At 43.7% G+C, this 265674-nt stretch overlaps 3 protein-coding genes across 7 annotated transcripts; 2 read left to right on the forward strand and 1 right to left on the reverse strand.

The window, feature by feature from the left end:
• The first annotated feature begins 1279 nt into the window (after nt 1–1279).
• RAB5A (RAB5A, member RAS oncogene family) lies at nt 1280–57001 on the forward strand. 3 transcript variants are annotated; one of them, XM_077268884.1, is made up of 6 exons: nt 1280–1650; nt 29544–29795; nt 37677–37828; nt 46122–46244; nt 48863–48956; nt 55913–57001. In XM_077268884.1, the coding sequence occupies exons 2-6, from the start codon at nt 29630–29632 to the stop codon at nt 56026–56028; spliced, it is 651 nt and encodes a 216-aa protein (XP_077124999.1). In that variant the 5' UTR covers nt 1280–1650; nt 29544–29629; the 3' UTR covers nt 56029–57001. The 3 variants fall into 3 exon arrangements, with proteins under 3 accessions (XP_077124999.1, XP_077125002.1, XP_077125000.1); XM_077268887.1 differs by having other exon boundaries at nt 1281–1595; XM_077268885.1 differs by having other exon boundaries at nt 1282–1627.
• Nucleotides 57002–70030: 13029 nt separating this feature from the next.
• Nucleotides 70031–99092, reverse strand: PP2D1 (protein phosphatase 2C like domain containing 1). 3 transcript variants are annotated; one of them, XM_077271887.1, is made up of 4 exons: nt 90600–90671; nt 90352–90421; nt 88273–89231; nt 70031–72413 (listed from the first exon to the last, which is right to left on the reverse strand). In XM_077271887.1, the coding sequence occupies exons 2-4, from the start codon at nt 90354–90356 to the stop codon at nt 71746–71748; spliced, it is 1632 nt and encodes a 543-aa protein (XP_077128002.1). In that variant the 5' UTR covers nt 90357–90421; nt 90600–90671; the 3' UTR covers nt 70031–71745. The 3 variants fall into 3 exon arrangements, with proteins under 3 accessions (XP_077128002.1, XP_077128001.1, XP_077128000.1); XM_077271886.1 differs by lacking the exons at nt 90352–90421; nt 90600–90671 and adding an exon at nt 99030–99092; XM_077271885.1 differs by lacking the exon at nt 90352–90421 and having other exon boundaries at nt 90600–90672.
• Nucleotides 99093–102066: 2974 nt separating this feature from the next.
• KAT2B (lysine acetyltransferase 2B) lies at nt 102067–231048 on the forward strand. Its single transcript, XM_077268888.1, has 18 exons — nt 102067–102451; nt 141096–141222; nt 143995–144140; nt 155059–155148; nt 166825–167006; nt 171874–172065; nt 179004–179110; nt 182763–182882; nt 184322–184458; nt 192649–192857; nt 194768–194894; nt 201141–201251; nt 206314–206457; nt 210602–210716; nt 220486–220516; nt 225341–225404; nt 229141–229225; nt 230757–231048. The coding sequence occupies exons 1-18, from the start codon at nt 102206–102208 to the stop codon at nt 230942–230944; spliced, it is 2421 nt and encodes an 806-aa protein (XP_077125003.1). The 5' UTR covers nt 102067–102205; the 3' UTR covers nt 230945–231048.
• Nucleotides 231049–265674: the final 34626 nt, after the last annotated feature.

The following is a 265674-nucleotide window of genomic DNA, read 5'->3' on the forward strand; positions in this document are numbered from 1 at the left end:
GGAGCTGCGGGCTCATCATACTGTGTATAAAGAAGCTGTGGGCCCATCATACTGTGTACAGGGGAACTGTGAGGGACATCATACTGTTTGACGGAAGCTGCGGGCCCATCATACTGTTTATAAGGGAGCTGTGGACCCACCATACTGTGTATAGGGAACTATGAAGGCATATTGTGCATATGGGAGCTGTTGGCCCATTACACTGTATATAGGGGAGCTCTGGGGGGGGGGGGCATTATCCTTTCTATAGTGGAGCTCTGTCAGCATTATACTGTGTAAATAGGAGCAGTGAGAACATCATGCGGTGTATCGGGGAGTTATAGAATCATCATACTGTGTATAGGGGAGCTGTGGAGGCCTTATACTGTATATATGGAAGCTTTGAGCTCCCCATACTGTCTATAATGGAGCAGTACATGAGGGAACTCAGGGTACATTATTAAATGTAAAGTGGGCACTTAAGCATTATATTGTTATAGGGGCACTCAGAGTATTGCAACCATCAAAGTTGCATATGGTCACAATATGGCGGTAAAATCAATGTTCGTGTTTGTATATAGATTTATTTTCAATAACAGAGCAGTCATATTCTGAGGTTCCACTATATTCACAATTACAGTGTGCAACCGTAACTGTAATCAGGGTTAGCTGGTTAGGGGCCCACTCAGATGTTTCGCCCCCCCCTAAGTTGAAACCCTAGCTACGCCTCTGTAAACAACGCAGCGTTTCCGCACGGTATTTTCCGCAGCATGTGCACTGCAGATTTTGTTTCCCATAGATTTACATGGTACTGTAAACTCAGGGAAAACTGCTGCAAATCCACAGCGTCAAATCCGCTGCGGATCCGCAGCAAAATCTGCAACGTGTGCACATACCCTTAGGGCTCTTACTCGCCTGCGAGAAACTCGGATGAGTCTCGCACGTCAATACCCGGCTCTGCACCCGGCACTCAGATCGGAGCGTGCGGCCTAATGTATTCCTATGCGGCCGCACGCTCCGATCTGAGTGCCCGGGATTAACATGCAAGACTCATCCGAGTTTCTCGCAGGTGAGTATAATAAGGCTGCCCTCACACTAGCAGGATTTGGTCAGTATTTTCCATCAGTATGTGTAAGCCAAAACCAGGAGTGGAACAATTAGAGGAAAAGTATAACAGAAACACGTCATCACTTCTGTATTTATCACCCACTCCTGGGTTTGGCTTACACATACTGATGTAATATACTGACCAATACTGATAGCATACACTGATTAAATTATTTGTTGCCGTATCACTCGTGGACTTCATTTGGGGTCCGTTATTTGGGGCATGTGTGATTTCTGTGCACCCTATCTCCGGCTGGCACTGGGCCCTGCGTGTTTCCCAGCTCCACAGCACACAGTACTGACTCAGTGACTGGTGTACACGTGTGACGGAGGAATGAAAAACTAGGAACAAGAAAAAGAGCTGCGATTCTTGAGGACGTTTGTCCTAGCGACTTCCCGTATGGTGCTGATGTCATCGACATCATGTGATTGGGCCAGACCGGAGCCGTCGGGTAGCCCAGGAAGCTGGCGGAGTGCAGGCAGGCGCAGCAGGGAGAGCCAGCAGAGGGGTCCGTACGCCTGATATGACTGTGCGGCTGCCGTGAGTGTCTGCTCCGCTCCCCGGTAATGGTGACGAGGGCTGTGGGAAGGGGCTTCCATTGATGTGCGTGTGTTGTTATTTACATGGCGCCTCTGGCAGGAGGATCCGGAGCCCATCACACGGCTCAGCCTCAGTCTACGGGGCTGGGACCGGGCCACTAACACTCGGGGAGGACTGCGGGCCTCCGATCATCAGTGATCTCTGCAGCCTGCACTGTGCTACCAGGAGCCGTATATAATGGGTGATCACGTACTGGGAAGCCCCAGATGTGACCAGGAGGCCAATAATGCTTCCTGTGCACCTTGTGTAATACATAATGATGACAGTCGTGGGCAGATAAAGATTGTACATCAGATCGCCCAATGGCATCTGCTGCATAGATCCCCAGACAGGTGATTATGTGTCCATGGCAGGTGTGGCTGGATGAATCGCTGCGCACAATGCGGTCTGATGATGCGGATACCACCGCCATATATATGTACACGTGAGGGCGTGATTACACCAACCCTGCTGTATACAAGCACGAGAACATCTCTTCTGCCCGTATACGGCACATTCCGCTTATTGGATTTCGGCACTTGATTCCGCCCCCAAATCTATGGAATCCACATCCAGTGTTGGGGTATGTGCACACTGAAGGGGTTTTTTAACAGGTTTTTTGGTAGAAACAGTGTAAAATCTGCAAATACTTCTCAAAAACTCAAAACCTTGGTGATTCTGCTCCAAAAACAGCAAAAAGGCTGCGAGTGCCCATACCCCTAGGCTGAGAGGATCAGATGAATTATGCAAATCACACTGATTACTCTCTGATGATGGTGTGATCTGACTCTCTCCGATGAGGAGAATATGGAGAAAACAATGTCTTGATCTGATGTCACCCGAATGCAGTGTGATGTTCCTCACGCACTCATTGACTTACATGGACGAGTGCGATCTGAATATCAGTTCAAAGTCAGGCGTGCAGCTTCCCCCAACCTCCTGGACACCTGCACATCCCCATAGAGTGACCCTGGTCCCAGCGTGATTCCATAGTTTATTGGATCCATGATCCGGTCGTCTTACGCTACGTTCCCATGATCCGGAATGAGCAGCGCTTTGGACGCAGAGTATTTTCATTGTGTCCAAAGTGCTGCCTTCTATTGAATGCAGGTGAATCCGCATGTGCTCACTGAACCGTGCAGAATTATCACATCCAATACATTCTAGTGATGACATTTCTGTTGCGGAGACCAGCGTCTCTGTAAGGCCTGGGTCACACTTACATGAGCAATGTGAGAAACTCGCGCATCAATACCTAGCACTGCTGCCGGCACTCGGGACCGGAGTGTGTGGCTGCATAGAAACACATGCGGCTGAACCTTCCGGTCCTGAGTGCCGGTGACAGTCCCGGGTATTGATGGGCGAGTTTCTCACATTGCACACGCGAGTGTGACCCCTGCCTAAGAGAAATTGACGTGCTGCAGTCCTGAAATACACGCCACATGTCAGTGTCCGCGGGTGATCCACAGGCGCACATAGTCAAAACCACAGCAATTTCTGAACGTGGGCACGTACCCTTGGTGTTTTGCTATATGCTCCCCTGACTATGTTCACACTTATCCTTTGGAGTAGCAACTCTTCAAAATCCACCTCCAAAAATACTTTCCACTTCATTTCTATGTAATATCTGCACTGCTGTTCATGAGGAGTTTCTCTTTTTTTTTTTTTTTTTTTCTTTTTTATTCCTCCCTGAAGAGGTTTTCAAAAGCTTATGGGGAATAAAAAAAGAAATGGCACGTTACTACTTTACAGCAGATCACCACTCCATAATAAGCACTGCCCAGTAAAAAGGGTGTAAAAGAGTCTTCAGGAAAAAAAATCTTGGGTGTGAACATATCCGAAGGGCTCATACAAACATCTGTTAAGGTGGGTCCGAGAATGGACCCGGCCGCAGTGCACAGACGGGCATATATAAGGCTGTTAGTTACATATATGCATGCGTATATATATATATATGTGTGTATATACATATACATACACACACACACACACACACACACACACACACACACACACACACACACACACACACACACACACACACACACACACACTATGCCAAATGGGAATGAAAAGAGATCAGAAATACTCTATAAAGTCTGAATAACTATTGAATGACCACCGTGGAACACTTATTGGCTAGCCAGTTCTTTACCACATAAATGAAACTCTCAGTAAAACATCTATAGTGTATAAGGCCAAATTTATACATTGGTGATTATTTTTCCTCTTTCAAAAAGAAAAACAAACCAAACTTTTTTTTTCATCTGTGTCCATATATGTAATTTGTATTTCTTGCTTCCAGCATTAGTCAGGGAAAAACAGAAGGAACGTGGATGACAGCCATTAGTGGCTGTCTTTTTTTTTTTTTTTTTTTTTTCTTTTTGCTGACCATTAATCCACAAAAAATATGGTCATGTGAAAATGGTTGTGAACTAGTTTTTTTTGTTTTTTAAGACGGATAGCACACAGTCATGAATATGAGGCTGTCAAGTCCGTATCAGGATACTTTTGCCCTTTCCGAGGATTGCACTCTCAAATAAAGTCTGAGTACGGTCAGATGGAATGTGTGAATGCAGTCTAAGCAACTTTTTCCAAAATATATTGGAAAACCTGTCATCTGATTCATGCAGCCCGAACCATGGGTAAAATGAGAGTGTGGCTGCATTACTGCATCTAGGTACATTTTAATGTATCTGCACACAACATGTTCATTTCAGCGGAGGAGCCGCCAAGGCTTTCTTAATTTTCTAGGCTGGCTGTCGTTTTCCTGCAGCTAGCAGTTTTGCTTCGGCACGTTTTTCTTTTGTATTGCCTAAACTATCATTCGGAAGGTGCCATAGGAGGGACCTGCTATTTCTTGTAATCGTTTCACAGTTTCCAAACCCTGAAGCAGTTAAAAGAAGTAACAACGCTGCATGTGTGCACAGTAATATCATTTTACATTAGTGCGCATTATGTTCATTTTTCCAGGAAGGATCCATCTGAAAAAGACGTCGTGTGCACATACATTGACTTTGAAAAACTTCGGCTTTTCAGGAAAAAAGTTGTTTAGAAAAGCCGCCCCGGGACTATGCACCTCGGAAGATGTAGGGGGGAAAAACTGCTAATTTAAAAAAAAACAAAAACCAAGTTTGACCACTTAATAATAGAAAGTATATATAAAAGCTGTGTCAAAATCCGTACCTGAAAAATCCACAGCAAAAACCCATTGTGAAAATAATTTTAAAGAGAAGTAGGATATTTCCAAATGTGAGTATAAGATGGAGACCGAGCCTTCCACGTCCCTCAGCGGGACTTGTACATATTACATGGGGATTATCGGTGGTAGACGCCTTTTTGTTTGCGTTTGTCATATTCCGTCATCACTATTACATACCTGTGTGTGTGTGTGTGTGTATATATATATATATATATATAGTCCCTGCTCACTGTTTCCTATGTTTTTCCATATCCTAAAGCAGTAGCAAAGTGAATACCAGTCTCTCTAGGATCAGCATAGGCTTCTCTTTTCTGTAACCAGTTTTCTTAGGGATAATCTAGAATAAAGTACTAAGACATTTTATACCAGCACATGTATTAATGCACCTGACATCTATTACCTAGAATCCCTTGGAGCTGTAATAGTCATAAGGCTGTGTTCAGATGTCCCAGAATTGCTGCTGATTTTGCATCCAAATTTTTGGGTTGAAAATCCATAGCGTCTTACTGTAGCGGCAAAGTGGATGATGATATAAAAGGGTTCTCTGGTAGGTAGAAAGTATCGGCAGTGAATCGCAAGTATGGTTCACCTGCTTCCTTCATTCCCAATGGGGCTCCTGGAGGAAGCGGAGTTATGAGAATGAATTGAGTGACAATTGCGCCTTTAAGTTGCTGCCTTATTTTAGCTGGGGTAAAAATGTTCCGTTATGGTGATCGGAGAGGGTCCCAGCGGTCCGACTACAACTGATCTAGAAGTTATCACCTATGTGTCTGCAGGAAGAACTCTCATACACATGTTGCGGTTATTTTCTGTGCAGAAATTGATTTTATGTGCAGATTTTTTTAATTGACATCATGTTAATTTATGCCGAGGATAAGTTGTGTTTGATTTCATTCATTGTGGAAGCCATAATCTGTAAGTAAGCCCTTTTGTAGAGTTTGTGGCAGATATACCCACAGGCTTGCAGCAAAATCCGTAGTTCCAAAATACAGAATAAGCGGAGTGTGGAGGGGCAGATCTTGCAGCCGATTTTCCAGTAACCGCATCATTTGACGTTTCATCCCGTGTGGCAGCTTCAGTCAATCTGTAATAAACTATAAAGCAATCAGTGCTTATGATCGTGGTCAAACAAGACCTCATTCACACCTTGCAGAGAAGACCGCAGCGACCTGCAAATTTTGGCGCAGCTTTGCAACCACATTAGCAGAGTTGACATTTTTGTTACCATTCTGATTTTCAGCATTGCTAGCAATAATTACTCCGTGCAAACACAGATTGTTGACTATGATAAAAATCTGCACATAAGATATGGCGCAGGTTAGTTACAGCACGTAATGGTCACTTTCCGCCATTTTTACTGTCTGGGCATTTGCAGACAGAGTTGTAAGAAATGTGGTAGTTGTATTGGTGGAACCATAGGCTGACCTCTGATGACATGGTTTCCAAAAGCAAAGACGCTGGTACAACAGCCATGCATCTTCTTAGATCTTTAATATTTCATGAATATTGGATATGTCATTTTTTAATATTTTTTTCTATGCTTGTTAGAATTTTTTTTCTAGATACTGTGATACTGATGGCGTACTCTTAGGATCGGCCATTAATATCAGATCAGTTTTGATCTGACTCCCAGCACCCATAAGATCAGCCGATGAGAGATTGTAAGCTTGCGAGCAGGGCCCTCATTCCTCCTGGTATCTGTTTTGAACTGTGATTTCTGTTATGCTGTAATGTCTATTATCTGTACAAGTCCCCTCTATAAGTTGTAAAGCGCTGCGGAATATGTTGGCGCTATATAAATAAAAATTATTATTATATTATTATGAAAGGCAGCGCTAGGCACAGTGCCGTATCTGGTTTTACCGCTCATTCCCCTTCACTGGAGCTGCAGTTAGATGAAGCACCAGGCTCTGCCTCACCCAGGTGTATGGTAAACCATGAAGGGTCCACTCGCCTCATCCATGGTGGTACAAGAAGACTCATGTGACATCAATGGCCCCTTGTGAGAGAGAAAGTTGGATGACAATTACAGGAATTCCATCTTAAAATGGTCGTATATCGCTCACAACTCTTTCCTTTTATTAGGTTGGTTTCACAAGTCCGACATTCAGAGTCTGAGTTTGGACTGCGATGTCTGAACTGGTCTCTACTCAGCCAGCCATGAATGTCAGATGTGTGGGAATGATAGTAATGCATTGGTTTTACCTCAGCTTGCACAGGGCAGTTGCTGTGGACTGAGACCCTATGAGAGAACAGTTTAGTTTTTTAGTAATTAGAAATGTAAATAACAAATAATCCAATTTGCCTTGCTAAAGAAACACTTAACCCCTTAGTGACAGAGCCAATTTGGTACTTAATGACCGAGCCAATTTTTACAATTCTGACCAGTGTCACTTTAAGAGGTTATAACTCTCGAACGCTTTATCGGATCCCGCTGATTCTGAGATTGTTTTTTCGTGACATGTTGTACTTCAAGTTAGTGGTAACATTTCTTCGATATTACTTGCAATTATTTATGAAAAAAATGGAAATATGGCGAAAATTTTTAAAATTTTGCAATTTTCAAACTTTGTATTTTTATGCCCTTAAATCAGAGAGATATGTCACAAAAAATAGTTAATAAATAACATTTCTCACATGTCTACTTTACATCAGCACAATTTTGGAAACAATTTTTTTTTTTGTTAGGGAGTTATAAGGGTTAAAAGTTGACCAGCAATTTCTCATTTTTACAACACCATGTTTTTTTTAGGGACCACATCACCTTTGAAGTGATTTTGAGGGGTCTATATGATAGAAAATAACCAAGTGTGACACCATTCTAAAAACTGCACCCCTCAAGCTGCTCAAAACCACATTCAAGAAGTTTATTAACCCTTTACGTACTTCACAGGAACTAAAACAATGTGGAAGAAAAAAATGAACATTTAACTTTTTTTTGCAAACATTTTACTTCAGAACCATTTTTTTTAATTTTCACAAGTGTAAAAATAGAAATTTTACCACAAATTTTGTTGTGCAATTTTTCCTGAGTACGCCGATACCCCATATGTGGAGGTAAACCACTGTTTGGGCGCACCGCAGAGCTTGGAAGTGAAGGAGCACCGTTTGACTGTTTCAATGCAGAATTGGCTGGAATTGAGATCGGACGCCATGTCGCGTTTGGAGAGCCCCTAATGTGCCTAAACAGTGGAAACCCCCCACAAGTAACACCATTTTGGAAACTAGACCCCCCAAGGAACTTATCTAGATGTGTGGTGAGCACTTTGAACCCCCAAGTGCTTCACAGAAGTTTATAACGTAGAGCCGTGAAAATAAAAAATCACATTTTTTCTACAAAAATGATCTTTTTGCCCCAAAATTTTTATTTTCACAAGGGTAACAGGAGAAATTAGACCACAAAAGTTGTTGTGCAATTTCTCCTGAGTACGTCGATACCCCATATGTGGAGGTAAACCACTGTTTGGGCGCACCGCAGAGCTTGGAAGTGAAGGAGCACCGTTTGACTTTTTCAATGCAGAATTGGCTGGAATTGAGATCGGATGCCATGTCGCGTTTGGAGAGTCCCTGATGTGCCTAAACAGTGGAAACCCCCCGCAAGTGATACCATTTTGGAAACTAGACCCCTTAAGGAACTTATCTAGATGTGTGGTGAGCACTTTAAACCCCCAGGTGCTTCACAGACGTTTATAACGTAGAGCCGTGAAAATAAAAAAATCGCATTTTTTCTACAAAAATGATCTTTTTGCCTCCAAATTTTTATTTTACCAAGTGTAACAGGAGAAAATGGACCCCAGAAGTTGTTGTACAATTTGTCTTGAGTACGCCGACACCCCATATGTGGGGGTAAACCACTGTTTGGGCGCATGGCTGAGCTCGGAAGCAAAGGAGCACCATTTGACTTTTCAATGCAAAATTGACTGGAATTGAGATCGGACGCCATGTCGCGTTTGGAGAGCCCCTGATGTGCCTAAACAGTAGAAACCCCCCAAAAGTGACCCCATTTTGGAAACTAGACCCCCCATGGAACTTATCTAGATGTGTAGTGAGAACTTTGAATGCCCAAGTGCATCACAGAAGTTTATAATGCAGAGTCGTGAAAATAAAAAATATATATTTTTTAACAATAAAGATTTTTTAGCCCCCAAGTTTTTATTTTCACAAGGGTAACAAGAGAAATTGGACCCCAAAAGTTGTTGTCCAATTTGTCCTGAGTATGCTGGTACCCCATATGTGGGGGTAAACCACTGTTTGGGCGCACGGCAGAGCTCGGAAGGGAAGGAGCGCCATTTTGGAATGCAGACTTTGATAGAATTGTCTGCGGGCGTTATGTTGCGTTTGCAGACCCCTAATGTACCTAAACAGTAGAAACCCCCAACAAGTGACCCCATTTTGGAAAATAGACCCCCCAAGGAACTTATCTAGATATGTGGTGAGAACTTTGAATGCCCAAGTGCTTCACAGAAGTTTATAATGCAGAGTAGTGAAAATAAAAAATATTTTTTTTTCCCACAAAAAAGATTTTTTTAGCCCCCAAATTTTTATTTTCACAAGGGTAACAAGAGAAATTGGACCCCAAAAGTTGTTGTCCAATTTGTCCTGAGTATGCTGGTACCCCATATGTGGGGGTAAACCACTGTTTGGGCGCACGGCAGAGCTCAGAAGGGAGGGAGTACCATTTGACTTTTTTAGCGCAAAATTGGCTGTCGTGTTTGGAGACCCCCTGATGTACCTAAACAGTGGAAACCCCCCAATTCTAACTCCAACCCTAACTCCAACACACCCCTAACCCTAATCTCAACCCGATCCATAATCCTAATCACAACCCTAACGATAATCACAACCCTAACCCCAAAACAGCCCTAATCTCAACCCTAACCATAACCCTAATCAAAACCCTAAATCCAACACACCCCTAACCCTAATCCCAACCCTAACCCTAATCCCAAACGTAACACTAATCCCAACCCTAATCCAAACCCTAACCCTAATCCCAACTCTAACCCTAACTTTAGCCCCAACCCTAACTTTAGCCCCAACCCTAACCATAACTTTAGCCCCTGTCGTCACAAAAAAAGTTAAATGTAACCTTTTTTTTGTACGTCGCGTCCGCCATTTCCGCGCATGCGTGGCCATAACTCTGCCCCCTCCTCCCCAGGACATAGACTGGGCAGCGGATGCGTTGAAAAACTGCATCCGCTGCCCACGTTGTGCACAATTTTCACAACGTGCGTCGGTACGTCGGGCCGACGCATTGCAACCGCCCCGTACCGACGCAAGTGTGAAAGAAGCCTAAGGCTACTTTCACACTAGCGTCGTACTCGGCCCATCGCAGTGTGTCGGGCCGACGTACCGACGCTAGCGTTGTAAGCGCCGCACAACGGGTGCAGCGGATGCTGTTTTTTCAACGCATCCGCTGCCCCATTGTGAGGTGCGGGGAGGCGGGGGCGGAGTTCCGACCACGCATGCGCGGTCGGAAATGGCGGACACGTCGCACAAAAAGTTACATGTAGTTTTTTTTATGTCGACGGTCCGCCAAAGCACGACGCATCCATCGCACGACGGATGCGACATGTGGCAATCCGTCGCAATGCGTCGCTAATGCAAGCCAATGGAGAAAAAACGCATCCTGCAAGCACTTTTGCAGGATGCGTTTTTTCTCCAACGACACATTGCGACGGAAGCCAAAAAACGCTAGTGTGAAAGTAGTCTAACCCTAGCCCTAACCCTAACCCTAAATTTAGCCCCAACCCTAACCCTAACTCTAACCCTAACCCTAACTCTAATCCTAACCCTAATTTTAGCCCCAACTCGTCTTCTCCTGCCGGCCGGCAGATGGCAGCAGATGGCGGGCGCACTGCGCATGCGCCCGCCATGATGAAAAAGCCGGCTGGCAGGAGAAGACAGAAGAGGACCCAGGGACACCAGGTGAGTATGTTAGGGTCCCCGAATCCCCCTATTTCTCTGTCCTCTGATGTGCGATCACATCAGAGGACAGAAAAATAACTGATCGTTTTTTTTTTTGTTTTTTTTTTGCGGTCGCCGGTAAACTGTTAATTACCGGCGATCGCAAAGCAGGGGTCGGTGCAAACCGACCCCGATCATGTTCTTTGGGGTCTCGGCTACCCCCGGCAGCCGAGACCCCAAAGATCTTCCGGGTGCCGGGCGTACTGCGCGTGCGCCCGCCATTTTTTCCCGGAAAAAAGATGGCGGCGCCCATCGGGAGCCACGAGGAGCACCGGGGGAGGTAGGTAAGTATCAGGGGGCTATTGGGGGCCATCGGGGACCACATTTCTCTGTCCTCCGATGTGCGATCACATCGGAGGACAGAGAAATTAAACGGCAAATCGCGTTTTTTTTTTTTTTTTTTGTTGCGACCGCCGGTAAACGGTTAATTACCGGCGATCGCAACTCGGGGGTCGGTAAAAACCCCCCGAATCATGTTCTCTGGGGTCTCGGCTACCCTCGGCAACCGAGACCCCAGAGAAAATCCGACTCTGGGGGGCGCTATACACTTTTTCCACAGCGCCGTTAATTAACGGCGCTGTGGTTTAAGTACCCTTAGCGGCCGCCGTTAAAAGGCGTATCGGCGGTCGTTAAGGGGTTAAGGTACCGTCTCACTCAGCAACTTTGCAACGAGAAAGTCCTGGATAGCGATCTTGTTGTGTTTGACACGCAGCAGCGATCTGGATCCCGCTGTGCCATCGCTGGTCGGAGCTAGAAGTCCAGAACTTTATTTCGTTACCAGGTCGGCGTGTATTGTCATGTTTGACATCAAAAGCAATGACGCTAACAATGGATGTAATGGAGCTAACAACCAGCGAGAACGAGAAGTGAGTCGCCGTTACGTCACTGGATCGCTCCTGCATCGTTCTGGAGTTGCTGTGTTTGACGTCTCTACAGCGACCTAAACAGCGACGGTCCACGATCTAGTTTAGGTCGGCTCGTTGTCTATATCGCCGCAGCGTCGCTGAGTGTGACGGTACCTTTAGATCTCCATTTTTTACCTCATTAGATGTCAGGCATGGGCCAGAAAATCACACCTTGGATTTTGGCCTTTTAAGACCCTTTCTGTTTCTTAGGCTCTGTTCAGTCTGTGTTGTGCCCATGTGCACACTGACCAATATTAGCCTACGTGCCAGCGACTGCATGCACTAGTCCGATGCATTTTATGGATATTTTTTTAATGTCATTGCTCATATTGAATATCCTATAACAGACTGCAGAAAATACTGCGCTGAAACATTGCGTTGCATTTTCTGCAGAATGTTTTGTTTTTTGGGGGGTTTGTTGACATGCAACTGCTTTTTTTTATGTCATTGCTCATATTTAATGTTATATTACATGCTGCAGACAATACTGCGCTGACATATTGCGCACTATTTTCTGCAGCATGTAATTTTTGTTTTGTTTGCGGCCATTCCACTATTATACACTGGTTTCATGCAGGTTTTATTGTGTGTCCCATCCTGGTGGGCTGGTCCTGGTGGGGAACACAGGCGGCGGCTGTGGTCCTGGTCCCTGGTGTATCTGTAATAAGTATAATGGATTTATAGTTAGACCACCCCCTGAACTAGGTAATGTTTTAATAAACACCCTGCTAAAATGATGTGAGAAAAGTTCATTAAAGGTGAACACCAAAACCCCAAAACAGGTGCACGTTATACCATTCATTTCCATGTCCCAAAAAAAATATTTTTAAATGTGAACCCACCATGTAAAAATATATTTACCACATTTTATTTTCAAAAATCACCTCCCCCAAAAAACCTTTAAGTGTAACCTTTATTAAAAAAAGAGCCCTCAACCAACTCTGTATTGCATGTGTAACCATTGGTACATACACCAGTTTTAAATTTTCCTTTCTGAAATGATACTACGGACATTTTTTTAACAAACATTTTATTATTTTCTTTTTTTTTTTTTTCTTTCTTTATTTTTTTTAACATCACAATTAGGAGCTGAAATGCTCTTTATTTTAAATACAAGTACATCAACTGCGAATGGTTTCAACAGTAATAATAAAATCAACACTTTAAAATAGAAAAATAAAAGCACGCTCACACGTTCAAACCACAAGCTGCAGACCACTAGACTGCAAAAATATATCCGATTTAAACAAAAAAAAATTGATTTAAAAAAAAAACCAAAACCACATTTAAACCACATGCTGCACAGACCACTATACTTAGTAAATACATCAGAAAAAGGCAATTAACCAATTAAGGCATGGACAAATGCACATGCAATCAACAAGACGCACACAAACATGCCTGGTATGTGTCCACGTTCAGGATTGCATCAGGATTTGGTCAGGATTTTCCAGCAGTTTTTGTAATCCAAAACCAGGAGTGTAACAATTAGGAAAAGTATAATAAAAAAACATGCACCACTTCTGCATTTTACACCCACTCCTGGTTTTGGCTTACAAATACTGATGTAAAATCCTGACCAAATCCTGAACGTGGACACATACCCTCCCACATGAACAGGCATAAGATTGGCGAAGGCATAATAAGGTGCAGGCACATGAAGACATACATACAAAAGCACACAGCCGTACAAAAATACACACACACACACACACACACACACACACACACACACACACACACACACACACACACACACACACACACGCGCTTTATGCAAATACACATATGTACAACAAAGGTGGACCCAAACAGAAGACGCATATGCACACACATACACGTAAAAAAGGCTGGCAGTCCTCCGGCTGGATGTCTTCACAGTGGCTGGCATCAGGGTGGATCTGGACTCTAGCATGGCACTGGCTGGTGCAGGACGATGGCTGGCCTCTGGTTTTCTTCAGGTTTTAAGCTCTTGCTGTAGTCAGTACCTCATACACACAAAAATGCACAGGCACACAGACGCACACAAAAATGGCAATACTCACACTGGCTCTATGGTGGCTGGAGTCTTGTGGCAGGATGGCTGGAGTCTTGTGGCAGGCTGCCTGGAGTCTTGTGGCAGGATGGCTGCAGTCTTGTGGCAGGCTGGCTTCTTGTGGCAGGCTGGGGTCTTGTGGCAGGCTGGCTGGAGTCTTGTGGCAGGCTGGCTCTTGCTGGCAGGCTTCTTTGCTTCTCTGTGTCTTGCTGGCATATGTGGGGTTGAAGGCCCAGGCCAGGTTTATATAGATTTGGGGGTGTATTTCCAATTGGCAACAAAATCCAGCTTCTGAGCATGCTCAGTGTAAAAAAACGTATTGCAGCGCTGCATTGCGTCGTACGACGTGTCCCGACGCATCCGTCGCTCATAGGCTTCCATTGTAGCCAACGACGCATGCCGCAGGATGCGTCGCGACACGTTTTTTAGGCGGAGACAAAAAACGTTACAATCAACGTTTTTTGCCGACGACGTGTTGCCAAATTTCGACGCATACGTCGTACGACGGACACGACGTATGACAATCCGTCGCAATGCGTCGCCAATACAAGTCTATGGGGAAAAAACGCATCAGGATGCGTTTTTTCTGCAAAACTACGCATTTTAACGTATTGCAGTTAACGCTAGTGTGAAAGTAGCCTTAGGCTCTGCTGGTCGATTGCCCGCGCAGTCAGAGGGCAGTGGCCCATAACATTAGCTATTTGTCCGCCCTCTTATTGACTCATCAGTTAGACGTTCTGTTAACACCATGTTTAAGTGTGCGATCCCACGTAACCTCTCCATTGTGGACCTCCCGTAGCAGAGATGCCATTGTTGTATTTCACTGTGGCTGTCATTGTCATGAAAGAGCGGAGGAGATGCATATTTCACTTTTTGAAAAGCAAGACTTCCCCATTACTCAGGAGATGGCAGGTGCTACTGACACAGTCCTATGTTGACAGGAGGAGCTATCTAAATAGGAGATGGCGGCTGCCACTGATAAGATTCTTTCTCCGTAATGGGAAAGTATCTTCACTGAATACAGATTTGACCTCAGAATTGCCTCTTCAGAGAGGACGAGGACTTGTACTCTATAGCGCCACCTGTTGGAAGCAGCAATCCTACAAGTCAGTACTGACTCTTTAACCAGTCTTGCAATATGACTTGGCCAAATCAAATTCTCATTTGCAATCACGGTGTTTCGGGGTGTTGCCCCTCATCAGTGCAAAGTATGAAATCTGATTTGGCTAGGTGAGAGGCTCTGGGCTGAGGACTAAGGGGTCCAAAAAAATGAATGACACTCACTCTGTTGTAATCATAAGGTGCAGTCTGAACCTGGACTAAATCCAGAGGTCAAACAGGTAGCATCCGCACTGAAAAAAATGGATTTTATGCTTCAGTTTGCAAGTCAAAAAAGATTTTATGTTTATTGAACATTCACCACAGTCTGATAAGGCTTCTATATTTTACCAGGACAGTTATTGTAAATCCAATTAACTTACAATGGGTCAGCTGGATCACAGATTTCCCTTTTCTGACTGAAAGCAAAGCTATCCAAATCCAAGGAAATGGGCCCAATAATATCTTGTGCAGGGCCTTTTTGCCACTAAGGCCGGGTGACCACGATCCGGATGTAGCAGCGCTTGGAAGCAGAGCATGTTCGCTACATCCAAAGCGCTGCCATCTATTGAACGCAGGTGAATCTGCGTGTGTTCAGTGAACCGTGTGCATTCACCGCATCCAATACATTCTATTCATATAATTGATGTCTCTGCAAGAGAAATTGACATGCCGCAGTCTTGGTAGAAGTGCCTCATGTCAGTCTCCACTGGGGATCCGCAGGCATCTGTGGACACACATTGGTGATGGCATTTCTAGAAATACCATCCACTATGCTGTCACAGCTGGCCGCTGCAGGTTTGACGCTGCATAAATACGCAGCGTCAAACCCGCAGCAGTTCCTGAAAGTGGGCTGATATCCTTCCGCAGTTTTGGATTTTGCTGCATATTCTGTAAACTGCCTGTGAAGGGGAAATCTGCATTGCATTCACATGAGCACAAATATTTTTGTGGCTGTTTTTGCACAGTTTAAAGGGGAATTCTCAAGTTTGGAAGATATTCCCTATCAATTTGATAACTTCCCGATTTCAGTGGATTAGGGGGTGTGAGAAAGTCATTGGTAAAATACTGGAGGGGAGATATATGTAATTCAGGATGCTGGCCTCAGTGATATGAACATGGAAAATGTTCCGGCATACTAACTGCTGAGTGGGGTTAATCTGCCAGATTAAGGGCTGGGTTCTTGTGAACAGCAGAAGAGTGGATGGGGGAGGCTTTTCACCATGTTGCCACCCCATGGTCTTGTCCAGAGGCTAAATGTGGAGCTTCTGGACTCATTTAGTGTTCAGTGTCTCTGGAGATGAGATCCCCCGAGCTGTGCTTATGTTAAAGAGAGCTGAACCTTGTTTTTTTTCCTCCCTAAGGGTACTTTCACACTAGCGTTTTTTGGCCTCCCTCGCAATGCGTCGTTTTGGAGAAAAAACGCATCCTGCAAAAGTGCTTGCAGGATGCGTTTTTTCTCCATTGACTTGCATTAGCGACGCATTGCGACGGATTGCCACACGTCGCATCCGTCGTGCGACGGATGCGTCGTGTTGTGGGGGACCGTCGGCACAAAAAACACTACATGTAACGTTTTTTTGTGCCGACGGTCCGCCATTTCCGACCGCGCATGCGTGGCCGGAACTCCGCCCCCACCTCCCTGCACCTCACAATGGGGCAGCGGATGCGTGGAAAAACAGCATCCGCTGCCCCCCTTGTGCGGCGCTTACACAGTATACATCGGTACGTCGGGCCGACGCAGCGCGACGGCCCCGTACTGACGCTAGTGTGAAAGTAGCCTAAGGGTGAATCCCTTAGCCACACATACTGTATGCTATTTTGTTATGCCAGAAGGGCCGTATTTGTTTATTTTGCACTAGTTTATGCCGTACATTTTTTAACCCTTTAGTGACAGAGCCAGTTTTGTACTTAATGACCAAACCAATTTTTACAATTCTGACTACAGTCACTTTATGAGGCTATAGCTCTGGATCGCTTCAACGGATCCCACTGATTCTCAGAGGTTATTTTTTGTTACATATTGTACTTCATGTTAGTGGTAAAATGTCTTCGATATGACTTGCGTTTATTTATTAAAAAAAAGGCAATTTTCAAACTTTTAATGTTTCTGCCCTTAAATTAGAGAATCATAGCGCACAAAATAGTTAATAAATAACATTTCCCACAGGTCTACTTTACATCAGCACAATTTTGGAAACATTTTTTTTGTTAGGAAGTTATAAGGGTTAAAAGTTGACCAGCGATTTCTAATTTTTCCAACAAGATTTACAAAACCATTGTAAACCAAGTGACACCCCTCCAAAAACTGCACCCCTCAAGGTGCTCAAAACCACATTCAGGGAGTTTATTAACCCTTCAGGTGCTTCATGAGAACTAAAGCAATGTGGAAGGAAAAAAATGAACATTTTACTTTTTTCACAAAAAATTTACTTTAGACCCAAACTTTTTAATTTTCACAAGGGAAACTAGAGAAAATGGACCACACAATTTGTTGTGCAATTCTCCTTAGTGTGCCGTATGTGGGGGAAAAGCCACTGTTTGGGTGCATGGCAAGGCTCAGAAGGGACGGAGCACAGTTTGACTTTTTGAAGTCAAAACTGGCTGGAATGAATGGCGGGACGCCATGTCGCATTTGGAGACTCCCTAATGTACCTAAACAGTCTAAACCCCCAATTATAACTCAAACCCTAACGCCAATACACACCTAACCCCAACACCAGCCCCCTAACCCTAGCTCTAAGCCTAATGGAAATAACTACAATTTTTTTTTTTATTTACTATTTTTATTTAACTAGGGGGGTGATAAAAGGGGGGTTTGATTTACTATTTTTTTTATTTTGATCACTGTGATAGACCCTATCACAGTGATCAAAATGAACCAATAGGAAAAATCTATTGTTGCCGGATACTGGTCAGCAGATCTCGACAGGCGCACTGCGCATACACCGGTCATTTTCTTCCCTAAAGAAGACGCTGGGGGGGGGGGGGGGGGGGCTAGAGCTGGGGGGGGGGGGGGGGCTAGAGCCGGGGGGGGGGGGGGCACAGGGAACCCCATTTCTCTCTCCTCTGGTATGCTAGATCATATCAGCGGAGAAAGAAATAAATGGAAAATCTGACTTTTCTTTTTGCGGTCGACGTTATTCAGTGAATAACGGCAATCGCAACACTGGGGATGGTAAAAAACCAACCTGAATCATGTTCTCCAGGGTCTCAGCTACCCCCGGTAGCCAAGACCCCAGAGATTTTTCAATGCTGGGGGGAACTATACCCTTACTTCTCAGCACTGTTAAAAAGTGTCACTGAGGAATAAGTACCCTTAACTGCCGCTTATAAAAGGTGTATTGGCGGTCATTAAGGGGTTAATAAACCAGTTGAAAACGTAAATGAGTAGCGTTCCTGTGACTCTCTCTTTGATTAGCTGAGTGAGCCGATCGACCATAGGGGACCAGATCCATTTTCCTATTTTACCTGGACCGATACCTTTATAAAAGATCTTAATTTTTTTTACCCTAAGCACAGTAACAGAGTGGCTCGTTTCGATTGCATACATACACTTCTTATGGACTATTCATACTTTGTGCTTAACTCCACTTTCTGCCCGAAGGTTATATTCCTCTTGACAAGTAGAGGTGTGTCTACAGAGTGTAGAATTTCTGTAAGTAAGCCCTTGTCAGAATGACATCACCTGTCACTCGCCAAGTACAAACAGGTCACCCTGGAATGTGAAAGTGTAGCGCGCCTCTCGGAGAAGTCTACCTGCGTCACCGTGCTTCTCCGTATTATATACTATGCGGCCATAAGTTTATCCGCCATGCATTGCAAAGTTACTATTTGTCATTTTCTTTTTGCTTCCTTCTCTCCCTGGCATCATGCTACAGTTTTTTTTTTGTTTTTTTTTTTAATGCCCCGTTCTTGTTCTGTTTAAAGGGAACCTGTCACTCACCCCAGGCGTTTTTAACTAAAAGAGCCATCTTGTGCAGCACTCATGCTGCATTCTGTCAAGGTGGCCCTTTTAGTTTGGGTCCCTGCAATCGCTGCAATAATCGCTTTTATAATTTGTTCCTCATACCTTGAAGTAGACCTTGGGGCATGTCTTTTCGGGCTGTTGAAAAACTGCTGCTTAGCAAAGATTTGTACTCCAGTCAAACAGTCTGAGTACAGGACTTTGCCTATCAGAGCCTCGCTGCCCCCCACCTCCCTTAAGGCCCCGTCTCACATAGCGATTTACCAACGATCACGACCAGCGATACGACCTGGCCGTGATCCTTGGTAAGTCGCTGTGTGGTCGCTGGAGAGCTGTCACACAGACAGCTCTCTCCAGCGACCAACGATCAGGGGAACGACTTCGGCATCGTTGAAACTGTCTTCAACGATGCCGAAGTCCCCCTGCAGCACCCGGGTAACCAGGGTAAACATCGGGTTACTAAGCGCAGGGCCGCGCTTAGTAACCCGATGTTTACCCTGGTTACCAAAAAAAACAAACAGTACATACTCGCCTTTCGGTGTCCCTTGCCGTCTGCTTCCTGCTCTGACTGAGCCGCCGTACAGTGAGAGCGCAGCGGTGACGTCACTGCTGTGATCTGCTCTCACTGTACGGCGGCTCAGTCAGAGCAGGAAGCAGACGGCAAGGGACCTGACGGACACCGAAAGGCGAGTATGTACTGTTTGTTTTTTTGTACATTTACGCTGGTAACCAGGGTAAACATCGGGTTACTAAGCGCGGCCCTGCGCTTAGTAACCCGATGTTTACCCTGGTTACCAGTGAAGACATCGCTGGATCGGTGTCACACACACCGATTCAGCGATGTCAGCGGGGCCTCAACGACCAAAAAAAGGTCCAGGCCATTCCGACACAACCAGCGATCTCGCAGCAGGGGCCTGATCGCTGGTACGTGTCACACATAGCGAGATCGCTATGGAGGTCGCTGTTGCGTCACAAAACTAGTGACTCAGCAGCGATCTCGCTAGCGATCTCGCTATGTGAGACGGGGCCTTTACTCAGAGGAACTCCTGAATATTTCCAGGATCTTTTTATGTGCAGAAGTCTAATTCACACTTCTGAAGGTGCTAGTTCTCATTGCCAGTACCTCTCCTTTCCGCTTTGGGCCTGATGTACAGACGCCAGTCATTGATGTTTTGTTCTTACCACTCATTTGTAGTTTGCCGATTGTCTGTAGTATTTTTTCCACCAGCTGGCACAGATCCCTGATGTGAGCCGGTACTCCTTTCCCTGAAGAACAGATTTTCAGCAGAAAAATTTTATAGAAAATATTTATTCCCTTTTGTAATCTAGACCTTCTACTGTAGTTTGCAAAAAAAAAAAGTTACTTTTACTCTGAAAGTTTTAATTATTAGTTCTTACACTGTGCTCTTGACAGGTTTCACAACAAAAGTTGACTTTCAGGTTACCTTTCAGCCAGTTTTCCAGATAGTGCTTTCTATGTTACCTACTGTGTGGATTGGCTCCTAAATGTATCACATCTTCACCATAAGTATTCTCTTTGGCTAAGGGGGAGCAAAAAGGAAATAAGCCACTGTCTGACCGGACTCAACAAATTGGTTTCAATTGGCTACCGACAGAACTTTGGATTCAGCTCTGAAGGTTAATACACACTGTAAATCAAGATCAGTTCAAGATAATCATTGTAATCGCCATGGTTGGCACACAATGAATTTGACGGCTGTGTGGCCACCAACCATGGCTGTAGAGTCAGTAAGCTGAACCTCCGACTCCTCAATTTCCATGACACCGACTTCACCAAAATGGGCTCCTACTCCACAGCCCTGCCACCAACTATATCATACGACTCCCTGAATTTCTAAAACCTGTTAACTGGTACCGCAGCTCACACATACTTGTCATGGAGTCGGCTCCTACAGGCTGGCAGTGCCTGCCTTACCCAGGCCAGGAGCCATGTGTGAACAGCACGCACCTTTTTTAAGGAGCTTTACTTGTTGGTCCCTAGTCTCAATGAATGGTCTGTTACCAGATTTAAACCAAACCAATTGCATTTTTTTCTGTTTTATGGGTACCGTAATTGTTTACAGATGTCCTACTTGGTGTGGTTTGTGATTCAGATCATTGGCCAACACTGCGTAACTGTTAGACTCTGATCCTTCCTCATTTTGGAGAATGCCATCACAAGATTTGTTTCAGTTTTGTTCGCCTTTTTTTCTTTCATACGGTGCATGTACAACAAATGGGTTATCTATAAAATTGGATGATCTATGACTAGTTAATAGCTTGTCATCTGATAATTTGGGGCTCTTTTCCAGCACATAATTGCAGGATAATGTCACCTTTCACAGTACTTGGTGCCGACAAACCAGGCTGAAATGTCAAATTAGGAACAAAGTTGTAAAAGGTTTTATGACTTTTTTTACGTATGATTTTTTGTTTTACTTGGATGTTGAAAACTTTTTCAAATGAGTTTTATAAACTACTAGATGGAGACCCGATGTTATCGCATCAGGAGGGTGATGACGTTCCGATGGGGGCAGGCTTTGCAGCAGAGACCCCCCATGCAGTGTGAGAACCCTTTTGAATTGTGAGAACCCTTGTGAGGTGTGAGACTCGTTTATTGTGAGCACCCCTCTCCTTGCAGTGTGATACCCCCTGTGCATTGTGAGTACCCTTTCCCTTGCAGTGTGAGACCTGCCCTGTGTATTGTGAGCCCCCTCCTTTTGTGAGACCTCCCTCCTGTGCATTGTGAGACCCCTTCTGTATTGTGAGACCCCCCATGTATTGTGAGCCCCCCTGTGCAGTGTGAGCCCAGCTTGTGCGCCGGCCATGACAGGACTGTGACAGGCTGAGGGCAGCGAGTCATGTGGGGACACTGGGGAGGATGCGGAGAAGTGGTCCGTGCTCTCCTCCCCTCCTGACTGCAGCTGCTGCCTCCTAACTCTGAGCTCCCGCCGCCGCCTCCACAGCCCCCGTACGGTGATTACCTGCACCCTGTTCCCGCACTGTCCTCTGCTGACGCCGGCCATGACAGGGCTGTGACAGGCTGAGGGCAGCGAGTCATGTGGAGACACGGGGGAGGATGCGGAGAAGTGGTAGCGGCATCCGGGATCCCAGCGGCGGTCTGGCGGCGTGGGGTTCTTGCGGCGGGCAAGTCCCAGCAGTTGGGGGTCCGGCGATGACCCGCTGGTGGTACTGCGCAAGGGCCTGGTACCACCAGCGGGTGCCATATTGGAATACCCATCACTTGGGTATTCCAATATGGCGGTCGGCGTACTTCCTGTGCGGCGCGGTGGATTGTGGGATTCGAGGACGTCCAGACGGAAGTGGATGACAGACAATTTAAGGTAATTATATACCGTAAATAGATGGCTATTTTGATCACAAATTACAAAGAAGGATAACTTTTGGACTGTTTTTTTTTTTTAAATAATCTACAGGGAGTTTGTGCAGTTCAGTGCAAACATTGTGGTGTGGGCAAACATTTAATTGCCTTTTCCATCTATCTCCACCATTCTCTGGCATTATCTGGTTATATAAAGCCAGAGCTGTCAATCAAAGAGGGCAGGATGAAGGTAGAGGATAAAGCATTAGCCATGTACACATGTTGAGTGTTTGAGTTTTTACCTCAGTATTTGGTCAGCCAAAATCAGGAGTGGGTAAAATATGCAGAAGTTGTGACGTGTTTCTATCATTCTTTATTTTTGATTGTTCCACTCTTGGTTTTGGCTTACAAATAATGAGGTAAAATACTGACCAAATACTCAATGTGAGCACGTGACCTGAGTGTGAAGGTGTTTTTTACATGTTTGGCCATGCTACGTGTCCATAAGGAAACGGCCTTACCAAAACCTGTCAGATGACAAATGCACTAGCAGGATGCAGCAGGCCTCCACTAATAATGGCAAGGACAGCACAGGTGCAAACTACTGAAGGAACAGCAACCCACACGCCTACCAGATTATGGAGGGGTTTGCTGCCTAGTAGAAAAAATGCACACTAATGAGGCTTGCGTAGAACGCCAGTCTCACAGGTATGTGTGATGCAAAGTATTTGGCTTAAAGAATATTGATGATGCCCATAGTATTATCAGGCGGGCTACCCAGTACTATATACATGCACCCCACAGGGACAGACGCCCAAGTATACCAAGCCAGCAATAAGGGCCTGGCTGCATCCTGCAAAAAATGATAAAGTGCAATAAAAGATGAAAAAAATAATGCATATGATAAATATATTAACCCCTTTCTGTAATTGGATGTACTATTCCGTCCATGTGGGATGGGCCCTACTTCCCAAGGACGGAATAGTACGTCCAGAGTGATCGGCCGTGCTCACGGGGGGAGCGCAGCCGATCGCAGCCGGGTGTCAGCTGACTATCGCAGCTGACATCCGGCACTATGTGCCAGGAGCGGTCACGGACCGCCCCCGGCACATTAACCCCCGGCACACTGCGATCAAACATGATCGCAGTGTTCCGGCGGTACAGGGAGAGGGCTCCCTGCGGGCTTCCCTGAGACGATCGGTACAAGTCGATGCGCTCACCTTGTACCGAGCGTCTCTTTCTTGCAGGCCCCGGATCCAAAATGGCCGCGGGGCTGCATCCGGGTCCTGCAGGGAGGTGGCTTCACAGCGCCTGCTCAGAGCAGGTGCCGGGAAGCCTCCCTGGTGTGCACGTCAGATCGCCGATCTGACACAGTGCACAGCAAAGAAATTCATGAATAGCTGGGTTTTGGTCATTCTGCCTCACAAAAATCGGATTAAAAAGCGATCAAAAAATGTCACGTGCCCGAAAATGTTACCAATAAAAACGTCAACTCGTCCCGCAAAAAACAAGACTTCACATGACTCTGTGGACCAAAATATGGAAAAATTATAGCACTCAAAATGTGGTAACGCAAAAAACATTTTTTGCAATAAAAAGCGTCTTTTAGTGTGTGACGTCTGCCAATCAAAAATCCGCTAGAAAACGCGCTGTAAATAGTAAATCAAACCCCCCTTCATCACCCCCTTAGTTACAAAAAATAAAAAAAATAAAAAAAGTATTTATTTCCATTTTCCCGTTAGGGTTAGGGTTGGGGCTAGGGTTAGGGTTGGGGCTAAAGTTAGGGTTAGGGTTTGGATTACATTTACGGTTGGGAATAGGGTTGGGATTAGGGTTAGGGGTGTGGTTAGGGTTACAGTTGAGATTAGGGTTGGGTGTGTTTGGATTAGGGTTTCAGTTATAATTGGGGGGTTTCCACTGTTCAGGCACATCAGGGGCTCTCCAAACGCGACATTGCATCCGATCTCAATTCCAGCCAATTCTGCGTTGAAAAAGTAAAACAGTGCTCCTTCCCTTCCGAGCTCTCCTGTGCGCACAAACAGGGGTTTACCCCCACATATGGGGTATCAACGTACTCAGGACAAATTGGACAACAACTTTTGGGGTCCAATTTCTCCTGTTACCCTTGGGAAAATACAAAACTGGGGGCTAAAAAATAATTTTTGTGGGGAAAAAAAGAATTTTTATTTTCACGGCTCTGCGTTATAAACTATAGTGAAACACTTGGGGGTTCAAAGCTCTCACAACACATCTAGATGAGTTCCTTAGGGGGTCTACTTTCCAAAATGGTGTCACTTTTGGGGGGGTTCAATGTTTAGGCACATCAGTGGCTCTCCAAACGCAACATGGCGTCCCATCTCAATTCCAATCAATTTTGCATTGAAAAGTCAAATGGCGCTCCTTCCCTTCGGAGCTCTGCCATGCGCCCAAACAGTGGTTTACCCCCACATATGAGGTGTCAGCGTACTTAAGACAAATTGGACAACAACTTTTGGGGTCCAATTTCTTCTCTTACCCTTGGGAAAATAAAAAATTGGGGGCGAAAAAATTATTTTTGTGAAAAAATATGATTTTTTATTTTTAAGGCTCTGCATTATAAACTTCTGTGAAGCACTTGGTGGGTCAAAGTGCTCACCACACAGCTAGATAAGTTCCTTAGGGAGTCTACTTTCCAAAATGGTGTCACTTGTGGGGGGTTTCAATGTTTAGGCACATCAGGGGCTCTCCAAACGCGACATGGCGTCCTCTATTTCATTCCAGTCAATTTTGCATTGAAAAGTCAAACGGAGATCCTTCCCTTCTGAGCTCTGCCATGCGACCAAACAGTGGTTTACCCCCACATATGGGGTATCGGCGTACTCAGGAGAAAATGGACCCCAAAACTTGTTGTACAATTTGTCCTGTTACCCTTGGTAAAATAAAACAAATTGGAGCTGAAGTTAATTTTTTGTGTAAAAAAGTTAAATGTTCATTTTTATTTAAACATTCCAAAAATTCCTGTGAAACACCTGAAGGGTTAATAAACTTCTTGAATGTGGTTTTGAACACCTTGAGGGGTACAGTTTTTAGAATGGTGTCACACTTGGGTATTTTCTATCATATAGAACCCTCAAAATGACTTCAAATGAGATGTGGTCCCTAAAAAAAATGGTGTTGTAAGGCTACGTTCACACGATCCTTTTTTCACTGCGGATTTTTCAGGTCCTTTTTCGGGAAAATCCGCAGTGAAAAACGGCGGTGCTTCTCTCTGCGGTTTTGTGTCCTTTTTCTACTGCGGATTCCACTGCGGGTTTCCAACTGCAGTTTCCTATTGGTGCTGTTGGAAACCCGCAGCGGAATCCGCAGAAAGAATTGACATGGTACTTCTTTTTTCTGCAGGCAAATCCGCGCGGATTTGCCTGCGAAAAAAAGGATCGTCGGCACAGCGGTTTTTGTTTTCCATAGGGTAACATTGTACTGTACCCTGCATGGAAAACTGCTGCGGATCCGCAGCTGCAATTCCGCTGCGGATCCGCAGCAAAAACCGCATCGTGTGAACATAGCCTAAAAATGAGAAATTGCTGGTCAACTTTTAACCCTTATAACTCCCTAACAAAAAAAAAAATTTGGTTCCAAAATTGTGCTGATGTAAAGTAGACATGTGGGAAATGTTACCTATTAAGTATTTTGTGTGACATATCTCTGTGATTTAATTGTATAAAAATTCAAGTTGGAAAATTGCTAAATTTTCTAAATTTTAGCCAAATTTCCATTTTTTTCACAGATAAACGCAGGTAATATCAAAGAAATGTTACCACTATCATGAAGTACAATATGTCACGAGAAAACAGTGTCAGAATCACCGCGATCCGTTAAAGCGTTCCAGAGATATAACCTCATAAAGGGACAGTGGTCAGAATTGTAAAAATTGGCCCGGTCATTTACGTGCAAACCACTCTTGGGGGTAAAGGAGTTAAATGAGATATTGGTTGATGTTTTGGCCAAAATAGATAAGCTTGCCACCCAACGTCAAGGCTATCAATATCAGCCTGCAGCTGTCTTAATAGCCTTTGCTAGTTATTAATTATAAGGGGACCCTACATCAGTAAAGGCTAAGTATACAGCTGTGAGCTGATATTAATAGCCCGGGAAGGTCCATGGGTATTAAACATCAGCCCCCAGCTGTCTGCTTTTCCTCTGCTGGTTACCAAAATTACATGGGAGCCCACGCCGTTTTTTTCTGAAAAATGATCTTCTATTAATTAAATACATGTACAGTAAGCTTATGGACACAAAAGGGCATCAGTTATGAATGCTATAGAAACATCTATGGCGACTCTTATTGCACATAATATAAAAGGAGAACCGAGAGTCAAAACTGGCCAAAAGGGTCACAAAAGATTATATTTATTGAAAAAAGATCCGTCACATTAACATCAGTATAATATACAGTGATAAATGAGTGATATATTATTTATATAGCACTATTGATTCCATGGTACTGTATATGAGAAGGGGTTACATACAAGTTACAGATATCACTTACAGTAAACAAACTAACAATGACAGACTGATACGGAGGGGCGAGGACCCTGCCCTTGCGGGCTTCCATCTACAGGATGGTGGGGAAGGAGACAATAGGTTGAGGGTTGCTGCAGCTCCGGTGTTGGTGAGGCGGTAGCTTCGGTAGTGATGAGGAGGCAGCAGGGTCAGTGTAGGCTGTAGGCTTTCCTGAAGAGGTGGGTTTTCAGGTTCCGTCTGAAGGATCCGAATGAGGTTGATAGTCGGACGTGTTGGGGCAAAGAATTCCAGAGGATGGGGGATATTCGTGAGAAGTCTTGGAGGCGATTGGATGAGAAGCGAATAAGTGCGTAGGAGAGAAGGAGGTCTTGGGAGGACCGGAGATTACGTGAGGGAAGATATCGGGAGATTAGTTCAGAGATATATGGAGGAGACAGGTTATGAATGGCTTTATAGGTCAGGATTAGTAACTTGAACTGGATACGCTGAGGGAATGGGAGCCAGTGAAGAGATTTGCAGAGGGAGGAAGCAGAGGAGTAGTGAGGAGAGAGATGAATTAGTCGGACAGCAGAGGTAAAGGGAACCTGTGACCCCATTTTTTAAAGATGAGATAAAAATAGCGTTAAATAGGGGCAGAGCTGGGCTTTACATTAGTGTCTTTTTTGTGCCTTTATTCCCCAGCTATGCTGCCGAAATACCGTTGTAAAGTCGCCGTTTTGGGCTATCACTCACGCTGGTCTGGTCAAATGGGCGTGGTGACATAGCTGTTTCTTCCCCCAGATCTTGCTTATCTGTCCGTTGGTGGCGTAGTGGTTTGCGCATGTCCAACTGGCGAATCCACTTCGCAGCTGAGGGAAAAGAGTGCGATCTGCGCTATTCCCCTGGTGATCGGTGGGGGCGGCCATCTTCCTGAGGCCGCGCGTGCGCAGATGGAGTGCTCTGCTGCACGGGGCTTCAGGAAAATGGCTGTGGGATGCCGCGCGTGCGCAGATGGAGATCGCGGCGGCCATTTTCCTGAAGCCGAGTTCGCATCTCGCAGATGGTGTTCGTATAGAGGGAGAGGGGAGGTGGTGAAGTTAGAGAGCAGAGACGGGTGAATACCAAAAGATGAAGTAAGGGACAGAAGTTTGGAGGCTGTTGACTGAAGAGTATCAATGGAAATGTTGAAGTCATCCATGATGATGGTGGGAATGTCAGCAGAGAGAAAGTGAAGAAGCCAGGTGGAGAACTGGTCAATAAAGGCAGTGGCTGGGCCTGGAGGTCGATATATGATGGCAACTTGGAGGTTGGAGGGAGAGTAGATGCGGACAGAATGGACTTCAAAAAAGGGGAGGATAAGGGAGGGTAGAGGTGGGAGTGGGTTAAAGGTGCAGTTAGAAGAAAGGAGAAGACCCGCTCCTCCACCATGTTTGTTGCCGGGTTGATGGGTGTGGGTGAAGTGGAGGCCTCCGTAACACAGCGCAGCAGGGGAGGCGGTGTCAGAGGGTGTTAGCCATGTTTTTGTGAGGCCAAGGAAGGCAAGATTGCCTTCTAACATGTCACTCTGTGATTTCACGGCATGCAGCACATGAATTGCCGGCTTTTTAAAGGACACCGGTGCGTAAAGATCGGACAGCACTCACATAGTCCGAGTGCTGTGCGATTATTATTTTTTTTTCGCACCCATAGGCTTCCATTGGACAGCTTCGTCTGAGATACGAGGACAATTGCAAGCATGCTGCCAATTTTTTTTTTTTCTCAGTCTATCAGCTGAAAAAAAATTTGCAGATGAGATGTGTCCCATTGAATAACATTGGCCAGAGTGCAATCCAATTTTTTTTATTGACTTGCTCTCATCCGTTTTTCTTGCAAATGAGTATTAGCCAAAACTGACAGCTTTCAGAAACTGCATTGTATGAACACTCACTGGGTCACACCTGGTGCTTGTCATCCTGGAAATGTATCACTGAGTGCTTTAGCTAATCCATTGCATGTAAATCTATACATTCATTTAATCTGGCATCTCATAATCCCAGAAATTTAGATTACCGTATTTCTCACTTTTTCCCAAAATGGGGCTGTATCATAAGGCCACATTCACACATTGAGCATTTGATGAGTTTTTTTACCTCAGTATTTGTAAGTCAAAACCAAGAGTGGAACAATCAGAGCAAAAGTGTAATAGAACATGTCACCACTTCTGTATTTATCACCCACTCCTGGTTTGCAAATACTGAGGTAAAACACTGACCAAATACTGAACATGTGAGCGTGGCCTAATCTTGATTTTCACCAGTGACGTTTCTTGATTTCAGTTTTTAGGTATAATGAACATGTAATTTATCCTTCTGTACCCGATGAATAATCCAGAATGTCTAACAATCTGCCCTGGCTGTGATGACCTGCATTGGACATTGCCGGTGGGCAGCAGAGGGGAGCAGGCATGCTGCATTATACATAATCATAGCCTTTCTTTTTTTTTTTATAGGAAACCCATGATTTGTGTAATCTGATAATTACCGTGCTTCTAAATCTTGGACTAAATGTTTTAATGAAAGAATTGCATTCCCCTGTGAGGAATGTCTTGGTTAACATATTCCCTTATGACTTTCCATTGCTGTAAAATAGCATGCATACTTTTAATGGGATTATTAGTCTGAATGCACAACATGAGTATTGTCTGTGTAATTCGTGTGCTGTGGGGGCAGCATTGTTTCACTTTACCCTATTGAATGGTATTACTGTCACAGTAAGTGTGATCTTCCCACACTGAGCTAGAACACTACTAATTGCTCATTCATTGTCAGTAAAAATGTAACTCTGTACGACTTGCCTGTAAACCGAGAAATTATTACAGGCCTCAAAATATAAAGTCAATCTATCATTTTCTACTTTATTGCAGATTTCCAGAAGGTTAAGTGACCACCGAGCTCTGTTTCCCGGATTGCCCTTCACAAATACAGTAGACCGATCTGTCCGTATACAAACATGGCTAACCGAGGTGGAGCCACCCGGCCCAATGGACCAAATGCTGGAAATAAAATCTGTCAGTTCAAGCTCGTCCTCCTGGGGGAATCTGCTGTCGGAAAGTCCAGCTTAGTGCTACGCTTCGTAAAGGGACAGTTCCACGAGTTCCAGGAAAGCACAATTGGAGGTTAGAAAATGTGTAATATTTTTTACGTCAGATGTATACACACCACCTTTACTACATTGTTGTCCTCTAATCACTTTTTTACACCTTTCTAATATATCACATAAACATTTGAGAAAAGTTGGCTATACCTGCCGATTTCGGTGGGACCGGTGAACCATGTAGTGTGGAGGCCTCATGATGATATGATAGCATGGACACAAAAACTGGGAATTTTGAATTGAGACTCCTGATCATTTTGATTTACCTGGAGTCAAGCCGCCAACAGATGTGTCTGGCAGCGGCCTTCTCTCCTTTCTCCATAGAGAACACATACACACTCCACTAAAGAGAGCATGTATGTGTATGGGAGGTTTAGGAAACAGCAGTTGACTAGTGATGAGTGAACATGCTTGGATAAGCACGTAACCGAGTGTCTTAGGCTTGCTCGAAAAATATGTTCGAGTCCCTGTGGCCGCATGTCTCGCAGGAGTTACCTGTTCGTTAGGCAGTCCCTAAATGTTTTGCGGCAGTCGAACAGCTTCAAGACATACAGGCGCAGGAACTCAAACATATTATTCGAGCATTCCAAAGAGACTCGTTTAGCGCACAAGCATGCTACTCCGAGCACGTTCGCTCATCACTACTGTTCACCAAATGAGTGTTCAACCATTACCCTTAGGGCAGTGTTCCCCAACTCCAGTCTTCTAAAGCCACCAACAGGTCATGTTTTCAGGATTTCCTGCATGTTGCACAGGTGATGGAATTCTTGCCTGTCCAGGTGATGCATTTATCATTTGGGCAATACCAAAGGAATTACTGAAAACATGACCTGTTGGTGGCTCTTGAGGTCTGGCGTTGGGGAACACTGCGCTAAGGGGTATGGGTATATTATGCTGTGTGCACTAGGTGTTTCTTGAGGTATAAGTGGATCTTCCTCAAAACTCTCAAAAAAAATCTCTTCACATAAGGTTTTTTTTTGTTTGGCTTTTTTTTTTTTAGCTTTTAATTTTGAAGATGTTCTTAAAACTGCCTGGTGGGGAAAAAAGTGCAAATCACTTGAAAAGTGTCCTGGAAAAAAAACCTCTCTAAAATAGATACTGTCTAAGGTTGTAAAGAACACTTTGGGGGAAAAAAAGCTCCTCCAAAACTCATCAAAACCACTTCAAGAAAAGAAAAGCTCCTCAATCATTCCCCAAAAACGAGTGGTTTTCTCTAGAAAAACAGAGGTAGCAATACGTTACCCATACTTACTGTAGTCTTGCGTAGACAACTGGGACTTCAGACTGATACTTTGCAGCAAAACCCCAGACAGATTCGTACAGCTACTTCTATTGTATGAGGGTCTTTTCACACTTTGCCTTATAATTTGTGTTTGTTCTATGTGCTGGAAAAGCTCACTCTGCATATATCAAATCAATCCATAGACGCGAAGGTATATACGTCACAATCCTATGGGTGCCAGTTGCAACTTTTTATGTCATTCTTTCTGCATTTTTGCCGTGCTTTTCACCTATTCAGTTGAATGGGGGAAAAACTCATGTACTTTATGTAGCATTTTTCCTACCAACACTCTTGTTTTTGCTCCAGAAATATTTGTAAGTTCTGTTCTTATAAACTTCATTGTTTAAAAACAATCCAATTGCCATCCATTTTTGTTTTTTGTCTGACAAAAGTTGTGTAGACTTCATTTTTTAAAGGGGTTGTCAAGTAGGGAAATCCCTTCTCAATCTGAATGTTTGCCGCGGTTAAAGATCTGGCCGCTAATTTCCTCTTGATTACTTGTACGTCCCAAAGTGAGTACAGTGACACCAACTCTGATTGGGCGCTGGGCTCTCATGACATAAGAACTTTGCGTAAGGCCCAGAAACATGAGTGCTGACACCGCTGGAACGGCACCGACACTAGAGGTGAGTATAGTTGTTTTTATTTTAACTGGAGCCAACCTTCAGATTGAGAAGGGGTTGTCCTAGTTATAGACAACCCCTTCCTGACCTGTGACGCCACGTAGGCGTCATGAAAGTCGGTGCCAATACGACCTGTGACGCCTATGTGGCGGCATGGAGGGATCGCGTCCCTGCAGATCGGGTGAAAGGGTTAACTCCAATTTCATCCGATCTGCAGGGACAGGGGGAGTGGTACTTTAGCCCAGGGGGGGTGGCTTTGCCCGCACGTGGCTAAGATCGCTCTGATTGGCTGTTGCACTTTCAACAGCCAATCAGAGCGATTTGTAATATTTCACCTATGAAAAGTGGTGAAATAAAAGAATCCAGCCATGGCCGATGCTGCAATATGATCGGCCATGGCTGGAAACCCTGATCTGCGCCACTGCCACCGATCTCCTCCCCAGTCCTCCGTTCTGTGGTCCGCTCCCCCCATTATCCTGTCCGCTCCCCCCGTGCTCCGATCCTACCCCCCCTGTGCTCCGATCCTCGCCCCCTCATACATACCAAGCCTCCCGGTGTCCGTCCGTCTGTTCCATGGGCGCCGCCATCTTCCAAAGGGGCGGGCGCATGCGCAGTGCGCTTGCTGAATCTGCCGGCCGGCAGGTTCGTTCCATGTACATTTTGATCACTGTGATAAAACCTATCACAGTGATCAAATTAAAAAAAATAGTAAATGAATTCCCCCTTTATCACCCCCATAGGTAGGGCAATAATAAAATAAAGAAAATATATTTACTTTTATTTTTCCACTAAGGTTAGGGTTAGAACTAGGGTTAGGGTTAGAACTAGGGTTAGGGCTAGGGTTAGAATTAGGGTTAGGGTAAGGCTATGTGCACACGTATTCTGGTCCTCTGCAGATTTTTACACAGCGGATTTGATAAATCCACAGTGCAAAATGCTGCGGATTTATCGCGGATTTACCACAGTTTTTCTGCGGTTTTTCTGCGGATTTCACTGCAGTTTTACAACTGCGGTTTTCTATAGGAGCAGCTGTAAAACCGCTGCGGAATTTGCAGAAAGAAGTGACATGCTGCGGAATGTAAACCACTGCGTTTCCGCGCAGTTTTTTCCACAGCATGTGCACAGCGTTTTTTGTTTCCCATAGGTTTACATTGAACTGTAAACTCATGGGAAACTGCTGCGGACCCGCAGCTGCGGAAACGCTGCGGATCCGCAGCGTTTTCCGCAGCGTGTGCACATACCCTTAGAATTAAGCTATGTGCACACGGTGCGGCTTTGGCTGCGGATCCGCAACGGATTGGCCGCTGCGGATTCGTAGCAGTTTTCCATCAGGTTTACAGTACCATGTAAACCTATGAAAAACCAAATCCACTGTGCCCATGGTGCGGAAAATACCGCGCGGAAACGGTGCGTTGTATTTTCCGCAGCATGTCAATTCTTTGTGCTGATTCCGCAGCGTTTTACACCTGTTCCTCAATAGGAATCCGCAGGTGAAATCCGCACAAAAAACACTAGAAATCCGCGGTAAATCCGCAGGTAAAACGCAGTGCCTTTTACCTGCGGATTTTTCAAAAATGGTGCGGAGAAATCTCACACGAATCCGCAACGTGGGCACATAGCTCAGGGCCGGCGTCAGCACCCGGGCAAGTGCCGGGGCCCTGGCGAGACGGGGGGGGGGGGCACTCACGCTGTCAGAGATCCATCTGGCCGTTCAATTTGTGCTGGCACAAGCATGCCAGGCACATAGGGGTTAAGAAGGCAGCCAGCGTGACACTGTTTGTGGGCGGAGAGAGCACGTTCTCCTGCTCTGCTCTCCCGCCCGGCTCTCCCGCCCGCCCCTCGCTGGCTGCACTCATTCACTGACTGCTGAACTTATCAGATTCAGGCAGCCGCAGATTCTGGAGGAGCTCCTAACCACCCTGAGTGAGTGCGATGTATCGCTGTATTCTGACAGTCTGGGTGACCTGGGGCGGCCACAGCTGATATACTGTATATTATATACTTCAGCAGCCGCCCAGGCCCCCAGCACCTGTCCTGTATATGTATATACTGTATCTATACAGCCTGTATGACAGTATATATAATATATATACAGGACAGGTGCTGGGGGCCTGGGCTGCGCAGCTGTTGAAATATATATACACTGCACAGTACCATCACTGCCCTGTATATATACACTGGACACTACCGCTCCTCCTGTCCTGTATATATACACTGCACAGTACCATCACTCCCCTGTATAACTACACTGCACAGTACCGCTCCTCGTGTCCTGTATATATACACTGCACAGTACCACTCCTCCTGTCCTGTATATATAGACTGCACAGTACCATCACTCCCCTGTAATATATAGACTGCACAGTACCATCACGCCCCTGTATATATACCGTGCACAGTACCATCACTCCCCTGTATATATACACTGCACAGTACCGCTCCTCGGGTCCTGTATATATATACACTGCACAGTACCGCTCCTCGTGTCCTGTATATATATATACACTGCACAGTACCGCTCCTCGTGTCCTGTATATATACACTGCACAGTACCACTCCTCCTGTCCTGTATATATACACTGCACAGTACCATCACTCCCCTGTAATATATACACTGCACAGTACCATCACGCCCCTGTATATATACCGTGCACAGTACCATCACTCCCCTGTATATATACACTGCACAGTACCGCTCCTCGTGTCCTGTATATATACACTGCACAGTACCGCTCCTCGTGTCCTGTATATATACACTGCAGAATTTTCGTACTATAGCTATATTTCTCTGCTGTATCTGGGCATCATGAATCGTGGTATGTGGTAAAGGGGGGGGGGGGGGGGGCACTGAGACTCTTTCGCCCGGGGCCCTCAAAAACCTGGAGCCGGCCCTGACTTAGCCTTAGGGTTGGAATTAGAGTTAGGCTTGGAATTAGGGCTAGGGTTGGAAATAGGGTTAAGATTAGGCTTGTGGTTAGGGTTAGGGGTGTGTTGGGGTTAGGGTTGTGGTTAGGGTTGGGATTAGGGTTAGGGGTGTGTTGGGGTTAGGGTTGTGGTTAGGGGTGTGTTGGGGTTAGGGTTGTGATTAGGGTTATGGCTAGAGTTGGGATTAGGGTTACGGGTGTGTTGGGGTTAGTGTTGGACTTAGAATTGAGGGGTTTCCACTGTTTAGGCACATCAGGGTTCTCCAAACGCAACATGGCGCCACCATTGATTCCAGCCAATCTTGCGTTCAAAAAGTCAAATGGTGCTCCCTCCCTTCTGTGCCCCGACGTGCACCCAAACAGTGGTTTACCCCCACATATGGGGTACCAGCATACTCAGGACAAACAGGGCAACAACTATTGGGGTCCAATTTCTCCTGTTACCCTTGTGAAAATAAAAAATTGCTTGCTTAAACATCATTTTTGAGGAAAGAAAAATGATTTTTTTATTTTAACGGCTCTGCGTTATAAACTTCTGTGAAGCACTTGGGGGTTTAAAGTGGTCACCGCACATCTAGATTAGTTCCACGGGAGGTCTAGTTTCTAAAATGGGGTCACATGTGTGGGAGCTCCAATGTTTAGGCACACAGGGGCTCTCCAAACGCGACATGGTGTCCGCTAGCGATTGTAGCTAATCTTTCATTCAAAAGTCAAATGGCGCTTCTTCCCTTCCGAGCCCTGCCGTATGCACAAACAGTGGTTTACCCTCACATGTGAGGTATCGGTGTACTCAGGAGAAATTGCCCAACACATTTTACGATCCATTTTATCCTGTTGCCCATGTGGAAATGAACAAATTGAGGCTAAAAGAAATTTTTTGTGGAAAAAAAATAAATAAATACTTTTTCATTTTTATGGATCAATTTGTGAAGCACCTGGGGGTTCAAAGTGCTCACTATGCATCTAGATAAGTTCCTTGGGGGGTCTAGTTTCCAAAATGGGGGTCACTTGTGGGGGAGCTACAATGTTTAGGCACACGGGGGCTCTCCAAACGCGACATGGTGTCCGCTAAAGATTGGAGCCAATTTTTCATTGAAAAAGTTAAATGGCGCTCCTTCCCTTCCGAGCCTTGTCGTGCACCCAAACAGTGGTTCCCCCCCACATATGGGGTATCAGCCTACTCAGGACAAATTGTACAATAACTTTTGGGGTCCAGTTTCTCCTTTTATCCTTGGGAAAATAAAAAAAATTGTTGCTAAAAGATCATTTTTGTGACTAAAAAGTTAAATGTTTATTTTTTCTTTCCATGTTGCTTCTGCTGCTGTGAAGCACCTGAAGGGTTAATAAACTTCTTGAATGTGGTTTTGAGTACCTTGAGGGGTGCATTTTTTAGAATGGTGTCACTTTTGGGTATTTTCAGCCATATAGACCCCTCAAACTGACTTCAAATATGAGGTGGTCCCTAAAAAAAATGGTTTTGTAAATTTTGTTGTAAAAATGAGAAATCGCTGGTCAAATTTTAACCCTTATAACTTCCTAGCAAAAACAAATTTTGTTTCCAAAATTGTGCTGATGTAAAGTAGACATGTGGGTAATGTTATTTATTAACCATTTTGTGTCACATAACTCTCTCATTTAACAGAATAAAAATTCTAAATTTGAAAATTGCGACATTTTCTAAATTTTAGCCAAATTTCCATTTTTTCACAAATAAACGCAAAAATTATCGACCTAAATTTACCACTAACGTGAAGCCCAATATGTCACGAAAAAACAGTCTCAGAACCGCTACGATCCGTTGAAGCGTTCCTGAGTTATTACCTCATAAAGGGACACTGGTCAGAATTGCAAAAAACGGCCAGGTCATTAAGGTCAAAATAGGCTGGGTCATGAAGGGGTTAATCCAAAATTTTAGGACTCTTCTGTTCCCAATGCAATTAATGCGTTATTTACTGCATCATTTTATTTCTGATTTTATTATCCTGAAGCTGATCTTATAAGTAAAAAGTCCAATCCAGTGTGCATATAAATCCCAACCTGAAGGAGACCTTTCTAAGACTATGAATGAATGTGATGAAGCTAAAAGAACCTGTATGAACAAAAATCAATACTCTGCCCCTCTGTGATCCTGATAAAGTGCTCTGTGAACACAGGTAGTTGCTAACATTGGCCCCTACCTTATTAGGGCTAAGTCACACTCAGTTACTTGGACACACTACTTTGGGCTTTTTGACTGTATTTTTTGTTATTCCCCATATAGAATTGGTGCGCATCAATTCTCAAGGCCCGGACTGTTCAGTAATCTTTGGCTACTGACTGGAGGCCCTGAGGGTTGCCTCTTACCTGACTGCATCCAAGGTTCTTCTGTTGATTAGCTGGTGTGACGCGACCTCACTTGTGAAGCAAGTGTGATATTACACAAGGCTGACCGGTCCGAAGAGGAGCTGGAGGATGCAGTCAGTAATAAGTCCTCAGGGCTCTTATCCAACAGCCACAAATCACCGACGTGGCTGCTGGACTGCGTCATGCGAACAGATTCACACCAATGTTAGTGAGCACAAAATGTCTGTTCAAAACAAGCACAGATGCTCCGTTCACCCTTGTTGCGGTTTGAAAAAAAAAAAAAAAAAGTTCAGTGCAACTTGCCACCTACTTGTTTTCCATCTATCTCAACCCCTTCTTCTGTGATTGACAACTTTGACTTTATAGGAGACATCAAAGGCCAGAGATAAGCAAGTAGGTGGAAGGGTGCACCCAACTGTTTTGCCACGATGAGGGTGTACAGAGCACCTGAGCTTGGTTTGATCAGTCAAACTATCTTTAAAAACAAATTGTCCCATGAAAACACCCTTTTTCTATGTATTTTTTGGAGTATATGGAAGGTGTAAAGGTTAGCAAAGAGCAAACTGTGCCCGGATCAGCTGCTTGTAACCTGATTAGCCACTACACTGCATGTACAGTAGCTTCACAGTATATACACTATAGTATATTCACTGTTGTATATATTATTTACTGAACACCTGATATTCACCAACTAAATATATTCGTATTATCATTTATTTTTTTTTTCACAGCTGCATTTCTTACCCAGACTGTATGCCTTGATGACACAACGGTAAAATTTGAAATTTGGGATACGGCTGGCCAGGAGCGATACCACAGCCTTGCACCAATGTACTACAGAGGAGCCCAGGCTGCCATAGTTGTATACGACATCACAAATGAGGTACCAGGAGTTTATTTTGTGGATTTGTGTCAATGTTATAAAATCCATTTATTTATTTCCCCTCATACGTAATCTGACCCGGAGCTGACATCCGTGGCTTGTTTCTTTGTATTCTGTCACTGCTTTTATTGCCGATGATACTGGGACTTGTGTTATGTATTACTTTAAAGGATTTTGTCAGCACAGAATGACTGTTCAAACAAAGCCCCAGCGCCCGATGCTCCATGGCGGGGCCATTCATTTAAATACACCTTCCCATCTGCTTGTTGTCCCTCCATCTCCACACTCCCCTCATTTGATTGACAGATCTCACTTCATAGAGCCAGAGAAAAAAGGAGACGGAGTGGAAACAAGCAAGTGGGAAGGTGCATTTAAACGATTTGGCCACGCCATTATGCACTGTACTAGGTTTACACAGTCATTCTGTGCTGACAGTCATTTTAAAGGGAGATTGTCAGCAGTTTGATATTTAATCTGAAACCAGCATAATCTAGGGCACAAGAAGTTGATTAAAGGGATATGTCACTTGCTAGGCAGTGTGGTGTAGTGTCAATACAGTCTACACAATGTAGGGGACTGTTATGACCCCAGTGGACAGGGTCTCAGAGGAACGTGTAAGTCTGCAAGATACAAAAATCCAGCTCATAGGGCTGTGGTAACTGGGTTGACCAAATAGCTACTCCTAACGCCAACACTAGAAGTAGCCGGGGATCATGCCTACGGTGATCGCTAGATGACTCGCGCCAGCCGGAGAATCTAACTACCCCTAGGAGAAGAAAACAAAGACCTCTCTTGCCTCCAGAGAAAGGGACCCCAAAGCAAGATACAAGCCCCCCACAAATAATAACGGTGAGGTAAGAAGAAATGACAAACACAGAAATGAACCAGGTTCAGCAAAGAGAGGCCAGCTTACTAATAGCAGAATATAGCAAGATAACTTATCTGGTCAACAAAAACCCTATAAAAATCCACGCTGGAGATTCAAGAACCCCCGAACCGTCTAACGGTCCGGGGGGAGAACACCAGCCCCCTAGAGCTTCCAGCAAAGGTCAGGATACAGATAGGAACAAGCTGGACAAAAATACCAAACAAAACAAAAGCAAAGAAGCAGACTTAGCTTGAAAAACAGGAACCAGGATCAGAGGACAAGAGCACAACAGATAGCTCTAATTTCAACGATGCCAGGCATTGAACTGAAGGTCCAGGGAGCTTATATAGCAACGCCCCTGAACTAACGGCCCAGGTGAGGATATAGGAAAAGACAGACGCTCCAGAGTCAAATCACTAATGACCACTAGAGGGAGCAAAAAGCAAAATCACAACAGTACCCCCCCCTTAGTGAGGGGTCACCGAACCCTCACCACGACCACCAGGGCGATCAGGATGAGCGGCGTGAAAGGCACGAACTAAATCGGCCGCATGAACATCAGAGGCGACCACCCAGGAATTATCTTCCTGACCATAGCCCTTCCACTTGACCAGGTACTGAAGCCTCCGCCTGGAGAGACGAGAATCCAAGATCTTCTCCACCACGTACTCCAACTCGCCCTCAACCAACACCGGAGCAGGAGGCTCAGCAGAAGGAACCACAGGCACAACGTACCGCCGCAACAAGGACCTATGAAACACGTTGTGGATAGCAAACGACACAGGTAGATCCAGGCGAAAGGATACAGGATTAAGAATTTCCAATATCTTGTAAGGACCAATAAAACGAGGTTTAAATTTGGGAGAGGAAACCTTCATAGGAACAAAGCGGGAAGAAAGCCACACCAAATCCCCAACACGTAGTCGGGGACCCACACCGCGGCGGCGGTTGGCAAAGCGCTGAGCCCTCTCCTGTGACAACTTCAAGTTGTCCACCACAAGATTCCAGATCCGCTGCAACCTATCCACCACAGAATCCACCCCAGGGCAGTCAGAAGGTTCCACATGACCCGAAGAAAAACGAGGGTGGAAACCAGAGTTGCAGAAAAACGGCGAAACCAAGGTGGCGGAACTAGCCCGATTATTAAGGGCAAACTCAGCTAACGGCAAGAAGGTCACCCAATCGTCCTGATCAGCAGAGACAAAACACCTCAAATAAGCCTCCAAAGTCTGATTAGTTCGCTCCGTCTGTCCATTAGTCTGAGGATGGAAAGCAGATGAAAACGACAAGTCAATGCCCATCCTACTACAAAAGGATCGCCAGAATCTGGAAACGAACTGGGATCCTCTGTCTGACACAATATTCTCAGGGATGCCGTGCAAACGAACCACGTTCTGGAAAAACACAGGAACCAGATCGGAAGAGGAAGGCAGTTTAGGCAAAGGAACCAAATGGACCATCTTGGAGAAGCGATCACATATCACCCAGATAACAGACATGCCCTGAGACACCGGAAGATCAGAAATGAAATCCATGGAGATATGTGTCCAAGGTCTCTTAGGGACAGGCAAGGGCAAGAGCAACCCGCTGGCACGAGAACAGCAAGGCTTAGCTCGAGCACAAGTCCCACAGGACTGTACAAATGACCGCACATCCCTAGACAAGGAAGGCCACCAAAAGGATCTGGCCACCAGATCTCTGGTGCCAAAAATTCCTGGGTGACCTGCCAACACCGAGGAATGAACCTCGGAAATGACTCTGCTGGTCCACTTATCAGGCACAAACAGTCTGTCAGGTGGACAAGAATCGGGCCTATCAGCCTGAAATCTCTGCAACACACGTCGCAGATCAGGAGAAATAGCTGACAAGATAATACCATCCTTAAGAATACCAACAGGTTCAGCGACTCCAGGAGCATCAGGCACAAAGCTCCTGGAAAGAGCATCGGCCTTCACATTCTTTGAACCTGGTAAATACGAGACAACAAAGTCAAATCGGGAGAAAAACAATGACCAGCGGGCCTGTCTAGGATTCAGGCGTTTAGCAGACTCGAGATACATCAGATTTTTGTGATCAGTCAAGACCACCACACGATGCTTAGCACCCTCGAGCCAATGACGCCACTCCTCAAATGCCCATTTCATGGCCAACAACTCCCAATTGCCCACATCATAATTTCGCTCCGCAGGCGAAAACTTCCTAGAGAAAAAGGCGCAAGGTCTCATAACAGAGCAACCAGGGCCTCTCTGCGACAAAACGGCCCCTGCTCCAATCTCTGAAGCATCCACCTCAACTTGAAAGGGAAGCGAGACATCAGGCTGGCACAAAACAGGCGCCGAAGTAAACCGACGTTTCAACTCCTGGAAAGCCTCCACGGCAGCAGGAGCCCAATTAACCACATCGGAGCCCTTCTTGGTCAAGGACTGGATTATGGGTCTGTAACCATGGCAGCCCCAAAACAACCAAATCATGCATTTTATGTAGAACGAGAAAACGTATCACCTCGCGGTGTTCAGGAGTCATGCACATGGTAACCTGTGTCCAATACTGCGGCTTATTTTCTGCCAATGGCGTAGCATCAATACCCCTAAGAGGGATAGGATTTTCTAATGGTTCAAGAATAAAACCACAGCGCTTAGCAAATGAGAGATCCATAAGACTCAGGGCAGCACCTGAATCTACAAACGCCATGACAGGATAAGATGACAGTGAGCAAATCAAAGTTACAGACAGAATAAACTTAGGATGCAAATTACCAACGGTGACAGGACTAACAACCTTAGATATACGTTTAGAGCATGCTGAGATAACATGTGTAGAATCACCACAGTAGTAGCACAAGCCATTCCGGCGTCTATGAATTTTCCTCTCATTTCTAGTCAGGATTCTATCACATTGCATCAAATCAGGTGTCCGTTCAGACAACACCATGAGGGAATTTGCGGTTTTTCTATCACATTGCATCACATCAGGTGTCTGTTCAGACAACAACATGAGGGAATTTGCGGTTTTGCGCTCCCGCAACCGCCGGTCAATTTGAATAGCCAGGGACATGGTATCATTCAGACCTGTGGGAATGGGAACACCCACCATAACATTCTTAATGGCCTCAGAAAGGCCATTTCTAAAATTAGCGGCCAGTGCACACTCGTTCCAATGTGTCAGCACGGACCATTTCCGAAATTTTTGGCAATACACCTCAGCCTCGTCCTGGCCCTGAGACATAGCCAGCAAGGCTTTCTCTGCCTGAATCTCAAGATTGGGTTCCTCATAAAGTAAACCGAGCGCCAGAAAAAACGCATCAATATCAGCCAATGCCGGATCTCCTGGCGCCAACGAAAAAGCCCAATCCTGAGGGTCACCCCGTAAGAATGAAATAACAATTTTTACTTGTTGAGCAGAGTCTCCAGACGAACAAGGTTTCAGGGACAAAAATAATTTACAATTATTCCTGAAATTCCTAAACTTAAATCGGTCTCCTGAAAACAATTCAGGAATCGGAATCTTGGGTTCAGACCTAGGATTTCTGGTAACATAATCTTGTATACCCTGCACACGAGCGGCAAGCTGGTCCACACTTGTAATCAAGGTCTGGACATTCATGTCTGCAGCAAGCTTAAGCCACTCTGAGGTAAAGGGGAAAAGAAAAAAAAAATGAGAGAGGGAAAAAAAACCCTCAAAATTTTCTTTCTTATAATCCCACTTCTGCAATGCATTAAACATTTAATACTGGCCTGGCATACTGTTATGACCCCAGTGGACAGGGTCTCAGAGGAACGTGTAAGTCTGCAAGATACAAAAATCCAGCTCATAGGGCTGTGGTAACCGGGTTGACCAAATAGCTACTCCTAACGCCAACACTAGAAGTAGCCGGGGATCATGCCTACGGTGATCGCTAGATGACTCGCGCCAGCCGGAGAATCTAACTACCCCTAGGAGAAGAAAACAAAGACCTCTCTTGCCTCCAGAGAAAGGGACCCCAAAGCAAGATACAAGCCCCCCACAAATAATAACGGTGAGGTAAGAAGAAATGACAAACACAGAAATGAACCAGGTTCAGCAAAGAGAGGCCAGCTTACTAATAGCAGAATATAGCAAGATAACTTATCTGGTCAACAAAAACCCTATAAAAATCCACGCTGGAGATTCAAGAACCCCCGAACCGTCTAACGGTCCGGGGGGAGAACACCAGCCCCCTAGAGCTTCCAGCAAAGGTCAGGATACAGATAGGAACAAGCTGGACAAAAATACCAAACAAAACAAAAGCAAAAAGCAAAGAAGCAGACTTAGCTTGAAAAACAGGAACCAGGATCAGAGGACAAGAGCACAACAGATAGCTCTGATTTCAACGATGCCAGGCATTGAACTGAAGGTCCAGGGAGCTTATATAGCAACGCCCCTGAACTAACGGCCCAGGTGAGGATATAGGAAAAGACAGACGCTCCAGAGTCAAATCACTAATGACCACTAGAGGGAGCAAAAAGCAAAATCACAACAGGGGACTACATCTCATGTGCAGACCAGTCAAGCTAATCCCTGTAACCCTGCCCCACCACTGATTTGCAGCTTGCTGACAGTTCAGTGTACACGGGTAGTTGTCAATCAGGGGTGTGGGTGGCATGATATACAGTCGAAAAGTCTTAGCGCCTCTACATCAGACACACAAGGATTGTATGAAAACCAAGCTGCCCAGTAAGTGACACATCCCTGGGATCAGGCTTTCTTGCCCTATGTTATGAGGCTCTCAGATTATACAGCAAAATCCTGCTGACAGATAGCTTTTTTTTCTGAATAGTGAATTTTAAAAGCAATTTCAATTGACCTCTTGACAGTCATGGGTTGTGTAGTCTGTAGAGTCTGTTCTTTAGTTAGTACCATACACTACACCTTCTCTATTCCTGGGTTTTGGGATTTCCCTTTAATATAAAAATAGTCTTTGCAGTAATATTTTTATTATCAATGTCAGATGTGTGTAGTAACAGTTACCGTATTTTTCGGACTATAAGACACTCCCCCTCCCCCACCCCTGCAGATTTCTGAGAAAAATGGGGTGTGCGTAGTATAGTCCAAATGCAGGCTTATCAGGGGGGAGGGGTTGCGGCAGTGGGGGTCCCTTCCTCTGAAAGCTGGCAGGGGCAGAAATGTGGCGATGCTGCAGGCCCAGTGTCGACTTTTAGCAGAGTGCATCATTGGTTTCCTGCGGCCATTTTCTTGAAGATGTGGGCCACTTGCAGAGATTGGGATCTCAGCCCGGCCGAGCTCTCAAATCTTGCATACGCCACCTCCAACAGCCATTTTCCTGAGGTTGTGAGGGTCAAGGAAATGGCCACCGGAGGCCGGGCCGAGATCCCAATCTGGGCATGCGCCGCCTCCGGCAGCCCACAGCTTCGGAGGACTGGCCACCGGGAATGCAGCATCGCCACATTTCTGCTGCTGCCAGCTTCCTGAGCAATGGACCCTGCTCCACACAACACACTCTGCTCTGCCCCACCGCTGACCCCAGGCCCGCAGCATCGCACCGCTGGGATATCCCCTCCTCACATCCAGAGCCCTCAGCATTACCTCACGTCTGCTGCCACTGGCTTCCAAAGGAAGGGACCTTGCCTCTTGTGACCCCACTCCACCGCCGCCGGCCCTCAGGTAAGATGCCTTAATTTCGGACTATTAGACGAACCCCCATCTCACAAAAATCTTTTTTTCCCCCCTACTTTTCACGTAAAAATTATGGACTGTTGTGTCTTATAGTCCGAAAAATACGGTACATGCCTGGGCACAGAGCCAGTTTCGGACTGGTTCTTGGCCCTATTCCGACACAATGAGTCGGCTGTTCCAGCTCGTTAGTTTCTTTGGATCGAGAAAAGTAACAAGGAGCAAAAGCATATTAAGGAACACTTGGGAGTCATGCAGGCATTGTCATAAGGATTAGGTCTGCAAGTGGCCAGTAACTTTTTTTTGTCCAGAAATAACAAAAATCACTGAAACAGTTTTTTAAGCTGTAAATTACTCTTCTTATAAGAACCAAAGTGACTGTGCAGAGAAAGTGACATTTCAGTTGCTTTGTACACAGTGCTTAGCTACAGCTGCAATTAGGAAAATCAGCTTTTGAGTCATACTTATGTACATGCTGGGAGAGCTTTGTGTCTCTATAGTCGCTGTGAAGAAAAAGAACATAATTTAAAGGTATCAAGAAGGTTTAAGGCCCCGTCTCACTAAGCGATTTACCAACGATCACGACCAGCGATACGACCTGGCCGTGATCGTTGGTAAGTCGCTGTGTGGTCGCTGGGGAGCTGTCACACAGACAGCTCTCTCCAGCGACCAACGATCAGGGGAACGACTTCGGCATTGTTGAAACTGTCTTCAACGATGCCGAAGTCCCCCTGCAGCACCCGGGTAACCAGGGTAAACATCGGGTTACTAAGCGCAGGGCCGCGCTTAGTAACCCGATGTTTACCCTGGTTACCAAAAAAAACAAACACTACATACTCGCCTTTCGGTGTCCAGGTCCCTTGCCATCTGCTTCCTGCTCTGACTGAGATCCGGCCGTACACTGAGAGCAGAGCGCAGCGGTGACGTCACTGCTGTGCTCTCACTTCTCACTGTACGGCCGGCAGTCAGTGAGAGCAGGAAGCAGACGGCAAGGGACCTGACGGACATCAGAAGGCGAGTATGTAGTGTTTTTTTTTTTTTTACATTTACGCTGGTAACCAGGGTAAACATCGGGTTACTAAGCGCGGCCCTGCGCTTAGTAACCCGATGTTTACCCTGGTTACCAGTGAAGACATCGCTGGATCGGTGTCACACACACCGATTCAGCAATGTCAGCGGGGCCTCAACGACCAAAAAAAGGTCCAGGCCATTCCGACATGACCAGCGATCTCGCAGCAGGGGCCTGATCGCTGGTACGTGTCACACATAGCGAGATCGCTATGGAGGTCGCTGTTGCGTCACAAAACTTGTGACTCAGCAGCGATCTCGCTAGCGATCTCGCTATGTGAGACGGGGCCTTTAGCCCCCCGAGCCATCACCCACTTGTAATCCTGGCCAGTAACAGGTTTCCGCTGATGTCCTATATTCTGTCTAAGCAGACCAGAGAGAAACTTCTTTGAAAACTGTGCCCCCTTTATTCTAATGAGCCTGGGTGGAGCTGCGCCTCTGAGGAGTCACCTTTGTGGGTCCTCCTGCTGGCTTCACAGGTGCCCATCAGGTCGGGAGCAATGTATGAGCAGTGAACTGAACGGCAGTGGTCCTGGCTTCATCCATACATTTGACAGATGATATTGGTGGTTTGCCACGATTTCCTCAGCCTGTAGAACATCAGTTGAGCTAGTGGGAAGAATGTCTATGTTCCATAATTATGACCGTACTAAAGTGCTGAGCAAGTATCCCGCCCAGATGTAATGTATCGTCTGTATTCTAATGCAGGAATCATTTGCAAGAGCAAAGAACTGGGTAAAAGAGCTTCAGAGACAAGCAAGCCCCAATATTGTCATAGCCCTGTCTGGTAACAAAGCCGATCTGGCTTCTAAGCGAGCCGTGGACTTCCAGGTACGTGGACATTTTTCCTTTTTTATGTATTTGTGTTGACAATCTATCTGTGTGCCTCTGTGTAAAGACTGGCAGTAATCAGATTGTCAATGAGATGTCTGTCATCATAAAATGTGATTGCAGCGTCCGTGTCTCGTACGGCAGAGATGACTATGGTTACAGATGGTCATTGTGATTCTTCTCTATACTGTACAGACGATATTTCATTCCAGGCTTTGATTACTCTGTATGGTCTGTAAGGAAAAGAGTCAAACGGTGGAGAAGCAAGTATATATATATATATATATATATTATATATATATATATATATATATATATATATATATATATATATATATATATATATATATATATATATATATATATATATATTTATATTATATATACACCATATTTTTCAGATTATATGACTCACTTTTTCCCCAAAATTTTTTTGGGGAAATGGGGGTGCGTCTTATGATGCGGGTATACCTTACCGGTACCGTTACTGCAGGCCACAGGCTGCGATGAGGGGGATGTCCGGCGCTGCTGTGGGTGGTGCACGGCGTTGCTGCGGGTGTCTCCGGTGCTGCTGCGGGGGGCTCTGCCGACCTTTTGTGAAAGGCCAGAGCCCCTGCAGTTCCATGGTTTCCTGTGCCGGTTACCTGTAGCAGCGCCAGACACCTCCGCAGCAACGACGGACACCTCCGCAGCAACGACGGACACCTCCGCAGCAACGACTGACACCTCCGCAGCAACGACGGACACCTCCGCAGCAACGACGGACACCTCCGCAGCAACGACTGACACCTCCGCAGCAACGACGGACACCTCCGCAGCAACGACGGACACTTCCGCAGCAGCGACGGACACCCCGCAGCGGCGTGCTGCACATCGAACACCCCCTCATCCCGGCCTGCAGCATCACCCCACTCCTGTCTCACCCTGGGACGCCGCTTCACCCCAGCCACCACCCCTGGTAAGCAATAAGACACGTGGATTATAAGAAGCACCACCATTTTATTAAAAAACTATATTTTCTTCCTATTTTTCTCCTCAAAATTTAGGGTGTGTTTTATAATCCGGATCATCTTATAATCTGAAAAATACGGTATATCAGAGCCTGGAATGAAATGTTGTCTGTACAGTACTGAGGAGAATTGCCTATCACCAGAACGACCATATTAGGTTGTGTTCACACATTGCGTTTTTTTTTTTTAAGCATTTTTTTTTTTTAAGCATTTTTTTTTTTTTAATGCTAATTGAAAGCTGATTTTTAAAGTAGCAGCAGAAGCTATGAGATTTCAGAAAACTGATGCACAGGATTTTTTTTTTTTTTTATTATTATTTTTCCCTGACTGAATTGGAAAGCTGCTGCAAAAAAAATGCAACAATGCACATTTGCAGCTTTTTTGATGAATACAATTAGCTTTATTAAACATATGTATGTACTATAGGCAAATGACACACATAATCCTTACCAAAAAGCAACAAAATCTGCTTTTTGTAAGCAGTTTCTTTACTGCCAATAGAGCAGGTTTCGCTTCCAACGTGGGAACATAGTCTCACTATTGTCATTATATTATTAATGTTATTATTATTTTAATATTTTATGATTGTTCAATTTTAAATAAATGTGGTTTTCTTCAAATTAAAATTAATTATTGTAATTCATATAACGCCAACATTTTCTGCAGCATTTTGTGGATTGTTATCACTTGCATCATATCTGGCAACTGTCTAGTTCACTTATACAAGTACACGTTCACTAGGACCAATTTCTAGACGACCCGTTGCCCTATATGTATTAGTGATGAGTGAATGTGCTCGGATAAGGTGTTATGCTCATTTGCTAACTGAGTGTCTTCGGTGTGCTCGAATAATATGTTGGAGTCCCCACGCCTGCATGTCTCATGGCTGTTCGACAGCCCCAACACATGTATGGATTGCCTTGAAAAAAAACCAGGCAATCCCTGCATGTGTTGCCGCCGTGAAACCGGCATGAGACATATCATTCAAGCACGCCTAAGACTCTCGGTTAGCACACGAGCATGCCCGGATAACACCTCATCCGAGCACATTCGCTCATCACTAATAAGTATGTTTAAAGCAAGGAAGTCCGCCTAGGAGTCTGGGAAAAAGCTGAGCAAACCTGGTAAAATAACAAACCCAGCCAGTATCCGCACTCCCCTGGGTCTAGTGCAGCCTCCTCACCGCTGCCTCAGTCATGGTGTTTTGGTTGCGGTGGTGACATTACATGGACATCACCCATCATGACTTACTATAACTGTGATGCGCTATGTCAATGTATTGAGAACCCTACAAGAGCAGAGGTATTCAGTTATGGCTTCCTATCTCTCCTCAAAGACTTGTATATGGGCTATGTATTCTCTGTAGCCGATATAAGACTCTTAGAGGAGGGATGTAAAAACTCCCAAGGTGGTGGTTTGATCTTTGGCTCTCAGTATCAGAGCCCCAGTCACTCACAACAAAATGACATGCTACTAGTGGGGTGGGTTTTTTTGTTTTGTTTTTTTGCCAAGTTCATTTTTTGGGTGTCATGCAATGCATTCTCTTTTTAGACTGCACCGTTTCACACGTAGGTACTCATATGAACTCTGTGTATGGATCTTTTACAGGAGGCTCAGGCTTATGCAGATGACAACAGTTTATTGTTTATGGAGACATCTGCCAAAACATCAGCAAATGTGAATGAAATATTCATGGCAATAGGTAAGCTTAAAGAATGAATGACGTGCCCCTATACACGGAGTATTGAATAGTGTCTTATAGGTTTGCTTCATTAATACCAAATACTTTGCAAAAGATTTCTGTCAGTATTGGGAAATATACATCTTATATTCCCTTTTTAATAGTAGCTTACCTGGTGGAGCGGGATCACAGGAGGCAGGGTCGCTGCTTCAGGAGGCTGGCGGCAGAAGGATCGGGGGGATGCTGCGGTGCCTGAGATCTCCGAAGGTGTCTGAACCGGTAGCAGAGTCAAATTTCCCAATGATATCTCTTCGGAGGGCTTTGGGAAAATGGCCGCTGGAGGTTGTTCATGGTCAGATTGAGACCTCAGGGCTTCCTGAAGCAGCGACTCTTCCTCCTGTGACCCCGCTCCACTGCCGCCATTCCCCCGATAAGCTCACATCGGATTATAAGATGCACCCTCATGTTCCCCCCCAAATTTGGATTCTGGCTCACCTGCCAAGTTTTCCCAGGTGAAGCCACTTGAGGGAAAAGCCAGCTGTTGTTTTCCTTAAGCGGCTTTGCCAGCAGTTCTTTGGGCAGAATCTGATTGAAAAAGACAGTGTGCAGAAACCCAAAGCTTGGTGTAGTATGTTATACAACTTTATTATAGTTGTAGTGGCCCAGATCTGAAGTTCGCTGCTCTTTTTGGGGGGGCTCCTTTGCTAGAAATAGGACAGTGTTTTCTGTTTCAGAATGTAACGGCAACAGCGTGTAAAGGGGGCTGGACGACTGCTTATTTCAGTTTATAAGTTGGCCCCCTTGATTAGCTATGTGACAGAGCAGACAGGTGATTAAACTATTGAACCCTGGAGCGGGGCACCACCCAATGGATGGAAGCTCCTGGAGTACTACAGATATACACAGCTCCAAAAAAAAAAACTGAACACTAAGGCTATGTGCACACGTAGGTCGGGTCATCTGCGGGTTCTCCCGCAGCGGATTTGATAAATCTGCAGGGCAAAACCGCTGCGGTTATCCCTGCAGATTTATCGCGGTTTGTTTTGCGGATTCCACTGCGGGTTTACTCCTATACTATTGATGCTGCATATGCAGCAATATGCAGCATCAATAGTAATGTTAAAAGTAATTTAAAAAATGGTTTATACTAACCCTCTGACGTCCTGATCTCCTCGGCACTGCACGCGGCGGTCCGGTTCCAAAGATGCTGTGCGAGAAGGACCTTCGTGACGTCACAGTCATGTGACCGCGACGTCACGGTCATGTGACCGCGACGTCACGGTCATGTGACCACGACGTCACGGTCATGTGACCGCGACGTCACGGTCATGTGACCGCAACATCACCGCAGGTCCTGCTCGCACAGCAACCCTGCGACCGGACGGCCGCGTGCAGCGCTGAGAGGTGAGTATATCATGATTTTTTTATTTTATTTCTTTTTTTTTTACACAAATATGGTTCCCAGGGCCTGGAGGAGAGTCTCCTCTCCTCCACCCCGGGTACCATCTGCACATGATCCGCTTACTTCCCGCATCGTGGGCACAGCCCCATGCGGGAAGTTAGCGGATCAATGCATTCCTATATGTGCAGAATCGCAGCGATTCTGCACAAAAAAGTGACATGCTGCGGAATGTAAACCGCTGCGTTTCTGCGCGTTTTTTCCCGCAGCATGTGCACAGCGGATTGCGGTTTCCATAGGGTTTACATGTAAATGTAAACGCAATGGAAACTGCTGCGGACCCGCAGCTGCAGAAACGCTGCGGATCCGCGGTAAAACCCGCAAAGTGTGAACATGGCCTAAAACACTACATCCTATAGATATCACTGAAATATTTCTGTTGCAAATCTTTATTCATCACATGTGTTGAGAACAATCTACTATATAATTGTCTAAGGGTCACTTCCGTCTTTCTGTCCTTCTGTCTGTCACGGATATTCATTGGTCGCGGCCTCTGTCATGGAATCCAAGTCGCTGATTGGTCTTGGCAAAACGCCCACGACCATTGCCACGACCAATCAGCGACGCGCACAGTCCGGAAGAAAATGGCCGCTCCTTACTCCCCGCACTCACTGCCCGGCGCCCGCATACACCCCTCCGGTCACCGCTCACACAAGGTTAATGCCGGCGGTAACGGACCGCGTTATGCCGCGGGTAACGCACTCCGTTACCGCTGCTATAAGTTTTTTACTATTGACGCAGCCTATGCAGCGTCAATAGTAAAAACATCTAATGTTAAAAATAATAAAAAAAATAAAAAATGATTATATACTCACCTACGCCGCCTTTCCCGCTCCTCGCGATGCAAGCGGCACGTTCCGGTGGGAAGGATGGTCTGGCAGAAGGACCTGCCATGTCACGGTCATGTGACCACGACGTCATCACAAGTCCTGCGCGGAAAGGACCTGCCGTGACGTCACGGTCATGTGACCGCGACATCATCACAGGTCCTGCGCGACAAGGACCTACCGTGACGTCACGGTCATGTGACCGCGACACGGTCACGTGACCGCGACGTCATCACACCCTGGGACCAGAAGCTGCCGCCTGCACCCCACACAGGCGACAGAGCTACAACGCGCCTGCGGAAGGTGAGTATATGTTTATTTTTTATTTTTTTACCTGTGTCATACGTGGCTGGGCAATATACTACGTAGCTGTGCAGTATACTACGTGGCTCTGTGCAGTATACTACGTCACTGGGCAATATACTATGTGGCTCTGTGCTGTATACTACGTCACTGGGCAATATACTACGTCACTGGGCAATATGCTATGTGGCTCTGTGCTGTATACTACGTCACTGGGCAATATACTACGTGGCTGGGCAATATACTACGTCACTGGGCAATATACTACGTGGCTCTGTGCTGTATACTACGTCACTGGGCAATATACTACGTGGCTGGGCAATATACTACGTGGACATACATATTCTAGAATACCCGATGCATTAGAATCGGGCCACCATCTAGTAAAACATAAAAATGATCAATGTAAATCACAACTAATATCCCATGGAGGTCTGGATTTGGAATGAAACTCAAAATGAAAGTAGAAAATCAAGTTACAGGCTGATCCAACTTCAGAGGAAATTCTTCAAGACAAGGAAATGATGCTCAGTAGTGTGTGTGGCCTCTATGTACGTGTCTGTATGACCTCCCTACAATGATCCTGATGAGCTGTCGGATATTCTCTTGAGGTATCTCCTTCCAGATCTGGATTAAAGCATCAGTCAAATCCTGGACAGTCTGTGGTGCAACGTGGCATTGGTGGATGGAACAAGACATGATATGCTCAATTGAACTCGGGTCTGGGGAACAGGCAAACCAGTTCATAGCATCAATGCCTTCATCATGCAGGAACTGCTGACACACGTCAGTCACATGAGGCCTAGTATTATCATGAATCAAAGGGAACCCAGTGCCCACTGCACTCGCATATGGTCTTCTAATGGGTGTGATGATCTCATCCCGCTACGTAATGGCAGTCAAGGTAGCTCTGGCTAGCACATGGAGGGCTGTGCGCCCCTTCAAAGAAATGCCCCCCCACACACCATTACGAACCCGCTGCCAAACTGGTCATACTGGAGGATGTTGCAGGCAGGCAGAATGTTCTCCACGGCGTCTCCAGCCTCTGTCACATATGCTCAGTGTGAACCTACTGTCATCTGTGAAGAGTAGATGGTGCCAATGTGAAATCTACCAATCTCTTTTGTTCTCTGCAAATGCCAATCACCCTGCGTGGTGTTGGGCTGTAAGCACAGCACCCACTTCTGAACGTCGGGCCCTCATACCACCCTCATGGAGTCCTGTTACTGACAATTTGAGCAGACACATGGTTGTTAGTGGCCTGCTGGAGGTTATTTTGCAGGGCTCTGGCACTGCTCCTCCTGTTCCTGCTGCTGGGTTGTTGCCCTCCTATGGCCTCCTCCATGTCTGGCCTGTCTCCTAGTATCTGCTCCATTCTCTGGAGACTGTGCTGACAGACACAGCTACCATTCTTGCCACTACTCACATTGATGTGTCATCTTGGATGAGCTGCACTACCTGAGCAACTTCTGTGTGTTGTTGACACTTCCTCATTCTACTGTACAGCACCTCTAAGGGTAAGGGCAATGACAAAATGCAAAAGTAGCCAAAACCGCCAAAAAGGATGAGAACAGAGAAATGGTCTGTAGTCCCCCCTCTGCAGAACCCTTTCTTTATAGAGGTTGTCTTGCTAATTTCTACCTGTTGTCTGTTTCAGTTGCACAATTGCAGGAGAAATTTATTCACAACCGGTGTTGCTTCATAACTGGACAGGTTGATTTCTCAGAAGTCTAATTTGACTTGGAGTTGCATTGTGTTGTTTGTGTTTCCTTTTATTTTTTTTTTAAGCAGTATATTATTAATTGATGTAAGTTATTATAAAAATCATTATTCCTGGAAAATCCATCCAGAGGGAACTTGTATGCTCTTTTATGCTACTTTTAAACTGCTGTAATCAACATAAATCTGATGGCAAGTGCAAACAGTACAGCCTAATCTACAATGAGCTCTGCTGAAAGCGCATGTGCTGAAAGAAAGCGAGACCAATGCCAGGACCAGCCTGTGTTCACTGTTCCATTGTAGAAGAATGTGGTGCAAATAGAGTGGCATGTAAAAGTTTGGGCACCCCTTGTCAACATCACTGTTATTGTGAACAGTTAAGAAAGTTGAAGATTAAATGATCTCTAAAAACCCTGAAGTTAAGGATGACGCATTTCCATATATATACAACAATGGAGGTCACGATAAGGTCTGGAAGGCCAGGCAATAGTTGAGTTGAGAGTTGCTCGTAGGATTGCTAGAGAGGCAAATCAGAACCCGCACTTGACTGCAAAAGACCTTCAGAAATATTTAGCAGGCTCTGGAGTTGTGGTACATTGTTCTACTATTCAGAGACACCTGCACAAATACGGCCTTCACGGAAGAGTCATCAGAAGAAACCTCTCCTGCATCCTCACTGTAAAATTCAACGTCCGTATAATGCAAAAGGACATCTAAACAAGCCTGATGCGTTCTGGAAACAAGTCCTGTGGACCGATGAGGTTAAACTAGAACTCTTTGGCCACTATGATCAAAGGTATATGTGGAGAAAAAAGGGCACAGAATTTCAGGAAAAAAAAACATCTTGTCAACCGTGAACATCACTGAAAATCTGGGGCTAGACCTCAAAATAGCAGTGCATACAAGACTACCCAGGAATCTCACAGAACTGGAAGAATTTTCCAAGGAAGAATAGATGAAACTCCTTCAAGCAAGATTGGAAAGACTTGGATGGCTGCAAAAAACCTTTACAAGTTGTGATGCTTGCAACAGGGGGTATTAGTAGGTACTAGCCATGCAGGGTGCTAAAACTTTTGTATTGGCCCATTTTCCTTTTTGTATTTTTTAAAATGTAAAAAATGACAATTAGTGATAAACGAGTGTGATTGGATAAGGTGTTGATTGAGCATGCTCGGGTGCTATCCGAGTGTCCTCGGCGTACTCGAAAAATATGCTCACGTCCCCGCACCTGCATGCCTCGTGGCTGTCGAGCAGCCACAAGATATGCAGGAGCGGAGACACAAACCTATTTTTCGAGCACGCCGAAGACACCAGTTAGCACCCAAGTATGCTCAGATAACACCTTATCCAACCACATTCTTTTATCACTAATGACCATATTTGTTGTCATCTTTTTTTTGCCTAAAATACAAAGTAAACATGTTATCCTTATAACTTTTGCCCTTTTAGAGATAATTGCATCTTCAACTTGCTTAACTGTTCACAATAACAATAATTTTGACCAGGGGTGTCCAAACGTTTACATGCCACTGTATAATTGTGTGTTTGCACCTAAATAGGCAGCACCAATCGGCAACTTGTTGGATGTTTTAATTGCCTGTTTACGCAGGTAGACTGCATCCTTGTTTGTTGCACACTGGACAATCTAATGGATCTTCAGTGCGCCTAGGATGCCATTGTTCTCGGCAGCACAGGTCCTGATTACACTGGATGCGGCTGCCGAGAACAATGATATATTGAGCTGCAGAAAAAGATATCACCTGATTGAACAAGCGTTGTGCTCGTACATCAGGTAATTGGAAACCTATTCCCACGGCTAAATTAAAGGGAATCTGTCACCTCAAAAATCGTATATTAGCTAAGGCCACCGTCATCAGGGGCTTATCTACAGCATTCTGTAATGCTGTAGCTAAGCCCCGATGTTACCTGAAAGGTAAGAAAAACAGGTTATATTATACTCACCCAGGGCCGGTACCGCTGTGGTCCGGTCCGATGGGCGTCGCAGTCCAGTGCCTCCTAGCTTCATACGATGACGTCCTCTTCTTGTCTTCTTGCCGTGGCTCCGGCGCAGGCGTACTTTGTCTGCCCTGTTGAGGGCAGAGCAAAGTACTGCAGTGCGCAGGCGCCCGGAAAGGTCAGAGAGGCACAGCGCCTGCGCACTGCAGTACTTTGCTCTGCCCTCAATAGGGCAGACAAAGTACGCTTGCACAGGAGCCGCGGCAGGAAGACAAGAAGAGGACGTCATCGTATGAAGATGGGAGGCGCTGGACCCGGACTGCGACGCCCATCGGACATGAAACGAACCGGGACCGCCCCTGGGTGAGTATAATCTGACCTCTTTTTCTCATCTTTCAGGTTACATCGGGGGCTTATCTACAGTATTACAGAATGCTGTAGATAAGCCCCTGATGCTGGTGGGCTTAGCTAATATACCATTTTTGGGGTGACAGATTCCCTTTAATGTATGACGAGCTCATTCACGGTAATTGCAGGATTATGGAGAATCTTTCCTATTCAAGACCAGTCGATCTGACTCTTCTCTGGTTGCATACAGCATAGAAGGGGTGGTGGAGGAGGGTTATCTAGAGGTGTGTGAGTGTATACTGGTTTATATTAAATTGTCAATCTTATTATTCTTAATACTTTTTTTTTCTTTTCTTGTTTTAAAGCCAAAAAGCTTCCCAAGACGGAACCACAGACTGGCGGAGGCAACACTGTCAGAGGACGGGGAGTAGATCTTACCGAAAGCGCACAGCCTAGCAAAAGTCAATGCTGTAGTAACTAAGCCTTCATGTACTTTTAAAACTATTGATATTCTCTTGCTTCCTAATTGTTAAAATAACAATTGAGTGTTTAACCCTTTTTTCTCACCTCGGTGGCGACCCTTCAGCGCAATGCGTTGGAAGTCCCCCTGGCAATAGATTCAATAACGTGGCCCAGTGGAACTTTCCACCGCTGAAGAGACTTGCAGTGTTGTCTCTCCCCGAGTTCTTTTAAGTGCTGAATCTGGTTTTTAACATGCATGCATTAATTTCTAAAAGCAGATAAAATGTCGTCTTGTCGCAGATACACGCAAGAAAACCTGTCGCCAAATGTTAGCAAATGAAATTCCTAACTTTTTATCAGTGATGAATTCCGGGCCCGACTAATTTATAATGGTGATCATTAACCCTTTGGGCACATTTTAAATGGTTCGTTTGAAGCAATTGATTTTTAATGAGTAAAGTATAATAGGAAATGGGTTCAGCCTCTTCACAGTATTCATTAAACGTCGCCTCCTCTGCTAAAATGTACATTCCGCTTCTTACTGTATAACTTATCATCCACTAATAGTTCTGCTTCTTAATAGGAGATTGGGAAATACAATACTGGTTTTATTAGCTCTTTGGGGAATAGTTTGCCATTTTATTTCAAGAGCAACTCCTTAAAATCATGCTAAACTTGTCAGCTATTATTCTAAAGTGATTTGAGATGTTACATTTTTTTGCCTTCACAAAAGAACTTTAGTATCCGTTAATTCTGCTTTTATGGGGTTTTATCTTTTTTGTTTTGTCTTTGCCCAATACAAATACAATGTTCTAACAATTATGTGTACTCCATTTAGTTATCTTAAAATTGGATGGTAAAATTGTATTGTAAATAGGGTACTGGATTGTAGTCTTCATTTATGTTTAATATGTTCTGTTACTTGTAAGATTTGGTTAAAATTGTACAGTTACTAAAATGATGAAATAAAAAGCTAATGTTTTTTTCCTCTATCTGGATGGTATCATGTCTACTTGTATTAAACATCATCTGATATAAATGATCCAAGCAGTTCCATATTTAAAGGGGTTTTCTCATCATAAATGGGTAAAATTCGCTGTAACTTTGCCATTTACATGTGGCTCCAAATATTCTGCGTTCTCAAGTATGGAGGGATTGATGATTACTGTATATACTCGAGTATAAGCCAACCTGAGTAAAAGATGAGTAACTAATTTAAGTATAAGCCGGGTATGCATTGTCCCTTCATCCCCATCTTGGTATGCACGGCCTCTTCATTCCCATACTGGTATGCATGGCTCCTCATCCTTATCCTGGTATGCATGGCCTTCCCACCCCCATCCTGGTATGCACGGGCTCATCCCTATCCTGGTATGCATGGCCCCCTCATCCCCATACTGGCATGCATGGTCCCCTCATCAGGCCGGGCGATCACATGTCCAGGGCCGTATTTAGAGTTTCTGCTGCCCTAGGCACTTTTAGTGCTGCCTCCCCCTTTTGTGAGTATGACACTATCGGCAGTGACTTCGGCAAGAATCGCTGATGTGAAAGTAGCCTTTTGCAGCAGATCCTGCAGTTTTTCTGAATCTGCCGCGTAACGGATCACTTACAGCAACACTGCGTTCGGCCTCATTCATTCCCTATGGGATTTGCAGCACTTGCTGTGATCTGGCAAATGCGGTACCATACCCCCCAACTTTTGATGAAGGGAAGGAGGTATAACATTTCCGGAGCACGGCAAATTTTAGGCCACGCCTCTGACCACACCCATTTCACCACTAGTCACACCCATATCCACGTCCCAACCACAGCCATTTAGCACTGCTGATCACGCTGTTTCATATACAATATAAACAAAAAAAAAATATGGCCACACAGTGCTCCATACTGTATAATGGCCACACATGATGCTCCATACTGTATAATGGCCCCACATGATGCTCCATACCGTATAATGACCACACAGTTCTCCATACTGTATAATGATCCCACATGATGCTCAATACTGTATAATGGCCACACATGATGCTCCATACTGTATAATGACCCCCCCTCCTGTATGCATGGCTCATCTCCCACCCATCCCATATGCATGGCTCATATCCCCCCCTCCTGTATGCATGGCTCATATCCCCCCCCTCCTGTATGCATGGCTCATATTCCCCCCCTCCTGTATGCATGGCTCATATTCCCCCCCTCCTGTATGCATGGCTCATATTCCCCCCCTCCTGTATGCATGGCTCATATTCCCCCTCCTGTATGCATGGCTCATATTCCCCCCCCCTGTATGCATGGCTCATATTCCCCCCCCCCTGTATGCATGGCTCATATTTCCCCCCCCCCCTGTATGAATGGCTCATATTCCCCCCCCCCCCCCTGTATGCATGGCTCATATTCCCCCTCCTGTATGCATGGCTCATATTCCCCCTCCCTGTATGCATGGCTCATATTCCCCCTCCCTGTATACATGGCTCATCTCTCAAACTACCCCCCCCCGCTCCCGCCTTACATGGCGCCGCTTACCATCCTCATTCATCCCCCCCTCCCATGTCCCGCGTCCCTCATACTCACCTTTCTTTCCCACACCGCGCGGCCGCGCCGACATCCCTCTGGCTCTGTCCCGACTCCCGGCGCAGCACCTTCCTGCATGAGCGGTCCTGTGATACCGCTCATTAAGGTCATGAATATGCGTATATTCATGACCTTAATGAGCGGTACCACGTGACCGCTCACTCAGGACGAGCTGCAGATGCTGAGACCAGGAATCGCTGGAGCAGGGTGAGTATGACGTCTTCAAGGAGGGTGGGTGGGAGGCCAGCGGCCGGGAAGGGCTGGGGGGCGATCGGTCGGTAGGTGACCCGCGACTTAAATTTAAAAAAAAAAAACAACCTTGCTCAAGGTGCCGCCCCCCGCATTGTCCCGCCCTAGGCACGTGCCCTCAAGTGCCTAGTGGCAAATACTGCCCTGCACATGTCCCCACTACTTAAGGGAATGAATATTCACCTCTCTCCATGCCTATGGGAGTGGAGAGAGGTGAATTTTAATTTCTCTTTAAGTAGCGGGGACACGTGACCGCCCGGCCGCTGCACGAAGCCGGCGGTTCGGACCACTGTGTACGCTATTACAGAAAAATGAATATTCACCGCTGCTCCTCCGCTGCCCCTCCGCTGCCGTTCCCCTCCATGTTCAGTACCCTCACTCAAGTATAAGCCAAGGGGGCGTTTTCAGCACAAAAAAAGTGCTTAAAAACTCGGCTTATACTCGAGTATATACGGTATATAGGTTACACCAGGTGTTTCAAACTCAGCCGGGTAAATGGGCCACACATAGTAAAAATTTGAATATGACAGGCCATGTTCTTTGCAGGACAAGATGGTTTTCAGTTATACCATTTTTGTTCTATATAACTTTTAGATAATTTTTTACAATTTTTGGTGTGTTTTTTTTTTTTATTATGGTGTTTATCCCGTGTTATAAATTTTTCTTTTTTACTTCAGCTTTTACATAAAACATCTTTAGTGGCAAAATATTTTTATTTGTTTAGTTTGAATTTTTTTTAAAAAAAAAGTTGTCCACTACTATAACTTTTTTTTTTTTCACAAATCTTGCTATTATGTGCCACTGAAAATATCCACAGTGTTTATTTTAGCAATATTACCTTTTATCATGCTGTAGCAGCACATCTTCAGTGCTAAATCCAGCTCTCATGGGGTTAATCGCCAACTTCCTTTCTCCTGACTTGTTGTGCTCTAATACTACAAGTTGCATGATGCTTTGCACAGGCCTCTAAGCCCGAACCTCCAACTCCAAACCCCTCCCTCCTCTATCTTCAAAAAGATTTGTGATGTCATTTGTCCAACCTCATCTTTTACATTTGTTCAACCCACACTCCATTACACACAGATAGATAGGTAGATAGATAGATATGAGATAGATAGATAGATAGATAGATGGAATTAGATAGATAGATAGATAATAGATATGGGATGGATAGATAGATAATAGATAGATAGATACATACAGATATATCTGTGTCTATTTCCATAGATATGTCCATATCCATGTTTCTAAACCCCTTCACTCCTGGAGCTTTTTCCGCTTTCGTTTATCGCTCCCCTTCTTTCCAGAGCCATAATTTTTCCATCAATATGGCCATGTGAGGGCTTGTCTTTTGCGGGACAAGTTCTACTTTTGAACGACATCATTGGTTTTACCATGTCGTGTAATAGAAAATGTGAAATAAATTCAAAGTGCGATGAAATTGCAAAAAAAATGCAATCCTACACTTGTTTTTTGCTTGGCTGGAAGAATAGCAATTCCCTTTAGTGCAGAGATCAGTGCCGAAATCGCTTCACTAAAGTGATGGTGCTGGTCTGAAATGGTATTTAACAGTGAGAAATGTGAGATTCTACATCTGGGCAAGAAAAATGAAAATTACATCGACAGAATGGGATGAATAGAACTAAACAACAGCATGTGTGAAAAAGACGTGTGTATACTAATAGATCACAGACTGCACATGAGTCAACAGTGTGATGCAGCAGCAAAAAAGGCAAACACAGTCCTAGGATATATTAAGAGAAGCATTGAGTCTAGATCATGCCACGTAATTATCCCCCTCTACTTCTCCTTGGTCAGGCCTCATCTGGTACTGTTTCCAGTTCTGGACACCACATTTTAAAAAAGGGAGCAAGCTCAGAAAAGAGCTACCAGGACTATGTCGTATGCAAAAAAGAAGGCTAAGAGGAGACATAATAGCAGTTTACAAACATCTGAAAGGATGTCACCCTTTTTCATTTTCACATGGAAACACGAGAAGCAATGGAATAAATTCGACTAACCTCTGCACTAATCCGTACCTCCCACTCCCGACTCCAAGACTTCTCCTGTGCTGCGCCAATCCTCTGGAATGCTCTACCCCAAGATATTAGGACCATCCACAACTTGCAGTTTTAGGCGCTCGCTCAAAACACATTTGTTCAGAGCAGCCTATCACGTTCCCTAACCAAACTCATTTTATGTTTGTGTGTGTGTGTAGCCTATTCGCTATCTCCATCTACCCCCCACTCCCTGAAGATGGCTGGACCATCATTGTAAATACATCATTGTAAATACACACCTGTACTTTGTATCTCCCCACCTCATTGTAGATTGTAAGCTCTCACGAGCAGGGTCGTCTTATTTTGTCTTATTTTGCTTTATTACAGTATTGTTAACATTGTTACCTATGACTGTTGTGTTTGAAACTGTTAAACTGTAAAGCGCTGCGGAATATGTTGGCGCTATATAAATAAAGATTATTGTTATTATTAATGAAATTGAAAGGGAGAAGACACAAATTAGATATTAGAAACTTTTTGATAGTGAGAGTGATCAATGAATCGAACAGGCTGCCATGAGAGGTGGTGAGTTCTTCAATGGAAGTCTTCAAACAGAGGCTGGACACACATCTGTCTGAGATGGTTTAGTGAATCCTGCATTGAGCAGGGGGTTGGTACATGATGACCCCGAAGGTCCTTTCCAACTCTAACATTCTATGATTCTATGTCAATCAGGAGTGCACTGCTCCGAAGCAAGTGGCTGGGGAACAGTGTGGTCCTGAATGTAGTTAATGAGAAAAATCCTTTTAATGTGGCCGTCCAAGACACATTAATAACGTAATCCAAGGATATGTCCATATCAGACCTGTGGGCATCCAACACCCAGCACCTCCACCGATCATCTGTCTGCACCCCCTTCTGCAGCTGCGTGTGCACAATGTACAGTACCAGGACAGCACAGCTCTGTACACTGTGTAGTGGCTGTCCTTGGGTACCACAGCTCATCTCATATTGAAGTGAATGATAGCTGGACAATCACTTCAACACAGTTGCCCCCATTGTATATGGAACGATTCCATTGGCCAAAAGTATTAGTGACCCTCCATCCCAAGCATAAAATGTAACTATAAATTACTATTATATAATACCTACATCTGTTGCTTTGTTTATCAATCCCCGCTTCCTCTGTTCTCATGTTCTGAGGACCCTTCCTCAGTGGAAATTGTGAACCTCTCCACTAGTGTGGAAAGGATAAGTGCTGATGTCGGCAGCAAAGATCGAAGGGAGAGCGCCAGGTTTGATCACTATACATTAGTAAGTAGGGGTGGAGGGTCTCTGGTAAGGAAAGGTTCCAGTAAATACTATAAATAAGTGATACAGTTTCTAATATATTTTTTGTTTTACTCCCTTGTGACCTTCAAGATTTGTTGATAATGTCTGTCCTTTGATGGCCGCTGTTCTGAAACTTCACATTATACCCATTAAAAAAATGTATTTTTCCTTTATTGAAGGCATGGCTAATGGGTACAGTTCTGGTTAATTAATGGGGTTGTCAACCGATAAAATATTATTTGGATGTTTTACATAAACTTACTAATGTACACTAAAGAGATATTCTCAAGTTTGGAAAGGGATAACTTCACTAATTTCTGACCACTGAGCCCGACTGCTGGGACTCTTTAGAGCCTCTTTATTTATTCGTATGGGAGTTATGAAGACTGCTGAGTAGGGTTGAGCGACCTTGACTTTTTTAGGGTCGAGTCATGTTTCACGAAACCCGACTGTTGGAAAAGTCGAGTCGGGCGAAATCGGCCGATTACTGCGCAAAGTCGAGGATCGGCCGGAACACGAAACCCTATGCACGTCAATGGGGGTTTTTTTTGTTTTTTTTTCTCTCTCTCTCTCTCTCTCTCTCTCTCTCTCTCTCTCCCCCTCCTCCGTCCCAGCACAGAAAATTTCGTTTTACACATTCCAAATCGCTACTGCGCACAAGCGATAAAATAATGATAACCCTAACCCCTATGTCATCACTCTGCCCACGCTCCTTCATTGGCTGTAAAAATGGCGCTAAACGCGTCATACAAAACGCGACTTTGGCGCCAAGAACGCGTACCGCATGGCTGACCCCACACAGGGATCGGGTCGGGTTTCATGAGACGCCGACTTTACCAAAAGTCGGCGACTTATGAAAATGAACGATCCGTTTCGCTCAACCCTACTGCTGAGCACTGCACTTGCCTATCTCCAACAGTCCCATTAAGAATGTATTGAGTGGCGATGTGTTTGATCGACCGCCACTCCATTCACAATGTCCCAGTTCTCAAGATCGGTGGGGATCTCGGTGACCGAACCCCAGGTGATTGGAAAAGTAGTGTATGGAGGATAATAATACCCTTTTTAAATTATGAAATCCTGTTACAAAAATTTTCACTTCTGTGTTCATCACCTAATCCATCCCCCTTCTCTGTCTCTGCATAAACCATGATTGAGAAGGTGGCTATATGAAGTAACAAACTGAACCATCCCATTATGATGTTACTGGTTACATCCCCACATACCGAAGGAGAGACCCTCCTACATGTGCTGGAAAGAACATGGAAGGGAAGCCATGACCAGCAGACTTTCCTCCAGGCCTTTGGGAACCATATTCATGTAAAAAAAAAAAAGAATTCAAATAATAAATAAGGATATTCTTACCTTCTGATGGCCCCCGGAGTCCTCCCGGCTCTCAGCGGTGCACGCGGCGGCTTCCATTCCCAGGGATGCATTGCGCGAAGGACCTGGGATGATGTTGCGGTCACGCGACCGTGACGTCACAAAGGTCCTTTGCGCAAAGCATCCCTGGAAATGGAACGTACCGGGAGTGCCGCTGAGGAGATCGGGGGCCGTTGGACGGTGAGAACAACAATATTTTTTTATTTTTAACATTCTGTCTTTCTGTATTTCTGTCATTCTGTCTACTTAGGCAGCATCAATAGTAAAAAGTTGGTCACACTTGTCAAGCACTATGCTTGACAAGTGTGACCAACCTGTCAATCACTTTTCTAAGCAATGCTTCAAATCGCTTGGAAAACGCAAGCATTCTGCAAGCTAAAAATGCTTGTGTTTTGTGGGAAAACGCATGTGAATTCCGCATTCATTTTACCTGCTGCAGGGAGTTGCAGAAATGCTGCGGACATTTCCGCAGCATTTCTGCAACGTGGGCACATAGCCTAAGACATTGCCTGTATGAAGCGTAGGGCGCACCACAATGCAAGAAAAGATATATATAACTGGAGGTGCTACAACAGGTAGAAGCCAAAATATGAGAAGTTGAGAGAGAAAGGGCTACCTGTATGAAAGTGCACACTCACAGAATTCATGATGTAAAATGAAAATTTTATTCGACAACAAGCATCAGACAAGACATGACTAAAAACAATTAAAAAATGAAACAAGAATGGTACCCCAGACCCAAAAACCTCATGAGAGCTAATACCATAATGTGCAGAAAAACAATATGCAAACAAAGAAGGATGTGACTGAAGAATCACAATATATAGAAGAATCTATAATATAATGGTGGGAGCGTCCCTCTGTCTGAAGTCTTTATAGACTGCGCAAGCGCGACGCTCCTGCGCAGTTTGGTATCCCACAGAGTTACGCTGCCGGGGATGAAGATTGTGGCCCAGGAGATACTGTAACTGTATTGGCGTGCACAGCGCGCCGATGCAGTTACTTTCTGCGGCAGAGCAGGGAGAATCAATCTCCCTGCTCTGCCGCTATGGTGCCCCTGAGCAAGTGGGGGGCCGGTGCCAGCAGTGGGCCCCGCACCTGTCATCGCAGGGTCTGCTGTATCTGCATTTAGCCGATGCAGCTCACCGCATTGATGAGGGAAGGAGCGCTACACTCCTCCCATCATCCCCTTGTCAGCGTCTGATGTCACCGACGCCGGCACTGACAAGAGGCATGATGACTTCACTGCCCGTTGCCTGCGGTCCGGAGGTGAGCTGGAGCAGCGCAGGAACCAGGAAGAAGAGAGGTGAGTATTTATTGTTTTTCTTTATGGGGGCTGCCTTATACTACAGAGTCTGCCTGTGGGGGGTGCTGCCTTATACTACAGAGTCTGCCTGTGTGGGGGGATGTGCTGCTTTATACTAGAGTCTGCCTGTGGGGGGGGTGCTGCCTTATACTACGGAGTCTGCCTGTGGGGGGTGCTGCCTTATACTACAGAGTCTGCCTGTGGGGGGTGCTGCCTTATCTTACAGAGTCTGCCTGTGGGGGGTGCTGCCTTATACTGCAGAGTCTGCCTGTGAGGGGGTGCTGCCTTATACTAGAGTCTGCCTGTGGGGTGTGCTGCCTTATACTACAGAGTCTGCATCTGGCGGGGGGTGCTGCCTTATACTAGAGTTTGGCTGTGGGGGGGTGCAGCCTTATACTACAGGGCCTGCCTATGGGGTGCTGCCTTATACTACAGAGTCTGCCTATGGGTTGCTGTCTTATACTAGAGGGTCTGCCTATGGGGTGCTGTCTTATACTACAGAGTCTGCCTATAGGGTGCTGCCTTATACTTGAGGGTCTGCCTATGGGGTGCTGTCTTATACTCCAGAGTCTGCCTATGGGGTGCTGCCTTATACTTGAGGGTCTGCCTATGGGGTGCTGTCTTATACTACAGAGTCTGCCTATGGGGTGCTGCCTTATACTTGAGGGTCTGCCTATGGGGTGCTGTCTTATACTAGAGTCTGCCTATGGGGTGCTGTCTTATACTACAGGGTCTGCCTATGGGGTGCTGTCTTATACTACAGAGTCTGCCTATGGGGTGCTGCCTTATACTTGAGGGTCTGCCTATGGGGTGCTGTCTTATACTAGAGTCTGCCTATGGGGTGCTGCCTTATACTTGAGGGTCTGCCTATGGGGTGCTGTCTTATACTACAGAGTCTGCCTATGGGGTGCTGCCTTATACTTGAGGGTCTGCCTATGGGGTGCTGTCTTATACTAGAGTCTGCCTATGGGGTGCTGTCTTATACTACAGGGTCTGCCTATGGGGTGCTGTCTTATACTACAGAGTCTGCCTATGGGGTGCTGCCTTATACTTGAGGGTCTGCCTATGGGGTGCTGTCTTATACTACAGAGTCTGCCTATGGGGTGCTGCCTTATACTTGAGGGTCAGCCTATGGGGTGCTGTCTTATACTACAGAGTCTGCCTATGGGGTGCTGCCTTATACTTGAGGGTCTGCCTATGGGGTGGTGTCTTATACTAGAGTTTGCCTATGGGGTGCTGTCTTATACAACAGGGTCTGCCTATGGGGTGCACAAGATTGGGGGGCAGGATGGAAGCAGCACATACCAGGATGGAGACCATATACCAATAAAAATGCTCGTCACCCGGGCGTAGAACGGGTTCAATAGCTAGTGTTATTCTAAATGCACAAATGATTCCTGCCAACATGGAAGGGAAGCCATGACCAGCAGAGGTTGGTGTGACATTAAGACATAGCAGCACTCAAACAACACTTTTATATGTTGAACAACCTTTTCACCCCATTCATGATCATGAATGATGTAACCTTTTTATGTTGGTAATTAAGGGGCCTTGTATAGCATTGCTCCATGGGTGCAGGCTGAGCTTTTGTCAGCTGTGTGTCACAGCTGACGTCCTGCATAAGCAACAATCGGTGGTACCACCTATCACGGTCATTGAAACCCCTAATTTCTACTGTCAATAATACAGCGGTATCTGAATGGTTAATAGGTGGAGGAGGCTCTGTGTTTAACCCAATTGGCACCCCTCTACCACGATGGTGCTGATAGCTCTCAAAATATGATGATGTGAAACCAAATTATTGTTTTAAATAGTTTTTAATATACAAAAGTAGTAAAACATGAAAAAAACAAATCTGTTATCAGAATAATCTTACTGAACTGAAGAATGTCTTATCATTTCTATCACACAGTGACTGGCTTAAAAAAATTCTTGAATTGCTGGTTTTTGTTTATTCTGTCTGAAAAATCAGAGCAAAAGTGATTAAAAAAAATGTTACGTTCTCCATATCAGTACAAAACATAAACTTCAACTTCAACCTGGAAAAAACGAGCCTTCTTATAGCTTTGTCATTGAAAAATTAAGAAAAACAATACTGCTTTAATAATATGGCAAAGCAAAAACAATTTCTCGCCACTTCACTGGGGGGACGCAGGAACCGTAGGTTAATATGCTGCCTCCTGGAGAATATTATGGTAAATCATTACTATGTCTCTCAATGAAGACTACAAGAAAGATTTTATTGCAAGTACCAAAATTCTTCATTTTTTTTTCTTTGTAAAAAAATCTCTTTGTGTGCCAAAGGAAGCAAATCATAAAAACCTGTCTAAATCACTGTAATTGTATTGACTCAAACAATGTAACTGCCTCATCACTTTGACCGCATGGTGAATGCCGATAAATTAATAAAAAAAAAAAATAGAAAAACAATTCTTAAACTGCTGTATATTTATTTATTCTGCCTCCCAAATATCAGACTACGTCTCCTTTCAGTAATCACATCGATTTCCAGCTAAATCCACTAAAAACTGTAGTCAAACGAACCCCCCCAAACCAAAAATGTCACTATAACGAGGTAGAAGGCAAAGTCACTTTGGACTTCGTTTGGCCTCTCTTCCGGGAGCATCTATTTTTTAAGGTTGTGTGATTGATCACTGTTTTGTGCATGAATTAAAAAAAAGACACTTCTAAAATGAAAGCAAGATGACTATAGTCACTATAGTGACTCCATCTGCTTCATTATAGTGAATAATTCTGTCTGGGGCTCCTTCTTAATCTAATTTTTTTTAGAGGAATTTTGATAGAAGCCCCATGTAAATGTTCAGCCTAGATGACAGGGTAATTGTGAACCGAGCATTAAAAGCGATTCAAAATGTTATTTTATATGTTACTCAAAATTATTTCCAGAATCAGTCCTTTCCTCAACCGTCACTCTACCAAAATGCTCGTGCATGCCCTAATCATCTCCCGCCTTGACTACTGCAACATCCTCCTCTGTGGCCTACCTTCTAACACTCTCGCACCCCTCCAGTCCGTCCTTAACTCTGCTGCCCGACTAATCTCTCTCCTCGCTACACTCCTGCTTCCCGTTTGCAAATCCCTTCACTGGCTCCCAATTTCCCAGCGTGTCCAGTTTAAACTATTAACGCTGACCTACAAAGCCATCCATAACCTTTCTCCTCCATATGTTTCCGAACTAGTCTCTCAATATCTTCCCTCACGTAATCTCCGGTCCTCCCAAGAACCTCCTTCTCTCCTCCACGCTTATTCGCTCCTCACCCAATCGCCTCCAACACTTCTTCCGAATATCCCCCATCCTCTGGAATTCTGTGCCCCAACATGTCCGGTTATCCACCACATTTGGATCCTTCAAAAGAAACCTGAAAACCTCTTCAAAGCTTACAGCCTGTAATTACCGCACGGCCACCTCAATACCATCGGATCTACTGCAACCTTCGTCCTACTGTCTCCTTCCCATAATCCTGTAGAATATAAGCCTGCAAGGGCAGGTTCCTCTTCCCTCTGTACCAGTCTGTCATGTACTTTACTGTAAGTGATATTTGTATTTTGATGTAACCCCTTCTCTTGTACAGCACCATGGAATTAATGGTGCTATATAAATAAATAATAATGTTGTGTGTTCCCAACATGGTACCAATAAAAACTTCAACTCATCTTGCAAAATATAAATCCCCACTCAGGTCCGCCATCTGTCAATGTAATAATATGGGGTTTCATATTATTGGTAGCGCAAAGACTCTGAAAAAGCTACATAGTCCCTTCCACCTCCGCTAAAAAAAAAAAAATATACCAAAATCCGTGCTCCTAAAGCCAAATGCCTCAATTTTCTCCACATCTGGGGTTGACAGAACAATTTGGTAGTAAAAATGTAAATTTCTATTTTCAAGTCCAATATAAAAAAATTTGGAGTTGTCAAAATACTCAGCACACGTCTAGATAAATTCTGAGAGGAATGTAGTTTCCAAAATTGGGTAACTTTTGGGGGTTTCTGCTGTTTTGGTACCTCTGCAAATCATGCCAACAAATACATTTAGTGTAAATCAATTCGCAGGACACCATCCATCCGCCACATCAATAATTTGTAGCCATTGGCCGCAAGCTCTTAGAACCACCTTTTACCTGATGGCATTCGCGGATCTTCTTTGCGTAATGTCACGTGTCTATGACACCACAACTATGACATTGTGATAGGTCGGACAGCCAAAAGAGCCGCTGACGCTGGAGGCAAAGGTCGGTTCTCAGGGCTCCTCCCCAGCAGTCTGAAATTACATGACTGATTGACAGAAGCCTATGAATCGTTTTGCACCAACTCTACCACAATCTATTCCAACAAAATCTGCATTTCAAGAAACAAATGGTGCCCCTCTCCTTCCTAGCCCTGCCATATATCCAAAACAGTGATGTATGACCACACATGCGGTATTGCTGCATTCAGTATAAATGATGTAATAAACATCCATTTTCTACTAAAACCCCTTGTGGAAATGAAAAATTTGGGGCTAAAACAACACTTTAGCAGAATTTTTTATTTTATTTTTTAATTTTCACAATCAAATGTTATAAAATACTGTGAAGCATCTGTGGGTTCAAAATGCTCACCATTAAATTCATTCCTTGAGGCATCAACTTTCCAAAATGATTTATGCTGTTTTGGGACCCCAGGAGCTCTGCTAATGCAACAACCAACACTGTGTCTGCGATCTATTCCCATCAGATTTGCTCTCCAAAAATCAAATAGTGCTTCTTTCGTTCAAAGTCTCAGTGTGCGCCCAAACAGTAGATTCCTACCACGTATGGAGTATTGCTGCGTTTCAGGTGAAATTGCGAAACAAACTGAGTTAATTTTTCCTTATTCACCCTTCTCTTAAAAAAACAGATTTAGTAAAATTCCTTGATATAATGAATAGTGATGAGCGAATATACTCGTTACTCGAGATTTCCCGAGCACGCTCGGGGGTCCTCTGAGTATTTTTTTAGTGCTCGGAGATTTAGTTTTCTTCGCCACAGCTGGATGATTTACATCTGTTAGCCAGCATAAGTACATGTGGGGATTCCCTAGCAACCAGGCAACCCCCACATGTACTTATGCTGGCTAACAGATGTAAATCATTCAGGTGCTGCGATGAAAACTAAATCTCCGACCCTAAAAAATACTGGCAAACTTTTAAGCCTTCTAACATCATAATAAAGTAAAAGGACTTTTGAAAAATGATGCGGATTAATCCTATAGAAAATGTTATTCATTAGATATCGGAATAATAGGGGTTTTCTGTTTTTTGAAAACATGTCCCCCTACAGCAAACTGTCCTTTAGGCTACAGTCACACATTCCTGAGAAATGTCCGTGTGCTCTTTGATTTTTTTTTTTTATTTGACGGCACACGGAAACATAGCTTTTCATGGATCTATTCACAAATACTGTACATGAAAACCATGGATCCTAGTGTGAGATCCGTGAAACTCAGGCCATGTTCTATTCTGATTCAATTTTGAGGCTCAGACTACGACATACTAAATGAATGTGTCCTGTATGAAAATAGTATCCTTTCTCACCCTCCTCGGGTCCAGTGCTGAGTCTCTGCCACTGCTCTCAAGTTTCTGTTACTGGTTGCAGTGCTAATTTCACATCAAAAGCGCTGCAGCCAGTCGGTGAACTCAGCGGCTTGTGCGGTAAACTCAGAGTATTTGAGCTCTGTTATTGGCTGCAGCAGGACAAAGAGAGCAACCATGGAGACACCGTGCTTGACCTGGGGAGGGCGAGAAAGGGACAGATTGTTTTTAAACAAGCTGCAATTGGGGAAGAGGTGTTTTGTGAAACATGAAAAACACCTTTAAGGGTATAACTTTTAAAACTGCTAAATTGTGTCAAATTTCTGATGCTTTGATCAATAGATGCAAAAAATATCAACCTAAATTTACCAAAAAATATTGTGCCACAGAAAAACAATCACTGGGATATGTAGGCGCATTCCTGAGGTATCGCTATGTAAAGTGACATGGCAGATTTGGAAAATGGGTTTGGTTGTGAACACCAAAACTGGTGGCGTCACTATTGGGTTAAAAGTCGTGTCCCAACTGGACAAGCACTCCTCCAAAGGAAATCAGGTTGGGGTGTTGACCAAAGGAATCTGATGCTATCACTGGAGGAAGATGCGGGGTGGCCACACTCTTAGGCTAGAGCTTCACTGCAACATTTGATCACCCACTGATTTAAAGCTAAAAGTTAAAGGTATTCTCAAGTAATATAATATTGATGGTCTATCCTCAGCATAGGTAACCAGTGTCCGATTGGTAGGGGTCAATACCCGACAACCTAACCAATCAGCTGCTACTAGGTCCGGTGAAGTAAATATTGGCACAGGTGACAGCACAGCCAGGTTCTGCCTGGAGCTGTGAGGCTGAATGGAGGTACTAGTAGCTGATCGGTGGGGGTGATGATGGGTGTCAGATCCCCACTGATCTGAGATAGATAATTTATCCTTAATTCACCTCTTTACATGACTATCACAAGAATTCTAACATGGCTGATATTCTTGCGATGTCACAAATATCTGGCAACTCTTTCATATGTAGACATTGACAATATTACCCCAACTCCAGGGAGACCAAAAGTCATAATGGAGATTGGGCCTCATCCAGCTTTGGCTGCTTCAGAGTGATTGTGTTTGCTGATGCACAAGCTGGATTTCATTTGTACGTGCTGAAAACTGGCCTAATTATGAACAAAAACAGAATTTCTCTTGGCTGCTGTTCTGTATGAAACAGATATTGTTGAACGAGTTAGTAGTCTGCTAAGGAACAACTGAGCACAACTCAAATGCTGAGTGACGACAGGGAGACTCTGGTTTATTTGGTATCTGTGTGCCATAACACGGTCAGCCGGATGACTGGTCTGGACTGAAACCTTTTTCACACCCAGGTAGAAGAATGAGGCACACTGTAATGTTCTGTTGAGATCCTGCCAACATGGCTGCCTTCATTATCTGCTGGCAAACAAAAATTGCTGCTGTATTGTACATCTTACTTGCATCATCTGTCTTTATTTCTTTTTCTGAATTGTTCCCTTGACTATCTGGTTCTCCATGAGTAGCACAGAATTGCTTAGATGTTCCTAGCTCATCTTGACCACACTCTATGTCATCGGATTCAGAGTCTTCTTCAGTTCTCATATTGTTTGGATTTACATCTTGCGGGAACTTGAAGAAAGTCGTTAAGAGATCCCGCGCCATTGCTACAACTTCACTGGTGCTCAGGACTTCCCACAAACCACTGGAGGCAAGGATAAGGAATTGGCTTCTGCTGTATATCGGTACAGATATGGTATGGGGTGCTGGGATGACGGATTTCTTAAGTTGAACATCGCCATGGAAACCAAGTCCCCTCGTAACAGTGCAGAATCCTTCAATTAATCCATAGCTTTCATTAGAACTGACAGAACCTCCGGATTTCAAGACTCGCTTTCTTTCTTGACCATTTGCTGTACTGTGATCTCTAGTAAGGCAGTGACTCTTCCCATTCTTACATAAGACTGCCTTAATGTTTCCTTATAAAAGCAAACAAAGAAAAGATTAACAGAATTATGAAGCATCTTTGCTCATAGTTACAAGATGTACTATATGTTTAGGTACGGCTGTGTTATTCAGACACCTATTAGAATGGGTTAAAAAAAATGAAAAAATGGCAAATTTAAAGGGAACTGTGTCAGCAGAAAATGACCGATTGTGTTAAATGTATTTTTTTTACATATCATAATCTGGATTAAAAATAATAATAAAAAAATTAAATTATAATGGCCCTTGTGGCTTTTTTTTTCTACACTTCTCATTGTTTGAGAGAATAATGCATGTATATAGTCACAATGTTCAGATGCCAACCCTATCTTTTGTAGTAAAGTGACAAATGAGAGGTGCAAAGGTCACTGTAAAGGGAAAGGAGCAGGGTCAGCTGTAACATGGCCTATTGTTATTGGTGGCTCCTGTGTTATCAGCCATGTATAGAGGAATCACATGTCACTGTAATCCTACCTCTGATAATATGGAGCCTTTCTGCAAACTAATTCTGAAATAACAAAGTTGAGTCTAAAAAAGTGCTCGTGGTTAGTGTGAAAATTGCAATTACTGATTTTATTTTTATTTTTTAAATAAAGATTGTAATATGTAAAAAACACATTGCAATTTAAAAAAGAAATACATATAACTCAAAAACCTGATTAAAGCAATAGGTCATTATCTCATGAGAGTTTCCCTTTAAAAACAAATCTAAGGGTACCGTCACACCGTGCAATTTTCGTCGCTACGACGGCACGATCCGTGACGTCGCAGCGTCGTATGAGTATCGCTCCAGCGTCGTAGACTGCGGTCACACTTTGCAATCACGGCGCTGGAGCGATGCCGAGGTTCGCTGGTAACCAGGGTAAACATCGGGTTACTAAGCGCAGGGCCGCGCTTAGTAACCCGATGTTTACCCTGGTTACCAGTGTAAAAGTAAAAAAAAACAAACAGTACATACTCACCATCTGATGTCCGTCAGGTCCCTTGCAGTCTGCTTCCCGCTCTGACTGAGTGCAGCCGTACAGTGAGAGCAGAGCGCAGCGGTGACGTCACCGCTGTGATCTGCTCTCACTTTCCGGCCGGCGCTCACAGTCAGAGCGGGAAGCAGACTGCAAGGGACCTGACGGACATCAGATGGTGAGTATGTACTGTTTGTTTTTTTTTACTTTTACGCTGGTAACCACGGTAAACATCGGGTTACTAAGCGCGGCCCTGCGCTTAGTAACCCGATGTTTACCCTGGTTACCAGCGAACGCATCGCTGGATCGCTGTCACACACAACGATCCAACGATGACAGCGGGAGATCCAGCGACGAAAGAAAGTTTCAAACGATCTGCTACGACGTACGATTCTCAGCAGGGTCCCTGATCGCTGCTGCGTGTCAGACACTGCGATATCGTAACGATATCGCTAGAACGTCACGAATCGTACCGTCGTAGCGATCGTAATTGCACTGTGTGACAGTACCCTAAGGGAGCGGGGATATCTTTCAGTAATCCAAAGCTTTTTTTTTCACATCATGTGTGCACGTATGATCTTAATAAACATTTAGATCAATTAGATATCTAACCTTAAGAACACTGATATTAGATTAAGTCCAAGAGGTTTTATTTTATCAATGTTGTGGGGGCTAAACCTGACCCATCCAACCCCATTGACCATATCATTGTATTTCTTCCTCACTCCTCTGTTTTTTTATACATTATTATGCAAAGGTTTTAGGCAGATGTGGAAAATATCAATATTTTATGTGACCAACCTTCCAAACAGCATCAAAGCATTACCATAATTCTACTGGAGTCTTTGACGTTGCTCCAAACGTCTTGGAGAACTAACCACAGATCTTCTCCGGTGGTAGGCTTGTGTAATTCCATCTGTCTCTTCATGTAATCCCATACAGGCTACAAGATGATGAGATTAAGCTCTGTGGGGCCTTATCATGACTTCAATCTGCACATGCACCGCCTCCTGAATCTGTTTTCCTGAAGCCCTTCGCCAGGTTAACAATGTGCAGAGTGGGGACTCTGCTCTTGCCGGCACCGCTGACATTTGTCTTGAAACCCACGGCCGGGACACCCCCTTCTCCCAGCCCAGGGCCTGCAGCATCGCCCCACTTCTGCCGCTGCCGGCTTCCAACATGTATTCCCTGCCTCCTGTGACCACGCTCCACCGCCGCCACCCCCCAGTAAGCTAAATTCGGACTATAAGACGAAACCCCATTTTCCTTCCCAAAGTTAGAGTTGAGTTTTATGATCCGGCGCATCTTTTTGTCCACAAAATATGGTAGTTCGCTAAGTAAAATTTTTCATGACGAGGAGAATTTGAATTTGCTGTGCATAGATAGCTGTAGTTTTCACTTCTTTTTCTTTTTTTGTCCTTTCATAACACAGAATGAAATGTGCGCTTGGCTCATTAATTTGGTGCAAAGCCAAAAAAGGGATTCTTTCCTGTCATTAATGTTTTTTGCTAAATTTTTGGCACAAAAATTTTACATCTTTTTTAAAATGTCTCAAAAAAGATGCAACTGTTTAAAAGCATAAAGAAAACTACACAAGGTGGGACTGAAGCAAAGTTGTGCCAAATTTGACGACTTTTTAAAGTCACATTTGATGATTTGGGCTAAAACATCTGGAATTACTAAACTCCCACAAAGTGGAAAACAGGCGAACACATATAGAATAGACTGTCCCGACTGGGTACACCTTGGCGCAGTGGGATGGCTTTTAAGCTTTTTTTTATCAATAATAATAATCTTTATTTTTATATAGCGCTAACATATTCTGCAGCGCTTTACAGTTTGCACACATTATCATCACTGTCCCCGATGGCGCTCACAATCTAAATTCCCTATCAGTATGTCTTTGGAATGTGGGAGGAAACCGGAGAACCTGGAGGAAACTCACGCAAACACTGAGAGGACATACAAACTCCTTGCAGATGTTGTCCAAGGTGGGATTAGAACCCAGGACCCCAGCTAGGCTGCAGTGCTAGCCACTGAGCCACCGTGCTGCCCATAGTAATAATAATAATAGTGTTTATTAAGTACCCTATGTTATTTCTATGCACTATTGCTTTGTTACTTATTTATAACTGGGTATATGTTCATTTTGTTTCTATCTTCGGTTTTACATATAAAATAGACTTAAAATAAGATACAAATAGAACAATGAATTGGGTGAAAAAAATTACAAACCTTCCTTTTTCCCTTCCCCTTATCTCATACCTCTGCCTCCAGTAGCTCACACCACTAGTGCCTTGGTATTCACACCGATAATTCCGATTTTTCGAGAACAATTTAAATCCCCTTCTATTCACACATGACAACATTTATGTACAATAATGCTACACACATATTCATATTTTTTTTATCCTTATACATGTGTTACAAGTACATTCTTTATTATTCTTATATTTTGTTTTATTCTGTTTGCAATGTTAGTATTTGTCACTATGACGGAGTATCATGATGGCACAGGCTCGTTACTGCGCCTTTTTTTAATGCATTGCCCATATATTCCCGCACTTTTTGAGTTGTACCTTATCATTGTGGTTACGTCCAGAGGTTTGGAAACCTTGAAACGCATTGACAATCTGCATTCATGCTTCATCTCCAAGTGTGATGACATGTTTGGAACCTCGGGCAGCACGGATTTTAAACCACCGTATTCTTCATTCATTGCATTGTATCTCCTTGGTGGTCTTTCTGCAGCCTTTACAAGCTTTTATAGGTATTGTGTCTGTCACAACCCCATCCAGTGTGCGTATCTAAATATCTGATACCACTTGGCTATCAGAAAAGACCCTATTTGTGCTTTGTGTGTCTCCAGTTTTACCGTTTTTTTATATATATGTTGCTATAAACTGCCCAATAAACCGGCAAGTTGGCAGTTTTAAGAACAGTCTGTTTTAGGAATTATACTGTACTTCATTCAGATGAAATAAGGAACTTTCCCCTTTTTTTCCGCATGTTAAACATTTCACAAGTCCTCAAGATCAAAGTCTTTCCTAAGCCAAAATTTGTGCTGTTTGAGCTCCTGTGAAACAGCTCTTTTTTCGTAACAGAATGTTTCTCTGTGAAAATTGTGTTAGTGGAATATTACATATGTCAGCATATTATTTTGTTCTCTATTTGAGACTACATCCGTCTGTGCTTCATTTTCTTTCAATCCACATAATATGTGCAGTCTGGTGAAATTACCTGCTTATACTGCATTGTTGCAGATTGTTTGACCCAATTTAGAAAGTGCTTCTTCCACAAACCCAAGAGGCATAAAGTCTATTAATTATAACCTTACACCTATTTGTTAGGCTTAATGATGGACACAAAAGGGGGCTCTTGCAGTTTGCTGTATAAGGCCAGAGTCACACTAAACGTATGAAAAATCGGTCCGAGTCTCTCTGCTGAGAGTCGCAGGAGTGTAATGCGAACGTCATACGAGTACAATCCGATTTTTCACACCTAGCAACCGATTTACATCCGAGTGCAGTGTGCTATCAGATTGCAATTCGATTTTAACATGAGCTTTTACATACAGCAATTCCTTATGTCATTTACACATTGGTTTCAAAGGAAATATTCTTCAAGACACACACATATATGTATATCTCCACAAAAAATGGCAGTGGCACACCATAGTTGTCACGATTCATGTATATCTGTGGCAGATCATATTAAAACTTTTTTCCTTTCAGGTTATCGGGGGTTCATGCAGTTTTTCCCCGTTGGCCACTGGTGTAATTACATTGCTGCCTAGTTTGCTTATGCAGGTGGTGACCACTCACCTTCTTTAAAAGGTCACCTGATGCATCAGCTGACTGTTGGTTATACAGGTTCTTGTGGAGACCAACCTAGCTGGAGACTGGTGCTTGCTGAGTGTTGTGGTTCTTCAGCTGAATACTGATATCTGGTGCCTTACTCTGCTGTGCGGTGCATTGCAGCAGAGAAAGCTAAGTGTGGGGTTTATTGTTGCTTTGTCCCTTTGTTGTCTGTAACTTTCCCCTGTGTTGTTTTAGTGCAGCGGTGGGACGGGTGCTCTCACCTGCCAGTTCCCTACTTAGGGATAGGAGCAGGGCAAGTGAGGGACTAGGTGTCCTGCTCGGCGAAAGAACCCGTAGAGGGACGATAGTAAGAGCACGGCACATCTTCAGGTGAGTGCAGGAGGTGTCCAATTCCCCGTTCCCTATTGTCAGGGACCACCGATGGTATTGTGTACCCTTGTGTGTTTCCCCGTTTTGTGACAGACCTCTTGTCGGGTCGTGTCACGCTAGGACAGTCACTTCGTGACAGTGGTAGAGTCAATTCACAAGCAGTTTAATAGCCCATCTGGCTGCCAGATGGACAAGTAAACTGCACGTGAATTGACTTTACTGTTGTGTGCTGCTTCCATTTTTTGTGGATATATTTACTAGGATTGGTACATGCCTGGGAAGCTTTTGCACCCTGTGACTATTTTTGTGCTGCTTTTTCACTTTATATATACGGTGTATATATATATATATATATATATATATATATATATATATATATATATATATATACCGTATATACTGGAGTGTAAGCCGACCCGAGTATAAACCGAGGCACCTACTTTTCCCACGGAAAACTGGGTAAGCCCATGGACTCCAGTATAAGCCGGGTATGCATTGTTCCCTCATCCCTGTTCTGCTATGCATGGCTCCCCCGTCCCTGTCCTGGTATGAATGCCTCCCCATCCCTGTCTGCATGCCTCCCCCTTCCCTGTCATTGTATGCATACCTCCCCCTTCCCTGTCTTGGTATGAATGCCTCCCCCGTTATGTTCCTGTGTGCATGCCTCCCAGTTCATCCCTGTATGCATGCCTCCTTATTCCCTATCCCTGTGTGCATATTTCCTATTTAAAAAAAAATCATCATACTCACCTAACTGCGTGCCCTGGGTGGTGGCACTGCATCAGCCAGCGCCTGCCTGTAGCTCTTCCTGTGCTCAGCGGTCATGTGGTACCGCTCATTAAGGTGATGAATACGCGCTCCACCGCTATAGGAGTGGAGTCGCGTCCATATACATCACCTTAATGAGCGGTACCACGTGACCGCTGAGCACAGGAAGAGCAGCCAGAACGAGATGCAGTGCCAGCACTGAGAGCGCACAGTGTTATGACCCCAATGGCAGAGGGTCTCAGAAATAATAACCAAGTCTGCAAACACAAAAAACCAGCTCATAGGACAGTGGTAACTGGGCTGACCATATATCTAATCCTAGCACCACAAATAGAAGTAGCCGGGGAACGTGCCTACGTTGGTTCTAGACGTCTCGCGCCAGCCGGAGAACTAACTAACCCTAGAAGGGAAAAGAAAGACCTTTCTTGCCTCCAGAGATAAGACCCCAAAAAGTTGGATACAAGCCCCCAACAAATAATAACGGTGAGGTAAGAGGAAAAGACAAACATAAGAATGAACTAGGTATTTAGCAAAGAGAGGCCCACTAGCTAATAGCAGAATATAGTAAGATGACTTATATGGTCAGCAAAAACCCTATTAAAATCCACGCTGGATATTCAAGAACCCCCGAACCGTCTAACGGCCGGGGGGAGAACACCAGCACCCCTAGAGCTTACAGCAAGGTCAGAAATCACATTTAGTACAAGCTGGACAAAAATAGAAGCAAAGCAAATAACCCAAATAACCAAAAAGCAAGACTTAGCTTAATTTTGCAAAAATCAGGACCAGCGGACAGGAGCAAACAGAAGGATCTGATTACAACGATGCCAGGCACTGGACTAAGGATCCAGGAAGTTAATATAGCAACACCCCTGGACTAACGGCCCAGGTGAGTGCCAAAGTGAAGAAAGACAATCCCAGAGTCATATCACTAGTGACCACAAGAGGGAGCCAAAAAGTCTAATTCACAACAGTACCCCCCCCTTAAGGAGGGGTCACCGAACCCTCACCAAGACCACCAGGGCGATCAGGATGAGCAGCGTGAAAGGCACGAACTAAATCGGCCGCATGCACATCAGAGGCAACCACCCAGGAATTATCCTCCTGACCATAGCCCTTCCACTTGACCAGATACTGAAGCCTCCGCCTGGAGAGACGAGAATCCAAGATCTTCTCCACCACGTACTCCAACTCGCCCTCAACCAACACCGGAGCAGGAGGCTCAACAGAAAGAACCACAGGCACAACGTACCGCTGCAACAAAGACCTATGGAACACGTTGTGAATGGCAAACGACACCGGAAGATCCAAGCGAAAGGACACCGGATTAAGGATTTCCAATATCTTGTAAGGACCGATGAAGCGAGGCTTAAATTTAGGAGAGGAGACCTTCATAGGAACAAATCGAGAAGACAGCCATACCAAATCCCCAACACGAAGTCGGGGACCCACACCGCGGCGGCGGTTGGCAAAACGCTGAGCCTTCTCCTGTGACAACTTTAAGTTGTCCACCACATGATTCCAGATCTGCTGCAACCTATCCACCACAGAATCTACCCCAGGACAGTCAGAAGGCTCCACATGTCCCGAGGAAAAACGAGGATGGAAACCAGAGTTGCAGAAAAAAGGCGAAACCAATGTAGCGGAACTAGCCCGATTATTAAGGGCAAACTCAGCCAACGGCAAGAAGGTCACCCAATCATCCTGATCCGCAGAAACAAAACACCTCAAATAAGCCTCCAGAGTCTGATTAGTTCGCTCCGTTTGTCCATTAGTCTGAGGATGAAAAGCAGACGAAAACGACAAATCAATGCCCATCCTAGCACAAAAGGATCGCCAGAACCTGGAAACAAACTGGGATCCTCTGTCAGACACAATATTCTCAGGAATGCCGTGTAAACGAACCACATTCTGAAAGAACACAGGAACCAGATCGGAAGAGGAAGGCAGCTTAGGCAAAGGTACCAAATGGACCATCTTAGAAAAGCGATCACATACCACCCAGATGACAGACATGCCCTGAGAAACCGGAAGATCTGAAATGAAATCCATGGAAATGTGTGTCCAAGGCCTCTTCGGGACAGGCAAGGGCAAGAGCAACCCGCTGGCACGAGAACAGCAAGGTTTAGCCCGAGCACAAGTCCCACAGGACTGCACAAACGACCGCACATCCCGAGACAAGGAAGGCCACCAAAAGGACCTAGCCACCAGATCTCTGGTGCCAAAAATTCCCGGATGCCCTGCCAACACCGAGGAATGAACCTCGGAAATGACTCTGCTGGTCCACTTATCAGGAACAAACAGTCTGTCAGGTGGACAAGAATCAGGTCTCCCAGCCTGAAATCTCTGCAACACACGTCGCAAATCCGGAGAAATAGCTGACAAGATAACTCCCTCTTTAAGAATACCAACTGGTTCTGCGACTCCCGGAGAGTCAGGCACAAAGCTCCTTGAAAGAGCATCAGCCTTCACATTCTTTGAACCTGGTAAATACGAGACCACAAAGTCAAAACGGGAGAAAAACAATGACCAGCGGGCCTGTCTAGGATTCAGGCGTTTAGCAGACTCGAGATACATCAAATTTTTGTGATCAGTCAAGACCACCACACGATGCTTAGCACCCTCGAGCCAATGACGCCACTCCTCAAATGCCCACTTCATGGCCAACAACTCCCGATTGCCAACATCATAATTCCGCTCAGCAGGCGAAAACTTCCTAGAGAAAAAGGCACAAGGTCTCATCACAGAGCAACCAGGGCCTCTCTGCGACAAAACGGCCCCCGCCCCAATCTCAGAAGCATCCACTTCAACCTGAAAGGGAAGTGAGACATCAGGCTGGCACAAAACAGGCGCCGAAGTAAACCGGCGCTTCAACTCCTGGAAAGCCTCCACGGCTGCAGGAGCCCAGTTAGCAACATCAGAACCTTTCTTGGTCATATCCGTCAAAGGTTTAACAATGCTAGAAAAATTAGCAATAAAACGACGGTAGAAGTTAGCAAAACCCAAGAACTTCTGAAGACTCTTAACTGACGTGGGCTGAGTCCAATCATAAATTTATCCAGATACTTCCGGAAAATATCATGCATAAAGGACTGAAACACTGAAGGAGCATTAGAGAGCCCAAAAGGCATCACCAAGTACTCAAAATGACCTTCGGGCGTATTAAACGCGGTTTTCCATTCATCTCCTCGCTTAATGCGCACAAGGTTGTACGCACCACGAAGATCTATCTTGGTGAACCACTTGGCAGCTTTAATTCGGGCAAACAAGTCTGACAACAGAGGCAAAGGATACTGAAATTTAACAGTGATTTTATTCAAAAGCCGATAGTCAATACAAGGTCTCAAAGATCCGTCCTTCTTGGCCACAAAAAAGAATCCCGCACCAAGAGGGGAAGAGGATGGACGGATATGCCCCTTCTCCAGAGATTCCTTGATATACGAACGCATTGCGGTATGCTCAGGTACAGACAGATTAAATAGTCTACCCTTAGGAAATTTGCTACCTGGAATCAAATCTATGGCACAGTCACAGTCCCTATGAGGGGGCAGAGCACTGGACCTGGACTCGCTGAACACATCCTGATAATCAGACAAATACTCAGGAACTTCCGAAGGAGTAGAGGAAGCAATAGACACCGGCGGGGAATCACCATGAATACCCTGACAGCCCCAACTTGACACAGACATTGCCTTCCAATCCAAGACTGGATTATGAGTCTGTAACCATGGCAAACCCAAAACGACCAAATCATGCATTTTATGCAGAACAAGAAAACGAATCACCTCCCGATGTTCAGGAGTCATGCACATGGTTACCTGTGTCCAAAACTGCGGTTTATTTTCCGCCAATGGCGTAGCATCAATACCTCTAAGAGGGATAGGATTAACCAACGGCTCAAGAACAAAACCACAGCGCTTGGCGAATGACAGATCCATAAGACTCAGGGCAGCACCTGAATCCACAAACGCCATAACAGGGTAAGAGGACAATGAGCAAATTAAAGTTACAGACAAAATAAATTTAGGTTGCAAATTACCAATGGCGACAGGACTAACAACCCTTGTTAGGCGTTTAGAGCATGCTGATATAACATGTGTAGAATCACCACAGTAAAAACACAACCCATTCTGACGTCTATGATTTTTCCGCTCATTTCTGGTCTGAATTCTATCACATTGCATCAAATCAGGTGCTTGTTCAGACAACACCACCAGAGGATTAGCGGTTTTGCGCTCCCGCAAACACCGGTCAATTTGAATAGCCAGCGCCATGGAATCATTCAGACTTGTAGGAATGGGGAAACCCACCATCACATTCTTAATGGCTTCAGAAAGGCCATTTCTGAAATTTGCGGCCAGAGCGCACTCATTCCACTGAGTAAGCACTGACCATTTCCGAAATTTTTGGCAATACACTTCAGCTTCATCCTGGCCCTGAGAAATAGCCAGCAAGGCTTTTTCTGCCTGAACCTCAAGATTGGGTTCCTCGTAAAGCAATCCAAGCGCCAGAAAAAACGCATCAATATTTGCCAATGCCGGATCTCCTGGCGCTAGCGAGAAGGCCCAATCCTGAGGGTCGCCCCGTAAAAAAGAGATAACAATTTTAACTTGCTGAGCTGAGTCTCCAGATGAACGGGGTCTCAGAGATAGAAACAATTTACAATTATTCCTGAAATTCCTAAACTTAAATCGATCTCCAGAAAAGAGTTCAGGAATAGGTATTTTAGGTTCAGACAAAGGACTCCTGGTAACAAAATCTTGTATGCCTTGCACACGAGCAGCAAGCTGGTCCACACTTGTAATCAAGGTCTGGACATTCATGTCTGCAGCAAGCACAAGCCACTCCGAGGTAAAGGGGAGGAAGAAAGAAAAAAAAAAAAAAACAACTCAGAATTTCCTTTCTTATAATCCCACTTCTGCAATGCATTAAACATTCAATGTTGGCCTGGCATACTGTTATGACCCCAATGGCAGAGGGTCTCAGAAATAATAACCAAGTCTGCAAACACAAAAAACCAGCTCATAGGGCAGTGGTAATTGGGCTGACCATATATCTAATCCTAGCACCACAAATAGAAGTAGCCGGGGAACGTGCCTACGTTGGTTCTAGACGTCTCGCGCCAGCCGGAGAACTAACTAACCCTAGAAGGGAAAAGAAAGACCTTTCTTGCCTCCAGAGATAAGACCCCAAAAAGTTGGATACAAGCCCCCAACAAATAATAACGGTGAGGTAAGAGGAAAAGACAAACATAAGAATGAACTAGGTATTTAGCAAAGAGAGGCCCACTAGCTAATAGCAGAATATAGTAAGATGACTTATATGGTCAGCAAAAACCCTATTAAAATCCACGCTGGATATTCAAGAACCCCCGAACCGTCTAACGGCCGGGGGGAGAACACCAGCACCCCTAGAGCTTACAGCAAGGTCAGAAATCACATTTAGTACAAGCTGGACAAAAATAGAAGCAAAGCAAATAACCCAAATAACCAAAAAGCAAGACTTAGCTTAATTTTGCAAAAATCAGGACCAGCGGACAGGAGCAAACAGAAGGATCTGATTACAACGATGCCAGGCACTGGACTAAGGATCCAGGAAGTTAATATAGCAACACCCCTGGACTAACGGCCCAGGTGAGTGCCAAAGTGAAGAAAGACAATCCCAGAGTCATATCACTAGTGACCACAAGAGGGAGCCAAAAAGTCTAATTCACAACAGCACAGGTAGGTGAGTATGATGTGTGCGCCAGCTCCTGGTGTCCGCCGCCCCCCTCCCCCCCGTCGGCTTTCTGTACCGTGACTCGTGTATAAGCCGAGGGGGGCATTTTCAGCACAAAAAATGTACTGAAAAACTCGGCTTATACAAGAGGATAGATAGATGGATAGATAGATAGATAGATAGATAGATAGATAGATAGATAGATAGATATACAACTCTGGCAAAAATTAAGAGGAAACTGCAAAATGTTCATTTTGTCTGATTTTTCTCTTTACAGGTGTTTTTGAGTAAAATGTAAATTTTTCATTTATTCTATAAACTACTGACAAGCAACCTGTCTCCGAATTTCTAAGCAATACATTTTGTATTTTTTTTCTGAAAAGGAGAAATGGTCAAAATTACAAAAAAAACCCAGGGTTTTCAGACCTCAAATAATACAAAGAAAACAAGTTAATAATCATTTAGAAACAACAATACTAATGTTTTAACTCCGGAAGAGTTCAGAAATCAACATTTAGTGGAATAACCATGATTTTTAATCACAGCTTTCATGCGTCTTGGCATGCTTTCCACCAGTCTTTCACACTGCTTCTGGCGCAAAAAAATGTAAGCAGTTCTTTTTGTTTGATGGCTTGTGAGTATCCATCATCGCCTTGATTACATTCCAGAGGTTTTCCATGGGGATCAGGTCTGGAGATTGGGCTGCCCATGACAGAGTTTTGATGTGGTGGTCTCATAATTTTTGCCTGAGCTGTAAGGCCATGTGCACAAGTTCAGTATTTTTCGCGTTTTTTTCGCTATAAAAACGTGATAAAAAAGCCAAAAAAAGTGAAAAAAACGCTTACATATGCCTCCCATTATTTTCAGTGTATTCCGTATATCTTGTGCAAATGTTGTATTTTTTTCCGCGAAAAAATCGCATCGCGGAAAAAAAAGCAACATGTTCATTAAATTTGCGGAATCGCGGGGATTCTGCACACATAGGAATGCATTGATCTGCTTACTTCCCGCACGGGGCTATTCCCACCATGCGGGAAGTAAGCAGATCATGTGCGGTTGGTACCCAGGGTGGAGGAGAGGAAACTCTCCTCCACGTACTGGGCACCGTATAATTGGTAAAAAAAAAAAAAAAAAAGAACTAAAATAAAAAATAGTGATATACTCACCTTCGATGGCCCCTGCAGTCTTCCTGCCTTTCATCGGTGCATGCTCTCTCTTCCGTTCCTATAGATGTTCTGTTCTGTGTGTAGGACCTGCGATGACGTCGCAGTCACATGACCGCGACGTCATCGCAGGTCCTACACACAGAGCAACAGCTGAGGAGATCGGGGGCCATCAGATGGTGAGTATAATGTTTGACAAGTGTGACCAACCTGTCAATCAGTTTTCCAAGCGATGCTACAGATCGCTTGGAAAACTTTAGCATTCTGCAAGCTTATCACGCTTGCAAAATGCTAAAAAAAACGCGAAAAAAACGCCAAAAAAAAAATGCGGATTTCTTGCAGAAAATTCCGGTTTTCTTCAGGAAATTTCCGGTTTTCTTCAGGAAATTTCTGCAAGAAATCCTGACGTGTGCACATACCCTAGATAGATAGATAGATAGATAGATAGATAGATAGATAGATAGATAGATAGATAGATAGATAGAATAAAAATAAAAGCCGGCAATTCATGTGCCGCGTACAATAATATCACAGAGTGATCGGATAGAATAGATATATACACATAGAATTCATAGATATATAGATGTCAGTGACACACACTATATACAGATGCTTCTCACAAAATTAGAATATCATCAAAAAGTTAATTTATTTCAGTTATTCGTGATTGATGATTATGGCTTACAGCCAATGAAAACCCAAAAGTCATTATCTCAATAAATTAGAATAATTAACAAAAACACCTGCAAAGGCTTCCTCAGCGTTTAAAAAGGTCCCTTAGTTTGTTTCAGTAGGCTCCACAATCAAGAGTAAAGACTGTTAACTTGACAGATGTCCAGAAGGCAGTCATTGACACACTTCACAAGGAGGATAAGCCAAAAAATGTCATTGTTAAAGAAGCTGGCTGTTCACAGAGTGCTGTATCCAAGCATATTAATGGAAAGTTGAGTGGAAGGAAAACATGTGGTAGAAAAAGGTGCACTAGCAACCAGGATAACTGTAGCCTTAAAATGATTGTCCAGAAAAGGTCATTCAAAAATTTGGGGGAGATTCACAAGGAGTGGAGTGCTGCCGGAGTCATTGCTTCAATAGCCACCACACACAGATGAATTGCTTATAGCAAGCCACTCATGACCAATAGACAACGCCAGAAGCATCTTACCTGGGCAAAGGAGACAAAGAACTGGACTGTTGCTCAGTGGTCCAAGGTGTTGTTTTCAGATTACAGTAATTTTTGCATTTCATTTGGAAATGAAGGTCCCAGAGTCTGGAGGAAGAGTGGAGAGGCCACAATCCAAGCTGCTTGAGGTCTAGTGTGAAGTTTCCACAATCAGTGATGGTTTGGGGAGCCATATCATCTGCTGGTGTAGGTCCACTGTTTTATCAAGACCAAAGTCAGCACAGGCATCTACCAGGAAATTTTAGAGCACTTCATGCTTCCTTCTGCAGACAAGGTTTTTGGAGATGAAAATTTCATTCTCCAGCAGGACTTGGCACCTGTCCACACTGCCAAAAGTACCAATACCTGGTTTAAAAACAACAGTATCACTGTGCTTGATTGGTCAGAAAACTTGCCTGACCTTAACCCCATAGAGAATCTATGGGGTATTGTCCAGAGGAAGATGAGAGACACCAGACCCAACAATGCAAACGAGCTAAAGGCTGCTATCAAAGCAACCTGGGCTTCCATAACACGTCACAGATCACTCTGTAATGACTCTATATATGAGTTTCACTTTTTGCATTGTAGAACTGAAAAAAATTCTCTTTTTGATGATATTATAATTTTGTGAGAAGCACCTGTATATGTATTTACAGTGGGTACGGAAAGTATTCAGACCCCTTTAAATTTTTCACTCTTTGTTTCATTGCAGCCATTTGGTAAATTAAAAAATTTAAAAAAAGTTCATTTTTTTTCTCATTAATGTACATTCTGCACCCCATATTGACTGAAAAAAAAACAGAAATGCAGAAATTTTTACAAATGTAATAAAAAAGAAACTGAAATATCACATAGTAATAAGTATTCAGACCATTTGTTCAGTATTGAGTAGAAGCATCCTTTTGAGCTAGTACAGCCATGAGTCTTCTTGGGAATTATGACTTTTTTTCAGTCAAGATGGGGTGCAGCGTGTACATTAATGGGAAAAAATGAACTTTTTGAATTTACCAAATGGCTGCAATTAAATAAAGAGTGAAAAATTTAAAGGGGTCTGAATACTTTCCGTACCCACTGTATATTACATAGATAGATAGAAGAAAGGCCAGCAATTCAGCAGCCACATACTGTAAAATCACTGCAAGAGCCGATAGAATAGAAGAAATGGATTATATACAGTAAATACAAAAAGAATAGATAGATATACAGATGTCTGTGACAAATACAATTAGCGAGTGTGTGTGCAGCTTACTGTACATGTATTTAATAAAAGATTATTTTTCTGAAAAAAACGGCTTGGGCTACCACATAATTTTTGTAACAAGCAGAGGGAAAGCCGATGGCTGGGGGCCGATATTTATAGCCTGGGAAGGGGGTAATACCCATGGAACTTCCCAGGCTATTAATATTAGCTCACAACTGTATACTTAGCCATTACTGGCTATTAAAATGAGGGAACCTAAAAAAAATGATGCTATGCAGACAGCTGCGGGCTGATATTAATAGCCTAGGAAGGAGCCATGCATACTGGGCCCTTCCCTGGCTAAAAACATCAACTCTCTGCCGCCTCAGACAAGGTGTATCTCTAAGATGCGCCAATTCTGGCTCTTAGCCTCACTCTTCCCACTTGCCCTGTAGCTGTGACAAGTGGGATGTTAGTTGGGGGGTTGATGTCACCTTTGTACTGTCAGGTAACATCAAGCCCCGATGTTAGTAATGGAGAGGCGTCAATAAGAATGTGATTACCAATACATGTTATTTTGTATGTATTTGATTTATAACATCAAGTGATTTTCTACACTAATGTATGGTCCTATAGGATGTTATTTTTTACATACAGATTTAGGTAATTGATTATTTCTGCTACATTAGTATTTGTGTAGAAGTTCACTTACCGATATTTGCTACATGAAACATCCCGAGCCATTTTGTATCTTCATCTGTTGGAATTTGGTTGTCCGTTTCTGCAAACCCCTCTATGAGACAGGTCACAGCAGCGCACCCACTCCACCTTGACTTTGAACTCTCCTTCCTTCCTAACTTCAACATTCTGTCCATTCGCCAAAAAGCTTTAGCGTAAGCTTGGTGTATGCTTTCTACATGTCTTTCAGTGGCTCCTTTCTTGTTCTCTATGGAGAAAACATGTTCTGTTTCCTTGTAATTGTCTTTAAAAATGGTATTGAATGATCCGATAAAAAGCCTTTCTTCTTCATTTAACTTGTAAGATGGATCCATAGCTGAAATATGATCTTGCAGTAAAATGGGAAACTCTGCAGCTGCAGCGAGTGCCGCCGCATTCCCGTGATACCCATCAAAAATACCAGCAAAACACGACTTTTGTCTGTGCCCATAGTTATTAAGAACCGTAAACGAGTCTTCCATGCAACTTTGCCAAGAAGCATTTTTATCAGAACAGATGACTATAGATTTTACTAAGCCATCATTTCCATTCATGTCATAAACATGGCAATTAGCTTCAGAAGGCATCCACATCCTACTAGTATACGGCGCCATAGAGAGCAGCTTTCCTTTTAATATTTCGAAGGATTGATTAATCTTCTGGTGTTCTCTATATTTGCACTGTGACGAGCTTTCAATCCTAGATATCATTTTCTCCTTTTGGACTGCGAGGATGTGAAGATTTGACGGACTGTCCTCTGGCTTACAGCCCAGTTCATTATTAGCTTTATGCCATTGTTTGTGGTTTATAAGTGAACACAGATTAACTCGTTCCTCGCACATAGAACAAGGCAACCAGATCTCATTAATTTGAGATACTTGCTCATTCTTATAATTTGAAATATGTAAATCCACATTTGACGTTTCTTTGATAGTTGACAGAACTTTTCTCATTCTATGATCAAGTAAGAAAAACAAGAAGTGAGGATCTAAGATCTTTACATAAATAAAGTTATTATATCAGAACTTTTTTGACCTTCGTTTACACTGCAGTCCAAATTTACAAATGTTGAAGGGATAAATTGTTAGTGCGGGAGAATTGATTTCAGTCAATCTATCCTTCTGAAGGCGATTGTGCAGGACCATAAAATGGCACTTGCCCATGATGTGCATACAAGTCATTGTACAGGAAAGTTGGTTTCATGGGACTTCCTTAGCTGCACTAAATGAATGTCGTGAGACTTATGTTTGAGATTTCCAATGACATAAATTATTGTACTGCTTCTACATGTAAAATTAAAAATTGTAAAACTAATATTATCTTTTGTTACTAGATATAAAAAGGCTGCGTTTTAATATCCGCATTATGGCTGCCACAAATTGCCGCTTTGGTTTTTAAAAAACTGAACTTTGCAATAGGTTTTCTGGTGTTTTGTAAAAGTATAAACTTATAATATCTTGGACAGTTCAAGAAGCCCAATTATGTTACAAATCCAACCTACAATCTCCTAGTTAACATTTTGGATTGTAAAGGGCGTCATTCATGTTAAATTACGGTCTCCCCGGCCCATTGATTTCAGCAGGACTGTCCCAATCTTCTAATATGTATGGAGTGTCTTGGTGGCAGATCCGTCACTGGAGGAAAGAAGGATTGAGCTATTGGATTTTATCATGACTGATCCTTTTCCTTCTAAGAGAGATAGGCCACTTACAAAGGTGTGTGGCTCCATTATTCATTACAGATTGTGTGCACGCTCATCTGAGCCATACGTCCATGCATATGAGGGGTTGCAAAACATAACTGTATAGCTTAGTGTAGAGCCTGTATAGATGTATGAATTTATATGGCCAGCTTAGGGAATTGCACTGTTTGACTTATAGACTAACTTCTCTTTGTGTCTCCGGACCATTTTTGAGTTTTTGCGTGAAATCATGTCCAATTTTACTTTTTTTTCCTCTTTTTTTTTTTTTTTTTTTTTTGGGGGGGGGGGTTAATCCAATAGACACCAAGGAAATAAACAGGTGTATAGCAAAACATGTGTAATTGCAATAATTTTCTTGGGGCGATACCGTACTTCATTTTCTGGAGCAATTTTAAGGGTGCCAATACTTTTCACCATGACTGTATAAAAAACGTCCAGGATCCTAATGTGAAAACCAATGAAAGAAATTCTTTCTATTTAGTGAATTACCAAAGTCTCTTAAACAGCCTCTCACAGTTTTTGCTCCTAAACGTTTCATCACAATAGAGATTATTAATAACAATCGTCAGATGAATAATTAGAATTAAAGAAATTCATCAACTTGATTTCTCTGATCTCACCTGATGGAACGAAAGCTTCACTATTGATCAGGTAGATGGCTCAGAGAATATATGTGGCATGTGTGTTTATATGTTACTATGGTTACCGTAGCCCTGGATACATCAGTAACAGTCACACCTGTAGCCAGGATTCTAGTGCGATGTCTCGTGTGTGAACAATAGTCAGTCATACATCCAGTCGTGCCCCTTATATTAATACTACTTTATAGCATCGATTATGATACCAAAATGAGAAGACACCAGCCTCACTTTGTTTTTTTCTTCCAAGAAAGTGATATTTGGGTGTATGATGTTAAAAGTACCATGACTGATACACGACTACTAGAAGCATACATATTCCTGGGGAACTTGATTTCTATCCTCATTGTAATATCAGTAATAATGACAGTGATAAGGATTTTTGTATAGCCCTGGGCAGTGAGGACATCTGCATCCCTTATTTAAAAAATTTGGATTAAGGAAAAAGAAGATTTGTAAATAACATATAATCCCTTAAAACTGAATTTTATTATAAATGTTTTAAAACACCAATCATTTGTGTAAAAACACATATGTGACACAAGACACAATAACTAAATAACCCTGGGTATGACCCTACATGTCCCTACCTAACTGTGGAGGTTAGCACCCTACAAGAAACGATTGCTTGGCGCCCCCACTCAGCGATGTCTATCCCAATCTGTCCTTATTAGACCCTATAACTGAATGAAGGTGGGAAAACGAAAAGCTTTAAAAGAGATGAATTATAGCTTAAGAGACAAATAATTAATTCAAATATAGGGTAGATACTCAGGGTATAAAGGGATATATACTTATAATAGATAGTATATCCCTCTATTTAGAAAAGGGGGAATGATATCCCTACAAATCCTCAACACCTTTCACACTGATGATCCAATATGAAAAAATAGCCCATGCATCGATACAGATGCATTAAGCACACATCATTAAATGTAGACAAAATCCATATTCATAGTGAGATGTTTGCAAATAATAAGGGGAACTTATCCCGTCCAGATGGATTCGCCTCAACGCATTTCCCCGTTCGTTCGGTTCATCAGGAGGTCTGGTGTGGTCTATGTAAAGCCACAAAAATGTGTCCAGATAGAGGAAGCATACCTGACTGATTTCATATAAGGAGGGGTTAAATATCCCTCCATAGAACCAAGGCGCAAATCGGAATCATGGATATAATACCCACCTGAAAAAAGAATCAATTAGGTCTCTCCATAAGTCCGTCCCTCAGCGTGCCGCAATGGCGGACGACATGTGCTTGAAAAAAGATTTACCGGAAACTTACAGCATACCACGCCGTATTACGTTCCACAGTGGAGCGCAAGGAAGTAGATCCATTGACATTTCATACACTTCCGATCATGCGCAGAACTTGCGGCATAGCTTGTCAGATTGCGTACCATGATGGAATGCAAGGAAATAAATCCCTTGACCTTTAGTATCTTTCTGGTCATGCGCAAATCAGTGCGTTTCAAGCTGGCACACATGGGTATATCCCTGACCGGGTATTGTTGTTGTATTCTATCATTTCTTATATACAAACTATTAGAATTACTATAAGGTGTAAGTATAAAGGGTCTTACTGGTCCAATTATGATAACTGTTACTGATTTTAGAAGCTTTTAGATCTTTAATTAAGGCGGAGAGAGCCACAGGTATACAATAATAAATAATAGAGCCACAGACATTACAAGAATAAAGTCTTATTAATAGAGAAGCCAACAAGTCAAATTTATTGGACAGACCAGGCCAAGAAAACTATTCCAAAGAATCCCAAAGAAACTGTGGGACCAAAAAACAACAAACATATCAGCTCATAAGGATGTTAGTATAGCGACTAGAATATGCAGATTAAATAAAGCAAGTATAAGAAAGGCACTCATTTAGACCCCCAGGAGACAAAGATTGCATCCTGAAAATCCATTCTGCCTCACGTTTCATAATTGTCTTATCAAAGTCACCCCCCCAATACCATCTCCAATGCTGCCAGTTTTGATGAACTTCGAGCCACTATAACTTCAGTTTCTAGAATAGGAGCGAATCGATTTGAAGGACCCAGTCCAGCGTCAGTAATCTGTTGCCACCGAACAGGTGCCCTGATAGACCCTTCTTACCAGCCAGAATTCCCAGCTCCTCTTTTGATTTAGCAGGCCTGGTATGACGTCGTTGTTGTGGTGTAATGCATATCATAGAATCATAGAATCATGTCAGGACAACTAATCAACGTAACAGCTGGGTGGGAACGGCAGCAGTTAAATGGCGGTTTTCCGGACTCCCCTCTGATGGCCACAGATTACTGAACCAGGTCTTGAGTATTGATTTGCATCACCTCTGTCAATTTTCTGTTCTCATCTGACAGGAGCAGAATCCGGTGTGGTCTGATCCGTTTTTGAAGTGTTTTCCACTTAGGGTTAGGGATCATGTAGACATCCGTGAAAATAAGTCCAAGCACCGACCGCTAATGCACAGACTATATGTGACTCTCCCGACTTGGGCATGACAGTCTCATAGAAATATATGAAGCTATCACACTCGAGACACAGCCAGTCCATGCAATAGTGGTCAGAGATCGGACCGATTTCCACAGATGTCTGCATGAGACCTTAGTCTTTTGCTAACATGTTAGTGTTCGTCACCCATGTGCTGGCCGTTTTTTAATGAATAGTACATGAACACAATAACTTCAATGGGTCGTTTCACATGTTTATTTTTTGCCGATGTTTGCAGAAAAGGAGATGTCCTACTTGTGGACATCTTTGTGGACAATACTCACCCATTTAAGTGAATGGGTTTATGAGGAAACAGCACATGGATGCCATTCATGTTGATGAGTGTTTTTTTGCTTTTGCGTACCAGAAAAATCAAAAGATCAAAAATAGATAAAAACTGGTCCAATACAGTGATCAAAAATTATCCGTTTGTCTGTATATATGAAAAATCATGGACATATGAATAAGCCTTAAGTCCACGCATAGCAGGTCTAAGGATTTTCCAGCTATTTTTTCTCTGCAAAATTGCTGGATTGCTAGCAGTGAAACATCTCTGATACAACAGTTCTTGACCACATAAGAAGAAACCACATCACTCAAACTGGATCAAAGTGAACCTTCTTTATTCATCTATTGCACAGGAAAACCGAGACGTTGCAGATCATTTTCTCAAGCTGATCACGAGTGCACAAGCTGACATATACAGCTCTCAAAACAAATTGTGTAAAAAAAAAATCAAGGCAGCAAAGATTGAGACAGAGATTCATTGTCAAAGAAAGTAAAAATGATCCAAAAATATTCTTCCTCTACATAAACAGTAAGAAGCTAAAAATGATGGTAAATAGAACCTAGACAGGAAGAATTGAGCGGAAAAATGCTCTCTGAGCGCTGTAGATAGTCGTATCGTGGTTTGTGTGAACAAGAATGAATTGTGCTCACCTGAGCAGGTCATGCAATTCAGGCACAATACTACAAGTCGCTGTAGACAAATGGGAAAACCTTGAATGGTATGCCGCTCATCTAAGACATGAGGAGGGAAGCTTTCCTTGCCCAGAGTAGTTCCTCCATGTGAACGTTTTGCAAAACATGGAGATCCGGAAGCATTTCCATATGTGGAAGCGCATCCTGTTCTCCATTTTTTTATTTTTAAATTATACTGTTAGCCCCCTCAAAAATAATCTACACGAAATGGTGGAAAAGGATGAGCACGGTCGTGACCAGGCCTGTGCGGGTGGGGATCCAGCAGACACCAGCACAAACTTCAACTGGATGTGCGATCTCCGATGCATATTCAGCTGAAGCGTATTGCGGTGCAGAGACACGTTGTTTTTTAACCCCTTAGTGACAGAGCCAATTTGGTACTTAATGACTGAGCCAATTTTTACAATTCTGACCACTGTCACTTTATGAGGTTATAACTCTGGAACGCTTTAACAGATCCTGCTGATTCTGAGACTGTTTTTTCGTGACATATTGTACTTCATGATAGTGGTAACATTTCTTCGATATTACTTGCGATTATTTATGAAAAAAACGGAAATATGGCGAAAATGTTTACAATTTTGCATTTTTCAAACTTTGTATTTTTATGCCCTTAAATCAGAGAGATATGTCACAAAAAATAGTTAATAAGCAACATTTGCCACATGTCTACTTTACATCAGCACAATTTTGGAAGCAATTTCTCATTTTTACAACACCATTTTTTTTTAGGGACCACATCACATTTGAAGTCATTTTGAGGGGTTTATATGATAGAAAATAACCAACTGTGACACGATTCTAAAATCTGCACCCCTCAAGGTGCTCAAAACCACATTCAAGAAGTTTATTAACCCTTTACGTGCTTCACAGGAACTGAAACCATGTGGAAGGAAAAAACGAACATTTAAACTTTTTTTGCAAACATTTTAATTCAAAACCATTTTTTCGATTTTCACAAGTGTAAAAACAGAAATTTAACCATAAATTTTGTTGTGCAATTTCTCCTGAATATGCCGATACCCCATATGTGGGGGTAAACCACTGTTTGGGCGCACCGCAGAGCTTGGAAGAGAAGGAGTGCCTTTTGACTTTTTCAATGCAGAATTGGCTGGAATTGAGATCGGACGCCATGTCACGTTTACAGAGCCCCTGATGTGCCTAAACAGTGGAAACACTCCACAAGTGACCCCATTTTGGAAACTAGACCCCTTAAGGAACTTATCTAGATGTGTGGTGAGCACTTTGAGCCCCCATGTGCTTCACAGAATTTATAACGTAGAGCCGTGAAAATAAAAAAAAAATCACATTTGTTTACACAAAAATGATCTTTTTGCCCACAAATTCTTATTTTCACAAGGGTAACGGGAGAAATTAGACCACAAAAGTTGTGCAATTTCAAGTGACACCATTTTGGAAACTAGACCCCTTAAGGAACTTATCTAGATGTGTGGTGAGCACTTTAAACCCCAAGTGCTTCACAGAAATTTATAAAGTAGAGCTGTTAAAACAAAAAATCATTTTTTTTCCCTCAAAAATGATTTTTTAGCCTGCAATTTTTTTTATTTTCTCAAGGGTAACAGGAGACATTGGACCCCAAAATCTGTTGAGCAGTTTGTCCTGAGTATGCTGATACCCCATATGTGGGGGGGGGCACTGTTTGGGCACCCATCGGGGCTCGGAAGGGAAGGAGCGCCGCTTGGAATGCAGACTTTGATGGGATGGTCTGCGGGCGTCATATTGCATTTGCAGAGCTCCTGATGTACCTAAACAGTAGAAACCCCCCACAAGTGACCCCATTTTGGAAACTAGACACAACAAAGAGCTTATCTAGATGTGTGGTGAGCACTATGAACCCCCAACTGCTTCACAGAAGTTTATAATGTAGAGCCATGAAAATAAAAAAAAAATCATATTTTTTCCACAAAAATGATCTTTTCACCCCCAAATTTTTACTTTCACAAGGGTAACAGGATAAATTGGACCCCTAAATGTATTGTGCAATCTATGCTGAGTACGCTGATACCCCATATGTGGGGGGGACCACTGTTTGGGCACATGGCAGAGCTCGGAAGGGAAGGTGCGTCGTTTTGGAATGCAGACTTTGATAGAATGGTCTGCGGGTGTTATGTTGCGTTTGCAGAGCCCCTGATGTACCTAAACAGTAGAAACCCCTCACAAATGACCCCATTTTGGAATCTAGACCCCCCAAGGAACTTATCTAGATGTGTGGTGAGAACTTTGAATGCCCAAGTGCTTCACAGAAGTTTATAATGCAGAGTCGTGAAAATAAAAAATATTTTTTTTTCCACAAAAAAGATTTTTTAGCCCCCAAGTTTTTATTTTCGCAAGGGTAACAAGAGAAATTGGACCCCAAAAGTTGGTGTCCAATTTGTCCTGAGTATGCTGATACCCCATATGTGGGGGGGAACCACTGTTTGGGCGAACGGCAGAGCTCGGAAGGGAAGGAGCGCCGTTATGGAATGCAGACTTTGATAGAATGGTCTGCGGGCATTATGTTGCGCTTGCAGAGCCCCTGATCAGTAGCGTAGCTACTGGGGGGGCAGAGTGGGCCATTGCCCCAGGCCCAGACACCTGAAGGGGCCCACCGGGAGATCCACTGCTGAGTCTGAGGTGTCAGGGAGAGAGCACACAATGCCGGCTGCAGAGCCTCCCTCCGTGCAGAGTGCAATGTGGTCTCACCTGAGGAATCTCTTCCGGACTGGCAGCAGCAGTTGCAGTTACTTTCTGGCTGTGCAGTCAGTGTGCACGCTTGGTTTGGCTGAGGCACGCTGGGTCCTAGTGCCCTCCGTGCAGCTATCTGGACACTTCCTGGTTCTCCTCACTGTCTGCCTGAAAACTGTATCAGTAAGTGGGGATGGTAATTCGATTTAGGCATATCATGGTCACTGTGGGGGTGAATGTGAGAGGATTGTGGTATTGTGTGGGGCTGAAGTGGGAGAGGAGGACAGGGCACTGTGGGGTAAATGTGAAACGATGGGGGTTGTTGTGGGTGTGCAGGGGGACAGGGCACTCTGGGGGTGAAAGAGAGGATGGTGGTATTGTGGGAGGGGGACAGTGTACTGGGGGTGAATGGGAGAGTTTGAGGGTATTGTGAGGGCTGACGTAGGTGAGGGGGCACTGGGCGGCTGATTATTATTATACTGTTTAATGTTATGAGATATTCACTCCATCATCATCAGCCCAAAGCGCTGCCCCGTTTGTACGCGCGGTGATTCTGCATATATTCATTGACCACAGGTGGAATCACCGCATCCTAATCATAGACTGTTTTATTTATCTTGTGGAGACGGAGCATCTCTACAAGATAAATAGACATGCTGCTGTCTAGAAAGACGCGCCACATGTCCGGTTACGCAGGTCTGACACCTGCATCTATGTACGCATAGAGGAGATGGAATTTCATAAAATCCCCTCCACTATGCTGTAACATCTGGAAGCTGCAGTTTCGACGCTGCGGATGTACACAGTGTCCAATCCCCAGCCAGCAAAAACCCAAGCAATATGCCCCTTGGAAACATACCCTAATAGTTGCTGTCTTGGGGGCTGGAGATGGGGAGGTCGGGGGCTTTTTATTATTGCGAGCTGGGTCTTTTATAAGTATTAGTAAAATAGGCAGAGCAAAGAAGGTTAATGTTACTATAACAAGGATAAGTATTAACATAAGGGCGCAGACAGATGCTGTATAACTCATGTGACGATCGCATTGCAATCCTCGGACTGGCCCTGACACCTCTCCTGACATAAGCTTGACAGCGTGATAAATTACTATGCAACTGTCAGCCTCAGGTCAGGAGAGCCGACGGTCAGTCCGAGGATTGCGATGCGATCCTCACATGAGAAATATGTCCGTCTGTCTGCCCCCTAACAAGTATAACAATACAGTAACCACGGGCTGCATTCTATGTTATAAGAATAAATTGCTTATAATTAAATTATTGAAGGGAACCTGTCACCCCCCCAGGGCCTATTAAGGTAATCCTTCAGCAGCGCTAAGGCTGCATTCTGTGAAGGTGGCTCTTCTGTTTTTGATCCCTAATAACGCTGAAATGTTCACTTTTATAAATTGCATGCCATACCTGTATTGAGTCTGGGGGGTACGTCTTTTGTTCCCGGACACAACCGCCTCCCAGCCGTCCATCATCCCACCGGGCGCCGATGCCTGGGCTCTCATTTTTCGGGCATGCGCCGTGTGCGCTGCCCTGGAACTCACATCAGCTGATGTATTGATATCACGCCTGCATGTAGCGGAGGACCGAGATCCCGCCCCGCAGTGTGTTATAATTTATTCACACTGCGGGGCTGGGAATCTGGCGCTGTGCGCAGGTGGGATCTACTTACATCACTTGATATGAGTTCCAGGGCAGCGCGCACTGTGCATGCCCGAGAAATAATTGCAGAGCGCCAGTGACGGCACAAGACAGAAAGGTAGCGGTGCTCGCTGGGATGATGAACGGCTGCGAGGCGGCTGAGTCAGGGGGAGAAAACGTACCCCGCGGACTCAATACAGGTATTGCGCGCAATTTATAAAAGTGAATATTTCAGCGTTATTAGGGAGCAAAACCCTAAGAGCCGCCTTCACAGAATGCAGCCTTAGTGCTGAAGAAGGTGGCTCTTTTACCTTAATCGGCCCTGGGGGGGTGACAGGTTCCCTTTAAGTTATTAAAGGCTTGGGATAATTGTCTGCAGTCACTTTACAGACTGCCAAATCATGATGGGGTGCACCTGGCGTCATGAGACCCCAAGACCACTGGTGTGATCAGGCGGCCATGCGACCACGTTTGCTATTTGCACGTGTTGACTAGACAAGTTTGACTTCTCTCAATAGAAGAAAATCGTCACATGACCTCCTGCTCTCATCAGCGATGCTGGGGCCATTATTACTGTACATAGGGGGACTCCTAAATATTAAGTAGGCACTTACGAAGCATTGAAGCCTAACTACTGGGTGGCAGATAGTGTTGTACCAACTGTCAGTCTGTCCCGGGGCATCAGTTACAGCCGGCACTCTCTACACACAGAGCGGTGACTGAAAAATGTTGAAGTAATAGTATACACAGTTTGTCAGTCTGGGCCAGGTGGCAAAGATGGGAAAAGTGAATGGCTCCACCAGAAAGAACGTCCTCTGTAAGTCATCATCTATAACTGTACTGTGATCTCTCTATGTCATGCAGGACTGGTATATACCACTATATGGTATTACCGCATGGCGGTAATATCAGTGCTGGTTATTGTATAGAGATTTATTTTCAATAACAGTGCGGTCATCTCCTGAAGTTCCCCTATACCCACCGTAGTTGCAATCATGGTTACCTAGTTAAGGGCCACAGGTGGACACAGACAGAAAAGGGACCATGTGCAAGAACAATATATGGGCCCTTTGCAGCCCAAGAACTTCTAAAAATACAAAATTGCACCTTATTTAGAGGTAGAAATGGGCCCATGTGCTGCCGCATAGTTTGCACTAATGATATGTCCACCTGTTAGGGGCCCACTCACGTTTCGCCCCCCCCTGAGCTGAACCCCTAGCTACGACTCTGCCTGTACGCTACACACTATATACATCGCTCCTGTGTATAATATCACTGGTAATCACTGCATTAATGGTACACTAACACTATATACAGAGCTCCTGTGTATAATGTCACTGGTAATCACTGTATTAACGGTACACTGACAGTATACACAGAGCTCCTGTGTATAATGTCACTGGTGATCCCTGTATTACCTGTACACTATACACTATATACAGAGCTCCTGTGTATAATGTCACCAGTGATCACTGTATTACCTGTACACTATATACTACGAACAGGGCTCCTGTGTATTATGTCACTGATGATCACTGTATTACCTGTACACTATACACTATTGTATATACAGAGCTCCTCTGTATAATGGCACTGGTGATCCCTGTATTACCTGTACACTAAACACTATATGCAGAGGTCCTATGTTTGATGTCACTCGTGATCACTGTATTACCTGTACACTTACAGTATACACTGTATACTATGTACAGAGCTCCTGTGTATAATAGCACTTATGGTAATATTAGTATTGTGATTTTTATCATTTCATTTGTATTATTAATCAGTATTGTAGTATTCGGTCACTATGTGGTGGTAATATGTGGTCTGGTCATGGTGTGATGGTATTTGTCCTTTCTATGTGGAATTATTCACTATGTGGTGGTAATATATGCTCTGGTCATAGTGTGGCAATATTTGCCCTTTGTGTGTGGTATTTTTGGTCATTTTAAAAAATGTATGTGGCACATTCGCTTTACGGAAAAATAAATAAAAATATACCTAAAAAGAGTATTGGATATTTTAAGACACGTTTAATAGGTCAGACTAGAATAGGGCGCTGCCGAAAGAGTCTAACTTGTCTTGGTGGCGGCTTAACAAATCTTTTGGCCAAAACAAAAGCTGCTGACTATGTTTGTGATATGGTGTTCAATGGGAACTGTTAATGTGTGATTGGTGTCGATGTGGTGCAGAAGTGGAGTTTTTCCCAAGAGAGGGTGGTGGGATTGTTTAAGGTTTGAGGGGTGGAGGCAGAGCCTGTGTGGAGTTTCAAGGGGGCCTGAAAATGTTTCCAGTATGGGGCCCTTAAATCCCTGGTGGCAGAGCTGGATGACACTGGAGGTCCCTTCCAACTGTAACATTCTATGATACTCTAAGCGTATCTAATCACAGCACGCGATACACTTAATGTATCTAAGCCCAGCTTGTGATGCAGCGAGCCGCACCAGCTAACGGAATCTGAGCTGCCGTCCGTCCTTGGTGACACTGTTTATTTGTCAGTATCACTGGCAGTCACCAACAAAATGGCTCCTTTCTGTGATCCTAAACTTCATCCTGTCTTTTTTTTGCAAACACCCAGAATGGGCGGGGAGCAGTTACATCACGCCCACATTGACTGCAGTCGTAATATGAGCTAGTTGTACACTAAGTTTTCATTGTATATTTACTTCATTTTTTACTTCATTAACCCCTTCATGACCTTGGGATTTTCCGTTTTTCCGTGTTCGTTTTTCGCTCCCCTCCTTCCCAGAGCCATAACTTTTTTATTTTTCCGTCAATATGGCCCTGTGAGGGCTTATTTTTTGCGGGACGAGTTTTACTTTTGAACAACATTATTGGAGACGCTACGGGTATCGGAAAATGGCGCATTTTTTTTTTTTAGCAAAGTTTGGAATTTGGTTTCACCACTAATATAAAAAGAACCTAGACATGTTTGGTGTCTATGAACTCGTAATGACCTGGAGAATCATAACGGCAGGTCAGTTTTAGCATTTAGTGAACCTACCAAAAAAGCAAAACAAAAAACAAGTGTGGGATTGCACTTTTTTTTGCAATTTCACCGCACTTGGAATTTTTTTTCCCGTTTTCTAGTACACAACAACCAGTGGTATCACTCAAAAATACAACTCGTCTCACAAAAAATAAGCCCTCACTTGGCCATATTGACGGAAAAATAAAAAAGTTATGGCTCTGGGAAGGAGGGGAGCGAAAATGCAAAACCGGAAAAAGCTCTTGGGGTTAAGGGGTTAATGGACATGGAAAATACGGTAGTGTGAACAAGCCCTTACATGAATCCTTAGTTACTCCTGTTAGATGTCTCTTGTGTCAGACAATAATGCATCAGTGGACACAGCGGCTGAGGATGGATGGAAGACAGAGGGGGACTGTAGAGAGAACTCATCCCTACCTCTAAAGTGCATGTCCACTGCTGAGCATAGCGCCCCCTAGTTTCGCATTATCGCTTACATTAGGCCGCCTGCTGACACGAAGATACAATGATGATGTCGGCCTCTCCAGGTTACAGAAGAAGCCGGCCCCGTGACTGATCACTGCACACAGCGCAGCCGCCGGCGCGACCTGACAGCAGCGATGGAAGTGGACAGCAGCACCAAGGAGGGAGGACTGGGAAGAAGAAGGAGGAGGAGGAGAGAGGCAGGGGAGGCGGTGATGTGCTCCAGCTGCCTCCCTGCTGGGGGATCGGCTGCAGATCTCGTCACCTCGCCCAGGGATCTGTGCACCGGAGGAGGGTTGGGGGCATTCTTCTCCCCGGGCAGGCTCCAGGGCTCCTGCAATGTCCGAGGCGGCTGCAGACGGAGGCTCGGTGGTGGGCAGTGTGGCGCCCCAAGGCTCTCCGGCCGTGGTGGTTGCAGCAGCAGCGGCTACGGTTGCAGCCGGAGGAGCAGCCCGGGGAGCGGAGAGTCCGACTGTGGGAGGTGCTGGAGCTGCACCGCTAAAAATCGCTGCTAAAAAGGGGCAGCACCGCTCAGCCCCCCGGGCCAAGAAACTGGAGAAACTCGGAGTGTACTCCGCCTGCAAGGTAACGTGTGAGGAGGAGTATGTGACAGTGACAACAGTAAGGAGGAGTGTGTGGCGGTGACAACACTGTGAGGAGGAGTGTGTGACGGTGACAACAGTAAGGAGGAGTGTGTGACAGTGACTGACAACAGTAAGGAGGAGTGTGTGACAGTGACAACACTGTGAGGAAGAGTGTGTGATGGTGACAACAGTAAGGAGGAGTGTGTGACGGTGACAACACTGTGAGGAGGAGTGTGTGACCCTGACAACACTGTGAGGAGGAGTGTGTGACAGTGACAATACTGAGGAGCAGTGTGTGGCAGTGACAACAAAGTGAAGAGTGTGTGTCAGTGACAATACTAAGGATGAATGTGACAGCAGTTTCATGAGGTCTGTGACAGTAACAACAGTAGGTTCACATTGCGTTAATGGGTGTCCGCTAGCGGACTCCGTTACATGGCGAAATTGTCGCAATTAACGCTATGTCCGTTAGCGCACCCATTGACTGCAATGTGCTAACGGATCTCTAGCGCATGCCATTTTCGGCACACGCTAGCGATGTCCCGTTATTTTCAGACGGACCTCGAACGCTGCTTGCAGCATCCGAGCTCCGTTCCTCGCTAGCGCAGATCGGGCATCTGCGCTAGCGGGATCGCCAAGCGCGATCCCTTTTGGGACATTGCGTTAGCGCAATCCGCTAGCGTATGCGCTAAACGGATTGCCCTAACACAATGTGAACCTATAGGAAGAGAATGTGACAGTGATAGAACTTTGAGGACCAGTGTGTGACACTAACATCACTGAGTAGGAGTGTTTAACAGTGACAAATCATTAAGAGCAGTGTGTGACAGTGACAAAAATGTGAGGAGGAGTGTGTGAGTGAAAACACAGAAGGAGTGTGTGACAGTGAAATCAATGTGAGAAGGAGTGTGTTTCAGTGACAACAGTGAAAGGAGTGATACGCGATAGTGACAACAAAGTGTGAGGAGGAGTGTGTGACAGTGCCAACACTGAGGATTTGTGTAAGGAGGAGTGTGCCACAGAAAACAAAGGAGGAGTATGTGACAAAGACAACACTAAGGGCTGTCCCACACGTCCAGATAATTCCGGTACCGGAATTATCCGTGTCCGTGTGCCCCTGCATTTCTGGTGAACATCAGTGTGGCACACGTGTGCCGCCCGTGTGCCCACTGGGTACCACACGCACCGTGCTGGGTACCACAGGTACTACCAGCATCTGGTGCTGAATCCGCAATTCATATGTTCCCTGCAGCAGCGTTTGCTGCAGAGAAATTATGAATAATAGTGTTTAAAATAAAGATCTATGTGTCCCCCGCCCTCCCACCCCCTGTGCGCCCCCCCACCCCCTGTGCGCCCCCCCCCCCTGTGCGCCCCCCCCGCTGTTCTGAAAATACTCACCCGCTCCCTCGTTGGCTGTGGCTGCTTCCTGGTCTGGCCCCATCTTCTCCTGTATGCGGTCACGTGGGGCCGCTCATTTACAGTCATGAATAGGCGGCTCCACCCCTATGGGAGGTGGAGCCACATATTCATGACTCTAATCGTCGGCCCCACGTGACCGCATACAGTAGAAGGGGCGGCCAGCACAGAACACTGCGAGGGAGCGGGTGAGTATTTTCAGAACAGCAGGGGGGGCGCACAGGGGGTGGGAGGGCGGCGGACACATAGATCTTTATTTTAAACACTATTATTCATATCTTCTATGCAGCAAACGCTGCTGCAGGGAACATATGAATCGCGGATTCAGCACCAGTGGGGGGGACAGCACTTACTGTAGCGCTGTCTCCTGCACGCCACACGGACTGCAAACGGAGAAGGTCCGTGTGTGGTCCGTGTTTTACACGGACCCATTGACTTTAATGGGTCCGTGTAATACGTGCGCTCCCACGAACACTGACATGTCTCCGTGTTTGGCACACGGAGACACGGTCCACAAAAAATCAATGACATCTGCACAAATGCATTGATTTTTATGGGTCTACGTGTGTCAGTGTCTCCGGTACGTGAGGAAATTGTCACCTCACGTACCGGAGCCACTGACGTGTGAAACCGGCCTAAGGAGTAGTGTGCGACAGTGACAACACTAAGGAGGAGTGAATGGCATTGACAAATCTCTGAGAAGGAGTGTGTGACAGTGACAACATTAAGGAGGTAATGTGTGACAGTTCCATCATAGTGTGAGGAAGAGTGTGTGTGTCAGTGAAAATGCTGTGAGGAGTGTGTGACAGCAACAACATCCTGAGGAGTGTGTGTGTGACAGTGTCAACAACGTGAGGAAGAGTGTGAAGTAATACAAAGAAGGTGTGTATGACAGTAACAGTGTGAGGAGGAGTGTGACAGTGACAACACTCTGAGAACAAGTGTGTCACAACATTATGGAGGTGTGTATGGCAGTGACAGCAGTGTTAGGATTGTGTGACAACACTGAATGTGTGAGGAGGAGTCTGTGGGAGGGAAAACAGTTTAAAGGGAGTGTGTAACAGTGACAACACTAATGAGGAGGGTGTAACAGTGACAACACTAATGAGGAAGGTGTAAGGCTACGTTCACATTTGCGTTGAACGTATGCACACAGGAGGAGTTTGTGATGGTGACAAAAAGTTTGAAAATGAGTGTGTGATTGTGTCAACACCTTTTAATTAGGAGTATGTAAAAGTGACACAACTTTGTGAGGATCATAAGGTGCAGAGGTGTGCATAACAGTGCCATCACAGTGTAAGAAGGACTGTTCTAGTAACCTTATGTGTAAAAAGAGGATGTGACAGTGACAACAGTGCGCTCTGCCTGTGAGGCAAGTTATGATCAGAATATTATGCATAGGGTATTTGTTGCTGATACGTCATTATTCTAATGTAATGATAATGCTGTGGACTGACTGATACCACAAGATTGTATGTAGCACGATACCGTACAGAGTAATAACAGACAGGGCAATGACTGTTGGCACAGTTTTATACCAATGTAACAAGAAAGGGTCAACACTGCTGACACAGCATTGTACCTGTGTACTCCTAATAGTAATAATGATAAGTCACACAGCACTTGGTGATGACTAAACACTGAACCGGTGGAATAATAACAATACACTGGGCACTAACAGGACTGTCTCTAACATTGTAATTAAATGCTGACATAGTGTTATACCAGGGTACCAGAGTAGTAGTAAGAACACGCTGGGCACAGATTGCTGCCACAACATTTTACCAGCATAATTTGTATCTATCAACAAAATGCAAAGTGAATGAACAAAAACTAAATCTAAATCTCATCATGATTGGTGTGCCGACCTCAAAGCATCAATTCTAGGTACGCTTGCAGACAGTTTTTGATGTATCTCGGCAGGGAGGTTGTTCCAAACATCTTGGAGAACTAGCCACAGATCTTCTGTGGATGTAGACTTGTTCAAATCCTTGACTCCTCATGTAGTACCAGACAGACGTGATGATGTTGAGATCAGGGCTCTATAAGGGCCATATCATCTCTTCCAGAAATCCTTGTTATTCTTTACTCTTGAGGAGTCTTAATGACATTGGCTGAATGTTTGGGGTTATTGTCTTGCTGCACATTAAATTTGAAGTCTTCCTGATAGAGAAGTATCGGCCTGTATTTCTCAGCATTGAGGACACCTTTAATCCTGACCGAATCCCCAACTCCATTTGCTGAAATACTGCTCTAAGCTTGCAGGGATCCTCCACCATGCTTCACTGTTGCCTGCAAGCGCAAATTATTAATTATACCGCTCTCCAGCCCTTCGGCAAACACACTGCCTTTTGTTACTGCATAATATTTCAAATTTTGCTTTATAAATCCAGATCTCCTGCTGCCATGTTTTTTTGCACCCCAGATCTTATCTTTTCATGCATTGTAAGACATTTGGCCTTGTTTTATTTTGAAGGTGGTATTGGGGTTTGGCTGCAATTTTTCTATGAAGACCATGTCTGGCCAGACTTCTCTGAATAGTAGATGGGTGTAGCTGGGTCTCATTGGTTGTTGCAGTTCTGAGCTGATGCCGCTGCTGGACAGCTTCTGATTTTCACGGGAAGTAAGCATAATGTGTCTTTACAAGTTACCTTGGCCAGCCACTACGTCTATGGACCTTAATATTGCTCATGTTTTGAGATTGACCAGCACATTGTGAAACCCTAGTCTGCTTTAAAATATTTGCAGTATATCTATCTTGTTCCTTCTCGTGGTGCTCAGTCTTACATAGTGTGTGACCTGTGGCATGAACCTCTCTTCCATAACCGTACCACTGTAGCAGAGTTTGGCTGTTCCTCACCCAGTTTTAAACCTTCTACACAGTTGTTTATGTTTCAGTTGATAAACTGTTTCAACCATCATATTGTAATGATGATCATTATCACTTGTTTGGTATGGTTGGTTACACCTACACCTGACTACAGTCCCTTACTTGGTGGAAGTTTACCTACAATAGGAGAGTTGGTGCTTTGATACAGTTTTTAAGGCAAAGGCAGGTCACCCCATATATCGATTTTATTCAGATTTCTCTTTTGTTAATTCACGTTGTATTTTGTTAATTGACAAAAAATAACCTATTAGCACTTCTATGTTTTAAAACATTTTTAATTTGACACATTTTTTCCACACCTGCCTAAAACGTTTGCACAGTACTGTTAGTATAGATCAGGGGTGGGGAACCCCAGGCCCCCAGGCCATTTACGCCCCTCGATGACCTTTTATCAGGCCCCCGAGCAGATTCTCAGGGACCTCATTCTTGAGCAGGAAGATGTATTTTGATTGCAACCAGCTCATTAATTTCTTCTTGCTCTGTTAGCACACACACGCAGTGTTCACTACTGAACACTGAAGGGCATGCAATGGAAGATTACGTCCTGAAACCAGTGCTAGAGTCAGGATGTACTTTGTGGGCGGAGTTTGTACGGCCCCCGAAGGATGGTATAAATATCCAAATGGCCATTGGTAGAAAAAAAGATTCCCCACCCCTGGTATAGAGAGAGGCAAGCTTCAGAGATATGTGCTTATATAGGGCCATATAGTGGCATACATCCTACAGTACATAATAATCTTTTGGATGATGCCTCTATGCCTTTAAAAATGCATACCGACATAAATGAATGTTAAAGGGCTCTCTTGGTCTTTGTTAGGTGAATAGGTGCCCATGGGTACATTTGACATATGCACCGAGAGTTTTTTGGTTATGGGAAATTGTAGCTATTTTGAGAATTTTCATTGATTTCTGTTAAAGTAGACTGACCGTACTTTAACTTTTTACATGCTGTTCTTGAAACCTCTCCAATGGAAATAGGGGACTTGGTTCTCCCATGTCTCAAAATGGACAGGCGTCCTATTCAGCAGACTATAGAGTGTACGCAGATATGAGTGTATATCAGTTTGCTTGTTCGGTAATATTGATCATTTGATTTATCTTGTATGTTAATCCCTTAACCCCTTCACCCCCAAGGGTGGTTTGCACGTCAATGACCGGGCCGATTTTTACAATTCTGACCACTGTCCCTTTATGAGGTTATAACTCTGGAACGCTTCAACGGATCTTGGCGATTCAGACAATGTTTTCTCGTGACATATTGTACTTCATGATAGTGGTAAAATTTCTTCAATATAACTTGCGTTTATTTGTGAAAAAAAACGAATATTTGGCGAAAATTTTGAAAATTTCGCAATTTTCCAACTTTGAATTTTTATGCCCTTAAATCACAGACATATGTCACGCAAAATACTTAATAAGTAACATTTCCCACATGTCTACTTTACATCAGCACAATTTTGGAACCAAAATTTTTTTTTGTGACTGAGTTATAAGGGTTAAAAGTTGACCAGCAATTTCTCATTTTTACAACACCATTTTTTTTTAGGGACCACATCTCATTTGAAGTCATTTTGAGGGGTCTATATGATAGAAAATACCCAAGTGTGACAACATTCTAAAAACACCCCTCAAGGTACTCAAAACCACTTTCAAAAAGTTTATTAACCCTTCAGGTGTTTCACAGGAATTTTTGGAATGTTTAAATAAAAATAAACATTTAACTTTTTTTCACACAAAATTTATTTCAGCTCCAATTTGTTTTATTTTACCAAGGGTAACAGGAGAAAATAGACCCCGAAATTTGTTGTACAATTTGTCCTGAGTACGCTGATACCCCATATGTGGGGGTAAACCACTGTTTGGGCGCATGGCAGAGCTCGGAAGGAAAGGAGCGCCATTTGACTTTTCAATGCAAAATTGACTGGAATTGAGATGGGACGCCATGTTGCATTTGGAGAGCCCCTGATGTGCCTAAACATTGAAACCCCCCACAAGTGACACCATTTTGGAAAGTAGACCCCCTAAGGATCTTATCTAGATGTGTGGTGAGCACTTTGATCCAACAAGTGCTTCACAGAAGTTTATAATGCAGAGCCGTAAAAATAAAAAATCATATTTTTTCACAAAAATGATCTTTTCGCCCCCATTTTTTTATTTCCCCAAGGGTAAGAGAAGAAATTAGACCACAAAAGTTGTTGTGCAATTTGTCCTGAGTACGACGATACCCCATATGTGGGGGTAAACCACTGTTTGGGCGCATAGCAGAGCTCGGAAGGGAAGGAGCGCTATTTTACTTTTCAATGCAAAATTGACTGGAATTAAGATGGGATGCCATGTTGCGTTTGGAGAGCCCCTGATGTGCCTAAACATTAAAAACCCCCACAAGTGACACCATTTTGGAAAGTAGACCCCCTAAGGAACTTATCTAGATGTGTTTTGAGAGCTTTGAACCCCCAAGTGTTTCACTACAGTTTATAACTCAGAGCCGTGAAAATAAAAATTCTTTTTTTTTTCACAAAAATGATTTTTAGCCCCCAGTTTTGTATTTTCACAAGGGTATCAGGATAAATTGGACCCCAAAAGTTGTTGTCCAATTTGTCCTGAGTACGCTGATACCCCATATGTGGGGGGGAACCACTGTTTGGGCGCATGACAGAGCTCGGAAGGGAAGGAGCACCATTTGGAATGCAGACTTAAATGGATTGGTCTGCAGGCGTCACGTTGCATTTGCAGAGCCCCTGATGTACCCAAACAGTACAAACCCCCCACAAGTGACCCCATATTGGAAACTAGACCCCCCAAGGAACTTATCTAGATGTGTTGTGAGAACTTTGAACCCCCAAGTGTTTCACTACAGTTTATAACGCAGAGCCGTGAAAATAAAAATTCTTTTTTTTTTCACAAAAATGATTTTTAGCCCCCAGTTTTGTATTTTCACAAGGGTATCAGGATAAATTGGACCCCAAAAGTTGTTGTCCAATTTGTCCTGAGTATGCTGATACCCCATATGTGGGGGGGAACCACTGTTTGGGCGCATGACAGAGCTCGGAAGGGAAGGAGCGCCATTTGGAATGCAGACTTAAATGGATTGGTCTGCAGGCGTCACGTTGCATTTGCAGAGCCCCTGATGTACCCAAACAGTACAAACCCCCCACAAGTGACCCCATATTGGAAACTAGACCCCCCAAGGAACTTATCTAGATGTGTTGTGAGAACTTTGAACCCCCAAGTGTTTCACTACAGTTTATAACGCAGAGCCGTGAAAATAAAAATTCCTTTTTTTTCACAAAAATTATTTTTAGCCCCCAGTTTTGTATTTTCACAAGGGTATCAGGATAAATTGGACCCCAAAATTTGTTGTCCAATTTGTCCTGAGTACGCTGATACCCCATATGTGGGGGGGAACCACTGTTTGGGCGCATGACAGAGCTCAGAAGGGAAGGAGCGCCATTTGGAATGCAGACTTAAATGGATTGGTCTGCAGGCGTCACGTTGCATTTGCAGAGCCCCTGATGTACCCAAACAGTACAAACCCCCCACAAGTAACCCCATATCGGAAACTAGACCCCCCAAGGAACTTATCTAGATGTGTTGTGAGAACTTTGAACCCCCAAGTGTTTCACTACAGTTTATAACGCAGAGCCGTGAAAATAAAAAATCTTTTTTTTCCCACAAAACTTATTTTTTGGCCCCCAGTTTTGTATTTTCCCAAGGGTAGCAGGAGAACTTGGACCCCAAAAGATGATGTCCAATTTGTCCTGAGTACGCTGATACCCCATATGTTGGGGTAAACCCCTGTTTGGGCACACGGGAGAGCTCTGAAGGGAAGGAGCACTGTTTTCCTTTTTCAACGCAGAATTGGCTGGAATTCAGATCGGATGCCATGTCCCGTTTGGAGAGCCCCTGATGTGCCTAAACAGTGGAAACCCCCCAATTATAACTGAAACCCTAATCCAAACACACCCCTTACCCTAATCCCAACAGTAACCCTAACCACTCCTCTAACCCAGACACACCCAACCCTATTCCCAACCGTAAATGTAATCCAAACCCTAACCCTATCTTTAGCCCCAACCCTAACTGTAGCCCCAACCCTAGCCCCAACCCTAGCCCTAACCCTAGCAATAACCCTAGCCCTATCACTAGCCCTAACCCTAGCCCCAACCCTAGCCCTAACCCTAGCCCCAACCCTAGCCCCAACCCTAGCCCTAACCCTAGCCCCAACCCTAACCCTAGCCCCAACCCTAGCCCCAACCCTAGCCCCAACCCTAACCCTAGCCCTAACCCTAGCCCTAACTCTAGTCCTGACTCTAGTCCTAACTCTAGTCCTAACTCTAGCCCTAACCCTAATGGGAAAATGGAAATAAATACATTTTTTAATTTTTTTATTTTTCCCTAACTAAGGGGGTGATGAAGGGGGGTTTGATTTACTTTTATAGCGGGTTTTTTAGCGGATTTTTATGATTGGCAGCCGTCACACACTGAAAGACGCTTTTCATTGCAAAAAATATTTTTTGCGTTACCACATTTTGAGAGCTGTAATTTTTCCATATTTGAGTCCACAGAGTCATGTGAGATCTTGTTTTTTGTGGGACGAGTTGACGTTTTTATTGGTAACATTTTCGGACACGTGACATTTTTTGATCGCTTTTTATTCCGATTTTTGTGAGGCAGAGTGATCAAAAACCAGCTATTCATGAATTTCTTTTGGGGTAGGCGTTTATACCGTTCCGCGTTTGGTAAAATTGATAAAGCAGTTTTATTCGTCGGGTCAGTACGATTACAGCGATACCTCATTTATATCATTTTTTTAATGTTTTGGCGCTTTTATACGATAAAAACTATTTTATATAAAAAATAATTATTTTGGTATCGCTTTATTCTCAGGACTATAACTTTTTTATTTTTTTGCTGATGATGCTGTATGGCGGCTCATTTTTTGCGGGACAAAATGACGTTTTCAGCGGTACCATGGTTATTTATATCAGTCTTTTTGATCGCGTGTTATTCCACTTTTTGTTCGGCGGTATGATAATAAAGCGTTGTTTTTTGCCTCGTTTTTTTTTCTTTTTTCTTACGGTGTTTACTGAAGGGGTTAACTAGTGGGGCAGTTTTATAGGTTGGGTCGTTACGGACGCGGCGATACTAAATATGTGTACTTTTATTGTTTTTTTTATTTTATTTAGCAAAAGAAATGTATTTATGGGAATAATATATATATATTTTTTTCTTTATTTAGGATATTTTTTTAATTTATTTTTTTACACATGTGGGGAATTTTTTTTTTACTTTTTTACTTTGTCCCAGGGGGGGACATCACAGATCATTGATCTGGCAGTGTGCACAGCACTCTGCCAGATCTGCGATCTGCTGTGCAGGGCTGCAGGCTTACCAGCGTCTGCTCTGAGCAGACACTCGGTAAGCCACCTCCCTCCCTGCAGGACCCGGATGCCACGGCCATCTTGGATCCGGGACCTGCGGCGAGGAGGGAGGTAGGAGACCCTCGGAGCAACGCGATCACATCGCGTTGCTCCGGGGGTCTCAGGGAAGCCCGCAGGGAGCCCCCTCCCTGCGCGATGCTTCCCTATACCGCTGGTACACCGCGATCATGTTTGATCGCGGTGTGCCGGGGGTTAATGTGCCGGGGGCGGTCCGTGACCGCTCCTGGCACATAGTGCCGGATGTCAGCTGCGATATGCAGCTGACACCCGGCCGCGATCGGCCGCGCTCCCCCCGGGAGCATGGTTTTGTTTGCTTGCAATGATTGTTTTAGCATCAGGAGCTTATCACTGCTAGGCACAGCTGTGTGCATGCTAAACCGACACGCCACTTCCTGTGATAGGTACCTCACTGTCTATGGACTTGTACATACAACTCGCTTTCTCTGCTCTGCTGCATTCCTAACTCTAAAAACTCTGATTGTGTCAGAACAGCTGCACCCAGTAAACCAGCTGATACATTGCTGGATTCGGCTTCTCTTTGCCTATATCCGGCTGCTCTCAGATGAGGTAGCAAAAACATGCTGACAAATTCCCTTTAATTCTTGTGTCAATTCTGAGTCGTGACCTCCTTGCAGAATATTATTAGAAACACAACGTGGTATTTTTTCTAGTTGTCCCACTTCCCTTTTGAGGTTCAATCTTTTGCCGCATTGAAAATATCAGCTACATCCAGACTATGTGCTGGGCCATAATACTGACTCAATGATCATGTTTTCCATGAATGTATTTAGTCTGGTCATGAAAGGGAAGATAGCCATGCATTCATGTGTGAAGGTAAATCCAGCATGTTATGTAACACAAGTCCTGGCAGCTATTACCTTGTATACGGCAGCGGATTATTGACCTATCAGAGTGAGGGTGGCAGAGTCGTGTGTTGTATTTGGGATCGTTTCCTGGACAGCTGTAATTATAATACATGTCTCAGATAATTGCAGTACCTCGTTATACAGGCCAGCGCCGGAGATTCCAGAAATGCTCCACATTGGGTCCATCATGTGAGCAATGTGGTGTCACAGCTACAGCGCTGGATAAATCCTATTCCTCACCGAGGCTGTATACAGGATCTGGTTTAGTCTGGCACTTTTTAATAATAAGCTCTGTGTCTGTATAATAATAATAATCTTTATTTTCATATAGCGCTAACATATTCCGCAGCGCTTTACAGTTTTGCACGCATTGTGTCTGTACTAAGGGACAGATCAAGAGCGACATTCAGAGAAATTTGTAGTTCTGAAACACTTTAGGGTATGTTCACATTGGTTAGGTAAATCAGACTGCTTCATTTTATAATATCAGCACTTTGGATGTAATTTTATGTCATCTGATCCACATGATCAGTTTGTTAAAGGGAACCTGATAGCTGATGCATAATGGCCGATCCACGGGCAGTATGCATCAGGCACTGGCTGCACGATTTAAGCCATATATGTTTAAGTCTGAAACACTGCGGTATTTCAGAGAAAAATATAGTCTGAAAGCTGGCGGGAGACTAGTCAGGCAGATGACCCCCACGCACTCTGCTTTAGGCCTCTTTCAGACATCATCATATCCGTACGTGTGGTGAAGTTTTCACACATACTAGAGACTCCTAAACACATAGACCCATTCAAGTGAATGGGTCTGTGCACATGTCAGTGTGTTTCCATGGACCGTATGTTCGTGAGCAAAACCGCTGACATGTCCGTTTTTTAACAGCAACACGGGTCGCAAAACGTCCTGCACACGAATGACACACAGGGATATAATCAGTGTGACACGCATCGGCGCATGAAAAGCAGTGGTACAGTTAGTACTGTTCCCTGCTGCTGGAGACGACTCTCATCACCTGCTCTGCCGATGCGATCAGCATGAGCAGGGAAGAATGATGAGAGTTACATTCAACTGATAACAGCGAGAGCAGGTGGCTGCTGATGGGACTATTACTCCCATGAGCCAACACATGCTGCTGCTAATAACAGTGAAAGCAAGCGGTGGCTGATGGAAATATTTATCAGCCGCCACCTGCGCTATAAACAAAAAAAAAAAAAAAAGGTGTGTTTCCTTATATTTTTGATAACCAGCCAGGCAAAACTGACAGCTGCAGGCTGCAACCCTCAGCTGTCAGCTTCAGCAGGGCTGGTTATCTAGAAGAGAGGGGTCCCCACTCCGATTTTTTAAATTATTTAAATAAATAATAAAAAAAATGGTGTGAGATCCCCCTCATTTTTGACAACCAACCTTGCTAAAGCAGACAGCGGGGACTGTTATTCTCAGGCTGGTAATGGACCATGGATATTAACTCCCCAGCATAAAAGTAGCAGCCCGCAGCCACCCAGAAAAGGCACATTGATTAGATGCACCAATTTTGGAGCTTTGCCTGGCTCTTCCCACTTGCCCTGTAGTGGTGGCAAGTGGGGTAATATTTGTGGGGTTGATGTCACCTTTGTATTGTCTGGTGACATCAAGCCCACAGTGTAGAGACACAGGGTAATGGGTGCCGCTGACCTAACTGTCTTTAGAAAGACTGCATGCACCAGGGCTCATGCCATTGAACACATGCGCGCTCTCCCCATGGACAGAACGCTACTCAGACAACACAGGGTGAGGGTAAAACAGTGTGGCATTGATTTATTGAACTACCGACACACAGAACAGTCCCAGCAAATACCTAAAATGGTGCAAATTAGAGAGTCTCATCCTCCCGCTGACTTGCCGGGATTAGAGCTGCTTCCAGGGCCAATTACCCCCACCAGTGGCTCCCCTCATTTGGTGGGCCCTCACAGAGAGGAGATAATGACAAGCTTAGGAAGCTGACAGTCCATTGACATACCAGACCAGGTGACTTGATTGTACCTGGATTCTCTAAACGTCTTTGATGGTTCAGTGATGGTCAATTAAGCAGCTCTGTATTTCTTCAGTTAGAGCCATGATGCCATGGCTACTGTAAGGCCATGTGCACACGTTCAGGATTTTTCGCGTTTTTTTCGCTATAAAAACGTGATAAAAACGCGAAAAAAACGCTAACATATGCCTCCCATTATTTACAGTGTATTCCGCATTTTTTGTGCAAATGTTGCGATTTTTTCCGCGAAAAAATCGCATCGCGGAAAAAAAAGCAACATGTTCATTAAAAATGCGGAATTGCGGGGATTCCGCACACCTAGGAGTGCATTGATCTGCTTACTTCCCGCACGGGGCTGTGCACACCATGCGGGAAGTAAGCAGATTATGTGCGGTTGGTACCCAGGGTGGAGGAGAGGAGACTCTCCTCCACGCACTGGGCACCGTATAATTGGTCAAAAATAAAAGAATTAAAATAAAAAATAGTCCTATACTCACCCTCGATGTCTGCCCGCCTCACCGCTGCATGCTGCCACTTCGGTTCCTATAGCTGCTGTGCGGTGAAGGACCTGTGATGACGTCACTGTCTTGTGATTGGTCGTGAGCGGTCATGTGACCGCTCACGTGACCGCTCACATGACCGTGACGTCATGGAAGGTCCTGCGCGCACAGCAGCTATAGGAAGAGGAACGGACGCCGCTGAGGAGATGTCTGGGTGAGTATAAGCATTTTTTTTTTTTTTTAATTATTTTTAAACATTCTATCTTTTACTATAGATGCTGCATAAGCAGCATCTATAGTAAAAAGTTGGTCACACTTGTCAAACAGTATGTTTGACAAGTGTGACCAACCTGTCAGTCAGTTTTCCAAGCGATGCTACAGATCGCTTGGAAAACTTTAGCATTCTGCAAGCTAATTACGCTTGCAGAATGCTAAAAAAAGCGAAAAAAACGGAAAAAAACGCAAAAAAAAAAATGCGGATTTCTTGCAGAAAATTTCCGGTTTTCTTCAGGAAATTTCTGCAAGAAATCCGGACGTGTGCACATACCCTAATGTGGAGACTCCCTTAAAACAGCCAGATCCTCCTTTTTATAGTTCACAACTTCTCATTCAGGCATACCACCACATTCTTGGGGGAAGGTGGAAGGAGGCCATCTCTCACTGCTGGAGTGTTCAAACAACATGCATAGATTGTCCTTCACATTTTCAGAGCACCAATGGATCATCAACATATTAACAAACATTGTGCCTTTGTTTCCCAAAGTTAGTAGAACAATACTAGGACTGCAATACTAGAACAGATACAACAGCTGCTCAGCAGCCAGTCAACAAATGGCAGCCATTGAATGTTAATTCAGTGACAATAAGAGTCAACATTCATTTTCACATGAACTCTAGCTCATGTTCCGCCTACTGAAATAATACATTTGGATAATTCAGATTAAATTTTGTGTCGCCCCACACGGGTTAGTAATGGAGAGGCGTCTATAAGAGAATACCAGCCCCAGCTGTCTGCTTTACCAAGGTTGGTTGTCAAAAATGAGGGGAGGCCACACGACTTTATAAAAAAAAAATTATTTAAATAATTAAAAAAATCGGAGTGGGGACCCCTCTATTTTTGATAACCAGCCTTGCTGACAGCTGTCATAAAAAATACAGGGAAACCCAAGCCATTTTTTTACATTTATTTATTTATAGTGCAGGCGGTGGGTGAGGATTACTCCCATCAGCCGCCGCCGCCTGCTCTCGCTGTTATCAGTTGAATGTAACTCTCATCATTCTCCCCTGATCGCTGACAGAGCAGGGAAGAATGATGAGAGCTTTCTTCAGCACTCGGCGCTGAGGAACAGCGCTAACTGTACCGCTGCTTCCCAGGTGCCGGTACGTGTGGTACTGATGCGGCACACGGGTGCCACATGTGTGCCACAAGTATTACATACACGGACACGGATATCTCCTGTACTGGAAATATCGGGACATATGAAACCGTTCTTACTGATAGACCTCTCCCCACACATGCACGCAGGGAGAGACTTGTCACTCCAGGACAACGGGTGGTGAGGAGCTGCTGAGGACCTGTCTGTCCGACTAGTCTCCTGTGCTGCTCGGTCCCCAGCAGCCATTCAACCATGTTTAAACATCTCAGCGTTTCAGAATTAAACATACATGGCTGAAATCATACAGTCAGTGCCTTTTGAATTCAGGATTGCTCATCTCTAAACATGACCTGTTTGGGAAACACTGGTCTATGGGGTAGTTCACATGTCTGATCTTTTCCTTGGACTGAGTAATCGTGACAAAAGCATGGAGATTTGTGCAGTATTGATCCAAGTGTTGGCTGAAACTCGCCTATGCAAGTCTATGGATAAGTGAACAATAAGCTTGTGAAACCTCCAATTATTTTTTTCATATGAGAAAATTGATGAAACTGACCAAACTCTGATGGTAAAATCTGACACTGATCAAACTGATGGCACTCTTATCAAAAACACTGATGAAATTCAGACTGTGAAACTGGCTTGTGAAGCAGCAAATTGTGATGCTGTGACGGTCTTCAGTAAGGAAGATGGGTCTCAAACTGGCCGTGGAGCTAGAACCCTATCTCTGTCCCAGGGATACTCTTAAATGTATAGAGGCCTGAGTCTCCAACCTTACTATGCTCCTGTTAAAACCCTAATCTGTCTCCTCCCCCACTGCATGAGGCATGGGACAGAAATGTAAGGTAAACCAGACACATAGACAAAATAAGGATAACAGAAAACCTCTATTATACAAAAGCACTAACCAACAATGGGGAGGAGGATAGGGACAGGGAGGAATAAACTAAATTGAACAGGGACCAGGAGATAAACACACACGTACAACAGCAACCTACACAACACCACAACTCCAACTCCAAACTTTAATGACTTAGCTTTAGCGCACATCACAGGAAGATGAATATACAATAGCAACAACAAACTTCTATTCAGCACAGCGTCAAATAACAGCAAGAAAGCGGAGCTTTCACAAGCAGGACAGAGAGAGTCTGGCCAGATTTTACAGGGAGAGGTTATGACCAGATCAGAAGCAGCTGAAAATGGAACTGCATGTTTCTGACCAGCATAGACAGGGTTGTTAACCTTTTCAGCACCAAAGAAAAGCAAATTCATTTAATATAGGATCCAAATACACAGGCTAAATGGAAGATCTTCGACTCACAATACGTAGTGATCTTCTACCCCGAGATCTCCCGGGTTGGCGTGGCACACTCGTGACACCAATAACCCTGTGCAGATCATCTAACTACACTGTGGACTACTGTGGAATATTTCCATTTGTGTCCCACTATGCCCAGAGATATGAGTGAATTAGAGGCAGCCATTGAAGGGATTTCTGTCTAACTGCCTGAATACACACAGTGGACAGATTGTAATCAGGACTGTGCTGCTCTCTAGTACCTCTCCTGCCAGGGGGAGGGGGATATAATCAGAGTCAGTGCCTGGCTTATGTCTTCTCTTAATCTTTACTAAGTGATTAGGGGTGACAGACAAAACATGACTTTATTAAAGACAACCACTTAGCTACTGAGTTGATGATTAATTCTAGGTATTTGCTTGCAGCTGAAATTATAAAGAATCAGATGCAGTTTTCATGTGTTTAGGATTAAAGGTGCATTTACACTGCAGGATTATCGTGCACTCTTAGGAACGCTCCTTTCACAGTAATCAGGCTGCCGGTCCCCAGTGAACAAGCAAAATGCTCGTTCATCAGAAATCATTTTTTGATTTTGCACAAAAGATCATTGTTCTCTGCAGCTCATTGTCCTTGTAAACAGTACCTGTGCTGCCGAGGACAATCTATTACGGATCAATCAGAAGCATGGTCTGGCTGTGTAAATAGAATACTGACTGCTGTGTGATCCTTTAACGCTGCAGAGTCTGCTAATGTGAATGCACCTTAACGGAGTGGTCCAGTATCTAAAATGTCCTGCAAAGAATGAGCGCTATTTCACTGCAGCTTTGTTGTGCAGATTTTGATATTCATTTAGAAAAAAAGGCCTGTCGTAACACATTGCAAAACAATAGCAAGTCATGTTTAAACCGCAAGCAGTTTTCAATGTGGTTCATGCACTGTAAATGTAACTTTGGTCTGATTTTTTGCCTGGCTAGTATAGGAAGCCAAAACTGACAAGACAACACGTACAGTTCAAACCAAAAGTTTGGACACACCTTCTCATTCAAAGATTTTTCTGTATTTTCATGACTATGAAAATTGTACATTCACACTGATGGTGTCAAAACTATGAATTAACACATGTGGAATTATATACTTAACAAAAAAGTGTGAAACAACTGAAATTATGTCTTATATTCTAGGTTCTTCAAAGTAGCCACCTTATGCTTTGATGACTGCTTTGCACACTTTTGGCATTCTCTTGATGAGCTTCAAGAGGTAGTCTCCGGGAATGGTTTTCACTTCACAGGTGTGCCCTATCAGGTTTAATAAGTGGGATTTCTTGCCTTATAAATGGGGTTGGGACCATCAGTTGTGTTGTGCAGAAGTCTGGTGGATACACAGCTGATAGCCCTACTGAATAGACTGTTAGAATTTGTATTATGGTCAGAAAAAAGCAGCTAAGTAAAAAAAAAACGAGTGGCCATCATTACTTTAAGAAATGAAGGTCAGTCAATCCGAAAAATTGGGAAAACTTTGAAAGTGTCCCCAAGTGCAGTGGCAAAAACCATCAAGGGCTACAAAGAAACTGGCTCAAATGAGGACAGCCCCAGGAAAGGAAGACCAAGAGTCACCTCTGCTTCTGAGGATAAGTTTATCCAAGTCACCAGCCTCAGAAATCGCAGGTTAACAGCAGCTCAGATTAGAGACCAGGTCAATGCCACACAGAGTTCTAGCAGCAGACACATCTCTACAACAACTGTTAAGAGGAGACTTTGTGCAGCAGTGTTGTGATTTTGCTTTTTGCTCCCTCTAGTGGTCATTAGTGATTTGACTCTGGAGCTTCTGTCTTTTCCTATATCCTCACCTGGGCCGTTAGTTCAGGGGTGTTGCTATATAAGCTCCCTGGACCTTCAGTTCAATGCCTGGCATCGTTGAAATCAGAGCTAATCTGTTGTGCTCTTGTCCTATGATCCGGGTTCCTGTATTTCAAGCTAAGTCTGCTTCCTTGCTTTTTGCTTTTGTTTTGTTTGGTATTTTTGTCCAGCTTGTTCCAATCTGTATCCTGACCTTTGCTGGAAGCTCTAGGGGGCTGGTGTTCTCCCCCCGGACCGTTAGACGGTTCGGGGGTTCTTGAATCTCCAGCGTGGATTTTTATAGGGTTTTTGTTGACCAGATTAGTTATCTTGCTATATTCTGCTATTAGTAAGCTGGCCTCTCTTTGCTGAACCTGGTTCATTTCTGTGTTTGTCATTTCCTCTTACCTCACCGTTATTATTTGTGGGGGGCTTGTATCTTGCTTTGGGGTCCCTTTCTCTGGAGGCAAGAGAGGTCTTTGTTTTCTTCTCCTAGGGGTAGTTAGATTCTCCGGCTGGCGCGAGTCATCTAGCGATCACCGTAGGCATGATCCCCGGCTACTTCTAGTGTTGGCGTTAGGAGTAGCTATTTGGTCAACCCAGTTACCACAGCCCTATGAGCTGGATTTTTGAATCTCGCAGAGTTACACGTTCCTCTGAGACCCTGTCCACTGGGGTCATAACAAGCAGGCCTTCATGGTAAAATAGCTGCTAGGAAACCACTGCTAACGACAGGCAACAAGCAGAAGAGACTTGTTTGGGCTAAAGAACACAAGGAATAAACATTAGACCAGTGTAAATCTGTGCTTTGGTCTGATGAGTCCAAATTTGAGATCTTTAATTCCAACCACCGTGTCTTGAAAAGGTGAACGGATGGACTCTACATGCCTGGTTCCCACCGTGAAGCATGGAGGAGGAGGTGTGATGGTGTGGGGGTGCTTTGCTGGTGACACTGTTGGGGATTTATTCAAAATTGAAGGCATACTGAACCAGCATTGCTACCACAGCATCTTGCAGCCGCACGCTATTTCATCCGGTTTGCGTTTAGTTGGACCATCATTTATTTTTCAACAGGACAATGACCCCAAACACACTTCCAGGCTGTGTAAGGGCTATATGACCAAGAAGGAGAGTGATGGGGTGCTACGCCAGATGACCTGACCTCCACAGTTACCAGTCCTGAACCCAATCGAGATGGTTTGGGGTGAGCTGCACCGCAGAGTGAAGGCAAAAGGGCCAACAAGTGCTAAGCATCTCTGGGAACTCCTTCAAGATTGTTGGAAGACCATTCCCGGTGACTACCTCTTGAAGCTCATCAAGAGAATGCCAAGAGTGTGCAAAGCAGTCATCAAAGCAAAAGGTGGCTACTTTGAAGAACCTAGAATATAAGACATATTTTCAGTTGTTTCACACTTTTTTGTTAAGTATATAATTCCACATGTGCTAATTCATAGTTTTGATGCCTTCAGTGTGAATGTATAATTTTCATAGTCATGAAAATACAGAAAAATCTTTAAATGAGAAGGTGTGTCCAAACTTTTGGTCTGAACTGTATATATAAAAGTTATACGAGTTGTTGTTTAAAAAAGAGCTTGTTTGCCTAGATATTGAAATTACCACAATCTACAATTGCAATCAAAATTATACCATCTCCTTTGCAAATTTGGTTTATTACAAAATCTACAAACGTCTTGCTGTTCGTAATAAGCCGATAAAACACGAACACAACTAATATAACAAGTGGTTTCTCTAAATACAGCACAATGTATCACTTATAATGACTACTAAAATCTGAGGATTATTCGTCCCCTTCATTACAAGCGTCTTTTGTACTTGTAGTGCCCCATATGGCTGTTAGGACCTGATGCAGATATGATGCGTAGCCAGATGCCAGCTTCTTAGAAATCTTGGCCCATTTCTCGTTGACAATGGCTTCCAGTTCAGTAAGATTCTTGTATTGTGGTTACAGCTATTGCATTGAATTTCTACTACCCATCTACTTTCATTCTCTATACTTATACTATGGTTACATACAACACATATTAAATTGGTTACATTTGTGTGGAGAGCTTCTGGGACAAATGTCGGGGCTGGGACGAACAACTTCCTGCTTTTTCACACTTCTTAATTGTTTTTAATCATTTATCTTTCTTGTCGCCTTTTTTGTATGTGTTAAATGGGTGGTCCATTACTTGGACAACCCCTTCTCAATCTCAGTCTTCCTTCCTGGTAAAATAATAACAGCTATATTCACCATTAGTGCTGGTGTTGTTCCAGTGGTGTCGGCACTGGCTCTCCCAGGGCTCATGACATTTATGTCACGTGAGCCCTGCAGTCAGTCAGTGTCCGCTTCACTCTCCCGCCTTATGGATAAATCAGACATCCGGAGGAAGTGAGAGAGCAGCTGCATTTCTCATTTCCGGATGTAAATTATGTCCGAAGGAGGGGAGAGTTGAAGGGGCCACTGATTGTCTGCAGGGCTCACGTGGCATAACAATGTCATACAAGCCTCAGGAGAGCCAGTGCAGACACCGTTGTAATTCCGGCTGCATCGGAGGTGAGTATAGCTGTCATTATTTTACAAGGCGTTATCCAAGTAGTGACCTCTCCTTTAATAAAGTATTTGTCATTTCCTATGGTATTGGATGTGCAGCAGTCTGGGTGTAGCCTTTTCCTTTCCAAGGCCTTCTGTGTCTTCGGGTATGTGCACACGTTGCGGAAAGGTGTGCGGATTTTTCCACACTTATTTTGGTAAATCCACAGGAAATCTGCACTGCGAATTTACTGCGGAATTACCGCTTTTTTTCTGCACAAGGAATTGACATGCTGCTGAATAAGCAACGCAGCGTTTCCACGCGTTTTTTTCAGCAGCATGTGCAATGCGGATTTTACTTTCCATAGGTTTACATGGTACTGTAAACTCATGGAAAAATGCTGCGAATCCACAGCAAAATCCGCAGCGTGTGCACATAGCCTTCATGTTCTTGGTTTATTGCTCACGGTGGAAAGTTTAAACATTTTCCTACTAAGCCGAATTTGAAGAAATGTAATTGCAACTGTATCTACACCGTAACGTTTGTCAGCAATTTAATTAAAGTACTTTGTTTCTAAGTAAGTCCCAAGAGATGCAAAACAGTAACCACTTCCCCTTCCTGCTCCTCTTCTTGGCACTGGTACAAAATTGTAGGCATTTCCCAGTATAAAAAATTTGGCACATGCATGAATGCCGCTTTTAAGAGAAATGGTGTCACAACATTTTGTAAATGACCCCCTCCTGGTATCTCATGCCTCATGTTTTTATTAGCTCCATTTTCCAATGTATCCATCTGGAACAATGTATCACGTTGATACACTTCAGTACCACTATGTCAGAGCGGAGCTGTATGGATACACACTGTTCCTCCTTGTTTGCTTTCTCCACCGCCTTGTGGCTCACTGACTGGTTGTGTAGATTTTAGCCCGGATGGCCTTACATTTACTTGGTGCCTGTAAATTGCATTCCTTGTACCAACACACATCTGTTATCCCCCTGGCAGTCTGTGTGCTTTTGGAGTGTGCTGAGGAGGGGGCACTGGCACTGTGCAGCCTCAGCTAGATCTCTGTTTGGCTCCACTTGTCTTGTTTTGACAGCTTCTTGGAGGTGGCGCTTAACTTGTTGCTTCTTCTTTTTGGGAGCTGAGCACACCCTTCCCCGTTGAGAACATACATTTTTAACCCATTGTCTGCTTTCTAATGCCACACCAAATAGAACATGCATTGTTTACAGAGAGTTGATTTTTGTTTACATTAACTAGAACACGTGTTATATGTAATCATAATAAATACTATCATTAGTAATAATATGTTTTGTAAATAAAGCCACATATTAAAGCCCAGTTCTATAGGAGGGGATTTGTACCATTGAGAGTCAAGTTTTCAGGCCCAATCTTCAGCTGAGTGACACAGTAATAGAAAACTGGGACAAAAAGGGGAATATTTTCTGTACAGAGCTTATGCATATGAGCTTTCTAAACACCAAACAGAAGAACGCTTCTGTATCACACTAATCCCACCAGGGACTTTCACAGGCTTTACGAATTAGGTTTCTGAATAAGGAAGTAAACAAAAAAAAAACAAAAAAAACTAAAACATCATATTTTCCCTAAATTATTTTTTGCCCTAATTTCTAGGTGTCTGTTGACCATCTGTAATGCTGGAGTACGGGATTTCTCCTGTATGTATGTGTATATATAAGTGTATATATATAAAAGTTCATGGACTAATAAATATCTTTAATTTTGCGCATGCCTCTCTCTCTATATATATGTATATATATATAGGTGCTTTTGTATATATACAGTATATTTTTTATATATATATAAAATATACTGTATACAGTATATCCAAAAAGCATGTTGTATGTATAGAGAAAGAAAGAAAGATAGAAAGAAAGAAAGAAAGAAATAAGCAGTACTAAAGTCCAAGATGCAAAAAATGAAGGATATTTTATTAGTCCACGTGATTGTGGCAATGTTTTGCCTTTCTGGCATTAGAAAAAAAGGCCTTTATTTTTTGCATTTTGGATAAGATTTGCTTTTTTTGTACATATTTTGTGAAATGTGTCCAAATAGCTGTGCACCCATACTGTAATCTTTTGGTGCTTCTCTATCTATCTATCTATCTATCTATCTATCTATCTTATCTATCTATCTATCTATCTATCTATCTATCTATCTATCTATCTATCTATCTATCTATCTATCTATCTATCTATCTATCTATCTACCTAGCCAAATCCCTTAGTGCTAATTTTTCCAGAGAGAAATGCAGCGTGGGCTATGGCTGGCACTGTAGAGGGCATATGAGGATGGCACTATGGCGGATTTATGTGACTAGAATGGGTAAGTGACAGTTAAGGTACCTTCACACTAAACGATATCGCTAGCGATCCGTGACGTTGCAGCGTCCTGGCTAGCGATATCGTTGTGTTTGACAGGCAGCAGCGATCAGGATCCTGCTGTGATATCGTTGGTCGGAGAAGAAAGGTCAGAACTTTATTTCGTCGCTGGATCTCCCGTAGACATCGCTGGATCGGTGTGTGTGACACCGATCCAGCGTTGTCTTCACTGGTAACCAGGGTAAACATCGGGTTACTAAGCGCAGGGCCGCGCTTAGTAACCCGATGTTTACCCTGGTTACCAGCGTAAACGTAAAAAAAAACAAACAGTACATACTCACATTCCGGTGTCCGTCAGGTCCCTTGCCGTCCACTTCCCGCACTGACTGTGAGTGCCGGCCGTAAAGTAAAAGCAGAGCACAGCGGTGACGTCATCGCTGTGCTGTGCCTTACGGCCGGCACTGACACAGTCAGTGCGGGAAGCGGACGGCAAGGGACCTGACGGACACCGGAATGTGAGTATGTACTGTTTTTTTTTTTTTAGCGGGCCCGCGCTTAGTAACCTGATGTTTACCCTGGTTACCCGGGGACTTCGGCATCGTTGGTCGCTGGAGAGCTGTCTGTGTGACAGCTCCCCAGCGACCACACAACGACTTACCAACGATCACGGCCAGGTCGTATCGCTGGTCGTGATCGTTGGTAAATCGTTTAGTCTGAAGGTGCCTTAACTGTAGTTGGCTCCAGTATCTCCCTTATATCCTGAATGGGGAGGGCATTTAGAAGGTACTTGTTGTGTATTTTGACACATCACATTGGATAATTTTACATAGTGGTTACATAGCACATTTATTTTACTAGATTTCTGCATGTTTTTTATTTTTCAAAAGTTAACACTTTCTGTATTATTTTCTTAATATGTAGTCACTTTCTGTAATGTACAAAACTAGTTAGAATTGCATTTTAACCCCAATTATGTGACCACACTCACTTTTTTTGTTATTGAATTGTTAATTTTTTCTTAAAATTGTAAAAATCTGGGTGTGTAGTAATTTATAAGGGTACAAAGTAAGAAATTAAACATTGATTGGCGTTTCCATTTTTGGAGTATTTGTGGCTTTGCTCCCTAATGACTTCCATGAATCCAATATTAGAACAATGTTCCTATGGCTGATTATACACACAATCCTCTGCTATGCCTCCTAGAAATCTGTTATTGAATTTACAAAAGGGTGTTATTATTCCCTTTGTGAAATAGATGTGTCAATACAAAAGTTACCACTAATTATAGAAGTGCATAGGGGGCGTCTACCTGGTTATACCCAGTTTTCAATATATTCATACATTTCTAGGAGGAATGAAGCAAAGAATGAAGAAACACAGAGTTCTAGAAAAGATGCTTGGGAATATATTAGGTAAATGGAATGTAATTAGTAAAATAGGCAAGTCAGGAGAGTTGAGAAGTCCCCTTTGAGTGACTATTAATTGATGATATGTGAGTTTATTTCATGGAATATCATGGATCTCTAAGAAATCAGACTTTGGATGATGTTTGCTAGAGGACAAACATCATGTGAACAGCACAGAACGTGGACATGCTTAAAGCGCACCTATCAGCAGGATTTTGATAAGTAAACTACAGACACTGTCAGGTTGCCACTGTTATACTGATTAAAATGATACATGGGGTGAAGAAATCTGTCTTGTGGTTCTTGTGTAATCAGTGTTAGAAGTTTTCAGTTATTGAGATGCCCATGTGAAGCATGTTTGTGCTTGGGGCGGACTATGGGCAGGTTTTTCTTGGTTTCTCTGGCATAGAGCAGCAAGATAAGACTCTGCCTACAGTCCCGTCCCGGAGCACGGGCATATCCTTAACTGAAAACTTCTATCACTAATTACACAAGAATCACAAGACAAATTTCATCACCCCAGGTATCATTTTAATCAGTTTAACACTGCCAACCTGACAGTGTCTGTAGTTTACTGAGCAATATCCTGCTGACAGGTTTGCCTTAAAGGCTATGTAAACTTTTGTACAGAATATTTTTTCATTGTCTATTTGTTTTTCAAATGCAAATTTAAGTAACTTTCTAAATAGTCTTTAGACTCTCATACACATAAGATAAAAATGTGTTTGAACCTGCTAATTTCATCTGTATCAGCAGACCATCTAATGTGTGTGAGGTTTCCCAACTGTTCTCTCACAGATTATGTCATAAGGATCAGGTGACTGGAATTCATTCACTTGATCCTTTTGCTGTGTGTTGAGATACGCCCCTATCAGATGGTTCTGGCAGCGTTTCCCTAGTTGAGAAAACTGGAATGCTTGGCCATGTAATAGTCAGGCCAACATCTATCTAATACGTATGGGCAGAAAATATTTACAGTCTCGCTGAGAGTAGAGAAAACATGTGATACATAAGGAGGAAAATAAATAAAGAGGAAATAAGTGCAGCATAGAAGCTGTACTGACACACTGAGCTAATGAAGAAAGCAGCACTCTGGATACACACAAACCTCTCAGCCAGCCTTTATTACTGCGAGAGACACTCCCACAAGAGAAACATCTGAAACTTACATTAGGCTGCAAACTGCATATCAGATGGCCTGAAAGGAAATGAAGTAATGAATATTGGAGACTGAAACTTTGTGCAATTTTATTAACCACAAATAAACGCTAACTTGTAAGAATCGTTTTTTTTTCATGGCAAAGATGTCTACAGCCTATGAATTGGAAGAACTTGAACACTAAGGCATGCTATAAGAAGAACCTAAGTTTAATAATGTGGTGCAGCTTATAGGGTGTCAATTTAATTTTAAAATTTGACTTAATTACGATTTGATACGTTGAATGACCCTTGGTTGGCTAATGGTGTGGGATAGCTACACTTTTTCATTGTGTTTTAGACAGAGGTACATAACATTTACAGTGTTAATGTGAGTACTGGAGAAAAATGTGTATAATAATGGGTTACAGGGCAAAAGACAGACTGGCAACCAGTGGGTAATAGGAGTTCTGGTATTCTAAAAACGCGTATTAATGACTTTGGTTTTGAAAGTAAAATTTCCATTTTTACTGATATCCCCAAACTGAATAGGCTATTTGGCAGAACATTATATTGAATTGCAGAAGGTTGGAGAAATTGAAAGGTGAGGTTAAAAATAAGCAAATGAAATGTAGCATGGAAAATGGGAATGAATGTCATCATCACATGAAAGAACATTTCTTCCTAAAGTAAAAAAAAAAACAAAACACAACAATCGGAAGTCCCTTAGATGATTTTTCTGTAAAGTTTTAGTATTCTGTTCAGACATTTCTGCTATGTGACAAAGACTTCTGTGAGGAGCCGGCCTTGGACTAAAGACTATTGGACTAATGCACATAGAGCACTAATCCCACTATGTGGATGGGGGTAATCCTAGACTTAAGCCCCCATCACACTAAGCGAGGTCGCTAGATCGCTGCTGAGTCACAAGTTTTGTGACGCAACAGCGACCTCAGTAGCGATCTCGCTATGTTTGACACGTAGCAGCGACCAGGCCCCTGCTGTGAGATCGCTGGTTGTGTCGGAATGACCTGGACCTTTTTTTGATCGTTGAGGTCCCGCTGGGTAGCACACATCGCTGTGTTTGACACCTTACCAACGACCTCGTTGACTATAACGTCACACAGGACGTCCCTCATCGAGGTCTGAATCGTCATAATAGCTGCCATGTGACAGGGTCACAACGACCAACGACATCGTTGTACAGGTTGCTACAGGTCGCCGCATCACTGCTGCGTCGTTGGGAAGATCTCACTGTTTGACATCTCACCAGCGACCACATAGCGACGCAGCAACGATCCCTGACAGGTCGTATCGTTGTCGGGATCGCTTTAGCGTCGCTAAGTGTGACAGGGCCTTAACACTTCTTTTTAGTAGTAGTTATCATCACAGACAGGATTACTATCAGAGATAGACACATAGTTGATCCCACAGGATCCACCATTCACAGTAGATGATATCAGAGGCTTTCTGCTCCCCTTCCCTTTAAATTTACCTTTACCCAGACTGGAGCAATTTTAGATTAGAAGCCCCAATGGCCTTTATACAAAAGACAGGGTCTGATTCAGCATATTGCTGCTATTTCCATGGACCCAACAGGAAGTAGGAGTGTTAAATCCTCAATTGGGCCTAGTGGCCAGTGTAAAAATGGCAAGATTTTGTATATTTCTTTTTCATATGGACATTAACATAAATTATATATATATTAGAAAATAAAAAAAATGAAATTAACATTAAACCATTAAATAATAGGCCGATACAAAAAAATGTTTTTCTTTCCAGTACTTCTTTATCAATTCACAGTGCGCATTTTTCTTCCTCATAAATAAAGCATTGAAAAATCAATCACCTCTCTAGCGAGGGTGAAATAAGTCCATGAAATCATTTAGTTTCCTAAGAAGTAGCTTTATATTAACGGATTAGCTTATTTATAAGTATATCATATTGCTATAGATTCACAGATGGGAAAGGTAAGAATTCAGCCTTAAATCGTGGAGGCATGTACTGCTCTGTGGTCTCATCATTTCCCCAGCCGCTTGGTGTAATTGTACTGGATATCTTGCTGTACCCAGGTGCTCCCTTCCCTGCCGCACATTATAATCATAGCCCACCTCTCTGGTGGGTTGCGGTTGTGTTTCCAGCTCTTCTACTGCCTTCCAGGAAAGTGCTAACCATGTCATTAATTTGCATAAAGAGTGTGTGAATGTGTAAGTAATTGGATGCAATTAATTTGTTTCAGTTCAGGAGATGCCGTCTCCATTAGATCCTTATGTGTTACATGTTTTTTTTTTCACTTGCTGGAGTGAAAATTGCAAATTTACTCTATATTTTCATGTTAGTCGATCAGCAATAACATTAAAATCAGGGACTAATGATGTGTTGGAAGCAGGAAAGCTAAGCAAGTGTTAAGGTCCCCATACACATTAGACAACGTTGGCCAAATCTGCCGATATCGGCCTAGTCAGCCAACAGCCTAAGGTGTATTGTGGCCTTCTGTGCATGGAGGAGTCAAGAGACATAGCTGACGGTTGTACGATCAGCCGCACCATTGTTTGGCCGGCAGCTATGTGTTGTGTATGTGAGGCTTCAGAATCTGAGTGCCTTCTAATTGCTAGATGTCAGAGGATCTCCAAAACTGTAAGATTTGTGGTTTTGTGCTTGGTATTATGTAGTAGTTAGCAGGTGCAGACTGGGGCTGAACCTGGCATTTGCACTCACACAGGCCCATGTTGTCCCCGTCCCCATGAACCAGATGGAGTATATTACTAATATTACCCTGGATGGACGAAAGGAAGATTTTTTACAAGACCAATATTTCTAATGATACCCGTGGCCTGCTGGGGTAAGTGACGGAGTCAGTGACTTTGTGCTCCATCACAACTCTTAACAGTATGGGTATCTTGATAACACGGATTCTGTTAACGTAGCAGACAAGGCAGGCCACAACCAGAGAAGCCCTTCTGGCATTTACTAGAACTGCCAGATGGCCAGACCGGCCTGGTAGTTAGTACCTACGAATAGTAGTCGAAGGAAGGTCAACCAGACTAGTCAGAGTACCAGTGTTGACCACCTGTCCACCAGCGAAATTGTCTGCATTGGGTATGTGAATATTAGAACTATTGTACAGATGGATCAATATGAGTGATGGGCACCCGTGATTTTTTATGTGTCCTTTTTTTAAAAGTCCTGTTGAAAAAAAGTGAAATGGGCAAAACGGGGTTTACTTGTTTTTAGAATTGCCTTGGAAAACTACCTGAAACCTGGACATACTTAATGCTACTCTGTATGAATTGGGTGTATTGGTTTAATATTATTCATATTCTAGAATATTTTTAAACATTAATGGTTCACCTATTCAGAGGAAAGGTGATCAATGGCAGATTTGTGGCGGTTTGCTCGTGAGGATTCATCAGTTATAGGAAAAGGGGTTCCAAAGTCCTCTGTGTGAATAGAGCAGTAGTGCACATGCGTGACCATTGTTCCATTCGCTGGCTATGGGACCACTACAGATAGCTAAGTACAGGACATGGCTGTCTTCAGCTGCCCATTACACAGTAACTAGAGTGATGGTTCTGCATTAACACTGCCAATCACACAGTGAACTTTGGGACTCCGATTTTTGTGACCGATATGGGTCCAGCCAGTCATTGCCCACCAATCAGAAGCTTAACACCAAATTGGTTAACATCTTTCTCATTGACTTCGAGATGTCTTATAAAGACAACCCTTACCATATGACTTATTTGGGAACTTGGATATTGTCACGGATCCCTTCTCCGTGGTGTAACTAATTCGTCACGTGCCCGCTCTCAACAGGTGACTTGGGGTTATGCCTGCAAGGGTTAATCTATCTCCCCACTCTCAGCCCAGTATTTAACCTCTGTCCTATGCTGTAATGGGAGCATAAATCACACACTGACCCAGGCCACACACCCGCTCATACATGCTGCCACCACTCACCGAATACACAGGGATGAGTCCCAGAAATATTAATACTAATAATGTCTACCACTCATAAGGCTCACACCCCTTAGGCTATGGATTCTTTTAGAACATTCAAGGTTCAACTTGTTAAAGTTTTATACTTTAATACAAAAAGGGTCAGTGCTTACAGTAAGAAAAGTTATAAAAATCTGATAATAAAAAGACATACAACTTATGCAAAACAGTATAAAATAACAGGAGAAAAGTTACAGAAATCATCTAACTGGTAGTCTGCTTTCTGCTCCCTGAGGTTAGGATAAATGTAGATTGGATCACACCAGCTCAGCCGCCCCCATTATGTGAACATGTTTTTTAGGTATCAGGTCTACTTTATAGCTTTGGTCTGGAGGTCAGGTTTCTAGACTAGCCCCTCAGGTTAATATCATAATTGCTTGTTTTTTGATTGGACCACGGCTGCGCCCCCCAATGAATATATTATTTTCTCTTGAGGTCCTTTGTGTAAAAGTTCTTACAGAGATCCTATCAGGCCATAATTAACATCTCTCTTCCAAGAGCTAGGAGGTGTCAAATGTTACCTTTCTTATTGGCTTCCAGCGGGACCCCCTGGTGAAATTGGAGACAGAATTCTACTTGTCCCAGGAAAATACATATTAACACCTCGGTGCGAACCTGCAGCCTTCAGGACAGATGTTACATTATTGCCAGTGACACAATAAATCTATACATAGTCCACTGCACACACATATATATATATATATATATATATATATATATATATATATATATATATATATAGTGGGGCAAAAAAGTATTTAGTCAGTCAGCAATAGTGCAAGTTCCACCACTTAAAAAGATGAAAGGCGTCTGTAATTTACATCATAGGTAGACCTCAACTATGGGAGACAAACTGAGAAAAAAAAATCCAGAAAATCACATTGTCCGTTTTTTTATCATTTTATTTGCATATTATGGTGGAAAATAAGTATTTGTTCAGAAACAAAATTTCATCTCAATACTTTGTAATATATCCTTTGTTGGCAATGACAGAGGTCAAACGTTTTCTGTAAGTCTTCACAAGGTTGCCACACACTGTTGTTGGTATGTTGGCCCATTCCTCCATGCAGATCTCCTCTAGAGCAGTGATGTTTTTGGCTTTTCGCTTGGCAACACGGACTTTCAACTCCCTCCAAAGGTTTTCTATAGGGTTGAGATCTGGAGACTGGCTAGGCTGTTGTGAATTCTATTTTTGGGCTCCCTCTAGTGGTCACAAGCGGTACTGTGTAGTGTTGTCTTTCTGCAGGTTGGCTGCTTCAGCTGGTTCGTTATCCTTGGTTGGTTTCCTATTTAGCTCACCTGGAGACTCAGTTCCTTGCCTGCTATCAATGTATTCAGTGCTCTTCAGATTCCTTGTGTCTACCTTGCTCCCAGTCTCTCCAAGACAAGCTAAGTTTTTGTTTGATCATTTTTTGATTATCAGTGTTCATTATGTTTTTAGTCCAGCTCGCTAAAATGTGATTTCCTCGCTTGCTGGTTGCTCTAGGGGACTGAGTTTCTCCCCCCACACCGTTAGTTGGTGTGGGGGTTCTTGAAATCTCAGAGTGGATATTTTGTAAGGGTTTTTTACTGACCGCATAGATTCCCTTTTCTATTTTCTGCTATCTAGTATTAGTGGGCCTCATTTGCTGAATCTGCTTTCACCCCTGTGTATGTGCCTTCCTCTTACCTCACCGTTATTATCTGTTGGGGGCTTCTATATCTTTGGGGATTATTTCTCTGGAGGCAAGAGAGAAGACCTTTCTCTCTAGGGGTAGTTAGTTCCTCAGGCTGGCTCGAGACGTCTAGGATTTTTAGGCACGTTCACCGGCTACATCTAGTGTGTTTGGATAGGTTCAGATTTGCGGTCAGTCCAGTTTGCCACCTCCCTAGAGCTTGTCTTATGTTTGTTACTTAGCTGGAGTAATTTGTGATCCTCAACCACTAAGGATCATAACAGTATAGCAGGCCCAAAAAGTGTTTAATGCATCGCAGAAGTGGGATAAAAAGAAGACCTGAGTACATTTTTTTTTTTTCCTCCCGCTTTTCCTTTGCTGCAGTCTGTTTAGCTTCTTTCATCCCCTTGAACTCTGGGTGGTTTTGAGCTCAGCTGCAGACATGAATGTTCAGACTCTGACTTCTAGTGTGGATCATCTTACTGCACGGGTGCAAAGTATTCAGGATTTTGTTATTCATAGCCCTATGTCAGAACCAAAGATACCCATTCCTGAGTTGTTTTCTGGAGATAGATCTAGGTTTCTAAATTTTAAGAATAATTGTAAGTTATTTCTATCTCTGAGACCTCGTTCCTCTGGTGATTCCGCTCAGCAAGTTAAAATTGTTATCTCCTTGTTGCGCGGCGACCCTCAAGATTGGGCTTTCTCTCTGGCGCCAGGAGATCCTGCATTGCTTAATGTGGATGCATTTTTTCTGGCTCTTGGACTGCTTTATGAGGAGCCTAATCTTGAGAATCAGGCAGAAAAAGCGTTGCTGGCTATCTCTCAGGGTCAGGATGAAGCAGAGGTGTATTGTCAAAAATTTCGGAAATGGTCGGTGCTTACTCAATGGAATGAGTGTGCCCTGGCTGTAAATTTCAGAGAAGGTCTTTCTGAGGCCGTTAAGAATGTTATGGTGGGGTTTCCCACCCCTGCAAGTCTGAGTGATTCTATGGCTTTAGCCATTCAGGTTGATCGGCGTTTGCGGGAGCGCAAATCTGCTCATCCTTTGGCAGTATTTTCCGAACAGAGACCTGAGTCTATGCAATGTGACCGAACTCTGACCAGAATTGAGCGACAAAGTCATAGACGTCAAAATGGGTTGTGCTTTTACTGTGGTGATTCTACTCATGTTATCTCAGCATGCTCTAAACGCTTAAAAAAGAAATCTAAACCTGTCACCATTGGTACTATACAGCCTAAATTTATTTTGTCTGTCACTTTGATTTGTTCTTTGTCGTCCTACCCGGTTATGGCTTTTGTGGATTCGGGTGCTGCCCTGAATCTGATGGATTTGTCGTTTGCCAGGCGCTGTGGTTTTGTCCTGGAGCCTTTGGAATTTCCTATTCCTCTGAGGGGAATTGATGCTACGCCATTGGCTGAGAATAAGCCTCAGTATTGGACGCAAATGACCATGTGCATGACTCCCGTACATCAGGAGGTGATTCGCTTTCTTGTTCTGCATAATTTGCATGATATTGTCGTTTTGGGTCTGCCATGGCTGCAAGCTCATAATCCAGTTTTAGATTGGAAAGCTATGTCTGTGTCAAGTTGGGGTTGTCAGGGAATTCATGGCGATACTCCGTTGGTGTCTATTGCTTCTTCCACTCCTTCTGAGGTCCCTGAGTTTTTGTCTGACTACCAGGATGTATTTGATGAGCCCAGGTCCTGTGCCCTGCCTCCTCATAGGGATTGTGACTGTGCTATAAATTTAATTCCTGGTAGTAAATTCCCTAAGGGACGACTTTTTAATTTGTCTATACCAGAGCATGCCGCGATGCGGAGTTATATAAAGGAGTCTCTGGAGAAGGGACATATTCGCCCATCCTCTTCCCCTCTTGGTGCAGGTTTTTTTTTTGTGGCCAAGAAGGACGGTTCTTTGAGACCTTGTATAGATTATGGTCTTCTGAATAAAATCACAGTCAAATTTCAGTATCCTTTGCCACTATTGTCTGATTTGTTTGCTCGGATTAAGGGTGCCAGTTGGTTCACCAAGATAGATCTCCGTGGTGCGTATAACCTTGTGCGCATTAAGCAGGGAGATGAATGGAAAACAGCATTTAATACGCCCGAAGGCCATTTTGAGTACTTGGTGATGCCTTTTGGACTCTCTAATGCTCCTTCTGTGTTTCAGTCCTTCATGCATGACATCTTCCGAGAATATCTGGATAAATTTATGATTGTTTATCTGGATGACATTTTGGTCTTTTCTGATGATTGGGAGTCCCATGTGAAGCAGGTCAGGATGGTGTTTCAGGTCCTGCGTGCTAATGCTTTATTTGTGAAGGGCTCAAAATGCCTCTTCGGAGTACAGAAGGTCTCCTTTTTGGGTTTTATTTTTTCTCCTTCTACTGTGGAGATGGACCCAGTCAAGGTCCAGGCTATTCATGACTGGACTCAGCCCACGTCTGTTAAGAGTCTTCAGAAGTTCTTGGGTTTTGCTACTTTTTACCGTCGTTTCATCGCTAATTTTTCTAGCGTGGTTAAACCTTTGACGGATTTGACCAAGAAGGGTTCTGATGTGACTAATTGGTCTCCTGCGGCCGTGGAGGCCTTTCGGGAGCTGTAGCACCGGTTTTCTTCAGCTCCAGTCTTATGTCAGCCAGATGTCTCTCTCCCCTTCCAGGTCGAGGTTGATGCTTCTGAGATTGGAGCAGGGGCTGTTTTGTCGCAGAGAAGCTCTGATGGCTCTGTGATGAAGCCATGTGCTTTCTTTTCAAGAAAGTTTTCGCCTGCCGAGCGGAATTATGATGTTGGTAATCGGGAGTTGTTGGCTATGAAGTGGGCATTTGAGGAGTGGCGACATTGGCTCGAAGGAGCTAAACATCGTGTGGTGGTCTTGACTGATCACAAAAATCTGATTTACCTTGAATCTGCCAAGCGCCTGAATCCTAGACAGGCTCGTTGGTCGTTGTTTTTCTCCCGTTTCAACTTCGTGGTCTCATACCTGCCTGGTTCGAAAAACGTGAAAGCTGATGCTCTTTCTAGGAGTTTTGTGCCCGACTCTCCGGGAGATTCTGAGCCGGCTGGTATTCTCAGAGAGGGAGTGATTTTGTCTGCCATTTCCCCAGATTTGCGACAAGTGCTGCAGAAATTTCAGGCGGATAGACCTGACCGTTGTCCACCAGAGAGACTGTTTGTCCCGGATAGATGGACCAGCAGAGTTATTTCCGAGGTTCATTCTTCGGTGTTGGCGGGTCATCCTGGGATTTTTGGTACCAGAGATTTGGTGGCTAGGTCCTTCTGGTGGCCTTCCTTGTCGCGGGATGTGCGTTCCTTTGTGCAGTCTTGTGGGATTTGTGCTCGGGCTAAGCCTTGCTGTTCTCGTGCCAGTGGTTTGCTTTTGCCTTTGCCTGTTTCGAAAAGGCCTTGGACGCACATTTCCATGGATTTTATTTCGGATCTTCCGGTCTCTCAGAGAATGTCGGTCATCTGGGTGGTGTGTGATCGTTTTTCCAAGATGGTCCATTTGGTGCCCTTGCCTAAGTTGCCTTCTTCCTCCGATTTGGTTCCTCTATTTTTTCAGAATGTGGTTCGCTTGCACGGCATTCCTGAGAATATTGTGTCTGATAGAGGATCCCAGTTTGTGTCCAGGTTTTGGTGGACTTTTTGTGCTAAGATGGGCATTGATTTGTCTTTTTCGTCGGCCTTCCATCCTCAGACTAATGGCCAAACCGAGCGAACTAATCAGACGTTGGAAACTTATTTGAGATGTTTTGTTTCTGCTGATCAGTATGATTGGGTGACTTTTTTGCCATTGGCCGAGTTTGCCCTTAATAATCGGGCTAGTTCTGCTACTTTGGTTTCGCCTTTTTTCTGCAATTCTGGTTTCCATCCTCGTTTTTCCTCGAGTCAGGTTGAGCCTTCTGACTGTCCTGGGGTGGATTCTGTGGTGGATAGGTTGCAGCAGATTTGGAACCATGTGGTGGACAATTTGAGGTTGTCACAGGAGAAGGCTCAGCGCTCTGCCAACCGCCGCCGCGGTGTGGGTCCCCGACTTCGTGTTGGGGATTTGGTGTGGCTGTCTTCTCGGTATGTTCCTATGAAGGTCTCCTCTCCTAAATTCAAGCCTCGCTTCATCGGTCCTTATAAGATCTTGGAAATCCTTAACCCGGTGTCTTTTCGTTTGGATCTCCCAGCATCGTTTGCCATTCATAATGTGTTCCATAGGGCTTTGTTGCGGAGGTATGTGGTACCTGTGGTTCCTTCTGTTGAGCCTCCTGCTCCGGTGCTGGTCGAGGGCGAATTGGAGTACGTGGTGGAGAAGATTTTGGATTCTCGTATCTCTAGACGGAGGCTTCAGTATTTGGTTAAGTGGAAGGGCTATGGTCAGGAGGATAATTCCTGGGTTGTCGCCTCTGATCATGCGGCCGATTTGGTTCGTGCCTTCCACGCGGCTCATCCTGATCGCCCTGGGGGTCTTGATGAGGGGTTCGGTGACCCCTCCTCAAGGGGGGGGGTACTGTTGTGAATTCTATTTTTGGGCTCCCTCTAGTGGTCACAAGCGGTACTGTGTAGTGTTGTCTTTCTGCAGGTTGGCTGCTTCAGCTGGTTCGTTATCCTTGGTTGGTTTCCTATTTAGCTCACCTGGAGACTCAGTTCCTTGCCTGCTATCAATGTATTCAGTGCTCTTCAGATTCCTTGTGTCTACCTTACTCCCAGTCTCTCCAAGACAAGCTAAGTTTTTGTTTGATCATTTTTTGATTATCAGTGTTCATTTTGTTTTTAGTCCAGCTCGCTAAAATGTGATTTCCTTGCTTGCTGGTTGCTCTAGGGGACTGAGTTTCTCCCCCCACACCGTTAGTTGGTGTGGGGGTTCTTGAAATCTCAGAGTGGATATTTTGTAAGGGTTTTTTACTGACCGCATAGATTCCCTTTTCTATTTTCTGCTATCTAGTATTAGTGGGCCTCATTTGCTGAATCTGCTTTCACCCCTGTGTATGTGCCTTCCTCTTACCTCACTGTTATTATCTGTTGGGGGCTTCTATATCTTTGGGGATTATTTCTCTGGAGGCAAGAGAGGTCTTTTCTTTCTCTCTAGGGGTAGTTAGTTCCTCAGGCTGGCTCGAGACGTCTAGGATTTTTAGGCACGTTCACCGGCTACTTCTAGTGTGTTTGGATAGGTTCAGATTTGCGGTCAGTCCAGTTTGCCACCTCCCTAGAGCTTGTCTTATGTTTGTTACTTAGCTGGAGTAATTTGTGATCCTCAACCACTAAGGATCATAACACTAGGCCACTCCAGGACCTTGAAATGCTTCTTACGAAGCCACTCCTTCGTTGCCCTGGCGGTGTGCTTTGGATCATTGTCATGTTGAAAGACCCAGCCACGTTTCATCTTCAATGCCCTTGCTGATGGAAGGAGGTTTGCACTCAAAATCTCACGATACATGGCCCCATTCATTCTTTCATGTACCCGGATCAGTCGTCCTGGCCCCTTTGCAGAGAAACAGCCCCAAAGCATGATGTTTCCACCACCATGCTTTACAGTAGGTATGGTGTTTGATGGATGCAACTCAGTATTCTTTTTCCTCCAAACACGACAAGTTGTGTTTCTACCAAACAGTTCCAGTTTGGTTTCATCAGACCATAGGACATTCTCCCAAAACTCCTCTGGATCATCAAAATGCTCTCTAGCAAACTTCAGACGGGCCCGGCAATGTACTGGCTTAAGCAGTGGGACACATCTGGCACTGCAGGATCTGAGTCCATGGTGGCGTAGTGTGTTACTTATGGTAGGCCTTGTTACATTGGTCCCAGCTCTCTGCAGTTCATTCACTAGGTCCCCCCGCGTGGTTCTGGGATTTTTGCTCACCGTTCTTGTGATCATTCTGACCCCACGGGGTGGGATTTTGCGTGGAGCCCCAGATCGAGGGAGATTATCAGTGGTCTTGAATGTCTTCCATTTTCTAATTATTGCACCCACTGTTGATTTCTTCACTCCAAGCTGGTTGGCTATTGCAGATTCAGTCTTCCCAGCCTGGTGCAGGGCTACAATTTTGTTTCTGGTGTCCTTTGACAGCTCTTTGGTCTTCACCATAGTGGAGTTTGGAGTCAGACTGTTTGAGGGTGTGCACAGGTGTCTTTTTATACTGATAACAAGTTTAAACAGGTGCCATTACTACAGGTAATGAGTGGAGGAAAGAGGAGACTCTTAAAGAAGAAGTTACAGGTCTGTGAGAGCCAGAAATCTTGATTGTTTGTTTCTGACCAAATACTTATTTTCCACCATAATATGCAAATAAAATGATAAAAAAACAGACAATGTGATTTTCTGGATTTTTTTGTCTCAGTTTGTCTCCCATAGTTGAGGTCTACCTATGATGTAAATTACAGACGCCTCTCATCTTTTTAAGTGGTGGAACTTGCACTATTGCTGACTGACTAAATACTTTTTTGCCCCACTGTGTGTATATATATATATATATATATATATATATATATATATATATATATATATATATATATATATATATATACATATTTCACCACAGATATTATAAGGGGTCCAGAATACAGTTAAGCAAAAATATTTGCAGGACCCTCCTCCGGTGTGCACATTAATATTCTGTGGCAGCCAGACAAGGCAGTGCAGACTTCCTCCATTGGCACCAAGTGGGCATCTCTTGTAATTACTATGCCTTCCGCATCATCATGACATTGTGGAGGCCTCATATATGCCAAAGGTGCCCATGATTGTGGCATTTGAGTGTGTGATGAGGAAGTTTCAGGTCCAACTGAAACAGAGCAAATTGTTTTGTTCAACTGTAGTTCGGAATGATTTTTGTGTATTAGCCGTAGTTGCTTACAAACAGCTTCCATATTCTGGTGTGGACCTGATTGTCCATGGGTTTCATGAATGGAGCTGCAGGTAATATGTATGATATGCCAGAGATTGTCAATATTTGTTTGTTTGTAATTCTGCAACGATCAGATGCTAAATAAAAAACTGTTGTCACGTGGCTTATGTTCGGTTTGTCAGAAAAAGTCTTCATCCCATCTTGCTTTGTCACATATGGAAATGTTGCAATTTGGAGAGAGTCTTGTTTTACTACAAAAAGTTCCCCTACATAATAAGTACATGTGGGACTTCCGTAACAGCTTGCTAACAAAGATTAGGAAAAGGAAAAAAAAATCAGTACTCATTACCCTGAAGAAGATGGTGAAGTTTTGCAATTGTTCGGTTCGCCCCAATGTTCTCTTTAAAGGGAGTCTGTCACCGGGTTTTGGCTAACACCATCTGAAATTAGCTTGATGTAGTGGCAAAGACCCTGATTCTAGCGATGTATTGCTTGCTGTAGTTTTGCTGCAGATTTAGCCGATCTCTGAGGGTATGTGCACACGTCAGGATTTCTTGCAGAAATTTTCCTGACAAAAACCGGACATTTCTGCCAGAAATCCGCATGCGTTTTTTTCACGTTTTTTTATGTGTTTTTGACGCGTTTTTTGTGCGTTTTTTGTGCGTTTTTTCCCAAATGCATAGAATAGCGGGAAAAATGCAGAAAATCCGCAAAATTAATGAACATGATGCTTTTTTTTACCGCGATGCGTTTTTTTCGCGGAAAAACGCATCAATGTGCACAAAACATGCAGAATGCATTCTAAATGATAGAATGCATAATGTATGCGTTTTTAATGAGTTTTTTATAGCGTTTTTAGCGCAAAAAAACCTGAACGTGTGCACATAGCCTGAATGTTGCTCTATCTTATCTCAGCACAGGATAATTTTTTAACACATCCAATTGTAAAATGTATTTTTATTCCAAGATCTATTAATTAAAATGTACTTTGTTTGTAGGAAAACCCATTTAAGTACTTGTTGTGTAAAGTAATAAATTGGAAACAAAACAGTCCAAGTAACTTTTCATGCAATTAGATATGTTTTATGCCATTTCAGGCCGATGAGACATGTAAATGCAATGGATGGAAGAACCCCAATCCTCCTCCCACACCACCCAGAATGGATTTTCAGCAGACAGTTGTGAGTCTCACAGAGCCCTGTCGTAGTTGTGCTCACACTCTTGGTAAGAAAAATGTGCTATTATGTATTAGAAATAGAATTAATATTAGAACTCCTTCCCATTTTTTATATTCCATAGGCCATGGGTCCCCAACCTGTGTCTCGGGAACCAAATGTGGCTCACCGGCCCATGATTTTGGCTCGCGGCTGTCTGCCAACTTGGTGCATTAGCACAATGTCTAGCCAACTGCTATCAAGAGCAGGTCTCCAGATGGTAACTTCTGTGAGTGAACCCACACAGAAGAACAGATCTGGATGTGCACATACTGTCAAGTGGGGGATTAACATGGTAATCTGGATACAGTATGATAGTTCTCTTTAAAGGGGTGTTGATGCTGGATGCAGTAGTTTGGTGGGAGTTCTTAATACAAGAATTCCAAATAGGGGTAAGTTGGGAATGTAAGTAAACTGCCTAGAAGGGATTTTTTTGTGGGTAGAGGGAGACTCTGGTGACTCCTCAATGGTGGATGGAGGGTACATTGGTTCACAGCTATGTCTCAGAACTGAATGTCAAAGTAAGAAAGTTTGGGGACTACCGTCTTAGGCTTTCCCATTGTATAAATAATAAAATAAGCTGTATTCGCCCACTTCTTTGGGTCCTTGTTGACAGGCTGTGTTAACATCATGAGTATGGTTCACATTACTGCTGCAGTCAATCACTTGGCACAGTGGTGATATAGTCGACATGAGACCTCTGAACCCAGTTATGTGCCATGTAGTTGTGACGCCACTGCTACAGCCCATCAATAAGGATTGGGGGGCAATACTGCACTTGCCAATGGAATAAACATCAATTATTGGAAAACCTCTTGAACCTGATAACCAGGATGAATAAACTAATTCGAACCTAGACAGTTTAGATGTAACAAAATGAATATAGCTCGTAGACTTAAGTTGGTCAAACACTTAAGGCCCCTTATACATTAGATTAAAGAGGTTTTCCACTACTAATTTCATCCCTTCTCTTACGTTCTAACTCTTTCTAACAATCATTTTTCTAATATACTCCAATTACCTTCCCGGCTCTTGTAAGTTCATCTCTATGTGGGTCATCTAGTCTTCTGTTGTGATTCTGCCTCTGCTACTTCCGGTCAGGAAACCAGAATCAGACTTACTGAGTAGCGCACATCATTGGTGGGAGCCGGCCTACCCTACCTCTGTGAGTGACAGCAGTCTAAGATGCATGCTCAGATCAAACTTCACTCTCCTCCTCTTCCACCTTTTCAGCTGACAAACGCTGCGATGTGCTGCTTGTTATTAGAAAGCAAATCACATGGCTTGTCAGCTGAAGGGCCGGCATTCAAAGCTTCGGCAAAGTCCGTCTGCACCATGCATAACTAAGCTAAGATCAGACTTCACTCTCCTCCTTTGCCTGAATCCTGCCGAAGCTTTGAAGTGCCATCTCTACAGCTGACAAGCCCTGCAATATACTTTCTAAGAGCAAGTTGAAGGCACGGCATTCTAAAGCATCCGTGTGAAATTGTAAAATTGTAACAAGTTTAGTTACTCTTTTAGCAGAACTGTAAAACAATAGTTAGCTGAAATGGTCATTTTGGCTGACTTTTGTCTTTTGGGTGGGGCCAATATTGGGACTACACAATTATTAGACAATTTGGATTTTTTATGATAAATTTTATTACTGAACAACTATAGTGCTGTTGGTCAATCAAACAAACCTGAATATTTAAGAAAGTAAAAGTGAACTTTTGTCTTTCTTAGGAGAATATCTATGTGTGCTGGATTATTGGGCAACTAAAGCATAGAGTTTCAACTAATACAACTAGAGCACAACAAACCTCATCCTACGTGCATCACCCCCAGCCTCTTCTGAAGAGTAAGCGCTATGTCAGCCATGGATAGCCTCACAATGTAATGACGTCACAGGGTCTACTAATCAGAAGAGGCACTGGGGATTCCACAGGTAGTGGAGGTTCATAGTGCTCCAGTCCGGCAGCCATGGACTACCAACATGGCCACTGGACCAGAGTCCTGCAAATCTTTTTGACAAACTCTGTTAGGCTGGTTTCACATTTGCGTTTTTTTTTCTATATTTAACATTAAAAACGCATGCGTTTTTTTTATATGCGTTTTGCCGCTTTTGACGACGCATGCGTCGTTTCTATGCTTGCGTTTGGTTGCAGAAATGCAACATGTAGTAATTTCTAGAGGCATTTTTTCGCCGCAAAAAAAGCAGGCATTTTTTTGCCGCAAAAAAACGTATTGCTGTCTATGTAAACGCATGCGTTTTTAAGCACATGCGTTTGGTTGCGTTTTAAACGCATGCGTTTCAATAGAAAAAAACAAGAATACACACTGATAAGCCACCCCCCACCATCAAGGTGATAAAGGGATCCAAACCCTAACCCTACCCCTAACCCTAGGGATCCTAACCCTAACTCTAGGGATCCTAACCCTAACCCTAGGGATCCTAACCCTAACCCCAACCCTAGCTATTTCTATTTATAGTGGGTTTTCTAGATGATTTTGATGATTGGCAGCTGTCACACACTTCTCAGCATGCGTTTCAAAAACGCAAACGCAGGAAAAAACGCATGTAAACGCATCAAAACACCGCGTTTTTTTTACCGCATGAGAAAACGCATGCGTCTAAAAAACGCAGCGTTTGCACGCGTTTACATGCGTTTTTTTCACCACCTGGGTTTGCGTTTTAAATGCTGCGTTTTTAAACGCAAATGTGAAACTAGCCTTAGACAGTTAACATTTATCCAGATGTTCCAACATTAATCTTACCTTACTAAACCTTACTGTCTTTCAGCATCACATGTTTCCCATTTAGAGAATGTCTCAGAAGAGGAAATTAATAGACTCCTGGGGATTGCGCTTGATGTGGAATATTTGTTCACTTGTGTTCACAAGGAAGAAGATGCTGATACCAAACAAGTCTATTTCTATCTCTTTAAGGTACTGTGAGACTTCCAAAATCCAGTGTTGTTAAATAAACTGTTCAACTTTGGGGGATTTTTTTTTTCTTGCTAAAATGCATAAATTTGGGACTATAAATTATTTTTGCTATCGTGTTTCATTAAAAACTTTGCACCATTTGACTTTTACAGGCTTTGTTTCCTGCACAGTCAACTTTGTTGTGGTCTGTGGTCATAAAACAGCTGAGAGGTTCCCAGTAAAAAAGAGTTACAAACTCTCCTGTCAGATCTTTAGTACAAGCTCACCCATTGATCCTAAGCCTATAGAGGGGAAATGGTGCAACTTGTTTAATGAAGCAAATCGCAAAACTGATCTCTTGCCCCAAATACATGCAAATAAGTAAAATAAAGTGTCCTCTTTACAGATGCTTTTACACAGATTAGTATTTGTCTTCTGTACTCCTTCATCTACAACGTTTCCAAATTCTGATATCCTTGTAAATAAAGGCATAGGTGTGTTATATGGGAATTATAGTTTCCATCTATAAATATATGAACTTTTTATCATTGTGGTATCAGTACAGCGTTAATAGAATGTTCCCTTTATTAAAAGTTATGACGTATCCAAACGATAAGTGATTATTTGTATCCCAAGAAGAGGGCTCTGAAATACCTCTGTCTGAATGGAGTGGTGGTTGAGCATGCGCGCCACCACTCCATTCATTGTGTATGGGACTCCGGGAAATCATTGACTACAGCAGTCTGCTTGTTCTGACAATCCTATGGAAGATGAATGGAACAGTGGTATGAATGCTCAGCCACCACTTCATTCAGACAGAGGCATTTCAAAGCCATTTTTTAGGGATCGGTGGAGGTGCAAACGGTTGGATAGGAGAAAACTTTTAATCAACGGAATAGCTTTTTCATTTTACTTTAGAGCTCAGTCATTTACTGGTTTTCACATTTATTTTTTGGGGAACATTTATGCTATTTTGTAACGTGGACAAGGGATGGCCACAGGATGAGGGGTACAGCAGCAATCAGCAGACACACACAAAGATTAGATAATATAAATATTTACTAACCAGTTTGTAAACAAAAAAAAGAGGAAAGGAAGGTTGGAAAACAGTGTATAAATATCAAATAGGATGATGACATTAGTTACCCTAAATAATACTAAGTGTACACAGGTACAGTAGCAGAATTAACAGTTACAGTTATATGCAAGGGGGTCGCCCGCCAGGGCCTGGGGTACTCGGGTCCGGTCACTCTTAAAGGGAATGTCACGGTGGCTGCGACCCGGTCCGTGCCCTGGGTGCCCAGTTAAAGGGGAAGGGTCTTTTAAGGGGAATTGTGAAAGTCTATTTTCGTGACGCCACCTGTGGTTCTCGGTCAGTAAGGCCGACGCCGCTTAAAGGGGTCCTTTGGGGTGATGGTATGGCGGCTAGAGGGTGACGCTTCCCACAGGTGAAGCAGGGTCCCCAGGGCTACCAAGGTGTATGGCAGGGATGATGTGTTGTCGGTAAATAACAGAGGACTCAGGGTTGCAGTCTTTACCTGGTTTTTACTGTTGGTAGCAGGCCACAGTCCAGGGTTCCGGCAACAGGTACAGAAGGAGTCCAGGCATCCCAGAAGCAAGTGGGAATCACCTTAGCAGGTCAGGTTGGGAGCCTTCCACTTTGCGCTCACTATTAGTCCCTTACTACCTGAAGTCTCCTAATAAGGTCCTCGTTCTTTCCTGTCCTGGGACAGTACCTGTATGAAAGGCAGCTTGAGCCGTTCCTTCTGGGGTCTCTGCACGGTGACTCCAGGCTCCAGAATGCTGCTGTACCACAGGTGTTGTACGGGCAGTTTATGCATAGTCCTATGTCATGATTCCCCAATGGCATGGGAACATCAGAAACACAAAAATAACAGACTAGCTCTCGGGTGATGGAAACTCAAGCTGACCGTGACCTAAATCTACCACACAACTAACAGTAGCCAGGAAGCATTCCTACGGCTGCCTAGATGCCATGCGCCAGCCGGAGAACTAACTACGCCTGGAAGAGGAAGGAACAGACCTGGCTTACCTCTAGAGAAATTCCCCAAAGATGATAGTAGCCCCCACGTATATTAACGGTGAGTTCAGAGGAAAAGACATACACAGTATGAAGGTAGATTTAGCAAAGCGAGGTCCACTTACTAGATAGAGGAAGGATACAAAAGAGGCCTTCACGGTCAGCTGAAAAACCCTTTCAAAAAACCCATCCTGAAATTACTTTAAGACTCCTGTGTCAACTCATGACACAGGAGTGGCAATTTCAGTCCACAAGAGCTTCCAGTAACAGGAAATGACAAAACTGTAAACTGGACAAGAAAAACAAAACAATAAGGACAAGAGTCCACTTAGCTGATCAGCAGACTAGTAGCAGGAACATGCAACTGAATGACTCAGGTTACAATGATGACCGGCAAGGAAGTGACTGGAGAGCAAGGCTAAATAGGGAACTCCCAAAACTGATGGAAGCAGGTGAGCTGAGGCAGAACTGGGTTATGAGATTGTAACCATGGTAATCCAAGCACTAAAACATCATGTAAATTATACAACACGAGGAAGCGAATCATCTCCTGATGGTCTGGAGTCATACGCATAGTCACTTGCGTCCAGAACTGTGGTCTATTACAAGCCAGAGGTGTAGAATCAATACCCTTCAGAGGTATAGGAACTTCCAGAGGCTCCAAATCAAACCCACAGCGCCTGGCGAAGGACCAATCCATGAGACTCAGAGCGGCGCCAGAGTCCACATAGGCATCCACGGTAATAACTGATAATGAACAAATCAGAGTTACAGACAGAAGAAATTTAGACTGTAAAGTGCCAATAGAAACAGACTTGTCAACCTTCCTAGTACGTTTAGAGCATGCTGATATAACATGCGCGGAATCACCACAGTAGAAGCACAAGCCATTTTTGCGCCTATAATTCTGCCGCTCGCTTCTTGACAGAATTCTGTCACATTGCATTTTCTCTGGCGTCCCTTCAGAAGATACCGCCAAATGGTGCACGGGTTTGCGCTCCCGCAAACGCCGATCAATCTGAATCGCCATTGTCATGGACTCATTCAGACCTGTGGGCGTAGGAAACCCCACCATGACATCCTTAACGGCATCAGAAAGGCCCTCTCTGAAATTTGCCGCTAGGGCACACTCATTCCACTGAGTAAGCACAGACCATTTACGAAATTTTTGGCAGTATATCTCAGCTTCATCTTGCCCTTGAGACAGGGCTATTACAGCTTTTTCAGCTTGAATCTCCAAATTAGGTTCCTCATACAGCAACCCTAAAGCCAGAAAAAACGCATCCACATTGAGCAACGCAGGATCCCCTGGTGTCAATGAAAATGCCCAATTCTGAGGGTCACCTCGCAGCAAAGAAATCACAATCTTAACCTGCTGAACAGGATCTCCAGAGGAGTGAGGTCTGAGAGAAAGGAATAATTTACAATTACATTTGAAATTCAGAAACCGAGATCTATCTCCGGAAAATACCTCTGGTGTAGGAATCTTAGGTTCAGAAATAGGAGTACGTATAACATAATCTTGTAAATTCTGAACCTTCGTAGCAAGATTATTTAAACCTGCAGCCAAACTCTGAGGGTCCATCCTTAAACCGGAGAGATCAGAGCCATTCAAGGATTAGAAGGAGAAAAAGGCAAGGCTGTAAATAGAGCAGAAATACAACTGAGCCAACTAAGTAGCAAACATGAGAGGAAAAAAAAAAAAAATCTACAGACTTCTTTTACTCTCCTTTCTTCTGCCAATTACTTTAACAGCGGCCGGTCATACTGTCATGATTCCCCAATGGCATGGGAACATCAGAAACACAAAAATAACAGACTAGCTCTCGGGTGATGGAAACTCAAGCTGACCGTGACCTAAATCTACCACACAACTAACAGTAGCCAGGAAGCATTCCTACGGCTGCCTAGATGCCATGCGCCAGCCGGAGAACTAACTACGCCTGGAAGAGGAAGGAACAGACCTGGCTTACCTCTAGAGAAATTCCCCAAAGATGATAGTAGCCCCCACGTATATTAACGGTGAGTTCAGAGGAAAAGACATACACAGTATGAAGGTAGATTTAGCAAAGCGAGGTCCACTTACTAGATAGAGGAAGGATACAAAAGAGGCCTTCACGGTCAGCTGAAAAACCCTTTCAAAAAACCCATCCTGAAATTACTTTAAGACTCCTGTGTCAACTCATGACACAGGAGTGGCAATTTCAGTCCACAAGAGCTTCCAGTAACAGGAAATGACAAAACTGTAAACTGGACAAGAAAAACAAAACAATAAGGACAAGAGTCCACTTAGCTGATCAGCAGACTAGTAGCAGGAACATGCAACTGAATGACTCAGGTTACAATGATGACCGGCAAGGAAGTGACTGGAGAGCAAGGCTAAATAGGGAACTCCCAAAACTGATGGAAGCAGGTGAGCTGAGGCAGAAAAGCACACACAAGTCTCCAGTACCACCAGCCACCACCAGGGGAGCCAAAAAGCGGATCACAACAGTACCCCCCCCTTAAGGAGGGGGCACCGAACCCTCACAAGAACCGCCAGGGCGACCTGGATGAGCCCTATGAAAGGCACGAACCAAATCCGAGGCATGAACATCAGAGGCAGTTACCCAAGAATTATCTTCCTGACCATAGCCCTTCCATTTAACCAGGTACTGGAGTCTCCGCCTGGAAATACGGGAGTCCAAGATCTTCTCTATAACGTACTCCAATTCACCCTCAACCAGCACAGGAGCAGGAGGCCCAGCAGAAGGAACCACCGGCACCTCGTATCTCCGCAACAACGACCGATGGAACACATTATGGATAGCGAAAGATGCCGGAAGGTCCAAACGAAAGGAAACAGGGTTAATAATCTCCAAAATCCTATAGGGACCGATGAACCGAGGCTTAAATTTAGGAGAAGAAACCCTCATTGGGACAAAACGGGAAGACAACCACACCAAGTCCCCAACACGAAGGCGAGGACCAACCCGACGCTGGCGGTTAGCAAACCGCTGAGTCCTCTCCTGGGACAAATTCAAATTGTCCACCACTTGTTCCCAAATCCGATACAACCGATCCACCACAGCATCTACTCCAGGACAATCCGAAGACTCCACCTGACCAGAAGAAAAACGGGGATGAAACCCCGAATTGCAAAAGAAAGGGGAAACCAAAGTGTCAGAACTGGCCCGATTATTAAGAGCAAACTCCGCAAACGGCAAAAAGGCAACCCAATCATCCTGATCCGCAGACACAAAACACCTCAAATACGTCTCCAAAGATTGATTAGTTCGCTCCGTCTGGCCATTAGTCTGAGGATGGAAGGCAGACGAAAAAGACAAATCAATGCCCAACCTGGCACAGAATGCCCGCCAAAATCTAGAAACGAACTGGGTACCCCTATCAGAAATGATATTTTCAGGAATACCATGCAAGCGAACCACATTTTGAAAAAACAAAGGAACCAACTCAGACGAGGAGGGCAACTTCGGCAATGGCACCAAATGAACCATCTTAGAAAAACGGTCACACACCACCCAGATAACAGACATCCTCTGAGAGACAGGAAGATCAGAAATAAAGTCCATCGAGATGTGCGTCCAAGGCCTCTTCGGAATAGGCAAGGGCAACAACAACCCGCTAGCCCTAGAACAACAAGGCTTGGCCCGAGCACACACATCACAAGACTGCACAAAAACACGCACATCACGAGACAGAGATGGCCACCAGAAGGATCTAGCCACCAAATCCCTGGTACCAAAAATTCCAGGATGACCCGCCAGCGTAGAAGAATGAACCTCCGAGATGACTCTACTGGTCCAATCATCAGGAACAAACAGTCTACCAGGTGGACAGCGATCAGGTCTATCCGCCTGAAACTCTTGCAAAGCACTTCGCAGATCTGGGGAAATAGCGGATAATATCACCCCATCCATAAGGATACCTGTAGGTTCCGAATCACCAGGGGAATCAGGCTCAAAACTCCTAGAAAGGGCATCCGCCTTCACATTCTTAGAACCTGGTAGATATGAGACCACAAAATTAAACCGAGAGAAAAACAACGACCAGCGCGCCTGTCTAGGATTCAGGCGCCTGGCAGACTCAAGATAAATCAGATTCTTGTGATCAGTCAAAACCACCACCTGATGTCTAGCACCCTCAAGCCAATGACGCCACTCCTCAAATGCCCACTTCATGGCCAAAAGCTCCCGATTACCGACATCATAATTTCTTTCGGCGGCAGAAAATTTTCGAGAAAAGAATGCACAAGGTCTCATCACTGAGCAATCGGAACTTTTCTGCGACAAAACCGCCCCCGCTCCGATCTCGGAAGCATCGACCTCAACCTGAAAGGGGAGAGAGACATCGGGCTGGCGCAACACAGGGGCAGACGAAAAGCGGCGCTTAAGTTCCCGAAAGGCCTCCACAGCGGCAGAGGACCAATTGGCAACATCAGCACCCTTCTTAGTCAAATCCGTAAGAGGCTTAGCAACACCAGAAAAACCAGTTATAAATCGACGATAAAAATTAGCAAAGCCCAAGAACTTCTGAAGACCCTTTAGAGAAGTAGGCTGCGTCCAGTCACAAATAGCCCGAACCTTGACAGGGTCCATCTCAACAGAAGAAGGGGAAAAAATGTACCCCAAAAAGGAAATCTTTTGAACCCCAAAAACACACTTAGAACCCTTTACACACAGAGAATTCTCCCGCAAGACCTGAAAAACCCTCCTGACCTGCTGAACATGAGACTCCCAGTCCTCAGAAAAAATCAAAATATCGTCCAAATACACAATCATAAATTTATCCAGATATTCACGGAAAATATCATGCATAAAGGACTGAAAAACTGAAGGCGCATTAGAAAGGCCGAAAGGCATTACTAAATACTCAAAGTGGCCCTCAGGCGTATTAAATGCGGTTTTCCACTCATCCCCTTGCTCAATTCGCACCAAATTATACGCCCCACGGAGATCAATCTTGGAGAACCACTTAGCCCCCCTTATGCGAGCAAACAAATCAGTAAGCAGCGGCAACTGATACTGATATTTGACAGTAATTTTATTCAGGAGTTGATAATCAATACAAGGCCTCAGCGAGCCATCCTTTTTAGAGACAAAGAAAAACCCAGCTCCTAAAGGTGATGAAGAAGGACGAATATGTCCCTTTTCCAGGGACTCCTTAACATATTCTCGCATGGCAGCATGCTCAGGTATAGATAGGTTAAACAAACGACCCTTTGGAAATTTACTGCCTGGAATCAGATCTATGGCGCAATCACACTCTCTGTGGGGAGGGAGAGAACCAATTTTAGGCTCTTCAAAAATATCCCCAAAATCCGACAAAAATGCAGGAATCTCAGAGGGAATAGATGACGAGATAGGAACCAAAGGTATGTCCCCATGAGCCCCCCGACATCCCCAGCTTAACACAGACATAGTTTTCCAGTCCAGTACTGGGTTATGAGATTGTAACCATGGTAATCCAAGCACTAAAACATCATGTAAATTATACAACACGAGGAAGCGAATCATCTCCTGATGGTCTAGAGTCATACGCATAGTCACTTGCGTCCAGAACTGTGGTCTATTACAAGCCAGAGGTGTAGAATCAATACCCTTCAGAGGTATAGGAACTTCCAGAGGCTCCAAATCAAACCCACAGCGCCTGGCGAAGGACCAATCCATGAGACTCAGAGCGGCGCCAGAGTCCACATAGGCATCCACGGTAATAACTGATAATGAACAAATCAGAGTTACAGACAGAAGAAATTTAGACTGTAAAGTGCCAATAGAAACAGACTTGTCAACCTTCCTAGTACGTTTAGAGCATGCTGATATAACATGCGCGGAATCACCACAGTAGAAGCACAAGCCATTTTTGCGCCTATAATTCTGCCGCTCGCTTCTTGACAGAATTCTGTCACATTGCATTTTCTCTGGCGTCCCTTCAGAAGATACCGCCAAATGGTGCACGGGTTTGCGCTCCCGCAAACGCCGATCAATCTGAATCGCCATTGTCATGGACTCATTCAGACCTGTGGGCGTAGGAAACCCCACCATGACATCCTTAACGGCATCAGAAAGGCCCTCTCTGAAATTTGCCGCTAGGGCACACTCATTCCACTGAGTAAGCACAGACCATTTACGAAATTTTTGGCAGTATATCTCAGCTTCATCTTGCCCTTGAGACAGGGCTATTACAGCTTTTTCAGCTTGAATCTCCAAATTAGGTTCCTCATACAGCAACCCTAAAGCCAGAAAAAACGCATCCACATTGAGCAACGCAGGATCCCCTGGTGTCAATGAAAATGCCCAATTCTGAGGGTCACCTCGCAGCAAAGAAATCACAATCTTAACCTGCTGAACAGGATCTCCAGAGGAGTGAGGTCTGAGAGAAAGGAATAATTTACAATTACATTTGAAATTCAGAAACCGAGATCTATCTCCGGAAAATACCTCTGGTGTAGGAATCTTAGGTTCAGAAATAGGAGTACGTATAACATAATCTTGTAAATTCTGAACCTTCGTAGCAAGATTATTTAAACCTGCAGCCAAACTCTGAGGGTCCATCCTTAAACCGGAGAGATCAGAGCCATTCAAGGATTAGAAGGAGAAAAAGGCAAGGCTGTAAATAGAGCAGAAATACAACTGAGCCAACTAAGTAGCAAACATGAGAGGAAAAAAAAAAAAAATCTACAGACTTCTTTTACTCTCCTTTCTTCTGCCAATTACTTTAACAGCGGCCGGTCATACTGTCATGATTCCCCAATGGCATGGGAACATCAGAAACACAAAAATAACAGACTAGCTCTCGGGTGATGGAAACTCAAGCTGACCGTGACCTAAATCTACCACACAACTAACAGTAGCCAGGAAGCATTCCTACGGCTGCCTAGATGCCATGCGCCAGCCGGAGAACTAACTACGCCTGGAAGAGGAAGGAACAGACCTGGCTTACCTCTAGAGAAATTCCCCAAAGATGATAGTAGCCCCCACGTATATTAACGGTGAGTTCAGAGGAAAAGACATACACAGTATGAAGGTAGATTTAGCAAAGCGAGGTCCACTTACTAGATAGAGGAAGGATACAAAAGAGGCCTTCACGGTCAGCTGAAAAACCCTTTCAAAAAACCCATCCTGAAATTACTTTAAGACTCCTGTGTCAACTCATGACACAGGAGTGGCAATTTCAGTCCACAAGAGCTTCCAGTAACAGGAAATGACAAAACTGTAAACTGGACAAGAAAAACAAAACAATAAGGACAAGAGTCCACTTAGCTGATCAGCAGACTAGTAGCAGGAACATGCAACTGAATGACTCAGGTTACAATGATGACCGGCAAGGAAGTGACTGGAGAGCAAGGCTAAATAGGGAACTCCCAAAACTGATGGAAGCAGGTGAGCTGAGGCAGAAAAGCACACACAAGTCTCCAGTACCACCAGCCACCACCAGGGGAGCCAAAAAGCGGATCACAACAGTCCTATGCCCTCCGGGTCTGTCGCGTGACTTTTAGTCTCCCACGACCTCAGGCTCCCGGTGCCCGGTTTCTGCGCTCTGGCTCACAGGAGGCCCACTCGCAGCCTCCCTGAGCTCCTAATCTCTCCTCTGCTCCTTTTCCTTCACTGTCTGCTCCAGACTGAACTAATTCCTCCTCCAGACCAGGATAGATATCAGGGAAGTTCCCCTAAAACAGGGTTTTGAGCTCCCCCTTCTGGCCTGGAGTTAGAATGTGTTGTGTGTGTGGTTATCTGCCAAAGAAATCCCTCTTGTTTCCAGGCATAGTACTACCTTCCCCGAGAGGAAGGCAGCACTACTGTGGTACCCGAACTCCTGGGGTGCCACACAAGCGAAATAAGCGCGATTAACCCTTTCTGTGCATAAATCCATAAAACGACAGTGCTGTGCTGGTACTTTAGTAATCCCCTACTCGGAGCAGTTTTTAAAGTGTCTCTTATGGAAGGTGTCTTTTCCCCTAACTAACTAGACCATTATAAAGTTATTTATATATGTGCATGTATATTCAGATGTAAGATGGTACCGGTACGTCCTGAGAGTGAAGTAGAAGGGTCCTTTGCTGGGCTGAGTCCAGAATAGTAAGAAATGCTGACTTGAAGCTTTAAGGCTACGTTCCCACGATCCGGAAGTAGCAGTTCTTAGGACGCAGTGTATTTTTCTGTAATCACACAGGTAAATCCGCATGTGTTCAGTGAACCGTGCGGATTTACCGCATCCAATACATTCTATTGTTGAAATTGACATGCTGCGGCTTATAAACCGGCATTGCATGTCCGTCTCAGTGGGTGATCCGCAGGCGCATATGCATGTATAGTGGACATGGGATCTCTAGATATTCCATCCACGATGCTGTAACATCTGATCGCTGCGATTTGATACTGCATAAATACACAATGTCAAATCCGCAGCAGTTCCTGATAGTGGGCACATCCCCTTAGAGAATGCCGATCTCTCTAACGCTGAGCTTCTCTAAGTCCTTAGAAATAAGGCCTCACGTGGCCTAGCCCAAAAAGCTGTGTTCTTGGTTGTCCTCACTAAGTCGGCTCATGTCAAGCTGAACAACACGTCCCAGAGTCACCACCAAAAACAGCTCCAGAGTCGCACCGCTCTATCCAGACCTTTTTCCAACGACGCGCAGCTTCAGTCTCTCCTTCAACTCCCCTGGCAACCGTCACCAACTGCCAAGCTGCGCTGCAGTTCCGGCCTCTCCACTGCCCTCAGCTGGCCAGATCATATATTACATCACAAACCGCCCAACAAGTCAGTAAGCTGTGATTAACCCTTACAATTTCACAGTGAGAAACAATTCCATTATCTGCAGCTAACCCCATAATATAATATAGATTATTCCCCCAGGACAGACAGACTTTACTTAACATTTTACCTATCATTTTTCAGCTTTTAAGAAAATGTATTCTGCAAATGGGTAAACCCTTGGTGGAAGGATCGTTGGAAAGCCCGCCATTCGAGAAGCCGAGTATTGAACAGGTAAGAAGTTTTATACTGCTTCTTCAGAAAAGCAGCTTCCATAAGCCCCTGAACAGGAATGATTTCCTTACTTGAAATATGTGTGTGCCCAAAATCTTTTTATATGGACTGTCCATGTAGGCAGCTTCACAGTTTCCAGGTTGGTTTTCATTTGCCCAATCCTTGTAATCTCCACCAGAGGAGTTTGGCAGCAGTTTACTCCCCCATTCCTACTGAGAACACATGCACTCTCAGCCGAGAGGAGCATGCATATGTGTGAGTTATTGTAATGATACTATAGTAAAAATGAAGAATTATGGAGCTGCAGCTGATAGTTTTGCTACAAAAACATCATTATTATTATTATTAATGATTATCTTCATAATCTAATATAAATCTATGTTTTTGGCTTGCGGCCTTGCATCCTGGCACTTATCTCATGCATATGAGCAAGAATAAATGTATTTTCTTATTGTAAGGCCATACACCTATACACTTGTTCAGCCAACAGTTTGCTCTCCTGACCCCCACCAATACACCGCCACGCCTCGTTCGGCCAGTGGTGCACGTATTCTCATAGTTTACATCTTGTCTTCCCCTTAGATGGAAAGACTTGATCGTATGGAATTTACTGTTCTTTTTTTCTCCTGCCATCAAGAATAAATTTACTGAAAGCATGGCTACCCCAAGAAAATGAACATTATTTTTTGGGGAATATTTGAAAGTTGTGGGGCCATCATTCTTTATGTAGGCAGACTGTGTGGTCATCAGTCTGTATATGGGGAGGTAGTGGGTTCATCGTACTATATGTAGGCTGTCGGGCCATTATTCTGAATGTAGGGGAGCTGTAGGGTTATCATACTGCATGTAGGGGAGCTGTTGGGGGCATCATTCAGTATATAGGGGCACATGTGGGCATTATAATGTGTTTATAAGATCTGTGAGGCCATCATACTATGTACCTGAGCAGTTGTAAGTCCATTAAAGTATATATACAATATGTATATAGAATCCTTTACAGATGACTAGGGGAGCTTTGTTGGGGTAAGGTGTACAATTGTCCATTTTTAGTGTATAATTGTAGTGATATATGTTCCTCCTCCTTATTCTAATATCACTCTTACGAGAATAATAATTCTGCAGCACTTTACATTTTCGAGGGGACTTGTACAGACAATAAAAACATTACAGAAAAACACATAAAATCAGCAGATACCAAAAGGAATGAGGGCCCTGCTCGCAAGCTTACAGTGTATGAGGAAATAGGGGAGACGCAAAAGGAGAATTGTAAAAAATGCTTGTATTGTATGGTCCAGCCATCAATACAATATATAGGCTAATCAGTGAATGGAGGGTGTGTGAACAGATGCTAAGAGGGTCCAGAAAATTTTGCGTGGGCAAAACAGGGATAGTTATATAAGTGTGGTGAGATGACAGGCCAGTCTAAAGAAATGCGTTTTTAGGCCACACTTAAAACTGTGGATATTGGGTTTAATCGAATTGTCCAGGGTAGTGCACTCCAAAGAATTGGCGCAGCTTGTGAGAAGTCTTGGAAACGGGAGTGTGAGGTTCAGATTATTGAGGATGGTAGTCTTAAGTCAATAGCAGAACTGAGAGCACGGGCAGGGTAGTTGACTGAGATGAGGGAGGAGATGTAGGGTGGTGTTGAACCTCAGCGCTTTGTGGGTGAGAATGATAAGTTTATATTGAACTCTGTAGCAGATGGGCAACCAGTGCAATGACTGGCACAGTGTGGAGCCATCGGTGTAGCAGTTGAAAAACAATATGATCCTGGCTGCAGCATTCAGGACGGATTGGATAGGGAAGAGTTTAGTGAGAGGGAGACCGATCAGTAGAGAGTTGCACTAGTCCAGACAAGAATGGAGAGCTACAGTAGGAGTTTTTGCCAAGTCAAAGGTAAGAAAAGGTCGAATTCAAGAAACATTTTTAAGGTGTAGGTGACATGATCGAGAGAGTGATCAGATCTAGAGGGTGAAGGAAAGATCTGAATCAAGAATGACCCCAAGATATCAGGCATGTTGCTGTGGAGTAATGGTAGAACCACACGTGGAAATGGCAATATCGGGCATATGTTTTATAGCTAGAGTGAGGACATAATGTTAGAGACAGCGAGAATCGTAGGAAAGCTTGCTAATTGGCCAGATATATTTTTAATAGTAATGGGGAACTTTAACAATATTTGCAATCCTGGTAAAGATCGGTTCTCAGGAGGCGATGACACTTTGTCTCCCTCGGGTCGGCTTACTAGTGAGCTAGGCCTAAATGTATGGAGGGAAATGTTTCTCATGTGCCTCCTCAACATTTTATTCCTTCTCAAGAATAGATATGGTTCTATGCAATTCTTCTATGGTTCCTTCTATATAAAACATTAAGTACTCCCCTAAATTCTTATCAGATCACTCTCCTATATTATTTCAAGTACAGATAGACCCAGTAAGAGTTCGACGCTCCTTGGTCTGGAAGCTTAACCCATTTTGTCTCAAGCTCATTAATTGCAACAATATTAAAGATCAATTAGTGGAGTTCTTTGACACTAATGTGGGGCCTTTGCCTAGTCATATAGTGTGGGATGCCATAAAGTCCTGTTTGAGTGGGTTGCTAACTAATGAAATAAAACCAGTAAAAGATACCTCATGGAAAAGGGGGAGAAATTGGACAATTGAGTTCGGATGACAGATGTTGCACTCGTGCTCGGACTGTTAAGCGTGAGCTTGAATCGTGGTCCCACTGTGCTGTGGACCGAGGAGAGCTTGGAGGGGTGTGATGAAGTGCCTCCCCAAGACTGACCCCTGATGCATGTCAACTAACAGTGCCACGATCCAAGGAGAACCTGGGGAGGTGTGACCAGGTGCTACATCAGGACTGACCTCAGTCACACAGCAGCCGACTCTCAACAAGATATGATGGTGCTGGCGGACACGACTGATATACAGAAAGGCAGGTGTAGGACCCATTTCAGCCTTGGCAATCAGGAACAGCTTCAGGAAGAACTGGGTCTCTGGCAAGAGGGTACTGGACCGCAAGTGCGGACAGACAGGGAACTACAGATGCGGACAGACCGGGAACTGGAGATACAGAAAGGCAGGGAACCGCAAGTCCCCACAGGACAGACAGGAGCCGGTTCGCATAGAACAGACGGTCAGGTAAGGGGACAAGTGCACACAGGACCAACAGGACCAAGTTCACACAAGACCAATACAAGGACACGTACACACAGCCATAGCCAGACTCATACAATGTACTTACAATGAAGTAGCAAGAGTACACGCGAACCACCAATGTTGCATGTTGAATAGAGATAGGTACTGGTTCAGACATCTATCACCAGCGCTGGCCGCAGAGTGAATACGGCGGCGCCTGGCGACATTGTAGTGCACCCTCTCCAGTTTATTTTCCCAGTCCGGCAGTGCTGCGATGCATGGCTGGCTTAGTTCATTTAACATTTCATTTCTTGTGACTGCACAATTTCAGACCTGAAACGCTGAATCAAGAGTCTGTCATTGTAAAATCATTGCTGCTTCATGGTCACGGCATACAGCCTTCTCAGCTTGTCAGGATGGAAAACAAATCAGCCATTTAAATCCCCATAATATTAATTTGCTGTAGTCAGTACTTTCACAAAGGATGTACTACAGCAGATGCAGCACGAGAAATGGCATGGAATAAAATTATTTCCTCAAATATTTGCTGATCAGTCAGAATGTTTGGATTGTGTGTAAATCCGATGATGTCCAGTACTTTAACGTGGTTGTGTGAAAAAACGTGACTGTCATATTGGCACACTTGGTCCCTGGGACTCTTCTTCTACTTTTGGTATAACTTGTTCAATCTTCATAGCCTTTTTACCCCTAATGTTTACAGGAGCAGCTTCAAACACTTTGGAGGAATCTTGGATCAAACACAAATCGCTCATGATTCCCCATTATTATTCCACTCCCTACTACTGGTTCAGATGTAATAAATTTACTGCCCCACAATGAAGGGGGTTGCAACTCTGCGAATAGAATCAAAACATGATCTGTGCCGACTTATTTAGGTGTTGAAGTGCTGTCGGGATGAATCGTCACAAGGTGGATTCAGTGGAAGTTGTGACTTGTGATCAAAATATGAAATTCCGCAGGTGAACAAGCCGTGCTGCAAAGTTGCTCTAAAGCAGGGGTCTCAAACTCAGCCAGGTAAATGGGCTGCACGTAGTAAAAGTTGGAATATGACTGGCTGCGCTTTTTGCCAGACAAGATTATTTTTTCACTGATACCATTTTTGCTCTAAATGACTTTTCGATAATTTTGTACCATCTTTGGTGTTTATTTTAATGGTGTTTATCACATGTGTTAGGATACAAGTTTTCTTTTTCTTCTTAAATTTTTACATAAAACATAATTTTTTGTATTTTTAACAAAATAGTTTTATTTTGAATTTCTTTTTAATTTATTAGAAATTGTTGTCCTTATTTTCTTTGTCCCCCAATTGGCCTCAGACAGTGATATTGTTTAACAATTAGTCCCACATTGTAATTCTGGCCCCAATCCTGTAACAATGTCCCTCGTCCTGTAATAATGTCCCTCATCCAGGTCTCCATTTTGTAGTAATGTCCTCATCTTGTCATAGTGGCCCACATATTATAGCAATGTTCCCAACCTTGTAGTTATCTTATAGTAATGTCCCCATCCTGGTGCCCATCATGTAGTAATGTCCCCATCCTGGTCTTCCTCTTGTAGTAATGTCCCCGTCCTAGTCAATTTCTTGTAGTAATATCCCATTATTGTCCTGCCTCTTGTCCACTTCTTGTAGTAATGTTCTCATCCTTGTCCCATCTTGTAGTAATGTTCCCATCCTGGTCTCCCTTTGTAATAATGTCCCTTATCCTAGTCCCCTGCTTGTAGTAATGTCCTCCATCCTTGTCCTATATTGTAGTAATGTCAACATCCTTGTCCCATCTTGTAGTAATGTCCACATCTTGTTGTAAAGTCCCCTTATTGTAGTAATGTCCCCATCCTAGTCCCCAACTTGTAGTATTATCCCCATCTTGTAGTAATGTCTCTATGCTAGTTCCCATCTTATAGAAATGTCCCGTATCCTACACCTCTTCTTGTAATAATGTCCCCATCCTGGTCCCATCTTGTAGTAATTTCCCCCATCCTGGTCCCATCTTGTAGTAATTTCCCCATCCTGGTCCCATCTTGTAGTCATGTCCCTATCCTGGTCCTGTGTTGTGATTCGGTTCGTGGGCTCCCCCGGTGGTCTCTTGTGGTACTGGTGTCCTGCAAGCTTTGCCTTCTCAGTTCACCTGTTCCTATCAGGATGTGGGAGTATCCTATTTAACCTTGCTCCTCAGTCATTCTAATGCTGGCCATCAATGTATCCAGAGTTATTCTGTTGCATGTTCCTGCTCCCAGTTTTCTGCTCAGCTAAGTTGGACACTTTAGTCCTTAAGTCTATTTTTGTATGTTTTGTCCAGTTTGCACTTATGTGAATCTCTGCAGCTGGAAGCTCTTGTTGGGCTGAAATTACCACTCCAGTGGCATGAGTTGTCACATGAGTTAAGGTAATTTCAGGATGGTGTTTTGAAGGGTTTTGCAGCTGACCGCGAAGTCCTCTGTTGTATCTTTCTGCTATTTAGTCAGCGGGCCTCTCTGTGCTAAATCTGCTTTCATACTACGTGTGTCTTTTCATCTGCTCTCACCGTTATTATATGTGGGGGGCTGCTATCTCCTGTGGGGACATTCTCTGGAGGCAAGCCAGGACTGTGTTTTCTTCTACCAGGGGTAGTTAGTTCTCCGGCTGGCGCGCGGCATCTAGAGACAACGCAGGAATGCCCCCTGGCTACTTCTAGTGTGGTGTGTAGGTTTAGCATCGCGGTCAGCTCTAGTTTCCATCACCCGAGAGCTTGTCCGTTTATTCTATGCTTCTGATGTTTCCTTGCCATTGGAAACCATAACAGTATGGCCAGCCCAAATGTTTAATCTATAGGCTGAAGCAGGAGAGAAAAGGAACTGTGTGAAACCTTTTTTTTTTTTTTTTTTTCCTTCCTCTGAAGTTGCACTCCAGCTCTAATTGCAGTCTCCTGTTTTCCTCTCCTCTTAACCCCTGAATGGCTCAGACTTTATCTGTTGAAATATGGATCCCCAGAGTCTGGCTACCAATTTGAATAATCTTGCCTCTAAAGTTCAGAATATACAAGATTTTTTGTTACATGCTCCTCGGTCTGAACCTAAAATTCCTATACCGGAGTTTTTTTCTGGAGATCGATCTTGTTTTCTAAATTTTAAATACAATTGTAAATTGTTTCTTTCGCTGAGATTTCATTCTGCTGGAGATCCTGCCCAGCAAGTAAAAATTGTTATTTCTTTACTGCGGGGTGACCCCCAAAATTGGGCATTTTCATTGGCACCAGGGGATCCTGCGTTGCTCAATGTGGATGCGTTTTTTCTGGCTTTGGGGTTGCTTTATGAGGAACCAAATTTGGAGATTCAGGCTGAGAAAGCCCTAATAGCCCTCTCTCAGGGGCAAGATGAAGCCGAAATATATTGCCATAAATTTCGAAAATGGTCTGTGCTTGCTCTGGCGGCAATTTTCAGAGAAGGTCTCTCTGATGCTGTAAAAGACGTCATGGTGGGGTTTCCTGCGCCTACTGGTCTGAATGAGTCCATGACAATGGCAATTCAGATTGATCGGCGTTTACGGGAACGCAAACCTGTGCACCAGTTGGCGGTGTCTTCTGAAGAGGCACCACAGAGTATGCAATGTGATAGCTTTCTGTCCAGAAGCGAACGACAGATTTATAGGCGCAAAAATCATTTGTGCTTCTATTGTGGAAATTCTACTCATGTTATATCAGCATGCTCTAAACGAACAAAGAAAGTTGATAAATCCTCTGCTATTGGCACTTTGCAGTCCAAGTTTATTTTGTCTGTAACTCTAATTTGTTCGTTATCTTCTATTATTGCGGATGCGTATGTGGATTCTGGCACCGCTTTGAGTCTTATGGATTGGTCCTTTGCCAGGCGCTGTGGGTTTGATCTAGAGCCTCTGGAAGTTCCTATACCTTTAAAGGGTATTGATTCTACACCATTGGCTAGTAATAAACCACAATACTGGACACAAGTGACTATGCGTATGACTCCAGACCATCAAGAGGTGATTCGCATCCTTGTACTGTATAATCTACATGATGTGTTGGTGCTGGGATTGCCATGGTTGCAAACTCATAACCCAGTCCTTGACTGGAAAACAATGTCTGTACTAAGCTGGGGATGTCAGGGAAATCATGGGGACACATCTTTGGTCTCCATTGCTTCATCTATTCCCTCTGAAATTCCTGAGTTTTTGTCTGATTATCGTGAGGTTTTTGAGGAATCTACTCTTAATTCTCTTCCTCCTCACAGAGATTGCGATTGCGCCATAGATTTGATCCCTGGCAGTAAATTTCCTAAGGGTCGTCTATTCAATCTGTCTGTACCTGAACATGCTGCCATGCGAGAGTATATTAGGGAGTCCTTGGAAAAGGGACATATTCGTCCTTCTTCGTCTACTCTTGGAGCGGGGTTCTTTTTCGTAGCTAAAAGCGATGGTTCTTTGAGACCTTGTATTGATTATAGACTCTTGAATAAGATCACAGTCAAGTATCAGTATCCTTTGCCATTGCTGACAGATTTATTTGCTCGCATTGAGGGGGCGAAGTGGTTCTCTAAGATTGATCTTCGCGGTGCGTATAATTTGGTGCGAATTAAGCAGGGGGATGAGTGGAAAACCGCATTTAATACGCCCGAGGGCCATTTTGAGTATTTGGTGATGCCTTTTGGTCTGTCAAATGCCCCTTCGGTCTTTCAGTCTTTTATGCACAATATTTTCCGTGAATATCTGGATAAATTTATGATTGTGTATTTGGACGATATCTTGATTTTTTCGGATGACTGGGAATCTCATGTTCAACAAGTTAGGAGGGTTTTTCAGGTTTTGCGGACCAATTCTCTGTTTGTTAAAGGTTCAAAGTGTGTTTTTGGGGTTCAGAAGATTTCTTTTTTGGGGTACATTTTTTCCCCCTCTTCTATTGAGATGGATCCTGTGAAGGTTCGGGCTATTTGTGACTGGACGCAACCGACTTCTCTTAAGGGCCTTCAGAAATTTTTGGGCTTTGCTAACTTTTATCGTCGATTCATAACTGGTTTTTCTAGCGTTGTCAGGCCTTTGACTGATTTGACTAAAAAGGGTGCTGATGTTGCAGATTGGTCTCCTGCTGCTGTGGAGGCCTTTCGGGAGCTTAAGCGCCGTTTTTCTTCTGCTCCGGTGTTGTGCCAGCCTGATGTTTCTCTTCCTTTTCAGGTGGAAGTTGATGCTTCCGAGATCGGAGCGGGGGCGGTTTTGTCGCAGAAAAGTTCAGATTGTTCAGTGATGAGACCTTGTGCGTTCTTTTCTCGAAAATTTTCGCCCGCCGAGCGAAATTATGACGTCGGTAATCGGGAGCTTTTGGCGATGAAGTGGGCATTCGAGGAGTGGCGTCATTGGCTTGAGGGTGCTAAACATCGGGTGGTGGTCTTGACTGATCACAAAAATTTGATTTATCTTGAGTCGGCCAGACGTCTGAATCCTAGACAGGCGCGCTGGTCGTTGTTTTTCTCCCGGTTTAATTTTGTGGTTTCGTATCTGCCGGGTACTAAGAATGTGAAGGCGGATGCCCTTTCTAGGAGTTTTGAACCTGATTCCCCTGGTGATTCTAAACCTACGGGTATACTTAAGGATGGGGTGATATTGTCTGCTGTCTTCCCAGACCTGCGACGTGCTTTACAAGAGTTTCAGGCGGATCGGCCTGATCGTTGTCCGCCTGGTAGATTGTTTGTGCCGGATGAGTGGACCAATAGAGTCATCTCGGAGGTTCATTCTTCTGCGTTGGCAGGTCATCCGGGAATTTTTGGTACCAGAGATTTGGTGGCTAGGTCCTTCTGGTGGCCTTCCCTGTCTCGGGACGTGCGTACTTTTGTGCAGTCTTGCGATGTTTGTGCTCGGGCCAAGCCTTGTTGTTCTCGGGCTAGTGGGTTGTTGTTGCCCTTGCCTGTTCCTAAGAGGCCTTGGACACACATCTCTATGGATTTTATTTCTGATCTCCCTGTTTCTCAGAAGATGTCCGTCATTTGGGTGGTGTGTGACCGCTTTTCTAAGATGGTTCATTTGGTGCCCTTGCCCAAGCTGCCTTCCTCATCTGAGTTGGTGCCCCTGTTTTTTCAGAATGTGGTTCGGCTGCATGGTATTCCGGAGAATATCGTTTCCGACAGGGGATCCCAGTTTGTGTCCAGATTTTGGCGGGCGTTTTGTGCCAGGATGGGCATTGATTTGTCTTTTTCGTCTGCATTTCATCCCCAGACAAATGGCCAGACGGAACGTACTAATCAGACCTTGGAGACTTATTTGAGGTGTTTCGTGTCTGCTGATCAGGATGACTGGGTCTCCTTTTTGCCGTTGGCTGAGTTTGCCCTTAATAATCGGGCCAGTTCTGCCACTTTGGTCTCCCCTTTCTTTTGCAATTCAGGGTTCCATCCTCGTTTTTCATCTGGTCAGGTGGAGTCTTCGGATTGTCCTGGAGTGGATACCATGGTGGATAGGTTGCATCGTATTTGGGGGCAGGTGGTGGACAATTTGGAATTGTCCCAGGAGAAGACTCAACGTTTTGCTAATCGCCATCGTCGTGTTGGTCCTCGTCTTCGTGTTGGGGACTTGGTGTGGTTGTCCTCCCGTTTTGTCCCTATGAGGGTCTCTTCTCCTAAGTTTAAGCCTCGGTTCATCGGTCCTTATAAGATTTTGGAAATTCTTAACCCTGTGTCTTTTCGTTTGGACCTCCCAGCATCCTTTGCTATCCATAATGTCTTCCATCGGTCATTATTGCGGAGGTATGAAGTACCACTTGTGCCTTCTGTTGAGCCTCCTGCTCCTGTGCTGGTTGAGGGTGAATTGGAGTACGTGGTGGAGAAAATCTTGGACTCCCGTGTTTCCAGACGGAGACTTCAATATCTGGTGAAATGGAAGGGCTACGGTCAAGAGGATAATTCTTGGGTTACAGCTTCTGATGTTCATGCTTCTGATTTGGTCCGTGCCTTTCATAGGGCTCATCCAGATCGCCCTGGTGGTTCTTGTGAGGGTTCGGTGCCCCCTCCTTAAGGGGGGGGTACTGTTGTGATTCGGTTCGTGGGCTCCCCCGGTGGTCTCTTGTGGTACTGGTGTCCTGCAAGCTTTGCCTTCTCAGTTCACCTGTTCCTATCAGGATGTGGGAGTATCCTATTTAACCTTGCTCCTCAGTCATTCTAATGCTGGCCATCAATGTATCCAGAGTTATTCTGTTGCATGTTCCTGCTCCCAGTTTTCTGCTCAGCTAAGTTGGACACTTTAGTCCTTAAGTCTATTTTTGTATGTTTTGTCCAGTTTGCACTTATGTGAATCTCTGCAGCTGGAAGCTCTTGTTGGGCTGAAATTACCACTCCAGTGGCATGAGTTGTCACATGAGTTAAGGTAATTTCAGGATGGTGTTTTGAAGGGTTTTGCAGCTGACCGCGAAGTCCTCTGTTGTATCTTTCTGCTATTTAGTCAGCGGGCCTCTCTGTGCTAAATCTGCTTTCATACTACGTGTGTCTTTTCATCTGCTCTCACCGTTATTATATGTGGGGGGCTGCTATCTCCTGTGGGGACATTCTCTGGAGGCAAGCCAGGACTGTGTTTTCTTCTACCAGGGGTAGTTAGTTCTCCGGCTGGCGCGCGGCATCTAGAGACAACGCAGGAATGCCCCCTGGCTACTTCTAGTGTGGTGTGTAGGTTTAGCATCGCGGTCAGCTCTAGTTTCCATCACCCGAGAGCTTGTCCGTTTATTCTATGCTTCTGATGTTTCCTTGCCATTGGAAACCATAACAGTCCTGTTCGTGTAATAATGACCCCAATATGCCGTTTTTCACATACTCCAAAATAATTTTTCTCGGGTATTGTGATGCTGACAGGTGGTCTTTGCACCGCAATACAAATTCTCCTTGGATGCACATTCAGCTGAAGACAAGCGCTGTCCCCTAACTCCCTGGATGTGATTGTCTCAGGGGCATGGGGGCTGCACAATGGGCTGTGTGTTTGAGACCCTTTTTCTGATATGACCCCATTTCAGAGCCTGAAAGAGAGCAACCCCTTTAAGTCTCTTGTTATCACCCCCTTTATCTCTTGGGATGAATAGAAGTAGCACATTTGGAGCTCTGTTTCAGAAAAATCAATGTTGAAATCCTTATACTGCATCATATTTCATGTTATATCAAGCAGGATTAAACCGAAGAAGAGAAACAGTGTTTGCAATCGAGCTTATCAGCACAAAATGACTGTTCAGACCAAGCACAGATGCTCGGTGCACCCCTGGTGTGGCCAAGCTGCTCAGTGCACCTTCACTTATTTTGCATCTATCTTTACCCCGTCTTCCTTTATTGACAATTCTGGCTTCACAGGAACCAAAGGAGGGTTGAGATAGATGGAAGAAAAGTAGGTGGGAATGTGCCCTGATCTGTATGACCACCAAGGGTGCGCTGAGCGTTTCTGCTAGGTCTGAACAGTAACCATGGATAAATACCTAATGTATAGTTTATGGATAGTACGTATTGGAGTTGATTTGGCTGTACTTCAAATTTATTTTATTTATTTTATTTTTTCTTATCTTTAAAGGGTGTAAACAATTTTGTACAATATAAATTTAGTCATTTACCAGCGAAAGAACGGCAAACTATTATAGAGTTGGCGAAAATGTTTGTAAATCGCATCAACTACTGGCACCTGGAAACTCCTTCACAGCGAAGGCAGAGTTCCCCGGCTGAGGACATTGCTGCCTACAAAGTCAATTATACAAGGTATATATTTTATCAGGTAATTATAAATATGGTTCATTTTCACTGCCTAGATTTATTGAAATGTATGTACACAAGCCGTGAGGTGTCTTCTGAATCTGAAGGTCACAGTGTGTACTTTTGAATGGGGATCGCAGTTCTGATTGTTCCTTGGGGGTGTCCAAAGCAAATTATACAATTATTATTATTTCTTAATGTTTTAAATGTAAATATTTATTATTTATAAAGAGAAAAAAGAACATATGTTACAATTATCCTGTACTTTAACACGCGACATACATGTGTGGTCTGAACCATTACTTACGACCTTTCTGGGTTGTCCTGATCAACCGACTATGCACACCTGTACTGCGGAGACAAGTCTATCACTGGGTTTTTGCAACCTAATCTAAGAGCAGCATGATGTAGTGACTGAGACCCTTATTCCAGCAATGTGTCCCTTACTGGGCTGCCTAGTGTAGTTTTCATAAAACCAGTGTTTTATCAGCAGGAGATTATCACTGATGGACTAGTAAACATGCTGCCTTATTGTCAAACCATGCCCCCATCACTGATTGGCAGATTTCTGCCTAAGTACAATGTACACAGAAAGCAGCCAATCAGTAGTGTGGGCGGGGTTATACAGACCTCAGCATTCAGACTGGTAGATCTGCAGCAGATAAAACAGTTTTTAATCAAAACTGCAGTACCCAGTAAAGTAAGTGACACATCACTGGAATCAATGTCTCTGCCCCAACCTCATGTTGCTCTGAGATGTGACAGATGAAGGGCATTGCTACATATAAGACCCTTTTTTTGGACTGTTTTATTGTTTTAAAACAGGTTAAAACATAGATATACGAGTCATACATAGTAAAAGAAAATTACGCAAGGCTTCTACAATAATGACATAGAGGATGACAAATGATACGATAAAGGAAATAAAGGAGAATCACTTGATTCAAGCCACGAAAGGATGAATGGGGAATTGTTACTTATCTATAAAAAGGTGAATCTCACGGGGAGGCAAAAACAAAGCATGACAGAAGAGAGGAAACCTGCATTCAGCCAAGCCTGAAAAGATTTTGAAGAGTCAAAAACCAGATGAAAGAGGATATTTGTTGGATGTGAGGTGAGGTAGGAACGGGTGTAAAAAATCCTTTTGTACCTCCTTCCTGCTGGTCATTGAGTGCTGCTGTATGAAGTTAGAGATACGTCAGCTTTTATGACACCCCATACTAAATCCATAGCCATTAATGTGGAGTTGTTCAGTAAGCGAAATAGAACAAGCCATTCTTTCAGAAACGGCAAGTTAAAGCAGACTGCATGATTGGGGCAGGATTTTATACACCGTGGGACTGAATGAACTGCCCGAATTCAATGATTAAGAGGTCTGTCCTACTACTGTGTCCATATAGTGTATGCCTCTAGTGATGAGCGAATGTGCTCGTTACTTGAGATTACCCAGCATGCTCGGGTGTTCTCTGAGTATTTTGGGCGTGCTCGTATATTATGTTTGTGTCCCCGCAGCTGCATAATTTGCGGCTGCTAGACAACCTGAACACATGCAGGGATTGCCTGTTTGTTAGGGAATCCCCACATGTGTTCAGGCCCCAAATCATGCAGCTGCGGGGACACAAACATAATCTACGAGCACGCCCAAGATACTCGGAGAACACCCGAGCATGCTCAGAAATCTCGAGTAACAAGCACACTCGCTCATCACTATATGCTCAACAGCAGGGATGTCAAACTCAAATACATAGAGGGCCAAAATTAAAAGGATAAAGTTGCGGCCATCCTTTATATACCGGTATATTAAAAAATATTCACAATTGAGGAAGTTTTTCCTTATCAGCAAATATAACAATGAACGTTTTCATATGGAAACAAACTTAGAGGGATTGTCCCACGAACAAAGTACATTTTAATTAAATATATCTTAGAATAAAATAAACACATAATCACAAGTGGGGCATACTGGAATAATGTTATGTAAGAGCAGTTAGAGCATATGGCCCAATGGGCTAATTTATATATGTAATAACAAAGAATAAAATCCCTGAATAATACAGATAATAAATAATGAAGCCAACAAAAGTGCCTACCAAACACAGTAAGATACCCAAACGGGGAATTCCTACACACACACGGTATGATGATCCTACTGTACCCCACCCTAAACTTCCCCCAGACACTGTACGGTGACCCCATCACAGTATGATTCCCCAACTGTGATCCCCACAGAGGCCACCCTCTACACAGTATAATGGGCCCCACATAGTCCTCCATAGGTATAATGGGCCCCTCAGAGTCTTTCATACAGTATAATGGACCCACATAGTCCTCCATACAGTATAATGAATCCTGCATTGCCTTCCATACAGTATAATTGCCCCATTTAGTCCTTCATACAGTATATTGGGCCCTCATTACCTTTCATACAGTATAATGATTCCTGCATCGCCTTGAATACAGTATAATGGTCATTATAGCCCTCCATACAGTATGATGGGCTCTGCATTGCCTTCCATACAGTATAATGCCCCCACATAGTCCTCCTTGCAGTATAATGGCCATGCATTGCCTTCCATACAGTATAATGGACCCACTTAGTCCTACATGCAGTGTAATGTGCCCTGCATTTGCCTTCCATACAGTATGATAGCCCAATATAGTGCCCCTTACAGTATATTGGGCCCCATTGCCTTCCATTCAGTATAAGGAGCCTTGCATTAGCTTCCATACAGTATAATAGTCCCACATATTCCTCCATACAATATAGTGACACCATGACACCACATAGTCCTCCATACAGAATAATGGGCTCTACATTGCTTTCCATAAAGTATAATGGGCTCCCATATAGCCTTCTGTACAGTATAATGACCCAAAATAGTTCTGGTTAAAATATAATGGGCCCTGCATTGCCTTAGGGTACTGTCACACAGTGCCATTTTGATCGCTACGACGGCACGATCCGTGACGTCGCAGCGTTCGCATGATTATCGCTCCAGCGTCGTAGACTGTGGTCACACGTTGCAATCACGGCGCTGGAGCGATGCCGAAGTCCCCGGGTAACCAGGGTAAACATCGGGTTACTAAGCGCAGGGCCGCGCTTAGTAACCCGATGTTTACCCTGGTTACCAGCGTAAACGTAAAAAAAACAAACAGTACATACTTACATTCCGGTGTCTGTCCCCCGGCGTTCTGCTTCTCTCCACTGTGTAAGCACCATAGCCGGAAAGCAGAGCGGTGACGTCACCGCGTCACTGCTGTGCTCGCTTTCCGGCCGGCAGGCGCTCACAGTGCAGAGAAGCTGAGACGCCGGAGGACAGACACCGGAATGTAAGTATGTACTGTTTGTTTTTTTTACGTTTACGCTGGTAACCACGGTAAACATCGGGTTACTAAGCGCGGCCCTGCGCTTAGTTACCCGATGTTTACCCTGGTTACAAGCGAACACATCGCTGGATCGCTGTCACACACAACGATCCAGCAATGTCAGCGGGTGATCAAGCGACGAAAGAAAGTTCCAAACGATCTGCTACGACGTACGATTCTCAGCAGGGTCCCTGATCGCTGCTGCGTGTCAGACACTGCGATATCGTAACGATATCGCTAGAACGTCATGAATCGTACCGTCGTAGCGATCAAAATGGCACTGTGTGACAGTACCCTTAGATACAGTATAATGGCCCACATAGTCCTCCATACAGTATAATGGGCCCACGTAGTCCTCCATACAGAATAATGACCCCACATAGACCCCTATACAGTATAATGGGCACTACATTGCCTTCCATACAGTATAATGGTCCCTGCATTACCTTCCGTATAGTATAATGGCCCCACTTAGCCCTCCATACAGTGAACTGGACCGTGCATAATCTTCCATACAGTATAATGGGCCTTGCATTGCCTTCCATATAATATAATGGGCCCCACTTAGTCTTACATACAGTATAATGCCCCCACATGAAAAAAAAAATCTCACCTGTCCCTGGTCCCCGCCGCTTTAATCTCCTCACCATGTCTTTTGCAGCTCTGCACTGCTAGGCACAGCGAATGCGTTGTTGTGATGTCATCATTCCCAATGCGCTGAGACGTCAGATGCAGAGGGAGAATGATGGCGGAAGGAACATAAGCTGAAGGTTCCCGCTTTCATAATTCCTTACTGATATATTGGCATCCAGGATGCCGACACAGTTGAAAGTGTGATGGCGGTCAGGGGGGACCGCCCGGCGTTGCGGGCTAAATACGCTTACCCTATGGGCCAGATTTGGCCTGTGAGCCAGAGTTTGACATGTGTGCTCTATAGAGTATCCTCGGACAACCTCACGAGATTGTGAAGGAAATGATTTGTCAATCAAGGAGAGGTATATTAAAGGACAGTTCAAGGCTCCTACTAGCCAAAATTATACAAAATGTTGTGCCACATGGTTAACAGGAGTGATGAAGAACACATTGTACATGTAGTTATGAGCAGTCACTGACAGATGGATGTATCTCCACATACAGCTGACTGCCAATATCTGTGAGCAGGGGGGATAGAGGCAGGCGGCATAATGTAACCAATCTGCTTTAAGTCGGACATTTTAATGAATATACTGGTGTAAGTCAAATGAAATGGCTCTAATCTGGCTTTTGATGAGGACCAGAGGAATTAGCAGGAGAAAAACTGTTACAAGACTTCTCTGATTAAAAAGCAGCTTAGAGTATTTTGTATTAGGATTTTATTTTGGGCTCCCCTCCTCCTCACATCACTCTGCTTTTACAATTGGATATTATATATTCTATACTTTACATTTATCCCAGATATGTGCTGTATATAATTCTATGGTTTATTTGCAAGTCTCATGTTATGATCTGCTTGTGCTTGGTATTGTAGGTGGCTCTGTTACTGCAATGTCCCCCAGTTCTGCGACAGCTTGCACCGATATGAAACAACTCAAGTGTTCGGACGAACGTTGCTGCGATCTGTGTTCACTGTCATGAGACGGCAACTGTTGGAGCAAGCCAGGCAGGAGAAAGATAAACTGCCACAGGAGAAGAGGACGCTGATCTTAACCCATTTTCCTAAGTATGACATGCTTACTGAAAGCTTTTGACCTCTTTAGCCTAAACTAAACCCACCGATTTTGTCAGCATCGGCGGACCATCTGTCCTGAAAGGAGGTTGAATTTCAATCAGTCTCCTGATCCTTTTGTTTGATGGTGAGATAAGAGTCATCTAGCAACAGCTCTCAAAGAAACTACAGGAGCGCTCGGCCTATCTGAGGGTTCTTGAGTTGGGAAGGGTATTTAAGGTGTCACCAGTTTCACAGTGGTGGGTAAATAGGTATTTAGGGGACCTAGACATTTTAAAGGTCATGCCTGTAGTATAATGTTAAGGCCCCGTCTCACATAGCGATTTACCAACGATCACGACCAGCGATACGACCTGGCCGTGATCGTTGGTAAGTCGTTGTGTGGTCGCTGGGGAGCTGTCACACAGACAGCTCTCTCCAGCGACCAACGATCAGGGGAACGACTTCGGCATCGTTGAAACTGTCTTCAACGATGCCGAAGTCCCCCTGCAGCACCCGGGTAACCAGGGTAAACATCGGGTTACTAAGCGCAGGGCCGCGCTTAGTAACCCGATGTTTACCCTGGTTACCAAAAAAAACAAACAGTACATACTCACCATCTGATGTCCGTCAGGTCCCTTGCCGTCTGCTTCCTGCTCTGACTGAGTGTCGCCGTACAGTGAGAGCAGAGCGCAGCGGTGACGTCACTGCTGTGCTGTGCTCTCACTTTACGGCGGCACTCAGTCAGAGCAGGAAGCAGACGGCAAGGGACCTGACGGACATCAGATGGTGAGTATGTACTGTTTTTTTTTTTTTACATTTACGCTGGTAACCAGGGTAAACATCGGGTTACTAAGCGCGGCCCTGCGCTTAGTAACCCGATGTTTACCCTGGTTACCAGTGAAGACATCGCTGAATCCGTGTCACACACACCGATTCAGCGATGTCAGCGGGACCTCAACGACCAAAAAAAGGTCCAGGCCATTCCGACACGACCAGCGATCTCGCAGCAGGGGCCTGGTCGCTGGTACGTGTCACACATAGCGAGATCGCTACTGAGGTCGCTGTTGCGTCACAAAACTTGTGACTCAGCAGCGATCTCGCTATGTGAGACGGGGCCTTAAGTGGTTTAATTGTCTGACAAGCAAGAACTGTCTGCAGACTTGATGCCAATTTGGTAAAGAAGAAAAACCCTGTCCTAGAAATCACATGCTGATGCTGCTAATTGCAAAATTGCCTATTAAAACAGTAACGCTGCCATCAGTCTAATGGAATCCCGGGTGCTCACCAGGAAAACAGTCCATTTATAACAGATCAAAAAACAAAGAAAGACGTGGCACTCACCATCTCTTAAAAAATGTCCTTTACTATTGTCGTTAAAGCATGACAGCGAGAGAATGAAGGGGACACTTGAAGGACTATGGTCCATCAAGTGTCCACTTCATTCTCTCGCTGTCATGTTTTAACAACAACAGTAAAGGACTTTTAAAGGGAAGGTGAGTGCCACGTCTTCATTTTATTTTTGAACTGTCTGCAGACATGAACTAACGATGTGCCAGTGTTGGCTCTCACCGCTGGCTCCTGTCGGAGGCTACCCTCAGATTGACATTGAGCATGGATGTGCAGCCGCAGAGCCGCTGATTGAGTTCAGGCAGCCCTTATTTGAGTGTTGTCAATCAAGGTATGACAAAGTGCTCAGTAGGCAACTTTCGAGGGTGTGTCAGTGCGCCGAAGCACCCTAATTTGCATACAAATCACATTTTTTGTTTTATTTTCTGCCAACTAAATCACTAACACCTATACAGGTATGATTTTTAAGTCCCCTCCATATCTGTTTAGGTGTGCTAATTAGCCTTTTGCCGGTGACAGACTCTCTTTAAGAAGGTTCTCCACTACTCGGACAACCCCTCTGAATCCCTATTTTCCCCTAGTAAACTAATACCTCTTAGGCCAGTCTCACACGTCCAGATATTTCCGGTCCCGGAGCTATCCATGTCCGTGTGTGCAGGTAGGCCATCCGTGTGTGTCCGTCTTTATTGTCCGTGTCCGTGTATTGAAACAATTTGTTTCAATTTTAACCCTATGACTTTAAAAAAAAGCACACGGACGTCATCCTTGTGTTTACACGCACTCATTGACTTTAATGGGTCTGTGTGATCTGTGCGCTCCCACGAACACTGACATGTCTCCATGTTTTGCACACGGACACACGGTCCGTGAAAACACGCTGACATCTGCAGAGACACATTTATTGTAATGCGTCTGCGTGTGTCAGTGTGTCCGGTACGTGAGGAAACTGTCACCACACGTACCGGAGCCACTGACGAGGGAAACCGGCCTAATACTCAGCACCGGTGCACCGCTCCAGTGATGTCGGCACTGGCTCTCCCTTAGATCATGTGACATTGTCACATGACCCGTGTGGCCAATCAGCGCTGGCTTAACTCTCTCCGCCTTTGGACGTATCGCACACATCCGGGGGAAGTGAGAGCGCAGCAGCTTCAGTGCAGTAAGGTTTGTTCACTATTACGCTGATCCGTCAGTCTGTTACTAAAAGTAATGGCAGTATGAAAGAGGCATACATCATCATAAGGGTCTATGCATATAGCTTTATGCAGTTTTTTACAAATAGCTGTAGAAAGGCTATTGTTACTTCTCATAAGCTGCTGATATTACAGGATGGAGAGCGCCCAGACCCACAACTTGGCCTTAGAAATTCATTACCTTATTGCAGATTTTCATTTTAATCAATGCATTTGACGGTTAAATTGCTAAATTGTTGGCAATAGTCTCAGGTGCATAAATACACTTCATTAAACAAAACGTGTATAAGTGTTCTCTAAATCTGAAGAAGCAGTGAAGTAAATGAAGTGTGTTTATGAGATAGGGGCTTCGATTGAATTAATGGGAAGGAACCTATTACCAGGACTGCTTACTGCTATGGCTCGCTTTTATAACTCTATAGGATCTCTAAAATAACAGAGCTGATCTGGATAGATTTAGGGCCAAAAGTGACACCTAAAACATCAGCTGAACAATTTTGAGCATCTCCTTCCAAAACCAAGAGCATTTATATAGGTCTACCATGAGCTTATGGCTGAACTTGTGCCGGGTTGTCTAGTTGCACCTTTACTTTCCCCATAAGAAAATTGTCATGCAAAAACGGGAAAGGGCTCTTCTAGAATGGCATTTCCGATATGGGGCCCAGGTCAAACCTCTCCAGACAGTCTTACTTTATAGTTGGCTTCTCGCTCTTGAGCAGGAAACATCTAGGAAATGTACATTCACACGTTAGACTATCAGATGGTGAAGCGTTATGGCGGCATGCTTTATAGCGCACCCTCAGATCCTTTACATGTTCAGCTTTCTGAATACATTCTATCCAATCAGATCAATAGTAAAGTAAGTGTGTAGAAGTACAATCTATTTGTATCATCTACCCAAGAAGTAATCTTTCATATTCCCTATTCCAATCACTATTTTTACCATTATACCCATTTGAAACAAAATTGACTTACAAGGAATAGGAAGACATAAAAAGATAAGGAAGGTGATAATTGGCACTACCCTAGAAAATTATCTGTGTCTTTAAACCCAACTTTACTCTACAAATAATATGTATAATTCAAGAATTTACAATTTTATTGTAAGGATGCAAATCTGCATTTACATTTGCTCAATGGTCTGGGATTCAGGGTTTTTACATGTTAAAACTCCCAATATTGAGTTTTCTCCTCTATGGCTTTTCCATGCGATCGTGATGTATAGTGGGGAAAATAAGTATTCGATACACTGCCGATTTTGCAAGTTTTCCCACCTACAAAGAATGGAGAGGTCTGTAATTTTAATCGTAGGTACAGTTCAACTGTGAGAGGCAGAATCTAAAAATAAGAAAAACCCTGAAAATCACATTGTATGATTTAAAAAAATAAATTAGCATTTTATTGCATGAAATAAGTATGTGATCACCTACCGGCGAGCCAGAATTCTGGCTCTCACAGACCTGTTAGTTTTCCTTTAAGAAGCCATTCTAATCTCCACTCATTACCTGTAATAATTGCACTTGTTTCAACTAGTTACCTGTATAAAAGACCCTGTCTACACACTCAATCACACTCCAACCTCTCCACCATGGCCACTACCAAAGAGCTGTCTAAGAACACCAGGGACAAAATTGTAGACCTTCACAAGGCTGGGATGGGCTACAGGACAATAGGCAAGCAGCTTGGCGAGAAGGCAACAACTGTTGACACAACTATTAAGAAGTGAACGAAACACAAGATGATTGTCAATCGTCCTTGGTCGGGGGCTCCTTACAAGATCTCGTCTCACGGGGTAAGGATGACTTCAATGAGAAAGATCAGGAATCAGCCCAGAGCTACATGAGAAGACCTTGTCAATGACCAGAAGAGAGCTGGGACCACAGTCTAAAACATTACCGTTAGAAACGCCGTCATGGATTAAAACGGAACCTGTCACCAGGTTTGGCCGATAAGAGATGCGGCCGTCACTTTTCAGAGCTGATATATAGCATTCTATAATGCTGTATATCTGCCCCCAACCCGACCTGGAACTGTAGAAAAATAACTTTTATTATACTCACCTGCAGGGCGGTCCGGTCCAATGGGTGTCTCTCTTCTTCGTCCGGTGCCTCCCTTCTTCTTACGTTGCTGCCCTCCTGCTTGCTTCGTGTGGATGATGCGTCTCCTCGGCACCGCAATCCTGCGCAGGCGCACTTCTCTGCCCTGTTGACGGCAGAGCAAAGTACTGCAGTCCGCAGGTGCTGGAAAAGGTCAGAAGAAAGGAGCCCCGGCGCATGCGTACTGCAATACTTTGCTCTGCCCTCGACAGGGCAAAGAAGTACGCCTGCGCAGGAGCACTGTGTCAAGGAGACTGTGTGGATGATGAAGGGACACGTCATCCACATGATGCAAGCAGGAGGACGGGGATTGTAAGAAGATGGGAGGTGCTGGACCCAGACCAACGACACCCATCGGACCGGACTGCCCTGTAGGTGAGTATAATGAAAGTTATTTTTCTTCTCTTACAGGTTGGGTTGGGTTGGGCTGGAGGCAGATATACAGCATTATAGAATGCTGTATATCAGCCCTGAAAGGTGATGGCCGTATCTCTTATCCACCAAACATGATGACAGGTTCTCTTTAAAATCCTGCAGGGCACGCAAGGTCCCACTGCTCATGCCAGCACATGTCCAGGTCTGTATGAAGTTCACCAATGACCATGTGGATGATCCAGAGGATTGGAGAAGGTCATTTCGTCAGATGAGACCAAAATAGAACTTTTGGTATCAACTCCACTCGCCTTGTTTGTAGGAAGAAAAAGGATACAATGTACAAGAGTACAATCCCAAGAACACAGTCCCAACCATGAAGCATGGTAGGGGAAACATACTTTGGGGGCACCTTTCTGCAAAGTGGACAGGATGACTGTACCTTATTGAAGGGAGGATGGATGGGGTCAAGTATCGCGAGATTTTGGCCAACAGCCTCCTTTCTTCAGTAAGAGCATTGAAGATAGGTCGTGGCTGGGTCTTCCAGCATGACAATGACCCAAAACACACAGCTTGGGCAACTAAGGAGTGACCGTAAGAAGCATTTCAAGGTCCTGGAGTGAACTAGCCAGTGTCCAGACTTGAACTCAATAAACAATCTTTGGAGGGAGCTGAAACTCAATGTTGTCCAGCGACAGCCCCAAAACCAGAAAGATCTGGAGAAGATCTGTATGAAGGAGTGGTCCAAAATCCCTGATGCCGTGTGTGCAAACTTGGTCAAGAACAACAGGAAACGTCTGACCTCTGAAATTGCAAAGAGAGGTTTCTTTACCAAATATGAGGTTCTGTTTTTCTATTGTATCAAATACTTATTTCATGCAATGAAGTGCAAATTAATTATGTAAAAATCATACAATGTGATTTTCTGAATTTTTTTAAAAGATTCTGTCTCTCACAGTTGAAGTGCACCTACAATACAAATTACAGACCTCTCCATTCTTTGTTGGTGGGAAAACTTGCAAAATCATCAGTGTATCGAATACTTATTTTCCCCACTATACATCATGATCGCATGGAAAAGCCATAGAGGAGAAAACTCAATATTGGGAGTTTTAACATGTAAAAACCCTGAATCCCAGACCATTGAGCAAATGTAAATGCAGATTTGCATCCTTACAATAAAATTGTAAATTCTTGAATTATACATATTATTTGTAGCGTAAAGTTGGGTTTAAAAAATCGTCAGTGTATCAAACACTTATTTTCCCCACTGTAGGTAGATTGTAAAATTGCTGTGTTTAAAATACATTTTATACACCTTTTTCATTATTGACTGATATCGTAGAACGATCATAATGACTGTAAGGACGCAGTCAGATGGCTGTATAACACAGATGACGATCACATCGCAATACTTGGACTAGCCGTCGGCTATCCTGACCCGAGCATGGTAGTGGGTATTTCTGTGCAGTTGTCACGCTTGGGTCAGTAGAGCCATTGGTGAGTCCGAGCATTGTGATGCGATTGTCATCTGTGTTGTACGGCCATCTGACTGTGCCCTTAATATAGCTATTGGATAAATAACTTTTTCCACCTACTGATATAATATCTGTACTCAATCAGTTATAATTATATTGAAGTTTTATCTTTTTGTGGATTTTTATTAGGCAGTCATAGATATGATCACTCATCCTAAGGCTCATGCTTTGATTTTTGGCCATAAAAATGGAATCTGTGAAATCTGAATGTTCAGTGCTTTTTTCGTAGTCGCGAATGCAACCAAAAGCCCCTGAGATATCAGAAGCAATTTGCAGTCCTGTTTTTTTTTTTTTTTTTTTTGTGGCTAAATGTGTCTCGGCTGAGTTGCTGCGGTTTCTATTTTTTTTACAATTACAGTACGTACATTGCATAATATTTATTGTTATTTTAAATATTGTTACAGATTTTTGTCTATGTTGGAAGAAGAGGTTTACAGCCATGATTCACCTATATGGGATGAAGATTTTTTATCTGCATCTTCTAGAGCGAATGAGCTTGGAATTCAAGCAGGTAAAGTGTATAGATGTTACATTGTCGTCTTTATTTAGATTTTTTCCTATACATGCGTAGGCAGCCTCATTCTGTACGTAGGGTCACAAGGCTCTTTCCAGAGTAAGGCCGGTTTCACACGTCAGTGGCTCCGGTACGTGAGGTGACAGTTTCCTCCCGTACCGGAGACACTGACACACGTAGACCCATAAAAATCAATGCATCTGTTCAGATGTCATTGATTTTGTGCGGACCGTGTGCGGACCGTGTCTCCGTGTGCCAAACACGGAGACATGTCAGTGTTCGTGGGAGCGCACGTTTTACACGGACCCAATAGAGTCAATGGGTCCGCGTAAAACACGCACCTCACACGGACATTCTCCGTCTGGGGTCCGTGTGGCGTGCCGGAGACAGCGCTACAGTAAGCGCTGTCCCCCCCACATGGTGCTGAAGCCGCCATTCATATCTTCCCTGTAGCACCGTTTGCTACAGAGAAAATATGAATGATAGTGTTTAAAATAAAGATCTATGTGTCCGCCGCCCCCCCACCCCCTGTGCGCCCCCCCCGCTGGTCAGAAAATACTTATCCGGGTCCCCCGTCGGCTGTCGCTCCTTCCTGGTCTGGCCGCGCCTCCTACTGTATGCGGCCGATTACACTCATGAATATGTGGCTCCACCTCCAATAGGGGCGGAGCCGCCTATTCATGAGTGTAAATGAGCGGCCCCACGTGACCGCATACAGTAAGCCGCGGCCAGACCAGGAAGGAGCGACTGCCGACGGGGGATCCGGGTGAGTATTTTCTGACCAGCGGGGGGGGCGCACAGGGGGTGGGGGGGCGGCGGACACATGGATCTTTATTTTAAACACTATTCTTCATATTTTCCCTGCAGCAAACGTTGCTGCAGGGATGATATGAATCGCAGCTTCAGCACCATGCAGAGTGGGTACCACACGCTCCGTGTGGTACCCACTCGCCATACGGGCGGCACACGTGTGCCGCAGGTATGGCCTCCGTGAGTTCCCAGGCACACGGACACGGATAACTCCGGTACCGATTTATTCCGGTACCGGAATTATCTGGACGTGTGGGTCAGCCCTAAGAAAGTTTAACGTTACGTTCTCAGGATTATTTGTCGAGTTTATGATGCTGCGTATTTTATTTTCGCTGCACATTACAGTATAGCAAAGTGTATGGGATTTATTCAAATTTCATGCCAATTGTGTTTTTTTAATGCAGCAAACTAACTTGTGGTGTGGTTTTGAAATCCAAAACATGTCAATTCCTCTTGTGCTAAATTCAATTTTATTCCATTTTATTTGATGATTTTCCCCACAGACTTGAATCAGATGCGGAAAATCTGCAGGTCAAAAATGCAGAGACATTTATAGTGTATTTCCGCAGCAGAAACGCACTAAAATCCCCATACAACTTTATCAATACATTTTTATCAAAGCAGAGTAAGGCTAGGTTCTCATTTCGTTTTTGTGTGAGCGCTAACTGACAGCGTTGCACGGCAAAATTAACGCCGTGCAACGCGTCCGTTAGCGCTCCCATTGCCAGCAATGTTAAAGCGCATTGCTAGCGCGTGCCATTTTCGGCACGCGCTAGCGATGTGCCGTTCTTTTGTGGCGCGCCTTGGACGCTGCTTGCAGCGTCCGCTGCGCGCCCGAGGTCCGTTCCCCGCTCTGGCAGATCGGGGATCTGCGCTAGCGGGGACGTTTAACCTCTAAAAAGACATTGCGTTAGCGCAATCCGCTAGCGCTTAGCGCTAAACGGATTGCCCTAACGCAATCTGAACCTAGCCTAAAAAGAAGTACGGTATAAAAAAAGCAATTTTTTAAAAACATGACATACCAAAAAAGAGACAAAAACAGCAGTAGAAAAAAACGTGATAAAAACACATGTAAATTAACACACTCAAAAATGTAAGTAACCTAACTTAGTAATTGGTGCAAAAAATCTGTAACATCGAATAGGCATCACATACTTATTGTGGGAACTTAACCTGAAGGTTAATAATTTGGAAGGTTAATAATATATCATTTTGCTGGTAATAAATGTAGTATTATGTGTTAAATTACATCAAGATGTAAATTCTACTTATCATAAATATAATGTACCGTATATACTTGAGTATAAGCTGACCCGAGTATAAGCTGAGACCCCTAATTTTGCCACAAAAAACTGGGAAAACTTAATGACTCGAGTATAAGCCTAGGGTGGAAAATGCAGCAGCTACCGTTAAATGTCCAAAATAAAAATAGATACCAATAAAAGTAAAATTAATTGAGACATCAGTAGGTTAAGTGTTTTTGAATATCCATATTGAATCAGGAGGCCCATATAATGCTCCATACAGTTCATGATGGGCTCCATACAAAATACGCCCCATATAATGCTCCATAGTTTATGATGGGCCCCATAAGAAGCTCCATATTAAAATATGCCCCATATAATGCTGCACAAATGTTGATTATGACCCCATAAGATGCTCCGTAGAGACATTTGCCCCATACAAAGTTGCACAAATGCTGATTATGGCCCCATAAGATGCTCCATAGACACATTTGCCCCATATAATGCTGCACAAATGCTGATTATGGCCCCATAAGATGCTCCATAGAAATATTTGCCCCATATAACGCTGCACATGGCCCCATAAGATGCTCCATAGAGATATTTGCCCCCATATAATGCTGCACATGGCCCCATAAGATGCTCCATAGAAATATTTGCCCCATATAATGCTGCACATGCCCCCATAAGATGCTCCATAGAGATATTTGCCCCATATGCTGTTGCTGCGATAAAAAAAAAAAAAATCACATACTCACCTCTTGTCGCTCAGGCCCCCGGCACTTGCTATATTCACCTGTCCCACATTCCACCGCCAAACGCCTCTGTGTCTTCCGCGTCCTCTGCACTGACTGTTCAGGCAGAGGGCGGCATACACTAATCGCGTCATCGTGCCCTCTGACCTGAGCGTCACTGCAGAGGACGCGGAGGACGGAGCAGCGCCGCCGCCGATGGTGGAACGTGGGACAGGTAAATATGCCCCCGTTATACTCACCTGCTCCTGGCATGGTCCCTGCAGGTCCCTGGTTCCCCGGGAGCTTCTTCCTGTATTGAGCGGTCACATGGTACCGCTCATTGCAGTAATAAATATGCGGCTCCACCCCTATGGGAGTGGAGTTGGGTCCATATTCATTACTGTAATGAGCGGTACCATGTGACTGATCAATACAGGAAGAAGCTGCCGGCGCCCAGAGAAGCAGGGACCTGCAGGGACCGTGCAAGGAGCAGGTGAGTATTATTAGACAGCTGTCGCTCCCCCTCCCCTGCCGACCCCTGGGAATTACTCGAGTATAAGCCGAGAGGGGCAATTTTAGCCTAAAAATAATAGGCTGAAATTCTCGGCTTATACTCGAATATATACGGTATTTTACAAGGAAAGAAAAATTCTAAATCCTACGGTTTTCTTACAACATCAATGTATCTGTGTACATTAAATATAGTAGGAGAAAAACAATATTCTGAATTTAGAGTCTTCAAAAAACTATAACATCAGCTCAATATAGAAATACATCAAAATTAATAAAGGTTTGTGTGCTTTTATGAAATCTTCTGAAATATTGACTTCTTTTTTTTTTTTTTTTTTTTTACATTTGTAGTTATCACAAACCTACCTGTCACAAGGACAGTCACTTATGTGACCAGCCCTTCATCCTTAGACCAGTCCAACAGTGGAAGTTTAAGTCCATCCAGTAAGCCAGCACTTGAGTCAAATGCAGGTTGGTGTTTAAAGTTATGGAGTATAAAGGGGTTATAAGCTAATCATTATTTAAGAAGCGCTCCCATCAAAATTTTTATCCTCTTAATGTATTGCAGTCATCATATTATATAGCACTGTGTACTTACAATTTCTCATTTTGCCTTTCTACCAGTTAATTATTCTCTTTCCTCTGCTCTACATAGAAACAGGAAGTCTCTTGTCCCTGCATTTATCATTTTCCCTCTTCAACTACTGACCCAGCTGCTATGCTCCTCCGCCGTGCCATAGACTTTTGCACTGACTCATGACTTGTGGAGACAAAATTGACCTCCTTTTTCTACATAGAGCTTAGTAGGATTCAGCTAGTAAGTTTTTAATTGCGTGATGAATTAACTAGGTAGAAGGGCAAAATGAGCAATTGTTGGTGCACAGTGCTATATAATATGATGATTGCAATTTTTTAAGAGGATATAAGCTTTGATGGAAGTGCTTCTGTAATATCCGTAGGATGTACTTTCAGTGTGTGATTGGTGCATGGAAAAGCAGCATTATACTGTAAATTTATTGCAGTTTAATTATGGAAGTCTCTTGGGCCAAGTGTTGACAAGTCAGTAATAAAATATGAAATGCTTAAAAAGTTTTCGGTTTGTTTTGTTTATTTTTTATTTTAAGCATTTTTTTCTTCCTTGCCTTTTTGCGAAAGCATCATTCTCTAGGTGTGGTGTTTATCGCATGATTTTTTTTTTTTTTTACCTAGGCAACTTATATTATGCACTGTCATGGCTTGTACAGCAGAGGATCCCAGCATGTATTTTCATCTTCTTGTTGACATGAATGCTACTAAAAGGGAGCACACCCCCTGTTCTTGGACTAGATAGAGACAAATATCATGGGGAGGGCAGTTAAGAAAAGCCAGCCACAGTCCACACCCTCTGCTATTATCAGGAAGGAGGTTGGGATGGGAGGGGTTGCAGTGAGGAGCAGCTCCTGTCACACAGAATTACAAGTGTTATAAAGATAATTAAAGTGCAGTGAGCACTTTGTTTGCTTCTCTGTGTACTTGGCCACATAGATGTGGCCCACTTTGAGATGCACTAGCCTGATCCTTATAACATACCACATCATTAGTGCATGCTGCAGTTCCTTATAAGATGGAAAATTTCTCATGCACACTAGCACATAGGTTCCAACTGTCTGTGTGCTGGCCATGTGCGGTCCATCATACACACAGACAGAAAATAAGTTTGTGTGAATGGAGCTTTATATTGAGAGAAGACCTGTCAGGAGCAGGAGCTATGACGGATGTGTACAAATGTTCATGAGCATTCAGCTACTATAGGTAAAGGACTTGCAGACACTGTGACATTTTTTTTTTTAATGACGTCTATATAAATTATGATGAAAAAGATAGCCTTTAGGTGTAAATGTAATCCAAGAACTACATTTGTATTGTCACAGGAGATAAAAGAAAAAGTAGCGAACCTTATAGTGGAGAAGATGCCAAGAAACCAAGAGTTGTAGGAGACATTCCTATTGAATTAATCAATGAGGTCATGTCAACGATCACTGATCCTGCTGCCATGCTGGGTCCAGAGGTAAATGGATGAAATGTATTTTATTTACTTACATAGAGCCATTCATTTCCACGGTTTACAGACTTCATCACTGTCCCCGATGGGGCTCACAGTCTAAATGCAATTTTAGCATGTTTTTAGAAATCACTACAAGATCCTATAAAAAAAACCTCTAGAAACTTACAGTAAAGTGATATGTCAAGATATTTTAATTTGTAGTAAAACTTTATTGCATTGTGTAATGTGCTTTTGGTCCAAACCCGTCATCAGACATAAGATGCACTACACTAAGAGAAATGTATTGCTCATATTTATTACAATGTTGATGAATCCTGATCACACAATATGGGGTGTCTAAACACAATATCCCAATATCTTAAAGGGATAAAGAGGCATGAACAAGGAAAGATAAAATTACAAATATTTTATTGTTTAACATGGTAAAAATATTTCTATCAGACAAGATTTTTAAACATAAGGGTATTTCATTAAAAACGTAGCTAAAGGGCAATGAAATTATAGATTAAGGACTTTATCAGCACTCAAAAATTCCTAGGGAATATAATCCTCAGCTGTTCAGATACATATGATCATTTAATAGAACAAATGGGCTCATAAAAAGTGCAATGTGTTGAAAAAGTGAATAAATAAATAAGTAAATGGGCCCTTGAGATGATGGTACATCTGTTGTTAAAGTTCCATGATCAAAGTGAAATAGTACCGAATTCCTAATCAGGAAAAATGAACATGATTTGTTGCAAAAAGTGCTAAGAGCCTTGTAAAATAGATTGTTGCCTACTAAGAAGGGGTCACATACTCTCTTGCTTCCTCCCCTGCCCAGGAGCTGTGGTACCATCAGACCATGTTCCTACAGGGTCATACACAGACAGTACACAGTACACAGCAGGGGCACATTTATAAGATTATCTCAGCACAGGAACATTTTTTTAAACACATCCAATTGTGGAACTAATTTTTTTTCAAGATCTATTAATTAAAGGGGTTGTCCACTACTTTCAACTAACCCCCCAATGTATCCCCCCGGGGCCCCTGATGAATTGTGCAAATACCTTTTGTTGCCGTTTTTGCCTGTGAGCGGCGCTGTAGCGGCGGCTGAGTCCGGGTCACGTGACCCCCAGGCTTCAGCCGCCGCTTATTTCCGCCGACGTCACGTCAATTTCCAGGCTCTGGAAATTGACGTGACGTCAGCAGCAGGTGTGTCCCAGCCGCACAGTCAGCAGTCACTCATCAAGAGTGACTGGGCTGTGGGCGGGGCTGGTGGCTGCCTGCGGGGCTGTGCTGGGGGCGGGCGGGGCTGTGCTGGGGGCGGGCGGGGCTAGGCAGGGATGATGAAGGTGCGGGCGCTGGGGTCTGTATGTTCGTGCCGGCGCCGGTGCTCTGCGTGCCAGCGCCGGTATGTAGGTACAGCGCCGGGGCTCTGCGCCGGCATGTGGGGGTGGGGGCCGGCGCCGGTGCCCTGCGTGCCAGCGCCGGAATGTGGGTACAGCGCCGGGGCTCTGCGCCGGTATGTGGGGGCCGGGGCTCTGCTGCCGGTGCCGGTATGTGCTGGGTCTGCTGCGGGGGGTGGGGTGGTCTTTGGTGTGTGTGTGTGTGTGTGTGTGTGTGTGTGTCTCTCTGTGTGCAGGCATTGTCCGATGGGACTACAAGTCCCATCGTGCTCTGCCTGCTACAGTAACAGTCAGTGACACATTAGCCAATGATGGGACAGTAGTAGTCCCATCATCCGGCTAATGTGTTGAATGTAAAAAACAAAACAAAAAAAACACACATATACAGTACATACACACATACAGAACATGCGACAACATGCGCCATGCGACCACATGCACCATGCAACAACATGCAGCATGCGCCGACATGCTGCATGCGACGACATGCGCCATGCGACGACATGCTGCATACGACGACATGCGCCATGCGACGACATGCGCATACAGTACATACATACAGTACATACATACAGACATACAGTACATATAACATAGAGTACATACTCACCATCACTTGTCACTTTGATCCCCGAAGCCATTGTCATCTGTAAAAAATATTAAAATAATAAACAAACAATATACTCCCTGATCCGCAGAAATCCAATTAAAACGAGTGTCCCTCGACGATCTCCCGTGGAGAGCAGGAGCCTCTGCTGATGCAACCACTCTCCAGGGGCTCCAGGAACACAATGAGGGGAGGAAGGTATCCTTCCACAATGTATTCCCCACAATGTATTCCTACGCCCCTGTGAGAAAATAGTCCCTAGTCTCACTTTATGGCATGCTGTATGAGAAAGTTCCCACGCAGCTTTTTGCCATAAAGTGAGACCAGTGAACTTTAGTAACCTCAGTGATACACTGCAGGAGCCATTGCCTCCTGTCAGTGTCACTGAGGGTCCTATAGAGCGGTGACATCAACCCTAACCGTAAACGTGACTGACATACGTGGCACTGACATACGTGGCACTGACATACGTGGCACTGACATACGTGGCACGGACATACGTGGCACTGAAATACGTGGCACTGAAATACGTGGCACGTGGCACTTCCATACGTGGCACTTAAATCCGTGGCACTGAAATATGTGGCACGTGGCACTTAAATACTGGCACTTACATACGTGGCACTGACATACGTGGCACTGAAATACGTGGCACGTGGCACTTCCATACGTGGCACTTAAATCCGTGGCACTGAAATATGTGGCACGTGGCACTTAAATACTGACACTTACATACGTGGCACTGAAATACGTGGCACTGAAATACGTGGCACTTCCATACGTGGCACTTAAATCCGTGGCACGTGGCACTGAAATACGTGGCACTGAAATACGTGGCACTTACATAGGTGGCACTTACATCCGTGGCACTGAAATCCGTGGCACTGAAATCCGTGGCACTGAAATATGTGGCACGTGGCACTTCCATACGTGGCACTGAAATCCGTGGCACTGAAATACGTGGCACTGAAATACGTGGCACTGAAATATGTGGCACGTGGCACTTCCATACGTGGCACTTAAATCCGTGGCACTGAAATATGTGGCACGTGGCACTTAAATACGTGGCACTGAAATACGTGGCACTGAAATACGTGGCACTGAAATACGTGGCACTGAAATACGTGGCACTGAAATACGTGTCGCGTGGCACTTACATACGTGGCACTTACATACGTGGCACTTACATACGTGGCACGTGGCACTTACATACGTGACACTTACATCCGTGGCACGTGGCACTTACATACGTGGCACATACGTGGCACTTATATACGTGGCACTGAAATATCGTGGCACTGTCATAAAATGTTCATTAAACGGTTAGGGGTGAGGTTAGGGGTAGGGTTAGGGTTTGGATCCCTTTATCACCCTGATGGGGGTGGGTGGTTTTTCAGTGGTTTTTCTGTTTTTTTTCTATAAAAACGCATGCGTTTTTAACGCAAACAAACGCGCGCGTTCAAAAACGCATGCGTTTTTAATGTTAAGTATAGGAAAAAAACGCATGCGTTTATTAGCGCTAAAACGCAGCGTCCAAAAACGCAAGTGTGAAACCAGCCTCAGTGCTGGAATTGGAGCATCTAAGGCTACGTTCACATTTGCGTTGTGCGCCGCAGCGTCGGAGACGCAACGCACAACGCAAACAAAAACGCAACAAACGCACGCTAAAACGCTGCGTTTTGCGACGCATGCGTCCGTTTTGGCCGAAAGTTGGACGCAAAAAAAATGCAACTTGCTGCGTCCTCTGCGCCCAACGCTTGCGGCCAAAAAAACCCATGCGTCGCAAAACGCAGCACAATGCATGTCCATGCGCCCCCATGTTAAATATAGGGGCGCATGACGCATGCGGCGACGCTGCGGCGCTGAACGCTAATGTGAACGTAGACTTACAGATGTGCCATTTCTGGGGTGGCTGCGGACTGGTATTTGTAGCCGGGGGGGGGGGGGACCAATATCCATGGCCCCTCTCTAGGCTATGAATATCAGCCCGCAGCTGTCTGCGTAGCCTTTCTGGCTATAAAATATAGGGGGACCCCACGTCATTTTTTTTGGGGGGTCCCTCTATTTTAATAGCCAGTAAAGGCTACGCAGACAGCTGCGGGCTGATATTCATAGCAGGCTACAAATATTGGCCTCGGCCGTCGGCTTTCCCCCTCTGGCGCAGAAAATTGCGCGGGAGCCCACGCCGTTTTTTTCAGTTTTTTATTAAATTAAACGCTCATTAAGGCCTGTTTCACACTTGCGTCGGCACGGGTCCATCGCTATGCATCGGGCCGACGTACCGACGCACGTTGTGGAATTTGTGCACGTCGTGGGCAGCGGATGCAGTTTTTCAACGCATCCGCTGCCCATTCTGAAGTCCGGGGAGGAGGGGGCGGAGTTTTGGCCGCGCATGCGCGGTAGAAAATGGCAGACGTGACGGATGTGCCAACGGTCCGCCAAAACACGACGCATCCGTTGCACGATGGACGCGACGTGTGGCCATCCGTCGCGATCCTTCACTAATACACGTCTATGGGTAAAAAACGCATCCTGCGAGCACATTTGCAGGATCCGTTTTTTTCCCAAAAAGACGGATTGCGAAAAACGCAAGTGTGAAAGTAGCCTTATAGAAACATCGGCCTTTCTATTATATATCTATGGATATATCTATCTATAGATATATTTATCTATAGATATATCTATAGATACATAGATGTATCTATCCATATATTTGGGTGCTTTCACACATCAGGTTTTTGCCGTGAGGCACAATCCGGCGAGTTTTGAAAAAAACGGATCCATTTTTTTCCGACGGATCCGTCTTTTTCTCATAGAGTTTCATCCGTTTTTTGCCGGATCCGTCAAAAAAGCTGTTTCAGCCGGATGGAAAACACATACAGAGGAACGTTTTTTCTGTCTGGCGAAAAAACGCACAGCGACGGATCCGGCAAAAAAAGTATGAAACTGAGCTGTGAAATGATGAATCCGGCCTTGGAATCCGTTTTTTCATGCATGTTTCCATTCAAATCATGCACATTTTCCGTTTATTTACTTATTTCCAAAAACGGCATTAAAACCGCTCATAAACCGCACCAAAAAAAGCATAAAAACTGCACCAAAAACTGCATCAAAACTGCACCAAAAACTGCATCAAAACCTGGTGCAGTTTTGCAGTTTTGGTGCGGTTTTGATACAGTTTTGGTGCGGTTTTGATGCAGTTCTTGGTGCGGTTTCGGTGCGGCTTTTTCCGCAGCATGTGCACAAGTCTGCGGCTCCCATAGACTTACATTGGTTGTGCACTACACTGCGGATTTGATGCAATTCAGTGCAGCAAAAAACGCTGCGGATCTGCAATCAGATCCGCAACGTGTGCACACAGCCTTAGCATTTAGTGAACCTAGCCAAAAAGCCAAGCAAAAAACAAGTGTGGGATTGGACTTTTTTGCCATTTCATCGCACTTTGAATTTTTTTCACATTTTCTGCTACATGACATGCTAAAACCAATGATGGCGTTCAAAAGTAGAACTTGTTCCGCAAAAGATTAGCCCTCAAATGGCCATACTGACGGAAAAATTATGGCTCTGGAAAGAAGGGGAGCGATAAACGAAAACAAAAAAGCTCCAGGGGGTGAAGGGGTTTAGAAACATGGATATGGACATATCTATGGAAATAGACACAGATAGATATATATCTGTATGTATCTATCTATCTATCTATCTATCTATCTATCTATCTATCTATCTATCTGTGTGTAATGGAGTGTGGGTTGGACAAATGTAAAAGAGGAGGTTGGACAGAAATGACATCACAAATCTTTTTGAAGATAGAGGAGGGAGAGGAGGGAGGGGTTTGGGTGTGTTTTGGAGTGGGTGTGCTAGGTTCAGGCTTAGTAGCAGTGCAATGCATCATGGAACTTGTAGTATTAGAGCACAATGACTCAGGAGAAAGGAAGTTGTCGATTAACCCCATGAGAGCTGAATCCAGCACTAAAATGTGCTGCTACAGCATGATAAAAGGTAATATTGCTAAAATAAACACAGTAGATGTTTTCAGTGGCCCATAATAGCAAGATTTATGAAAAAAAAAAAAAAAGGTTATAGTAGTGGACAACTTCTTTAAAATGAACTGTGTTTGTGGGAAACCCTCTTTAAAGTCACCAGAATGTATTTTTATGTCCACAGCTGGTATAAAGTCATATACTGTACGCTCCTCAACATTGAAATTGCAAAACCCCAGACTGAAAAGTTGCAGAATTATGGGAATCACAGAATCGATAAACATGTTAATGATATGTAAATAATGGAAAAACATGTTTTCAAAACATCTCGATTTATTCAGTATCAAATATGAGTGTCACGTGCAGAAACACTCATACTTCTTATCAGTGCGGTCATTAATGATTGTCTGAGGAATGTTTTGCCACGCTAAATGCAATCGGGCAAGAACTATAAAGATCTGCTGTCGGCAACTCCCATTGAAATTGCCGACCAGTGATATCGAAGATGTGCTCGGTATGCTATAGGTCCGGGAATGATTCATCCATGGTAGGACTTTTAGCTGAAGAGGATGGACCTCCATAGCAGCCTCCATTGTCCTCTTGCTCTGCATCATGTTAGCTTTTGCGACGCTGGATATACAAATGCCTTCTTATGGTTTGTGTGGACACTGTTTAACAACCTTAGGCTTGGTATATGACGTCCAATTTCACATGTAGTACACTACCGTCTCATTCATGGAACCAGCAAGTACAGTCATTTATTCAAAGTGTTTGCAGAAGGAATTTTTTAACACTACAATCCCATTGCAAATGTTGCTTGAGCTACGGTGAGCTGCTTGCATGGCCTAAGCATGCTACCATAGCCTGCATTATTTTCGGATTTGTTTCCCATCGAGCACATCTGGGACATCATTGGTTGGTAATTAGAAAAGGAGCTGCCATCAGTGGATCTTGATGATTTGCATGCCCAAGTGCATTTATCGAGGCTCAACAGTCCTAGGAAAATCAATAATAAAATCACTGAGGGTATGTGCACACGTCAGGATTTCTTGCAGAAATTTCCTGAAGAAAACCGGAAATTTTCTGCAAGAAATCCGCATTTTTTTTTTTTTGCATTTTTTCCCGTTTTTTTTTTTGCGTTTTTTTTTTTAGCATTTTGCAAGCGTAATTAGCTTGCAGAATGCTAAAGTTTTCCAAGCGATCTGTAGCATCGCTTGGAAAACTGATTGACAGGTTGGTCACACTTGTCAAACATAGTGTTTGACAAGAGTGACCAACTTTTTACTATTGATGCAGCCTATGCAGCATCAATAGTAAAAGATAGAATGTTTAAAAATAATAAAAAAAAATAAAAAAAATGGTTATACTCACCTGCAGACAGCCGATCTCCTCAGCAGCTTCCGTTCCTATAGATGGTGTGTGTGTGCAGGACCTTCGATGACGTCGCGGTCATGTGACTGCGACGTCATCGCAGTTCCTTCACACACACCATCTATAGGAACGGAAGCGACAGCATGCACCGATGAGAGGCGGGAAGACTCCGGGGGCCATCGAAGGTGAGTATATCACAATTTTTTATTTTGATTCTTTTTTTTTACCAATTATATGGTGCCCAGTCCGTGGAGGAGAGTCTCCTCTCCTCCACCCTGGGTACCAACCGCACATGATCTGCTTACTTCCCGCATGGTGTGCACAGCCACATGCGGAAAGTAAGTAGATCAATGCATTCCTAGGTGTGCGGAATCCCCGCAATTCCGCAAATTTAATGAGCATGTTGCTTTTTTTTCCGCGATGCGATTTTTTCGCGGAAAAAAATGCAACATTTGCACAAGAAATGCGGAAAACACTGAAAATAATGGGAGGCATATGTAAGCGGTTTTTTTGCGGTTTTTTTGCATTTTTATCACGTTTTTATAGCGAAAAAATGCGAAAAATACTGAACGTGTGCATATGGCCTGACCGCAAGCAAAACATGTAAGTGCGTATTTTTCTGTGTGTGGTGCTCATGCTCGTTACTAAATAAACCCAGATATTTTGAAAATGTTGTTTCCATTTTTTCATTATTTACATAACATTAACATTTCTATCCATTCTGTGATTCTCCGTCTTGGTGTTGCAATTTCAATGTTGAGGAGTGTAGTTTTACGACTAATTCTCAATATTACTCCCTTTGGTTCGTACTGTGCTCCAGCTTTTATGTTTTCTTTTCCATAAGACCAGCTTCCTATCCGCAATTTCTGCCAGAGATGAGGCAGCCAGGCTGGAGGAACGTAGGGGAGTAATTGAGTTTCATGTGGTTGGAAATTCTCTAAACCAGAAACCAAACAAGAAGATCATGATCTGGCTCATTGGTTTACAAAATGTCTTCTCACACCAGCTGCCTAGGATGCCTAAGGAGTATATCACCCGCCTTGTCTTTGATCCGTGAGTAAATTATTATCTATGCTATGAACTGAAAAATACATTTCATTTTTGATATTTCTCTTGTTGACAGATGCATGACTATATTTTATTTTATTGCGCAGTTTATGATGTACTGTCTTAAAGCCATAAAGTAAAAAATAAAACCCAGTTCCGCAAACCTTTATTAAATTGGGAGTTTTTTTCATTATACCGGTATTTATATCCAATATGATTAATCTCTTTGTGACATTTTACCTGCAGGTATTGTATCTTAATGTTGCTGCCTGCTTCAAAAAATATGCTTCTTGTTGCAATTCTATACAACTTACTTATGTACTTTTGTTACCAAAGCTCCACAACTGTCCCAATTTTACCTGTGGCCCCTGCAGCTGAGGCTGGCTGTTTATTGCAATAGTTCTGCCACCCCCCCTTCTGTGTCATGGATGAAGCTCAGGCAGATACAGGGATGGCTTAGCTATTGGACTAAGCAATCAGCCTTCATACTGATGTTGTGGCTGGCACAGGAGATAGAATTTGGTGTCAAGCACATCACTGGAAGCTGTCTTGATTTGAGACCAATTATGGAGCTGGAACTTTTGTAGTCCTTTGGTAATTAAAATACATTGGTTTGGTATATGGTCTTGTATCAAGAATACATTTAAAAACCCCATAAAGGGAATCAGTCATCAGATTCATGCTTCCCAAATCACGGGCAGCAGACACTGGAATACTGCAGCATGGTAGAGACAACATACAGAACTTTGACATTCTGGACGGGAACTATGTGTCTTGGCTGTTTAGTCCAATGCGGTCTGCAGCCGGCTTCAGCCCTCACTGCTCTAGGAAATATGCTTTGAAAAGCAAGCCAGGTGGCTGTCTTCTCTCCCTGGTCCAGTTAATAGGCAGGTTTCTCATGTGACAAAGTCACTGGCAAAGTACTGAAGGGGAGATATGTTTCACTGAGGTATTTGGCTTCAGTGATTTGAAACCTGGAAGTTTGCTCCAGCACATTAAGTGCTGAGGGAGGAACAGCTGAAGAGCGGGTGGGAGGCTGTTCACCATATCTCCAAGGTGGAGTTTAGAAGGTAAATAGTCAGCCTTCTGAGTCATTTGGTGTTCAGTATGCCATTTTATTTTCAACTTGCTTAACTGTTCACAATAACGGTAATTTTGACCAAGGGTGCCCAAACTTTTACATGCCACTGTTTGTATGCATTATGGTTCAGGCATCATGAACATGATGACAGAATCTTTTTGAGGTGTGAATTGACTAAAACACTGATAAGACATTGCTTCCTCTAGGGAGTACAGGGTTATTTTTGTCATTATGACACAAATGTGTTTAGATAGAATCTAGGTATGTACAGTAATTGGAGGATACGCCCTCTATGCTGGAAGATATACCCTGATTAAGCACTCTGTGGCCAATTTGTTAAGACTGACGTAGCACACAATCGCGCCTTTCTGAAATAGAAGGTGCTGAATTCATTAAGAGGTACGCGTCATAGCGACTCTAGTAAGTAGCGTGTTTGCCTTTGGAGTAGCATTTCTGGCGAACAAAGCTCTGGCGCTTTTGATTAATGTAACGGCTAGGCACAACCACACCCCCAGCTCAGCCCATTTTGGCAGAGCTAAGTCAAACAGGCAAATTACACCTTAAGTAACAAAGTTTGGCGACTTTTCAAAGCTTTTACACCAGTTTTACAGCACAAAAACTTTGATGAATCGGCTTCTATGGCTCTAGGGACATTTTATCAAATCAGAATTTAAGCTTATTATCTTTCAAATTCAAATAATAATCCTTTTCAATAACTACTTACATTGGTTAAATTATATCTTGCTCTGTCATTGACAAGTGATATGTATATTCATTTGTGCATCAGATTGTGGATATATCACAGTAGTTAAACATTCCGTTTTTTTTTCTTCAGAAAACACAAAACACTTGCTTTAATCAAAGATGGCCGCGTAATTGGGGGAATCTGCTTTCGGATGTTTCCAAGTCAAGGATTCACAGAAATCGTTTTCTGTGCAGTGACATCAAATGAACAAGTAAAGGTAGGAACCCGTCCACCCTCATTGTGCCCTGAAACATGCTCCATTTAACGAGAGAAATGGTACATTGTAGTCTACTAAATATAATGAAGGGATTTTCCCATCTTCTTAGATGATCATATTTACAAAGTGTAAAAAAAAAATGTTGCAAAACACTTCTTATTAAAATATACCCCCATTCTCCTGATTCACCCTACTTTTCTTATTTATTGTTTACTTCTGCTGTCTAGGAGTGGTCGATAAACTTTTGCCATGCTCGCAAGCTCTTTCAAATTGAGCTTTTAAGCACTGACCTGAGGCCAGATGCAATCACTGGAACTTGTGGTTATCTCCTGATCCTCAGACTCACTGACCTTCCAAAACTGCAGAGACGCACACAGGCCAGGAGCTCAATGATGCCACTAGCCTGAACTCTCACTCAGTCCGGACTTCTCCGCCCCCTATCCCAACAACCAGAAAGTCAGGATGACGAGGATCGGTGTTCTTCTGAAAATAGAGGATGTAGGAGAATTGGAAGCAATTTTACAGGAGTTGTCTTGCCATATTTTAAAAAAGGAGCAGCTTCTGCAGTACCCGGCAGCAGTCACTACAAATTGTATGGAGCTGTGCTGTTCGGCTCCGTTCTCTGTTCACATTTGACCCCTGCCGTAGCTAACAGCAGCTAATCAGCGACGGGTGTTGTACCGATCTGACATTGATGACCTATCCAGTGAATATTATTGTATGCCTGGACAACTCATTGAGGCTTACTGTTACTGCTAATACAGTGAAAACATTTACAAAAAGGAAAAAAATGATTCCAATATACATAAAACGTGTATTGTCTCGTGAACACAACTAGTCTCAGCGCTTAAGGAGGGGAAGGAATGGACCCCATGACGCTGCGTAGTAATCGGTGTCCATGGTAGAAATCTGGGTGAAGGGTGCCGCTCATGCTGGTGAAGCTCAGCTTCAGAGAGGAGAAAAAAAAGGATGGAATTCAGCACAACCATTCTACGATAAAACTTCAATTTATTCAAAAACCATTAAAAACAGAAAGATCCAAGGAAACTGTGTTAAAACCTCTCACATTTCCGGTGCAATGCAGGTACCCTTAGCCATAGGATAAGCTGTAAACGCGTTAGGTTTTAACACGGTTTCCTTGGATCCTTCTGTTTTTAATGGTTTTGTAATAAATCAAAGTTTTATCATTGGATGGTTGTGCCAAATTCATTTCTCCTAGTCTTAGTTCTTAGCTGATCACATTGATCCATCTCGTTCAGCTGTACTTTTACAGGAGGACTTCTCTATGACATCTGTGTCATAGGACATATGGAAGGAGTTATCTTGATGACACAATTCTTTTAAGTGGGTTTTCTCATGTTAGCAAGTTATCAGGTGATAATTTGCTGCTTGCTGTAGGTCACCCGATTCCCATGGGAATGTATCAATGGCGAATATCTACAGGACTACCGGAGATAGTCGAGCAATGGTTGATAACTTGATAAGATGGGAACCACCCTTAAATATTATGTTTACCTATGCCTGAGTTTTTAAGCAAATAAAACCATAGACAAACTAAGTGTAATCCTAAATTTCCATACTTATTAAATGGGTTATCCAGGAATATTTCATTTTTCTCTTATGGGCCTAATAACTTACAGACAAGGAGTTGGTAACTACCTACCTGTATTGCCTGGCGCCGATCATGCTTCTAGTGATGTCATGTTGACAGGGCATCTGTTTTTCTTCCTCTCTGCTAAAGGGTCTTGAGTCACTGTTGATGTCAAGTTGATTAATAAATGTCCTCCCACTGCCTAACTTCGTAGACCCGGGTATGAATCAGTATGATGTCGGCAGTCATGCCCGATCGACAAAGCAGCCCAGAAGGGGAAGACCTGCTCTGTGGACGTGAAGCAGCAGACTCGCAAGCAGGAGCGATCTGTGATCACTCTGAGCTGGCACGGGGTAGAATAGGCAGGTAATTAGCAGCTACTTGCCTATCAGCTCTCAGCCCCATTAAAAAAAATGTAAATAGTCCCGGATAACCCTTTCAGGTTCACAATTGAAAAGAGAAAAACCATAATTTGGCAAATGAACGAAATCATCCCTTCTTTATACTTGCTTGTATTAACTAACCTAAATTACCTAAAGTACAAAGCCAGTGAATCTAAAATGAAATTCTCATCTTCTTAATCTTCCAAACTGAAATTTCTGTTATGTCTTTTTACATGATTAACAATAAATCTGTAGCTACACTGACAGTGTCACTGTGGAAAGCCTAGTGTCACGCTCATGCCCTGACTGGTGGGCGTGAGCTCGGGGGGTTTGTGGCCCCACTGTGCCACAAACCAGACTACCCTGGAAGGGGCGTGACTATGACAGCTGCCTGGGTTTTCACTGGAGCCCCTGATGGTGCAGTCAGGCTTGTGCAGCAGGCAGCTGCCAGGTGCTGCTCCAGGGTGGTGTCTGGCTGTGGCTGCTGATCCCACTTGGGAGACAGGAACACCAGGATTGGTGCGGGCATCAGGCAGGACTGGCAGAAGAGCACGGCTGAAACTCAGACAAGTAGGCTGGCACGGCTGAGACACAGGGCTGGCAGAGACACGGCAGAGAACACAGGGCTGGCAGAGACACGGCAGAGAACACAGGGCTGGCAGAGACACGGCAGAGAACACAGGGCTGGCAGAGAACACAGGGCTGGCAGAGACACGGCAGAGAATACAGGGCTGGCAGGAACACAGGACTGGCAGGAAACACAGGACTGGCTAGGACGGCAGGAACACAGGACTGGAAGGCATGGCAGGAACGGCAGGACTGGCAGGAACACTGAATTGGAAGGCACGGCAGAGAACACAGGACTGGTTGATGTGATTTATGAAGGAACAGGTAGGGACCTGATCACACAGGAGATGTAGGTACGGAAACAAGCCAAAGGAAAGGAGAATGAAGGAACAGGTTGGGACCTGTTCACACAGGAGATGTAGGTACGGAAACAAGCCAGAAGGAAAGGAGAATGAAGGAACAGGTTGGGACCTGTTCACACAGGAAGAGAACCGCAAGGCTGCGGATAGGAATGGTTGAGCAGCAAGAGAAAGTGTAACAACTAAAGCTAAGCAGAGCAGAACCGCAAGGAATACGGAGAGGAGCTGCAGCGAGAGGTTTCTGCAGCAAAGCAGAGCGAAGCCACAAGGAATGTGGAGAGGAGCTGCTGCAAGGGATTACGGCAGCTACAGAAGCTAAGCAGAGTAGAAAGGAGCAGAACCGCAGGAGTTCGGAGCAGAGGTAAAGCCACAAAGGTACAGAGCAGGCAGAGCCGCAAGAGTGCGGAGTGTAAGCAAACTGAGAACACGAGGAAAGACACAGCAGGGAAGGAAGCCACAGACAAGGAGACCAAGATAAGACTAAGTTCAGACAAGGAAATGGAACAAGACAAGAAACAAGGACACAGGGACCAGGATATTCTGCCTCCTGGAGGGCGGACAACAAGACCAAGGCACTAGCACAGAGAAAAGCCTCCAGAGAGGGAGTAACTCAGAGCAAGGCCTGGCAAACTCAGCAGCTAAACACAAACTGAGCTAACACATTGCACAGGCCCAGACCACTGGGTGGAGCTGCACTAAATACTGGAGGCCTCCTGGCAATTGGTCAGGAAAAGATTAGACAGATGCACCTGATTCCTATAAGAACCAGAGAGTTCAGGCGCCGCCCCCCTATACACACAGCCATGAAGAATGCAGAGAGCAGAGACACAAAACATGGAGCTGGCATGAAACAGAAACCACATCATGACCTGGAGCAGTGGGTAAGATAGTGTGAGAGATGCGAGGCCATGCCGTGATGCCAGCAGAGTTGTTACACCTAGATGGCGCAAGCAGGGGTCCGGGACCGAGGGACAGAAGTGTAAGGAGCAGGGCACGCAGTGCGCACAGGACCAGAAACTAGACACACACATGACCGCAGAGGGGCAGAGCTACTGCGCGAGAGGACGGGGAGAAGGCTGCGAGCGCGGAGCACAGGGCGGAGAACAACGACGTAGTGAGATGGGGGCCGAGGGTCAAAAGCCAGATGAGAGTGAGGTATCAGGGACAAAACCAAAGAGGAAACCGAGACAAGCCAAGGGGTCAGAGATCCAGGAAGGACAGAACAGTACCAAGCAGAAAACAGAGGCAGGAGTCAGGGGACAGAACCGGGTCATACACAGCAAAGCACACACACACACACACACATTGAGGCACAGCGATTACAGAGAGTAACCTGGGTCAGCAACCACAAGCCGAGTAAACGGAAGTATCACCCACACCTGACCCAGGAACAAGCAGCATTAAATAGCTGTCCCAGAACCAGAGAGGCAATCCTAGTTAATCCTGCCCTGACCAGGACGGAGGCTGGATAATCCCATCCAGAGTCATGAAAAAATCCAAATGTAAATGTTAAACTAACGTTATGCAAATACTATATATACCGTATATACTCGAGTATAAGCCGACCCGAGTGTAAGCCGACCCCCCTAATTTTGCCACAAAAAACTGGGAAAACTTATTGACTCGAGTATAAGCCTAGGGTGGAAAATGCAGCAGCTACCGGTGAATTTCAAAAATAAAAATAGATGCTCCATACCGTTCATTATGGCCCCATAGCTGTGCCATATAGTGCTCTGCACCGTTCATTATTGCCCCATAGCTGTACCATAGAAAGCTGTGCCATATAGTGCTCTGCACCGTTCATTATTGCCCCATAGCTGTGCCATATAGTGCTCTGCACCGTTCATTATTGCCCCATAGCTGTACCATAGAAAGCTGTGCCATATAGTGCTCTGCACCGTTCATTATTGCCCCATAGCTGTGCCATATAGTGCTCTGCACCGTTCATTATTGCCCCATAGCTGTACCATAGAAAGCTGTGCCATATAGTGCTCTGCACCGTTCATTAATGCCCCATAGCTGTGCCATATAGTGCACTGCACCGTTCATTATTGCCCCATAGATGTACCATAGAAAGCTGTGCCATATAGTGCTCTGCACCGTTCATTATTGTCCCATAGATGTACCATAGAAAGCTGTGCCATATATAACGCTGCTGCTGCTGCTGCAATATAAAAACAATGACATACTCACCTCTCTTGCTTGCAGCTCCTCAGCGTCCCGTCCCGGCGTCTCTCTGCACTGACTGATCAGGCAGAGGGCGGTGCGCACACTAGTACGTAATCGCGCCCTCTGACCTGCACAGTCAGTGCGGAGAGACGCCGGGAAGATGGAGCGGCGCCCGGCGTGTGGAACGCGGACAGGTGAATATGTAATACTTACCTGCTCCTGGCGTCCAGCTCCTTCCCCCGGACAGCTGGTCTTCGGTGCCGCAGCCTCTTCCTCTATCAGCGGTCACCGCTCATTAGAGAAATAAATATGCGGCTCCACCCCTATGGGAGTGGAGTCCATATTAATTTCTCTAATGAGCGGTCCCACGTGACCGCTGAACAGGGGAAGAGCTGCGGCACCCGGAGACCATGGGACTGCAGGGACAGCGCCAGGAGCCCCGGAAGCAGGTAAGTATGCCTCAGTGCCCTCTCCCCCTCACCCGCCGACCCTGCCGCCGACCGTGACTCGAGTATAAGCCGAGAGGGGCACTTTCAGCCCAAAAATTTGGGCTGAAAATCTCGGCTTATACTCGAGTATATACGGTACTCAAATCGAACACTAAACTTTGTCTTGGTGCATGTATAGTAAACATTCCTGGTGTCCTCTCTATGAAGCTTGCTGTCAACATTCCTTAATTCTGCCCCCTCCCCATCTTCATTTCCAAATGGCCACTACCATCTCAAACAATATTAAAGAACGCTTTGTAGAAAAGACCAGCACTACCCCCTATACAGACTTGATCTGTGATGACCTATTTCAGGGCAGTGGAGGACGTGTCTTAGACTTTTCTACTGCACTCTTCAAAATACTGGCTGAGACAATGGTGGCCATTTTTGGATGAAATGTGTCGGGAACCTAAATGGAGGAATGGTGGAAGGAGGGCACCAGCTATGGTCACTGTGCTTGCACCATGTATTGTGAAAATTTTGAATTCTCTTGGAGGGTCTCTTCAAAGACAAGTGAAATGAAGTGTAGTTCCACTTATCTGTACAGGGTTGTTCACCAGTAAATACATACCGTAGTTGTCTTTCATCCGTAGAGAAGAGAGGAGTGTTAGCAGGAATACATGATTAACCATTGTCATCTCATGATGGCGTGCACCCAATATGTAAACTGTTATTTTTTTATCATTCAGGGCTATGGGACTCATTTAATGAACCATTTGAAGGAGTATCACATCAAACATAATGTAATAAACTTCCTCACCTATGCTGATGAATATGCAATAGGCTATTTCAAGAAACAGGTAATGTTTAATGCTTCACTTAAAAAAGCCTACACAATGTGTTACCCTACAGGAACATGAAATAGATTTTGGTTTGGTGAGCATATCAGTTCCGGTGACCTGGCACCTGTAGAATTGAATGTATTATCTTTTGTATTGACATAATATATTTAATAATCTATATTAAAGAAAATGTGTCATCGGAAAATGACCTGTTGTTAAAAACAGGTCTTATGTTAAATGTATTTAAATACGGTTAGTGATTTTTTTCCCTTATCACTTTCTATATATAAAAAAAAAAAAAAATCTGAAACCTTGCAGTTTTAACACTTGCCAATAGGACTAGTACTAGACTCACTCATCCTGTTCTATATCAAGACTTTTCAGTTTCAGCAGTCTCATTTACATCACTGAGAGGATAGCAATGAATGATAACACCTCTATGTACAATAGATAACAGGATCCAGCAATCACAAAAGGTGATGGTCACAGCTCACCTCCTCTCCCTCTCTACACATTGACTTTTTCCCAGGCCAGGGTATAGCATGTTCAGGTTATTTTTCTCTTGACAGGTTTAAGGGAATAGCTCCGAGGGTCCAAGACAAAGTTCACACTAGTGAGGTTTGATACAACTGGCCATGACCAGCTTTATAACAGCAAAAGGGAATATGAAGGAAACAACATAAAATCCTAGTCTGGCTGGCGGCTAAGTAAACATGCAAATCTTTACTCACCAGAGGTGGTCTTAGTGAACAATAATCTACAAACAGTAGTTTCCCAAAGAGTACAGGAAGCCCTCCACTTGTGGACCACCTACCCCTTTTATAGCATTACAGGTGATGAGCCAGGGTCATCACAAACACGGGGAATGGCTCAGTGGAGCAGGAAAAACACACAGTTCTCTGCTACCAAACTGCCTGGCTGGTTTATTTTTACTATTTTTACAGTTTTAAGGCTTTATTCACACGTCCATATTTAACCCCTTCTCCCAGAAACCTGTTTCTCATGACATATTGTACTTCAAGATAGTGGTAAAATTTCTTTGATATGACTTACGTTTATTTGTGGGGAAAAAAAATTAAAATTTGGTGAAAATTTTGAAAATTTGCAATTTTCAAACTTTAGTTTTTATGCTTTTAGATCAGAGAGTTATATCACATAAAATAGTTAATAAATAGGCCAGGGTCACGCTTGCGAGTTTGATGCGAGAAACTCGCGCATCAATACCCAGTACTCGGACCGGAGTGCGTGGCTGCATGTATTTCTATGTAGCCGCATGCTTAGGTCCCGAGTGCCGGGTATTGAGGCGCGAGTTTCTCGCATCACACTCGCAAGTGTGACCCCGGCCTTACATTTCCCACATGTCTGCTTTACCTCAGCACAATTATTCAAACTTTTTTTTTGTTAGGAAGTTATAAGGGTTAAAAGTTGACCAACGATTTCTCATTTTTGCAACGAAATTTGTAAAATCATTTTTTTTTAGGGACCACCTCACATTTGAAGTGACTTTGAGGGGCCTGTATGACAGAAAATACCCAAAAGTGACACCATTCTAAAAAGTACACCCCTCAAGGTGCTCAAAAACACAGTCAAGAAGTTTATTAACCCTTCAGGTGCTTCACAGGAATGTTTTGAATGTGGAAGGAAAAAATAAACGTTTATTTTTCTTTCCAAAAATTTTTCCTTTAGAGCTATTTTTTTTTTACTTTCACAAGGGTAACAGGACAAAATGGACCATACAATTTGTTGTGCAATTTCTCCTGAGCATGCCGATATCCCATATGTGGTGGAAATCTACTGTTTGGGCGCAAGGCAGGGCTTGGAAGGGAAGGAGTGCCGTTTGACTTTTTGAATGCAAAATTTGCTGGAATAATTAGCGGACGCCATGTCACGTTTGGAGTGCCCCTGATGTGCCTAAACAGTGGAAACCCCCCACAAGTGACACCATTTTGGAAACTAGACCCCTTTGGGAACTTATCTAGATGTGTATTGAACATCTTGAACCCCCAGGTGCTTCACAGAAGTTTATAACATTAAGCCGTGAAAATACAAAATCTTTTTTAGCTCCAAATTTTGTATTTTCACAAGAGCAAAAGGAAAAAATGGACCCCAAAATTTGTTGTACTATTTCTCCTGATCACAGCGATACCCGATATGTTGTCGTAAACTACTTTTGAGGCACAGTGCAAAGGTCAGAAGTGAAGAACCGCCATATTATAGTGCGGGGATACCAAATGTACTTTTATTGTTTATTTTTTTGTTTACATAAATGTATGTGTAGAAGAATATTTATTTCTTTTTTTTGCTCTTTGGGGATTTTTAAACAAATATTTTTACACTTTTTTTATATTGTCCCAGTATGAGACATCACTGTATTATATCAGATCGCTGATCTGACACTCTGCACTGCAGAGTATCAGATAAGCGATCTGACAGGCAGGGAATGAGGCACTTCAACTCCTGCTCTCAGCAGGCGCTCACAAGCCACCTTCCCTGCAGAACCCTGAAGAACCCCGTGGTCATCTTGAGGCCGGGGGTCTCCATGGAGGCCATCAGGACAAAGTGATCGCATTGTGTTGTCCTGATGGAAGCTCACAGGGAACCCATGCCCTGCTCAATGTTCCTCTCTGTAGTCACTACTGACAGCAGCATCAGAGAGGTTAAATACTCGCTATTGGTGCTAGCACCGATCATGGGCGTTGCTGCAGGGTGTTAGGTCTCACACAGAGCACACACATATGGGGGAGCAATACACAGTATTAAGAAATGGGATATGTAAACTTTTCATCAGGGTCAATTGAATGTTTTCGGTTGTCATTGTGATTTAAAAAGAGAAAACACAGTAGTTTGACAATAAATGGCTTCATCCAACCACTATCCATGAGTGGAGAAAAAGTTTTGGTGTTATCATTCATATTCTCTGTAAAAAGGCCAAGAAAGCAAAAATTCTGCCGGGGTATGTAAACTTTTGAGCACAACTGTAACTCTGATTTAAGGGCATAAAACTTAAAACTTTGAAAATTTTAAAATGTTCCAAATTTTCTTCAAGTTTCCAATATTTTCACAAATAAATGCAAGTTATTTTGAACAAATGTTACCACTATGATGAAGTACAGTATGCCACGCGAAAACGTTCTCAGAATCGGTGGGATCCACTGATGCGTTCCAGAGTTGTTATCTCATAAAATAACACTGGTCAGAATTGTAAAATTTGGCCTGGTCAGGAAGATGAAGGGAGGGGTGAAGGGCTTAAAGATGGACAGCACACGAATGTCATCCATGTGCCGTGCGTGTTTGTCACAGAGCCATAGACTCGTATTTGCACTTTTCATCACTCTACTGGAATTGAACAGACATGTCTCCATGTGTTTTGCACAGACATATGATCTGTGAAAGAACACATATGAACGGCAGCATAGATTTTAATGGGTTCATGCTGTATCCATGAAAAAAACGCATACAACACATACATGCAACAAGTACGTCTATATGAGGCCTAAAACATGATTCTAGTTGAAATGTTCACAGCATTAATCAAATTTTCCCTTGATTCTGTCATCTTCTGTACAAACAAAGAGGTTCTGAGTCAGTCTTTTGCTGTTAAAGAAGCCCTCCTCCCATCAAAGTTTTTATCCTCTTAATGTATTGCAATCATCATATTATACAGCACTGTGTACTTACAATTGCTCATTTTACCTTTCTACTCAACTAATTCTTCTCCTTTATCTGTTCTGTGTAGAAACAGGAAGTCTTTTTTTCCCTTCATTTATCATTCCCTTCTTCAGCTCCTGACCCAGTTGCTCCCCTCCTCTTCTTGCCAGGGACTTTTGCAGTGACTGATGACTCATACAGGGAAAATTCACCTCCTGTTTCTACTTGGAGCTTAGAAGGATTCAGCTATTCAGTTTTTAACCACATGATGTTATAGATCTAATGGAACAGAGAAGAATTATCTGGATAGAAAGGTAAATGAGCAATTGTAAGTGCACAGTGCCATATAATATGATATACTAAGAGAAAAACAATTTTGGTGGGAGTGCTTCTTTAATGTCCATGTGCCCTACAGGATGTATGAATCTAATATTAGGCTTAGGGTGCTTTCATATTGTGTGCTGTGTCCCTGTCGGTGCATACGTTCTAAGTCCCCACAAAACGGTGTCTGCACGTATGCGCCAATGGAGCCATAGAGTGTAATGATGACGGCAGAGCGAATGTTTGCTTTGCCATGCACTTTATTTCAGGAGTGTGCACCTACAGGAGGTAGACACTTAAATGTAGTAGACTACATCTCAGTCTCCATCACCTTTAAGCGAGCACATATTTGTTCTGTTGTCACAGTTACATTCTGTGGCTCATTTGGCACATATGTTTGGGAGGGATTTCAAATTATTCCCCGACGGGGACACAGAACGCAATGTGAAAGCATCCTTAGTGGCCAGAGTGTTAATTGCAACAATTAACATTAAAATCTGATTTAAAAAATAGGTCATTTTCTGATGACACATTAATCAGAACGGTACCTCTAGCGCCCCCTATTGGATGTAGCAATCCTAAAAGACACCATTGACCCTTTAAATGGCCTTGCCACTTGACTTAGGATAAGAAGCCAAACCAGAAACTCTGTTTGCAGACACGTGTTTTGGAGTGTTTGCCCCTCTTCAGAGCAAAGGAAGAGTTCTGATTTGGTTGGGTGACAGGTCTCTGGCAGGGGCTGTAAAGGGTAGCGTAAGCATCGGTATAAGGAGACATGCAATGCTCTTCTAAGATTTTATATGTGCAAATAGCCTCTTCAGAGAGGAAAAAGATGGGACCTCTACTGATACAATAAATTCTATTAATTCACTTCCAATTTTCATTCATTTCTGGGAATCTCAATGAAATTCAAAAGTCCTTATATTGTTTAGCAAAAGCCATCTATAGAAACAAATGTCATTACAAACATTTTTTATGTACATTTTGAATAACACATTTTAAGTTTAAAGATTTTCTCTTTTATTTATGTACAGCATTGGGTTATATTTTATGAAAAGGACAATCCTAATTATTTGAATTAACTTCTTCTGTTCGTCATCTTGTATTTTAGGGCTTTTCTAAAGATATTAAAGTACCTAAAGCAAGGTACGTTGGCTATATCAAGGACTATGAAGGAGCCACTTTAATGGGATGTGAGCTAAATCCCAGAATTCCGTACACAGAATTCTCTGTCATCATTAAGAAGCAGAAAGAGGTAGAGTATTTGTGCTCATGTATGGAATATATTAGTTAATGAGGAGTTTCCTAAATATGGATTATCCAAGGCTTTACCACCCATTCACTTTGAAGCAAAGGGTAGAAACATTTTTCAGGGTTCTCCTGCAGTGAGAAGGTTGTAAATTGGTGAATTAATTCTCAGTTGCTAAAGTCATACCCACCACCCCCGGACATGATTGACTTTCTCGGCACGGTACCCTGTCATCTCCTCAGCCCCAGAAATGTTGTTAATGTGGAGCTCACTTTGTAACTCTAATTTTATTAACTCCCATTTACTATGGGCTCAGGGGCATCTATGGATGAAGCCAGGGACTCTACGCTTGTCTTTTTTTTTGCATGCCCAAGACGTGTATTTGTGGAAGATTTCCATGGATAAGGAGAAAACATGGGCAGTGCAAGGAAAATCAGTCACAAATAAGGAACTTGATTGCAGCAACCGAGGCTAGACTAGTCTGGGTGAGAAGATGCCCTTAAAAACTAGTCTGTGATAATTTGCATATGGCGATTGGCAGTATACAACTCGATATTACACAAATAAACACATTTGTAGAACATCAAGCACATTATCTTAACGCACCACTCCAGCGGTTTTTTTTTTAAATGTCATCCCTGGAGTAGTGCCACTAATCTAAGTTCCCTCACTCTAATATTATACTTAGCCGCTGCTGTCTTCAGCTCTTCCCACCACTGCTCCTTTCTCATTCTGCCTTCTTGTGACCGCAACTTCTGATTTACCAGAAGTCAGAGATAACGGTCGCAGTCTCTCTGTGTAAGTCTATGAAAGCCTAATTCTGGTCTCGTTCACATTGAGTTGTGATTCCGGATCGTCCGGCAAGAACTGGAGCAATCTGGCAGGTCACAACCACATAAGACCAATCAAGACGGCGGCTGGTAAGTATTAGACTGTGTGCATGGAACTTAGATTAGTGGCACCACTCCAGTGGTAAAAATAAAGAAATACACTAGAGTGGTGCTTAAATTCCAAAATAAGGCTCCAAAAAAGTAATAGTGGCAGTTTAAAACAGTGGGGGGATCCTGACAGGTTCTCTTTAAAGGGTTAGAGTGAACAAACCATGTCAAATTTAGTACATACTGTTCTTCAAACCACTTTTAGGTAGAGGATCACTGGTCACTAGCCAAGAGGCAAGTAAGTCATGACACTGCTGTAGCCAGTGTGTAAGGTTAGCCTCTGTGCATGTAAGTAGACCTCTAAAGTACCACTCCAGCGTTTTGTTTTGTTTTTTCAGCGCTGGAGTGGAGCTTTAAATGTAAATCCCCTGCCCTCGGTCATATAATGTTCACCATTTTTCAGCACCGTTCCAGTTCCGCGGTGCCATCTTGTGACAGTAGCTTCTGACTGGCTATAAGTCAGAAGCTATGTCACACGCTCTCAATGCAAGTCTATGAGAGCCAGAAGGAGACTCTCATAGACTTGCACTGAAAAGCGACCTCTGCACAGCTCCATGAAACACTGGAGCTGCAAGCAGGTCACTTTTCACGGATACCAACGGGAGCAATGCTGAAAAATGATGAAGGCGGCGGCAGGTGAGTATGAGATGAGGCAGGAGAATTATATTTAAAGTGAACCTGTCGGCAGGATTGTGCACAGTAACCTACAGACACTGTCAGGTTGGCGCCGTTATACTGATTAAAATGATACCTTGGGTGATGAAATCTGTCTTGTGGTTGTTGTTTAATCTTTATTTTCAATTTTCAGTTAATGAGACAATCGTGCTTCGGGGCGGCCTGTGGGGGTCTTCATGTGGCACTCTTCTTAGATATTCATCCTTGTGGCTTCTGACAGGTCACTGATCCCTCAGTGACCTGCCCCACATTTTACATGCTGTAATAATATATGTAATAATAATAATATGGTTTGAAGAAAAAAAAAAATTCACATTCCTCAGGCAGGAGGTGGCAACGCCTGCGCTGTAAGATGGTACAGGAGATAATATGCATATTTTCATTTTATTTAGTCTTATAGCTTTGTTTACACATTTTTTTTTCAAATAATATGGCGCCGGCTGCCGCGTCTGCGCAATAGCATCGATCGCATTCCGATAGATGTTACTACGCAGGTGCCAGCGCCATTTTGGCAGACAAAAAAAAATTAGGCTCCATCAAGATGGCACCAACGGCGCCTGCATAGTACCATTGTTCCGATAGATTCTACTGCGCAGGCGCCGCCGGCGACATCTTCATGGAGCCTAATTTTTTTCTCTAGCAAAATGGTGCCGTGGGCAGGGTCTGCGCAGTACATGATAGATGCTACTGCGCAGGTGCGGTCACTAGCACCGTTTTGTTTAGAAAAAAAAATCTTAAACAAAACTATATGTCTAAATAAAATGAAAATATTTTCATATTATCCCCTTATCATCCTAAAGCGCAGGCGTCGCCGCCGTCTGCCTGAGGGATGTGAAATTTTTTTTTTTTCTTCAAACCATATTATATTCAGTATGTAAAATAGGGGGCAGGTCACTGAGGGATCAGTGACCTGTCATAAGCCCATACAGATGAATATGTAAGCAGAGCACCACATGAAGACCCCCACAGGCCGCCCTGGAGCATGAGAATCTCATTAACTGAAAACTGCAAATAAAGTTTAAACAACAACCACAAGAAGGATTTCATCACCCAATGTATCATTGTAATCAGCATAACGGCACCGACCTGACACTGTGTGTAGTTTTCTCAGCAAAATCCTGCTGACAGGTTCTCTTTAAAGCACACTCCAGAGGTGCAATAATAAAAACCCCTGGTGTAGTGCTTTAAATCAAATTGTCTTAGGCTGGTTACATGTATATGAGTTGTGTCTGGACAGCCTGACAGCAAGTGAAAAACTGAATACAACAGACTATAGTGATACGTCTATACATATAGTCATAATATACAGATAATATAATGGACATTTATGAGTGCCATAAAATAGATATATTTTCTAATTGCGGAGGCAAAAGAACATCACCACTTCATAAGATGCAATAAAATGGGAGGTTTTAATCCTGCTGAGTATGAGCACAAGCGGTAAGTGTAAAACATGCTTCATTAAGTGGAAATAAATGATGATATTTATAGCAGCACACTTAATATTACCCAGAAATGACATTTACTAGCTACCAGACTAAATCAATAATCTGTGGTATATATGAATAGATGACTTCCATGATGTTATTATAAATCAGTAAAGCGTAAAATTAAAGCCATTAATGATTCCAATCACTGAACTCCTGGGAAATGTTAATGAAATCCCAGTCTGGCATATTAAATACTCAAACACGTGGACAAATACCTGCAGACGAAAATGAAATATTCATAGTTACATAAGAACAGCTCTGGAGGCAACTTCAGTCTTGTAATCATTGGTGAATCTGACCTCACTTTTCGACCAGCATTCTGGCGTTAGTTGTGTTAGTATCTTTTTAGATACATTTATTATTTAGACCAAAATGAACAGATTTTGGCTTCTTCGAAGTGTCTAGAGAAGAGACCTCAGCATTATCGAGCTGTAAGATGCACCAAATTTATTACGGACATGTGCCGTAAATTAGAGAGCAAAGCTGACTGTCACAAAACTGTTAAAGATTGTTAAAAAGGAGGTTTTGGTTTTGGTTTTGGAAACCCATCCCCAGCTGCAGTTTGTTTGATAAAAAAAACCCTGCCCTTTAATCACCCTCCCTGGGTCCTGGTTTCTGCAACTTTGACGTAATGTCGACAGCACTGCAGCCAACAACTGAGCGTAGCAGTTCTGTCCGAGTTGACGTCACGAGCCACTAAGAGCTGCTGAGCTCAGATATTTGCTGGAGACAATAGCAGTCACCTGGAGCAGTGACAGAGACTCTGCTGGACCCGGGGAAGGTGAATAAGGCACAGTTTGTTTAAAATACAACTGTAGCTAAGGAACAGGGTTTTTCTGACACTAGAAAACCCCTTTGATGAATCCCCCCCCCTATAAATTAGGAAGCTTATGGAATTAAGTTTTCTGTTTGACAACATTTTTTTTCTCTATCTTTAGGAATAGATTCTTTTGTGTTTCGTTTATTCTCTTTGCACTTGGAAAGTTGTAATGTTTCTCATATCCATTGAATGCTTGATGACTGAACAGTAATAATATTGTTTAACAGATCATCAAAAAAATGATTGAAAGGAAGCAAGCGCAGATAAGAAAGGTTTACCCCGGCTTGTCATGCTTTAAAGAAGGAGTGCGGCAGGTACCAATTGAAAGTATCCCTGGAATCCGTATGTATTTCTTTTGTTTTCAGTGATGTGTTCAGCATTTGTACTTTTAGAAATTTTACATAACAGTAAGATCATGTTCAAATTTTATGACCACAGGTGATATATACAATGTGATCTACAAAACAAAGCTGTTTACAGGGGAGCGGTCACTTCTTCTAACATGTTTATTTTAGCAGGTACTTGTGTACCCCATAGAATATCCATTCTAAAACTTCCATTCTTAGGACTACCAATACTTCCTTACATGTCAGGAGAGGGAGCCGCTCTTCTTCATTGTGACTGTAGATTTTAATAGATGAGTACAACATCGAGTACGTCCTAAAAATCATGTCGTTAAATTAGTTACGGAGCTGGGACTAAGGGTATGTGCACACATTGCGGATTTGCCTGCGGATCCGCAGCGTTTTTGACGCAGCAGTTTTCCATGCGTTTTACAATAGCTTGTTAACCTATGGAAAACCAAATCCGCTGTGCACATGCTGCGGAAAATACTGCGCGGAAATGCTGCGGTATATTTTCCACAGTATGTCAATTCTTTCTGCGGATTCCGCAGCATTTTACACCTGTTCCATAATTGGTATCTGCAGGTGTAAAAACGCAGGTGAAATCCACATAAAAACTGCACAAAATCCACACTAAATCCGCGGTGAATCCGCATGTAAAAAGCATTGCATTTTACCTGCGGATTCTGCAGAATCCATGCGGAAAAATCCGCAATGGAATCCGCAATGTATGCACATACCCTAATAAACCACATTTCTGCCACATAGCTCTTGAATAAAAATGTCTCCACTGTTAAAATGTCTCCAATGTTTTAAAAGCATGATTGATGTCTGATTTCAGGACTTTGGGACACACTTGGAGACTAAAAATATGTTTAATGGGAACCTGTCAGCTAATGTAAGCTGCCCAAACTGTGGGCATCCTATATCAGCGACTGGCTGATCAAAGCCATGTACAGTTGAAACCAGAGGTTTACAAACACTATATAAAAAGACACATATGAATGTTTTTCTCAATATCTGACATGAAATCGGAATAATCTTTTCCTCGTTTTAGGTCAGTTAGGATTATCATAATTATTAGTATTTGCCAAATGCCAGAATAATGAGAGAGAGAATGTTTTAGGGCTTGTTCACACTTTGCGGAATTTGCTGCGGATTTTTCCGCAGCGGATTTGCAAAAACCGCGGTGCAAAACCGCGGTGCTTTTCACTGCGGTTTTTTGTGCGGTTTCTACTGCGGATTCCACTGCGGTTTTCCAAATGCACTTTCCTATTGGTGCTGTTGGAAAACCGTTGCGGAATCCGCAGAAAGAATAGACATGCTACTTCTTTTTTTCCGCAGAAAATCCGCGTGGATTTTCCAGAGGAAAAAAGCAAAGTGGGCACAGCGGTTTTTGATTTCCATAGGGTAACATTGTACTGTACCCTGCATGGAAAACTGCTGCGGATCCGCAGAGGCAAATCCGCTGCGGATCCGCAGCAAAAACCGCAAAGTGTGAACATAGCCTAAGGCATTTTTATTACTTACTACTAAGTCAAAAGTTTACATACTTTTCATTAGTATTTGGTACCATTGCCCTTAAAGTGAATGACTTGGGTCAAAAGTTTGGGATATCCTTCCACAAGCTTCTCACAATAGTTGGTCGGAATTCGAGCCCCTTCCTCCTGACAAAACTGGTGTAACTGATCCAGGTTTGTAGGTCTCCTTACTTGCACCTGTATTTTCAGCTTTGCCCATAAATTTTCAATAGGATTGAGATCAGGGCTTTGTGATGGCCGCTCCAAAACATTGACTTTGTTATCCTTATGCCACTTTGTTACCATTTTGGCAGTATGCTTCAGGTCATTGTCCATTTGGAAGACCCATTCACGCCCAAGCTTTAACTTCCTGGCTGATGTCTTCAGATGTTGCTTCAGTATTGCCACATAATCTTCTTTTCTCATGATTCCATCTATTTTGTGAAGTGCACCAGTCCCTCCTGCAGCAAAACAACCCCACAACATGATGCACAGTTGGGATGGTGTTCTTAGGCTTCCAAGCTTCTCCTTTTTTTTCCTCCAAATGTAACGATGGTCATTATGCCCAAAACGTTACATTTTAGTTTCAGCACACAGGACATGTCTCCAAAAATTAAGGCCTTTGTTCCTGTGTGCATTGGCAAACATTCATCTGGCTTTTTTAGGTTTCTTTTGGCATAATGGCTAATTCCTGGCAGCATGGCCTTTCAGCCCATGATGATACATTAGTTGTTTCACTGTAGATATTGACACAATCTTACCAGCTTCCACCATTATCTTCACAAGGTTTTTTGCTTTTGTCCTTTTATGCACAAGTCGCACCAAAGCACGTTCATCTCTGGGACAAAGAGCCCGTGTCTTTCCGGAGCGGTAAGATGGCTGGACATTCCCATCTTGATTGTACTTGCATATTATTGTTTGTAAATATCTCAATAAATAACTCGGCAGCATTTCAAATACAGATCAATAGAACCTTATCAAGAGAATATAATTATTCATTGTATTGCCGCAACAAGTTGGACCAATCATAGGCCAAATCGTAGAAATATATAAACAACGAAAAAAAGAAAGAAAAGACCATCAAAAAGACCAGAAGTATATTAAAAAATAGACAAAGCTTTATTGCAAATACATAGAACAGACATAACAGTGGGTACTCCCACAGGGCATATGTGCAATCCAAATAGAAACACGGGACATGGGAAGACCGGTGGCAATAAATCAAATTGTAAATACATTTATAGTGTCTACAAATATAATATTAGATAACAATAAATACCCCTAAAAATAGTAGAAAGGTACTCCTGGATAATATTGGTTCACACCTAATAATGTGCTAATAACCTTCATGGTCACCAAGGACCGTCACTAATACAAAGAGGGCAATGAAACACCATTCAGGTAGGAGACAACAGCAATAGTATAGTTAGTATTGGAGTGACGTGGGCTGCACCGACGGTTCCCCTCTATACTACTCTGGCGGTCTCCTGGTTATTTACTTAGGTATGAGAAGCTCCAATACTAACTATACTATTGCTGTTGTCTCCTACCTGAATGGTGTTTCATTGCCCTCTTTGTATTAGTGACGGTCCTTGGTGACCATGAAGGTTATTAGCACATTATTAGGTGTGAACCAATATTATCCAGGAGTACCTTTCTACTATTTTTAGGGGTATTTATTGTTATCTAATATTATATTTGTAGACACTATAAATTTATTTACAATTTGATTTATTGCCACCGGTCTTCCCATGTCCCGTCTTTCTATTTGGATTGCACATATGCCCTGTGGGAGTACCCACTGTTATGTCTGTTCTATGTATTTGCAATAAAGCTTTGTCTATTTTTTAATATACTTCTGGCCTTTGTGATCGTTTTTTCTTTCTTTTTTTCGTTGTTTATATTATTGTTTGTATAGATTAACGTGGCACCTTCAGGTATTTTGAAATTGTACCCAAGGATGAGCCAGACTTGTGAAAGCCCACAATTCTCTTCCTGATATCTTGGCTGATTTCTTTAGAATTTCCCATGAAGCTACACAAAGCAGCAGTGTGTTTCAGGTGTGCATTAAAATACAGCCACAGGTGTGTCTGTAATTAACTCAGGTGTTGACAAAAAAACTATCAGAAGCTTCCAAACACATGACATCATCATATGGACAGTCCAGAATTGTTTAAAGGCAGAGTAATCTTAGTGTATGTAAACTTTAGACTTTCTAGTAAGTAATAAAAATGCCTTTAAACATTCTCTCTCATTATTCTGTCATTTGGCAAATATTAATAATTATGGTAATCCTAATTTACCTAAAAACGGGAAAGGTTTATTCTGATTTCATGTCAGATATTGGGAAAATCATGCATATGTGTCTTTTTATATAGTGTATGTAAACTTCTGGATTCAATTATATGTTTGTTTCTGAAGTGCTGTGGCGTTTTAGAGAAAAACATACTTTTAATAATCACCGAGGACTGAGCCGCACAGGTTACTAGTTGTACAGGCGGGTCCCCGGTGGCTCCTCCCTGACAAGCCTCTGCCTACATGTGTGTATATACCGGATACACATGAGTTGGCCACTTTATGTGCTAAGTATTTTTCATATTTTCTAGTGCAGTAATGCAATTCAAATTTCATGTTTTCATGCTATAGTGCTACTTTATTTGTTGGTTATATATGGAGATGGCTACTCTTAGTAAGCACCTATTCACACCTGATTTCTGTTTGGAAGTGACAGTCAGTCTTTTGATATTTGTATGCAGAGGCTTGCTGGGGAGAAGCCGCCGGGGACCCGCCTGTATGACTATTCACCAGCGCACCTCGAACCCTGGTGGCTATTAAAGTTTGTTTTTTTCTCTGAAACGCCGCAGCATTTCAGAGACCTATCTATGTGGTTGTGACACAAGGTAACCTACATCTTGGCAATAACTGTTTTTTTTTTGCTTTTATTTCATGTAAACCTGCATTACATAGTTACATAGTTATTAAGGTCGAAGGAAGACTTTAAGTCCATCTAGTTCAACCCATAGCCTAACCTAACATGTCCTAACATGTTGATCCAGGGGAAGGCAAAAAAAAACCCATGTGGTAAGAGTAAGCTCCACCATGGGGAAAAAAATTCCTTCCCGACCCCACATACGGCAATCAGACTAGTTCCCTGGATCAACGCCTTATCAAGGAATCTAGTGTATATACCCTGTAACATTATACTTTTCCAGAAAGGCATCCAGTCCCCTCTTAAATTTAAGTAATGACTCACTCATTACAACATCATACGGCAGAGAGTTCCATAGTCTCACTGCTCTTACAGTAAAGAATCTGCGTCTGTTATTATGCTTAAACCTTTTTTCCTCCAGACGTAGAGGATGCCCCCTTGTCCCTGTCACCGGTCTATGATTAAAAAGATCATCAGAAAGGTCTTTGTACTGTCCCCTCATATATTTATACATTAACATAAGATCACCCCTTAGCCTTTGTTTTTCAAAACTAAATAGCCCCAAGTGTAATAACCTATCTTGGTATTGCAGACCCCCCAGTCCTCTAATAACCTTGGTCGCTCTTCTCTGCACCCACTCTAGTTCAGCTATGTCTTTCTTATACACCGGAGACCAGAAGTGTGCACAGTATTCTAAGTGTGGTCGCACTAGTGACTTGTATAGAGGTAAAATTATGTTCTCCTCATGAGCATCTATGCCTCTTTTAATGCATCCCATTATTTTATTTGCCTTTGTAGCAGCTGCCTGACACTGGCCACTGAATATGAGTTTGTCATCCACCCATACACCCAGGTCCTTTTCATTGACAGTTTTACCCAGAGTTTTAGAATTAAGCGCATAGTTATACATCTTATTACTTCTACCCAAGTGCATGACCTTACATTTATCCCCATTAAAGCTCATTTGCCATTTATCAGCCCAAGCTTCTAGTTTACATAAATCATCCTGCAATATAAAATTGTCCTCCTCTGTATTGATTACCCTGCAGAGTTTAGTGTCATCTGCAAATATTGAAATTCTACTCTGAATGCCCCCTACAAGGTCATTAATAAATATGTTAAAAAGAAGAGGGCCCAATACTGACCCCTGTGGTACCCCACTACTAACCGCGACCCAGTCCGAGTGTGCTCCATTAATAACCACCCTTTGTTTCCTATCCCTGAGCCAGCTCTCAACCCACTTGCACATATTTTCCCCTATCCCCATTATTCTCATTTTATGTATCAACCTTTTGTGTGGCACCGTATCGAAAGCTTTTGAAAAGTCCATATACACTACATCCACTGGGCTCCCTTGGTCCCTAGTAAACCCGTGCTGATACTGGGTCATGAGGTTATTCCTCTTCAGATACTCCAGTATAGCATCCCTTAGAATGCCCTCCAGGATTTTACCCACAGTAGAGGTTAAGCTTACTGGCCTATAATTTCCGAGTTCAGTTTTTGTCCCCTTTTTAAATATTGGCACCACATTTGCTATACGCCAGTCCTGTGGTACATAGCAAATAGATAATGGCTGCACTCAAGTGTATTGTGCTAAAGCAAGGAAATGTGCAATACATGAAATGTGAACAGCATAATGGCTTGTGAAATTTATGAAAAAACACATGAGATTTTTAGCACAAAATTTGGCCAAATGTTGTGAGCCCATTCACCAAACGTCAAGGTAATCTCAGATCGAATGGGTAACTAACCTGTCTGCCTAGTGTGAACACTTACCTATGGCTAATAAAATGGTAAAGCCTGTATTTATAGAGGAGGTTAGAACCTCATAAATTTCACAAGCCATTATGCTGTTCACATTTCATGTATTGCACATTTCCTTGCTTTAGCACAATACACTTGAGTGCAGCCATTATCTATTTGCTATGTAAGACTTTTTGGTTATGCACCAGTTCAGACTAGATGGCTGTTCAGTCAGTTTTTCTATTTTTTCTATATTTACTAGTCCTGTGGTACAGACCCTGTTATTATGGACTCTTTAAAGATTAAAAATAACGGTCTATCAATGACTGTACTTAATTCCTGCAGTACTCGGGGGTGTATCCCATCTGGGCCCGGAGATTTGTCAATTTTAGTTATTTTTAGACGCCGCTGTACTTCCTGCTGGGTTAAGCAGGTAACATTTAATTGGGAATTTTTATCACTAGTCATATTGTCTGCCATGGGATTTTCTTTTGTAAATACTGATGAAAAAAAGTCATTTAGCATATTGGCTTTTTCCTCATCCTCATCCACCATTTCACCCAGACTATTTTTAAGGGGGCCAACACTATCATTTTTTAGTTTCTTACTATTTATGTAGTTAAAGAATATTTTGGGGTTATTTTTGCTCTCTCTGGCAATGAGTCTCTCTGTCTCAATCTTTGCTACCTTGATTTGCTTTTTACAGAATTTATTTAATTTTCTATATTTATTTAATGCCTCATCACTACCTACTTCCTTTAATTCTCTAAATGCTTTCTTTTTGTCACTTATTGCGCCCCTTACAGCTCTATTTAGCCATATTGGTTTCCTCCTATTTCTAGTATGTTTATTCCCATACGGTATATACTATGCACAGGTCCTATCCAGGATGCTAATAAATGTCTCCCATTTTCTTTGTGTACTTTCATGTCTCAGGATATAGTCCCAGTTAATTGCACCAAGATCATCTCTCATCTGTTGGAAATTTGCCCTCCTGAAGTTTAGTGTCCTTGTCACCCCTCTACTACACATCTTATTAAAGGAGACCTGAAAACTTATTATTTTGTGATCACTATTCCCCAAGTGACCCCCAACCCTTATATTTGACATGCGGTCTGGCCTGTTGGTTAATATTAGGTCTAGCAGTGCCCCCCTCCTTGTTGGGTCCTGAACCAGTTGTGAAAGGTAATTGTCTCTCATAGTTGTCAAAAACCGATTACCTTTACTGGAACTGCAGGTTTCTGTTCCCCAATCTATTTCAGGGTAGTTGAAGTCCCCCATAATAATGACTTCTCCTTGAGTCGCAGCTTCATCTATTTGCTAAGGATATTCTCCATTGCTTCCATTATTTTTGGAGATTTATAACAAACCCCTATCAGTAATTTATTATTTTTTCCCCCTCCCCTTATCTCCACCCACAGGGACTCTACATTTTCATTAGATTCACCTATATTATCACGCAGGATGGGTTTTAAGCTGGATTTTACATACAGACACACCCCTCCCCCTCGCTTATCTGTACGGTCATTTCTGAACAGACTATAGCCCTGCAAGTTAACAGCCCAGTCATGGCTCTCATCCAGCCATGTTTCAGATATCCCCACCATGTCATAATTATGTTCCAACAACATTAGTTCTAATTCGTCCATTTTGTTGGAGAGGCTTCTGGCATTAGAATACATGCACTTGATGTTCCTCTCTGTACCTCTATTCTTTCTTAAATTATTAGCTGTTCTAACCCCACCCCCCATGCCACCGCCACCCCCAACTTCCTTATTTGTGCCAAAGTCTCTATCTGCACTATCTTCCCCTCCTATAAAATGAATACCCTCCCCCCCAATCCCTAGTTTAAACACTCCTCCAACCTTCTAGCCATTTTCTCCCCCAGCACAGCTGCACCTTCCCCATTGAGGTGCAGCCCGTCCCTAGCGTAGAGCCTGTAGCCAACTGAGAAGTCGGCCCAATTCTGCAGGAACCCAAACCCCTCCTTCCTACACCAATTCTTGAGCCACTTATTAACCTACATCTTGGCAATAACTGTTTTTTTTTTGCTTTTATTTCATGTAAACCTGCATTATTATTATTTTGATTCGGGTAGGGACGTAAAAGTGATTTTACACTTAGATGTCAACCAGACAAGCTTGTTTGGCTGAGAACTTTCCTTTTCTGAAATGCCTTCATTTCTGATACACATGCTCGCTTGATTTGACATTTGTTTTCAATGGGAAAAGAGTGAACAAGCTGCTGCCAGACTCCTCTGGTGGTGGTTTATTACCTGGAGAACAAAGGGATCAGGTGTTGAAACTCTGCATCATCCATTGGGGGCCTCCATTAGGCCGGTTTCACACGTCAGTGGCTCCGGTACGTGAGGTGACAGTTTCCTCACGTACTGGAGACACTGACACACGTAGACACATAAAAATCAATGCATCTGTTCAGATGTCATTGATTTTTTGCGGACCGTGTCTCCGTGTGCCAAACACGGAGACATGTCAGTGTTCGTGGGAGCGCACGTTTTACACGGACCCAATAGAGTCAATGGGTCCGCGTAAAACACGGACCTCACACGGACATTCTCCGTCTGGGGTCCGTGTGCGTGCAGGAGACAGCGCTACAGTAAGCGCTGTCCCCCCCACATGGTGCTGAAGCCGGTATTCATATCTTCCCTGTAGCAGCGTTTGCTATAGAGAAAATATGAAGAATAGTGTTAAAAATAAAGATCCATGTGTCCGCCGCCCCCCCACCCCCTGTGCGCCCCCCCGCTGGTCAGAAAATACTTACCCGCTCCCTCGCTCCTTCCTGGTCTGGCCGCGGCTTACTGTATGCGGTCACGTGGGGCCGATCATTTACAATCATGAATAGTCGGCTCCGCCCCTATGGGAGGTGGAGCCACATATTCATGACTGTAAATGATCGGGCCCACGTGACCGCATGCAGGAGAAGCCGCGGCCAGACCAGGAAGGAGCGACAGCCGACGGGGGACCCGGGTAAGTATTTTCTGACCAGCGGGGGGGCGCACAGGGGGTGGGGGGGCGGCGGACACATGGATCTTTATTTTAAACACTATTCTTCATATTTTCTCTGCAGCAAACGCTACTGCAGAGAGGATATGAATCGCAGCTTCAGCACCATGCAGAGTGGGTACCACACGCTCCGTGTGGTACCCACTCGCCATACGGGCGGCACACGTGTGCCGCAAGTATGGCCTCCGTGAGTTCCCAGGCACACGGACACGGATAACTCCGGTACCGATTTATTCCGGTACCGGAATTATCTGGACGTGTGGGACAGTCCTTAGATGGTCCACTGGTTCTGCCAAAAGCATCTGACTCTAGAGGGAATACACGGATAAGAAATGAGCGGATTATCATGGAGTAGTTTTCTATATCTAGTTAATATGGCTACTGATACATATTATCAAGTCTTCAGAGTCCCGGAGATGGTAAAGTGTGAGTTTTGTCTGCTCATGTAGACTTGTGTTCTTGTTCATGTGGTGGCTGTAATATACTGAGTTTACATTTGAGTCTTCTTATAAATGTGGTTGTGTAGTGTTAATTTCTTGTAATATTTTACAGGAGAAACTGGATGGAAGCCAAAAGACAGAAGGTAAGTAACAATTTCCGTGTGCTACGTTTTATGTGTAATGTCTTTTCAGTGAATCTCTTTTAACCCCTTCCCGACCCATGACGCCTATGTGGCGTCATGGAATGATCGCATCCCTGCAGATCGGGTGAAAGGGTTAACTCCTATTTTACCCGATCTGCAGGGAGAGGGGGAGTTGTACTTCAGCCTAGGGGGGGGTGGCTTTGCCCCCATGTGGCTACGATCGTTCTGATTGGCTGTTGAAAGTGCAACAGCCAATCAGAGCAATTTGCAATATTTCACATATGAAAATGGTGAAATATTGCAATCCAGCCATGGCCGATGCTGCAATAGCATCAGCCATGGCTGGAAATCATGTTCTGGCCCCCCCCACCGCCCCCGATCTCCTCCCCAGTCCACCGTTCTGTCCAGTACCCCCCTCCGTCCCCCTGTTCGCTCCCCCGTGCTCCTGTCCGCTCCCCCCGTCCTCCGATCCCCCCCCCCGTGCTCCGATCCACCCCCCCACCACCCCCTCATACTTACCGAGCCTCCCGAAGTCGGTCCGTCTTCTCCCTGGGCGCCGCCATCTTCCAAGATGGCGGGCGCATGCTCAGTGCGCCCGCCGAATCTGCCGGCTGGCAGATTCGTTACAAGTACATTTTGATCGCTGTGGTAGGTTCTAGCACAGCGATCAAAATAAAAAAAATAATAAATAAACCCCCCCCCTTTATCACCCCCATAGGTAGGGACAATAATAAAATAAAGAAAATATTTTTTTTTCTTTTTCCACTAGGGTTAGGGTTAGAACTAGGGGTACGGTTAGGGTTAGGGGTAGAGTTAGGGTTAGGGTTATGGCATGTGCACACAGTGCGGGTTTGGCTGCGGATCCGCAGCGGATTGGCCGCGGTTCCGCAGCGGATTGGCCGCTGCGAATTCGTAGCAGTTTTACATCAGGTTTACAGTACCATGTACACCTATGGAAAACCAAATCCGCTGTGCCCATGGTGCGGAAAATTCCGTGCAGAAACGCTGCGTTGTATTTTCCGCAGCATGTCAATTCTTTGTGCAGATTCCGCAGCGTTTTACACCTGTTCCTCAATAGGAATCCGCAGGTGAAATCCGCACAAAAAAAACACTGGAAATCTGCTGTAAATCCGCAGGTAAAACGCAGTGCCTTTTACCTGCAGATTTTTCAAAAATCGTGCGGAAAAATCTCACGAATCCGCAACGTGGGCACATAGCCTTAGGGTTAGGGTTGGAATTAGAGTTAGGGTTGGAATTAGGGCTAGGGTTAGAAATAGGGTTAAGATTAGGCTTGTGGTTAGAGTTACGGATAGGGTTAGGGGTGTGTTGGGGTTACAGTTGTGGTTAGGGTTGGGATTAGGGTTAGGGTTGGGATTAGGGTTAGGATTGGAATTAGGGTTACGGGTGTGTTGGGGTTAGGGTTGTGGTTAGGGGTGTGTTGGGGTTAGGGTTGTGATTAGGGTTATGGCTACAGTTGGGATTAGGATTAGGGGTGTGTTGGGGTTAGTGTTGAAGTTAGAATTGAGGGGTTTCCACTGTTTAGGCACATCAGGGGTCTCCAAACGCAACATGGCACCACCATTGATTCCAGCCAATCTTGCGTTCAAAAAGTCAAATGGTGCTCCCTCCCTTCCAAGCCCCGACGTGCGCCCAAACAGTGGTTTACCCCCACATTTGGGGTACCAGCGTACTCAGGACAAACTGGGCAACAACTGTTGGGGTCCAATTTCTCCTGATACCCTTGCAAAAATAAAAAATTACTTGCTAAAACATAATTTTTGAGGAAAGAACAATTATTTTTTATTTTCACGGCTCTGCGTTATAAACTTCTGTGAAGCACTTGGGGGTTGAACGTGCTCACCACACATCTAGATAAGTTCCCTGGGGGGTCTAGTTTCCAAAATGGGGTCACTTGTGGGGTGTTTCTACTGTTTAGGCACATCAGGGGCTCTGCAAATGCAATGTGACGCCCGCAGACCATTCCATCAAAGTCTGCATTTCAAATGTCACTACTTCCCTTCCGAGCCCTGTCGTGTGCCCAAACAGTGGTTTACCCCCACATATGGGGTATCAGCGTACTCACAACAAACTGGGCAACAAATATTGGGGTCAAATTTCTCCTGTTACCCTTGCAAAAATAAAAAATTCTGGGCTAAAAAAATATTTTTGAGGAAAGGAAACACATTTATTAATTTCACGGCTCTGCGTTATAAACTTCTGTGAAGCACTTGGGGGTTCAAAGTGCTCACCACACATCTAGATTAGTTCCTTCGGAGGTCTAGTATCCAAAATGGGGTCACTTGTGCGGGAGCTCCAATGTTTAGGCACACAGGGGCTCTCCAAACGCGACATGGTGTCCGCTAATGATTGGAGCTAATTTTCCATTTAAAAAGCCAAATGGCGTGCCTTCCCTTCCGAGCCCTGCGGTGCGCCCAAACAGTGGTTTACCCCCACATATGGGGTATCATCGTACTCAGGACAAACTGGACAACAACATTTGGGGTCCAATTTCTCCTATTACCCTTGGGAAAATAAAAAAATTCTGGGCTAAAAATCATTTTTGAGGAAAGAAAAATTATTTTTTATTTTCACGGCTCTGCGTTATAAACTTCTGTAAAGCACCTGGGGGTTATAAGTGCTCACAATGCATCTAGATAAGTTCCTTGGGGGGTCTAGTTTCCAAAATGGGGTCACTTGTAGGGGAGCTCCAATGTTTAGGCACACAGGGGCTCTCCAAACGCGACATGGTGTCCGCTAATGATTGGAGCTAATTTTCCATTCAAAAAGTCAAATGGCACGCCTCCCCTTCCGAGCCTTGCCGTGCACCCAAACAGTGGTTTACCCCCACATATGAGGTATCGGCGTACTCAGGAGAAATTGCCCAACAAATTTTAGGATCCATTTTATCCTGTTGCCCATGTGAAAATGAAAACATTGAGGCTAAAAGAAATTTTGTGTGAAAAAAAAGTACTTTTTCATTTTTACGGATCAATTTGTGAAGCACCTGAGAGTTTAAAGTGCTCACTATGCTTCTAGATAAGTTCCTTGGGGGGTCTAGTTTCCAAAATGGGGTCACTTGTGGGGGAGCCCCAATGTTTAGGCACACAGGGGCTCTCCAAACGTGACATGGTGTCTGCTAGCGATGGAGATAATTTTTCATTGAAAAAGTCAAATGTCGCTCCTTCCCTTCCGAGCCCTGCCGTGCGCCCAAACAGTGGTTTACCCCCACATATGAGGTATCAGCGTACTCAGAACAAATTGGACAACAACGTTTGTGGTCCAGTTTCTCCTTTTACCCTTGGGAAAATAAAAAAAATTTCGCTAAAAGATCATTTTTGTGACTAAAAAGTTAAATGTTCATTTTTTACTTCCATGTTGCTTCTGCTGCTGTGAAACACCTGAAGGGTTAATAAACTTCTTGAATATGGTTTTGAGCACCTTGAGGGGTGCAGTTTTTAGAATGGTGTCACTATGGGGTATTTTCAGCCATATAGAACCCTCAAACTGACTTCAAATGTGAGGTGGTCCCTAAAAAAATGGTTTTGTAAATTTTGTTGTAAAAATGAGAAATCACTGGTCAAATTTTAACCCTTATAACTTCCTAGCAAAAAAAAAATTTGTTTCCAAAATTGTGCTGATGTAAAGTAGACATGTGGGAAATGTTATTTATTAACTATTTTGTGTCACATAACTCTCTAGTTTAACAGAATAAAAATTCAAAATGTGAAAATTGCGAAATTTTCAAAATTTTTGCCAAATTTCCGTTTTTTTCACAAATAAACTCAGAAATTATCGACCTAAATTTACCACTAACATGAAGCCCAATATGTCACGAAAAAACAATCTCAGAATCGCTAGGATCCGTTGAAGCGTTCCTGAGTTATTACCTCATAAAGGGACACTGGTCAGAATTGCAAAAAACGGCAAGGTCATGAAGGGGTTAACCAGTTTTGATTGGTTCCTGCACATTAGGCTTCTTTTACACTTACCGTGATTTTAGCGGCCCGTTTTTTGCGGGCCGTATCGTTGTAATTTTCCTGCTCTGCTGCAAAAACGGGCCTAAAAAATCTTGCGGATCGCTGATTTTCTGGATTAGAATAGTAGGGAAAAAGTGGGGACCAAAAAAAAAAAAAGGCGATCCGCAAAAACAGAATCATGGTGCACCGCAAAAGCAAGCTTCCATTGATTGATTTTCAATGGGGCCCGTGTCCATAAGCCATCAAATATATCGAGCAAGCTCGATATTTTTTCACGGCCGCAAATACTGCCCTCACTGCCTTACGGCGTACAGTGCTCCTACGAATTCTTGCGGCCCCATAGAAATGCATTGGGGCCGCAAAAACGGCCGACAAAACACGGCAAGTGTAAAACCAGCCTTACCTACAGTATATACCGGATCCAGGAATGGAACTTGCAGAGAAAAACTAAGGCCACGTTCACACATTCAGTATGTGGTCAGTATTTTCCATCAGTATTTGTAAGCCAAAACCAGGAGTGGAACAATCAGTTCTGTATTTATCACACACTCCAAGTTTTGGCTTACAAATACTGATGTTAAAATACTGAGCGTGGCCTAATTGAAAGATTGACACTTGATCTGTGTTTTGGAGATACAAAACTTTGTGGGTTTTTTTTGCTTTGGCATACAAATACTGATTAAATACTGATGCAAAATTACTGATGTGTGAATGAGGCCAAAAGGGGCTTTGTAAGAACTTTATGTAGGTAAATTACTTCTAATTCCATAAAGTAATTATGAATGGAAAGGAAATCTTCCAGGCTATGTATAAAGTTTATAATTTTTCTTTGTATTTTTATTTCAAGTAAAGAGCCAAAGGATGCAGATCAGCTGCATAACACCCTGAAGAACATTCTGCAGCAGGTGAAGGTAAGCACCCATTTATTGATATCCTTTCTGAAAGGATATCTGTCAGTAAGATAATTCCCCTTAATATGCATGTAATTGCATCCAAGTCGTTGAAATGTAAATGTTTTGACACCATTATATCTTCTGTCTTTTGCTGCATTCCCCAGTAATTAGAGTTTTCATTCATGTGCAAATGAGGTGTTAAGTGCTCTGACCATGACAGAGCACTTAATGAGTTATTGCTTCCTCAGATTGTTTTGTTGCCCCTAGTACCAGTCACTATCTTAATTAATGGTTTATTATATCTGTGACATTTAGGTGTCAGTCAAGGAAATTGGGATCAAAATTTTGGCAAATTCTTTGGTGCTTGATGTCATGCCACTCTACTTCCCCCACTAAGAGACCCCTTTACTTGAAATCATGTTTCCTTTTCAGGCAACAGGGAGAAAGTGTCTAAAGCACACTGGGCCTGATTCATTATTGCACTTTTGCCGTTTTTTATTGAGTTTGTTAGGTTTTGCGCTTTTTTTTTTGTTTAACACTAAATTCATTTCCATTTGAACATTTTTAAGTCTATTTTAGTTGTGCTTTTGTTTTATTTCTTTGTTTTCTTTTTTTTTAAATGAAGTTTTCCGTTCTGATTCATCGTTTGTTGCAGAATTTGTCACAGATGCATTTAAGTCCTACCCTGGAGTGATTCTGAGTACGCTATAAATTTTTGCGCAATTTTTGAAACATTTTGCAAAACATACAACTTTTTGCACTAACAAGTTGCAAAAACGGTAAAAGGCAGAAAGAAAGATAATTTGTGACTTTGCTCAAAATTCATGAACCACGTACGCGATGTTGATAAATTAGGCACAAAATTCAACAAATAATGAGAGGACACAGGGCCCTGCTCCCACGCCTACAATCTAACAGGAAATAGGGGGGACAGAAAATGTAAAAACGGCTCGTCATGGTCCCGCCATCAATATAATAAATCGGGGTATTGAAATTAAGCTGCTTGAACCAGTCAGTTAATATATGTATAGTTACAGATACAAAGTGCTAGTGAGTGCATGGAGGACGCGAGAATAGATGATAGAAGGCACTAGGAACAGGGGACAGCTATATTGGTGAGGTGCAGTGATAGACCAATCTAAAGAAATACCTTTTTAGGCCGGCGTCACACTGGCGAGTTTTACGGACGTAAGAGCGCAGAAACTACGTCCGTAAAACTCGCATAACATACGGCACAATTATTCTCAATGGGGCTGCTCCTATCAGCCGTATATTACGGATCCGTAATATACGGCTTTCTACGGCCGTACAAAATCGCAGCATGCTGCGTTTGTCAGCGTATTGCGCAAAAAAATCGCCAATGAAAGTCTATGGGGGCGAGAAAAATACGGATTCCACACGGACCAGCAGTGTGACTTGCGAGAAATACGCAGCGGTGTTAGTGAAAAGTCGGTAATTCAATTGCCGGCTTTTCATTTCTCCTGCACAAACCCGACAGGATATGAGACATGGTTTACATACAGTAAACCATCTCATATCCCCTCTTTTTTTGCATATTCCACACTACTAATGTTAGTAGTGTGTATGTGCACAATTTCAGCGCTGTAGCTGCTAAAATAAAGGGTTAAATGGCGGAAAAAATTGGCGTGGGCTCCCGCGCAATTTTCTCCGCCAGAATGGTAAAGCCAGTGACTGAGGGCAGATATTAATAGCCAGGAGAGGGTCCATGGTTATTGGCCCCCCCGTGGCTAAAAACATCTGCCCCCAGCCACCCCAGAAAAGGCACATCTGGAAGATGCGCCTATTCTGGCACTTGGCCCCTCTCTTCCCACTCCCTGTAGCGGTGGGATATGGGGTAATGAAGGGTTAATGCCACCTTGCTATTGTAAGGTGACATTAAGCCAGATTAATAATGGAGAGGCGTCAATTATGACACCTATCCATTATTAATCCAATTGTTTGAAAGGGTTAAAAAACACACACACACACACACATTATTAAAAATTATTTTAATGAAAGAAACACAGCGGTTGTTTTAATAATTTATTGCTCTCTCAATCCATTTCCAGGCCCTCGCTTGGCAAAATAATAAACGCACAAGATACATACCTTCTGATGTCCTATCACGTCCAACGAGGTAATCCATCTGAAGGGGTTAACTAATATTACAGGCACGAGCTGCGATAAACCACTCGCTCGTGTCTGTAATCCCCCGGGTGCTGAAAGGAAAGCTAAATCTGTACTTACATTGAGTCGCGGTGATGCGCCCCTGCTGGATGTTCTCATGAACTGCAGCCTGGGAACTTTTTCCCACGCTCCAGGTCATATGAGGACATCCACCAGGGGGCGCATCACCGCGACTGAAGGAAATGTAGGTCAATGACCTACATTTCATTCATTCGCCGGGGAATTACAAGCACGAGCACACAGCTGCATTAGCAGGGCTCCTGCTTGTAAATTATTTTAACCCCTTCAGATGGATTACATCGTGGGACGTGACGGTTCAGCTGAGGGTATGTATCTTGTGCGTTTATTATTTTGCCAAGCGAGGGCCTGGAAATGGATTGAGAGAGCAATAAAATATTAAAACAACCGCTGTGTTTATTTCATTAAAATACTTTTAAATCATGTGTGTGTGTGTTTTTTAACCCTTTCGTACTATTGGATTAATAATGGATAGGTGTCATAATTGACGCCTCTCCATTATTAATCTGGCTTAATGTCACCTTACAATAGCAAGGTGGCATTAACCCTTCATTACCCCATATCCCACCGCTACAGGGAGTGGGAAGAGAGTGGCCAAGTGCCAGAACAGGCGCATCTTCCAGATGTGCCTTTTCTGGGGTGGCTGGGGGCAGATGTTTTTAGCCACGGGGGGCCAATAACCATGGACCCTCTCCTGGCTATTAATATCTGCCCTCAGTGACTGGCTTTACCATTCTGGCGGAGAAAATTGCGCGGGAGCCCACGCCAATTTTTTCCGCCATTTAACCCTTTATTTTAGCAGCTACAGCGCTGAAATTTTGCACATACACACTACTAACATTAGTAGTGTGGAATATGCAAAAAAAATGGGGATATGAGATGGTTTACTGTATGTAAACCATGTCTCATATCCTGTCGGGTTTGTGCAGGAGAAATGAAAAGCCGGCAATTGAATTACCGGCTGTTCACAGATATCGCGCTGAATGAAATCTAAATACAGAATATATATATATATGTGTCTCAATGACATATATATATATATATATATATATATATATATATATATGTCATTGAGACACATATATATATATATTCTGTATATATGTTTTAATGAACATTTGAGCACATAAATCCATTAGATGTCGGTTTTGCAAGCCTGCGCGAAAATCTCGCAGTACGGATGCCATACGGATTACATACGGAGGATGCCATGCGCAAAATACGCTGACACACCCTGACTACGGATCACTATTTTGGGAACATTTCTCCGTATTACGGCCGTAGTACGGACGTATAATACGTGGCGTATTGTCTTACGCCAAGTGTGACGCCGGCCTTAGAGCAAACTTGAGACTGGGAATTAGCCTAATTGTCTGGGGTATATACAGTTTTATAAATAGGGGCTTTAAATTGATAAAACAAACTATACCTATATTGTTACCATTTCTAAACTTCTCTAAATTCCTAAGAAAGGTAAAGTAGTAAATAGCCAATATTAACTTTTCATTATAATTCTTAATATAACACAAATGTCATTTCTTTATTTCAGAGTCATCAGAGTGCATGGCCTTTTATGGAGCCTGTGAAAAGGACAGAAGCACCAGGATATTATGAAGTCATAAGATTTCCAATGGGTAATGACATAACCTTTCCTAATAATTTCCCTTTGAAACTGCACTGTAAATGCTCCATATCAATGTTTGGGTTCATAGATGTGTGTAGACCTTGGATCGCAATGGGTCCCTAGTAAAGAAGGATGACTGAAAGTTTCACCATAGCAGCTAGGTAACTGCAGGATGAAAGTCGCTCTGCTGTGAGTTTAGTTATGACTTCCCATTGCCTTATGATTTGGTCAAATAAAAAAAATATGTAACTTTTATTTATCTTAATAGTATCCTAGGAAGATACCAAAATGATGCCCAGAAGTATCCAACCTGCTTTTTTTTAATCTTTTTTTTTTCACTCCTAAGTTATGAGCAGAATCGACCAGAAACATTAATGTCTTTTATGCTGGGTATGAATAAGGTCGTCACTGCTTATGGAGTTGGGATCATGTGTAAGATTCAAGGCACAGATGGTTTCATAAATCAGGGAATTAACTTGTGCTTCGAAAAATCCATGTAATCCCTCTAACTTCTATGAATTGCTATACAGTAATGGTGCTATACAATAAATCGTGCCTTTTGTTAATGAAAATTAATTAATTTTAGAAGCTATCATTAGTTTTACAAGAGTGCCTGTTAACAATGAATAACCCATGTCCGCAAGTGAAAAGAAGCGCTATATGTAGGTGCTCATGCTACTATGATAGAGGTCTCCAGATTTTCTCTTGATTCAGCTGGTCACATTCACTAATGTGCAGCCCCAACTTTACTTTTTTCCTATGGGAAACAAGGTCATGGACCACCTTCTGACCAACCAGTGGAGTTTGCGTTAGAAGGTTGCAAGGTCTCTTTCTAGAAAACCAGCCTTTGTGAAGTGCATGCCTTTTCTTTTCGTGAGGGGCATTCAAGGAAGATCAGATAGTATATAGTGGCCACAGATGCTAGCCGCTGCCTGGTTTAAAGGGCTCTTCCCACATATAGCAGATACATGTAGGATCTCTGGGGGTCTGACCCGCACAGACACCCACTGTCCATGGCAATGGGGGGGGCCTGTGTCCATTGTATGAAATGTGCATGCTTGGTCTACAAGAGCTGTGCTCATCCGTGTGCACTACTTCTCCCATAGACACATAACAGTGAAAAGGAAAGTGATCAAGCACGGAAACTACTGCTCCATTCCCACAGGAGTTTTGGACCCTTACTCTTGAAATTGATGAATGCCCAAGTGGTCAGATTATCACAGTAAATAGATAATGTTGATCACTGAATAACCTCTGTAAACAGCTAGTTAGGTCATATGTTGCCTATGGTATTAGACCTTTATGTGAACTTTATCTTTTATCCATATACATTTATAGTTGCATCCTAAAGATGTATATGTCTCGAAGGCTTCCCAGCGTTTACCACTGATGCATACTGCAAAACCAGTATGGAAGGAGCCTAACCTTAGAATTTGAGTTGGATGACCCATTGGTCACATTACAGTTGTCATATATATATGCACAGTAAACATTCACCACATTTCCAGGTATTAATATTACTTTTTTTTCATAAATATCAGATCTTAAAACCATGAGTGAACGTGTGAAGAACAGATATTATGTGACAAAGAAACTCTTCATGGCAGATCTACAGAGGATCTTCACAAACTGCAAGGAGTACAATCCACCAGAGAGCGAATACTATAAGTGTGCGAACATCCTGGAGAAATTCTTCTACACTAAAATTAAAGAAGCCGGGCTTCTTTAGTTAGGATTGGAACATGAACGTGCCTCATTTTTTTGGGCTTGCCTACTGTTTTGCGCATCACACTTTGGAATTTGCACTTGATATAAATCCTACTAACAATATGATTTTGGCTGTTAGCAATCTTTTTGTTCTTTATGATTTTGTATAGATTTTATTAGACAAGGTGCTTTATAACCTTTAGGGCTTTTAGAGTATATAATATTGATATGAGACGTTTTGTATATTTAGAATTGTTTTGTATAATGAGATTTATCATTTAAACCACTAATATATAGAAAGGCTGACTGTAGATTATAGATTTGCTTATGCCGGCCATAAGTTAAAACATAATCTGGTTTAATTACAGCAAAAAAAAATATATATTTCTTGGCCTAATGTGGAGTGGATGTTAACAAAAATATTACGCAAATGCGTTTTGGTGACTCTTTCATTTTATATTTCAGTTTCATTATTACCAATGGAATTGCTTCCTTTCTAAGTAAAAATGACTGGGTTACTAATATGAAGGGAGTTTGTCACCTGCAATATCAAGCAGCGGCTATAGCTGGGCCTGTCTAGACATTGTGTCGCTACTACCTATAGGCACGGATAGCTTGTATACGAGGACTGCCAAAAATGCAGCTCTGTAATGTAATCACAAAAGCAGCTCCAACCTGGAGCTTCAATATAAGGCGGTGTCCTTGTGTTTATTTTACTTGTTGTGGGATGAGAGTACATTTTTAGGGGATCTGTGCTTTTTTTTAGGGTAATTTGCCCGTGCAGGTATTTTTTTTTTTTTACATGACAATATCAATGATCAATTATCCATTAGTGATTAGCGCAAGTTCTCGTTACTTGAGTTTGCCTAGGGTGCTCCGGTTTGCACCGAGTATCACGGGTGTTTGAGTCCCTGTGCCTGCATGTTTCACAGCCATTAGCCACAAAACATGTGAGGAATGCCTGACAAACATGAGCAATCTCCGCATGTTTTGTGGCTATCTAACAGCCGCAAAACATGTGGCCGCGGGGAGTCGAACATATCACTCGAGCACCCGCGATACTGAGCACCGCAGGCAAACTTGAGTCCCGAGCACTTGCCTTCATCACTATTATCCATACATTTCCTATATTCTACTCAGATTGCATGTTAATTTTTGTGTCAGCATATTTAAAGAAGCACTCCGAGAATTTTGTACTTTTCCATTATCGGCTGCTTTATTACCGAGTTCTCAGCTTCATTCCTAGTCAGCGTTATTTCAGGTAACCTGCACTGTCACTTATATGAATACTAATTTGTCTTCTTTGAGCACTGACGTGACTCGCATCGGGGCTCTCATAAAAAAAAACATTCAGAGGCTGACTCCTTCTCTAAGCAGTAGTCACTGTAGAATCTGAACAGTCAGTTTCTATTTAGGCTCTGTTCACATTGTCTGTTCCATTTTTTTCCAGTTACTCCCATATTTATATAGTTGAATTTTACAAATATCTGAAACAAACAAGTGAAAAACTGGGATAATAAAAAGTGGAGAAAAATGTTTTCTCCATCCTTTTTGACAAATCTCAGGTTCCGTAGGCCGATAACTCTCAATCTAGTAACAGGAAATTGGAATATTCATGTAGCAGGAGAGAATAACTGACTATGAATGCTGAGTAGAGATGAGTGAATTGATTCGATGAAAACCAAATGTATGACAAATTCTATGAAATTCAGAGGTCCTGGCAAATTAAAAAATTTGCAAGCTGATTTGCGCTAGTCACCTAACAGAAAATGGCAGCCATTTTTTTTACATGTTGCAGGTTATTGTAACAGCCACAGAACATGATCTCAGGCGTGACCGCGCGGGATTGCCCATAACAATTTGCAGCTTTTACATCACATTGTATATGGCAGCCAATCAGGAAAGACTATCATAGGCTGTATAAAAGAAGAGTCAGGGAATGCAGCAGCTATTTTAAGGTGACTTATGATAGATGATGTCAGAACTCACAGCTCAGCAATTGAGATAGGAAAAGAAATCCTTAGACATTGGACAAATACTCCAGAAAGTAGTTGTACACTTACATCAGTGAAGATGAGTGTAGTATACAGAGACTTAAATTGATAGGAAAGATAGCAGAAGTGTGAGCAGTAGTGACAGACTCATTGTGGTTGATCACTGACCTGGTGTAACTGGCATATGTCCTGCTGCATTTCAAGTACACATTTTTTTCTTCATTCTTAATACATTAGAAAGCAGCAACCAAGAAAAAAAATCTTAAATGTCAGAGACATTGTGCTTGCTTATCACAAGTGACTGTGCTGAGTTTTTGCATTTCTTGTGAAGGGAGAAATTATTCTTTTTTTTTTTTTTAATTGCAAAATCAAAATTCTCAAAATCAAGAAATTTATCTACAACTGTCTACCTCACAAAGTTTGCACATCTGTTTTACCAGTCAACTTTTTCAACACTGCATGTCACGCCAATACAGTATCCTTTGGCGCGTCCTGGCTTTATGGTTGTGTGCCTACCAGTGATGAGCAAGCACCTCGTGTCTTAATCGAGTATTTTCGGCGTGCTCGAAAAAATGCTTGAGCCACCGTAACTGCATGTCTCGCGGCTGTTCGACAGCCGCAACACATGCAGGGATTGCCTAAAAAACAGGCTGTAGAACATCTGCGACATATAGAGCCGCCGCGACTCGAGCATTTTTTTCGAGCATGCTGAAAATACTCGCTTAGGACACGAGCGTGCTCAGATAACACCTTATCCAAGCATGCTCCCTCATCACTGTTGCCTACCTATAATTTCTTATTTCAACATTTTTTGGAAGGGGGTTGAATTTTGTTAAAAAAAGTAAACATTTAACTGTGCATCTGTTTTTTTGCCCATCTATTTTACTAGTCCAATTTAACAACCATACAGGCCACACCTATACTGTGGCCTGCTGCCAAACTTTGCTTTTACACAAGTACCTACTACCTAGCATTTGTTTTTATGCCTTTTTTTTTTTTTATAATTGGGATTCAAAAGTTACTCATATTTTTTTGCAACTGATGTTAAAAAACAGTGGCAATGGCAAAGGACGTGGTAGTATAAAAGAAAAAATAAATACCTCGGCTAAGAATGTGGGAGCTTCTAGCAGAAGCACCACCACTGACACCATCCATCCGGGTGGTAGCACTACCAAACGCAGGCCACAATTTAACTTCTGTGCCTCCAGCATGCATATTAGTGGGGAAGAATTTGAGGGTGTAGTGGAATATATGAGACATCACTCGTCACAGCCACAGAAGGATGATGTTACCTCTGACAACGACACTGTCGGTTTCAGTGAGTGTTCTGCACAGAAGGTCTGCCTGATCACAAATGACTGAGGGATAGTTTTTGTACAGTTTTTTTAATTAAAAAAACTGTACAAAAACTAACGAATAGTCTGTCAGTGCGCAGTGTTATTAAATGGACTATTGGTTACTACCTGATTAAAATTTGCTTCTAGTCCGAGGTCACTTTGACGTTGCTAAGGCTGTGTTTGTATTAAAGAGGTCAGATACAGTTCTAGGAGTCCTCAGAGTATAACAGTGATTATAGTATTGAGATTCATGGAAAACTGATTAGCTGCTAATCAAATTTTTTTAAAAATTGTCAAACGAGCCGAATTTTAATTTTAAAAGATTTGATCAAGGTGACCATAGAAGGAAAGAACTTAGCTGAAGTTTGTTGCTGTATCTACAAAATATGTGCAAGTAGTTAATTGGTTAATCCACATCTCATGACAGCAAGTTGGATAAATACACATTGTGCAATATGGAGGAATATGCATGACACACAGTGGACTACTAGTCACAGGAGGATAATAAGCTGATAAGCTGGTTGGTTCAAATAATATTATGTGACTGCTACTTTATTGCAGGTTTATAAATGCCTCTTAATTCTTGGTTTTGAATATTTGGGTGTCTACAGCACCTCTCCCAGACATGAATATTTAATAGTGACATGATATATATATATATATATATATATATATATATATATATATATATACATATATATATATATATACATATATATACACATATATATACACATATATATACATATATATATATATATATATATATATATATATATATACATACATACACACGTTTTGTTTTTTTATTATATCTATAAGTACCTTGTATTCTCCTATTTATGTATCAGTGATTTTTACCTGTCAAAGAGAGCAGACGTCAGGGATTTCTCCATTGGATAAAGTGCAGACTAGGAAATACATATTTTCCATCATTTATCCATTCCGCCATCATTTCCATTTTAGGAACAAACAAATGAATTAAATGATCCATTGCATGACTTATGCAAACAGAATTAGAGGGGACCCATTAATTATTATAGGGTCCATTTGTTGTCGGTATTTTTAGAATGTAAAAAAAAGTCTTGTGTGCAAAATTTTCTCTTCTAAAACATTTATTTCAGATGGACCCCATAATAATCAATGAGGCCCCTCTTGCTCCATTAGCGTAACTGATGCGACTGACCCTTATTCTGTGGGTCTATTCACTAAACAGGGCAGAGAAAGGGATGTCTGAACTCACATGTGAACAGAGCCTAAGTGACGCATCGGTGACTGGGAACAGAAGTGGTAAATTGGCAATAGTGCGCCCAGTATTAGAATTGTCAGCATTACCCATCACCTGATGTACTGTATAGATCACAGCAAAGAGTTAAAGAAATAAAAACTGGCGTACTTTTACCATAAAAGACTCAGGCTTTTACTGCAGATTGTTGCTGTCAAATTTGCAAAAAAACATTGCCAGTTTTTATTGTTATATTCAAATTACAGGGTTGTTTTTTCATTTTTGACATGATATAGTAATAGGTGTGCATTAGTTATACTAGAGTATGGATTATTTCAAACTTGGACACTAGAACTGTGAATTTAACCAAACAAACAAACATATTGTTTCCTTCCTCCTAAAAGTGAAAGTCACGAATTCACACCTTTAAGTGTAGGCTCATGAGTGTAGAAAAAAATCATCCAGAAAAGTGTGACGATTGTTTTCTCATTTGTCATCCATGTGTTGTCCGTATACGGTCCGTTTTTTTTTTTTTTTAAAGCAGCAGCTATTAATCCTTTACAGGACCATTTACAGTTTCCTAAGATTGCAATGCTGTAACAATCTGTAAAAATCATATGCTAGACTGTGGCTCTGTACGACATCCAATTATTTTGTTATATAATCTGAGAGCTGCATGATGTAGGGACTGAGACCCTGATTCCAGCAATGTGTCACTTGCTGGTCTGCGTGCTGTCATTTTGATAGGTTATCTCTGCAGATCTGCTGCTACACAGCAGTTGACTAGGAAGCACGAGGCAGCTTGTCCTGAAATGATAACCTGCTGAAGAAACGGAGACTTTATTGAAACAGTGACACACAGCCTAGTAAGTGACACATCAATAGAATCAGGCTTTCAGCCTCAACACCATGCTGCTCTCAGATTAAATAGAAAAAAAAAGCCTGAGGACACATTCCCCTTAACAGACCCACACCCAGTCTGTGCATTACGATTCACTGTGTAACATGGATGTGCAAAACTGCCCTCAACACGGGCATGTGACTACTGAGATCACTAAGCTACAGTGGTCAGCTCGAAAGCAGAGACTGGCTGGATCATCAGAGGAATAAAGAGATGAGCAGAATTTTCTCTTTATCTTGTAACAACCAGGACACCCCTTTAAGTAAACCTGTAGTTTCATTTACAAGTATATGGTACCAGTTTTACTTTCAGAGATTATAAAAGCATTAAGCTGTAACTTCGGTCTATTTCAGTTTGAGAGAATCCATACATCATGCAATAATCATTGATATTAAGAGCTGTAAATGTCCTACCCCCATGAGATATTGGCATCATCTAGCAGCCCTGTGCTATCCCGTCTGTCAATTTTCTACACTCACGGCATTTTTATGTTTTATCATTTCAGCTAAAGTGATATTTTCCTATAGATTGTGCAATGATGCTGGAGTAGGATGCGTGGTTTCTCAGATGCTTTCTATAGCAGAATAATCTACCTTTGTAAAGTTAATATATTGTATTGGTTTTAAATTATATACAGGTATTTTGGAATTGTCTTTGTGTAAAATATTCAGATATACTGTGTATATTGATAAAAGTAACTATCATTTAGATTTCTATGTAAATAGTTTGTTCAGCCGTTTTAAATAATGAATGTTAATAACATTAAACTTAAGAATACAAATTATTTTATGGAAATATGTTTATTTCATTTGTTGTCACAGAATCGTATCACTAATCTACTGTTATTAGCCAAAGAAATGAGCCAAACAGGATGAGTATAAAATATGTGGTGTCACCTTAAATAGATGGGTAAATTAGGCAGGTTTCACACATACATGTTGTCTGATGCACCGACCAGACACAGATCTCTAGAGCCAAATTTGACAGCCTCACTGGCATATATGAGCCGGTCAAATTTGGGTCAGGAGATCCACGGCTGGTCATATGGGATCTCAAAACACAGATGTTTGAAATTGTCCTAACACTGTATGGCTTCTCCCTCTTTACACCAATAAGAAGGAAAGGGATGAGGAGTAGAAGATGGAGGCTAGAGATAACAAGGAAATCCTCTCTCCATCCCTGATACACGTTTCTACCAAGATGGCACTAAACAGAAAAAATGGATGTGAGGAAACAAGATAGAAGTGCAATGCAATGACACAAACCTTACAATGGCGCGAACAAGCCTTGTCCACTTGAAGAAGCGTTCAAATCGCTGGCAGCCCAAGCCGACCTTCTCTTTGGATTTGGTGCGGAGGGTGCTGACATCAGGACGAATCTTTGGTTCAATGTTTGAATCCTGACGGCTGAAACCATATTCACTACTAGTCTCCTTGAACTGTTCCAGTAGGAACTCTGGTCCCGTCAACAAAGAAGAATTGAAGTGAAGTGAAGGTACCAGCAGACATTATCCTGGTGGAAAGGTCAGCAGGATTAAGTTGGAATAGGACATACCGCCATTGTTAATATTTAGACTTCTTGATCCTTTCAACATGGTAACGGACATAGAAGCATTTTGTCTGGCTGTATATGTAACCCAAAATAACCTTACTGTAGCATTTTGTGTCATCCACGTGAATAGCTGGTATGCTCTGTATAAAATCTGCAATATCTGCCGCTAATACAGCCCTACAGAGTCTGTGTATGGTGTGCTCAGGTTTAGGAGTCAATTTAGCTTTCCCAAATAGTCTATACCCTTCAAATAGGCAACAGCTGAATTAGTAGAGGTGTCAGAGAATATATGGGTCTCCTTCCTCACAGCAAGGGATGCCGGAGTGTAACAGCATAGTATGTGAATCCTTTCCAAGGCACAAAGAGATTCCCCTCCAGGACCTCCTCTCCAGTTGTTTGTCAGTAGTATGTGTGGAGAAAACCAGACAGTGCTCATCACCTGCCCAATACAATCCCAACAGTGAAACATGGTACTTCCCCCTCACCCCCAACTCACATTTCGGGCGTGTCTGGGATTGGAGTGGTCTTATATATCCGTTAATACCAATCATAAAAGGTCTGCCAGGAAAGAGGGAGGATGTGGGCTGTTTATGGTAGTCCAATAGCTCTTATGGATATCATCAGCGCATCTTGTGCCGCCATAATAAACGTCCCTCCGGTGACGTGCTCTCCGGAATGCACACTGGAGCACATGCAGTCCAGAAGTGGAGCGCTCCCAGAAGCAAGCGGGGATACAAGGTGAGTGCATGCGCACTATCCAAAGTCAATTGGTAATGTAATCAGTGTGGGAGCCAGGAAATTGCTTGTGCAACTAGGATCTCGAACATGCAAATGAACGTGATGTGGAACAACAAGTATATGACGTGCCAGAAAAGATACGGACCTACCAATTAAATAAATTGTGGAAGCAGAAAATGTTGGATGATAAATGCATGTACCAAGAAAGAAAGAAACTGTTTAAATATACTGTTATGTAGAAAATAAAGATTAGAAAAACCATGCCATGTTCCATTCAGACTGTTGCTTCTTGGTCAATGTAAAGGTTCCTAATGAGATTGATCAGATGGTTCGGCACTCCCACATTCTTCATGATATTCCAAACTTTCTGGTGATCAACAGTCAAAGGCTTTGCTGTAGCCGATGAAGTAAAAATTGATCTCCTTGTATTCTTGGGCCTTTTCCATTATTCATCTAATGTTAGCAATTATACCTCTTGTTCCACTGCCTTTTATGAATCCAGCTTGCTCCTCTGGTATCTCTGTTGTCAAAGTAAGGCTATAGCTGACTTAGTAGGATCTTCAGAAGTATTTTTCTGGCATGAGGTATGAGCACAATAGTCCGATAGTTTCCACAGTCAGTGGCATCTCCCTTCTTCAGAATAAGAATAAAAACATATCTTGTCCAGTCCTTGGGCCATTTACCACAGTTGTCCATATTTCTTTACACAGGTGTGTGATGACATCAACTGCTGCTTCAAAAGACTTTATTAGCTGTATTGCAATATTGTCACATCCAGGTGCTTGCTTTTTGACAGAAGCTTTATCGCAGCAACAACTCATTCTTTCAGTTCGCTATCATTTCCAGTCTCAATTTCTTCCCGTATCACCAAGTCGTTCTTGTAGAGATTCTCCATGTATTTTTTTTATGTTTCCTTGATCTGTTCTGGCTCAGTTTGTTCTGTTAGCGTCTCAACACTCCCACTCTTGGTTGAAACTTTAGTCGTATCTTTTTGATCTTTTGGCATGCCTGCCTTGTCGTCTTGCCCTTCAGATGTTCGCTTTCTATCTCTGTACATATATTTTGGTAATAAAGTTCTTGGACCGAATTGCCTGGTGCCCAATCATCACTGGTGTCACTGTCCCCGCCATCGGACAAATTGAACATGAAGAGGAAGTCCAGGCTGTGGCTGATCTCAGTCTTCCTCTTCATGTTCAATTTGTGCGAAGGCGGAGACAGTGATGCCAGTGCTGATTAGGTGCCGAGGTTACATGTCACAACAACCGCTCAGGAGCCTTGGGGAGAGTGAGTACCGACACCACGGGAACTGCACCGGTACGGAAGATGAATATAAACTTTTTATTTTATTGGAACCAACCGTGGGGTATGACAAGGAGTTGTGTTATGACCCCAATGGCAGAGGGTCTCAGAAATAATTACTAAGTCTGCAAACACAAAAAAACAGCTCATAGGGCAGTGGTAACTGAGCTGACCATATATCTAATCCTAGCACCACAAATAGCAGCAGCCGGGGAACGTGCCTACGTTGGTTCTAGACGTCTCGCGCCAGCCGGAGAACTAACTAACCCTAGAAGGGAAAAGAAAGACCTTTCTTGCCTCCAGAGAAAAGACCCCAAAAGTTGGATACAAGCCCCCAACAAATAATAACGGTGAGGTAAGAGGAAAAGACAAATGTAAGAATGAGCTAGGTATTTAGCAAAGAGAGGCCCACTAGCTAATAGCAGAATATAGTAAGATGACTTATATGGTCAGCAAAAACCCTATCAAAATATCCACGCTGGATATTCAAGAACCCCCGAACCGTCTAACGGCCCGGGGGGAGAACACCAGCCCCCTAGAGCTTCCAGCAAGGTCAGGAATCACATTTAGTACAAGCTGGACAAAAATGAGAGCAAGCAAATAACCAAAAAACAAAGAAGCAGGACTTAGCTTAAATTTTGCACGAACCCGGACCAGCAGACAGGAGCAAACAGAAAGGATCTGATTACAACGATGCCAGGCACTGGACTAAGGATCCAGGAAGCTTATATAGCAACTCCCCTGGACTAACGACCCAGGTGGGTGCCAAACTGAGGAAAGACAATCCCAGAGTCATATCACTAGTAACCACAAGAGGGAGCCAAAAAGTCTAATTCACAACAGAGTTGTCCAAGTAGTTGACAACTTCTTTAAAATAAAAAAAGGCAGCACTCTGAAGCGCAATAGCAAGCAAATATGTAATATGAAAACAATTGCATTACTGCACTGGAAACATGAAAAATTGAGAGCTTAGCGTACAAATCGGCCAATTCATGTGTACCTGGAAGCCACGTCAAGGCGTTTCTCATTTTCAGGACCTAACAATGCCATTCCTCTCTAAGAATAAAGTCTTCATGTAAATTGGAACCTAATATGAGTCCTCTCTTAGACTAAAATCTCTCTCTCTGTGGAGGGGTAGTGGTCCTGCTATGATTAAAAACACCTGTGGTTAAAAGGTGGAGTGCTCAGTCAGAAGGCTAATCAATACAAATTTTTTTTAAAAGTGACCATGACATCCAAACATAAACTAAGTGTGAACAGGTGCTAACCTAGAGTCACCAACTCATACACTCAAACAAAAAAGGCAGCGCTCTGAAGCGCCATAGCATGCAAATATGAAATATGAAAACTGAATTGCATTACTGCACTAGAAACATGAAAAATTGTGAAAGCTTAGCGCACAAATTGGCCAATTCATGTGTACCTGGAAGCCACGTCAAGACGTTTCTCGTTTCCAGGACCTAACAATGCCATTCCTCTCTAAGAATAAAGTCTTCATCTGAATGGGAACCTAATATGAGTCCTCGCAGACTAAAATCTATCTCTGTGAAGGGGTAGTGATCAAATAATGTCCATGTAAGAAAAAGGTGGCACTCACCATTCCTTTAAAAACTTCCTTTTATTGGTTCACCTTTTAGAACATGCCAGCAGGAAGGTATTCATGTGGCGCACAATGGATGATGGCCGTTTCACGCCTCCTGCGCTTCAATGGGTCTTGTGATATGGAGGAAGTGACGAGGAACTTTTACCGGTAAAGGGGATCCACCCCATCTCACACGTCATAAAATTAATTATAACACCCCCATTAAGCTATGAACAAAGACAATGTTACAAATTAACTACAACACTTAAATTAAAAAACCGACAATAGAGATATATATTCATAGAAAAACTCATGTCACATTTATCATTGAATCCTGCAGCACCCTGTGCTCCGGTGTGCAGGACCCACTTGGCTTCCCTTCTCACTAGTAACTTCTGGAGATCACCTCTCTGAGCTGCTAGGTTAACCCTTTCAATTCCTGCAAACCGCAATGTATCCGCTCCGCAATGCCTCCCTGGCACTCTTTCATGTGTTTTATCAAGCGAGTTCCAAGGTTGCTCTAATCGGTCTATCCATTGGACCATATTTGAAACTGAAAATAAATCTTTTCTCTTTTTTTAGATTTTGCTTGATTTTTTTGTGAGATCTTGCTGGGAAAACTAACTAGCTCCACTCAGAGTCGTATCTAGTAATGACTCTTGATAGTTTCTCTGTAGGAACAGTTTTTTCATATCAGCAGCTTGTTCTTTGAATCGACTAATTGCTATTGATCCTCTTAAGTCGAAGGAAATGACTATAGAGGGATTTTTTTTTTAACATAGAAAGGTTGTGAGCCCTTGCCATGATGCAACAGGAGGGCGGCATCGCAAGATGGAAGGCGCCAGACCAAGACCTGCGACACCCATCGGGCCGGACCACCCTGCAGGTCAGTATAATAAAAGTTATTTTTCTTCTCTTGCAGGTCGGATTGGGAGCTTATCTACAGCATTATATAATACTGTAGATAAGCCCTGAAAGGCGGTGGCCGTAACTATTATCGTCCAAATCTGGTGATAGGTTCCCTTTAAGGCTACATTTTTCTTGTATTTCAGTGTGTGGAAGCTCTACTCATTGTCAACATCCGATCTCGAAATTGAGGCACATTCTGCATGGTTGTTCTTTCAGGTTATCCAGATGACTTGTTTTCTGTTTTGAGCCACTTTTATAAATAAGATGAAACTTACTGAATCAAGTTACGTGAACTTAAGCAATTGGGTTCAAGCACAACTTCGGAAGTGAACCCTGCAGTACTATATTATTGTCAAACTGTTGACCATATATTTATTGCAAAAAAACAACTACCATAAATGTTCAGGAATATGGTAGTCATAAAAAAAAAACAACTCACGGTATAATATCTGATCTCATACTCCATGAACCTTTTTTATTTTATTTCTCTATTTTTTTTTTTTTAGGATGGGGGATGTTATATAGGTTTATAAGGAAAATATTTTGTGATATTTTGGCATCAGATTTCCACAATGGGTGACTAGGTTATGATTTTATGGTGTCTATTCAGAGATAAGAGCCTCACTGATATTTTATCTATTACCTTATGTGTTTGTTCCTTTGCATCTGAATATTCATGGTACAGTTCTCTTTAATTAGGTCTATGTATGGCTATAGAGAAGACACACACATTGTACAGTAGTGTTCAAAATAATAGCAGTGTGTTCAAAACCAGTTAATCACAATTTTTATGCTAGGTTTCATTTTATTGCATTGGGAACATTGCACACGGTTTTCCAATTCAAACATGAAGAGAAATGTATATAAGTTTAACCACTTTACAGAAAGGAAAAAGAACATTGGGCTGTTCTAAAATCAGCAGTGTCTGCATTTGTCTTTACAAACTCAGAAACTGTACTTTTTTGTGGATTTATCACTCCTGTGAATCAGTAAGCTAATATTTAATTGTATACTCACAGTTTTTTAGAACTAATTCACATCTATGTTACATACTGTAGAGTCAACCATCTTCTGGCCCCTGTCACCTGTTATTCCAGCCCAGGATGCTTGGACTACATCCCACAATATTTTGGTATTTGTTGACTTTGCCTCAGAAACCGCATTTTTTATGTCACCTCACAAGTGTTCTATCGGATTAAGGTCCGGGGATCAGGCTGGCCACTGCATAACCTCAATTTTGTTGGACTGGAACCAAAATTTTGCTTGTTTACTGGTGTGTTTAGGGTCGTTGTCTTGTTGAAACACCCATTTCAAGGGCATATCCTCTTCAACGTAAGGCAACATGACCTCTTCAAGAATTTTAACCCCTTCACGAACTTCATCAAACTAGTACTGCTCTGCAGGAGGTGCATTTCTGACCAGAGCAGTACTAGAATGGCGCCGCTATGACCGTGGCCTCAAAGATGAGCGCCGTAACAATCGCGTGCGGGTGTCTGCTGTATGTGACTGCAACGCCCACGATAACCCTTTTGATGCCGCTGTGACAGCGGCACAGAAGCATCGCACAGGGAGCCCCCTCCCTCCACGCTTCCCTCAGAACAACATGATGCGATCTCGTTGTTCTGATGTTCTCCATGGAGATCTCCGGCACCAAGATGACCACGGGGTCCTCACAGGTCCTGCAGGGAGGTGGCTTCTTGTCAGCGCCTGCTGAGAGCAGGACTTGAGATGCCTCATTCCCTGCCTGTCAGATCGCTGATCTGATACTCAGCAGTGCAGATCAGCGATCTAACATTATTTCATTATTTAGTGATGTCCCATACTGGGACAAATGTAATAAACTTAAAAATATATATATTATAATTGTAAAGATATAAAAAAAAAAATGGCCAAAGAAAAAAGAAAAATTACCAATAAATAGATTTATATATGTAAATAAAAAAATAAAAACAACAATAAAAGTACACATATTTGGTATCGCCGCGTCCATAACGACCCGCTCTATAAAACTCCCACTAGTTAACCCCTTCAGTGAACACCGTAAAAAAAAATGAGGCAAAAAACAATGCTTTATCATCATATTGGCGAACAAAAAGTGCAATAAAACGCGATCAAAAAGACGGATCTAAATAAAAATGGTACCACTGAAAACATCATCTTGTCATGCAAAAAACAAGATGCCATGCAGCCCCATCAGTAGAAAAATAAAATACGTGATTCAGTCAGAACCCCAGCTGAAAATTCCCTATAATGAGGCAGATGAGGCACTGTGGACGTCATCTGACCTGTTATCTGGCGGTGTCCATCTTTTTAGGATTGCATAAAAGTGCCACAGTTTTGTACACTTTGAAAAGAAGGACACCACTGAACAGAGGCCAGACAGAGTCCAGATTAACTCTGCTGCCTCACTATAGTGAATGGATCCATCGGGGGTTTCATCTGAATCACGTCACTTAGAGATTTAGATGGAAACTGCAAAGTAAGTGGTCAGCGTAGAGCGCTGGATAACTGTAATCCCAAACGTTATATAAACTGTTCCCAACATAAGCTTTCACTCAGTCCACAAAAAAAAGAAAGTCCTCACTCAGGTCTGTTAACGGAAATATAGGGGGCTTCCACATTACTGGTAGTACAAAGGCTCTGGAAAAGCAAAATAGCTCCTCACTAGCCAAAAGAAATTCAGCAAATTCTCGGCTCCCAAATCCAAATGCTCCCCTCCCTTCTGAGCCCCAATGTGCCTAAACAACTTTTAGTGCCCACATTGGCATTTCTGTAGTGATGAGAGCCCGCCTAATTCACAGATGTGTGTCTCCAGAAGCACGGGCTGGGCATAATGAACTGGTCACTACAGCATACTGGTCACTACAATGGCAGTTTGCAATTTTCACTCCACAACATCCACTGCTGCCTGTTTCTGGAAAACAAAACACCCAAGGAGTTCAAATCGTCACTACACATCTGTACATAAGTTCCCAAAGGGTTATAATTTCCAAAATGGGGTCACTTGAGGGGGATTCTGCTTTTGTAGCACATAGAGGCACTTTATATGGAATGCGCAAACTATTCTAGGAAAATCTGCGTTCCATGAGGCTAATAGCCGCTCTGTCCCTCCAGAGTCACTCCGTATGGCAAAGTTGTACTGTACAGCCACATATGGGGTATTTCTATATTCAGCAGAAATTGTGGGACAAATTCTGGTGCCATTTTTACCCATTTCCCAGTGCGAAAATGTAAAACTTGGGGCTAACACACAATCTTGGTGGTAAAAATGTAAATGATTTTTTCTTCACTTCCCAATGGTATAAATGTTTGTGGACACACGTGTGGTGTCAATATATTCACTGCACCCCTAGATGAATTCATTGAGAGGTTTAATTGGTAAAATGGGTCACTTATGGGAGGTACTACTGTTCTAGCACCTCAGGGGCTCTGTCAATGTAACATGGCACTCGCCAAAAAGTGCAGCAAAATCTGCACTGTAATATGGCGCTATTTCCCTTCTGAGCTTTGCACTGTGCTTCAAAAGTAATTTTCAACCACATATGAGGTATCTGTAAACTCAGGAGAAATTGCACAACAAACTTTGGGGTTCATTTTCTCCTTTTGCCCTTGAGAAAATACAAAATTTGTAGCAAAAAAGATTTTTGTGGGAAAAATTAGATTTTTTTATTTTCACGGCTTAACGTTATAAACTTTTGTGAAGCACCTGTGGGTTCAAGGTGCTCAATACACATCTAGATAACTTCCATAAGGGGTCTATTTTTCAAAATGGTGTTACTTGTGAGGGGTTTCCACTGTTTAAGCACATCAGGGGCTCTTCAAATGCAACATGGCAACCGCTAATTATTCCATCAAATTTTACATTCAAAAAGTCAAATGGCACTCCTTCCCTTCCAAGCTCTGCTGTGCGCCCAAACAGTAGATTTCCCCAACATATGGGGTATCGGCATGCTCAGGAGAAATTGTACAATAAAATGTATGATCCATTTTCTCCTGTTACCCCTCGCGAAAGTAAAAAAAAAAAAAAATTAGGTCTAAAGAAAATTTTTGTGAAAAATTATTAGCTACTTACCGGTAGCTGTGTTTCTCGGATACCATGACAGCACCACAAGAGGGGATCCGCCCTTCAGGGACAGGAAACCTACTGACACAAAAGGGTGGCACCTCTATCGCATCAGTTGGATTATAGAACATGAGAGGACCTCCCAGGTTAGTAGCAAAATATATACATCTTTAAACTAATTATAACTATCACACGTGTAGAAACTTCAAGCCCCGTAGAGTGCTCCCCCACACGTGAAGGGAGGGAATATAAGGGTACTGTCATGGTATCCAAAAAACACTGCTACTGGTAAGTAACTAAGCACTTATTCGGCCTCCCATGACATCACCACGAGAGAATTATAAAGATGTAAAAATCTAAGGAGGGACTACTGCTTCTAGCACCCTTCTCCCAAATGTGAGATCAGAAGAGCCACCCAAATCCAATCTATAATGTTTGAAGAACATGGATGGAGAGGACCACGTAGCCGCCTTACATATGTCCTCAAATCGACACTTCCGACCTCTCCGCCCAGGATGTTGCCACAGCTCAGATGGAGTGTGCCTTTAAGCCCTTCAGAACAGCAGTGTCACTCGCTGTGTATGCCAAGGAAATTGCCTCCCTAATCACCTAGCTAAGGTCCTTTCAGAGATTCTAAGCACTTTCCTAACCCCTGAAAGGACACAAACAAGGAGATTTCCTTCTTCCACAGGTCGGTTACTGAGATATACATAAGAAGACACCTCCTAACATCTAAAGAGTGTAACCTCTTTTCTTTCTGATTGGTAGGATTAGCACAAAAGGAAGGCAGGACTATATCCTGCAGACTGTGGAATCTGGAAGCGACTCAGCAGATACAGGGGATCTGGTCTTAAGACAACCCTAAACTGGGTATACGGAGGCAGGGCCGCCATCAGGGCATGACAGCCATTACTGCTGCATGGGGCCCGGTCAGCAGCAGTACACAGAGGGGCCCGCAGATCTAGGGCCCCACTGTTGTGCTTCTTCTACTGACCGGGCCCCATCATGCACTAAAATACTGTGCACTGCGGCGTGTGGGTCGGCGTTGGGGCCCGGGTGACGTTTTGGAGCTGTGCACGGCTGTCTCCTAGTCGGCTGCGCAGCTCCTGCTCGGCTGTAGCTAGAATGTATGGGCTTCCTGCAGGTCCTGACTATAGCCCATACATTCTAGCAATCTCAGTAGTGAATGTGCTAGAATGTAGGGGCTCCTGTCAGGTCCTCTCAGCAGCCCATACATTCTAGCTGCTGCTTCACTCCTGGAAACACTAGACGCCCCGGAACGACTGAGGCAAGTATAAAAAACGTTTTTATTTTTTAAATAGGTGAGGTGGGGGGGGGGGGGGGGAGTGAGACTGCAGATGATGGAGTGTGTTTTAGGGAGTACTGCACATGAAATGATAGGGTCTGCAGATGATGAAGTGGGGGGGGGACTGCAGATGAAGTGAAGGGGGGATAGGGGACTGCAAATGATGATGTGGGGGTGATGGGGACTGAAAATGATGATGTGGGGGTGATGGGGACTGTAAATGATGATGTGGGGGTGATGGGGACTGCAAATTATGTGGTGTCACTGCAAATTATGTGGGGGTGATGGGGACTGCAAATGATGAAGTGGGGGTGATGGGGACTGCACATGAAGTGAGTGTGAGGAACGTGGACAGCAATTGAATTGAAGGTGGGGGTGGGGAGAGCCAATGGTGTATTGAAGGTAGGGAGAGCAAATAATGAATTTTGAGGGTGGGGAAGAGCAATTCATAATGAATAGAGGGTGGGAGAGAGAGAAGACATGGCAATGAATTGAGGCAGAAGGGGCATGTAACTATAATGAATTGGGGTAAGGGTTAGAGCGGGAGGTAAATAGTGGGGGTCGTTGAGGATAAAGTGACTGGTAATAAATTGGGAGAAAGAATACAGGTGTTAATTAATTTATATATTACATGGGGAAAGTGGCTATATACAGATAGTGGGGGCACAGTGGCGGATTATAATTTATATTTGGAATGGTGGGTTGCATAATAACCAATTATACATTAATGGCGGGTGAACGTCTGTAGTCAGATGTGTAGTGTAGAAGAAAGGGAAAAAATGGGGAATGTGCTCTGGAAGCGGTGCTCTAAACAACTGTGTTATTTTATGCAGAGACGAGTCCTGGCAGAAAGAAGTGATAGCGGTCTGCGCTGGATTAAAAAGAAACGCAAAGATGAAGGACTTTAGCTAGATACGTCACTGGTGAGTATGTTACCTGTACACTGACACCATACACTGTATACTGTATACAGAGCTCCTGTGTATAATGTCACTGGTGATCACTATATTAGCTGTACACTATACACTATATACAGAGCTCCTGTGCATAATGTCACTAGTGATCGCTGACTTACATGTACACTGTACCCTATATACAGAGCTCCTGTGTATAAAGTCACTGGTGATCCCTGTATTACCTGTACACTGACACTATATAAAGAGCTCATGTATATAATGGCATCGGTGACCACTGTATTACCTGTACACACACTGCATACTAAGTACAGATCTCCTGTGTATAATGGCACTTATGGTGATAGTATTTTTTTTAAATTAATGATCAGTATTGTACTATTCAGTCACAATGTGGTGGTAATATGTTGTCCGGCCATGGTGTAGCGGTATTTGTTCCTTGTATGTGCTATTATTCGGTCACAGTGTGGTGGTAATATGTGGTCTGTTCATGTTGTGTTGGTATTTGTTCCTTGTATGTAGTTGGTCACCATGTGATGATAATATGTGGTCTGGACATGCTGCGGTGGTATTTGTCCCTTGTATGTGATATTGTTCAGTCACTGTGGTGGTAATATGTGGTCTGCACATGGTGTGGCGGTATTTGTTCCTTGTAGATAGTATTATAGGTCACTATGTGGTGATAATATGGTGTCTGGTCATGGTGTTGTGGTATTTGTCCCTTGTATGTGGTATTATTGGTCATTTGAAAAATTGAAAAATAAATAAAAATACACCTAAATTGTATTGCATATTTTAACAAATGTCTAATAGGTTAGAGTAGAGTAGGGCCCGGCCAAAAGAGTCTACCTTGTTGTCGTCTTAGATTAAAAAAAACCTTTTGGCCAAAACAAACAAAACTATGTGTTTGATCTGGTGATGGGAACTGTTAATGTGTGATTTGTGAGAAGTGGAGTTTTGCCAAGAGACAGCGGTGGGGCTGTGGACAGTTTGAGGGGTGGAGGCGGGGCTGGGGTGGAGCCTGGGTGGAGTCTTAAGGGGGCCCTGAAAATTTTGCCAGTATGGGGCCCTGAAATTCCTAGTGGCAGCCCTGTACGGAGGTCTCCTAGACAGGGCCTGCATAACGCTAACTCTCCGAGCAGACGATAGCGCAAGTAAAAGGGCAGTCTTTAGAGATAAAACCTTTAACGGTGCTACCTCAATAGGCTCAAACGGGGCCTCTGTCAAAGCCGTTAACACTAAATTCAAGTCCCAAGGTACCAAGCTCTGCTTAAGGATGGGTCTAGATCTAGCTGCTGCTCTAATAAATCTGGATACCCAGTAATTGCTTGCTAGAACCGAATTATACAGGGCTGCTGGACAGACATTTCCAAGCCCCTCTGTAGGAACTCCAACACCTGGCTTATTTTGACTTTTCCCCCAATCTCCGCCCCTGAGAATGACAGCAACTTTCTCCAAGTTTGGCATAAATCCTAGTCGTGGATGCTTTCCTACTCTTTAGCAAAGTATCTACCAAACCTTGAGAAAACCCTTTCTCTCTCAGCAGTGTCCTCTCAAACTCCATGCCGTCAGATGTAGGTTGGACACTCGTGGATGGAAGATCGGACCCTGTGACAGGAGGTCTGGGAGCTCTGGGAGAACCCATGGGTCGGTGACAGACATTATTCTTAGCAAGGGAAACCAAGGTCTTCTGGGCCAGAATGGAGCTATCAGAATTATAGATTCCTTGTCTTCCCTCATTTTCCTTAGAACTAACGGAATTAGGGCTATCGGGGGGGGGGGGGGAGGCATATGACAGCCAGAAGTCCCATGGGATTAGGAGGGCCATCCACACAATATGGATCTTCCCTGGGGTTTAAGGAACAAAACCGCCGCACTTTCCTGTTCCTCCTGTTGGCGAACAAGTCTATGTCCGGGGACCCCCACATCTGTACAATTTGAATCGAAGATAGTCTGCTTCAATGCCTATTCCCCCTGCCTGAGCTCGTGACGGCTTAAGAAGTTGGCCCTGACATTCTCTTTTCCTTTTATGTGCAGGCATGTTAAAGACAGATGAGTTTTGGCCATCTGAAAAATACGTTCCGTCACCTCCATCAAAGACCCGGATTGAGTTCCCCCCTGGTGGTTGATATAGGCCACAGTTACCTGATTGTCTGAGAACACTCTGACATGCTGACCCTGCAGAGATATAAGGAGCTCTCTTAGTGCCCATTCCACAGTCAACAGCTCCTTCAGATTAGATGACGCCTCCTGTTCCAAAGGTGACCAAACCCCCTGGACCCACACCTCCCCCATATATGCCCCTGAACCCCTGGGGCTAGCATCTGTAGTAATAATTCGGGAGTTATGGTTTACCAAGGGAACCCCTTAAGAGAGATTTGATACTTGTAACCACCAACGTAGGGAGGTTATGGTAGAGGGGGAGAAACATAATCTCTTCCCGAGGTCTCCTTCTAGCTGACGCCGATTCTTTAACACCTCCCACTGCATGGCCCTAGAATGAAATTGGGCCCAGCACACTGCCAGAATGCAGGATGCGAGTGAGCCTGGAAGTGACATTGCCCCCCTAAGGGACATGGGTGGATTATTCACCACCCTCTGCACCTGATGTTGAATACTGATCACCTATGACTGTGTTAGATAACACTCCTGCACCCCAGAGTCCAGGACGAGACCAAGAAACTCTTGCACCCTCAGGGGTTGCAACCGTGACTTTTTAAAATTTATAAGCCACCCCAAATTCTCTAAAACCGATAATACTGCCTCCAATTGAGACCTGCAGTACTGGAGTGAGCGGCCAAAGATTAGAAAGTTGTCCAGATAGGGGACCACCAGTATGTCCTGCTCATGGAAATGTGCCATCACCTCTGCGGCTACTTTAGTGAATAGGCGAGGAGCAATGGCGAGGCTGAACAGAAGGGCTCTAAACTGAAAATGATTTATCACACCTCCCAGGGAAACTGCTACTGTAAGATACTGCTGGAACGCCGCATGTATATGATAGTAGGCATCTTTGAGATCTAATACTACCATGAAGCAATCCTTAAAGAGCTGCTTTATTGTCGACCTCACTGATTCCATCTTAAAGTACCGCACCAATAAGAATTTATTTAGATCTCTCAGGTTGATAATGGTTCGGAAGTAACAGTCTGGCTTCCTAATTAGGAAGAGGGGGGGAATAGAACCCTTTACCTCTTTCTGATGCATGAACGTCTACCAGGACTGTTTTCTGCCATAGTTCCAGGACCTCCAACTCTAACGCCTGTTGTTCTGCTGGTGAAGAATGAGTGGGAGTCAATTTAAAGCTGTCATGAGACACTTTCAGGAACTCAAACTTAAGATCTGTGCTGATGACACCCTGTATCCATTTACTGTCCAAAATCTTTGACCAGGTCAGGTAGAAAGCCGAGAGCCTCCCCCATACCTGGGCCGGCAGTCATTGGGGTGGCGTCCTGCGAACTCGGGAAGAGCAAAACATATAGCCTCTCCCTTTTTTTTTTGCTGTCCCATCTAGCTTTATTCCTTGATGATCTCTTACAGCTGGACCACCTTCTACTGGAGTCACTCCTGTATGAAGGACCTGCCAGGCTAGGGAACCTTTTCTTGTTGCCCCCTTCACGAGTTCATCCAATACCGGCCCAAACAGATGTCCTCCTTCACAAGGGATACTGCATAATTTAGACCTGGCTTGAATATCCCCTAGCCAGCATTTTAGCCATAAGGCTCTGCGTGCAGCATTGGACAGGGCAGAAGTTCTTGCTGCTAGTCTAACCGAGTCCGCTGAAGTGTCCGATAGAAATCTCCTTGAATCATGGGAAGGGAAGACAGGATACTGTCTCTTGAAGCTTTCTCTTTTAGCTGGTCCTACAACCAGTCTAACCAGACCATTAATGACCTAGCAGTGCAGATAGCTGCTACTGCTGGTCTAAGGGACCCTGCCGATGTTTCCCAGGCGCCTTTCAGAAAAACCTCTGCTTTTCTGTCCAATGAGTCCTTTAAATGAACCATTTCCTCAAACGGTAGTGAAGCCTTCCTGGAGGCCCTAGCAATTGCTGTGTCCAGCTTCAGGGCCTTATCCTATGAGAACGAGGCTGATTCCTCAAATAGGACCGCTTCCTTTCGTGCTTCTTCCACTCCCGGGCAATTAGTGCACGGATTTTATAATTAAGCAGGAAGGACCTACAAACTTTCCTATCCAGACCCCTGAACATTACGTCCAGCATGGATTTTTCCAGCTGGGACTCTAAGATACCCATTGTGCTATTAACCGCTTTCACCAGTCGGTCCACTTGCTCAAAAGGAAGGCAGGAACGGCCTGACCGGGGCTCTGATTATGAGGAGGATGAAGGGGATGAATTGGAAATGATCTCTCCAGAGTCAATCTCAGATCTTGACACTGGAGAGCTGGGTCTTCTTTCTTTAAGGGACGTCTCCTGGGAAAGGGACCTTACTGAACCCCTGACCTCTGCTCTGACCATTGCCTTCAAGGTGGAAGTTAAGCTCGGAGTCTCCTCCGCCACCATCTGCTGGATGCAAGGCTGGCATAATTTCTTTACATAGTGGTCAGGTAGCGGAACACCGCAAACCACACACTTCCTGTGTTTGGCCTTAGAGGTACACTTCTTCCCCTAACAAGATATGGAGAGACAAGGGGAGAGCTACATCACCAAGTGTACTTTCACGAAGATCACTTACCAGTGACGTATAACTGAATGGTACCGTAATCCTCGGGGGGGGGGGCTCTCTCAGCCGAAGGATCGTTCTTATGGGCTGGAGACTCGTTCAGTCCTTTCTGACTAGCTTTCGCGCCACCGCTACGACAACAAGCTGTCACACTTTGTGATCGATTCCGGGTGACCTTTACGTGAGGCTTCTCCGTCTGGTGCTGCTGATGTTGCTGGTCTGGCGACTGCTGCCGCATTTGCTGCTCAGGTGACTCCATACTTGGAAAATGGGCCTAGAAGCACCCGGCCTTCGTCTCGGCCTCCTTAAGTAGCCCTGGCCACTCCCTTTTCCCAGTACTGCCCGTTAGGGGCCAGCAGGATTTCCAAATGACTTGAAAACACAAAAAAGCACAGTAAAACCAAAAACACTCTGTTGCAAAGAAAAATCACAGTGAACAGCAAGTGCTAGTAAGAAGATGGAAAAAACAGGGTATTTGGTTGATACGCTTTTTTTGCAAAAAATGTATACTAAGCCACTCTACCAAACATCAAGGTATACCCATATCAGAGCAGTCCTAACTGATGTATGTAATCCCTATCTGATGTATTTAAAAACCTGGTCATCTGTACAATACCTGTATGAGCAGGGTTCAGGGAGGAAATGTCTAATGTGGACATGCTGGATAGAACAGCTCTTGTGCGCACGGCTCAAAAAAAGAGAGGTGGAGGCCTCCCCAGTCTTGTGGACACAAGAGAACAATTATGTAAAACAGGAACACATGAGCCATGCTCACAGTGAACAAGCCTGTAGAGACATGTGCACACAACCAAGAGACTTGAAAACACAAAAAAGCACAGTAAAACCAAAAACACTCTTGCAAAAAAATCACAGTGAACAGCACGTGCTAGTACTTGCTGTTCACTGTGATTTTTTTGCAACAGAGTGTTTTTTGTTTAACTGTGCATTTTTGTGTTTTCAAGTCTCTTGGTGGTGTGAACATGTCATTACAGGCTTGTTCACTGTGCGCACGGCTCATGTGTTCCTGTTTTACATAATTGTTTTCTTGTGTCCACAAGACTGGGGAGGCCTCCACCCCTCTTTTTTTGAGCAGTGCGCACAAGAGCTGTTCTATCCACCGTGTCCACATTGGACATTTCCTCTCTGAACCCTGCTCATACAGGTATTGTACAGATGACCAGGTTTTTAAATACATCAGATATGGATTACATATATCAGTTAGGACTGCTCTGATACGGGTATACCTTGACGTTTGGTAGAGCGGCTTAGTATACATTTTTTTGTAAAAAAACGTATCAACCAAATACCCTGTTTTTTCCATCTTTTTACTAGCACTTGCTTATCACTGTGATTTTTTTGCAACAGAGTGTTTTTGGTTTTACTGTGCTTTTTTGTGTTTTCTAGTCTCTTGGTGGTGTGAACATGTCTCTACAGGCTTGTTCACTGTGCACACGGCTCGTGTTCCTGTTTTGCAGGATTTCCAAATGGTCTGCCCGGTGCCACCCTATAGGCTGCTGGGGCGCCCCCCCAGGCCCACGAGCGGTGGTCTCCACCTGGTCCAATCACGCGACCGCAGCCTCACCACCGCTCTATGGACCGCCCCCTCTGGCCTGCGCTTCCCCACTCTGCCACGGGCTGCCATCTTTTCCAGTGACCCCCGACACGTCAAAGGCACGCATCCAGCCATGTCAAGGGGAGCCCGCGACACCCACTGTGCATGCCCCATGACCGCATCACCAGGTCACACCGAGGCTGCGTCACCCGGGCTCCGCCCTTTCCGGCCGCATCACTCAGGCCATGACCCGGCCGTGTCACCAGTGCACATCAGATGTTGCATCTTCCCTGCCGGGACGCTGGAGACTGAAGCCAGGCAACACAGAAGAAACTAAGCAGGGCATGGCATGCCACAAAGGATACCGCACCCCATCCACCACCGCCGAACCATACCAGGGACCAAGAAGCAGCGGCTCAGCCCCAGGAGACGGACAACTCCCCCGCAGCACATACTCACCTTGCACCTGCGGCGATGGAGCATCCTCAAGCCCGCACTCCTTCCCGGAGACCACTTCCTCTGCTGACGCCTACACCTGCAGTTCCCCTGCCGTGTGGCGCTTCCAGCACACCGGATAGGCCAAGGCAAGGGACCCCGCTGCCTGAGCAGACCTGCCGAGCCTGGGTACATCTTCACTCTTCTACCCTCTTCCAAGGTATGTCTGAAGAGGTTCCCCTATCAGGAACAGGAAACCAACTGATGCGGGAGAGAGGTGCCGCCCTTTTATGTCTGTAGGTTTCCTGTCCCTGAAAGGCGGATCCCCTCTCGTGGTGCTGTCATGGGAGACCGAATAAAAGTAAATGTTTATTTTTTCCTTCCACATTCCAAAAATTCCTGTGAAGCACCTGAAGGGTTAATAAACTTCTTGAATGTGGTTTTGAGTACCCTGAGGGATCCAGTTTTTAGAATGGTGTCATTTTGGGGTATTTTCTGTCATAAAGGCCCCTCAAAGTAACTTCAAGTGTGAGGTGGTCCCTAAAAAATTGTTTTGCAAATTTTGTTGTAAAAATGTGAAATCGCTGATCAATTTTTAACCCTTATAACTTCCTAACAAAAAAAAAAGTTTCAAAAATTGTGCTGATTTAGACATGTGGGAAATGTTATTTATTAACTATTTTGTGCAATGACTGATTTAGGCCAGCGTCACACTACTGTAGAATAAGGACGAGTGCTATGGGAGGAAACATTGCATAGCACTTTTGGCAGTGTGGACAGGTGCCTCGTCCTGCTGGAGAATGAAATTTTCATCTCCAAAAAAAGCTTGTCTGCAGAGCGAAGCATGAAGCACTAAAATTTCCTGGTAGACAGCTGTGCTGACTTTGGTCTTGATAAAACAGTGTACCTATACCAGCAGATGACAGCTCTAGTGATGTATAGCGAATATACTTGTTACTCGAGATTTCTCAAGCATGCTCGGGGGTCCTCTGAGTATTGTTTAGTGCTCGGAGTTTTAGTTTTTATTGCCGCAACGGGATGATTTACATCTGTTAGTCAGCATAAGTACATGTGGGGATTCCCTAGTAACCAGGCAACCCCCACATGTACTTATGATGGCTAACAGATGTAAATCATCCAGCTGTGGCAATAAAAACTAAAACTCCGAGCACTAAAAAATACTCAGAGGACCCCCGAGCATGCTTGAGAAATCTAGAGTAACGAGTATATCTGCTCATCACTACATAGCTCCCCAAACCATCACTGATTGTGGAAGCTTCACACTAGATGTCAAGCAGCTTGGATTGTGCGACTCCATTCTTCCTCCAGACTCTGGGACCTTGATTTCCAAATGAAATGCAAAATTTACTTTAATCTGAAAACAACACCTTGGACCACTGAGCAACAGTCCAGTTCTTTTTCTCCTTGGCCCTGGTAAGACACTTCTGGCTTGTCTATTGGTCATGAGTGGTTTGACACAAGGAATGAGACACTTGTAGCCCATGTCCTGGATACGTTTGTGCCTGGTGGCTCTTGAAGCAATGACTCCAGCAGCAGTCCACTACTTGTGAATCTCCCCCAAATGTTTTAATGTCCTTTTACTAACAATCCTTTCAAGGCTGCGGTGATCCTGGTTGCTTGTGCACCTTTTTCTACACTTTTTCCTTCCACTCAACTTTCCATTAATATGCTTGGATACAGCACTCTGAACAGCCAGCTTATTTAGCAATGACCTTTTGATGCTTACCCTCCTTGTGGAGTGTGTCAATGACTGCCCTCTGGCCATCTGTCAAATCAGCAGTAGTGATGAGCGAATATACTCGTTACTCGAGATTTCTCGAGTATGCTCGGGGGTCCTCAGAGTATTTTTTAGTGCTCAGATTGAGTTTTTCTTGCCGTAGCTGAATGATTTATATCTGTTAGCCAGCATAAGTACATGTGGGAGTTGCCTGGTTGCTAGGGAATCCCCACATGTAGTTATGCTGGCTAACAGATGTAAATCATTCAGCTGCGGCAAGAAAAACTAAATCTCCGAGCACTAAAAAATACTTGCAGGACCCCCGAGCATGCTCGAGAAACGAGTATATTCGCCCATCACTAGTAAGCAGTCTTCCCCATGTTTTTCAAGACTACTGAAACAGACTAAGGGACCGTTTTAAACGCTTAGGTAGCCTTTGCAGTTGTTTTTTGTTAATTATTCTAATTTACTGAGTTAATGACTTTTGGGTTTTCATTTGCTGTCAGCCATAATCATCAACATTAACAGAAAAACACTTGAAATAAATCACTGTTTGTAATGACTCTATATACGAGTTTCACTTTTTGTATTGAAGAACTGAAATAAAATTAGATCATCAAAAAGTTAATTTGTGAGAAGCACCTGTAGCAGAGTTCAGTCAGTGATCAAAGTAGCAGGATGACTTCATAACGGTGCTCTGAACACGATGGTGACAGCGACAGCAAGTACAGGCCAGGCACCCTCACATTGTACTACTTATCCCAGGCTACCGACTTGTTCTCACTGCTGGAAGAAGTTGCAGCTACAACCATGTTCTCACCACTCAGAGCAGGGCTGTGGAGACAGTTTCTTCCAACTGTGAGAGTAGCACAGCACCCTGGCAGCAGCACAGTACTAGGCTGTCCTGCCTGTGCTTAGTACCACAGAACACAGCAGGAGAGGTGGAAAAGTTGGTAATTTGATTTAGGTCCAGTTCACCACCATAGGATCAGCTTGAGATCACATCCCTGTCTTGGTGCAAATTCCAATTATTTGCAAAAGAGTAATTGGGTTCACATAAATGTTGTATAAAAATCTTCTAATCTTTATTGGGTCATAATATTTAAAAAAAAGTTCAGCAAAATATAATTAACCCCTTTATCCCCGGTCCATATTTTCATTTTTGCTCTCCTTCTTCCCAGAGCCATAACTTTTTTTTATTTCTCTGTCAATATGGCCATGTGAGGGCTTGTTTTTTTGCCAGACTAGCTGTACTTTTGTACTACACCATTGATTTTACTATATAAGGTACTGGAAAATAGGAAAAAAAATTCCAAGTGCGGTGAAATTTTTTTAAATAAGTGCAATTTCACTTTGTTTTGTTTTTTTAACCATGTTCACTAAAAATGGTAAAACTAATAATGAGTGTGCAGATACCAAACATGTATAGGTTAGTTTTTATTTAACGAGTGGGTAAAAAATGGCACCATTTTCCAATACCCATAGCGTCTCCATTTTTCGGGATCTGGGGCTGGATGAGGGCTTATTTTTTGGCCACCAAGCTGATGTTTTTATCGATTCAGTTTTGGGGTAAATATCTTTTCATTGCCGCATCATTGCAATAACAGGCATTTAAAAAAACCTTAATTCTGGCATTTTTAATTCTTTTCTCGTTACGCAGTTTACCAAGCGGATTCTTTTTATATTTTGATAGATCAGGAGATTCTGAAACCGGCGATACCAATGTGTATTTTTTATTTTGAATGGGGCAAAAAATATAGTTCTTACCGATAACGGTATTTCTCTGAGCCCATGACGGCACCACGGAGAGAGGGGATCCGCCCACCAAGGACAGGAAACCTACGGATAAAAAGGCGGTACCACTCTCCCGCATCAGTTGTTTTACATAGAAAATGATGGGAGACTACTAAAACATTTGTTAACTTTAACTTGTTTAGCATAACGAGATACCGCGTGACTTAAAAACTATTAGTAAACTATGAATAAATCGTGGCACTATTTAATGTGAGCACCCATAGGTGAAGGGAGGGAAAGTACGGGTGCCGTCATGGGCTCAGAGAAATACCGTTATCGGTAAGAACTATATTTTTCTCTGATCGCCCATGACGGCACCACGGAGAGAATTGCATAGATAGTACATTCAGGGAGGGACCACCGCTTCCAGAACCCTTTTACCGAAGGTAAGGTCCGAAGAGGAGTTTAGGTCCAATCTATAGTGCCTATAGAATGTAGATGGTGAGGACCAGGTAGCAGCTCTACATATCTGGTCTATAGGAACTCCGGCCTTCTCCGCCCAGGAAGATGCCACTGCCCTTGTTGAGTGAGCCTTAACCTCCCCGGGAACGGACATCCCACTTGCCGAATACGAAAGACTGATGGCATCCGTAATCCATCTTGCTATGGTGGCTTTCGATGCTTTTTTCCCCTTCCGGGGACCCTGGAAACACACAAACAGAGAGGCATCCTCCCTACTCTCCTTAGTGACTTCTAGGTAACGTAAGAGACATCTTCGTACATCTAGTGTATGTAATGTTTGTTCCTTCCTATTTACAGGGTTGGGACAGAAGGAAGGGAGAGAAATCTCTTGAGACCTGTGAAACTTTGAAGCCACTTTCGGGAGATATGCTGGGTCTGTTTTTAAAATGACCCTATCCTCTAGAAATTGTGTGTAAGGAGGGTTAGCCGAAAGAGCCTGTAAGTCGCTGACCCTACGGGCAGAAGTGAGGGCGACTAACAGAGCGGTTTTGAGAGATAGGTTTTTTAATGAAGCTTCGTGTAATGGTTCGAATGGTGGGTTGGTCAGGGCTTTAAGGACTAAGTTTAAGTCCCATTGAGGAACGATTTTTGTCGGAAGAGGCCTTGATCTTCCTGCTGCTTTTATGAATCTAGCGACCCACCTATTTGAAGCTAAATCAAAATTGAATAGGGCCCCCAATGCTGCCACGTGAACTTTCAGGGTACTAGTGGCCAGCCCCATCTCCAACCCATTTTGTAGGAATTCTAATATGGAATTAAGGGGAATTTCTTTCCCTACTTTTTCGCCTGATGAAGACAAAAACTTTTTCCATATCTTGCCATATTGTTTCGTTGTAACTGGCTTCCTACTTTGTAATAAGGTTGAGATTAGCCCTGGGGAGAACCCCCTGTCTTTTAGCAGCTTCCTTTCAAGAGCCAAGCTGTCAAGTGCAAGTTCTTGACCCTTGGATGACAGACTGGGCCCTGTGACAATAGATCCTGAAGGTCTGGTAATACCCAGGGGTCGGACATTGACATCTTTCTCATCCATGAGAACCAAGGTCTCTTCGGCCAGAACGGGGCAATTAAGATAACCAGCGCCCCGTCCTCCCGAATCTTCCTCAGCACTGCTGGAATCAGAATGAGAGGAGGAAAGGCATAGAGCAGATGATGGCTCCAAGACATCAGAAAAGCGTCCACAACTACTGGGTTCCCCAGGGGAGATAGGGAGCAGAAGGAGGTTACTTTTTTGTTTAGGTGACTCGCAAAGAGATCTATTTTGGGAACACCCCATTTCTCTGTGATCTGGGTAAATATTGCCTGATTTAGTTCCCAATCTCCCTGTTTTAGGCTGGACCGACTGAGGAAGTCCGCTTTGTAGTTGTCTTCCCCTTTTATGTGTAGACTTGTTATGGATAGGAGGTTGCTCTCGGCTATTTGCAGGATTGAGTTGGTCACTTCCATTAGATTTTTGGAACGGGTGCCCCCCTGGTGATTGAGGTAAGATACTACCACCCGGTTGTCCGACATCACTCTTACGTGATGAGAGTGAAGGACTTTCAAGAATTTCTGAAGGGCAAATTTGACTGCCAGAAGTTCCTTCATATTGGAGGATTTGTCTGCTAGGGACGGAGACCAGGTGCCCTGGGCTACCAGATCGTCTAAATGAGCTCCCCACCCTGAAGGGCTTGCGTCCGTAGTCAGGACTTTTGAGATCTGAATTACCCACGGGACCCCCTGGGAAAGATTTTCCTGCGATTTCCACCATGTCAGAGAGTGGCTGGTACGAGGAGATAGAATTAACCGCCCGTCTAAATGCTCTCCTAGACGGGTTTGTTCCGACAATATCTGCCATTGGAGGTCTCTCGAATGTAATTGGGCCCACTGGACTGCGGGGATGCAAGAGGTCATGGAGCCTAGGAGGGACATACCCTGACGGAGTGTTATGGAGGGGAGAGACTGAACCCTCGATACCAAACTTTTTAGTTTTTGTATTTTGTTCTCCGGTAGCCGACATTCCATTTTTATGGAGTCTAGGGTGAGACCTAGGTACTCCTGAACTTGAGAAGGTATTAGTCTGGATTTTTCTATGTTTATTAGCCAGCCTAGTTCTTTTAGGGAATGAATCACAATTGCCAGTTGTTGCTCGCAGTGCTGCGGGGAGGAGCCTATTACCAGAAAATCGTCCAGATATGGTACGATCAAGGTATTTTCTTCTCTGAGGTGGGCCATTACCTCCGCAATCAGTTTTGTGAAAATCCTCGGTGCTATGGCTAGACCAAAAGGCAGAGCTGAGAACTGGAAGTGGCTTAGGACTCCTCTGATGTGAACCGCCATCCTGAGGAATCTTTGGTGATCCTTGTGTATTGGGACGTGATAATATGCGTCCTTTAGGTCTAGGACCACCATGAAGCATTGAGGAAACAGCATCTTGATAGATGACTTTATCGTTTCCATTTTGAATGCCTGGACCTCTAAGTAGTTGTTTAGACTTTTCAGATTTATGATGGTTCTGAAAGACCCGTCTGGTTTTCTTCTCAGAAATAGAGGGGAATAATATCCTTGTCCTCTTTCTTGAGGGGGGACCTCCAGTAGGACTCTCTTTTCTACTAACCCGATGACTTCTCTTTCTAGTGCCAGCTGTTCCTCTGCTGAAGACCTTGTAGATGTCATCGTAAAAGAGGGACGAGGGTATCTCTTGAATGTTAACCTCAGTCCTGATTCTATAATGTTCAGTATCCATTGACTGGAGGTAATCTTTTTCCAGGCTGGGAGAAAGCGAGACAGCCTCCCTCCCACCTGGGGCGAACCTTCATTGCGGAGGTTTCTTGTTATCATTGGGGTTTTTATTAAAGATAAACCCCTTGTTTTTGTTCCTCTTATCCTCCCATTTCCCCTGGCCTCTCCCCGGGTTCTTTCGGAAAAACCTCTTGCTCCGAAAGGGCTTCCGGTAAGAGGGGAGGCCCAAGGGAGGAAAGGACTTTTTCTTGTCCCCAGCTTTTTCTAAAATGTCATCTAAAGTGGAGCCAAACAAGAATTCTCCTTCACAGGGGATGGTACACAGTCTTGTCTTAGTTTGGAGGTCGCCTGGCCAGTTCTTAAGCCAGAGGGCGCGCCTGGCTGCATTAGCCAGTGCTGCTGTCCTAGCGGCTAGTCTGATTGAGTCGGCCGAGGCGTCAGCCAGGAAAGCCGCGGCTCCTCTCATCACTGGTAAAGTATTCAGTATGGAGTCTCGGGAAGTCTTCCCTTTTAATTGACCCTCTAGTTGGTTTAGCCAAATCATTAGGGAGCGAGATGTACACGCCGCTGCTACTGCAGGTTTTAAGCCCCCCCCTGCTGCCTCCCAAGAGCCTTTGAGGAAGGCGTCCGCCTTCTTGTCCATAGGGTCTTTTAGTACCCCCATGTCTTCAAACGGGAGTGCGAATTTTTTTGATGCTTTGGCTATAGCCACATCTAATTTGGGGGCTTTTTCCCAAAAGGAGCAGGATTCGTCCTCAAAAGGGTATTTCCTTTTGGGAGTTAAGAGAGACTTTTTCATGGGCTTTTTCCATTCTTTTTTGATTAAAGCTGCAATTGCATCATTAAGTGGAAAAACTCTCCTCTTTTTTTGTTCTAGGCCCCCGAACATGATGTCCTGTACCGATTTTTTGGGGTGGGAGTCTACTAATCCCATAGTACTTCTCACCGCCTTTATAAGGCCATCGGTGTCCTCTAGAGGGAAACAGTTGTGCCCCCCCGAGGAAGAAGTGGATGATGCCGATGAGGAGGAGGAGGAGTCGGAGGATACTGAGCTTGCACTGTCGCTGTCAGATTTTGAGACCGGAGATGGAGACCTATCCTTGGTCTTTCTCCGTTTTTTCCCCTTTTTTAGGGATCTAAGGGTGTCTTCTACTTGCTCTTTAATCAGGTTTTTTAAGTCGGTTGCAAACCCTGGCAGACTTTCAGATACTGTCTGCTGTATGCAAGTATTACACAGCGTCTTCTCCCAGGCAGGTGGAAGATCTTCTCTGCAGATGGCACAAATTCTATGCTTTGTTTTGCCTACGCTCTTCCTCCCCTAAAAGAGACAAATAATAACCTTACTGTCTCTGACTTTCACGAAGATCCACTTACCACCTCCAGGACCCATAAATACCGATTGGGGATTCTCCGCCTCTGGCTTTTTCCCCGACGCCGTACTGGACCCCTTACTGCGTTGGGACCTCTGGCGTTCGTTGCTGGTGTCCTGGCGCTGCTGTCGCCTTTTTTGCTGCTGCTGCTGCTGTGGCGCTGCTATAGGTGGAGATGATTCTGGCAAGGGAGATGCCGGGTCGCTCATATTGCTGCTGGTCTGCAGTCACTGCTTTGACAACACTCTGATGTAGTTGCAAGCAGCTTTTTTTGAGGCTTCTGCTGATATATTTGCGGAGCCGCTAGGAGGAAGTAGCTTTCCCCATTTAAAGCCTTCGCGCCGCTTTTTTTTTTTTTTTTTTTATTATCCGCGCCTGCGCAGTAGCGCCCGGCTGATCGATCGCCGGCGCCTGCGCAGTAGCGCCCGGATGACGCCGAACGCCGGCGCCTGCGCAGTAGCGCCCGGCTGATGGCGAGGAGCGCCGAACGCCGGCGCCTGCGCCGTTGGATCCAAGCGGCGCCTGCGCAGAAGCGGTACGAGCGCTTCGCCGGCGCCTCGCGAGACCAGCTTAATCCCGGGCATGCGCCGAACTTGCAAGATGGCGCCGGGAGTGCATATATGGCGCTGCTGACCGGCGCCTCCGGTCCTATGCAGTCCTTAGTGTGCGGCTCTGCATGCCCGATGGCGGTGCAGTGTGCAGACTGACGCCAGCTTTTTTGGGGGGAGGGCCGCCGCACCTCCCGCAACCACAGAGGGACCCCCCTGGATGTTGCCTGCTGCATCTTACCTGGGGAGGTGACCGCGAACTCCTTGTCACCTCCCCCGCACACCCTAGAGGCCCACTAGCCCTTCGCGGTGGCGCTTCGGGTCACCACCTTAGCCGAGGCAGAGGGACCCCAGCTGCCTGAACCGGACTAGATGGCCCCGGAATTCCCACGTCGATCTGGTAAGTCCATAGGTCTCCCATCAAGGACAGGAAACCAACTGATGCGGGAGAGTGGTACCGCCTTTTTATCCGTAGGTTTCCTGTCCTTGGTGGGCGGATCCCCTCTCTCCGTGGTGCCGTCATGGGCGATCAGAGAAAAGGGGGTGATTTGAATTTTTATAAAAACTTTTTTTTTTTTTGTTACTGGTTTCAATTGTCTCCTTAGGAGACTTGAAGCTACGATCCTCTGATTGTTTGTGCTTCAGCCCTCCTTTGTGTAGCAGAATTGATCTAATCTGTTACAAAAACCGGCCACGGGGAAGCACTCATAGCAGATTGCCAATGACAACCATGGGGGTCTCATGCAGCCCTCCCGATGTCATGTCAACCCATTGGCACCTCACAATCATGTGACAGGGGCTGCGATGGGCGGAGTTAGTGACACGCTTTTGGCACGATCATGCTAAATACTGTTGTCAGAAATTGTCAGCAGCATTTAACATGTTAACCTCGGGTGGATCGGGATTCCATCCGCAGTCGTTAGGGGCACATGACGGCTGATCAGATCCACTGTCATATTCTGGAAAAGATGTAGGCTCAGCACTGGAGCCCATATCAAAAGGGGATAGAATAAGGGGTTACATGGCCATTCCACCAACACGTTTCTGGTGTTACTGAATAAGCAGAATTTTATACCTCATGTGTCTCAGCACTGTGACCGCACGTTGTAACTTTACGTGGTCTTCACTTTGTTGCTAGGGCTTCCACTTTTCAGTAATGCCACTTACAGATTATAGTCAATTAAAGGGACTGTCAGCTTGAACAGTCATTCTGTGCTAAGTCCCGCCTCTCAGGGCATCATGGCGGGGCCAAACATTTTAATTAAATTACACCTTCCCACTTGCGTGTTTCCCCTCTATCTCCACACCCTGTTCTTGATTAACAGCTCTGGCTTCCTAGAGCCAGAGAAAACAAGAGATAGAGGGAAAACAAACAGGTGGGAAGGTGTACTTAAATATTTGGCCACGCCCTGGAGAACCAAGTGCCTGCACTTGGTTTGAACAGTCAGTCTGTGCTGAAAAAGTCCCTTTAATTAGGAGGGAATAAATGAACTGACTAGTTACAATAGTGGCATACTATTTGAATACCAAACTCAAATTCAATGTGCTATTTAGAACGACTGGATTTTATAAATCTCTGGCAATAGGACTGAATGAAAAACCTGAATTCAATGATAAACAAGTGTGACCCAAT

This window comes from Ranitomeya variabilis, chromosome 6 (genome assembly GCF_051348905.1).
Source record: "Ranitomeya variabilis isolate aRanVar5 chromosome 6, aRanVar5.hap1, whole genome shotgun sequence".
Classification (NCBI taxonomy): Eukaryota; Metazoa; Chordata; class Amphibia; order Anura; family Dendrobatidae; genus Ranitomeya; species Ranitomeya variabilis.

Coding starts and splice junctions, on each gene's coding strand:
- PP2D1 (XM_077271887.1), bottom strand. Junction 72,414..88,272: donor GTTTCATGTAGCAAATATCG/GTAAGTGAACTT, acceptor TGCTTTTATAAG/GAAACATTAAGGCAGTCTTA.
- RAB5A (XM_077268884.1), top strand. CDS start 29,630: ATGGCTAACCGAGGTGGAGCCACCCGGCCCAATGGACCAAATGCTGGA. Junction 46,245..48,862: donor AGCGAGCCGTGGACTTCCAG/GTACGTGGACAT, acceptor GATCTTTTACAG/GAGGCTCAGGCTTATGCAGA. Junction 48,957..55,912: donor TGAAATATTCATGGCAATAG/GTAAGCTTAAAG, acceptor CTTGTTTTAAAG/CCAAAAAGCTTCCCAAGACG.
- KAT2B (XM_077268888.1), top strand. CDS start 102,206: ATGTCCGAGGCGGCTGCAGACGGAGGCTCGGTGGTGGGCAGTGTGGCG. Junction 102,452..141,095: donor GAGTGTACTCCGCCTGCAAG/GTAACGTGTGAG, acceptor ATGCCATTTCAG/GCCGATGAGACATGTAAATG. Junction 141,223..143,994: donor TAGTTGTGCTCACACTCTTG/GTAAGAAAAATG, acceptor ACTGTCTTTCAG/CATCACATGTTTCCCATTTA.